We start from the raw sequence: 288358 nt of genomic DNA on the forward strand, positions 1-288358 counted from the left end.
CCCATTGTATAGTTTGTCTTTTTATTCTGTTCTTACTGTCTTTAGCTGTGCAGAAGCTTTTTAGTTTAATAAAGTCTCATTTGATTATCCTGTCTTTTATTTCACTTGCCTGTGGAGACAAATCGGCAAATATATTGCTGCGAGAGATGTCAGAGAGCTTACTGCCTATGTTTTCTTCTAAGATGCTTATGGTTTCACGGTTTACATTTAAGTCTTTTATTCATTTTGAGTTTACTTTTGTGAATGGTGTGAGTTGGTGGTCTAGTTTCATTTTTTTGCAGGTAGATGTCCAATTTTTCCATTTGTTGAAGAGGCTGTATTTACTCCAATTTATGCTCTTACCTCCTTTGTCAAATATCAGTTGTCCATAAAAATGTGAGTTTATTTCTGGGTTCTCAGTTCTGTTCCATTGATCTATATGCCTGTTCATATGCCAGTACCAGGCTGTTTTGAGTACAATGGCCTTATAATATAACTTGATATCCGGAAGTGTGATATCTCCCGCTTTATTCTTCCTTTTCAAGATTGCAGAGGCTATTCATGTTCTCTTTTGGTTCTATATAAATTTTTGGAATATGTGTTCTATATCTTTGAAGTAAGTCATTGGTATTTTAATTGGTATTGCATTGAATTTATGAATTGCTTTGGGTAATATTGATATGTTAATGATGTTTATTCTTCCTAACCATGAGTGTGGAATATGCCTCCACTTGTTTGTATCTTCCCTGATTTCTTTTACCAATTTTTTATAATTTTCCGAGTACAAGTCATTAATCTCCCTGGTTAAATTTATTCCTAGGTACTTTATTTTTTTGGTTGCAATGGTAAAGGGGATTGATTCTTTAATTTCTCTTTCTGACAGTTCATTGTTAGTGTATAAAAATGCCTCTGATTTCTGAGTATTGATTTTATATCCTGCCACCTTGCTGAATTCATTTATCAGGTCTAGTAGTTTTTTTTACTGTGACTTTAGGGTTTTCTATATACAATACCATATCATCTGCAAATAATGATAGTTTTACTTCTTCTTTTCCAATTTGGATGCCCTTTATTTCTTTTTCTTGTCTGATTGCTGTGGCTAGGACTTCCAGAACTATGTTGAATAATACTGGTAAAAGGGGGCACCCCTGCCTTGTTCCTGATCTTAAGGGAATTGTTTTTAATTTTTGCCCATTGAGTATTATATTGGCTGTGGGTTTGTCATAGATGGCCTTTATCATGTTGAGGTATGTTCCCTGTATTCCCGCTTTGCTGAGAGTTTTGATCATGAATGGGTGCTGGACTTTATCAAATGCTTTTTCTGCATCTATTGAAATTATCATGTGGTTTTTCTCCTTCCTTTTGTTTATGTGATGAATCACATTGATTGATTTGCAAATATTGTACCAGCCTTGCCTCCCAAGAATAAATCCCACTTGATCATGGTGTATGATTTTTTCCATATATTGATGGATCCGTTTTGCTAATATTTTGTTGATGATTTTAGCATCTAAATTCATCAGGGATATTGGCCTATAATTTTCTTTCTTTGTGGTGTCTTTGCCTGGTTTTGGAATCAGAATTATGCTCACCTCATAAAAGGAGCTTGGAAGTCTTCCTTCCTCTTGAATTTTTTGAAATAGCTTGAGAAGGATAAGAGTTGTTTCTTCTTTGAATATTTGGTAGAATTCAATTGTGAAGCCATTAGGCCCAGGACTTTTCTTTTTTGGGAGTTTTTTTTATAGCTGTTTCAATCTCATTTGTTGTAATTGGTCTGTTTAGGTTTTCTGGTTCTTCCAGATTAATTTTTGGAAGATTATATGTTTCAAGGAGTTTGTCCATTTCATCTAGGTTGTCTAGCTTTTGGCATACAGTTCTTCATAGTATTTTCTTACAATATTTTGTATTTCTGTTGTGTCAGTTGTTATTTCTCCACTCTCATTTCTAATTTTATTTATTTGATTCCTCTCTCTCTCCTTTTTTTTTTTTTTTGGTGAGTCTGCTTAAAGGTTCATCGATGTTGTTTACCTTTTCAAAGAACCAGCTCCTGGTTTCATTGATCCTCTGTATTGTTTCTTTAGTCTCTATGTCATTTATCTGCTCTAATCTTTATTATTTCCTTCCTTGTACTAGCTCTGGGCTTTACTTGCTGTTCTTTTTCTAGTTCTTTTAGATGTAAGGTCAACTTGTTTATTTGAGGTTTTTCTAGCTTCTTGAGGTATGCCTGTAATGCTATAAACTTCCCTCTCAGGACTGCTTTTGCTGTGTCCCATAAATTTTGAGTTGATGTATGCTCATTATCATTTGTTTCTAGGAATTTTTAAATTTCTTCTTTGATCTCATTGTTTACCCATTCATTATTTAATAACATGCTATTTAGTTTCCAAGTGTTTGAGTATTTTTCAGTTTTTCTGTTGTGGTTGATTTCTAGTTTAATGCCATTGTGATCAGAGAAAGTGCTCAATATGATTTCAATCTTCTTAAATTTCTTGAGACCACTTTTGTGCCCTAACATGTGGTCTATTCTAGAGAATGTACCATGAGTGCTTGAAAAGAATGTATACTCTGCTGTTTTAGGGTGAAAGGTTCTGAAGATATCTATTAAATCGAGTTGATCTAATATGTCCTTTAAGGCTGCTGTTTCTTTGTTAATTTTCTTTCTTGAGGATCTATCTAATGATGTTAATGGGGTATTGAAATCCCCTACTATTATAGTATTGCTCTTGATCTCGCCCTTTAAGTCCATCAAAGTCTGCTTTATATATTTAGGTGCTCCTATATTAGGTGCGTAGATATTTATAACGATTATATCTTCCTTTTGGATTGCTCCCTTTATCATTATGTAATGCCCTTCTTTATCTCTAACTATGGTCTTTGTTTTAAAGTCCATTTTGTCTGATATAAGTATTGCTACCCCAGCTTTTTTTTTCATTTCTATTTGTGTGAAATATTTTTTTCCATCCTTTTATCTTCCGTCTATGTGCTTCTTTTGATTTAAGGTGTGTCTCTTGTAGACACCATATGTATGGGTCCTGTTTTCTTATCCACGCAGCTACCCTATGTCTTTTGATTGGATCATTTAATCCATTTACATTTAAAGTTATTATTGATATGTAATTGTTTATTGTCATTTTGTTCTTTAAAACTATATTCCTCTTTTGCTATATTTTTTTTCTCCTTTGGTCTGTTTACAACAGGTCCCTTAGCATTTCTTGCAGCCTTGGTTTGGTTGTAGTGAATTCCTTGAGGGTTTTTTTTCTGTAAAGCTTTTTATTTCTCCTTCAATTTTAAACGATAGCCTTGCTGGATAAAGTAGTCTTGGTTGTAGGCTCTTGTTCTGCATTACTTTGAATATTTCTTGCCATTCCCTTCTGGCCTCAAGTGTTTCTGTTGAGAAGTCAGAAGTCATCCTTATGGGGGCTCCTTTGTAGGTGATAGTCTTTTTTTTCTCTAGCGGCTTTTAATATTTTCTCTTTATCACTTAGCTTTGGTATTTTAATTATGATGGGTCTTGGTGTTGATTTCTTTGGGTTTCTCCTTAATGGAGTTCTCTGTGCTTCCTGAACATGTGAGATGTTTTCCTGCCTTAATTTAGGGAAGTTTTCAGCTATGATATGCTTGAATAAAGTCTCTATCCCTTGTTCTTTCTCTTCTTCTTCAGGAACCCCTATGATGCAGATATTATTCCTCTTCATGTTGTCACAGAGCTCTCTAAGAGTTTACTTAGACTTTTTGAGTCTCTTTTCTTTTTTCTGCTCTGCTTCCATGCCTTTATTTATCGTGTCCTCTGACTCACTGATTTGATTCTCCACTTCATCTATCCTGCTTTTAATTCCTTCCATTGTGTTCATTTCAGATATTGTATTTGTCATTTCTGACTGATTCTTTTTCATTATTATTTCAATGTCCTTTTTTATACTTACTATCTCTTTATTTAGGTTTTTGTAATGACCATCTATTGTTCTAATATCTTTGAGCATCTCTAAAAATTGTTATTTTATACTCTGCATCTGGTAATTTGGTTATATCTGAGTCATTTAGGTCCTTTTCTTGGGATTTCTCTTGGTTCATTTGTGTTGCGTTTCTCTGCCTCCGCATTTTCTCTGTGTAAAGGAAGGTTTTGGCCCCTTGAGTCCACTGGGTATGGCCTTTGTTCCCTAGGTATGGTCTGTCTACATGTCTGCTACCCCCTGTTCTGTTGCTGCCTAGGGCTTTTCCATTTGGGCGTTGCCGGTGCCTGCCCACTGGGGCTGTTGCTGTGATTTCCACCTGTCCATCATGGGAGTGGCTGTGATCACGTGGTCAGGTGCACAAGCCTTGGTGGTGTTGGCCTTTGCCCCGCCCCTGTGGGTGGCGTTATGCTCAGTCCTGAGGGCACTGGCGAGCACCTTTGCTCAGTTGCGTGTCTCCACCTGTTTCCGGGCTTTCACCCCGCCCTTGCCAGAGGAGCCTGCTCGTGGAATGGCTGCTAGGCTTGGTTCTACTGGCTGGGCAGGACTGCATACCCATGCTCAGCTCAATAGCAGAACTCCGCCTGTTCTGGGCTTTTGGCTCCACCCTCGTGGGAGGAGCCGGCTCCCAAGTCAGGCCAGAAAGCTCGGTTCCATAGGTGGGGCAAGGCTGTGCTCCTGTGTCCTTGCTCAAGGGCTAGTCTCCACCCCTTTCAATGTTCCCGCCCTTCTCCCACAGGCTGGATTACAGGCTGCCAGCAGCTGGGCTTGACCACTTTTGCATGCCTACTCCTCCCCAGCTGGGCAAGACTGAGCTCATACGTGAGCCCAGTGGTGGCCAGCAGGCTTCCGCCCCTGCTGACAGAACTGCCCCTCTGCGTCCCGCAACCACCCGCCCTCCAGCGAGCCCTCAGCTGTGTGGGGTGCGGGCGCTGCAGCTCAGACCCTAACACTCACTACTGTAGCCCCAAAAGCTCCCTCCTTCTAAGCAACTCTGCTCTCAGTGCCATGGTGGAGCTTGTTTGGCTGCTCTCCTGCTTCCTTTTGCTGGTATTGATGTTTCCGGGGGAAATATTCACTTCAGCTTTGGGGAGTGACTCGACCCAGGGGTTAGGGTGGCTGTCTCCCAAAATGTTTCTCCCTGTGCCTCCTAGATTACACTCTCTTCCTGCTACTCTGATATTCTCCTTTCTCCCCATCCCCTGGAGCCCCGGGTGAGTGGTTGTGAGAGAAGTGTTCTGTGCGGTCCCTTTATGAAGAATCCTGGGTCTGAGAAATCAGATCCTTTCTCACAAACAGTATCCTGACTTGTTTCCAGCTAAATACTGTCCTTATGCCTCTTCTGGGCCCTGGGGCTGCAGACTGGGGCTTTGTTCCTGGGGTTCAGGACCCTCCCCTCTCTGCTAAACTCACTTCCCACCACGCTAGTCTCTCCCGGCTGCCGTTTGCTCTGGGGAGCTGGGCAGCCCTCTCCGTGTTTCTGCTTTTCCTACCAGACTCAGTGTGTCTTCTTCAGTGTTCCTTGGTTGAAGAGTCCTCTTAGTTTAGTCCAAAGTTGGTTTTTCCAGATGATAGTTCTTAAAATTAGTTTGTAATCCACTTTGCTTCTGGGAGGTGGATGTTGGTACGTCTGCCTACTCCAGCGCCATCTTGTCTTCCTCTCCCAACACCATTTATTAAAGAGACTGTCTTTACTTCACTGTATATTCTTGCCTTCTATTTCAAATATCATATTAGTAGACCATAAAGGTGTTAGTTTATTTGTTCTGTTTCACTGATCTATATGCCTGTTCTTATGCCAGTTCCAGGCTGTTTTGATTATAATGGCCTTGTAGTATAGCTTGATATCAGGAAGTATGATACCTTTTACTTTGTTCTTTCCTTTCAAGATTGCTTTTTTTTTTCAGAGATAGAGAGAGGGATAGATAGGGACAGACAGACAGGAACAGAGAGAGATGAGAAGCATCAATCATTAGTGTTTCGTTGCAACACCTTAGTTGTTCATTGATTGCTTTCTCATTTGTGCCTTGACCATGGGGCTACAGCAGACCGAGTAACCCCTTGCTTGAGCCAGCGACCTTGGGTCCAAGCTGGTGAGCTTTTGCTCAAACCAGATGAGCTCGTGCTCAAGCTGGTGATGTTGGGGTCTTGAACCTGGGTCCTCTGCATCTCAGTCTGCCACTCTATTCACCGAGCTACCGCCTGGTCAGGCTATTTGGGTTCTTTTTTAGTTTCATATAAATTTTTGGAATATTGTTCTAGATCTGTGAAGTATGCCATTGATATTAAATAGGAATTACATTGAATCTATAGATTGCTTTAGGTAGGATGGACATTTTAATGATGTTAATTCCTCCTATCCATGAACACAGTCTATGCTTCTACTTGTTTATATCTTCCTTAACTGCTTTTTTCAATGTCCTATAGTTTTCCAAGTACAATTCTTTTACCTCCTTGGTTAAATTTATTCCTAGGTACTTTATTTTTGTTGTTATTGTTGCAGTAGTGAAAGGGATCCAAGTCCCTGCTCTTAACTACCACATAGAACAGCTTCTCTTTGGCTGAGACCCAAGGACTACACCTGGGGGTATTTTTGCAGGGCCTCATGCCAGGCCAGAGAGCCTTAAACAGGTGGACTACATGAGATTTGCTGGAGCCTGAGAAGACACAAAGATCAGTCTTGCCATAGGGCATGGCGTGAATTGGAAGAGGAGAGACTGAGAACAGCGGCAACAGTCAAGAGACCGGCACACAATCCAGGTAAGAGGAGAAAAAGTCCCAAGTTTAGCATGGAACCTCATCCCTGAGCTAACCTCTGCTGACCTCCCGGCCACCACGCCAGCCACCCAGCATGGCAGGGGAACGCAGCCTGAGCTCCGGCTGCCCCTGTGAGCCCCTGGTGAGGAGTCACACGCACCAAGAAGGCACAAAGAAGACAGAGGGACCAGCCATGGCCCTGCCTGTGTGACTTTCTGACCCAGACATTTTAAAGTACTTTTGGCTTCCTGATTGTGTCATGATTTTCCTTCTGTGTTTTTTTTGTTTTGTTTTGCTTGTTTTTTTTACACAGACAGAGAGAGAGAGTCAGAGAGAGGGATAGATAGGGACAGACAGACAGGAACAGAGAGAGATGAGAAGCATCAATCATTAGTTTTTCATTGCGACACCTTAGTTGTTCATTGATTGCTTTCTCATATGTGCCTTGACCATGGGGCTACAGCAGACAGAGTAACCTCTTGCTCGAGCCAGAGACCTTGGGCTCAAGCTGGTGAGCTTTGCTCAAGCCAGATGAGCTTGTACTCAAGCTGGCGACCTCGGGGTCTCGAATCTGGGTCCTCCGCATCCCAGTCTGATGCTCTATCCACTGTGCCACTGCCTGGTCAAGCACTCTGTGTTTTGAATATTTAGTTTTCTCTACTAAGAATACTAAGAATACTGTTTCACTCATTCATTCATTCATTCATTTATTCATACATATTTCTCAGTACTCACCATGTGCCAGGTACTGTTCTAGGTGATGGGGACTCAAAGAGGAGCTTAGGGGACAAGATGAATATTGATGAAATAATTAGCTATGTTGTTATTCTGATACTTTCTTTGAAGGCAAATTCAGTGGACCATGAGATTATGGGTTGGGTGCTGGGACTTATCTGCTCTGGGATGCAGGTGGCTATGGTAAGGTCATCACAGGAACAGTGTGGCTTCCCTTAGGATGTGCATGACCTTTTGTGCTGAGATGTGAGGAGTAAGCAGGAATTAAGCAGGCAAAGAGTGTAGGGAAGGAGAACACCACCCTTGCTGCGGTCCTAGTCAGTGTAACAGCATGCCAATGAATGTTTGGGTTAGAGGAGATGGGTCTGGGGCTCAGAGGACACTCAACACAATAAAGGGACTGGGAAACTGGGGAGGGGACCACAAAATAGGGGCCTGGGGAGATGTGAGAGGCTCTGCGGGGAGGGGACTGAGAACCAGGGCAGGTGGGATGTTAGAGACTGAAGACCTTTGGGAATTTTCATAGCAGGCTGCTGAGGAGCTCTTGAAAACAGGAATGTTCAATATTTAATTCTAAATTGTGCTTCTGGGGCTTAAATTTCTCTCCTCCCCGGGCCTTCAGTATAATTGGTTCCTCACAAAAACTTGTGGTTTGGGAGAAAACCAGGGGAGAAAGCTGAGTTCCCGAGAAGGGTCACTAGGGGGTGAAGAGGAGAGCACAGCCACTTAATGTGACACCAATGAGGTCAAATGGTCAGTGGACACACATATTTGGAGGCAGCAGTGACAGGAGTTATTCATAGTATTGACTATACTTAAACCTCGAAGAACTAGAATTTTATTTGTATTTGATTTTGATGATTGATTAGTATAAGTGATAGTCAAAGGCAGCATTGAAGAGGATCGATTCAGTGCAGCCTTGACAGGGAGAGAGATAAAGGAGGGGCATTCTCATCTGTGTCTGGCAAGAGGATGGGGCTGTGGCTTTATTCTAGACACCTGAGACTCAGTGTGTAAACTCCAGTGGACGAGATTCCTCCCCACCAGCTGGCTCCCCAAGTCACAACCCTGTCAGCCTCAAAGCACAGCCTGCCACTCCATGGAGAATTATTTCAACATTCATCAAACACCTGTTACTTTCTGGGTACAAAGTCACTTGCCACTTGGTCCTGGATCCCTGCCCCTTGGAGGACACAGTCTCACTGGGAGACAGACCTCGCAATGCAGAGATCAGAGCTGCCACAGAAGCAAGCCCGGAGGGTTTGGGAGCAGAAGTGGGAGGGACCTTGACCCAGTCTGGGGCATCAGGTAGCTTCCGGGAGGAGCGACAGCCAAGCAGGGTCATGGTGTTTTTCAGGGCAGGCCACTCCCGGCAGGCTCAGAGCGAAGGCACAGGCCCAGCTGCAGGCTCCTCAGCTGTCCATGCAGGACCTCATCAGGGCTTACCATTCAGCACAGAGTAGCTTGTCTCCATTCCTCCTATTTTAACAATTCGTGTCTCGCCAACTGGACTCTCAACTCCTCAAGGCCTTGGAGACTTGCACACGTGTGGATGTGAGAGCCAGAAGACAGAGTGAGCGGTGCCAAGGCGAGTGCCTTATCTCAGGGCTCCTTGCCCCACACACCATTGGTCACCATGGTTACATTCCACCTGGTGCCTCTCTCCTCTGGGTCTGAGGGCTGCCCCGTGGAGCCAGCCGTGGAAGAAGGGCCTTCTGGGTAGCTGCCTGCTGGAGATAGCTGAGGACTGGGAACTGGAGATGCAGGGGAAGGAGCAGGGGGCAGAAGGGTGAGCCACGATGCACGCGGACGTCAGCAACTTGCTTGCTATTCCTCTCCTTGTATCCTCCACTTTTTAACCTCAAGACACACATTGAGTAACTGCTCCTGAGCAGACTCACCAGGAAAGTGAAACAGCACTGTGAGGTAGGCTGTAAGGCAATGCAATGGAAGAGAGCTGGCATCAGGAGACCGGTGTGAACCCTGCTGTGCGGCCCTGCGCAGGCTCCGTGCTCTGCCGGCTCCATTTCTGCACTGGGGTTCTCCCCAGGCGCTCTCACAGGCTCAGCCTCCGGTCTCCAGTTTGGACAGCAAAGTGGGAGGAACGCGGGTCTCCGTGGCCGGCCAGGCTGGGGCTGAGTCCATCTGTCTCAGCTGAAGCCGGATCTGCGCGGTCATGCAAAGTAGCCCCAGAGGAAGACGTTGATGGCCAGCAGCAGGACAGCATTGATGTTGCAGACCCGTCTCCAGAGCGGCTCCTCCTCAATGCTGGTCAGCTTCCGCTCCAGCGCAGCCTTCTCTGCTGGGCTCAGGGCTCGCTCCGAGGCCCCGGGGAGCCCACAGAACCAGCCCCAGAGCAGCTTCCCCCAGGATCTGCGAGGGGCTGAGGGACAAAAGTCAGAAGGGGGAGGGATGCAGGAGGGGAGACACAGGCAAGGTTGTAAAGGAGAGTAATGAGAGGGCAAGGGAGAGAGAGAGAGGGTGAGAAACCAAAGAAGGGAATGAGGTGTGCAGAGAGGAGGGGGTACAGAGCAATCAATGCAGCCCTTTCTACAGCCACCGATGGGCGCTGAGCTGGGGCTCTACACTGAGCTCTGTCCCTGGGCCCAGCATCCAGACAGCCATTGAAGAGAAGTACCGCAGCGGTGCGGGGGAGATGGTGTCTTAAGGGGTGAGGATAATGCTCTTCCTCTCAATTCAGATCACACGCCCCCCTGTGTGATGGCGCAGTGGGGGAGCATTAGCCCACTCAGGAAGGAGGCAGCAGTTGAGCCGGACAGACTGAGCTGGGCAGAGTGACGCGGAGCTGTGGGCAGGGTCCTGGGCTGGAAGCTGCGTTCTGGGCCAGCGCTGCCATCACCTGACTGAGGCCACATGCAAATCACTCACTCAACTTCTCTGAGCTGCAGGGTCTCTCCCTTCCAAACAGGTCAATGGAGTATGCCCTGTTCTGCAGGTTGTTTTATGCACTAAATGAGAGTGCAGATTTGACAGTACTTTAAAAGTTAGAATGGTGGAGCCGTGGGGAGAGGTTCCGGGGAAGGCAATGGTCTGAACGTGCATGAGACTGCAGTGCAGACACAGGCTCCCCAGCGTGGAGAAGGGGCTCGCTCTGAGGTTAAAAGGGAGCACAACTCATTAAAAACTACCTTTAAAATAGCTAATAAAAAATGTTTTCAAAGTTTTTTTTGATTAACAATATATTAAAATAAAATGCAAATAAAAATCGTTTCACTGAGGTTGAATACAACCCACTGGAAATGCTTTATCTTAATGGCTTTGGGACCTGGTACTTGGTGAGTTCCACATGACTACAGAGTCAGGGATGAGAAGACCCCGGTGCCATGGAGTCTGCCCCCTCACTGTGCAGAGCAGGAAATAGGCTCAGAGAGAAGAGAGAAGAAACAACTTGCTTAAGGTCACACAGGCTCCGAGCAGCATGAAGAGCAATGATATGAATTCAGCTCTTTGACTGCCCTAAGTGTTATCATTTTACAAGCCGGTCCCAGCATGCCCTTTTGAGTCACTTAGGTAGTTATTGATGAACAATGACTCAATAAACCCAAACCTATCTGCAACCTGGGATAAATATACTTCTTTCGGATCTACTTTGCTGTCCTTAAATTTGTTTTTTAACTTCCTGTGTTTAGGACTCAAAACTATCCTGCCATTTCGCTTTTTAACCGGATTTCAACACAGATGAGACTTCATCCACCTGCGGCCTTCTGAGAAGTGGGTGCTTCTTCCCCGTTTCCGATGTCCCCTTGGCAGGGAAGGGGCTCTGGCACATTACAGCACTTGCCCCTCCCTGCCCTTTCCCTCCTCCTAGTGGGTGGGAGGGGCTTCTCCCACTGAACTTGGCTGACTCAGCGCCTCCTTTGTCCATCTGGGGAGCAGGCCACCCAGAGGGAGCAGTCATTTCTCTGCTTCTCCAGAAACAGGCTCTGCCCTTGACATGGGGGCACCAGGTTGGGCTCTGAGTGGGGAGGGGATGAGCTGAGCCTCCCTCCTTCCTTTTGGGAGATACCTTCACGGCTTCTTCCCTCTCTGCTCTCTCTCTCAGGAGCCACCTCAACTGCAAAGAGCTGAGTGCTCAGAGGGCTGTTTCTATGCCATCAGTGTTATAGGGACCAAGTCCTCGTCCTTGCAATATTGGGATGAGAAGCAGTTTTGAGACCCCAGTGTCGGGTGTATGGACCACAAAGCTCAAAAAAGGGCTACAGAGTTACATTTTGCAAAGCAAAATGGGGGCAGCTGACTAGACCAGGGTAGTGACGTTGAGCTTTGTTGGTGCTTTCTGGGATTTATAGAAGATTATGGATGGATAATTTTATTTTGTTTTGTTGTTGTTATTTTTTTTATAGTGGACCACTGGCTTTTATCTGTGTACATTGGTCAAGAAACTTGGAGTCTTAGATATTGGTGGAGCTCATATTCTGGAATTTACGATGTCATTACCTTTAGGCCAGTGACTGTTTTTCTAGAGTCAGGGCCCTAAGCAAAGGTGAAGGTCCTCAAGGAAGGTGGGAGGCTTTGCAGGCCCCGGGGGAGCACAGGACTCCTAGCACCCGGCAAAGGCGAGGGAGCTGAGGGATGCAGCTGCCAGCCGCGTGGGTCCAACAACCAGTGCTTTAGTAACCTTATTTCTGCTTTAAACTGGCTGGAATTATTAAAAGTTGGGCACACCAGAGGCTGGGAACGAAACAGACACTTTTTGAGGCCCTGGTGGAGCTCTGTCCAGTCCAGGGGGAGAGGTCAGCCGCTGAAAGCACCCCACTCCCCCCAGGCACCGGCTTCATTGAGGACTTAACTTTCATTACAATTTTAACTCCCCAGGGCAAGATAAATTGATCGGGGGCTTTAAATTGCAAACTGATTTAACATTTTGACATTAATTTTTCCTTGGGGATTGTATACATTGGGAAATCTCTATGTTATTATATCAGACTTTCTCAACACTGTTATTTAATCACACTGCAGAAAGATTATAACCGCATTAGGTTTAAAACAGCTACATTATGTCTTATGTCAATTTTCCAACTGTAGATCCTATGTGGTCTTGGAGTACATTTAATCCATGTGCTATTGTAATACATTTAAGAACCTCCAGGGGGCAGTGTTGATATGGCCCCTCGGCAGCTCTGGGGGATACTCAGAGAAATGGTGGTTGCTCTGGAGGAACCTCATGAACACAGACAGTTCTGTATGGACACATGGCTGTTCTCTTCCTGTGAAGAATGGCCATGCTTTTGTGTGACTCCAGGCAGATCATTAAGCCCAGTAGGAAATAAATAATAAAAGGGGGGGGGGCTGTTTCTCTGCCATACCTGATGTTTTCTTCCATGTGGTTGGAACTCAATTAGTGTAACACCCTTTGATTCTCTACCCTTAGGTTCATTCAACCCAGGATTGGAGAAGGGACTTCCCTGCTGGTGGATGTGGGAAGGATAAAGAGGACATGCTTGGCCCCGTCCCTCCCTCCTCCTCCTTGGCAGTGCTCACAGGGGTAGGTGATAATGGGTCCCTCTGTCTAATGCTGGGGTTTGGAATTAGAAAGTACACCTCCCTATGGATATAAACTAAAACTTCCCACCTGTACTTTACCAGTAACGAGGGCAATATTTTGGCTTCCATTTGCCTTACTTGTCTTTTTCCTCAAATAGTTTCATAGCCATGCAGGAAGGGAGCAAGGATATATTCTGGACTCCTGCAGAGACCCCCATCCTCAGTGACCCCCATCTGGGGTCTCTGGGGACCTGTGACCTAGTGTCTGACCCCATCACTCCTCTGTGATAGGCACCCCGGCACACCCTCAGCCTACCTGCATGCTGCTCCGGGCCCTGGCCGGAGCTCTCTGCCCCTCCACCTCCTGCAGGGGGCTCCCCCAGTGGCAGCTCCGTTGTCCCTGCTGTGCCCCCGTGGGCTTCCTTCTCCAGCTCAGTGTGGGGGCAGTTCCGTGTCCACCACGTCAGGCGAGCGAGCTGGAGGGAAGGAAGACACTATCACTTACCTCTGGAGGGAAGTCATGCTGTCCAGGAAGAGGGGCCCATGCTGGGAGGCTGTCAGAGCCCGGGGTGGGGGGTGGGAGGGTGCTGAAACCCACACAGAGCTGGGAGGCAGGGTCCTGCTATGAGCCGGACCACCACTTCTTTTGAAAATCTGCACTCCGGGAGCGCAAGCCAGGTGCTGAGAAACACCCAAGTTGGGCACAGCCCCTGACCTCATGGAGCTCGAAGAGAGGAATAAAGCCCAACAGGGGGAAGGCACCCCATGACTAAGGGCTTCCAAGGTCAGACCGAGGAGGTGATTTCTCTTAAAGAAACAATGCAATGGACGGTCACTGCAGACTGTAGGCACAGGGAAGAGGCTCCGTCCTTGGATTGAGAAAGATCCTCAGCATGGACTGAAGGGGTCCAGCCTGGGGGCTGTTGAGCAAGTGAAGCAAGAAATGCGGTGGTGGGGGGGTCCCGGCAGGGAGCAGTCACAGGAACTGCTGAGGAGTGAGATCTGCAGGCTGCGTGACTGGCTGAGCTGGGCGAGGGAGTCGGGAGTGGAAACATGGTCTCAGGCTCAGGTCCCTGCCTTGGGCCATCAGGTAGGTAGTGGTGCCCCTCACAGAGAGAGAGTGGGCAGGAGAAGGGTGGAATTTGTGAGTGAGAGAGAAAGACAGACAGACAGACACACATACACACACACACACACACACACGGAAGTGGCTTGTGCATGTGCACATGTGATCATGAGCCTAAAGAGTCTGCAGGACCTCCCAGTGGAGATGTCCAGGTGAAGAGAAGCAAAACCTGAGCACCTGGACAGCTCGGGTGGCTTTTCTGCGCCTCCCTTTCTGGTGGCTCAAGAGAGAAGAACACGGCAGATTCCCAGGCTGGTATCAGTTGGACCCAACCATGACTGCCTGAGCTGCTTCTCAACAAGGCTCCCCTCCTGCCCCTGCATATTGAACTAGGTACACCCCCCCCCCCCGTCCTGCCTCCGACCTCCTGTGTCCAGTGCTGCAGGGTGGGGCCCTCTCCTGAGACAGTGTCCACGGGGCATGCCGCTGTGCCTGGTCTAGCAGAGCCTCCTGTGGGGTCAGGAGAGCCTGGGCTGCTTGCTCTGTGCTTGTAAGAACCTCTCCGTAACCTTTGCTTTATACCCACCGAGGATCACTAGCAGCATATGGGTGGTGTTCCTTTAAGTCATGAGGAAGCAGTTAGATTTGGGGTTTGAGTCATGGGAAGGGGGTTTTGGCTTAAGATAAAGAATTGAGTTTCATCTTTATGCAGAAGGTTGTTGAATTTATGGCCATGGATAAGATAGCTCAGGGACAGTGTGGGGTGTCTAGGAAACAATATGTAAGGGGCAGGAAGAAAAAAACCCCATGAAGGCAAAAGAGAGATCAGAAGAACGGAAAAAAAATCCTGGAGGGAGATATGTGATGGAAGTGAACAGGAGAGAAGTCTTTGGGATGCAGAAGGCGGTCAGCAGTATCTGATTCTCCTCAGAATTCACTTAAGATGGAGAAGGGGCCACTGCTTTTGGCAACAAGAGGCCGTAGGGGATCGTGGTGAGAGCAGTTGCTGTGGGAGGTGGAACAGCAGCCAGACTGCAGCGGCTGGGAGGTGGGCGAGAGGTGGGGCGTGGAGACCACTGTTTGCAAAGTTTGTTTTTGAGGGGCAGGGAGTGAGGAGGCATTAACTAGAGGAGAACAGGATCCAGCAGGGATATTTGATTGGGAAACACTTCAGCGTGGGTGAGAGAGCAGACAATGGAGAAAGCGGAAGTTTTGTGCAGTGGTGGGAGATTGTTTCCGAAGTGAGTCTCTCTTGGCTCATCTGTGAATGAACGGCTTGTTGGTAGGAATTAGTGACACAAAGGGTAAAGAGTATTGCAAACTAATGTGCCACACAGGTGAGGGGTGTCAATACCGATATCCACCCGATGTTTCAGGGACCAGCGTCAGGCATGGGCTCTGCTAGGGGCTATATTGTGTCCCCCTTCCCAACTGCATGTGTTTAAGACCTAACTCCCAGTACTTCAGAATGTGACTGTGTTTGGACAAGTGTATTTAAAGAGGTCATTACGGTTAAATGCAGTCTTTACGGTGGCCCTAATCCAATATGACTGGCGTCCTTGTAAGAAGAGGAGACTAGGACACAGACAGGCACAGGGGGAAGACCACTGAAGACAGAGAACAGGGAGGCCATCTGCAGGCCAAGGAGAGAGGCCTCAGAGGAAACAGCTCTAACACCATGATCTCAGACCTGTAGCCCCCAGAGTTGTGAGAAAATAAATTCCTACTGATTAAGTCCCTCAGCCAGTGGTACCTTGTTATGGCAGACAGAGCAAATGAATGCTATTTTGTTCTAAAAGAAAAAGCTTTCAAAAGACGGGGCCCCCATCCAAGGACTGCGAGCTCGTCCACAGGTGAGTTGAGGACCCCAGCGAAGCTCTCACTCTGCCAGACTCCGCTGCTTTTCTCACACACTGTTTCTTGGCCACTCACCCACCTGCTCATTCTTCTAGGTCCGCCTCAAAGTGACCCTGTCAGGGAACCCTTCCCGGCCCCCAGGGGTGACCGCCTCTCCTCTGTGCTCAGTCTGCCCTTTGAGGCTGGTCCTTCTGCACTTTCTCTTGGCGGAGCAACTGTTTGTGTGGGCATCCCTGTGGACAGTCACAGGCAGGGACCATTCATCTTTGTAACCCCAGCACAAAGCCTGGCACACAGTAGGTGCTCACTGAGTAATTTTCCAATTGAATGAATTAACTTTCCGCCGGGAATGAATAACCCAATAAGCTCCCCGCTCCCCAGGGCATCTGTAGGGCAGCAGGCGAGACCGTAACCCAGTGGAGTAAAGCCGGTGGTGGGGGGCATGGGGGACCGAGCACAAGCAGTCCACTTGCCTTTTCCTCGGGGAGGGGGGTTGTACAGAGGCTGACAGTGACGATGACGATGGCAGTGAGCCCGCAGAGGACGAGGGCAAAGTAGAGGTAGTGGAAGTCCCTGAGCACGGCCGGCCTCCGGTCCACCTCCCCACAGGCGGGGGCTGGGTACAGGAACTCCAGGACCATGCGCAGCAGCCCCACCACCAGGCCGCACATGAGGCCCCAGAAGGCTCCCTGTGGAGACAGGGCAGGCCAGCACCGGTGAGATCCAGGCGGGAGGCCCTAGGAAGCTAAAAGCCACTTTGCCTTTAAATCCCTACCTCTGGCTGGTGACAGTGTTTGCAGGTTCGTTGGAGAGAATTCTCCGTTTGTGCTGAGGCTTTGTCTGAACTTGAAGGTGGGCAGATTGGGGTGCTGGAGGGAACACGGGCTCTAGATTCAGAGAGACCGGGATTTGTGGCCCGGCTCCAAGCCAGAACCTCGCTGACTCAGTGTTCTTCTCATGTGCAATGATAGGAGAAATTAGTAAGTACTGAGTATAGATGCTTAACATTCAACTAAAATGGAATGTGATTTTGTAATAAGTAGGAAACACTAGGATCCCTGTTTCCAACTTTCTGTGATGATAAATCAGAAATTGGTATAAACATCTCCTTTCGGTTGCTTCCATTTTTTCCCCGTTTTTCCCTTTTTTTAAAAAAACAAAAGAAAAGCTCCATTACACCCCATATGTTTTTAATAGCACTGTTCAACCCTAACCTGTACCTGTTTTCTGTATGTAAGAGTCACATGACTTGTGCTTTTAAAATCGAGATGCTAATCCTGATTCCAAACACTCTGGAATAAGCAGAAACACCCAGAGTTCAACCGAGTCTGGCTGTGTGCCGTGATCCCCAGCGGGAGAGCAGACCTCTGCAAACAGAAGGCACCAGCGGCCACCTTGCTTCGCGGGCCGTTGGGAGAGGGGCCCCTCTGATCGCCTTTGCAGTGACCTGACTCTCTCGTGTGGCTCCTGTGCAGTCGTGTCCATGATGTCCCTCCCCTCCCGGTGGTAGAGCCAGCAGATGTGGGCCTCTTCTAGTGTTCTGATAAGTAACTGAGTTTACAGTCCTCCTATCCCGAGCTCCTTCCAGGCTTCAGTTAGGTTTCAGTGCAGTTTCATGAATGACACTTCATACACTTAATTCATCATATTATTTGTTATATATATAAATATATTTGCCTTATAGTGTTAGAGATAAAACAAACCCTCGATTTCTTCTGGTCTGTTTTGGACTTTCACACACTGTTCCTTGTGTCTATAATACTCTTCCTTCTCCCATTAATCTGTTGTGTCTTGGCTCAGATGTTGCTTCCTCCAGGAAGGCTTCCCTGACCTCCTCCCAGGTATCCCATAGGTTAGTTGTTCCTGTTCTTTACTCTCCTAGCAGCCAACATTCTTTCTTTTTATTGCTTATTGAATTCTCTTTTCTCCTGGGTAGGCCAGTGATGTCAGACCTGGATAAACCTTATCAATCATGGCATCCCAGCACCTTCATAATAAGATTGATAAATGTTTGTTGAGTGGATGAATGAATCTACATCTGATGCTATGAGTGGGGAGAGGGGCAGCCGGTTTGCCCGAGGTCACAGAGAGAGACCAGGTGATGGCCAGACCAGCCCTCCCGAACCTGTGGTGACCTGCTCTACTCACAGGCTCTGTGATCCTCTTGCAGAAGATGGCCAGCAGGAAGAGGGCGGTGACGGGCGGGGCCAGGTAGCTGGTGACGGACTGGATGTAGTCGAAGAGCTGGCCACTATTGGAGCTTTGGATGATGGGGATCCAGACGATGCTGACGATGACCAGGAACACGATAAACACCCTGCCAGGAGAGCACAGGGTGTGTGGGGAGCGCTCAGGGTGGCAGGGCGTGGGTGGGGTGGAGGGGATGCTTGGGAACCAGGAAGGTGGAGAGAGAGGAATGCATGGTGGCTGAGCCGGTGAATATTAGGAGACTGGAATCCCAAACACTAAGATTCTAGAAATTTTGACTCCTAAAACCCCAGAATATCAGAATTCTAGACTCTAAGGGACAAAGGATGTTTTAAGTAGATGCCTTCAAGGTCACATAGCCGACAGGCTCTTTATAAGCAGGGGTCGGGAAGCTTTTTGGCTGAAAGAGCCATGAACACCACATATTTTAAAATGTAATTCCGTGAGAGCCATACAACGACCTGTGTACCTTACGCATTATCCAATAAAAATTTGGTGTTGTCCCGAAGGACAGCTGTGATTGGGTCCAGCCACCCGCAACCATGAACATGAGCGGTAGGAAATGAATGGATTGTAATACATGAGAATGTTTTATATTTTTAACATTATTATTATTTTTATTAAAGATTTGTCTGCAAGCCAGATGCAGCCATCAAAAGAGCCACATCTGGCTCACGAGCCATAGGTTCCTGACCCCTGTTATGAAGGAATCTGTACCTTTAACCCCACCATCTACCTCAGTAAATGGCCTCTGGTCTTTGCTTGGGATCCCTTTCCTTCTCCGTTTCACCCAAACCCTGTGCAGGGCAGCCCCCAGACTTCAAGGACTTCTCCCTTCTCTAGGCTTCCCCAGCTCTAAGCCCCTCTCCTTCACATTGCCATTTAGCTCAGAGAAGAGGCTCCACCTTCATGTCACCGCCCCCCCCCCCCTCAACTGATACTAGCTCAGGCACAGGTCTCCAAAACACTCTCTATGTAAGATGTTGCAGGTGGGACCAGGTTGTTGAAAATTTTTTCTTAAATGTGCTGGGTGCAATAATGTACATGGCCAGAAGATGGCACTAAAACTCCACTGGTTAATGAAATAAGTGTCTAAAACTTGGCAGTTCAATGTGTAAGTATCAAATGTCTTTTAGAAATGTTTCTGCAAGAGCACTGGCTGGCTAGCTTGGTTAAGTTAGTGTCATCCCAATATGCTAAGGTTTTGGGTTCAATCCCTCATCAGGGCACTTACAAGAATTAACCAATAAATGCGTAAGTGGAGCAACAAATCAATGTCTCTCTAAAATCAATAAATAAATTTAAAAAATAGAAATGTCTGTGCTCATCTGTCCTCTCCTTTTCCTCCCATTTTCTCTCTCTCAGGCCTCACTAATGCACCCCAGTGGCCTCCCTCCCGCTCACCCTCGCCTCTTTGCACAGTCTATCCTGCCTTCAGAGCCTTCTGGTCCCTGTGCGCCCAGGAGCAGGTGGTGGGACTCTACTAGGCAGGCAGCCGTGGGCAGAAGGCATCGTGGTGGAAGGAACAGTGTATGCAAAGGTAGGGATATGGAAAAGAGCAAGTTATCTGAAAAGTACCATCTACCCAAAGGGGAAAATGGACGTATTAGTCCAGAAACCTGAGTTATAGAGCCTTAAATTATGAAGCAAAGATTTCAGAAAGGGCCTTTGAATTTTATGCAAGTCACAAATCCCCAGCCTAAGTCAGAAAAAAGAAATTTTAGCCACTAAATTATACCTGAAGTGCATAAAACTGGTACCTACAAGGTCAGGTTCAAATTCTTTAGCCTGGTGTTTAAGGCTCTGCATCTTTTGGAGACACACTTCCTGTAAACATCTTCACCGGTGCAGGTTCCTCACTGTATTTATTACCTGTGCTTCTGCCTTTCTCATTAAACTCTGCACACCCTCAGGGCAGGGCCACAGAAGTCCCGGTGGCCCCAGCACAAATGTATGATGCAAGGTGGACACTCAGGGTGAGATTGGTGGAGTAAGTTATAGCCTTTTTGTTATCCTGGGATAACAGCTGGTCTGAAAGACCCTGAGGGTGAGTGGCTTGCCAACGTTCTTCCCACTTGCGTGGCTTTAATGCTGTGTCAGCTCCTCTCATTTATCTCCGTTGATCAATTTCAAGAGAACGTTAAATAGACAGGAAAGAGATTTTATCCCCCTCCTTATTCTTGAGGGGGAGAAGTGGTCCAGAGCTGGGGAGGGACTTACCTGAGGTCATGTTGGAAGTTGCGGCCAGAACCAGGAGGTCTGACTGCCAGTCCTGGCCCAGGCCCAGCCACATCAGCCCAGGGCTACCCAGGCAGGGAGGAGGGGAGAGGGCTTCGCCTACAGGAAGGGACACAGGGGAGGGCTGGCCGCGCACCTGCCCACCACCATCAGCTCCTGCTCTGTTGCCTTCCGGCGGAAGCGCTGCCACACGTCAATGGCGAAGAGGGTGCTGCTGCTGTTGAAGATGGAGGTGAGCGAGCTCATGAGGGCGGCCATGATCACGGCGATCATCAGGCCCCGCAGACCTGGGGAGAGAGGACGTCTCCGTGGACCACTGTCCCCTGAGGCTCTGCCAGGAGCCGCGGAGGCTGCAGCGCCCAGCAGAGCAGGAGTCTGGGGTGGAAAGGGGGGAGGGGAGGTGCTAGATGAGGTTCCCAGCCCACGCAGATAAGGAACCCAGGACAAGACACTGGGTTCTGCCCTCGCTCTGCCTCTGCCTTGCTCTGCGGCCGCGGTGGGGACTGGGGGAGTCATCTGCCCTCCCTGAGCCCGTTTCCTCAGTTACACCATTAAGGGGTGTGAGGCTCGGTGATCTCGATGGTTCTCTGCAGCCCTGACGTCTCAGTCTGGGTTTCAGAACTTGCAGACGCTTGCTTAGTGGGTCCCTGGTTGGGAGGAGGCTGACTGTCAATGATTATATTGATAATGTTTACAAGGTTTTCCTTTTTTATTGACACTTGAGCCAGGCAACACCCTGGCCTGGGAAGAGGAAAGCCTCGGTTTGTTTCCTGGTTCTGCAAGTAACCAGTCGTGTGATCTTTGAACTCAGTCTTTTCTTTTGGGGCTGACTTTTCCTCCTGTAGCAAGAGAGGATGGGCCCTACTGATCCGTGGGGCCTCTGACTCTGATGACCAAATGACTGCTCACGCCTGGGGAGGGGACTTCCCACCCGGCCTGCCTGGGTCCTCTTCCCTCCCCCAGTCCCAATCTTTAACCTCCCTCTGCGTGTCACCCTGGAAGACTCATCGTGCCCCAGACCTAGGCCAGCATCTTCCTCTGGGGCCTTCTGTTTCTACTTTGGCTTAATAGCATCTTTATGGTCTCCATACCAGACTCCTCAGGGGTATCCTAGACCCTCCTCTGCGGCGTCTCTGTCACAGCTGGGCCTCCCCTCCCCATCACCACTATTCCTTTGATTCATTACTTATTCTACTGGGTGAGGTGAGGGATAAATCAACTCATTGGCTTCCCTTAAACCTGCCTTTCTTTCTATATCTTCAACCTCATAGTGTTGTATACCAAAACCTGGGGACCCCTGGGGATCCCTCTGTCTTTCTTGTCCTTTAAATGCAGTCAGTTATCAAGTCCTGACAATTCTACCTTATAAATATCTTCTAAACATCTTTTCTCCATCTCTGAAGACACTGACCTGGTCCACACCACCGTGCCCACTCCCCTGGACCACTGCACGCCCCTTGTTAATCATCTCCCTGCTGCCCTGAGGCTGACCCCTCCAGGCAGAGCGGTCCTTCTAAAACACAAATCCTATCGTGCATGTGGCCTAAAACCCTCAGAGCCTCCGCTGCCCTCAGAGTGAAGGCGTGGCCATCACCTCTTCTCCACGATGGTTGTCCTCAGTCCTCTTGCATATGATCCCACATGGGGCCGCCTGCAGTTCAGACTTTGTGCCTCTCCCAGCCCTGGGCCTTTGCACAGGCAGCCCCTCCTCCCTGGGTGACATTTCCCATGCCCCTCTAGCTTTGTCTGCCTAAGCTGTTTCTCGGGTCCTCGCCTCTGAGAAAGCATCCCCAACATTCCTCCAAAGGGGGTCAGGTGCGTCTTTAGGGCTCCCTTAGTCCCACTGTGTCCTCACACTGGTCACATCGTATAGGAGCCTCTGCCAGCCTGGGTGCCCTGGAGACTAATGGAACCTGAGAACAGGAGCCGGCCCTTTATCCCTGTGCCTCCAGGACCAGGGCACAGAGCAGTGCTTTATGGATGCCTGTGAGTGTGTGAGTGTGTGAGTGTGTGTGCGCGCGCACGCGCGCGCATGCGTGCAAGCACTGGGAGGGCTGTGGAGGTGGATGTTTTTATTCCCTCTTCCCATCCATGTCCATCTTTAATGCATTCCCACCTGGGTGGTGAGGATTGGAGGCGCTGGGAGGTAGGAGTGACGAGTGGCGTGGGGGACACAGGACTCACCAATGGGCATGAGAGCTATGACCAGCTTGGGGTAGGCGATGTTGGAACATCCCACTCGGGCCCCGCAGATTCTCTGGCAGATGTCAGGGTCCACGCAGCCCACCTCATCTGCAGAAACAGTGATGGCATTAGAGCCGGTCTCCCTGTGCCTTCTCGGTGGGCCCAGGGTTTGCTTTCTGGCCCCATGGGAAAGCGTTCATGGGTCGTTCTGGCTGGGCCACAGGGTCAAGGGGCAGGTGGCGGTCTGGGTGCTACAATTCAGCTCTCGCTGCTAAATTCCTCTACCATAGACTATCCTGCCGAGCTGATAGACCTGTTTAGGTTTTAGGCCTTATATCCTGATAAAAGACCAATATCCTTGGAAGGCACCAAGAATGCCTCGACTAGTTGTCCCCTTGTAAAGGGAAGCAGGATTTTAAAATAACAGCCAGATACACATTTTTCCACTGAAATAGTTGTATATTTGGCCCACAAAGTTGGCCAACATACTAAGTGTTCTTTTTTTTTTTTCCTTTGCATTTTTCTGAAGCTGGAAACGGGGATAGACAGTCAGACAGACTCATGCACGCACCCGACCGGGATCCACCCAGCACGCCCACCAGGGGGCAACGCTCTGCCCCTCCGGGGCGTCACCCTATTGTGACCAGAGCCACTCTAGCGCCTGGGGCAGAGGCCAAGGAGCCATCCCCAGCGCCCGGGCCATCTTTGCTCCAATGGAGCCTCGGCTGCAGGAGGGGAAGAGAGAGACCGAGAAGAAGGAGAGGGGGAGGGGTGGAGAAGCAAATGGGCGCTTCTCCTGTGTGCCCTGGCCGGGAATCGAACCCGGGTCCCCCGCACGCCAGGCCGACACTCTACCACTGAGCCACTGGCCAGGGCCCCATACTAAATGTTCTTAATGAAAACTATGCACCGCCCGCTGGCTCTGGCCCGACAGCGCCAGAGGGAGTCCAGCTCTCACCTGGGTACAGGGCCCGGCTGATCATGCCCGGCATGACGATGAAGAACATGGGCAGCATCTTCAGGTAGCCGCCCAGCACTGAGCCTCCCTTGGCATGGGACAGACTCTTGGCGGACAGAGACCTCTGCACAATGACCTGAAAAGTCACCCGTGGAGGTGAGGCATTTCGGCCGGGCCAGGCTCAGCTCAGCCACACGTGAGCTCTGACATGGTCGCTGCCTGTGCCCCTGCAGCGGCCCCAGAACAAGTCCCAGCCCTCTGTGCATCCAGATGCCCCGTTTGCCCGCGGGGAGCTAGGCCCGGTGGTGGTGGGCGGGGCCAAGCCTGGCTGGGGCATCACCTGGTCCGTGCACCAGCACCAGGTAGCCAGCACCGTGAGCCCGAAAATGAGGCCTGGCCAGGGGATGTCCCCGCTCAGGGGGTCCCGAAGCATGTGGAAGGCATCGGGCCGGGGGAGGTGACAGGTGGTGTTGGGGACTGTGACGTTAGGGACGGCCTGCCTGTACCGCTGCTCCAGGCCTGGGTACCAGCCCACCTCCTTAAAGCCTGTGGGAAGAGACAGCAGTGAGCAAAACAGCCCGGAGACCCCACGGGGCCTGTCACATGCCCCCAGCTCCCAGTCCGGGGTGGAGCCCCTGGGTTTGGAACTGCGATGGGACAGGGAAATGCGGGAAGGATGTGGTGCCCCTCTGGTTTGGTATGGAGAGAATCCTGCCCCTGGCCTGGGGGGACTGTGGTTCTGGGAAGTTCTGATCAAACCACGGAGGTAACAGCCAAAGCTAGATGAGAGAGGAGCTTAGGGGCAAGGTTGGGGTGCATTCAGTTCTCTTCCTTACCCAGAAACATGAGGACCAGGGCTCCCCCCACCATGATGATCGTCTGCAGAGCATCAGTGTAGATCACGGCTGTGAGGCCCCCTGGGAACCCAAGGAGAGGGCTCGTCAGTCAGCCAGCAAGGTTCCTCTCTGGGAGCCCGCCCTGTGCGTGGCCACCCTGGGGAGACCAGAGAACACACGGAGGCCCCTTAGCAGGTGGACTCTGGCCACCTGCCTTTCCCTGCACTGCGTGCTCCCCTCTGTCCCCCTGCAGGGTGCAGGCTGGTCACAGTCACGGGTGCTTAGGCCCGGCTCTTTCCACCCCAACAGCCTCTGCCTGGGGCTGCCCTGCCACAGCTTGTGTTCAGGATCCCAAGTCTATTCCCCTGGGAGCTGGAAGCTCCAACAGGAGTACCCCTCCCCCACCCCAACGCCCACTTAAATTCCCCATCCTCCCCGGTCAGCTTAGCCAACGGTACATCTGCCCTGAGCCCACGTCCCAGGATGCCCAGGCCCGAGTGGGTGCTCTGGAGGCGGTAGGGGAAGGTGGGTTTGTGGCTTTTGTCGGAAGCAGCCCAGTGGCTCTGGTCCAGATGACAGTGCCTGCTACAGCAGGTCTTCCTCAGTACTCTGTGTCTCCTGTCTCCCTCCTGCTGGCTGTTTCCTCCTGTTCCTCCCTTTCTCTGTCACACTGTGTCTCTCAGCCTTTTCCTGTTTCCTTTGATCCTACTTCTCTGTCCATCTCTGTCCCTGGCTCTCCCTGTTTCTCAGCCTCTCTGAGGGGCAGTTCTCTCCCTGCCCCTGGATGTCTCTGTCCTCCAGCCTGTCCCGCAGTCAGCAGCGTCCCTCCGCACCTGCCTGCCCCGTCCCTAGGAGTCTGATCCCCGTGCCTGCACCCCGAGGCGACCTCCGCCTGGCCCTACCTGCGATGGTGTAGACGGCCGTCACCACCAGCAAGATCACTGTGGACAGGTAGAGGTTCCAGCCCAAGGCCATCTGGATGAAGAGGGCTCCAGAGAAGATGTCAGTCTGCAGAGACCCGGGCCAGGAAGTCACCCGGTGTGGCCCACAGGGGGTGTCACCTGCCTCCTCAGCAACAGCAGCGGCTGTCAGCTCTCATCACGTGACAAGGACAAGCCTTAAGTGCCGTGCCCGGGAGGATGGATGTGACCTTGCCAATGCTGAGCAGCCGTGGATATTTTAAAGCAAAAAAGTACCCATTGGAACTCAGAGACTGAGAACAAAGACACCTGGTGGCACCGTGAGGACAGCCATTAGCCGAGAAGGGTGGTGGTGGGCGGTGCAGTGAGAGACGGAGGAAGTGAAGCAGGGAGCTGGTGTCAGGGAAGAGGCCTCTTGGGAGGAGACTGGGATCCCAGAGGGTCCCCACCTGCTCGCTGACAGGGCAGAGGCCTGCTCAGCTGCCCAATGGGCTCAGGGCTGACCTGAGGGGCAGGAGCCCTGGTGCAGGGAAACTGAGGTTCTGAATATCGCCCGTGTTTATATTTATTAGAGGAGGTAGGACTGCATCCTTTGCCTGAGCTGGCTTAGCTTGTTTATAAGCGCTGGTGGAATAAGATGGTGTGTAGTTTTATCCAATCCTGGACCTGAATGCGTCTGCTCCCTTCAGTGCGTGCTTGCCGACCCCATCCTATGGCTGTCATGAACCCATTACCATGTCATGAACATGGTGGCGTGGCAGGAGACCGAGACTAGTCATAGGACCCCAACTTTAGTTCCAGTCCCAGGGCTGGCCCTTGGGGAGAATCATGTGACGTAGGTTTGCTTTCTAGGGTTAGGTCAATAGAGAAGGAATAAGGACTTTTTTTTAACTGTAACATTCTAAGCAATTAATGCATGGCACTAAATGCAGAATCAATTGCTGGAAGGATGAATGAATGAACTCTCAATTATTATGAGGTCTTTGAATCGAGGGACTGTCATTCACTCAACATTTGCCATTCATCTCTGATTGCACACTGCGGAGGGAGAGCTTGCATTGAAAGTATGTGGATTTATTCTTTCTTTCTCTCACCCTCCCTTCCATCCATCTATCCAACAAGCCCTGTCCTATCCTCAGCATTTTCAGAGAAACAAGACAGCCACACTGGGGTGAGTTCTCACCGAAATCTTGGTGAAGATGTAGAGGATGAGAGACAGCACAGACATGTACACCTGAATCCTCTGGCCCCCGAATCGCTTCCTCAGGTACTGCGGCATTGTGACAACGCCGGCTGCAATGTACACGGGGACAAAGATCCAGCCGAGGGCCAGAAGCAGCCAGGTCGCCTGGGAGAGTGGGGAGAGGAAGGTTTCCATGTCAGGATGCAAATGGAGGGGTGGTCTGCTACCGAGGGCTGGTGCCACGCAGAGAGCCCTGAGCAGGGAGCCAGGGACCTGGGGCCTGATCTCAGTCCTGTGTGACCTCTGATGGGCCCACTGTCTCCTCAGGCTTTGGTTTCCTCATCTGTTAAATGGGTCCTCCATTCAGCATGCAGCCTCCCCAAGCCCAAATGCGGCTCCTCTCAGGGCTAGGGCCAGAGCTGGGCTGGGGTGGGTTCAGACCCCCAGTATCCCTGGGAAGCCTCCGGGGCAACTTCCTTACGTTCCATTCGAAGCCCCCTACAGCAAGGCCTCCAGCAGCTCCTGTCCCAGCCAGGCCGATGAACAAGCCGCTGCCCACATTGCTGGACATCAGAGATGCTCCGATCTGCAAGGCACAGGTGGGGTCAAATGTCAGGGGTCAATTTTAATCTGAATTAATCTGGAGTGAGGACCATAAGCTTCAGGAGCTGGGATGAGGCAGAGAGAGCAGGACCTGGACTTAGGAAATCTGAGATCAGAGGGAGGAGGGGCCGTGGGGAGAGCAAAGAGAACGAGGGATGGAACTGACTCATTTATCGAGTGCCAACTGTATGCCAGGCACTGTGCTGGGTCTTTTGTGTGTGCCGATACACTTCATCTCCCCAGAGGTTTGGAGGGATGAGTATTCACCTTTCCAATTTACAAAGAACGGAATTAATGTCAGGAAACATAAGGACACTCACTCCAGGCCACCCAGTGCGGGGAAGAAGGGAAGCCGTGGGGAGCGGGTCCACGCAGGGAGGAGAAAGCCCTGACCAGGCCATAGATCTAAGCCCCGCAGAGCCTAGGGGGTTAAGATGGAGGAGGGGAGAAATAAGCGCTGGCCCGATGGGAGAGCCTGGGTCCCAAAGGTCTCAGAATCGACTCCTTGGGGTTGTATGGGATTTCTCTCATTTAACTGCTCTTCAGTATTAAACTGATATGTCACCTTCTCAAGAAAACCTTTGCTAATCCCACTTGCACTGTCTGGAGGCCGGAGGCTTTCTGCGAGCGCTCACAGGCCCCTCTGCTCCCCTCTAGCTCAGCCGTGATCACGTTGTTCACGAGTCTATCTGCCCAGCTCAGCTCGGCTTCTGAGGGACGGCACTGTCCTGGGTCATCTCTGTGAGGCCGGCCTGCAGCCCGTTAGAAGGTGTCCGGTGGATGCTTGTCCAAGGTGTACGTTTGCTCAGGCAGCAGGTGCGCTGGGACTGAGAGAAGGAGCCCAGAGCCAGGAAGCCCACTTAGGGTGCTGTTCCCTTTGTCCAGGCAGGAGAAGATGAGACAAGAACTTGGATGTGGGAGAAGGGAAAGGAGGAATGTCCACTCACCGGCCACCAGCTCATGGACCTCCCCGCCAGGAAATAGCCACCGATGGTCCCCCGGCTTGCACGAATGGACGACTGGAAAGGAAGTGGCCAGCGGTGAGGTTTTCCCAAGGCTCCCCCACTGCTGCCCTCACCCAGGTTCCCCGCCCCTCAGCACAGGCATTGCGGGGGCGCAGAGGTTGAGAGCTGAGGCAGGTGTTTCACCATCTTTACTCTACGTGTCCTTGGGGGCGGTCACCGCCTCTCTCTGGGCCTCACTGCTTGTGTCCCAGAACTGGTGTGGAGAGTGAGGAGCTGAGGGGGATACAAAGCCTCCTGGGCACAGTGCTGCCCAGGCGTACGAGATCATGGTCAGTGTGCACGGCAGCCCCTGCCCTTCCCTCTGTCCGAGCGTCCAAGCCTGGTTTCAGGAAATGAGCTGCTAGCTCCTCTTCCGTGCAGGCCTCCTCACTAGGGGCTGCACTTCTGACGGTGGGACTTCGGGCCCCAGGCAGAGTGTTGCAATGACTCTGTTCTGGGGGGCTTCTCCTGCCTTGTCCTGAAGTCAGTCCACACCACTGAGGCTTATCCGGGATCCTGGGACAGTCCCTGTCCAGCACAAGTGGGTGCGCAGTTAGTGGCCTGTTTGGGGGACTGCTCTGGAGAAGGAGAGTGGGGAGTTGCAGAACCTTCTCTGGGGCGCAGGGTGGGAGCAGGGCAGTGGGGAGGGGAGGATAAATTGAAAGCCCTCAGTAAGATGCAGAAGCCAATAGGCGTCTGCCTGGGTGTGGAGATAGGAGAGGGAGGTGGGGAGATGTGAAGCTTCTCTTCCCCGGGGAAAAGCAATTCCTCAGCCACTGGGCAGCGATCAGTGTGTGTGTGGGGTGGGGCGAGGCTGGTGCTCCTTAAACCTTCTCTTGAACTTTCCAGTGTCACCTCTAGTCTTCGGGGAGCCAGAAGAGCAGAAAGAATTAATTTCATAGATGAGGACAGTGAGGCCCACAGACAGGGAGCGACTCATCCGAAGTCCCCCAGGAGCTGCTGCTCCTCACAGCTGGCCGCGTCCCCGGAGCTGGGGAATATCTGTTCATCCACTTCTTCCTCACACCAGCCCTGGGAGGCATGGCTGTTCTCCCCACTTTACAGATGAGGAAACCAAGGTCCGGAGGGTTCCTGCCCTTGCCACAGCCTGGTAAGTGACTGGTTGGGATTCTTGTCACTGTCTCCCTCGCAACAGAGTCTAAAGGTGATGGTGTTTCTCCTGAGTACTTCCGTGATAACAGCAGCCAGCCATTGTGTGCTGGGCCCTGTGCCAGACGCGTGCTTTCGTCATGTTGCTGAATGGACGTGACCACTCCACAGGGTCATCCTTATTCCCACTGTTCAGAGAAGCTTCGTATGTTCCCAGGGCCGCGCCTCCCTAAGTGTTGGGGCTGGGATCGGAACTCAGGGCTCGCTGACCTGGCCCCGCTCCCTGGCACGGAGGCTTCAGTGAATAATTGAGAACAGAAGGACCTTGGGATCCGCCTGGCTCCCTTCCGTGAACACAGGTGCCCCAGCTCCTTTAGAAAGCACTGTTCCTTGCCAAGACACTATGGAGCAGAGGGTGGGGTAGGCCAGGAGTCAGCATCCGCAGAGCTGGGGACCTCGGCAGTGTGAGGAGGGAAGGGAGGCATGGGAACTCGGGGTGGCCAGGGACGGGTGGGGCCGAGGGCAGCAGGTGCACAGAGACAGGGGTCCAGGAGGTGGGGCGCAGGCCTGGCCTGCCTCTGGCTCGCTGTGTGACCTCAGGCAAGTCACACCCCTCTCTGGGCTACAGTCTGCCCGTGTCGGAAAGCACGGATTGGTGAGGGTAATTCACGAAGGCCCTTTTACCCAGCCCTGTGCTTCCCTGGCCCTCCTTCCTTCTGCCCACCCTGCCCACTCTGGCTCCACAGCCAGCTAGAGATGAGAGTGAGCCTCTGCCTCCCCTGCCAGGCCCCAACCTCCGGGAGGAGACTCACCCAGACCCCCACGCCGACGACGAAGACGAAGTAAACAACCAGGACCCCGATGTCGTAGGCGTGCAGGCTGGCTCCCGGGCCCAGTGCCGAGCGCGGAGCTGTCGCAGTTCTGACCCCGTTTCCCGGCGCTCCAGGCCCCACCGCTGCCAGCACCATGCTCGTCTGCCGGAGTCGCTCACCTCCAGGCTGGACTTTGAGGCGCTCCTGGCTTCATTCCTTTCCTTTAATGATTAAACAGCCCCAAGTGCATCAGCTGCTGAGAAAGCTCTGGGCACCACTGGCCACTGGCATGCAAAGTCCTGTCCACTCTTTTCTCCTGACTGCCACCCTCACTCTCTGCAGGAGTCTCTCCCTTTCCCTGCCGCCACCACCAAACACACACACACACACACACACACACACACTCACACACACACACACTCACACACACACTCACACACTCACACACATACACACACACACTCACACACACTCACACACACACACACTCACACACTCACACACACACACACACACATGTGCGCGCGCGCACGTACACGCACAGGTACACGCACATCAACACCCCCAGGGAGGAGGCGGAGGGGGAAAGAGCAGAGACTTGGAACCCTGTATCTGGGAAGAACTTTAGAAGTCAAGGTGTCAAGCTCTTGCTAGTGTGAAGGGGAAACTGAGACCCAGGGACGCGAGGGTCACACAGGGAAGTAAAGGCAGAGCTGGGCCTTGATCCAGGTTTCCTAGTGGTCGCTAGTATCCAATGTCGCTCCTGCCCAGTGGGAGGAGGCCAGAGAGAAGTCACCCTGGCAAAGCATTCACCCCTCACACGCTGCTATCTCCAACCCACCCAGGCGTCCCCTTCCCTTTATCTTCAGTGCGGGAAACTGAAGCCCGGGAAGAGACATGTTTATTCCAGCCAGGGTGGGGCTAAAATTCCTTTCTCCTCGGTCCGTGCCCCTGCCCCGAGCTGTGACAATGGGCTCTCCAGAAAAGAAGCCAGCATGCCTGGGTCATGGGGAGGACAGTCTTCCCCATGACCCAGGCGGCCTGCTGTCCAGTCCCCGGCGCATCCCAGTCACCTGCAGGGCGTCGTGGGCAGGCTGCTAAGTGACTCTGAACTTGGTGTCTTAGGTCGGCATGGTCTAGGCCCTGCCTGCTTCTCAGTGACAGTGAGTGACTTCCTCCTACGACCCCCCAAAGGGTGGACCTACCCTGACCCTCAGTGTTCAACTGCCCATGTACCCTGTCCCTCAACCCCATCCTCACAGATGCCTGTGGCTGAGCTCCGACCCCTGCGCGGTTTACCACGCCCTAAACCAGCAGGTGTGGTCCCTCAGCAGCCATGCCTGTCTGTCAGCCAACCCGGCGACTCAGCACCCAGAGCCCAGGAAGTGCCAGGAGGGAGCACGAAAGGCTTTGACATCGATGGAAGAGATATTGCAAAGCCTATGCCCAAAGCCCCAGCCCTGGCTGTATCGGGGAGCCCTGAGCCCCACCCCCACCCCCAGCGCCTGTCTGTGGTTGCTTCACCCTGAGCCTTGGTGTTTACCCTGAGCCCCAGCTCACAACAAACCAGGAACAGCATGGCAGCAGGAAGGAGGCTGAGAGCGGCAGGGCCCTCCAGAGACAGCAGGAGAACGGCCATGGCGGCCAGACGGTGCACCCAACGTCATCAAACCAGGGAACTCAGAAAGAAGGACGCAAAAGACAAGCCAAATGGGGCGAACAGACCTACAAGATTAGGCTCCATTGAACCTCAACGAGGGGCGTTCTTGAACAGCAGCTGAGACTGAAACGCACTGACCCAGCATCACTGAGGTAACATTACAGTCTGAGCATCGGGGACTTTCTGTTTAGGGGCACGGGTTATGACATCCAGGCGGAAGAGTTTTACTCCAAATGGTCTAGCATTTTAGGCAGGTGTTGGCATTGAAGAACGAGGCCTCAGTTATCCTCTCGGAGAACTCCCAAGACGAAAGGGCCCTCATGTTGTCGTTCTTTCCTTGGGTGAGCGCCTGCGTGCACCTGCTCTGTGAGGCAGACACCATCACATGTGCAGTGGGGCCCAGCCCAGCAGGAAGCCAGGTAACCACACAGAACAGGCCCTTCAGCACATAGTAGGTCAACATCCATCCACCCCTCTCTTCCTAGTTGAGGCGCTCAGATAAAGAGGCAACAAAGTCCATTTGAGGAAGATGGCAGGGCTGAGAGGGCAGGGGGCTCACTGGGCAGCCTTCTCTGACCGCCTAGCCTGGAGAGTACCCACAGCCTCTGCCTGCTCCCCATCTATCTCTCTGAAGGCATCCGTTCATTTGGGGCGTGTTTCCCTTAGACCCGAACCTCTCAAGGGCAGGGACCTGAGCATATCATTCATTTTCATGTCTGTAAAGACCAAAGCAAAATCAGTACTTAAACTAGAGAATGTTTTTAATAGACCATGTTGGAGTGGGAAGGTGAGTGGTGGGCAGGGCAGGCACAACTCCTGGCAGAGGGAACAGTGTGAACTTGGCAGGGCGTGTCACAGGCATAATGTACTCAGGAAATGGCTTTTTTGGTGGGACTGGAGCTTGGAGTTTGGAGGGAGTGTGTGTGGGGGGATGAGAAGAGGGCACAGTGAGACTGGCATTAGGGAGAATCCCTCCTGGGGCCAGCATGGGGGTCGGATGGGTCTGCGGAAGTCGCACGGGCAGAGACAGGCACTAGTTAGAAGGGAAGGAGAGGGCTCTGGCTGTTCATACTGAACTACAAGCATGCAGACCTTTGCATCTTCCTCTCCCCTGGGGTCCCTGCCCTGACCCAGTGCCAGTAGCTGGAATAGGACCCTCATGTTGGGTTTCCCCAACCCTGGAAGGTGCCGCCCCTCCACTTCCTGGGCCTGCACCTGCTCACCCCCCTCCCGGAGCTGTAAGTGGAAGCACCTCTGGGTTTGTTCTAATCCCAGAGGGACTGATTTGTAACCAGGTGGAAAGCCTTTGGCTAAGGGGATGGAGCACTAATGGTAGACCTTGAACGTGAGGTATGAAATGCTGATGGGACAGGGTGGGCCTCAGCCCTGGAGCCCACGGGCCCTCACGGAGTTTTCCATGTGGAAGGAACCCCTCTCGTGCTGTGTCCGCATCCATCTGCGTCCTCCAGCCTCCTGGGCCGGGGCAGATCCTGGGCAGGTTCAGCTCTGGCTACTTGCAAGTTCTTCCTGAAAAACCACTCTACCAACCTCCTGCTGAGAAGTTCCTCTTCCAGAACAATGAAGGGTAAGGCCTACCAGCATGTGACTATCGTGTAGGTCACATCCCAAATACAATTGCAATTCTGATACTGACTATGAGTTGGCCTCATTATTCCCATTTTGTAGGAGGCTGAGGCTCATTGGTGACATCCCACAACTATGCCTCCTTTGGGTTTTGAATTCAGGCCTGAGTCGCTCTAAAAGCTGTGTCAGACCACCTGTCCCTTTCTTCTCAGTCCTGTGCCTACGGAGAGACAACATGGAAGGTGTATCCTTCCAGTGGTAGGTGAGAAATCAGCTCTGTTTTGCCCCTTCCAGTGGGCACAGAGCTGGCTGGGCTGGGGATAGGAGCCCTACTGGGGTCTGGGTTCAGGTAGCAGAGACCTTGTGCCACCCCAGCCCTCAGCCACCACTCCTCCAGCCACTGCTCTAGCTCTCAGACTGGGTGGCCTGATGACACTGTTATTTTTTGCCACCTGCCTGTGCTCCTCTCAACTGGAAGCAAGTTCAATGCGATGTGATTGATCTGGGTCACTCTGAGCACACTCGGTGCCGGGCCTGGCCAGGCTGTCCCACTGCACAACCCCAGGGGGCGCCATTCCCTGGCATTGGGGAAGGTGGTGGCTGTGCTTTTGCAGGGGTCCTGGAGGAGGAGCTCTGCTGGAGGAGAAAACCACATTGTCCCTGGAGGCCAGGAGAGGCACTCACTTCTTCACGGTGTCACCCCCTCCCCCAGCCACCCAAAGGCCAAGGCATCGGGAGTGCTCCCAGCCTCATCCACACAGTGGGGAAGGGTGGGGGCTCCCTGTGGACAGGCTGAAAGCTTAATTCCAAGAGGAAAGGATTATTATGTAGGAGAATAAGGCTGAGAAAGATGGTGACAGAGACCCAAGGATGGAGAAAGAGGCGGAAAGGAAAGGGAGAGAGTTGCACACTCTCGTTATTAAAAACGTATCCCTGCCAGACCCAGGTGTCCCCTACCTGTGCAGCCTGGCCAGGACGAGGCCTCCCAGGCCGTGTCTCAGCCTCGGCTCAGGCTGAGGGCAGGCGGCAGCTCCCCAGTCTGGTGTGGCTCAGGCCTGGCTTCTGACAGCTCAAGTCAGGGCAGTGCTGGAGCCCTAGCTCCTCCCCCAGGCGAGGTGTGGGGGGAAGGGGTGTGGGGGGACTGTGCTCCCACTCCAGCCCACTGGGCCTTGGGTTCTGAGGGACAGCACTTATCCTTTGACCTGTCCTTGTCCCTGGGGGAAAAGGAACTTGTTCTGGGCGTTCTCCTGGACCCTGAAGGGCTCAGATAGAGACCACAGCTCAGCGCTAGCTGCTGTGGCAGCCCTTGTGCCCACATACCTGGGCAAACAGGTTTCTCAAGACAGGAGGAGGGGCGGGGCGGACACTGGAAACTTAGCCATTGTCTGCAGCCTAGAAGAACGGCTTGGTGCTGGGCATAGCTCATGCACAGGTGTGACTGCCACATGCATGTTCACATGTGTGCACACCTATGATGACCAGCAACTTATCTAGGAAATGCTGCAGGTGGGTGATGATGAGGACACAGAACCCCGAGTCCAACCAGCCCAGACTCATTTAGTCCCCTCTGCTCACCAGGCACTGAGGGTGCCTGGCCGCTGCTGTCCTTTCTGCAGGCATCACTTTTACGAAGAACCAGAGCTGACTCCACGAGCGAACACCTGAGCCCCTGGCGGTGGCGGCAGCAGGTGCGGCCATGGAGCCAGGAGAGCTGTGCTGTCCCCGGCACTCTGGTGGTCCTTGAGCGCGGACCCATGTGTCTCCAGGTCGCTGGGGTCCCTGTTTCCTCATCTGTGAAAGGAGACGTCTGGAATCATTCCTAATGACCTTGGAGATCTACCGTGCTGTAAAGTAAACTGTACAGGGGGTCCCCCAGCCTTTCAGTTCTAAGGGTCATGGCGGAAGTGGGACCCAGCTGGAGCTGTGACTGACAAGCAGAAGAAGAGGGGCGCTCGTTAGTCACATGAGATTGACCTGCTTAGGTCCCCTCTCTTAGCCTCAGTTTTCTTGCATGTGACAAGGGAACAACAAAGGTCAGCTCGCAGGGTCATCTTGAGGTGAAAGGTGAGTGTGTGTACAGCACAGAGCATGTGGCCTGGCACAACAACGCTCTATCATAGGCACCATTGTGTTACTATTATCTACGTGGGGAGAAGGCATCTGTGGTTCTCTGCGGTTTTCACCCTAAAGCAGGCTAGCCACTCGGAGAGGTCCTTGGTCCTGACAAATTCCAGAGCCTGTAGACACCCCAAGTGGGGTTGGCAGTGGGGTGGGGGTGTTAGCTTCATGCCTGAGTCAGTTCCACCCCACCTGTCATGTCCTTTTCAGAAAGCAGAGCTGGTGGCTTCTCCAATGAGCATCTGACTCTTGTGGGAAGAAAATAAACAGGCCACAGGCTCTCTGCTGCCTTTCACAAGAAATTGGTTGAGGAGTTTCTGAGGAGCCTGGGATTAGCAATTGGAGTCAGGGCTCGGGACCCGGGCTCAGGGTCCTGTCCACCACCCCGTCTTGTCCCATGTCATCCTCTCTAGACTCTGGGTTATATGGCACTGCACGCTTGCCTGTGTTTCCATTATAACTCTTGTCCTTTGTGTTAGAATTGCTCATCTCCTTCCCCTGCTAGTGGTAGATCCTGGAAGGCTATTGGGTTCATCTCTGTTTCTAGCACATGCCACACGGCCTGGCACTGTGCATATCTCCCATACATTTTCATCAAATAACTAAATGATGTAGCTCACATTAGTTTCCTCCTCTCATCTGAAAACTCTTAGAGAACTACACAACTCGGATCCATTCCAAGTGTCATTAGCAGAACCACACATCTTACTTAGCTGAGATTAAGTTTGGCTATAATATACACCTACATTAAAAGTAGCTTAAACAAGAACATTTTTTTTCCGTGTAGAAGTTGGAAGATGAACAGACTAGCATGGGAGTTCCCAATATTTTAAGGAGCCTCAGCTACTTTTACCTCACTCTCTACCATCTTCTATCTCAGTGTTCAAAATGGCTGCTCAGACTCCAGCCATTGCCTCTGTATTCCAGTCTACATTTCCTAAAGACTGTGTACAACAAACACTTCCACCAATGTCCTGTTGCCCAGGCTTAGTCATGTGGTCACTTCTAGATTCAAGGAAGAATGGGAAATACCATCATAATTTTGGGTGGCCTGTACCCTGTCAAGAATCTGAATTTTATTTTTGTTGATTAACAGAAAAGAATGGATGCTGGAGGGTGGCAGCCATAACACACTGTGTAGTCCCAATGCCACTCTGTTTTCTTACTATCATCACCCATTAGTCCTGATTTTCAATTTTTACCCTAAGCTAATAAGCTATACATTTGGAATGATTGGCTTTTTAAAAATTGTTATTTATTTGTTTAGATTTTATTTTTTATTCATTTTAGAGAGAGGAGGGAGGGAGAGAGAGAGAGAGAGAGAGAGAGAGAAGGTGGGAGGAGCAGGAAGCATTAGCTCCCATATGTGCCTTGACCAGGCAAGCCCAGGGTTTCGAACTGGTGACCTCAGCATTTCCAGGTCGACGCTGTATCTGCTGTGCCACCCAAGTCAGGCAAATTGTTTTTTATTTATTGATTTTATTTTTGAGAGAGAGAGAGAAATTTTCTTCTACTTACTTATGCATTCATTGGTTGATTCTTGTATGTGCCCTCACCAGGATCAAACCTGCAATCTTGGTGTATCGGGGCAATGCTCTAACCACTGAGTACCTGGCTAGGGCTGGCTTTTTATTTTTAATTTCACACAATGTTTTTCACACATTTTTAATTTTATAACATATGTAATATACAAAGAACTAAAGATAGTGTTTCCTATGAACCACAAGGAGTGAGGACCTGGACAGACCAGTGCAGAAACTTCCCACACCCAAAGGAGACACGTGGAGTGAAGCCAAAGTGGTTCTGCCCAGTTAAACTCCTTCATTCTGAAATGTCATTTTCAGATTTTACCAGAACTCCATGCCAACTTACTAAACGGTGCTTAGGAACAAGGGGCATTACCCCCACCTCACTGTTGAAGGAACTGTGTCCCTGAGATGTCAGCAAGTTGCCTGAGGCCACACGCAGGGCTGAGATAGACCCTGAGGCCACCAGCCACAAGGTTAGCGCTCTTTCCTGTCACCACCCAGCCCCAGGGCTTCTTGGGAAGGGTGGGGGTCGGCTCCTTCCTCACAGTCTCCTCAAGGACACCTGCTGCGTGTGCATCAGGCACTGGGGACTCGGAGAGAAACCAGACCCAGTCTCTCTCATGGACCTCCCAGTCTGATTGGGGAGGTCCGGTCATTAGACTACGGTGTGGTGAGTGATGTGAGAGGTGTAAGCACAGGCAGGTGACGGGCACCTAACCTTCAAGGTACATGACTTACCACTGTAGGTTCCTTCTAAACTCCAGTGTTGTGTCTGGGACAGGAACTGGGGTTGGAAAGTGTGGGCTGAACTCACACTCAGACAAAGGACATTAATGTTTATCATTGGTGTGGTGTAGTAGAACGGCTACAATTCTGGGCTTTGACATCGGAAAGTGTTAGTTCTCTTTTCACAAAGGGCAAGTTATAATCTCATTTTTCACATGAGAAAACTGACAGTCACGGAGTCCAGTCATTTGTCCAAGGTCAGAAGGCCCAGCAGGTGGCAGTGCAAGACTTGAGCACAGATGTCCTGACATCCAGGCTGGACCTCGCACGCCCCATGCTTTGTTTGGGTGGCTCTCCAGACCACCCTGTGCTCTGACACCTGGGTACTGCTCACCTTTTACCAGGCCAGCCCTGGCCCACCACCTGGGTTTTATTCTGTAGCCAGAAGCTGTCAGAAAAATATCCCATAAACTGAAAAGAGGAAATCTCGCCGAGGGAAAGACTGGGACCCGTCAGATTGTGTTGCTTGCTCTATTAGGCTCCATTGCCTGAAGCCAAGACTCTGAAACTCTGGTTAGACTGAGACATCCACCTGTCCCTTCGCTTCCTGCAGGAATTATCCCAGCAAATTTACTAATTTCTTTTCTTTTTTTTTTCCGAAGCTGGAAACGGGGAGGCAGTCAGACAGACTCCCACATGCGCCCAACTGGGATCCACCTGGCATGCCCACCAGGGGGCGACGCTCTGCCCATCCAGAGCATCGCTCTGTTGCAACCAGAGCCACTCTAGCGCCCGAGGCAGAGGCCATGGAGCCATCCTCAGCGCCTGGGCCATCTTTGCTCCAATGGAGCCTTGGCTGCGGGAGGGGAAGAGAGAGACAGAGAGGAAGGAGAGGGGGATGGGTGGAGAAGCAGATGGGTGCTTCTCCTGTGTGCCCTGGCCGGGAATCAAACCTGGGACTTCTGTACGCCAGGCCGACGCTCTATCACTGAGCCAACCAGCCAGGGAAAATTTACTAATTTCTGTAGGGCCCCTGGCTCCCCTGTATTCTGACACAGCAAATATAATTTGCAAGAAGAAAAAAGTCTTTGTAACTTGCAGCAAATGGAGGTGTGCTATGTCTCACTGGCCACAGCAAGCCTATTTTAAGGCAAATTTTCTGACATAGGTTTTTCTTTTGTTTGTTTGTTTGTTTGTGTGTGTGTGTGTTAGTTTTTTGAAGTGAAAGCAGGGAGGCAGAGAGACAGACTCCCATATGCACCCAACCGGGATCCACCCGGCATGCCCACCAGGGGGCGATGCTCTACCCATCTGGGGTGTCGCTCTGCCGCAATCAGAGCCATCCTCAGTGCCCGGGCAAACTTTGCTCCAGTGGAGCCTTGGCTGCGGGAGGGGAAGAGAGAGACAGAGAGGAAGGAGAGGGGGAAGGGTGGAGAAGCAGATGGGCGCCTCTCCTGTGTGCCCTGGCCGGGAATCGAACCCGGGACTTCTGCACGTCAGGCAAACACTCTACCACTGAGCCAACCGGCCAGGGCCTTAGATGACTTTCTAGCCAGTCAATGACTCTAACCTGGCACTAATCCATAATAATCAATACACGATCAATCAATAACTGACCAATCAAACATCAAGTCATTTTTAATCAGCATCATTCAAAAAGCTCAGACTGTGTAACCAGCCCTGTGCTGGCCTGTGGCCGAGGAGAAGGAAGTGGAGGCTGGGCGGGTCCCTTCCTGGAAGGGAATGTAGCTGGAGAGCTGAGTTAGGAGCAGGGAAAGAATGATGGGTTTGAAGACGACAGAGCCACGATTGAGTGACAACACTTCAGCTTATTAGCTATGTGACCTTAGGCAAAGCACCTCAGCTCTTTTGCGCTCAATGTCTCAGGACCCTGGCTTGATAGTTGTGAATATTATAGAAGGGAATATCAGACCTTTTGCTCCCTCTTGGGTCCATGGGAAACGCTCTCTTGGTGGTAACCATTGAATGCAGGACTAATGCACACAACTATTTAAAGGGAGCTAAGAATTCAGAAAAGAGAGTGCTTCATTTATGAATTCTCTTATAAGGCCTTGAAGAGCAAGGAATTCAGACCCTCGTGTGTCCAAGGACATTGAAAGGTTGCACTTTGCAGAATGTGCAGTACAAGGGATGGCCGCAAGGTGGAGGACTAGGGCAAAGTTTAGCAGCTTCCATCCTCCAACTGTCCCTCTGGGCAGAGACCACAAGGTGACTGCCCTTTCAACATACAGTATCTCCAGATATATAGACTCACTGAGATTTTTTTTTAAAGAAAATGTCCAAAGTTAGACATTTCTGGCATGCAGGGGCCTGTACGACTGAAAAATCTCTATTTCTCTCCTTTCAAAGTTGAATTTTTAAATTCTCTGTGTAACTCTCCCTTTCTGAAAGTATGCAAATGTCTACAGGTTTCTCTGTCTCTCCAAAGCGTCTGGAAATTTTCTCTGGAACGCTGTGACTATCGCTCAAATATTCTGAGACTCCTTGAAATGCTGAAACTTTCTGTAAATCTCTGAAATTCTAAATCTCTATGGGGCTGGTTCTTTTTCTGAATATAGCTACTTTGTGAAACCACACATTCTTTCTGAATCTCAGAGACTCAGTCCACCTGTCTGCCACAGCCCATTATCATTTCACTAATGGCTGTTGGGCAAAGACAGGTGCTGTTTGTGACAAAAACTCCCTCCTCACTGGCTGGCTTCAGGATTTTCCCACCTCCCAGGACTGGATGATGCCTCACTTGCTTCAGAAGAAAGTGGAGATCAGATCCTTGCCCACAGGGAAGTTTCAGCTAGAATCAGAGCAAGAGAAGAGAGCCAGGTCTTCGGAGTCAGTCCATCCCAGGTTTGATCTGTTGAGATTGGGCACGTTCAGGGTGGTATGGCCGTAGACAGGTTTGATTTTTCTATTCCTCAACTTACTTTTTGTGTGACGTTGAGCAAATTGCTTCTCCCCCTCCACGTCTCTCTTTTCCAGCTTAGTGAAAATAATAGTGAGATTGGAGGTCAGAGGATGGAGAGATTTGTGTGTGTTTCATGAGCCCTTGGCATGGAGAGAAAGTAATTTAGAGAGCCTGTTGAATTTAAGAATTTGCTTTGTGCCCTGGCCGGTTGGCTCAGTGGTAGAGTGTCGGCCTGGCGTGTAGGAGTCCTGGGTTCGATTCCTGACCAGGGCACACAGGAGAAGCGCCCATCTGCTTCTCCACCCCTTTCCCTCTCCTTCCTCTCTGTCTCTCTCTTCCCCTCCTACAGCCAAGGCTCCATTGGAGCAAGGTTGGCCCGGGTGCTGAGGATGGCTCTATGGCCTCTGCCTCAGGCACTAGAATGGCCCTGGTTGCAACAGAGCAAGGCCCCAGATGGGCAGAGCATCACCCCCTGGTGGGCATGCCGGGTGGATCCCAGTCAGGTGCATGCGGGAGTCTGTCTGACTGCCTCCCTGTTTCCAACTTCAGAAAAAAAAAAAAAAAAAGAATTTGCTCCACAATATTGCCTCCTCTGAAGATTCTGTGGGACTGTGGACCTACAAGAAATAGTCTTACTTCCCCTCCCCCCAATGTTACTGAGGTATAGTTGACAAATAAAGTTGTAATATATTTAAAGGGTTCAATGTAACGATTTCATATACATGTACATTATGAAAAGATTCCTACAAGCATGAAATGAACACATATATCATCACACATAATTACTTTTCAATTTTGGTGAGAATATTTAATATCTACTTTCTTAGCAGATGATTTCAAGTATACAGACAGTATTATTAACTATATAGTCATTATGCTGTGCATTAGACACTCAGAACTTATTTACCTTACAAATGAAAGTTTGTACTCTTGTCAAACCTCTTTCCATTTTCTCCATCCTCCATCCCTTGAAAACAACCATTTTGCTATGTTTCTATGAGTTTGGTTTCTTTCTTCTTCTTCCCCTCCTCCTCCTCTTGCACCCCTACCTCTTCCTCCTCCTCCTCCTCCTCCTCCTCTTCCTCCTCCTCCTCCTCCTCCTTCTTTTGTTCCACATATTTGTGTTTCTCTGTCTGGCTTATTACACTTAGCCTAATATACTTCAGGTTTATCCATTTTGTTGCAAGTGGAAGTGACAGATTTATTTCTTTATTAAGGCTAAATTACAAAAACACACATATAAACACTTTAACCATTTATCCATGAGAACACACTTAGGCTGTTTAAATATCTTTACTATTGTGCATAATGCTGCAGTAAACACGGCAGTATAGATATCTCCTTGAGATACTGAGTTTTGTTTTCTTTGGATAGATACCAAAGCATGGTGGTTCTATTTTTAGGTTTTTGAGAATCTCTATATTGTTTTCCATAAAGGCTGTATCAAGATACATCCCCAGGAACAGGCAGAAGGGTTTCATTTTCTCCACATCCTCACCAACACTTGCTATCTCTTGTCTTTCAGTAAGACACATTCTAACAAGTGTACACTGACATCTGATTTGCTTTTCCCTGATGATCACTGATGTTGAGCACCTTTTAGGTTCCTGTTGGCCATTTGTAGACATACAAGTATCTACTTTGGAAAAGTGTCTACTCAGGTTTTCTGCCCACTTTTTAATTGGGTTATTTGGTTTTTGCTCTTGAGTTGTGAGAATTTCTTGTATATGTTGGATATTAACCCCTTATCCAATTATGGCTTGCAAATATTTCTCCCCTTTCAGTAGTTTGCCTTTTCATTGTGCTGTTTCATTTGCTATGCAGGAACTTTTGGTTTTGATGTAATTTCACTTGTTTATTTTTGCCTGTGGTTTTGGTATTAGATTTTAAAAAAATCATTGCCTAAAGAAATTTAAAAGAGCTTGTCTCCTATGTTTTATGGTTTTAGATCTCTAAGTCTTTAATTAATTTTGTGTTTGTTTTCAGATATGGTATAAGAAAAGGATTCATTTCACTCTTTTCCATGTGAATATCCAGTTTTCCCAATACCATTTATTTAAGAGACTATTTTTTCCTCCATTTTATATTCTTGGTACCTTTTTAAAAATTAATTGATCATGTATGTGTGTGTTTATTTCTGGATTCCCTGTTCTGCTCTATTGATGCATGTATCTGTTTTTATGCCAATACCATGCTGTTTTAATTACTACAACTTTGCAATATAGTTTGATATCAGTAAGTGGATTGACTTCAAATTTCTTCTTCTTTCTCAGGATTGCTTTAATTAGTTTGGTCCTTTTATAGTTCCATATAAATTTTAGAATTTTTTTTTCTATTTCTGTTAAAAAATGCCATTAGAATTTTTTTTTTGTACTTTTCTGAAGCTGGAAACGGGGAAACAGTCAGACAGACACCTGCACACGCCCGACCGGGATCCACCCAGCACGCCCGCCAGGGGGCGATGCTCTGCCCATCCAGGGCATCACTCTGTTGTGACCAGAGCCACTTTAACGCCTGGGGCAGAGGCCAAGGAGCCATCCCCAGCACCCGGGCTATTTTTGCTTCAATGGAGCCTCGGCTGCGGGAGGGGAAGAGAGAGACAGAGAGGAAGGAGAGGGGGAATGGGTGGAGAAGCATATGGGCGCTTCTCCTGTGTGCCCTCGCCGGGAATCGAACCCGGGACTTCTGCACGCCAGGCCGACGCTCTACCACTGAGCCAACCAGCCAGGGCCCCATTGGAATTTTTATAGAAATTGCATTGACTCTATAAATCACTTTGGGTATGATGATCATTTTAACAATATTAATTTGTCCAATCCATGAAGAAGGCATTGCTTTTCATTCGTGTCTTTTACAATTTTTAATCTATATTTTATAGTTTTCAGTGTACAGAGCTCTAATCTCCTTGGTTAAATTTCTTCCTAAGTATTTTATTTTTTTTGTTACTGTTGTAAATAAGATTGTTTTCTTAATTTTTTGAATCATTTGTTTTTAGTGTATAGAAATGCAACTTGCATTTGTATGTTGATTTTGTATTCTGAATCTTTACTGAAGTTTAAGGTGTTTATTTTGCAGAGACATATTCCCTCAATCCCTAATTTGTTGAGATATATTTTATCATGAAATGATGTTGAATTTTGTCAAGTGCTTTTCTACCTCTATTAAATTGCTCACAACATTTTTATCCTTGATTTTGTTAAAGTAGTGTATCACATCTATTGGTTTACATATTGGGCCATCTTTGCATCCCAAGGATAAATTCCACTTAATCATGATGTGTAATTTCTTTAATGTGCTGTTGGATTTGGTTTGCTAATGTTTCATTGAGGATTTTTGCACCTACTGTATGTTCATCGGGCATATCGGCCTGTCATTTTCTTTCTTTTTTGCAGTGCCCTTGTTTGGCTTCATCATTAGGGGAATGCAGGCATCACAAAAGAAATGGGACATTTTCCTTCCTCTTCAATTCTTTGAAAAGCTTGAGAAGTATCAGTATTAATTGTTAAATATTTGGTAAAATTCACCAGTGAAACTATCTGGTATTGGGCTTTTTATTATTGTAGAATTATTATTATTATTATTATTATTATTATTTTCTGAAGCTGGAAATGGGGAGAGACAGTCAGACAGACTCTCGCATGCACTCGACTGGGTTCCACCCGGCACGCCCACCAGGAGCTACTCTCTGCCCACCAGGGGGCAATGCTCTGCCCCTCCGGGGCGTCACTCTGTCGCAACCAGAGCCACACTAGCACCTGGGGCAGAGGCCAAGGAGACGTCCCCTGTGCCCGGGCCATCTTTGCTCCAATGGAGCCTCGGCTGCGGGAGGGGAAGAGAGAGACAGAGAGGAAGGAGAGGAGGAGGGGTGGAGAAGCATATGGGCGCTTCTCCTGTGTGCCCTGGCCAGGAATCGAACCTGGGACTTCTGCACGCCCGGCCGACGCTCTACCACTGAGCCAACCGGCCAGGGCCTGGGCTTTTTATTATTGGAAGTCTTTGATTACTGATTCAATTTTCTCATTTATTATTGATCTTTTCAGATTTTTTATTTATTCCTGTTTCAGGCTTGGTATGTGTATGTTTCTTGAAATTTATTCATTTCTTTAGGGTTATACAAATTGTTGGCATGTAATTGTTCATGGTAGTCTCTTATGATCCTTTGTATTTTTATGATATCAGTTGTAACAGCTTTCCTTTCATTTCTGCTTTTATTTATTTGAGTTCTCTCTTTTTTCTTGGTGAGTCTAGCTAAAGGTATGTCAATTTTGTTTTTCTTTTTAGAAAATCAACTCATTTCATTTTATCTTTTCCATTGCCTTTCCAGTTGTTTATTTACTTATGCTCTAAAAATTATTTACTTCCATATTATATCTTTGATATTAGTTTATTCTTTTTCTAGTTATTTGAAGTATAAAATTAGATTATTTGAGCTCATTCTTCTTAAGGTTTCTTATTGCTATGAATTGCTTACTTTGAATTGCAATATCAAGAGTTGGACAGAAGATGGCGCAACAGAGCAGGTTCAGCACCATCCTCGCAGTTCACATTTAATGAAGAGTAAAGCAGTTGGTGGCTCTTCCAGACACAGTAACTTATGTGTGAGCTACCTGTTTAGAATTGGGTTGGGATTGTTGGAAATGTGAGCTGTTGTTGGACAGTATGTCTCTGGATTTAGTATTACACCTGTGTGGTCCAATAGAATTTTCCACTATGATGGAAATATTCTATACCTGTGCTGTCCAAAATTATAGCCATGAACCACCTGAGGATATTGAGTACCTGAAATGTGGCTAGTGTAGTGAGGAACAAAAATTATAATTTAATTTTATTAATTTAAATACAGTGTGTCCGTAAAGTCATGGTGCACTTTTGACCGGTCACAGGAAAGCAACAAAAGATGATAGAAATGTGAAATCTGCACTAAATAAAAAGAAACCCCCCCTAGTTTCTGTAGGATGATGTGGCAGCATGTGCACATGCGCAGGTGATGACGTAACACCGTGTATACATGGGCGGAGCAGCCCATGGCCATGCCAGTCGAGATGTGGACGGTACAGAGGAAAGTTCAGTGTGTTCTGTGGCTCGCTAAATTCGAATCCGTGAGCAAAGTGCAATGTGAATATCGACGCATTTATAACGAAGCACCACCACATAGGAATAACATTACTCAGTGGGATAAGCAGTTGGAGGAAACCGGCAGTATGGTGGAGAAACCCGTTCTGGTAGGCCATCAGTCAGTGACGAGTCTGTAGAGGCTATACGGGATAGCTACCTAAGGAGCCCTAAAAAAATCTGTGCATGAACCCACATCGAACTGCACTGAATAGGTATGAAACTGGGAGAGTTTTCCTTTTATTTGGTGCAGATTTCACATTTTTATTGTCTTTTGTTGCTTTCCTGTGACCAGTCAAAAGTGCACCATGACTTTACGGACACACTGTATAAATAACTACACATGGCTAGCAGCCTCTAGACTGGACAGCACAGAATTCTACAGCACTTCAGTTTATTTGGTGATAACTGGGCACACTCTGTCTCAGCCTCTTTTTTGAAGTTGGGCTTTTAAAGATAGTCAGGTTGTCTCCCCAAAAGCTCACAGTAGAAGAGGGGTGCAGCAGGTGGAGGGAAGCAAAGATGGATCCAGAAACACTAAAATGCAAGTGACCTGATCACAGTGAGATAAGGCATACTGATGGTTGCTTTTATTTTGAGTGCGTAACCCGAAGCAAAGCATCTGATAATGTGACTTAATCCTCACGGTATCCCTATAAAAATTTTCAAATGAGAAAACCAAGACTCAGAGTGGCCAAATGGTTTTGTTTGTGGTGGAGAATTTAGATTCTAACATACATGGTGTGAACAAAAAAAAGGGGGGTGAGGGGGTTCTATGTAAAGTAGCCTCACAGGGTGATGATCATCAACTCCTCATGGGTGACTGTGGTGGGTAGTCATGCCCCAGGCATATAACTGCTTTAGTGAAAGGTTTTAAGTCAGCCTGTCCATTGTTCGTGTGCATCTAGGTTCACACACCTTTGAAATGCCAGAAGTAATACTCCACCAAGTGGGTACTGACCCTCAAGGGAGGACATGACCTCATTATCCACACTGAAATACAATCCACACCCTGCTTTCTCCAATCTTCCATCGCTTCCTTACTTTCAAATCCACAAAAGAAGCTGCAAGACTGTTATTCTCGGGAACATTTGAGATCTTGCTCCCCAGCATACATTCTCAGTTTGGCCCAAATAAACATTTATAAAAATTCTCTGTAGGTTTGGATGTTTCTTACATTGACAGAAGTCTCGTCTCTTACTCTAAATCTCTGCATCATACTGAGAGAGACTTAAAGGAGGGTACATTACATCTGGGGGGGGGTGTTTTTCAAAGTCTTCTAAAGATGGTTGGATTTGAGCTAACAGAAAGAATGAGTGTTTTATTAGAAAAGGGGAGAAGACAGTCCAAACAGAAGGACAGCATGAGCTATTCTAGGTAAGAAATTTTAGGGGCATGTTTAGCACATTAACATTGTAATTAACCACCATCTGGGGAACACATCCTGTCCTTTGCAATCGGTTGGGCTGGGTCCCAGAAGAGAGAATCGGCCCCTGACTAGAGGAAGTCTGGACTTGTGGGAGAATGGAGAGGGCCTTGTCCCTGGGAGAATATGGACGTGGTCTAAGAGAGTAGTGTGCCCCCACAACAGTGGTGGGAATCGGCCCGTTTGCACCAGTTCGGTAGAGCTGGTACCTAATTTTTTGTTGAGTTTGGCGAACCAGTTGTTAAAATAGCACTTGTAATCAGGGTTCTCTCTAAGGTGGGTGCCTCGGCAGCCACCCAATGTGGAAATCACAAATTTACATTCCTTACTATCTTTTAATGTTCATCTGCGCAACAGCGTAGTCTAAGCACTCATTGTAATGTTCATTCCATTCATAGGTGAAAAAAAATTGATGGAACTATGCTGTAATATTTATTTATTCATTTCATAAGACTCATTATACCTTTGATGAAATACTACATTTTAATTCCCTCATGTTTGTTACTTCAATAAACAAGCATATAATATAAAGAGAAAAAGTTCCAAACAGCTAGGAGGTGAGAAGCTGACATTTGTTTCAGCTTTGTGTTGCACCCAAAATTCCCCTGAGATATTTTGAGTGCACTGGTATTCCCCCGGATGGTGAAACCAATAGGAAACTAGGACACAATGAACCAATGGAAAAATAGATTTCAAGGGTTATCTTAGCACCCATCTCAGAAGCTGTGGAAGAATGCTCACAACTTTCCCATGACAAACAGCTTTGTTGTACGTATTATTTGATCATATTTAATCTGTATAGCCTATGCCATTTATTAATTCAGCCTAGAAATTTTCATTTAGTGTAAATAAAATGAAGAAAACATATGTTTTGACTGGTGTTTATCATTAATATAAGCACTCCTACAGTGAAAAGATGGCTAAGGATAAATCACACAGCTAATGATGCTTGGATAAAAGCAAAGAAAATAGCAAGTGAGGACACCACTCAAGAAGCAATAAGGAAATATCTTAAATAACAGTTTTATTGGTTTTTGTCAGGCATTATTTAATATTCTTTCATATATATATATCATATATATAATTTATTTATTTTTACAGAGAGAGAGAGTCAGAGAGAGAGATAGACAGGGACAGACAGACAGGAACGGAGAGATGAGAAGCATCAATCATCAGTTTTTCATTGTGCATTGCGACACCTTAGTTGTTCATTGATTGCTTTCTCATATGTGCCTTGACCGCGGGCCTTCAGCAAACCGAGTAACCCCTTGCTCAAGCCAGCGACCTTGGGTCCAAGCTGGTGAGCTTTTGCTCAAACCAGATGAGCCCGCACTCAAACTGGCGACCTTGGGGTGTTGAACCTGGGTCCTTCCGCATCCCAGTCCGACGCTGTATCCACTGCACCACCGCCTGGTCAGGCTCTTTCATTAATATTTTAAAACTCTTTCTTATAACATAATCTAGTTTTGTGTATCTCTTTTATTTTTATGTAAGTATTAAATGCATGAAATAGTAAACTACTTTTCAGTATATCAATTTTTTACACTTAAAATGGTGAGGAGGGCAGAGAACAGGTTGTTAAATTATCTGAATCCCATCACTGCCCCACAGGGTCTGGAGGGCTGTGGACTAAGGGAAGAGGGGCAGGAGGGACAAGAGGAAGGGCTGCTCCCTTCCGGGTGGATCGGTGAATGGAGAGCAAACATATACCATGTACACTTAAACCTCAAAGGAGACTCACAGCTTCTTAAGGATGAACTGTGAATACTGAAGGGGGGACATGGGAAAGCATGCTCAGGACAGGTGAGACTTGCTGCTTTGCCTATGTTTTCAAGATGAATTGACTGAAAGATCTCAAAGAATTTATTGAAGGAACAATCAAGTAGTTCTTTGGTACCAGTTATGTGCTGGAATCAGCAAACACATGGGGTTTCAAAAAAAGACATTTTTCAAAATCTCTGGGAAACACAATGTAAAAATGTGTTTGTGGACTTTAATACTTGATGCTATTATGACAACCGAGAGGCAGATCTCTAGCTGGGAAAGGCAGTAAGGCAGGACAAGTGGAACAGGAAAACTGACAGATAGTTAAAAAGCCAAACAGTTTATAGCCATCTAGTAAGTCACAAAATCCTATCTTCTGTTCCCAAAGACACTTAAGAGTAAATGGTTTACACCAGTGTTTTTCAATGGCTGGTCCTTGGAACAATCCATCAGAAATTTTGTGCTTGTCCGCAAAAGAGTTAATCACCCAGATGTTGTATGATGAGTATGACCCAATGATCTTAGTCAAATTTTCTTATGCTCAGGGTGATTTCTACCTTAGCAGTCCTCGAAATAATTGTCCTATTTTCACTGGTTTCCAAGTGTAAAAAATTGAAAACCACTGGTGACACTTCTCCTCCCCAGCCAAAGGGTAAACAGCTTATCAGTGGCCCCATGGCTCCCTCTTCTCCGACTCCCTGTATAGGCTTATTTCTTCCCTGTGAGGTTTCTAGAAAACCAAGGAAGTTCCACCTAGGCCAGGTATGGCCAACATACAGCCCACGGGCCGTATGCGGCCCGTGTAATGAGTTTATGTGGCCTGCGATTAAATTTTTAATATTCTTCGCTACTTTAAAATCTCAGCTACTCAGAAGCAGAAGCATCTTTGATTATGGAAATCGAGATATTTACGAAGATAGTGATATATGAAAAATAATTCCACATGTGACTAATCTAGGGTTAACTTCCAATAATTGGTTGAATGGATTCGTTATACTTTATTTTTTTTAAAAATCCATTATAAAGATTTACAACTTTTGTACTCATCTGTACTCAATAGGAACTGTTTGACATTTAGCGACGATTCTTTTAGGCGGAGTTTGCCAGTGCGCACCCAAGGTCAAACAATTTGTTACTTTTGTGGTCAAGTGTGCTGAGTCAAGTGGCATTGTAGCATAGACAATAGCTGCAGTTGATAACTAAAAACATATCCAGGCTGTTTGTAAATAATTGTTTTATTTGCAATATAACCCCTTCAAGCTCATTCTATTAATTAAATATTGTTTCAATTGATTGTGATACAGTTTAGATATTTATATGGTATGTAATTATATTTTTATTAAAATAATATTGTATATTAAAATTTTTTTCGGCCTGACCTGTGGTGGCTCAGCGGATAAAGTGTCAACCTGGAAACACTGAGGTTGCCGGTTCAAAACCCTGGTTTGCCTGGTCAAGGCACATATGGGAGTTGATGTTTCCTGCTCCTCCCCCTTCTCTCTCTCTCTCTCTCTCTCTTTCTCCCCCTCTCCTCTCTAAAATGAATAAATTAAAAAAAAGTGTAATCTTTAAAAAAAATTTTTTTCACTCACATTTATTCATAAACAAATTACATAATAAAATTTTGTTTACTAAAACAAATTGTTTTTCTGTTTAACATTTTTAAATTTTAATATTTTGTCCAGCCTGTGAAAAATGTTTTTCTTTCTAATCTGGCCCGGGGGCAAAAACTGTTGGCCACGCCTGACCTAGGCTCTCTCTGTTGTTCCCTCTGTTCTAGGCCCTTCCTTGTTTCACTGTCCCCAGCTTTAATAAACTTACTCTCAAAATCACCTGTCCTTGTGTTGGGAAACCTTTCCTGCATGAAGTCAGGAGAACACACACTACGGACCAGCCCTACGCAGACCTGAAGGGCCGGGTGCCCTTTCCAGTAGTGACTTAACCAATTAGCTCAGTTCTCACTCAAGTTCTTTTTTTTTTTTTTTTGAGAGAGAGAGACAGGGAAGGGAAGGGGAGAATAGAGATGAGAAGCATCAACTCCTAGCTGCTTCACTTAGCCATGTTCTTAACAAACATTCTCAATAAAGACATTGGCCGCCTGTGATGTGCCCCACAGCTCCCTCCTCCTTGCTCTCCACATGCCCCTCACTGTGGGCTCTCATTTCCAGGCACTGCACTGTGCTCCCATCCACTGTGCAGCCTTTGCCCGGCCTTTGCGTGTGCTGCTGACTTGTCCAGTGTCCTCTGATACCCACCCCCTGCTTTGTGGTCTCATTTATTTATGTTCTTCCCATGAGCTCCAGAGAACAGGGATTGATTTGATTTTGCTCATCATACTATCATCAGTGTCAACATAGAAAATATCCAGACCTGTAGAGTTCTTTTCTTTTTTTAATTAATTGGGAGACAGGGAGGCAGAGACAGACTCCTGCATATGCTCGGACAGTGATCAACCCAGTAAGCCCCCCTACCAGGGATGCTCTGCCCATCTGGGGCCACTGCTCTATTGCTCAGCAACTGAGCTATTCTAGCACCTGAGGGTGAGGTCACACACCAGGCCTACTCACTACCACTGATCCAACCGGCCTGGTTCCCATATTGCTTCTTGACTGGCATCCTCACTTGCAATTTTTTTTTACCTATTGAAGGAAAAACAACTTGTTTACTTCATGTTTGTTCCTTCAACAGGAATTTCTCAACCTCCTTCATCCAGTTTCATGAAGTTAATGCTATTCCCACCTTTCCCTTTCCCTTTCACGCAGCCATTTAAACTAGCCAATCGGTAAAGAATAAAACTGTATGGTCACCACCCCAGACAATGGGCTAAAATCCAGCCTAAGGCCCATGTTAGGAACAAAAACAGAACCCAACCCTCTGCCCACAGGCTTGCTGACTGGCTTTCACTAGTGCCAGCACGCCCTTCTGCAGAAGTTATTAAAGTTGTCTTGCCAAAGTATTTTGTCTCCATTAGTCTTGCTTAATGGCAACTCTAACACTACGGATAGAATGAACATTACTGTGGGCACTTAGAATAATGCTGTTGTGCAAATGAATATTAAAAAAGAGTAAGGAATGTAAGTTTGTGATTTCTACATTGGGTAGTTGCCCAGGCACCCACCTTAGAGAAAGCCCTGATTACAAGTGCCATTTTAACAACTGGTTCGCCAAACTCAACAACAAAAAAGATTAGTTACTGTAAAGCCAGTAGTGAGGGCCACTATCACAGCCGCCCGGCCCATGCAGGTTCGCATTGGATTCGGACAGTCGGTAAAGAAACAACGGAGCCAAAAACTGATGGGCCATAGTCTTTAATCCTAGCTTGTATCCGGCGGGCAAGTAAAACACACACTGGGCTCCAAAACCCACTCACATTCAGTGCTCACAAAACTACTGACTTATCCGAGTTTCCTAGAATCAAAGGTTTCTAGCTCAGCAGACTTATTCACCTCTGTTCCCCATCTCCTTCCTTTTCCCTGCACAAACTCTGCACAAACTGGCCTCTCACTCAACACTCCGCCATCTTGGCTGCTTCTCCTAGCCTCTTCCACGTGGCCTCTTTCTGCTCTCTGCTCTCTAATGCTAATCTCAGGAACCAAGAGAGCAAGTTCCCATTCTGCCCCCATTTTATAGTGTAGATTCAAAACCTTTAATCCAATATATAAAATAGGGAAGTCTCTAATACAAACTCACTTATCAGAGACATGATGGGATTGTACCACCCCACATCAAAAAGGGTGGGAAAGGCTTAATCCCAAAACCAAGCCCCAGGCTACAAGAATTCTGCCTGCCCATAGCCAGCCCCCAACACACATTAATATCACCTGGGCAATAGCCTCCACGTGGGCAGCATCATCTTTAACAAAGTGAGCAAAATATATTTTATCTGCCCAACAGTGGTGCAAATGAACTGAATCCCAACACTGCTTTTATTGCTCTTCCGTTTTCATTTCTGGGGAAGGTGGGGGTGAAATCTTGAATCATAACTGGCAGGGCTTAAGCCTTGGCAAAGGGCCAATGAGTGGGTGGGGGAGGGGTGAAGGTTTTGTGATGCAATGGGGGGGGGGGGGAGAAGGGATTTCCCCAGGCTGTTCTAAGGAGACATCTGCTTTGCTAATGGCTGTGCTCTTCCCAGTGCTCACCCTGGGTTCCAGGCATTGTATCTTAATGATCAGGTGATAAGTAGATAAACATACCCACCCATTAAACCCTAAAGGAGTTGGCACTCTTCACCAATAGGATGTTTATTTTTATACTTGTGACTCTTAAATCTCAGGTGACTTCCAGCCATGCTGTTTTCTCTGTAAATTTCTTTTCAAACCTGATGGGTTGAGTCAGACAAACCTAAATTGGAGTGTCTGTTCAGTGATTTATCAGCTGTGACTTCAAGCAAGTATCTTAATCTCTTTAATTCTGTTTTTGTCTCTATAAAGTGGGTAAAAATAGTGCCATTTCATTAGACTGCCGTGAGATTACAATGAAATAACATTTCTAAAGCACTGAATACCACTCTTGTCTCACTGGTTTAGCACAATAGAGGTTTATTCTGACTCAGACTGCAGTGGTGGGATGTCAATGGAAGATAACAAAAGTCTTAAATTACTAGCTCAGTTGTTTCACACATCTAGGAATTTTTTCTTGCTAAATAACCACGGATGCAGATATAAGTTGATGTACATGGATTGCCATTATATCCTATTTACAACAATGGAGCCCTAGAAATGACTTAAGTGATTAGCAATTTTGGAAGGAGGGAAGAAAAGATGGTGGTGGTTGTGAGGACTGTGTATTTCCCATCTGTTGAGGTTTACTTCCTTGTGAAATTTTAGTTTAATTACTAGAGTAGTAACCTTAGCCTCCCTCTAGCTCAAACTTACTCCTTCCTTGTCATGTTTCCACGGTATAAGTGTGGGATCAGGAACTCAAACCTTCTCCCACTTATCTGAGGAACAAGCAGCCTACAGAGAAAATGTCTTCTCAACTGCTTTCAGCACTGGGGTAAGTTTAGCAGTTAAGTCTCTGTCTCTATGGGAGCCAGCTCTCACTGCCTGTTAGAGTGCAGATAAATCAGCCTAGTACTAGAGTTCATCATTAGAGTGTCCACTTGTCCACACACATAAACTAGCTTTATCTTATACAATGGTTTACAGAGATGACATTTTAAGCTACAATCTGCCTTAATTTTTAAAATTATTTGTCTCGTAGTTTAGAACATGGCCAGTAAAATATTAAGTTATTCATGGGGCATGGGTTTAGGAACAAGAGTTTTCCAAGAGCAAAGTCAGTTGGTCCAAATGGACACTGAAATGAAGCAATCTGAAATTTGCTGCTGTAGAAGAGCCTAATGGAGTTGTGAGTAAAATTGTCCTAAAAGTTTGTTCATTTTCTATCCCTGATAGAGATCACCATAGATCTCTTCTTTTGGGAGTCCACAAAGAGCATGTACTCTGAATTGCCCTTGGGCGTGTCCCATGGGGAAAACTCTCGCTAGTGGTGAAAAAGGCTTCCAGTGATTATATGAATAGTGTTGTAAAGTAGTATTCCGCTGTTATAAAGTACCGCAGCCCAGATTCTGAAAGGCCCTGTACCTCATTTCATTGAGTTCATGTAAAGACACCCAGTCCAGATGAATTTTGAAGAGTTTTATTAGAGGAGAAGATTTATTAATATGCTGGCCGCATATGGCTGACATGGGGCACCTGCAAGCCCAAATCTTGCAGTCCCAAAAGTAGTTCAAGGGCTGTTTATATACCTTTGCTCACACATGGGTGGGGGAGAACATGGCATCATGATATAAGCTGGCAACATTTGTTTAGGGGATACACAGAAACATTAAGACTTTTAAGGTAACACAAACAAAGATGTTTATAAATCTTTCAGGGTTCATCTTCCCTCACTAGCCTAGAGGTATTTTACCTTCAAGATTCCAGGAAGAGCCTGACCAGGTGGTGGTGCAGTGGATAGAGCATTGGACTGGGATGCACAGGACCCAGGTTCAAGACCCCAAGGTCACCAGCTTGAGTGCAGGCTCATCTGGTTAGAGCAAAAAGTCCACCAGCTTGAACCCAAGGTCGCTGGCTCCAGCAAGGTGTTACTTGGTCTGCTGAAGGCCCGCGGTCAAGGCACATATGAGAAAGCAATCAATGAACAACTAAAGTGTCGCAATGTGCAACGAAAAACTAATGATTGATGCTTCTCATCTCTCTCCATTCCTGTCTGTCTGTACCTATCACTCTCTCTGACTCACTCTCTGTCTCTGTAAAAAAATAAACAAACAAACAAAAAAAAGGAAGGGGCTGACCAGGCGGTGGCGCAGTGGATAGAGTGTCGGACTGGGATGCGAAAGACCCAGGTTTGAGACCCTGAGGTCACCAGCTTGAGTGCGGGCTAATCTGGCTTGAGCAAAAAGCTCACCAGCTTGGATCCAAGGTCGCTAGCTGGAGCAAGGGGTTACTCGGTCTGCTGAAGGCCCATGGTCAAGGCACATATGAGAAAGCAATCAATGGACAACTAAGATGTCGCAATGAAAAACTGATGATTGATGCGTCTTATTCTCTCCATTCCTGTCTGTCTGTCCTTATCTATCCCTCTCTCTGACTCTCTCTCTGTCCCTGTAAAAGAAAAAAAAAAACATTCCAGGAAGGGGGAAGAACTACAATCAATGCAAGGTGGTATGTAAATTCTGCCTCCTATTGAAAGAGAAGAAGTTTCTAGGTTAACCTTTATTTTAGATTTAAAACTGAATGACCCATTATTCTTGCAAGCCAGAAACTTCTACATTCTTCTCCCTCCCCTCCTTAAGGAGGGATGGGACAGGAAAACCTGACCTTTCCTCCCAAAATATCAATATCAATTTTTAGCTTTTTGGTACCTTACAACACTGCGGGTTTACATAGAGGCACCAAGGCAGGATACAGAAGAATTTTTAAGAGGAGATTTATTGATTAAGCCAGCTGCATATGACATACACGGGGTATAGCTGACCCAAATCATGCAGTCCCAAATATAGCTCTGAGGCTGGTTATATACCCTTGACCACATACAGGTTGGGGGAAAAGGAGGGGGAGCATGACACAATCATTAACAAGCTTATAACATTTGTCTAGAGGATCTATAAAAACCATTAAAACTTTCAGGGTAACACAATACTGATGTCATTTTACATATCAAAGACATTCACAAATGTTTTAGTGTCTATCTCCCCTTCTTTGCCTAGAAGTATATGCTACTCTCAGGATTCCAGGAAGGGAGGGAGGGTTAAAATCAGTGTAGGGCATGCAAATATTGTCTCTTATTAAAAGGGAAAGGAAGTTCTTCAGAAAACCTTTATTCTATAGTTAAACTAAATGACCCAGTCATCCTTGCAAGCCAGAAAGCTTCTGCATTTTTCTCCCTCCATTCTCTACAGAAAAGATGGGGCAAGAAGCCTGGCTTTTCCTCCAAAAATATTAATTTTTGCAATTCTTTGGTACCTTACCACAATATGTCTACCCAGTTCTTGTATTTATTTATTTATGTATTCATTTATTTATTTAAGTGAGAAGAGGGGCAATAGTGAGACAGATACCTACATGTGCCCCAACTGGGATCCAGGATCCATCTGGCAACTGCCATCTGGAACCAATGGTCAAATCAACTGAGCTATTTTTTTACCACCTGAGACTGACATGCTGGGACCCACCAAGGGGGGCCTCAGTGTCTGGGGCCAACACTCAAACCAATCAAGCCATTGGCTGTGGGAGAGGAATAGGGAGAGAAGGGGGAAAGTGACGGGGAGAGAAGCAAATGGTCACTTCTCTTGTGTCCCCTGACCAGGAATCAAACTTGGGACATCCATATGCCTGCTGATGCTCTATCCACCAAGCAAACTGGCCAGTGACAATTCTTGGATTTAGTATTCAGAAGTTCACTTATCCATAGATATTAGGTGCATTTTCCAATATCGTGTTTTTTGTTTTTTTTTTTTACATTTAATGATGGTAATTTTTGATCTCCTGTGTCTCTTGGTCAAATACATTTGTAAATATGATATATATGTTTGCTTGCTTATAGTTTGCATTGGGTGTGGGGGAAAGGCTGTAAGCAGGCAGGATCTTTATAGCCTAAGGCTTAGTTTTTAGACTAAGCCTTTCCCATTCTTTTAATACTAATATCTTTTCAAAACTAAGCTTTTCCCTACACCCTTGACTGTTGCATGATAGGGGGTGGTGCACTCTCATGAGGAATCCCATTATGCCTCAGATAAGTGACTTTGTGTAAGAGACTTCCTTGTTTGTATATTGGATTAAAGGTTTTGATTTCTACACTATAAAATGGGGCAGAGGAGCCATGCTGGAGGAGAGCAGAGAAAGGTCACATGGAGGAGAGGAGAAGCAGCCAAAATAGTGGAGTACTGAAGGAGACACCAGTTTGTGCAGAGAAAAGGAGATGGGGAACAGAGGTGAATAAGACTGGTGAGGTAGAAACTTTTGATTCTAGGAAACTGGGATAAGTCAGTGGCTTTGGGAGCTCTCAATGGAAAGGGAAGTGTTTTCCCAGTGTGTGTATTTCTTGCCTGCTGGGTGCAAGCTAGGATTAAAGGTAATTGCCCACCAGTTCTTGGCTCCATTGTTTCATTACCATCTGTCTGAATCAAATGAGAACCTGCATGTGCATGGCTACGATAGCAGCCCCTAGCCATACAGTCTCTTACTACTTTGTTTTATTATCTTCATTAATTTAGACCTTATCAAGAAAAAGGAAACTAATTTTGGTCCCTTCTAAACTCCAACAAAATATAAAAAATTTTAAGTTATAGAACACAAATATATTGGAAATCTATAAATCCATTAAAAATATTTTTTGAAGAGTAACATAAAATGTTCACAATGTATGTTATCAAGCATAAAAAAGAGGAACATTTGGCATTCATCAAGGTGTAGTCTCAGTATTGATAGAACCAGCATTACCTGAAAACTTGGAAACACAAACTCTTGGACTCTATCTAAATCTATTGAATCAGAAACTCCGAATGGAGCCCAAGTAGTTTGTGTTTTAACAAGTTCTGTGATGACTATCATGCACACTAAAGTTTGAGAAGTACTTATATTTGGTACACACACAATACTGAGTAAAATTTTACCAAAATGATAACAGTAATTTTTTCTGAGAGGCAGGGCTACAGTTGTGTGAGTGTGTGTTCATTTCAGTATAATGCTTAAGTAATCCCATTGTCAGATGTTTTTGTGGCTTTCTTGGCTTATGTTCTGTGAATAAATCTCATAAAGTGAAGCATCAAGTATTGATATTATTCAGTGAATTGCCAGCATTTATCAAAGCGAGGCAAGATTACAGATACTTGAATTAATGAGAGTAGATATCACATTCTTGCCAACATTTCTTGATGCTAGATTATTTCATTTTAGCTATTTATTATCTCTATGCAATTTCCTAAGAAATAGTAACATTGAGCATTCTTGGATATTCATATATCGCCTATTTTGAAGTGTCTTTTTTTAAACTAGATTGTTTTAAAAATTACTACTGATTTGTGGTTGTTCTTTATATACTCTGGATGCAAACTGTTTGTCAGATGTACCCATATGTTACATGTATTTCCTCTAGTCTAAGGCTTGCCCATTTATTTATTTAAAAAAAAATTTTTAAAGCCAAATTTTATTTCTACTTAAAAATACTCAAGAGAATTAAAAAAGGGCCAAAGGGCCAAAGATGTCCAAGTTTAACATAAGAGCATACTGAGGTAGTATCTGTCAGTTTCTCTATTACCAAAGAAGCAGTTTGATTTTTGTTAATGAAACACCCCACTAATTCTTTCAGTTGGGTTGTTGTGATTTCATCTGATTCCCAGTATCTTTTATAAATGCTCATCAGCTCATGAACAATGGTAGGTGTAGTACCAGAAATCATCATGAAACATCTGCAGATTATACCTGAATATATTTCCTGCATTGTTCTTCAACCAGGTCTAGTGATTATCAATTGGAGTAGTCATTATGACGAGTGTCATCTGCAAAGACTGGTATTAAATGCAGCTCTTTCACAACAGAAACCAGCAAACAGCCTTCAAGATGAAACACCACTGCCCATTTATTTCTTAATGATTTTTTGATAAGAAATTTTAAATTTTAGTAAAATCCAATTGGTCAATTTTCTTTCCATAACTGAGTTTAGAGGCAGTGATATAGATTCCATGTAACTATACCATAAACAAGATGATAGTTTTTTTCTTTCTCTCACTAATCTAGGAAGTACATTCCACAATCACCAGTAACTTAAATTTCTCCTATCGTGTTGTCTTCCTGTCTCAATATGTGGTTTCCACCCTATGGTTCATAAATGTATACAAGCAAAAGGAATAAACAAAGCCAAGAGAAGGGAGCACATCTTCTCTTTGTGGATGCTTCCTTGGAGCAGAACCACCATTTACGCTTATATCCAATTGGCCAAGACTCATATAGAGTTGTTCAAATCCTTAAGGATACATAAGAAAAATATTGAAGACCACCAGGATGGAAACCCAAAGTATCTCTTCAAGGGAGCCAGCATGGTATTATTAAAGAAAAAATAATATTTAATGACACTTGTCAAAGATGGTGTGACAGAGTCTATTCAGTACCATAGTGCCAGGTATAGGGGCCACTGCAATGGGATTTTACAGTGGGCAAGGGAAATTGGGCTTAACTCCAAATGCAGCAAGGACAAGTGGGACTTTATAGCCAAGGAGCAGGATGGAAATCAGTGAAAGGGAAATTACTAAGAGGAAACATAAGGAGGAAGGGGGATTTTGGCTACACCACCTGACAAGATTCTTTGCTGAAGACAGGAAAGGGTGATCAGATATCATGTTGGGGATGGTGGAAAAAGTCACTGGTCCAACATTGAAGGTGGTCAGATATTACAGATAGGGCATTCCTGTTAAACTGACTTAGCAAGGTTCTTGCTAAAACTGGATTTTACAAGGAAGTATACCTATGGGTGAAAGAGAAAGTTCAAGACCCTGAATGAATTTTGATCAAGCAAGGAATCTTTGTCAGTACCAATTTCTATCAATAATTTGGGGGAATAAACACTTGTAACTTCACTATTAACTCTTTTTTTAAAGAGCTTTATTAGGTATATGTAATATACAAAGAACTGCACACATTGAATGTATACAATCTGATGAGTTTAAACAAATGCAAACACCTGTGATACTAACATGGCACTCAAGGTAAGAGGCATGGCCAACACTTCCCAGAGTTTCCTTCTGCCCTTTTATTTTGTTTTATGTGTACAGGGGGTCCTTGGGTTATGACAGTCTCTACATATTATGTTTTGAGTTTACAATGCTCACTCCCATAAAAACTTTAAAAAATTGAGATATGAGTGATTCGGCTTACATCGTTAGCGTCGTACTTACAGACTACGTGGGCAAACTAGTTTGATAGCATGTGGCAGAATATCACACAGTAACATGGTGTATGAGTGAGGGAGTTGGTGTCCCCGAACATGCTTACCTATGCCATTTTGGACTGTTAAAAGCACAAGTGTTCTGTTTGTGTTGCTTTGTCATTTATTCTGTTACTACAGTACAGTGTGCAGTACAGTATTATTATGTCCTTTTCCTTTTTTTGTGGCTTAGTTATGTTTTTATGTTCTGTATTATGATCTTACAACTGTGTTAGGATAGGTAAATGACTTAGGCTAGGGTGTGTTTCAACTTGCACCAAAATTCAGATTGCATCACTCTCATAGAAACCAAACTATGTTGTCACCTGAGAACATCTTGTATGTGTTTTTTTTGTCAAAAACACATAACATAAGGCCTACTTTTTAAACAAATTTTGAGATGCACAATTCCACATTGTTAACTATAGGCATTATGTTGTACAGCAAATCTCTAGAATTTATGTATTTAGTAAAACTTAAACACATTGAATAAAACACCTTATTTTTCCCTCCCCTTCCAAATCAGCCTCTAGCAACCACTATGTATTCTCTGCTCTATCAGTTAAACTATTTCAGACATCTCATATTAATGAAATCATTTATTATTTTTCCTTCCATGCCTAATTTCTTTTCTTTTTTTTTTTTTTTTATATTTTTCTGAATCTGGAAACAGGGAGAGACAGTCAGACAGACTCCTGCATGTGCCCGACCGGGATCCACCCGGCACACCCACCAGGCGGCGACGCTCTGCCCACCAGGGGGCGATGCTCTGCCCCTCTGGGGCGTCACTCTGTTGCAACCAGAGCCACTCCAGCGCCTGGGGCAGAGGCCAAGGAGCCATCCCCAGCGCCTGGGCCATCTTTGCTCCAAAGGAGCCTCGCTGCAGGAGGGGAAGAGAGAGACAGAGAGGAAGGAGAGGGGGAGGGGTGGAGAAGCAGATGGGCGCTTCTCCTGTGTGCCCTGGCCGGGAATCGAACCCAGGATCTCTGCACACCAGGCCGACGCTCTACCACTGAGCCAACCGGCCAGGGCTAATTTCATTTACTTAGCATACTGCCCTCCACATTTGTCCATATTGTTACAAATGGCAGCATTTTCATAAAGGTTGTGGAGAAATTTAAACCTTTGTACTCTGTTGGTGGGAATGTCAAATTTTGCAGTAACTATGAAAAGCAATATGGATATTCCTCAAAATATTAAAAATAGAACTATTTATGATTCACCAATCCCATTTCTGAGTCTATATATAAAAGAACTGAAGTCAGGACCTTGAAGAGATGTCTGCACTCCCTTGTTTATTGCAGCATTATTGACTAACCAAGCTATGCAAACAACCCATGTCTCTATCAACAGATAAATAAATAAAGATAATTTAGTATATATATAAAATAGATTATTAGTAAGTTTTTAATTGCATTATGTGGATATTGCTTTGTGCAATCATCTTGTATTGCCATATTTCTCTATTACCAGGAATTGTTTATCTTTATCTATTGCCCTAGGGAACCTAGTCCTAAGAAAATATTTCACTTTCATGCACACAGAGGTTTGGCTGTAAGGTAATTACTGTATCTATATCTTTATTCTAAAGAATAATGAAACAGACTCAAAGATTTTGTTTTGTTCCTGATGACATGTTGGAATTCTAAAAACAGATCCTCAGATTTAAAAATCTTTATTATTACTATTATTATTAATTTCAATGGGGTGACATTGATAAATCAGGGTACATATGTTCAGAGAAAACATCTCCAGGTTATTTTGATATTTGATTATGGAGATTTTAAGTTCTATACTCTTTCTCTTATTCTGTGTAGACCTTAGATTTACCCAAACATCTGTTTGTCTGTTTGTTAATGCTGTTCATTGTGAATGACATGTTCTATAGTTTTGTGCCAATAGTTTTTACAACTATGGATTTATAGACTGTTTAGTAGGATGTATATTTTTCTCAGGTGCTGAGTTGGTTCATTAAAATGAAGGGTGAATTCCTCTTCTCATCAGTAAATAATTTGAGGTCTCAATTTCAAAGAAAACTCCTACACAAAAGTGTGCTGAATAATGTGTATATATTATCCATGATTACTTACTCATTGTTGATGAACAGAAAATGAAAATGCATGTATATACCATGTAGAAAATATGTGTAATTTATGGAGAATCAGGGGAGAGATGTGTGTAATTTTTTTAAAAAGAGGAAGTCAGGGACTGTGAAAATAGCACAGATTTGAGTCACACAGATCTTGAATTTTAATCCTGAGCCTACTATTTATTGGCTTTGGGACCTTGGACACAATCTCTGGCAAACAAGAGGCACTGAGTGTTTGTTAGATATTTTTACTTTTTCAAAGATCTTGTGGGATATTTATAAATTTAGTGTACCATGGACTGTTGTAGTAATATAATGTTATAGTAATTAAATATATAGAAATGTAAAAAACAAAAATATAAAAGATATATAAAAATAATGAAAATAGTATTAAAATAATTATTAAAATTAAAGTTATGCCATTTGGATAGGAATTAATATAATGGGTGCAGATGTGATACACAGACTCAGACTTACAAGCAGGGTCCAGTTAGTATGTGTGTAAAGTTATACCTAGATAAAAAATGGATTGGTGTTATTTACATTAACTTTGTAAATTAATGTAAATAAGAACATCTTTAAAAGTGGTTTGATGTAAACATTTCAGTAGATTGACATAGAGGGGATTCCCTGCGAGGAACTCCCAAAAAGGTGGTTTGAGGTAATAATCCTGTAGATTGACACCTGTTATTAGGCGTTGGCCAGAAACGGTACTAAAGCTGAGGGGCCCCCTGCTGCAGTAGTCGCCCAGACTCCAACGTTGATGTGGACTGTCTCCATGCCGCTCTGAGCTCTGACCAAGGACAGCCAAGAAGAGCATGCTGACGGAGTCCCCTTAAGCTGTACCCAGGCACGCCAAAAAGATTTGTGAGTAATAAATTGCCTGTGTGATTATTGCAACTAACTCTGTGTCGGTCATGTCTTTCCTCTGGTGGCAGTTAGTGTTGGCACTTAACAGTAGCATCCTCATAGCCGCCTCAAGAGTAGTCTCAAAGAGGCTACCAGCCCTGCTGATAAGCAGGAGTGTCCCACTGCACGGGGAAGTCGAATCACAGACGCCTGATCGATATAGAGCTTGGGCTCTCCTGGGACATGGACCCTTGTATGGTTTGAGTGTACAACAACTTTTCAACTATACTGTAGTAATAATCACCTAAAATAATCTCTCTGACTAAAAGTTTTCAATCCCATCATCTAATTCAACATATACCCAGTGGCAAGTGAACTCTATCTAAAATTCATAATGATTATAGTTAACATATATTGAGTATTGACTCTATTTTCGAATTCTTTATTAATCCAGGAATAAAAAAACCTTACTAAATTCTCTGAAGAAGAAATGATGAGGAACAAATTGGCTGATCAAATGCCAAGAGAAGAGAAATTGTTAACAAAAATACAAATAGACAAATCATAAAAACTTGAAAAAATTTTGAAGGAAAAAAATAGCAAGCCTCTTCCTATGCAAATCTTGGTCTGAAGAGAAAATAAATCAAATAAAAAGTTAAAAATACTAAATACCAAAGACTATCAATAACATGGCAGAATTTATGGGATAAATAATAAATAATGAGGTTGGAAACAAGATGAATACATAAAAACTTTGGGAGGATTTTGTTTATCTCAACACAACCAAAAGTTGTTTTAGAACTCTCCATCATAAAAATTTTATTTATTCAACTAGAATTTTATTTTATTTTTATTTATTGATTTGAGAGAGAGAAACATCAATTTTTTCTTCCCCTTATTTACTCATTGATGCTTGTAGGTGCCCTTGATATTGGTTCTGATGCCAGTTCTAATGTGGTTCAAGTATGGTGTCATATAGAAAAGCATTTTCCTGGTCCCACACTTGGAGAAACTTAGACTTTTGCCATGAGATATAAAAAAAGAGGTTTTATACAGGTATTTAATGTCTTATTTCCTTCTGTCTCACCTAGAAAAATGTCTAGTCTTGTCTTTCCATTCTGACTTCCACCACACGTCTTAAAATGGAAACAGAAATACTTCCCCCATTGTCTGAATTTGAATTGGCTTTACCCTGGGGAGGGCTGGAAAAACTTGGTACAGTGGCTCCTGGAATGTGCAAATGAGCCTGTAAACATTTTAGCCTTCTAGCAAATTAAGCTTAATAGGGTGTTGCAGCTTCCTACTGAAGCAGGCTTTCCAAGTTTTATAGAACATAATGTCCAACTTTCGTTCCTCTCTTTTCCCCATTAATATCTAACTACCTGCTTACATTGATACCCTGACTGGGGATCAAGCCTACAACCTTGGTGTATAGGGTCAATGTTCTAACCAATTGAGCTACCTGGGCAGGGCTCAGCTAGAATTTTAATTTTACCATATAAAGCAAAGTAACTTTTTTTTCTTTTTTTTCAAAGTAACTTTTTTATTAGACTAACATTCAAATTGTCATATCATTCCACACACCAAATTAATTTAGACTAAACTGAAGTCTTTAGTCTTTTTTTTCTCTAATTTTTAAAATTTTGGTAAAAAAATGTAACACAATTTACTATCTTAAACATTATTTTTAAGTGTACAGTTTAATGATTAATTACAATCATATTGTTGTGACCTGTCACCATCTATCTCCAGAACTCTTTAGTCTTGCATCTTCCCCATTAAACAATAGATCCCATTCTTCTTTCCCACCAGTCTCTGGCTGTCACCACTCTGTTTTGTCTCCATGAATTTGACTGCGGTAGGTACCTCATATAAGTGAGGTCATACAATATTCTTTTTCTCACTGAGTTATATTATCTAGCATAATCCTTAGGATTCCTTTATGTCATAACATGTTTCAGAATTAAGCTGAAAAATATTATGTGGTATGTAAATACCACATTTTGCTTTATATGGTCCATCACTGGACAGTTGAGTTGCTTCTTAAGCGGTTCAACTTAAGACTTTTTTATTTTATGATGGTGCAAAAGTAAAATACATTCAGTAGAAACCATACTTCAAATTTTAAATTTTGACCTTTTTCTGGTCTGGTGATATGTAGTATGATACTTTCTCCTGATGCCAGGCATTATAAATAGGATTTGTGTTAGATGATTTTTCCCAACTGTAAGCTAATGTAGGTAGTATTCTGAGCTCCTTTAAGGTAGCCTAAATTATGATGTTTGGTAGGTTATGTGTATTAAATGTATTTTTGACTTAACAATATTTTCAACTTCAGATCGGCTTCTTGGGATATGACCCCTTCATAAATACAGGAGTAGTATCTCTATATTTTAGCTACTTTGATTAATGCAATTATGAACACAGGTATACAACATCCCTTTGAGACCTTGTTTCATTTTCTTTTTGGATACATTCCCAAAAATGAATTTTCTAGATCTTATGCTAATTCTGTATTTAAGTTTTGCAGGAACCATCATACTGTTTTCCATAGAGGTTGTACCATTTTATGTTCCCACCACAATGCACAAGAATTTCAATCTCTCCACATCATTGCCAACACTTATTTTCTTTTTGGTTTTTGATAGTAGGTATCCTAATCGGTTCTCACTGAGTTTTTTGATTTGCATTTCCCTAGTGATTAATGATGTTGAATATGTTTGCATATACTTACTGGCTATTTGTATATCTTCTCTGAGGAAATGTCTATTCCACTTCTTTGCTCATTTTTTAATAATTTGTTTTGTTGTTGTTGAGGTTTAGGATTCTTCTATATACTTTGGGTATTAATCCATATCAGCATATAGTTTTTTTTTCATATCATGTGTTGCATTTTCACTTTGTTAATATGTTCTTTTGATGCAGTTTAATTTTGATGTGGCCAAATATATCTGTTGTTGACTGTGCTTTTGGCATCATAACCAAGAAATCATTATCAAGTTTAATAGTCTAATATCCTGACATTTCCCCACCAAATTTTCTTCTAAGACTTTCATAATTTTAGCTCTTATATTTAGGTTTTTAATCCATTTTGTTAATTTTGGTACATGGTGTAAAGCAAGTGTCCAGCTTCACTTTTTTGCATGTAGATATAGTTTTTCCAGTACTAATAGTTCCAACGACTCTCCTTTGAATGTCTTAGCACTCTTAGCTAAGATCATTTGACCATATATTTGAGGGTTTGTTTAAGGCTCTCTATTCTATTTCATTGATCTATATATCTATCTTTATGCCAGTCTCACATTGTTTTGATTACTATAGATTTGTAGTAAGTTTTAAAATCATGAAGTGTGATTCTTCTAATTTTGTTCCTTTTTTTCTAATATTGCTTTTGGCTATTTGAGGTTACTTGAAATTCCATATAAATTTTAGGATGGGCTTTCCTATTTCTGCAAAAAATATCATTGGGATTTTTGTAAGAATTGCATTGAGTCTGTAGATTGCCTTGCAGAGTACTGACATCTTAACAATATAAAATCTTCCAATCCATGATCTCAGGATGTATTTTCATATAGTTATGTCTTGTTTAATTTTTTTCAGAAATGTTTTTATTTATATCATACAAGTTTTTCATTTCCTTATTAATTCCTGTGTATTTTACTCTTTTCAATGCTATTACACAAGGGAACAAAATTTTTGTTGCATCCACAAAAACACTTGTTCTTTTTGTTATGTAATTCTAGTGTGCTGATCTCAAATCTGACATTAGTGTTTCTCTGTAAGCTAAAGTTTATTTGCAATTCAAGGTTTTAGGTTTTCATCTTATTGTAATATTTTCAATGTTTAGTTTAACATAATGAAGTAGAATGTCTTCTTGGGCATCATCTTTGTGAAAATATAATAATTTATATAATGCAGTAAATACACTAATACACTAAAATATATGATTGCATAAGAATTTGTCTACAATTTAAAAATAGAACATATTGAAACTAATTTTTTAAATTAATTTTAATGAGGTGACATTGATAAATCAAGGTACATATGTTCAGAGAAAACAGCTCTAGGTTATTATGCCATTTGCTTATGCTGCATTCCCATCACCCAGAATCCAATTGTCTTTCGTCACATTCTAACTGGTTTTCTTTGTGCCCCTCCCCTCCCCCATCCCCCCCCCACTCCTTCCCCCTACCCCATAACCCCCACACTCTTGTCCATGTCTCTGAGTCCCATTTTTATGTCCCTCTTATGTATGGAATCATATAGTTCTTAGTTTTTTCTGATTTACTTATTTTGCTTAGTATAATGTTATCAAGGTTCATCCATGTTGTTGAAAATGATCCGATGTCATCATTTCTTATGGCTGAGTAGTATTCCATAGTACATATGTACCAAAGTTTTTTAATCCACTTGTCCTCTGATGGACACTAGGGCTGTTTCCAGATCTTTGCTATTGTGAACAATGCTGCCATAAACATGGGGGTGCATTTCTTCTTTTCATACAGTGCTCTGGTGTTCTTGGGTTATATTCCTAACAGTGGGATAGCTGGGTCAAAAGGCAATTTGATTTTTAATTATTATTTTTTTAAAATATTTTTCTGAAGCTGAAAATGGGAAGGCAGTCAGACAGTCTCCCGCATGCGCCCGACCGGGATCCACTCAGCACGCCCACTATGGAGCGATGCTCTGCCCATCCGGGGTATCAATCTGTTGTGACCAGAGCCACTCTAGCACCTGAGGCAGAGGCCATGGACCATCCCCAGCGCCCGGGCCATCTTTGCTCCAATGGAGCCTTGGCTGAAGGAGGGGAAGAGAGAGACAGAGAGGAAAGAGAGGGGGAAGGGGGGGGGAGAAGCAGATGGACGCTTCTCCTGTGTGCCCTGCCTGGGAATCGAACCCGGGACTTCCGCACGCCAGGCCGATGCTCTACCACTGAGCCAACCGGCCAGGGCCCGATTTTTAATTTTTTTAGGAATCTCCATACTGTTTTCCACAGTGGCTGCACCAGTCGGCATTCCCAGCAGCAGTGCAGGAGGGTTCCCTTTTCTCCACATCCTTGCCAGCACTTATTCTGTGTTGTTTTGTTGATGAGTGCCATTCTGCCTGGTGTGAGGTGATATCTCATTGTGGTTTTAATTTGCAATTCTCTACTGATTAGTGATGTTGAGCATTTTTTCATATGCCTATTGGCCATCTGTATATCCTCTTTGGAGAATTGTCTATTCATTTCTTTTGCCCATTTTTTGATTAGATTGTTTGTCTTCCTGGTATTAAGTTTTAAAAGTTCTTTATACATTTTGGTTATTAACTCTTTATCAGACACATTGTCAAATATGTTCTCGCATTGTGTAGTTTGTCTTTTTATTCTGTTCTTATTGTCTTTAGCTGTGCAGAAGCTTTTTAGTTTGATATAGTCCCATTTGTTTATTCTGTCTTTTATTTCACTTGCCTGTGGAGACAAATTGGCAAATATATTGCTGCAAGAAATATCAGAGAACTTACTGCCTATGTTTTCTTCTAAGATGATTATGGTTTTACGGCTTACATTTAAGTCTTTTATCCATTTTGAGTTTATTTTTGTGAATGATGTAAGTTGGTGGTCTAGTTTCATTTTTTTGCAGGTAGCTTTCCAATTTTCCCAACACCATTTGTTGAAGAGGCTGTCTTTACTCCAATGTATGCTCTTACCTCCTTTGTCAAATATCAGTTGTTCATAAAGGTGTGGGTTTATTTCTGGGTTCTCAGTTCTGTTCCATTGATCTAAATGCCTGTTCTTATGCCAGTACCAGGCTGTTTTGAGTACAATGGCCTTGTAGTATAACTTGATATCCGGAAGTGTGATACCTCCCTCTCTATTCTTCCTTTTCAAGATTGCTGAGGTTATTCGTGTTCTCTTTTGGTTCCATATAAATTTTTTGGAATATGTGTTCTATAACTTTGAAGTATGTCATTGGTATTTTAATTGGTATTGCATTGAATTTATAAATTGCTTTGAGTAATATAGATATTTTAATGATTTTTATTCTTCCTAACCATGAGCACAATATATGCTCCCACTTGTTTGTATCTTCCCTGATTTCTTTTACCAATGTTTTATAATTTTCCGAGTGCAAGTCTTTAATCTCTCTGGTTAAATTTATTCCTAGGTACTTTATTTTTTTGGTTGCAATGGTAAAGGGGATTGATTCCTTATCTCTTTTTGACAGTTCATTGTTAGTGTATAAAAATGCCTCTGATTTCTGAGTATTAATTTTATATCCTGCCACCTTGCTGAATTCATTTATCATCAGGTTTAGTAGTTTTTTTACTGCAACTTTAGGGTTTTCTATATACAATATCATATCATCTGCAAATAATGATAGTTTTACTTCTTCTTTTCCAATTTGGATGCCTTTTATTTCTTTTTCTTGTCTGATTGTTGTGGCTAGGACTTCCAGGACTATGTTGAATAAGAGTGGTGAAAGGGGGCACCCCTGCCTTGTTCCTGATCTTAAGGGGATTGCTTTTAATTTTTGCCCATTGAGTATGATGTTGGCTGTGGGTTTGTCATAGATGGCCTTTATCATGTTGAGGTATGTTTCCTGTATTCCCACTTTGCTGAGAGTTTTGATCATGAATGGGTGCTGGATTTTATCGAATGCTTTTTCTGCATCTATTGAAATTATCATGTGGTTTTTCTCCTTCCTTTTGTTTATGTGATGAATCACATTGATTGGTTTGCGAATATTGTACCAGCCTTGCCTCCCAAGAATAAATCCCACTTGGTCATGGTGTATGATTTTTTTCATATATTGCTGGATCCGGTTTGCTAATATTTTGTTGAGGATTTTAGCATCTAAATTCATCAGGGATATTGGCCTATAATTTTCTTTCTTTGTGTTGTCTTTGTCTGGTTTTGGAACCAGAATTATGCTTGCCTCATAAAAGGAGCTTGGAAGTCTTCCTTTTTTTTGAATTTTTTGAAATAGCTTGAGAAGGATAGGAGTTATTTCTTCTTTGAATATTTGGTAGAATTCACTTGTGCAGACATCAGGCCCAGGACTTTTCTTTTTTGGGAGCTTTTGATAACTGTTTCAATCTTATTTATTGTAATTGGTCTGTTTAGGTTTTCTGATTCTTCCAGATTAACTTTTGGAAGATTATATTATATTTCAAAGAATTTGTCCATTTCATATAGGTTCTCTAGTTTTTTGGCATACAGTTCTTCATTGTATTTTCTTAAAATATTTTGTATTTCTGTCGTGTCAGTTGTTATTTCTCCACTCTCATTTCTAATTTTATTTATTTGAGTCCTCTCTTTTTCTTGGTGAGTCTGGTTAAAGGTTCCTTGATTTTGTTTACCTTTTCAAAGAACCAGCTCCTGGTTTCATTGATCCTCTATATTGTTTCTTTAGCCTCTATGTCATTTATTTCTGCTCTGATCTTTATTATTTCTTTTCTTCTACTAGCGCTGGGCTTTACTTGCTGTTCTTTTTCTAATTCTTTTAGATGTAGCGTCAAGTTATATATTTGAGCTTTTTCTAGCTTCTTGAGGTATGTCTGTAATGCTTCCCTCTCAAGACTGCTTTTGCTGTGTTCCACAAATTTTGAGTTGATGTATGCTCATTATTGTTTGTTTCTAGGAATTTTTTAATTTCTTCTGTGATCTCATTGTTTACCCATTCGTTATTTAATAATCTGCTATTTCGTTTCCAAGTGTTTGAGTATTTTTCAGTTTTTCTGTTGTGGTTGATTTCTAGTTTTATGCCATTGTGATCAGAGAAAGTGTTTGATATGATTTCAATCTTTTTAAGTTTGTTGAGACCGCTTTTGTGCCCTAACATGTGGTCTATTCTAGAGAATGTACCATGACCACTTGAAAAGAATGTATATTCTGCTGCTTTAGGGTAAAAGGTTCTGAAGATATCTATTAAATCGAGTTGATCTAGTGTGTCCAATAAGCCTGCTGTTTCTTTGTTAATTTTCTTTCTTGAGGATCTATCTAGTGATGTTAGTGGGATATTGAAATTCTCTACTATTATAGTATTGCTGTTAATCTCTCCCTTTAAATCCATCAAAGTCTGCTTTATATATTTAAGTGCTCCTATATTAGGTGCATAGATATTTATAATGGTTATATCTTCCTGTTGGATTGCTCCCTTTATCACTGTGTAGTGACCTTCTTTATCTCTTACTATAGTCTTTGTTTTAAAGTCCATTTTGTCTGATATAAGTATTGCTACCCCAGCTTTTTTTTCATTTCCATTTGCACAAAGTATTTTTTTCCATCCTTTAACCTTCAGTTTATGTGCATCTTTTGTTCTAAGGTGTGTCTCTTGTAGACAGCATATGTATGGGTCCTGTTTTCTTATCCACGCAGCTACCCTATGTCTTTTGATCGGATCATTTAATCCATTTACATTTAAGGTTATTATTGATATGTAGTTGTTTATTGCCATTTTATTCTTTAAAATTGTATTCCTCTTTTGCTATATTCTTTTTCTCCTTTGATCTGTTTACAACAGGCCCCTTAACATTTCTTGCAGCCTTGGTTTGGTTGTAGTGAATTCCTTGAGGTTTTTTTTTGTCTGGAAAGCTTTTTATTTCTCTTTCAATTTTAAATGATAACCTTGCTGGATAAAGTAGTCTTGGTAGTAGGTTCTTGTTCTGCATTATTTTGAATATTTCTTGCCATTCCCTTCTGTCCTCAAGTGTTTCTGTTGAGAAGTTGGAAGTCATCCTTATGGGGCTCCTTTGTAGCTGATAGTTTTTCTTTCTCTAGGAGCTTTTAATATTTTCTCTTTATCACTTAGCTTTGGTATTTTAATTATGATGTGTCTTGGTGTTGATTTCTTTGCGTTTCCCTTTAATGGTGTTCTCTGTGCTTCCTGAATATGTGAGATGTTTTCCTGCCTTAATTGAGGGAAGTTTTCAGCTATGATATGCTTGAACAAAGTTTCTATCCCTTGTTCTTTCTCTTCTTCTTCAGGAACCCCTATGATGCGGATGTTTTTTCTCTTCATGTTGTCACAGAGCTCTCTTAGAGTTTCCTCAGACTTTTTGAGTCTCTTCTTTTTTCTGCTCTGCTTCCGTGCCTTTAATTACCGTGTCCTCTAACTTGCTGATTCAATTCTCAGCTTCATCCATCCTGCTTTTAATTTCTTCCATTGTGTTCTTGATTTCTGATACTGTATTTGTCATTTCTGACTGATTCTTTTTTATTATTTCAATGTCTGTTTTTATACCTGCTATCTCTTTATTTAGGTGTTCATAATGACCATCTATTGTTGTTCTAATATCTTTGAGAATCCTAATAATTGTTATTTTAAGCTCTACATCTGGTAATTTGGTTATATCTGATTCATGCAGGTCATTTTCTGGGTTAAAGGTTCCTTGGACTCATTTGTGTTGCATTTCTCTGCTTTCTCATCTTCCCTGTGTAAAAGACAGTCTTGGCCACTGGAGTTCACTGGGTGTGGCCTCTGTTCCCTAGGTATGGTCTGTCTGCAAGCCTGCCACCCCCTCTGCTGTTACTGTATAAGGCATTTAGGTATGGGCGTTGCCGGTGCCTTCTCACTGGGGCTGTTGCTGTGGTTTCTGCATTTTTTTCATGGAGAGTGGCTGGATCACGTGCTCAGGTATACAAGCCTTGGTGGCCTTGGCCTTCGCCCTGCCCCCGTGGTTGGCGTATGCTCGGCCCTGAGGACAGTGGTCAGCACCTTTGCTCAACTGTGGGTCTCTGCCTGATTATGGGCTTTCGCCCTGTCCTTGCAGGAGGAGCCGGCTCATGGGACTGCTACAAGCCTTAGCTCCACAGGCTGGGCAGGACTGTGTGCCCATGCTCAGTAGCAGGACTTCACCTGTTCTGGGCTTTTGGCTCCACCCCCACAGGAGGAGCTGGCTCCCAAGTCAGGCCACAAGCCTCTGTCCCCCAGCAGGGGAAGGCCCATTGCTCAAGGGCCTGTCTCCACTTCTTCCAGCATTATCGCCCTTCTCCCGCAGGCTAGATTACAGGTGGCCCCGCAGCTGGGCTTGACCACTTTTGTATGCCCCCTCCTCCCCAGCCAGGTAAGACTGAGCTCACACCTGGGCCCAGTGGTGGCCACCTGGCTTCCACCCTTGCTGACAGAACCGCACTTCCACATCCCACCACTGCCCGCACTCCGGTGAGCCCTCAGCCGTGTTGGTGGGGGTGCTGCAGCTAGCCCCTAACACTCACTACTGTCTTCCTGCTACTCCAGTCCTCTCCTCTCTCCCCATTCCCTGGAGCCCTGGGTGAGTGGTTGTGAGAGAGGTATTCTGCACGGTCCCTTTAAGAAGAATCCTGGATCTGAGTAATCAGTCTCTTTCCCACAAACAGTATCCTGACTTGTTTCCAGCTAAATACTGCCCATACGCCTCTTCTAGACTCTGGGGCTGCAGGCTGGGGCTTTGTTCCTGGGATTCAGAGCCCTCCCCTCTCTGCTAAACTCACTTTCCACCACACAAGTCTTTCCCGGCTGCCATTCACTCCGGGGAGCTGGGCAGCCCTCTCCGCGTTTCTGCTTTTCCTACCAGTCTCAGTGTGGCTTCTTCAGTGTTCCTTGGTTGTAGAATCCTCTTAGTTTAGTCCAGAGTTGGTTTTTCCAGATGATAGTTCTTAAAATTATTTTGTAATCCACTTTGGTTCTGGGAGGTGGGAGTTGGTACATCCGCCTACTCCAGCGTCATCTTGTCTTCTCCCTGAAACTAATTTTAATCATAAAATTTGCGCAAAACTTATTTAAATTCTATTCAGACAAAAATTTGTTTGTAGCTCTTGTGTTTTGTGTACTTGTTCAGGACAATCTCATTTGATGCTCCAGCGGTAGTCTGCTCATCACTAACAACTCCAAGATTTTTGGGAAACTTATCAAGGTGACTGTTCAGGAAGTGAATCTTTTTTTAAAAATAATTTTATTTTTTTAATAGGGCGACATCAATAAATCAGGATACATATATTCAAAGATAACATGTCCAGGTTATCTTGTCGTTCAATTATGTTGCATACCCATCACCCAAAGTCAGATTGTCCTCTGTCACCTTCTATCTAGTTTTCTTTGTGCCCCTCCCCCTCCCCCTTTCCCTCTCACTCTCCCCCCTTCCCCCCGTAACCACCATACTCTTATCAAAGTCTCTTAGTCTCACTTTTATGTCCCACCTATGTATGGAATAATGCAGTTCCTGGTTTTTTCTGATTTACTTATTTCACTTCGTATAATGTTATCAAGATCCCACCATTTTGCTGTAAATGATCCGATGTCATCATTTCTTATGGCTGAGTAGTATTCCATAGTGTATATGTGCCACATCTTCTTTATCCAGTCATCTATTGATGGGCTTTTTGGTTGTTTCCATGTCCTGGCCACTGTGAACAATGCTGCAATGTACATGGGGCTGCATGTGTCTTTACGTATCAATGTTTCTGAGTTTTTGGGGTATATACCCAGTAGAGGGATTGCTGGGTCATAAGGTAGTTCTATTTTCAGTTTTTTGAGGAACCACCATACTTTCTTTCAGGAAGTGAATATTAATGCTCATGTTACATCCAATGTCACGGAAAGCCAACAGCATCCTTTGAACCAGAAGTTCATAGTTTTCTGCTTTTTTGTTGCCAAGGAAGTTCTTTGTAAGTGCCACAAAAGACTGCCATGCTGCTTTCTCCTCCTTATTCATCTTCCTGGCAAATTCTTCGTCACGTATGAGGGTTTGAATTTGAGGTCCATTGAATACACCTGCTTTTATCTTCTCGAAAGACAAGGCAGGAAAAGTAGAAATAATATGTTGAAAGCATTCACTTTCTCTATTAAAAGCCTGAACACACTGCTCCATTAAGCCAAGTTTGATGTAAAGTGGGGAAAAAATGATCCTGTCTCGATTAACTACAGGTTCATTTACAGTATTTTGAATCCCTAGTTCCAGAGCTTCATGTTTCGGCCACTTCTTCTTTGTCTAGTGTTTCTCCTGATCTCGGCTGTCCCACAAACACAAAAAGCAAGGATACTTCGTGAAACCTCTCTGTTGTCCTATGAGAAAATTTACCATTTTAAGATCCACACAAATGATTCAGTTATGCTCCTCATACTTCAGAAAGTCGAGGACAATTTTTATGTCATTATAATCTTCTTGCAGATGAATTGAATAACCAATTGGAACCACTGCATAAACATTGCTGTTGTGTGGGAGAACACATTTCAGACTCTGTTTAGAGCTGTTAAGAAATAGCCGCCATTCTGTTGGACTGTAAGTGGTAACACCTAGCTGGCTGAGAAGACTACTGATATCATGACAGTAAACAAAGTATTTGTCTTTGGAAGAAAAGTCCACAAAAATTTGTTCACACTTCCTGAAATGGGATACTTTAGCTGACCGGTGAAGTACATTCTTTTCTTGAAGCTTGGCGGCTAATAACTCAGCTGCTTTTTTTGATAGGCCCAAATCTCTTACTACGTCATTCAATTCAGGTTGGATAAACTGCTGAGGGGTTAATGACTGCTGGGCATCAGAAGAAGACCCTTCAGGTTCTAAAACCATTTCCTCATGCATCTTATTAAAATACACTTGATCAGTGTGTTCACTTTCTTCATCCTTAGAGGAAATAAAAGCATTGAAAACTGCAATCGGCAGTGTCTCAGAGTGTGGGATAGTTCGTATTGCTGAAGGAATATTAGTATATGTGATCATATGATGTTTTTTCTTGCCAATGCCCTTTGTATGAATCAGACAGAAATAACAGTCACTGCTGTGGTCCTTAGGTTCACGCCAAACCATGGGAATACCAAAAGGCATTCCTTTGCATTTTCCTTTTGTCCAGTCACGAAGAATTTCCTCACAATTGTGACACACAATATGAGGAGCCCAATTCTCTTTTTGATCGCCAAGGGGAACTTGAAAATAGGCAATATATGCACGTGTCACAAATGATGAAATATTACACCTTTGATGTTGAAGTAACAGCCACATATATAACAGAAGGTATCAGGACTATTCTTACATTTATGCCTACTCAAAGAAGCCATGATTCAATCTTAAAACAAGAGGTTGTTTTTATCAGATAATAATTTTTTACATTTAAGAAAAACTACAATTATGTAAAAGTGATGTTTGTAAAACATTAATTGCCTTGTGGTTACGTTCAGTCTAAGAGTTGCAGCCCTTTAACTCCAATTTAAAAACCAATGCATGCCATTAACTGTAATAAAAAATTAAAATTGCATAAAAACTAGAGCATGCACCAAAAAACAGATTTCAGATTTGGAATCAGCGATGCAGAAATATATAGAAAAAGTTCTAAAACCTCATGGAACAGAAAATGAAAAAAAAAATTGTTCCCTAGTGTTATAAATGGAATGTTGTTTACATTTTCTTTTCTTTTTAAAAATTTTTCTTTTCATATTGTTTATAGTTAGTATATAGAAATGCAACTGATTTTTGGGTGCTGATTTTACATCCTACTACTTGACTAAGTTCATTATTAATTCAAACAGATTTTTGGTGAAATCTTTAGCGTTTTCTACATTTAACATCATGTAATTTGTGAACAAAGATAAATTTACTTCTTTTCAATGCAAATGCCTTTTATTTATTTTTATTGCTTAATTCCTCTGGTTAGGGCTTCCAGTATTAAGTTTAATAGAAGTGGCAAAAGTGGTCATCCTTCCCTTGTTCTTGATCATAGAGAAAAAACTTTATCTTTCACCACCAAATATATTGTTTACTGTGGGTTTATCAGATATGGTTTTTATTACATTGAGGTAATTTTCTTTATTCCTAGTTGTTGAATATTTTTATTATGCCAGGGTATCAAAGATACCAAAAATCATTGTCAAATGATTTTTCTCCGTCAATTGAGATGATTGTGTGGTTTTTCTCCCTTCATTTTGTTAATGTGGTGTATTACTTTGATCAGTTATTTTTATGTTGAAACATCCTTGCAACCCACAAATAACTCCCACTTGAACTTGATGTATAATCCTTTTAATATGCTCCTGAATTCTGTTTGCTAGTATGTTTTGGAGAATCTTTATTATATGCGGCTTAAATGTCTGTTTGTCACCGATAGCTTATTGGTTGCTTGCGTAACTGTACTAGCCAATGGGGTGAAGTTGCCACGGCTGAACGCAAATTGAGCGGGTCAGGGGGAAGGTGAACATTTGTTTGCATTGGCAATCATCTGTTTTACATAAAAACTACGTCTTAACGTAATTTCTTTTAAGAATGCCTCCTAGAAAATACAGCACTGAAGAGGCTCTCCTTAACAAAAAGAAACCACTGAGCAGAGAAAGACAAGGCTTGCTTCAGTCGCAGAGCAAATGCGTCTTTTTCAGCAAAATGAGACTGGTGAGCATAGAGTTACAAGGCTTGCCTCAGGTGCAAGACAAAAAAGCCTGTCTCAACAAAATGAGTCCCTTGAACAAAGGCAGGAGAGAAATGCAAAAAAACGACAGAGTAATGCTGACCGAAACGCAAAAAGGATTAAAACAGTTTCAAATGGAGAAACTTTAATTTTTGAGCATTCCTTGAGTTAGTGGTGGCTCTTAAGAAATGTACCGCCAGTGGTTTCCTTCATTGCACTCTACTTTAAACAATTAAGCAAGTAGAAGGGGGAAACCCCGTGGGACACTAAGCAAAGGGGTGTCCTCGCTGCCTGCCCTGGGTAATTCAGTTTGAATTAGCAGACACCTTTGCACAAATCATTTTAATTACAATTTATAATATCTAGAACAGCGGTCATTTCGTATGACCACCGGGCTTTCTAGTTTTTGTATAAATGTTTATAGGGGATATTAGACTGTAGTTTTCTTTCTTGTTTTGTCTTTGTTTGATGCTAGCATTAAGGCAATGTTGATCATTCTCTGTCCAGTTTTTCAGTTTCACTTTACATATGTACTATTGAATAATCAGAACAATTTCAAGGGTTTTTATTTGAAGATGTCTGAAATTCTTTTTATTCATAATTCTCTTCTTTATGAAACTCAGCCTTACATCTTCCTGCCACTTAGCTTCCCTGAAATTTATTATCTCTTCTTAATTAAGCCAGGCCTTTTTAAGTTTTGTTTGTGTTCTCTGTTTCTGTGCCCACAATAGAAAATTACCCCCAGAAAGCTAAGGCAATTGTAGGATTTGCCTTATTGATTTTTTTTTTGTGTGTCTCTTTTTAAAAATTCTAAAAAAGGTTATTTCATATATATATGAGCATTTGTTCATATTAGGTCCTATCTTTGTTACTTCATCATTGCTAAAATCACAAGTTCCATCCAATGTCTGGGTTTCTAATGCTAAAAAAGATCATTTAAGAAAAGTTGGTAGTTATTCCACTATCTCAGTAGGAATAATTTATGCTTATCATCAGAAAGAGGTAGAGCTAATGTTACAGAATGGAGGAAAGGCTGTGTTTGTTTATAGCAGTTGGTTTATTTCAGCTGGTCTGGATTGACTGAAAACTTATCTTCAGAGTTATTTTCTTGGTAAATGATGTAGAATCTATTAACTACAGATATATGATGTTATAAAACCCTGGATCTGTGAGTTGTTACAGACATGAAGTATCAGCCTATATTCATTGCTTATTAATGATGATTATATCTAAGATTAACATCAGATTTTGGTGGAGACTGGGAGTAGGAAATTTTAGGGTTCAAAGATGAAGTCTGGTCACATAGCTAGAATAGATTTATATGAATAGTTTGACATGAGACCCCTACCATGGGAACATCTCAGACTTCCTAGTACTGAAGTGCTTCACAAAACCCTGGTGGAGGTTTGAGATCTAGAGAACTGCATATCCTGTGTGATGTGACCCAGGGTTGGGTAGACCAAAAAACCTGCTCCTGAGAACACCAAATCTCTTTTAATGTATAGCCTTCTTCTGCTGTTACTGCACTATGTCCTTTATAATAAAGCTGTTTTGTATGAACTAAATTATATGAGTCATTTCAACAATCAAACATTTAAGGTTATTTGTGTATAATTTGCATAGCTTGGCATACAGATGATCTATGGGGCTTCATTTCTTACTTTATTTCTCAAGATAAAAAAATTAAGTGGATTGAAATATCATTTACATACAGTAAAACACACCCATTTAAAGTATAGTTTGAAGCATTTTTTTAAATGTATACCATGCAACCACTGCCATATTTTGTGGTATAGAACTTTCCCATGATTTTGAAAACTCCCTCTTGCCCCTTTGATATTCCCCTTGTCAAATATTAATAGCAAATGGAGAAATGTAACGCCCATGGCTTGAGAAGTTTATAGTGATAAAGAGCTTGCACACTTCAGGGATAAGGATCTCAGTCACTGCACCAGTTGAGCTACATGGGCTCACAGAGATGCTGCTGTGAGGGTAAAAGCTGAAGGTGAGAGAAATCAAGAATGGGTAGGAGAAGGGAGAAATGGCAAGTATTAGCTGTGCCCTTAAGATCAACTGTGATATCACGAGAAACATAGACAGCATCTGGACTCTTAGATTAACTTACTATACAATGTATAGGGATCAAGCAATGCACAGGGTACCAATGCACAGGTGAACCACCCAGATCTCCCTTCAAGACCGAGGCACCCCATTCCTCAAGTTGTTGGGAACATTGGTGGTTAAAATTTCTCAGCTGAGTGCCTTTATGGGAGATGTTCTCACCAAAGCAAGCTCCTTCACGAAAGGTCATGCATCTTCTCTAGGTACAAGGGCAGCCTGTACCAATAACTGTGCTTGTGGTGGTATAAAGGCCTACCCTCCCTTGCCACATGGTGGTAGAACCCTAAGAACCATCCTAGCTTCATGCAGAACTGACTGCTGTTGTTTTGTCACACTTCACAACCCTTCCTTCCTTCACTTGATCATTGGTGTCTATCCAAAGTGTATACCCAGTAAACTTCCTGAATACAATTCTATATCTTAGAGTTAGTTCCCCAGAAGCCTCATCTAAGACATCACTTCATTATGTGATTTCCAGAAAGGGAAATCTCCTAATTTCTAACAAAAAGTTACTATAATTGCTAATCAGTGGGTAAATTAAAGATGGCCTAAGTAAATTAATCAATACCTACAGTCATTGATCAGAAGGCTCAATATGTCAATTGTCTTTGATCAAAATCCCAGCAGGCCTTTTTAAAGCTGTAAATTGTTAGGTAATTCTAAAGTTTATATGGGTGAAAGAATAGAAACTTTTGAATCTCTCTTAAACTTTTTACTCTGGTCCAAGAATGGATTAGTTCTTCTAAATCCCAGGGAGGGAGGGGTAGCTGACAGAACTCATTAACTTTGAGTAGTCCTATCCTGAAATGTGGACAGAGTTTTGATTCATGGGGTGAATAACTCTCTTCTCTTATTACAAATATAGAGGACTGCCCTGCAAATAGCCTTCCACTATTCCCACAAGCAGTGACTTACCATGGAAAGAAATATTTACTGAACCTTCAAGTGTCGAATATGTACAGAGATAATGTAGGTGGCCCTGGAGGCTCATTTTCAACCCTCAGCTTTCACCAGCTCAGCAGAGAGCTGGGTCAGTAGGCCTGAGTCAGCATTACCAAACAATCTAAAGACTAATCATTTCTTTGACTCTGGAGTGATTTTTGTTTTAGAGTCACATAAATGTTTCTTACTTTTCCTCCCTTAGAAGCAGAGCATTCCGGCAGCAGAAGGTTCATCTCAATGAAATTCTGGCCTTAATACCAGCAGTCCAGCCATGGCTGGCCTAAGCACAGCTTTCTATAGAATAAGGGTAACTCAGAGGTTTGCCTATGGTTCTTTACTTACCAGCTTGTAAGTTCTGTCCTCCACAAGTCTCATTTTACACCTATTCGTTGTGGTACTAGTGGCCTATGTCCAGGCTTCTTTTTAGAACACTATGATTAAAAGACCCAAGTGGACAAGAGAATTTCCAGCACAGACTACTTAAACCTCATCCAGGTTCCTCAAACTTAAATTTTCCATTGTTTGGTTAATTTTAAAAAACTTTGGAATATTATTTTCCAGGTGCTTGTTCTGTGCATTTCTCTAAACGAGTTATAATATGATTTTCAGGAAGAAAATAGGCCTGGTGTGGGAAGTAGAAAAGAATGTTCAGTAGGGGTGGATGAGAAAGAGGAAACTCGAGCTTGTTTATAAAGGTAACTTAAAAGGGCATATAGCTGTCAATAAGAGCAAGAATTCCCCTTTGGTTCTTCCCAGCATTCTCCTGGTATCAAGGACAGATTTAAGGGGAAACACATTGTGGGGCAAACAGCTGTGTTAGGCTTGCTGGTTGATTTCCTGCTTCAAGCACTTATTGCAATTAGTGCATGAGCACGTGACAGCACTATTGTAAGGATACAAGTGCTTCCCCTCAGGGGCAGGAGATCAGATTGCACTCACACCACGGAGAGATGCAATTTGTTTCCTGATCCCCTGCCCTCCACTGCGAAAAGCAGGTTTTTCTTTGTTGTTGTTGTTTTTTTCTATCCCCTTCTTTTGGCTTGACTGTCTTGCGAGTCTCCAATAAATTGGTATGGCTCACCGTTTTCCAGCTCCACAGTTCCTTTACTCTCCGCCTGAATTCAATGCGAATCTGAATCTGCATGGCCACAGCCACCAGCCTTACACAATATTGAAAGATTCCTGAGCTCAAATATCATCTCAGGTTAAGGCATGTCATGCTGAGACCTGCCTCTTGAAAATACAACATGAAGTTCTCTTTGGTGATGCAAGATTTAGCTGTAAATGGATTTGAGATTTTATATGTGAAACAGACACCTTGCTATTTTTCCTAAGAAAGAACTTTGATTTCAGATTGTGGGGGGAAAAAAGTTCAGCTGGCAAGCAATAGGCAGAAGCTCTGGTAAATAGAACACCCACTTTGCAGGTATCTATTACCGACTACTGGTGGAGGAGCACTGCTGAATCATGTCCAGACAGTGAGGTGACTTTCGGAAGGACCTGGAAAGAACTGTCTTCTGGATCCTGGAGCTCAAGTAAGTGATCAGGTTGTGAAATGATGGTTAGGGACAAGGGCATATCTCGCCTCCTGAAGCATGGTGATAATGGTTCTTTCAGTTCTAATTCCATAATGCCTCGCCAATCTTTTCATGGCAGAATAGTGATATCTGGTATTTAGAAAGTTGACAGCAGTGAGGTGTTTCAAAAGAGAAGATCTGCTTTCATATTTTAGTGTCGGATTGCTACTTAAAAGCTGGTCCTATATACCCTGGGTCTCTTCCCCAGTCTCTTTTCTAGAGACTCAAGTGAAATTTACAGCAATGCCAATGTTTTAGATCCAATATAAATGGCACAGTTATGAAATATAACTACTCATAAAAGTTTATTACTAATATTTTGATTACATATTTTAAAGTATACTTTACAAAATAACAGATTTGTTGAGGTATAACTGACATACAACCAACTGTATAAGTTTAAGGTAAATAATTTCCTTTACATATGTATACAGATGTGAAACTATCACTAATCAATAAAATAAACTTAACCATCACTCCCAAAAGTGATGGCAAAGCCAAGCACTTTTGTAATTGTTCCCTCCTCTTCATTTTCCCATCCTCAAGCAACCACTGAAATACTTTTACAAAGATTATTTGCAGTTTCTGGAATTTTATATTCATATAATTACACAGTATGGACCATTTTTCTGACTTCTTTAACACAGCATAATCATTTTGAGGTTCACACATGAGTGTAAAATGTTTTATTCCTTTTTATTATTGTGTATCATTTAGATGTGCCAAAACTTGTTTGTCTACTCATCCTAAATAAAATTTTGAGTTATTTCCAGTTGTTGAATATTACAATAAAGCTATTGTTAACACTTGGATAAAAGTCTTAATATGGAGATGTGCTTTTATTTCATGTACAGCTTGCATTTAAAAGTGAGTATTAGTCTTTTATAGATACAAAGGTTAAGTTACTGATTCTGAATAGGTGTGGTAAAGAAGGGAGATGCCGGAATAACTATATCTCACTTAGAGATTACTACATCGCTTTGGAAATTGTAATCTGTTTTTCTCAGAGATATGCCAACCTACCTCCATGCACTGGGATGTGAACAGTCTAATGGGCCAGTGTTGCTGATAATCATTTGTTATATCTGTAAGATACATAAAATAATAAAATAAAAATCACCATTACTTTAATTTTTTCACATTGGCTTTATATAGGCCAAATAGACCTCTCTTTTTTATTTTATTTTATTTATTTTTAAAAATTATTTAATTTAATTAATTGTGTTTACATAGATTCTATGGTCACCCCGAATGCATCCCCCCTCCCCCCTATTCCCCTCAACATCTCACTTGCCCTCCTCCCTACAGCACCCTCCCCCCTTCCCATCAGGTTTATCCCATCCTATTGTTCCCTTTCCCTCTGTCCTCTTTTCCTCTGGTCCCTTTGATCCTTCCTCTGTCTCAATTCCATTCCTTAGTTCTCATTATTCCTTGTATTCCTCAAATGAGTGAGGTCATATGATATTTTTAATTCTCTGCCTGGCTTATTTCACTCAACATAATAGTTTCTAGGTCCCTCAATATTGTTGCAAAAGGTAATATTTCCTTATTTTTCATACCCCATAGTATTCCATTGTATATATGTACCAAAGCCTTTTAATCCACTCGTCCACTGACGGACACTTGGGCTGTTTCCAGATCTTCGCTATTCTGAACAATGCTGCCATAAACATGGGGGTGCATTTCATTTTTTCAGTCGGTGATATGGTGTTCTTGGGATATATTCCTAAAAGTGGGATGGCTGGGTCAAAAGGCAGTTCCATTTCTAATTTTTTGAGGACTCTCCATACTGTTTTCCACAGTGGCTGCACCAGTCTGCATTCCCACCAGCAGTGCAGGAGGGTTCCCCTTTCTCCACATCCTCGCCAGCACTTATTCTGTGTTGTTTTGTTAATGAGCGCCATTCTGACTAGTGTGAGGTGGTATCTCATTGTGGTTTTAATTTGCATTTCTCTAATGATTAGTGATGTTGAGCATTTTTTCATTTGTCTATAGGCCTTCTGTATGTCCTCTTTGGAGAAGTGTCTATTCATTTGTTGTGCCCATTTTTTGATTGGATCGTATGTCTTTCCGGTGTTGAGTTTTTCAAGTTCTTTATAAATTTTGGTTATTAATCTCTTATTAGATGTACTGTCGAATATGTTCTCCCATTGTGTGGTTTGTCTTTTTATTCTGTTCATATTGTCTTTAGCTGTGCAAAAGCTTTTTAGTTTGATATAGTTCTATTTGTTTATCCTGTCTTTTAATTTATTTCATTTGCCTGTGGAGATAAATCAGCAAAGATATTGCTGTGATAAATATTGATGAGCTTACTGTCTAAGTTTTCTTCTAGGATGCTTATGGTTTTACAATTTACATTTAAGTCCTTTATCCATTTTGAGTTTATTTTTGTGCATGGTGTAAGTTGGTGGTCTAGTTTCATTTTTTTTGCAGGTACCTGTCCAGTTATCCTAACACCATTTGTTAAAGAGATTGTCTTTATTCCACTGTATGTTCTTACCTCCTTTGTCAAATATTAATTCTCCATAAAGATATGGGTTTATTTCTGGGTTCTCTGTTCTGTTCCATTGATCTATATGTCTGTTATGCCAGTACCAAGCTGTTTTCAGTACAATGGCCTTGTAGTATAACTTGATATCAGGAAGTGTGATACCTCCCACTTTATTCTTCTTTTTCAAGATTGCTGAGGCCATTTGTGTTCTTTTTTGATTCCATATAAATTTTTGGAACATGTGTTCTATATCTTTGAAGTATGTCATTGGTATATTAATTGGTATTGCATTGAATTTATAAATTGCTTTGGGTAATATAGACATTTTAATGATGTTTATTCTTCCTAACCATGAGCACAGTATATGCTTCCACTTGTTTGTGTCTTCTTGATTTCTTTTATCAATGTTTTATAATTTTCTGAGTACAAGTCTTTAACCTCCTTGGTTAAATTTACTCCTAGGTACTTTATTTTGTTGCAATAGTAAAGGGGATTGCTTCCTTAAATTCTCTTTCTGACAGTTCATTGTTTGTGTATAAAAATGCCTCTTATTTCTGGGTATTAATTTTATATCCTGCCACCTTGCTGAATTCATTTATCAGGTCCAGTAGTTTTTTGACTGAGGCTTTAGGGTTTTCTATATACAGTATCATATCATCTGCAAATAATGATAGTTTTACTTCTTCTTTTCTAATTTGGATGCCTTTTCTTTCTTCTTCTTGTCTGATTGCTGTAGCTAGGACTTCCAGTACTATGTTGAATAAGAGTGGTGAAAGGGGACACCCCTGCCTTGTTCCTGATTTTAGGGGAATTACTTTTAAAATTTGTCCATTAATTATAATGTTGGCTGTGGGTTTGTCATAGATGGCCTTTATCATGTTGAGGTATGTTCCCTGTATTCCCACTTTGCTGAGAGTTTTGATTATGAATGGGTGCTGGATTTTATCAAATGCTTTTTCTGCATCTATTGAAATTACGATGTGGTTTTTCTCCTTCCTTTTGTTTACGTGGTGAATCACATTAATTGATTTATGAATGTTGTACCATCCTTGCCTCCCCAGCATAAATCCCACTTGATCATGATGTATGATTTTTTTCATGTATTGCTGGATCTGGTTTGCTAATGTATATTTTGTTGAGGATTTTAGCATCTAAATTCATCAGGGATATGGGGCTATAGTTTTCTTTCTTTGTGTTGTCTTTGCCTGGTTTTGGAATCAGAATTATGCTCGCCTCATAAAAGGAACTGGAAAGATCCTCTTGAATTTTTTGAAATAGCTTGAGAAGGATAGGAGTTAATTCTTCTTTGAATATTTGGTAGAATTCACCAGTGAAGCCATTGGGCCAAGGGCTTTTGTTTTTTGGGAGCTTTTTGATAACTGTTTCGATCTCTTTTGTTGTAATCGGTCTGTTTAGGTTTTCTGATTCTTCCAGATTGATTTATGGAAGAGTATATGTTTCAAGGAATTTGTCCATTTCAACTAGGTTGTTTAATTTTTTAGCATACAGTTCTTTATAGTATTTTCTTACTATATTTTGTATTTCTGTAGTGTCAGTTGTTATTTCTCCACTCTCATTTCTAATTTTATTTATTTGAATCTTTTCTCCTTTTTTCTTGGTGAGTCTGGTTAAAGGTTCATCAATCTTGTTTACCTTTTCAAAAAACCAGCTCTTGGTTTCATTGATGCTCCGTATTGTTTCTTTAGCATCTATGTCATTTATTTCCGCTCTTATCTTTATTATTTTCTTCCTTCTACTACCTCTGAGCATTACTTGCTGTTCTTTTTTTAGTTCTTTTAGATGCAGAGTTAGGTTGTTTATTTGAGCTTTTTCTAGCTTCTTAAGGAATGCTTGTAATGCTATGAACTTCCCTCTCAGGACTGCTTTTGCTGTGTCCCATAAATTTTGAGTTGTTGTTTGCTCATTATCATTTGTTTCTAGGATTTTTTAATTTCTTCTTTGATTTTATTGTTAACCCATTCACTATTTAATAACATGCTATTTAGTTTCCATGTGTTTGAGTATTTTTCATTTTTTCTGTTGTGGTTGATTTCTAGTTTAATGCCATTGTGATCAGAGAAAGTGCTTGATATGATGCCAATCTTCTTAAATTTGTTAAGACTGCTTTTGTGTCCTAACATGTGGTCTATTCTAGAGAATGTACCATGAGCATTGAAAAGAATGTATATTCAGCTGCCTTAGGGTGAAAGGTTCTAAAGATATCTATTAAATCGAGTTGATCTAGTGTGTCCTTTATATCTGCTGTTTCTTTGTTAATTTTCTTTCTTGAGGATCTATCTAGTGATGTTAGTGGGGTATTGAAATCTCCTACTATTATAGTATTGCTGTTGGTCTCGCCTTTTATATCCATCAAAGTCTGCTTTATATATTGATACTTAGGTGCTCCTATATTAGATGCGTAGATATTTATAATGATTATATCTTCCCATTAGATTGCTCCCTTTATCTTTATGACCTTCTATATCTCTTACTATAGCCTTTGTTTTAAAGTCCATTTTGTCTGATATAAGTATTGCTACCCCAGCTTTTTTTTTCATTTCCATTTGCATGAAATATTTTTTTCCATCCTTTTACCTTCAGTCTATGTGCATCTTTTGTTTTAAGGTGTATTTCTTGTAGACAGCATATGTACAGGTCCTGTTTTCTTATCCACGTAGCTACCCTATGTCTTTTGATTGGATCATTTAATCCATTTACATTTAAGGTTATTATTGATATGTAGTTGTTTATTGCCATTTTATTCTTTAAAGCTGTATTTCTCTTTTGCTATATTCTTTTCCCACTTTGATCTATTTACAACAGGCCCCTTAACATTTCCTGCTGCATTGGTTTGGTTTTAATGAATTCCTTCAGTTTTGTTTTGTTTTTGTCTGGGAAGCTTTTTATTTCTCCTTCAATTTTAAATGATAGCTTTGCTGGATAAAGTAGTCTTGGTTGTAGGCTCTTGTTCTGCATTACTTTGACTATTTCTTGCCATTCCCTTCTGGCCTCAAGTGTTTCTGTTGAGAAGTTGGATGTCATCCTTATGGGGGCTCCTTTGTAGGTAATAGCCTTCTTTTCTCTTGTAGCTTTTAATATTTTCTCTTTATCACTTAGCTTTGTTATTTTACTTATGTTGTGCCTTGGTGTAGGTCTCTTTGGGTTTCTCTTTAATGGAGTTTTCTGTGCTTCTTGAACTTGTGAGACCCTTCTTTGAATCAATTTAGGGAAGTATTCAGCTATGATTTGGTTGAATAAAGTTTCTATCCCTTGTTCTTTCTCTTCTTCTTCTGGAACCCCTGTGATGTGGATGTTATTTCTCTTCATGATGTCACAGAGCCCTCTCAGAGTTCCTCAGACTTTTTGAGTCTATTTTCTTTTTTCTGCTCTGCTTTCATGCCTTTGTCCATCTTGTCCTCCAACTCGCTGATTCAATCCTTAGCTTCATCCATCCTGCTCTTAATTCTTTCCATTGTGGTCTTCATTTCTAATATTGTATTTGTCTCCTCCGACTGATTCTTTTTTAATATTTCAATGACCTTTTTTATACTTCCTATCTCTTTATTTAGGTGTTTCTAATGACCATCCATTGTTGTTCTAAGATCCCTAAGCATTCTAATAATCATTATTCTAAACTCTGCATCTGGCAGTTTGGTTATTTCCATATCACTCAGTTCCTTTTCTGGAGATTTCTCTTGTGGTTTCATTTGGATTGCACTTCTTTGTCTTCTCATTATGTCTGTGTGTTTGGGTGTGTTGTTTGTAGGGCTGGTTGAGTCTAGGTTTGGTGTTGTCTGCCTCCAATTTTCAGTTGTGTTATTTCTAGGTCTTCTTGGGTTGTATTCAGCTGTTGTTTTTAATCCATTGTCAGGTTTGGCTTTTCTAGTAGAGCCACTTTGAAGTCTTGATTTGTTTGTTTTCTTCTCAGTTATCTCGGTGGTAGTCTTGTTTACTGATCTCAGCAGGGGGCTTATTTGAAACTATACCCAGGAATGTGGTGGGTATAACCTGAGACTCTGAAGGCCTGATCTGCCAGTTACTCTCTCTGGGGGCTGGGTGCTTTCTCTGCTTCAGTAGGAGGAGGTGTATCTCAGATCTCCATGGAGACCTGAGTTACTGCCCCTCCTCCCCACTTCTTGTTTTCAGCTGTGTCTTCTTGTATTGATTGTAGCTGGAGAGATATCTTGAGATGGGTGACCCAGAACCACTTGTCTTGTGTTATGTGGAAGGATCAACACCTCCCCCAGCTATGGCCGCCTCCAGCACTGGATAAGTCAGCTTCTCAGGTCCTCCCATGCATTCCTCTGCCAGTCACCATCTGTCTCTCTCTCCCCCCTTTCCTTTTGGAAGATAAGCCAACCCTTTCAACACACCTCATTACCAGGTCTCCAGGCAAGTGGCCATGAGTGATATTTACTACTCTTTTCCTTGGAATGAGAACCCTTCTGGGCTCTCAGCCTCGCACTCCCTTTGTTCCTATAAGGAGGGGACACTCACCGCTCCTCAGAGCTCCCTACGAGGCTCAGTGTGGCTTCTTCTTTGCTCCTTGGTTTTTGAGAGCTGTTCTTGTAGTCCAGAGTTGTTTTTTCACGCTGATTGTTCCTAATTTAATTTGTAATCCAGTTTGGTGGTGTGAGCTGGGAGTCTGTGCATCTGCCTACTCTGCTGCCATCTTCAGGTCTCTTATTTTTTTAAAATATTTTATTTATTCATTTTAGAGGGGAGAGAGAGAGAGGGAGAGAGAAAGAGAGGGAAAGAGAGAGAAGAAGCAGGAAGCATCAACTCCCATATGTGCTTTGACAAGGCAAGCCCAGGATTTCAAACCAGTGACCTCAGTGTTCCAGCTCAACACTTTATCCACTGTGCCACCACAGGTCAGGGCCTCTCTTTTAAAAAAAAAAAATAAGATTTTTTTAGTGTCTAGGACCATAGGAATTTCTTCCTTCAGATCTTGACTCATTTCTTTAGCACATGGCTCTAATTTTAATAAAGTTCTACATCTCTCTTCAATATATATTGTTTGACCACTTTTTTGGTTGTTGTTTTTATGTAATTTTAAAATTATTATTATTTTTCCTTATTGACCCTGTAGATCAACTCACATTTGTGACTATTAATTAGAGTAAGGTACCAGCATAAGCTGTTCAGTTAATATTTCAGCAGCTTTTCCTTTTTTATAAATAATATATAAAATTATTAATAAGATTTTTTAGTCCCATCACAATTTGGTGTCATCTTAATTGTTCAAGGCCATGAATTCAAAAAATATTTTCCTTACTTTAGTGCACATTTAGGTTTTCATGCTTGCCATTTTTTTTCTCTCCCCCAATTCATTCACTTAGAATATTTTTCTTGCTCCATTTGTTACACCTATTCTAGAAAATGTTCACTTAGTGTACTAGGTCACCAAGCAAAAGAGAGATGAAAAGTGAAGTATGATTTATGGGAGAAAGGGGCTGGGAAGACCTTTTCTGATCAGAACCCTTGAGGGGACATGGTCATTTTGTTGAGCACTGATAGAACTTATACTCTAAAAGAAGAGTTTCAACATTGTCCCTCTTTATGTTCTTGATCTAATTCCATGTATCTTGACAATTCTTCCCAATATCTCATAGTCTATATAACTTTCTTCTTGTCTTTTTTTTTTTTTTTTTTTTTTGCAGGCATGATGAAGCCTAAATACTCTTTTTTTTCTGTGTATTGTGTGGACATTCTTTTCCTACAAATGATGACATCAACCTCGGGTAAGAACACCTACTTTGTTGTTACTGAATCACAGCTATGGAAGGAGCCTAGGGCAGATTTTCAGTGTCCAGTTCAGCATATAAAGAGCTTTAAAGTCATCATTGAATCCTAACATCAAGTTAAAAAGCTTTAAAAAAAAAAGTGAAAATCAGCAACTCTTTTTAGGTCCATCAGGGGAGTGAGGTCATAGGATAAATTTTTGTCCCCTAAATGGGGGAGTTAGACAAGTAGAGAGTTAGAGATTCAAAACCTCCAGACCAGAAACCTTTGTTGGAACCAGTGCCAGGACAGGAAGATCAAGGCCATGTATTCAAAAAATATTTTCCTTGCTTCAGTGCACATTTAGCTTTAATAATCTGTAATTACTAAATTGCTGCAGGCTTACCATGGACAAGTCATGAGAACTCACTTTTGTAAATTTTACCTCCAGGATTTTTACAGGGACCTCATAGTGGATATTGGAGAAAAACCCCCTTATGTCTTAGGCAGAAGGAAGGGAAGAGTAACCATTTTGAAATATGGTCTTGGCCAGGGTCCCCAAACTTTTTACACAGAGGGCCAGTTCACTGGCCCAGACCATTCGAGGGCCGGGCTATAAAAAAAACTATGAACAAATCCCTATGCACACTGCACATATCTTATTTAAAAGTAAATAAACAAAATGGAAACAAATACAATATTTCAAATAAAGAACAAGTAAATTTAAATCAACAAATTGACCAGTATTTCAATGGGAACTATGCTCCTCTCACTGACCACCAATGAAGGAGGTGCCCCTTCCGGAAGTGCAGCGGGGGCTGGATAAATGGCCTCAGGGGGCTGCATGTGGTCCATGGGCCGTAGTTTGGGGACCCCTGGTCTTGGCTCTAGCCTATTTGCTCAGTGGAGGGAGTGTCAGCCCGGTATGCAGATCTCCTGGGTTTGATCCCTGTCAGGGCATACATGAGAAGGACCATCTGCTCTCTTCCCCTCCCTTTCTTCCTCCTCTTTCTCTTCTCCTCTCGCAGCCAGTGCCTTGAATGGTTCGAGTGTTGGCCCCAGACAGAGTAGCTGGATGGATCCCGGTTGGGGCACAGGTGGGAGTCTGTCTTATTTCCCCTCTTCTTACTTAAAAAAACAAAACAAAATAAATAAAAATAAAATAAATGAAATATGGTCTTGTTAACAAGGCCTACCTTCAATAGAGACTATTTTATCAGAGCCTAACCCAGTGGTTCTTAAAATTTTGAAGTCAGGGTGCATTTAAAATTCTACAAATAATTGTAGGCACACTATATACAAATTTCTGAGAAATATGTTATAATAATTAAGTCAAATATTAAAGAAAAAAATATAAATTCCAAGCGTGATTTTATGGTAATTAAACAAAATAAATATGACAAAATTAAATTTATTTTAATTTTATTTTAACTAAAAAACATTTATATGTTACATTTTTTGAGTTATACTTTTTAGAATTCATAAAAAAGAGGGGTTAAAAATTTAAAAAAGGCAAAAAATCATCTTTCTATATATATAGATACATTCTTAATAAGATTCAGTAAATTCAGCAGGTCCCAGCGCAGATGTGTTTTTTCATTCTTGTGTTTATAAGAAACATGAGCCTGATGTGTCCTAGTGATTTCTTCAATGTTTGGGCATATATTTGAAAGACAAACTCTCATTTCCTCATCAATACATTGAAGAATTTCTCTCTTTATACTCTTTTTTTAAAAAATTTTATTTATTTATTTTTTTACAGAGATAGAGTGAGTCAGAGAGAGGGATAGACAGGGACAGACAGACAGGAACGGAGAGAGATGAGAAGCATCAATCATTAGTTTTTCGTTGCACGTTGCAACACCTTAGTTGTTCATTGATTGCTTTCTCATATGTGCCTTGACCGTGGGCCTTCAGCAGACCAAGTAACCCCTTGTTGGGGCCAGAGACCTTGGGTTCAAGCTGGTGGGCTTTTGCTTAAACCAGATGAGCCCGCGCTCAAGCTGGCGACCTCGAGGTCTCGAACCTGGGTCCTCCGCATCCCAGTCCGACGCTCTATCCACTGCTCCACCGCCTGGTCAGGCTCTTTATACTCTTAATTATGTTGAGGGTAGAAAATCCTAATTCACATAAATAGGATGTTGAAAATTGTAGTAAAATGTTCAAAGCTTTTTTAGATATTGCCACATATTCTTTTATAGAAATCCAAAACTTCAAAAGACAATTCCTTATGTTTAATTATCAATCCATGATCATTGGATATAGCTGCCAGTTCTTCTTCTGTTAATGTTAAACCAAAATCACTTGAAGCTTCCATGAATAGGTTTCTACTCCATTTGTATTGTTCAGTGTTAAGTGATGGAAAATGTTATAAATTAAATTCTGCCCATCAGCCTTCAAGTCCTATTATATTTACACTTAACTTTTGCTCACTTCCAGAATTGGATTCTTTAATATCACGCTTCTTTTTGAGAAATCTATCCATTTTATTTTGGGTGTATTTATCTAAAAATAATATAATGATGTGTTAATAATAAATATAATAATGGTGTGTTAACAAAAAGAGTGCTATATCCATAATGAAATGGTATAATAGAGTAACTATATTTATTTTTATATCTGGGCACATGCTGCGAACCAGCACAGCCAGTAATTCCAGGTCTCGAGTGGAAATGGTGCAGAATTAAGAAAATATAGGGTCAGGAGAGCCCTGTAATTGCTGCTGGCAAGAACAAAGCATGCCCAAAAACTACATCTTGCTTTATTTATAGGGCAAAGCAAGGCTATTAGCAAATCTTAACTTTATACCAAACAAAGGATAGAAGAAACTTGCCTCCAGTTTTTCCAGAGAACATGGCAGGTAGTGTAAACAATCCAGCACCACAGCTGGGTCAAAAGGAAGTTCCATTTTTGTTTTTTTGAGGTAGCTCCATACTGCTTTCCACAGTGGCTGTATCAATCTGCATTCCCACCAACAGTGCATGAGGGTTCCCTTTTCTCTATACCCTCAGCAACAGTTGTTTGTTAATTTATTGATGATGGCTATTCTGACAGATGTGAGGTGATATCTCATTGTGGTTTTAATTATCTTTTCTCTAATGATTAGTGACTTTGAGCATCTTTTCATATGTCTATTGGACATCTGTATCTTCTCTTTAGAAAAGTGTTTTCTCAGGTCCTTTGACTATTTTTAAATTGGATTGTTTGGGGTTTTTATAAGTTCTTTATAAATTTTGGATATTAATTCCTTATCAGATATATTGGCAAATAAGTTCTTCCATTCAGTTGTTCCATTCAGGGTTGTCTTGTCATTTTGTTGATGGTTTCCTTTGCTGTGAAGAAAGTTTTTAGTCTGATGTATTCCCATTTATCTTTTCTCTTGTTTCCCTTGCCTGAGGAGATATAACTGAAAAAATATTGGTATGAGAAATGGCTGAGATTTTCCTGCCTGTGTTTTCTTTTAGGATTTTTATAGTTATATTTCTAATATTTAAGTCTTGAATTAATTTGCATTTATTCTTTTGTATGGTGTAAGAGGTGGTCTAGTTTCATTTTTTTTGCACATACCCAATTTTTCCAATATCATTTATTGAACAGACTGTCTTTACCCCATTGTATTTTCTTGCCTGCTTTGTCAAATATTAACTAACTTCACTAGCTGTAATCTGTCCACTCATAGTCTCTGATTCTGTTTTGGAAGATTGTTTCTAAGAATTTATCCATTTAATCAATATTGTCCGATATGTTTGCATATAGTTATTTGCAATTATTATTTTCTTTTTATTTTGTTATTTATTTATTTTTATTATTAATTTTAATGGGGTGACATTGATAAATCAGGGTACATATGTTCAGAGAAAACATCTCTAGGTTATTTTGACATTTGATTATGCTGCATTCCCATCACCCAAAGTCCAATTTTCTTCCGTCACCTTCTGTTTTTTTTTTGTGCCCCTCCCCTCCCCCAACCCTCTCCCTCTCTTTACCACCCCCCCCATAACCAAAACACTCTTGTCCATGTCTCTCATTTTTATGTCCCACCTATGTATGGAATTATATAGTTCTTAGTTTTTTCTGATTTACTTATTTCACTCAGTATAATGTTATCAAGGTCCATCCATGTTGTTGTAAATGATCCGATGTCATTATTTCTTATGGCTGAGTACTATTCCATACTATATATGTACCAAAGCTTATTAATCCACTCGTCCACTGACAGACATTGGGCTGTTTCCAGATCTTCGCTATTGTGAACAATGCTGCCATAAACATGGGGGTGCATTTCTCCTTTTCAAACAGTGCTATGGTGTTCTTGGGGTATATTCCTAAAAGTGGAATAGCTGGGTCAAAGGCAGTTCGATTTTTAATTTTTTGAGGAATCTCCATACTGTTTTCCACAGTGGCTGCACCAGTCTGCATTCCCACCAGCAGTGCAGGAGGGTTCCCTTTTTTCCACATCCTCACCAGCACTTATTCTGTGTTGTTTTATTGATGAGCGCCATTCTGACTGGTGTGGGGTGATATCTCATTGTGGTTTTAATTTGCATTTCTCTAATGATTAGTGATGTTGAGCATTTTTTCATATGCCTATTGGCCATCTGTATGTCCTCTTTGAAGAAGTGTCTATTCATTTCTTTTTCCCAATTTTTGACTGGATTATTTGTCTTCCTGGTGTTGAGTTTTTTAAGTTCTTTATAAATTTTGGTTATTAACCCCTTATCAGACGTATCATCAAATATGTTCCCCCATTGTGTAGTTTGTCTTTTTATTCTGTTCTTATTGTCTTTAGCTGTGCAAAGCTTTTTAGTTTGATATAGTCCCATTTGTTTATCCCGTCTTTTATTTCACTTGCCCGTGGAGATAAATTGGCAAACATATTGCTACAAGAGATGTCAGAGAGCTTACTGCCTATGTTTTCTTCTAAGAGGCTTATGGTTTTACGGCTTATATTTAAGTCTTTTATCCATTTTGAGTTTATTTTTGTGAATGGTGTAAGTTGGTGGTCTAGTTTCATTTTTTTGCAGGTAGCCGTCTAATTTTCCCAACACCATTTGTTGAAGAGGCTGTCTACTCCATTGTATGCTCTTACCTCCTTTGTCAAAAATCAGTTGTCCATAGGCCCTGGCCGGTTGGCTCAGTGGTAGAGCGTCGGCCTGGCATGCAGAGGACCTGGGTTCGATTCCTGGCCAGGGCACACAGGAGAAGCGCCCATTTGCTTCTCCACCCCTCCCCCTCTCCTTCCTCTCTGTCTCTCTCTTCCCCTCTCGCAGTTGAGGCTACATTGGAGCAAAGATGGCCCGGGCGCTGGGGATGGCTCCTTGACCTCTGCCCCAGGTGCTAGAGTGGCTCTGGTCGCAACAGAGCGACGCCCCAGAGGGGCAGAGCATTGCCCCCTGGTGGGCAGAGCATTGCCCCCTGGTGGGCGTGCCGGGTGGATCCCGGTCGGGCGCATGCGGGAGTCTGTCTGACTATCTCTCCCCGTTTCAAACTTCAGAAAAATACAAAAAGAAAAATCAGTTGTTCGTAAAGGTGTGGGTTTATTTCTGGGTTCTCTGTTCTGTTCCATTGATCTATTGTATATGCCTGTTCTTATGCCAGTACTAGGCTGTTTTGAGTACAATGGCCTTGTAGTATAACTTGATATCCAGAAGTGTGATACCTCCCACTTTATTCTTCCTTTTCAAGATTGCTGAGACTATTTGTGTTCTCTTTTGGTTCCATATAAATTTTTGGAATATGTGTTCTATACCTTTGAAGTATGTCATTGGTATTTTAATTGGTATTGCATTGAATTTATAAATTGCTTTGGGCAATATAGACATTTTAATGATGTTTATTCTTCCTAATCATGAGCACAGTATATGCTTCCACTTGTTTGTATCTTCCCTGATTTTTGTTATCAATGTTTTATAATTTTCTGAGTACAAGTCTTTAATCTCCCTGGTTAAATTTATTCCTAGGTACTTTATTTCTTTGGTTGCAATGGTAAAGGGAATTGTTTCCTTAATTTATTTTTCTGTCAGTTCATTGTTAGAGTATAAAAATGCCTCTTATTTCTGAGTATTAATTTTATATCCTGCCACCTTGCTGAATTCATTTATCAGGTCCAGTAGTTTTTTGACTGAGACTTTAGGGTTTTCTATATACAGTATCATATCATCTGCAAATAATGATAGTTTTACTACTTCTTTTCCAATTTGGATGCCTTTTATTTCTTTTTTTTTTTTTTTTTGTCTGATTGCTATGGCTAGGACTTCCAGAACAATGTTGAATAAGAGTGGTGAAAGGTGGCATCCCTGCCTTGTTCCTGATCTTAAGGGGATTGCTTTTAATTTTTGCCCATTGAGTATGATGTTGGCTGTGGGTTTGTCATAGATGGTCTTTATCATGTTGAGGTATCACCTGAGCCTGTTGCTCCAGGAATGTCCCTTGTATGGGTTATATCAGGGGTCCCCAAACTTTTTACACAGGGGGCCAGTTCACTGTCCCTCAGACCATTGGAGGGCCAGACTATAAAAAAAACTATGAACAAATCCCTATGCACACTGCACAGATCTTATTTTAAAGTAAAAAAAAAAAAAAACAACGGGAACAAATACGATATTTAAAATAAAGAACAAGTAAATTTAAATCAACCAATTGACCAGTATTTCAATGGGAACTATGCTCCTCTCACTGACCACCAATGAAAGAGGTGCCCCTTCCGGAAGTGCGGCAGGGGCCGGATAAGTGGCCTCAGGGGGCCGCATGTGGCCTGCGGGCCGTAGTTTGGGGACCCCTGGGTTATATAATCCCTTCTGTTGTAATTGAGTCTTGATTGCTATTGGCCCATTGTGAGTGAGAGCAACACTCTAGCTGGCTGACTGTGAGTGGTCGAGGCTCACAGGCCTTGCCTTGACCAATGTCTGTGAATTATTCTGCAGGTGTTACCCACAAGAAGCAGAATTTGCCTCACCTGGGTTTGGTGCTGACAAGCTCTCCCTTTGGATATGCTGCTTGAGAAACTAATTGAATCCTGCTGTGATGTTGTCTGAAGCTGGCCACTAGATACGTTTTTTCTGGGCCTCTTAGGAGGGAACCTGGTTCAGGCCAATGTAGATGCCGCCTGTGACTGGCCCTCAGCAACCTGTTTGAAGATACAAGCAAGCTATAGTCTGTGGGTGCCTCTGCTGGATTTAGGTACATGCAGAAGTACCAAGGTGCACATCAAGGCCTACTTTTACCAGCATGGGGCCAGGAGGCAGGTCAATCAAAAACCAAAGACACCTTGAGATCTGCCTTTATCTGTCTCCATCTGCTGGCTGCTTGTTAGGCTCAGTCACTGAAAGAGCCTCTGGTAGAGTTTTGAGGATGAGGCTAATGGATCTCCCTCATGGGGAAGGTGCCTGTCAGTTTTCAGGAGATATGGTGGTATGGTCCCAACCCAGAGCCACAGATCTTGGTTTGTTCCAGATTTTTCCTCTGACTTCAGCAGGGTAAAACCACAAGAATTGAGTTTGTGGGCCTTCAGAGCCTAGAGACTTGGTCTGCCAACATCCAGGACAGTGGTTCTACTGAATCTCCAATGAGAGAGATGCATCAATCAGATTCTAGTGAAAGTAGGGTACATAGCTCACACATCAAGGCCTGACCTCTGAGCCACTGTCACCCCCTGAGTCTGTCAGACCTCTACTCCCTGGCCAAGGCCACTGGCTCCTCAGTAGGGTATAATCTCTGCAGGGTGGGGCAAGAGAAATTCCTGAGGGTGAACAGTTGCTTTTTCCCAGGCTGATGCCACAGGAAGGGGAATGCTCCACCCAAGAAAGAGGAAAATTGCAGTATTGGTTAATGACTCAGCACAGGGGGCCTGGTGGCTGTCCTCAACTGTGCCTCTCCCCAGAGCCACAAACCGTAGACTTTCCTCATATGTCTCTAGTCCTCTCAGCACTCCCTCTACTGGATTCCAGGATAAGTGGCTGTGAATGAGATTTTGTGCATTTGCCCTTTAAGAGGGTGCCTGTGTCTCTGGACTCCTGTCTCTCTCTGGCAGACAGAAACCTTGCTGCTTGAGAAATGTAACTTCTAAAAAAGAATTTTAAATATTATAGAGATAAAAAACACTGTAGCAGAAATGAAGAACACTTTCATGGACTCACTAGTAGACTAGACACAAATGAAGAAAGCAACTCAAGAGTTTGAGGATATATCAGTGGAAACTTCCACAACTAAAAAACAAGTAGGAAAAAGGTTTTTTTTTAAAGAGAAAATCCCATAATTGTGAGACAGCTATGAAAGGTGTGATATACATGTAAAGTGAATAACAGAAGAGAAAGAGAAGGGAATAGAAGAAATATTTAAACAATAATGACAGACTTTCCCTAAATTAATGTTAGGCACTAAACCATAGGTCCAAAAAGGTAAAAAAAAACTCTAAGCAGGATAAATACTAAAAAACTACATTGAAGCATATCATATTATACCTGCAGAAGATGAAAATAAAAAGAAAAAAATTTTGAAAAAAGCAAGTAAGGGGGAACTGAGCTCATAGAGCTTACAAGAAATGTTAAAAGAAGTTCTTCACAGAGAAGGAAAATAATATGAGTCACAAAATCACATCTTCATAAAGAAAAGAAGAGCAATAGGGAAGAAATAAACAAAGGCAACATAAAATTTTTTTTCAAGAACTGAATAGTGTCCATTGATTTTCTTATTTATTTATTTTTATTGATTTGAGAGAAAGAGAGAGACAGGAAGGGAAAGAGAGAGAAAAAGATGAGAAGCATCAACTTGTAGTTGCTTCACTTTTAGTTTTTCATTGTTTGCTTCTGTTATGTGCCTTGACCAGGGACTCAAATTGAGCCAGAGACCATTTTCTCAAGCCAACAACCTTTGGTCTCCAGCCAGCAACCGTGGGATCATGTTGCTGATGATCAAGCCAGCAACCTTGCACTCAAGCTGGCAAGCCTGCTTTCAAACCAATGAGCCCATGCTCAAGCTGACGACCTCCAAGTTTTTTACTAGGAACCTCAGTGTTCTAGGTTGATGCTCTATCCACTGTGCCACCACCAGTCAGGCTATTATTTTTTATTCTTAATTGTTAAGATAATAGTTTGTTCTAAAGAATTATAGCAACAGTGTAATTAATTATTATAGTTTATGTATAACAGAAGTTAAAGACAGTGGTGATGCAAAGGATTTTAGATATTAGGAATTCTTGGTTATTATAAGATACTTTGGCACCCATAAAATAGTATAGTGTTGGTTTTCAAAATACCTATTGAAAACAACTCCCCATTTTCCCCTCCTTTCAGCCACAAAAAAACTCTCATTCTACTCTCTATTTTTATGAGTTTGACTATGTTAGGTACTTCATATAAGTGGAATTATGCAGTATTTGTCCTGTGATGCTTTATTTAATTTAATATATTGTCTTCCAAGTTAGCTTATGTTGTATGTAACATGTAATATACAACATGACTTTATTTTTAAAGGCTGGATAACATTTCTTGTTTTGTATATGAAACACTTTTCCTGTTGTAAAACTAAAACTCTTTATATTAAAAGTGGTTCCTCGTAAAAAACATATTGTTGGGTCTTGATTTTTGAATATTTCTGACAATTGGAGTACTTAGACCACTGATGTTTAAAGTAATTATTGATATAACATCTAACATATTTGTTACTGTTTTCTATTTGTTGCCCTTCTTCTTTGTTGTTATTCTTTTTTTTTGCCAAATGTGGTTTTATTTTTTATCAAGTATAAATTTTTATTTTGGTAAAATACATATAATATGACTTTATCTTATCTATTTTAAGTAAACTGTTCAGTAATATTAAATATACTTACAATATTGTGCAATCATCACCATCATTTTCTCTTGCACGAATTACATTTTTCATCCATTTACTTTTAATTTATTTGAATCTTTGAATTTATAGTGAGTCTTTTGTAGATAACATATGGTATGGTGTGTTTTTATTCATTCTGCCAACTCTGTCTATTAATTGGAGATTTTAATCCATTTACATTTAAACTAATGACTTACTTCTGTCATTTTGTCATTTATTTTTTCTATTCTGTTAGCTTTATTGTCCTTTATTACCTTTATTATATTTTTTTGTCTAGTTGATCTTTTTTTGTATAAAAACAGTTCAATTCCTCTCTCATTTCCTATTTTACATAATCTGTAGTTATTTTAATTGTGGTTATCTCAGGGATTGCATTTACATCCCCAAAGTGTAACACTAATTTAAATATATAACAGCTTAACTTTAATATAAAAAATTCTCTTTCATTAACTGCTCTTACCTATCCATTTCAGTTGTTGGTACAAAATTACATCTTGATATATTGTGTCCCCTAAGACATAAACTAATAATTCTTTTAATTGCCTTAGCCTCTTATATTATATAATATAAAAATGTAGACCTATAAGCCCAAGTTACAATAATGGTAGCTCTTAGACTAATAACTTTAAAAAAATTGTTTTATCCTGAGGTTGCTGGCTTGAGTGTGGGTTCACCCACTTGAGCGCAAGGTCACCAGCTTGAGTGTGGGGTCATAGACATGACTCCATGGTCACTGGCTTGAGCCCAAAGGTTGCTGTCTTGCGATCCAAGGTCACTGGCTTGAGCAAGGAGTCACTGGCTCAGCTGGAAAGCCTGGTCAAGGCACATATGAGAAAGCAGTCAATGAACAACTAAAGTGGTGAAACTTTGAGTGGCTGCTTCTCATCTCTCTCTTTCTGTCTGTCTGTTCCTGTCTGTCTGTCTGTCCCTCTTTCCCTCTCTCAATAAATAAATAAATAAGTCTTTTAGTCTGTTAAATCACATAGAAAACAAAAAGTGGAGTTAGGAATTATTGTTACAATAATTATAGCTTTAGAATTGCTCATGTATTTACCTTTATTAGGTACTTCATTTCCTCATTTAGCTTCAGGTTACTGTATCTCTCCTGTGCATCTTTTTCTCTGTAAGGCAGATCCAGTGGTCACAAGCTCCCTTAGATTTGTTTATCTGGGAATGTCTTAATTTATCCCTTTCTTCTGCAGATATTGCTGGTATATGATTCTTAAATTAGCAGAAGCTTTTTTGTTTGTTTGTTTGTTTGTTTGTTTCCTTTCAGTACTTTCATATTAGTCTACTGCCTCCTAGATTCTAAAATTCTCATGAGAAATATGCTTATAAGACCTTATATGTGGTAAATTGCTTCTCTCTTGCTGCTCCTAAGATTCTGATTTGCTTTTGAAAGTGTCTATTTGTAGTTCTCTTTCAGTTCATCTTCATTAAAGTTTGTTGAATTTCATTATCTTTATATACATGTCTTTCATCACATTTGGGAAGTTTTCAGCCAATATTATACTAAATATTCTCTCAGTCCCTTTTCTCCCTTTTCCTTTTGAGACTCCCAAAATAAATATATTGGTCTGCTCAGTGATGTCCCACAAATGTGTTTAAGTTCTATTCACTTTTTAGAATCTTTCTTCTTTCTATTTCTGGACTTAAAATTTATTTTTATTTTCCTGACTTCAAGTTAACTGATTCTTTTTCTTTCTGTTTAAATCAGCCTTTAAATTTCTTTAGTGAATTTTTTCATTTCAGTTGTGTTTTTAAGCTAGAGAATTCCTTTTGGGTTTTTTTTTTTTTTTAGGTATTTTTGTATATACATTTTTTTTTCTTTTCTTTCTCACTTTTCCAATAGTTTTCTTGAGCATATTTAAGACCATTGTTTTAAAGTCTTTTATTGTATATCTGTCATTGTGTATTTTTTTAATGTTTATTTTACTGACTTTAGAGAAAGGAAGGGAGAGAGCAAGAGAGAGGCAGGAATATCTTTTCCTGGATGTGCCCTGACTGGGGATCGAATTGGCAATCTCTGTGCTTCAGGACAATGCTCTAACTAACCAACCTATCTGGCTAGGGCTTGCCATTTGGTCTTTTTCAGGACAGTTTTTGTTTATTTATTTTGTTCTTGAAGTGTGACATATTTTTTTTCTGTTTCTTTGTATGTTTTGTGATTTTTAAAATTAAAACTGGACATTGGAGGTTAGTGTATTAACTCAAAATCTCATTCCCTTCCTTTTCTAGGATATGTTGGCTTTTTGTTATTGTTTTTGTTTTGTTTGGTTTTGTTGCTGTAGGCTGCCTGTGTGCCAAGGATTAGCTTGAGGTGTAAAATTTCAGGTCTCCTTAGGTCTTTTCTAAGCCTGTCCCTTTTCCTGAGCATGTGTAATTACTTTCTAATTTCCTCCATAGATGCACTTGTTTTTGAATGTTCCAATCTTTTTTTTTTTTTTTTCATCTTTCCGAAGCTGGAAACGGGGAGACAGTCAGACAGACTCCGCATGTGCCTGACCGGGATCCACCCGGCATGCCCACCAGGGGGCGATGCTCTGCCCCTCTGGGGCGTCACTCTGTTGCATCCAGAGCCATTCTACTGCCTGAGGCAGAGAGCCATCCTCAGCACCCGGGCCATCTTTGCTCCAATGGAGCCTTGGCTGTGGAAGGGGAAGAGAGAGACAGAGAGGAGGGAGAGGGGGAGGGGTGGAGAAGCAGATGGGTGCTTCTCCTGTGTGCCCTGGCCGGGAATCAAACCCGGGACTCCTGCATGTCAGGCCGACACTCTATCGCTGAGCCAACCGGCCAGGGCCGAATGTTCCAATCTTAAATGAGTGGTAACCAAAAAGAGGAGAGGGAAAAATGAAGGATGAATAAAAGTATGCTAACCTTTGAATTCTTTGGATGTCACTTCAGTTAGAGAAAAGAGACTTGAAAAATAGGATAAGATACAATGGCCGCATGCCTCTTTGTCTTCTGATCTCTATGATTGGAAACAATAATCAGCATTCACAACACAGATCCCCAGTAATTGAAGGACTAGGGGTCCTTTTGGTCTACTCTGGTTCCCATAAACTATGTGAAAGCTGCTCCTGGGAGAGTTGAACAGCTGCCTGCCTGCCAAGGGTCTGAGGGTGAGGGATGGATATGAGTATATGTTACTGTGACAGGAGCTAATGACCAAAATTAATGCAATTTACCATCCAAGCTTTCTTCTGGGAGTTTAAGGCCTTCAATAGACTTCAGAGTTCCAAAATAGTTACCTTAGGCAGATTCTGCCAGAGCAACTGATGACCAAGTAGGGAGTCAGATTTCTGGTACTTTGGGCTCTGCCATCTTCCTAGGACACAGGTGAGTATATTTTAAAGAGATTAATGTAGTAACATTGGTCTTTTCAAAAACAAAAATATTGATTGAAACAGAAGGGGACATATTCAGGACTGAAGATTTAGAATGGCTAGGTCAAGTGGGAAGAATACAGTGTGTCCTTCAATATATAGCAATGAAAATGTTGTTGGCTTCAAATGTATCTTCATTTTCTGTGTTTCTCTAAAGAAAAGTGGACAGTAACCATTCCTATGGGACACGTGGTGGCTACAGTAGGAGGACAGGCTGAGCTTAGCTGCCAGTTGTCTCCCTCACAAAGTGCAAAACACATGGAGGTGTCCTGGTTCAAGGGTGACTACTCCAAGCTTGTTCACCGATACAGCAATGGACGTGAAGTGAGTGTGGAAGCTGCTCCAGAATATGCAGGTCGCACAGACTTTGTGAAAGGGGCCATTGGGGAAGGCAGAGTGACTCTCAGACTTCGTAATATCAGCATTTCTGACAATGGACCGTACCAGTGTGCATTTAAGGATAGTGACTTCAGCGATGTGGCCAGCATGAACCTGACTGTAACAGGTAAGGTTTATGGTGGGACATTGCATATCAATGAACTTGGACCCCAGGAGCTGAAATATGTGGGAAATATATCATTTTCAAAATTTCTTGACTTTTTTATATTTTACAAAATATTTCAAGTGTTATACATAGTGAGATAACACCCTCAATAATGCAAAAATATACTATGTAGTAAACATGCAGAGTGACCAATGAGTATAATTTATAGCTTGGATATGGATTTGAGTATTATTCCTTCTTATATTTCAGAATATAAAATTTATGATACCCTTGTCCTTTCAACTTTCAACGCAGCCTCAATACAATAACTATTTTGATTTTTGCCTCAGCATTAGGCTTGGAGACACAGATCCATATTCAGGCTCCCCGCTCTGATGGGCTCGTGGTGGAGTGTAACTCAGGAGGCTGGTTCCCACAGCCACAGATGGAGTGGAGAGACAACAAGGGAGAAGTAGTTCCACATTCATCAAAATCCTATTCACAGGATGGAGCTGGATTATTCCACATGAAGATGACTCTTGTCCTCAGAAACAAAGAACAGGGCAATATGACTTGCTACATTTTCAACCCTCTGTCAGGGGAAGGGAAACACATAAATATCATCTTAGCTGGTGAGTGTTTGTCAGGGTTTGGGTGTCTATAAAGCAATATATAGAGAAAATAAATGAGGTAATTAATGTTAAAAAGCTTTATACATTATCTAGCACTATTGAAATGTGACTATAATTGTTACAGGTTTTGGTACTATAGATATTGTCAGGTACTAAGAGAACGGCTTTAGAGAAAAAACAAATTGGAAGGATACTAATAACCCATACCTGAAATACATATTACAGCTTTACAGGAATGGAGAGAGATGAGAAGCATCAATCATCAGTTTTTCGTTGTGACACCTTAGTTGTTCATTGATTGCTTTCTCACATATGCGTTTGACCGTGGGCCTTCAGCAAACCAAGTAATCCCTTTCTCAGGCCAGTGACCTTGGGTCCAAGCTGGTGAGTTTTGCTCAAACCAGATGAGCCCGCGCTCAAGCTGGTGACCTTGGGGTCTCGAACCTGGGTCCTTCACATCCCAGTCCAATGCTCTATCCACTGCACCACCACCTGGTCAGGCTACATATTACAGCTTTAAAGGAAAGTTCATTATCTCATTAGATCCTCACAACATTGTCAATGCAAGAATGTCCAAACCTGTAAAGAATTTATATAAGTTAATTTGAGCTAAACTGATGACATGCCTGGTAGCAAGATCTCAAGTGTTCAGAATGACAGTTTTGCAGTTCTTTTTATACATATGTAATTAAGGAGGGAACATAAGGAAGATTACATGGAGGGGGCAAAAGCAAGCTAGGCAAATCTCTATGATTAGATTACATGATAGTTAACAAGATTGTGTGATTGACTGAGGGTGGTTATACCTCCCAGGAGTCTGGAAAAGAAGGTTACTCTGGCATTTCAAAGGTCTTTTAACCTGGATACATAAGAACAATGTTTAAGGCTTGCTTAAGGTGAAAATAAAACTTTTGCTAAAGAAGCTATAGGCTTAAGATACTGCACAGTTAGGACCTTTTGATCAAATCACCCTGTAAGGTTACTTTTGGTTATAGGTTTATTACAGAGCCTCACTTTCATTCACAGTATTTATGTATAAGCTTAACAAGTTTCTAGCTCAGTGTTGTAAAGGATGTCATTACCTTCCTGACTACAGTTCTCTTATCTTAAAAATAAGTATAATCATATTTCATGGGTTTAGTGGTATTTTGTAATACAAATTTTATTAGTAGAAGCAAAAATTTTTGCTTACTTGTAATAATCATTTAGTACTAAAACATCTTTAAAACATTCTGAAAATTCAGGAAGAGAGATTATTATGACTATTTATAGGTAAAAGGATGTTGAGAGAACCAGTCAAAGCAACAATAAGTAAAATGTGGAACTAAAGTACAGGTTTTCTGACTGTTAGTTAATATATCACTCTTCAGAAACATGGTGGGTGGACATAAGATGTCAAACAGAAAAAGGCTATGTCCTATGTCCCATGTGTGACAGATACCTTTAGCTACCACCAATGCAGAGGAGTAAAGGTTAATTACAGGAGCAGAGTGGTGGGTCTTCAGATATCACTTTGGGTGTCCCTTTCTAGTCCTTTTTGAGGACTAGAAAATGGACTGGAAAAAGAAGAAGAAAAAGAATGTTACCTTAACTAGATAGGAGTTTATAACAATGATCTGTAAAGTAAGTATAGCAGAAAAGATAGTAAGAGTTGGTAAAATTCTATAAATATTTTATTTTATTTTATTTTTACCGGTGTCAGACTATTATCAACCGTCCAGCGTCCACAACCAGGACGCCAGGCTAGCAGACACAGCCTCTCTTCTCTCTGCCACCTGATGACACAGACGTGGCACTGCAACTATGTCTGCAATGCCTCCAGGGGCAACTCTATAAATATTTTAGATGAAATGCTGATGGGACTTGCTGATGGATTGAATATGTGATGAAAGAGAAAGAGAGGAAGAATAATTCTAAAGTTAGGAGTCTGAGTCATGAGAGATAAATTTTTTTTTTTTAATTTTTTTTATTTATTCATTTTAGAGAGGAGAGGGAGAGACAGAGGGAGAGAGAGAGGAGAGACAGAAGCTGGAAGCATCAACTCCCATATGTGCCTTGACCAGGCAAGCTCAGGGTTTCGAACTGGCGACCTCAGCATTTCCAGGCCGACGCTTTATCCACTGCGCCACCACAGGTCAGGCGAGAGATAAATTTTCATCTACAGAGAAGGAGAAGTTTGTAAGATGAGCCTATCTTAGAGATAAGATCGTGCCTATAAGGCATGCGAATGGAAATACTGACTGGGAATTAGATATGTGCTAAAATTCTTGGGGGAGACTGGGCTCCAGACATAATGTGAATGCCTTCAACCTAGGAAGAATATTTACAACCATGACACTGAATAAGATCACAGAAAGAATGGGAATAGGAAAATAACAAAACAGAATCCTAGAACTGAATTTTGGAGCATACTTGTTAGGTGTCCTTTAGAGTTGAATAAGAGAAACTTGCAAAGTATCTGAGAAGTAATAAGAAGAGAGATAGAAAAAACAAGCACAACAAAAAAGAACAATATTTGAAACTGTTTTTTTGATATCATAAAGTTTCTATTAGAACCTCTTTTTAATCTTTCTAATGGTTTTTAGTATTTCACTAAAGATAGTTATTTTGTATGCAAACTAATAAGAACTATATAGATAAATTCAAATATTAGTTTCAGATAGGATTCAAATTGCAGTAGGCTTTAAGATAATCATAATTGAAAAAAAGAGCCAAGTTGTTTCAATTAAATGAATAATATCTAAAATTGAATTATATAATTAATAAATGTCAAAGAAAAGGGATTTCATGGACTAGATCAGTGGTTGGCAAACCACAGCTCACGAGCCAGATATGGCTCAATCAGATTGAGGACGTTTTTAGCAAAAGCCAGCTTAGGAGTACTATTAAGTTAATAACAATGTACCTACCTATATAGTTTAAGTTCAAAAAATTTGGCTCTGAAAAGAAATTTCAATCATTGTACTGTTGATATTTGGCTCTGTTGACTAATGAGTTTGCTGACCACTGGACTAGATGAATAATATTGTCATCATTTTTTACATTTTATGTAATAAATAAAGCTCTCACACCTTTATGTAAGTCACAAATATCAAAAGTTTAAAAATTTTACATAAATATATGATCTGTAAAAACACTGCCTGGTAAACTTGGCTTTTCCTAAAAAGCTATCCAAAAAATGTTGTAGCTAATATTTAAAAGTACCAACTATATGGTATAGGCAAATATGCAATGAAAAGACAAATATGTAAGATAGTTTCTTAATGAAGGACTAGAACCTGAAGCAAACACTTTTGAAGGAAAATACTATATTAGAAAGACTTTTTCAAAAATGCAAACCATAAAAAAAAGGTCTATTTGTCTCCATTATCATTATACACTACGAGCTCTTTAGAGACAATTCGGAGGCTGTCTTACAGCCATTGAGTTTCTCAACTCCCAGCATGAGTTATGGTGTCCAGGGTTCTGCTTGATTGTTTCCTTTATAATCAGGGAGCATTTGTACTAGAATTATTGTAAGAGACAAGAGGAAGACTTCTTTCATTCCACCACAACCTCAGTTTAAATTCTATCCCACAAACAAGCTCGGTTCCAGGCTCTGTACTTGAACTAAAACAGTTTCACTAATCTTTAGCCCTGACACAAATATAATAACAATTAATAATAATAATGATAATGAAAATGCAGGACCAGAAGGGGACTCTTCCTTATTAGCAGTTAAATTCTTAATCCAATAGTGGTGGATGTTATGGGTTTATTTAACTTCAAATTGCTCTGCCCTTTCTTTCAGATGCCCTGTTTCAGACTGTCCACATTTGGATGATGTTTATCATTTCAGCTTTCTTCATGACTTTGATTTTCATTGGTGTGTGCATAGTCTGTAAATGTCCCAAAATAAAAGGTAATGCTTCAATAAGGGTGGAGTCATTTAGGGAATCTCTCTTAATGAGATGCTTAGGTTCATGCAGTGCTTAAGCAAAGCTGTATAACATTAATTAACACATGCCAAACCTTACATAGAATGATTTAGGGTTTGTTTCCCATTTTAGAAGTGTTAAACTTTATACCTTTCAGTTAAGGATCCTTAGAACAATGAGGGCAGTATAAATGTCTCTTGAGCTGATCAAACCCACAGTTACTTCTGTGCCCCCAAAGGAATGCATTTTCTTTTAGATAAGAGTCTATTCAATCACAATGAAGTGGATCCAACCTCTGCTACAATCTAAATAATTTAGTGATAAGTTAATTCTGAGTCTTGTTCTAGGATACACTTAATTTTATCAAAATCTTCCTGCCTGCACAGATTGCCATTAATTTTTAAGATACCACCTCCATTCAAGGACTTGAATAAAATGAACATGAAAAAGAAATGTCTTTCAATCAGCTTGTCATTTGTAATCAGACTGTTCCCTCAGGGTTTATGGTTAAACTAAATGACTATATCATCTTTCTTTATAAATATATTACTGAATTATACAGGGGCCTATCAGGTACAAGGACATCAGACATTGTAAAGAACAGCTCTTTTTCCAAAATATGACCAAGCAAAATAGCTCATATGTAATTGAGTAAACTGCTAGATTGGAGATGTGAATTTGGAGATTGAGTAGACAATTAATGGAGATGAGTCAAAGGAAAAGATAAATCCACTGGGCTCATTTTCCTACCAGATCTATCAAATCTGGTACCACACTTATTCAGTGCCTACTTTATGCTAGGGATTGTGATAACCATTTTACAGAATTTATCTATATTAATTCTAAAAGGTAATGCTATTAAGTCACCATTTTATTGATGAGATGTCATGGCTCACATAACTCTCAAATAACAAAGCCACGATTGGTATTTGGCTCCAATTTTCAAGCTCTAATCATTGTGCTTCCTTCCAGTATTTAGTTTCAGGTTTCTGTCTGCACACCTTAATGGTGTGGGAAGCTAGTAAATCATGAGTCAGCCTATTGCATAGTTATCCTGCAAAATTTTCTTCATTTTGAAAATCTAACCTACCTACACATGATATCTACCCATTTAAAACATGATTAGTATTTTCCCACTTCCCCATGAAAATGTTTTAATGAATTGAAATCTTGATTTTACTACAATTGAATTTCTTTAGAAAGTATATGATTGTTCTGGTTATTTTCCTCTGGAAGGTTATATAAATCAAAGAATAAATGGATACATATTTTAGGAATATATGGGAAAACATTTTAATCTTTTTTGTTTAGCTTGTAGAAATAAAGCCCCTTGACAGTGGGATTTGGGATTCAAGCTGAAAGGTAAAAAGTATGTTCAGAATCTGTGGATACAAGATAGTATTTTTCTTTCAGCCAACTCAGTATCACCACATCTAGATCTGCACAGTCCCACATTATCAGAATTCCCAGAAATCTAATGAAGATGCCTATGGCCTCTTTCCAGTCCCCTCACGCCCTCCCCCCCAAGACAGACTAATCTTGTGCTATGTTAGGTGGTAAAAACTAGGAAAGAAAACTCAGCCCTATAGATCTGTAAGTTCATCTTATAGAATCTGCTACCACCCACAAACCAAAGTCACATCCTGAGACTTTTCTAGGTTGAGTGGACATGAGTCAATGACAATGCTTTTTCTGATACTTGTACTTAAAGTCAGTGATACCCCTGATTCCTGCATTCCTCATTTATTAATTCTAACTCTCTCTGTTCTAGTGTTCCAATGGGACTTCATTCACTGTTTGAACAAAAGTTGGGCTCAATTGCTATATTGTGTATGCTTTGGTACAATACTCCGTATATATGTGATATACCGGAGCAGAGGTAAATGGGTCAGTAGTGGGGGCCTCTCCCTTTTCCTGGAAATCTGTCTACTGGGGGGATTGTTTATTTAAAGCTGTGTGACTCTTTCATCATCACCAGAAAGATCAGTGGTTTGGGTGACATCTCAAAGAACCAAATTCCAACACTAAGATTGTTACGGGTATCAAGGACTTAAGGTCCTATAAGTGCTGTCTATGTTCTCAACTACGCTTAAGGACATAGTGCCTTCTGCTACAGGAGGAAAAAGCATTTGGGCTCCAGAAAGTATAGTTGAGTCCAACCGCTCATTTACTTTAGTGGGGCCACTGATTGTATACATTCATGGCTCTAGGTCAATTTCTCTTATCTATTTAGGGCTTAAAGTCTATATTGAATATACTATGTCAGACATAAATGTTTTCCATCTGAAAATAATAATCACATATACCTCTTCAGCTTGTATGCAATTTCTTTTTTTTTTATTTTTTTTTATTGTATTTATTTTTAATGGGGTGACATCAGTAAATCAAGATACATATATTCAAAGATAATATGTCCAGGTTATCTTAAAGTTCAATTATGTTGCATACCCATCACCCAAAGTCAGATTGTCCTGTCACCCTCTATCTAGTTCTCTTTGTGCCCCTCCCCCTCCCCCTTCCCTCTCCCTCTCCCCCCTCCCCCCGTAACCACCACACTCTTGTCAATGTCTCTTGGTCTCACTTTTATGTCCCATCTACGTATGGAAAAATGCAGTTCCTGGTTTTTTCTGATTTACTTATTTCACTCTGTATAATGTTGTCAAGATCCCACCATTTTGCTATAAATGATCCGATGTCATCATTTCTTATGGCTGAGTAGTATTCCATAGTGTATATGTGCCACATCTTCTTTATCCAGTCATCTATTGATGGGCTTTTTGGTTGTTTCCATATCCTGGCCACTGTGAACAATGCTGCAATGAACATGGGGCTGCATGTGTCTTTACAAGTCAATGTTTCTGAGTTTTTGGGGTATATACCCAGTAGAGGGATTGCTGGGTCATAAGGTAGTTCTATTTTCAGTTTTTTGAGGAACCACTATACTTTCTTCCATAATGGTTGTACTACTTTACATTCCCACCAACAGTGGATGAGGGTTCCTTTCTCCACAACCTCTCCAACATTTGCTATTACCTGTCTTGTTAATAATAGCTAGTCTAACAGGTGTGAGGTGGTATCTCATTGCAGTTTTGATTTGCATTTCTCTAATAACTAAAGAAGATGAGCATCTTTTCATATATCTGTTGGCCATTTGTATTTCTTCCTGGGAGAAGTGTCTGTTCATATCCTCTTCCCATTTTTTTATTGGATTGTTTGTTTGTTTGTCGTTGAGTTTTATGAGTTCTTTGTATATTTTGGATATTAGGCCCTTATCTGAGCAGGTGTTTAAAAATATCATTTCCCAATTAGTTGGCTGTCTGTTTATCTTGTTATCAATTTCTCTTGCTGAACAAAAACTTCTTAGTCTGATGTAGTCCCATTCATTAATTTTTGCTTTCACTTCTCTTGCCTGTGGAGTCAAATTTATAAAATGCTCTTTAAAGCCCAGGTCCATGAGTTTAGTACCTATGTCTTCTTATATGTACTTTATTGTTTCAGGTCTTATGTTTAGATCTTTGATCCATTTTGAGTTAATTTTAGTACAGGGGGACAAACTGTAGTCCAGCTTCATTCTTTTGCATGTGGCTTTCCAGTTTTCCCAGCACCATTTGTTGAAGAGGCTTTCTTTTCTCCATTGAGTGTTGTTGGCCCCTTTATCAAAAATTATTTGACTATATATATGTGGTTTTATTTCTGGGCTTTCTATTCTGTTCCATTGGTCTGAGTGTCTATTTTTCTGCCAATACCATGTTGTTTTGATTGTCGTGGCCCTATAATATAGTTTGAAGTCAGGTATTGTAATGCCCCCAGCTTCATTCCTTTTTTTTTAGGATTGCTTTGGCTATTCGGGGCTTTTTATAGTTCCATATAAATCTGATTATTTTTTGCTCCATTTCTTTAAAAAAATGTCATTGGAATTTTGATGGGAATTGCATTAAATTTGTATATAGCTTTGGGTAATATGGCCATCTTGATTATATTTATTCTACCTAACCAAGAACAAGGTATATTCTTCCATCTCATAATGTCTTTTTCGATTTCCCTTAACAATGGTTTATAGTTTTCATTGTATAAGTCCTTTACATTCTTTGTTATGTTTATTCCTAGGTATTTTTTTTTGTTGTTGCAATCGTGAAGGGGATTATTCTTTTGAGTTCATTCTCAAATGTTTCATTGTTGGCATATAGAAAGGCTATTGACTTCTGTATGTTAATTTTGTATCCTGCGACCTTACTGTATTGGCTTATTTTTTCTAGAAGTCTTTTTGTGGATTCTTTGGGGTTTTCGATGTATAGGATCATATCATCTGCAAAAGTGATACCTTTACTTCTTCTTTTCCGATATGGATGCCTTTTATTTCTTTGTCTTGTCTGATTGCTGTGGAAAGAACCTCTAGTACCACATTAAATAAGAGTGGAGAGAGTGGACAACCCTGTCTTGTTCCTGATTTAAGGGGGAAAGCCTTCAGTTTTGTGCCATTTAGTATGATGTTAGCTGATGGTTTATCATATATGGCCTTTATCATGTTGAGATATTTTCCTTCTATACCCATTTTGTTGAGAGTCTTAAACATAAAATTGTGTTGTATTTTATCAAAAGCCTTTTCTGCATCTATTGATAATATCATGTGGTTCTTGTTCTTTGTTTTGTTGATATGGTGTATTACGTTAACCGTTTTACGTATGTTGAACCATCCTTGAGATTCTGGGATGAATCCCACTTGATCATGATGTATTATTTTTTTAATATGTTGTTGTATTCGATTTGCTAGTATTTTGTTTAGTATTTTAGCATCTGTATTCATTAGAGATATTGGTCTGTAGTTTTCTTTTTTTGTGCCATCCTTGCCTGGTTTTGGTATGAGGGTTATGTTGGCCTCATAAAATGTGTTTGGAAGTATTGCTTCTTCTTCAATTTTTTGGAAGACTTTGAGTAGAATAGGAACCAAGTCTTCTTTGAAGGTTTGATAAAATTCGCTGGTATAGCCGTCTGGGCCTGGACTTTTATTTTTGGGGAGGTTTTTAATGGTTTTTTCTATTTCTTCTCTACTAATAGATCTGTTTAGGCTTTCTGCTTCTTCTTGACTCAGTCTAGGAAGGTTGTATTGTTCTAGGAATTTATCCATTTCTTCTAGGTTGTTGAATTTAGTGGCATAAAGTTTTTCATAGTATTCTACAATAATTCTTTGTATATCTACGATGTCCGTAGTGATTTCTCCTCTTTCATTTTGGATTTTGTTTATATGAGTTCTTTCTCTTTTTTCCTTGGTAAGTCTTGCCAAGGGTTTGTCAATTTTGTTGATTTTTTCAAAGAACCAGCTCCTTGTTCTATTAATTTTTTCTATAGTTTTTCTGTTCTCTATTTCATTTATTTCTGCTCTGATTTTTATTATCTCCTTTCTTCGCCTGGTTTTGGGTTGTCTTTGTTCTTCATTTTCTAGTTCCTTAAGGTGTGAAGTGAAGTGGTTCACTTGGGCTCTCTCTTGTTTGTTCATATATGCCTGAAGTGATATGAACTTCCCTCTTTTCACTGCTTTTGCTGCATCCCATAGATTCTGATATGTCGTATTATCATTTTCATTTGTCTGTATATATCTTTTGAGCTCTGCACTTATTTCTTCTTTGACCCATTCATTCTTTAAAAGTATGTTGTTTAGTTTCCACATTTTTGTGGGATTTTTTCCCTCTTTTTTGCTGTTGAATTCTAGTTTCAAGGCTTTATGATCAGAAAATATGCTTGGTACAACTTCAATTTTTCTGAATTTGCTGATGTTGTTTTTGTGGCCCAGCATATGGTCAATTCTTGAGAATGATCCATGTACACTGGAGAAAAATGTATACTCAGTCACTTTGGGATGAAATGTCCTGTAGATGTCTATCATATCCAGGTGCTCTAGTGTTTTGTTTAAGGCCACTATGTCTTTGTTGATTTTCTGTTTGGATGACCGATCTAGAGCCGTCAGCGGTGTATTGAGGTCTCCAAGTATGATTGTATTTTTGTCAGTTTTTGTTTTAAGGTCAATAAGTAGCTGTCTTATATATTTTGGTGCTCCTTGGTTTGGTGCATATATATTAAGAATTGTTATGTCTTCTTGATTCAGTGTCTCCTTAGCCATTATGAAATGGCCATTTTTGTCTCTGAGTACTTTTCCTGTCTTGTAGTCAGCATTATCCGATATGAGTATTGCTACACCTGCTTTTTTTTGGATGTTATTTGCTTGGAGTATTGTTTTCCAGCCTTTCACTTTGAATTTGTTTTTATCCTTGTTACTTAGATGAGTTTCTTGTAGGCAGCATACAGTTGGATTTTCTTTTTTGATCCATTCGGCTACTCTGTGCCTTTTTATTGGTGAGTTTAATCCGTTTACATTTAGTGTAATTATTGACACTTGTGAGTTCCTCATTGCCATTTTATAGATTGCTTTCTGTTAGTTTTGTGCCTTGTTTGATTATTCTCTTTCGTTTTTCTATCTTTTGTTTTTATTTGGTTGTGTTCCATACATCTTTCCTCTGTTGCTATCTTTTTTAAATCATGTGCTTCTGTGGTGGTTTTTTCAATGGTGGTTACCATTAAGTAATGAAAAGGGTTCCTACCCTGTTCATTGTAGTGCACTATTTTGTGAGTACTTTTGCCCTCCATCGCCCTTTGCTACTGTTAATCTACATCCTCTCCCCCCCTTTCTTATTGTTGTCACAGTTTAAAGTTGGTCTTGTTATGTTCTTCTTGGAGCTTTTACTTGTGGCTTTGTTGTTGTTGTTTTTTATTCTTTGTATCTGATTGGAGAACCCCCTTTAGTATTTCCTGGAGTGGGGGTTTTCTGGTGATAAATTCTCTCATCTTTTCTGTATCTGTGAATGTTTTTATTTCTCCTTCATATTTAAAGGTTAGCTTTGATGGGTATAGTATTCGTGGCTGAAAGTTCCTCTCTTTCAAGACTTTAAATATTGGGCTTCACTCTCTTCTAGCTTGTAGAGTTTCTGTTGAGAAATCTGATGATAATCTAATGGGCCTTCCTTTATATGTTGTATTCTTCTTTTCCCTGGCTGCCTTGAGAATTTTTTCTTTGCAGTTGGTTTGTGCCAATTTTATTATGATGTGCCTTGAAGTAGGTTTGTTGGGGTTAAGAAAACTTGGAGTTCTGTTTGCTTCTAGAATTTGAGGTTTTAGTTCTTTCCAGAGGCTTGGGAAGTTCTCATCTATTATTTGTTTGAGTATGTTCTCCATTCCATTTTCTCTCTCTTCTCCCTCTGATATACCTATTATTCTTATGTTATTCTTTTTGATGGAGTCAGATAATTCCTGTAGGGCTATTTCATTTTTTTAAAATTTTTGAATCTCTTTCTTCTTCTCTTTGTTGAGCCTCAAGTTGCTTGTCTTCTATTTCGCTGATCCTCTCTTCTATCTGGCCTGTTCTATTAGCTAAGCTTGTTACCTCATTTTTCAGCTCATGAATTGAGTTTTTCATCTCTGTTTGATTTGTTTTTATAGTTTCAATTTCCTTGGAGATATACTCTTTGTGTTCATCGAGTTGTTTTCTGAGCTCCCTAAATTGCCTTTCTGTGTTTTCTTGTATATCTCTGAGTATTTTTAGAATTTCTATTTTAAATTCTCTGTCGTTTAACTCCAAGGTTTCCAATATCTTAAATTTTTTCTCCCTAGATTTTTCCTCATCTCTCTGTGTTACCTCTCTATCTTTTGTATCCATGATATTCGATTTTCTCTTCTTTAATGGCATCTGAGGGTGGTTTTCTTGATAGTATTAATGAGATTTTATAAGGAATAAAAGGATAAAAAAATAAAAATAAAAATAAAAAATTGCGCGTTTTTTTAAAAAATTAATCATTAATAAAGAAAAATAAAATAAGAAAAATTTGAGGAAAAAAAGGGAATAATTCCTTCCCCTCCTTTTTTCCTCTCCTCTCCTCTCCCCTCTTTTTTGAGAAAATCTTGTGATGAACTGTGAATTACATTGTACTAAATAGAACAAACAATACCTGTAGTGGAGGGCCTGAATTGGGGAGAAGTAATATAGGGGTAAAGGAAAAAGAAAAAAAAGAAAAAAAATAAAAGAAAAAAATATTTATATATAAAAAAGAGGGGAGCAGTATAGACCCACAAAAAGCAAATTAGGAAAAAATTTGGGTCAAGAATAAAATGTTTTGCTTTTAGGTGTTGGCTGACTCAGAGTTATGATGAGAGGAATAAGAGGGAAACAGGAAAAAGGGGTGGAAAATTAAAAAATTACTATTGTATTTAGTGGAACAAGAACTAGATAAAATGGAGAGCCAGGGATGGGAGCACTGCTAATGTGTTAAAAAGGTGAAGTAAAAACCCTCCAAAATGCCACAAACTTAAGTTTGAGTCCCAGATAAGATAATTTGTTCGTTATTGAAGTTTGAATGAGAGAAGACGTAAAGGAGAGAGGAAGAGACTAATATAGAGGGAGAAAAGAGAGAGAGAGAGAGAGAAAAGATGGAACCACTTAAAGAAGAAAAAAGAAAAAGGAGGAGAGAGAAAGAGAGAGTTAGGGGTTTTGGATTGCAACCCTCAAAGAGAGAAAGGAGGAGGAAAGAAAAGATAATGAGAGATGTAACACTTATGGGTAGTGTAGTTAGTAGAGAGGCGAGAGTAAGACTGAGAGAGAATTAAATGACCAAATTGGAGTAGAAAAAAAAATCAAGAATGAAGAAAAGAGACACAGACGAACAAATATAATAAAATAGGATAGGTTATAAAATCTGCAGATTATTCTTGATTTTGAGAGGTTGTCGTCTTGCTTTTTCTTTTCTGTCTTTCTGGTCGGTGACTTTGTACCCCGGGCTCTGCCCCTGTGGCACACTCTGGAAGAGGTTTGCAGTTGATAATTCTCTATGGCAATGTCATGTATTGGGCTTCAGTCTCGTTGGCAGTCGAGGTTCATTAGTGTTTATAGGCTCCAACAGTGAGAGGATCTCTCACTGTGAGAGTGTTCCTGGAGCCTCTCTCCTAGTCTTTCCTTCCACAATTAGAAGCCTGATAATCCAGCTATGGGGTTGCTGCTACCTCTGCCTGGATAGTAAGAGTCTCAAAGAGCTGGCAACTCCCCACTCTATTCCCACTCAGCACAGGGCTCTGAGTAAGGCTCAGTCAGTCAGACCTGCCAGCATAATCAGGCGTGGCTTCCTCTCACTCAAAGACCTCTGGCTCTGCCCCTCTGTGGGATAACTCGAGTGCCCACTCCTGAGGTGTTCGGAGGAATCTCTAGCCTACTCTCCGTGCGCACCCACCAGGATGTCAGACCAGACAGGTCACACTTCGAGTGAAATCCCTACCCACACGGAAAAGATCGAGCTTTGGAATTGGCTTTCGCTCTATCCTCTTGCGGCTTTCCCAAGGGGCTAGGGCTGCCTGAGATTCCGCTCCTGGCCCGCTCACAGACCTGCTTCTCTGTGGGAAAAACATGGGCGCCCACCTCTGAGGAGTTCGGAGGATTCCACTCTTCCTGCGTGTGCATTGACCAGATTATGAGGCTCAGGCGGGACGCCTCTCACTCCGAGAAAGCCCTCTGCCCACACGGAAAAGTTACTGGGTTGGAATTGGCTTTCGCTCTGTCCCCGTGTGGCTTTCCCAGGGTGCTGGGGCTTCCACTCCTGGCCCGCTCACAGGCCTCTGACTCTGCTCCTCTGAGCGAAAACACAGGTGCCCACCCCTGAGGAGTTTGGAGGAATCTCCTGCCCACTCTGCGTGCGTGCGCACTGACTAGATTATGAGGCTCAGGCGGGACGCCTCTTGCTCCACGAAAGCCCTCCTCCCACACAGAAAAGTTCCGCCGTTGGAGTTGGCTCCAGCTCCCTCCCTGTGCCCGGTCCCCTCAGGGCGCTGGGGCTCCTAGGAGATGCTGCTTTTTGCCCACACAGAGGCCTCTGACTTTGCTTCTCTGTGGGTTAGCATGGGCGGCGCCCACCCCTGAAGTGTTCATAGGAATCTCTTGCCCACTAACCATGCCAACCAGGAGATGCGGAAAATGGCTGCCCCACTTGTCTTTCTTTGTCTGGGTTTGGTGCGCGCGTGTTAGCTTGAATTGCCCAGGTTTTTCCACGGCTTGGATCTCCGTGCCACAGCCTGGTTTGGCTGTTTGTACCGCAGCCTAGAACTATTCACTCCCTATGCCCGCCTTAGTTTCTATATTCTCAGTTCTCAGTGAAAGCCATCCTGTTTGGATTAGAGAGGAAGGCGGAGAATTTCTTACTCCTTATTTCCCCCAGAGTTTGACCATATATTTAGCCAATCTTTCGCTCGATCCTACCTTTGGGTGTGTTGTGAAGCATCTGAAGACTCCAAGGATAGGTTTTTCTGTTTCTGGTTGAAGAACTTGTTGAGTTTATGGGGAGATTTTCGGTATCGCTTCCTACCGTGCCATCACTGTGATGTCATCCCCCTGTATGCAATTTCAAAAGGCTTATGAAACATTGAAATTCTTCCTTAGATTTATTCTCTTTGAAAAGCAGCTATTTCTTAGAGGTAAAGTTGATAGATAAATATAATATTAAAAATATGATTTTGACACTTGACAATTCTTAATTATTTAGAGGATTCTAAGGAAATATATGTACAGGATTACTACTATCAAACAAGGCATAAAAAGAAAAAGCTTTACTTGAGGCATTGCTTTCAAACCACAAAGAAGCATTTTAGAGAATTAAGGTGATCACCAGCAGGGCTCTCTCTGTTCCCTCAGTTTCCATCCTCTGCTCAATAGGCCTTAAACGGCAACATACATAGGCCTTTTTCTTTTCCAACTATTTCCACTGAAAATTTAAAACCCTGCCTTCAAACTTATCAAACCAGTGGACAAAAAGACCATATTTTTCAGCACTAGAGGAAAATTAATGTGTGTGTAAACAAATCAAACACACGAATAAAGTGTGGAGGAAAAACATTAACTACAAGTCAACTTTCCCTTGGATGTCTTAATTTCAACTGAGTCTCAGTTCTTACTCCTGAAGGTTCTTTAAGAACAAATATGAAAAGCCAAGAGACCAGGATACAGGCCAACTCAGCCATTGCAAGAGCTGTTTGAGGCAATAAAAATTACTTCTGATTACAAAGAGTTTTTCATGTTTAATGACCACATAGCTAAGGGGAGTAATTTTTTCCCTTTTTTGTGCAACAAGGGCAAGGCAAAGAGACAGACAGAAAGGGACAGTTAGGGACAGACAGGCAAGAAGGGGGAGAGATGAGAAGCATCAATTCATTGAGGCACCTTAGTTGTTCATTGATTGCTTTCTCATATGTGCCTTGACTGGGGGACTACAGCAGACCGAGTGACCCCCTTGCTCAAGTCAGAGACCTTGGGCCTAAGCCAGAAACCTTAGGCTTCAAGCCAGTGACCTTTGGGCTCAAGCCAGTGACCATGGAGTCATGTGCTCAATCCCACACTCAAGCTGGTGAGCCCGTACTCAAGCAGGTGACCTTGGGGATTCGAACCTGGGTCCTCTGCATTCCAGTCAAATGCTCTATCCACTGTGCCATTGCTTGATCAGGCAAATTATATGATTCCGTTTATGTGAAATGCTTAGAAAAATCAAATTAAAACCAAGGTGAGATACCAACAAACTTTAAGCTAAAATTGGAGAGACTAATGGAGCCAAATATTGAAAAGCATGAGGAATAAATGTTTTCTTAACCCATTGCTGATGATGTACAAAATGATACAGACACTTTAGAAGTTTTCTATAAAGTTAAATATATACCTAACACATTATCTAGGTCAACTTCTGGGTATTTATTTTAAAAATTACTGCCTGACCAGGCAGTATGCAGTGGATACAGCATTGGACTGGGATGCAGAGGACCCAGGTTTGAATCCCTGAGGTTGCCTGGCTTAAGCGCGGGCTCATCAGTTTGAGCGTGGAGTTGCCGGCTTGAGCGTGGGGTCGTAGACATGACCCCATGGTCACTGGCTGGAGCCCAAGGTTGCTGGCTTGAGCAAGGGGTCACTGGTTTGGCTGGAAGCCCCTAGTCTAGGTACATATGAAAAAGCAACCAATGGACAACTAAGATACCTCAGTGGAGAATTGATGCTTCTCATCTCTCTACCTTCCTATCTGTCTATTCCTATCTGTCCCTCTCTCTCGCTAAAAAAAGAAATAAAAACATTAATAATAAGATAATAATAAAAGACTATTAAAAGATTTATTCTTTATAGTTGCTATGAGGGTTAATTGAATTAGTCCATTTTAAGTAGTAAAACAATAACTCCTAAAGAATAAATTATTACAAGTAAAGTTATATTAAATGTTGGCTCCTGAACTGTCTCTCCCCACTAGTTCACAGTTCAACCAGTTTTCTAATTTTTACACCTTTCTCAGTCTCTGTTTCAGATCCTTTGTTTTCCTTATACAATGACTGGATATTCGATATTGCAATGATGGCAATTATTCTGATGACATTTTACAGTCTATTTATTTTGGTTTTGTACTGGACAGTAAGAGGTAAGTGAAAATGGTTAGTCATGACTCTAATCTATCATGTTTACAGCACATATTTATATTCCATTACCTGTAAAATCCCACTTTCTGCCTGGTTAATAGACTAAGATTCATCCTCTTTTCAGAGAGAAAACCAATTAAGTCCCAAACTATGTTTTGTTATGTTATACATCAATATACCAAGGTTAAATCGTAGCCTTGCAAGTGTGTGATGAAAATGTGACTCGACTTCTGCTCTGACCTGCAGACTTCTTCTGCTCTGTCCTTCAGCTAATAGCACACAAAATCATAGCTGTGCTTCTCAGATTTATCACTGTACTCCTGCAACATGTAGGTTAATTTTTATGTTGACATCAATATCTCTAGAATCCAAAAAGAGTACAGTGCAGGTCTTTCCAAGCTCATGTTGTCCACATAGATTGACTTAGCCAGCTCTTTGTTATTCTATTCACTGGAAATTATGAAGACTTGATTTGACTTTGATATCATAAACTCTGTTCACCCTGCCTCCTTGAGTGAATTTTACATTTTTTCACTTTTTTCAACCAGGAATACCAAGTAATAAGTAGTAAGCTAAATATTCTTTTTTACTTTTTTGGCCAAATTTTAATATGAATGAAGCAAACAAGTCCTAAGATATATAATTTCCCCCTAAAAACTTCTTATAAATGAATTTAAATTCACAAAGTCATGAGTACTTCTCATTAATTTCTTGATACACTTTTCTTAATATAGTATTAAATACACAGTGAGCATCTTATGTATATCACTAGATGTTAAGAAAACAAGAACAATATGTATGGGAATTCTAATGGGTGTGTTTTTAGCCCACGATTTTACCTATTCAAAATGATTTCACATAAGTAAGAGAAAAAAATAGTCAGGGACTTAAAGAAGTTCACCATTACCATACACTATATGAAAATTACTTAAGAAAATATATCAAATGGAAATGAGAATGTATTAAAAAAGATGAATAACTAATATATAAGAAATAAATAAAACAATGTAATCAATGAAATATTAATATAAAATAAATATAACCCTTGCCCACAGCTTAGTTAGAATGTTGTCCCAGTATACCTAGTACTAGTACCTAGGTTGCAAGTTTGATCCATAATCAGGGCACATAGAAGAATCAACAAATGAATGCATAAATAAGTGAAAAAATAAATTGATGTTTTTGTTTTTTTATAAATTGATGTTCTTTTCCTCTCTCTTCCTTCCTCTTTCTAAAAATCAATTAATAAATAAAAAATTAAGATAAAAAATTAAAAAATAAATACATACATACATAGTGTTTTAATAGTTATCAATATAATGCTTATTTAAATAAAGCTAATAATTTATTAATAACCTCATCACTGAACACTAATAGCTGCTAATATCGCAGAAAGTGAGACAACCAGAGTTTATTCTGGAAGTAATAACAAAATATTTATGACATGTTCATGGCAAAAAAAGAAAAATCTTGAGTCTGATTAAGCTCTATTTTAACCTTTAATCTGTAGGATATATATGGAAAAGAATAACATATGGAGAAAATTGGCAGAGATGCAATCAGAGAAATGTAGACATGGAAAACATGGCACAAGAAATGACCCAAGTTCTTCAATAAGTGTTATAAGAAAATAAAATGAGAGAAATGAAATATTAGCTCTGTAATTTGGTAAGTAAAAGGCATATCAACCAATTAAACTTGTACATATATTTGGATGTCTATTTAAACCAATACACTATTAAACAAAAATGACAAAACTTTAGCCAAACTCATCAAAAATTAAAGGCCAAATAAATAAAATCAAATATTAAAGATGAAAAAGAACAACCAACACCATGGAAAAATGAAGAATCATTAAAGATATAATGAACAATTATGTGCCACCAAGTGGACAACTTAGAAGAGAAGGATAAATTTCTGGATGCACACAACCTTACAATAATAAACTAGAAAAAATAGAAAATTGAAACAGACTGATATCTAGCAATTAAATTGAAGCAGGGATCAAAATATTCCCACCAAATGTCCAAGACTAGACAGCTTTCTTTCTAATCTAGTCCAAAAAAATGAAAAGGAGAGAAGGCTTCCAAACTCATTCTACAGAGCTACCAGTATTACCTTGATATCAAAATCACTTAAAGATGTTACAAAAACAGAACTTAAAGTCCAATACCCTTGATGAACATAGATGCAGAAATTCTCAACAAAATGGATTCAGCAATTAACAATCTGGATTCAGCAATACAGTAAAAGGATTATACACCATGACCCAGTGAGATATAACCTAGGAATGCAAGGATGCTTTAAAAGATCCATAAATCAATCACTGTGATATATCACATCAACAAAATAAAAACAAAAATCGTATGATCATCTCAATAGTTGCAGAAAAAGCATTTGACAAAATTCAGCATTCTTAATATAATAATATGTTAATATATATTATATTTAAGTTTTTATTTTGAATTTATTTTTGTATATGGTATAAGAATGTGCCATTTCATTTTTTTGCATGTATATGTCTAGTTTTCCTAACACCATTATTGAAGAGAATGTTTTTACCCCATTGTATATTTTTGCATACTTTGTTGTAAGTTAATTGATTATATACACGAATATTTAATTCAGGGCTTTCCATTCTGTTTCACTAATATGTCTCTCTGTTTTTATGTCAGTACCATATACTTTTGGTCTTTTGGTTATTGTGGGTTTGTAGTATATTTTAAAATCTAGGAGCATGATGCTGTTCCTTTTGTTTATTTCTAAAGAGATTTTTGGCTATTTAGTGTTTTGTGACTTCATATAAGTTTTAGGATTAGTTGCTCTAGTCCTCAGTAGAATGACATTCATATTTTAATAGAGACTGCATTAAATCTGTATGTTGATTTAAATAGTAAGGACATTTCAAAAATGTTAATCTTTCAAATTGATTGGCATGGTATGTTCTCTTATTTATTTGCACCTTCTTCAATGTGTTACAGTGTTCAGAATACAGGTCTTTCACCTCTTTGGTTAAATTTATTACTAGGTGTTTTATGTTTTTAGATGCAATTGTAAATGAAATTGTTTTCTTAATTTCTCCTTCTGATCATTCATTATTTGTGTATAAATATTCAGCTGATTTCTATATAATATATGTAAGACCATAGAACTCCTAGAGGAAAATATGTGCAGTAAACTCTTTGACATGGATCTTAGCAATATCTTTTTGCATATGTCTCCTCAGGCTCAGACAACAAAAGGAAAAATTAACAAATAAAACTACATCAAACTAAAATGCTTTTGCATCACAAAGAAAAGCATCAACAAAGTGAAAAGTAAAACAACCTACTGAACAGGAGAAGATATTCTCAAATATTGTATCCTGTAACACATTAATATATAAGGAACTCATACAGCTTAACGTGCACACACTGACACAGACACACAAACACAAATACTTAAAAGTGGGCAAAGGACATGAATAGACATTGCTCCAAAGAGGACATATGGATGGCCAACAGACATATGAAAAGATTCTCAATACCACTAATCATCAGGGAAATGCAAATCAAAACCACAATAATATATCACCTCACACTTGTCAGAATGGCTATTATAAAAAATCAACAAGTAGCAGTGCTAGTAAGAATGTAGAGGAAAGGAAACTCTCAAACACTGTTGGTGGGATTGTAAATTGGTATATTCACAATGTAAAACAGTATAAAGATTCCTCAAAAACCTAAAAATAGCCCTGGCCGATTGGCTCAGCGGTAGAGCGTCGGCCTGGCATGCGGGGGACCAGGGTTCAATTTCTGGCCAGGGCACATAGAAGAAGTGCCCATTTGCTTCTCCACCCCCCTCTCCTTCCTCTCTGTCTGTCTCTTCCCCTCCCGCAGCCAAGGCTCCATTGGAGCAAAGATGGCCCGGGCGCTGGGGATGGCTCCTTGGCCTCTGCCCCAGGCGCTGGAGTGGCTCTGGTCGCAGCAGAGCGAGGCCCCCCCCCCCCCGGAGGGGCAGAGCATCGCCCCCTGGTAGGCAGAGCATCGCCCCTGGTGGGCGTGCCGGGTGGATCCCGGTCGGGCGCATGCGGAAGTCTGTCTGACTGTCTCTCCCCGTTTCCAGCTTCAGAAAAATACAAAAAAAACCCCCAAAACTTAAAAATAGAACTGCCATATAACCCAGCAATACCACTTTTGGGTATTTATTTAAAAACAAAACAAAAAACACATTCAAAAAAGATATATGTCTTGCCTAATTGCTCTAGCACAAACTTCCAGAACTATGTTGAATGAGAGTGGAGAGTGGACAGCTTTGCCTCATTCCTGATTTTAGAGGAAAAGCCTTCATTTTTCACCATTTAGTATGATATTAGCTGATGGTTGGTCATATATAACCTTTATTATGTTGAGGCACTTTTCTTCTATTCCAATTTTATTGAGTGTTTTAAATATAAAGGGATGATGTATCTTATTGAATGCCTTTTCTGCATCTATTGAAAGGGTCATATGATTTTTGTTCTTTGTTTTTTTGATGTGGTGTATTATGTTGATCGATTTCTGTATGTTGAACCATCCTTGTGCCCCTGGAATGTATCCAACCTGCGCATGATGTATTTTTTTTTAATGTGTTGTACTCAATTTGCTAGTATTTTGTTTAGGATATTTGCATCTTCATTCATTAGAGATGCAGATCTGTACTTTTGTGTGTGTGTGTGTGTTGTCCTTGCTAGGTTTTGGTATGAAAGTTATGTTTCAGGGTACAAAATCAATATACAAAAGTCCACTGCTTCCCTATGTGCTGATGAAACATCAGAAAATTACCATATTACCTAAAACAATATACAAATTTAATGTAACCCCATCAAAATCCCAATGTCATTTTTTTTGTGTGTGACAGAGACAGAGACAGAGAGAGGGACAGGTAGGGACAGACAGACAGGAAGGGAGAGAGATGAGAAGCATCAATTCTTTGTTGCTGCTCCTTAATTGTTCACTGATTACTTTCTCATATGTGCCTTCCCTGGAGTGCTACAGCAGAGCGAGTGACCCCTTGCTCAAGCCAGAAACCTTGGGCTTCAAGCCAGTGACCTTTGGGCTCAAGCCAGTGACCATGGGGTCATGTCTATAATTCCATGCTCAAGCCAGTGACCCTGCACTCAAACTGGTGAGCCTGTACCTTGGGGTTTTGAACCTGGGTCTTCTGAGTCCCCGTTCAATGTTCTATCCACTGTGCCACTACCTGGTCAGGTCCAATATAATTTTTTAAAGAAATAAATAGAACAAAAATTTACTAAGTTTGTATAGAACCATAAAAAATCCTGCATAACCAAAGTAATCATGAGGAAAAAGAATGAAGCCAGAGGTATCACACTACCTGACTTCAAATTATACTACAAGGTCATGATAATCAAAATAGCATGGGTTTGGCAGAAAAACAGACATACAGACCAATGGAACAGAATTGATAGCCCAGAAATAAAACCACATATATGTGGATAAATCATCTTTAATAAAGTAGCCAAAAACAGATAATGAAGAAAAGAAAGCCTCTTCAATAAATGGTGCTGGAAAAATTGGAAAGCCACTTGTAAAAGAATGAAATTTGACTACACCTTGTTCCTCTGCACAAAAATTAATTCAAAATGGACCAAAGACCTAAATATAAGATCCAAACAATAAATTACATAGAAGAAAACATAGGTACTAAGCTCATGGACTTTGGCCAGAGAACAATTTATGAATTTGACTCCAAAAGCAAGGGAAGTCAAGGCAAAAATAAATAAATGAGACTATCAAAAACTAAAAATCTCTGCACAGTGAAAGAAACTGACATCAAAACAAATAAGCCAAGTAAATGGGAGATGATATTCGCCAACAACAACTCTGATAAGGGGTTAATATCCAAAATATATACTGATATAAAGAACTCACAAAGTTCAGCAGTAAACAAGCAAATAATCCAATTAAAAAATGGGGAGAGGACCTGAAGAGACACTTCTCCCAAGAGGACATACAAATGGCCAACAGATATACGAAAAGATGCTCATCTTCACTAGCTATTCGAGAAATGCAAATCAAAACTACAATGAGATACTACCTCACACCTGTTAGATTAGCTATTATCAACAAGACAGGTAATAACAAGTGTTGGAGAGGCTGCGGAGGAAAAGGAACCTTCATTCACTGCTGATAGGAATGCAAGTTAGTACAACCATTATGGAAGAAGGTATGGTGGTTCCTCAAAAAATTAAGAATATAATTACTATATGACCCAGCAATCTCTTTACTGGGTATCTACCTGCCAAACTCAAAAACACTGGTACATAAAGATACATGCACCCCCATGTTCATCACAGCGTTATTCACAGTGGCCAAGACATGGAAACAACCAAAGTGTCCCTTGATAGAGAATTGGATAAAGCAGATGTTATATATATATTATATATATATAATGTTATATATATATAATGGAATACTACTCAGCCATAAGAAATGATGACATAGTGACATTAAAGACAACGTGAATGGATCTTGAGAACATTATACTGAATAAAATAAGTAAATCAGAAAAAGCTAAGAACTGTATAAATTCACACATAGGGTATATAAAACTGAGACTCATGGACATAGATAAAAGTGAAGTGGTTACCAGGGGGAGGGATTTGTGGGGAAGGGGGAGATGAGTGGGGGTAGGGGAGAGGGTGTAAATAGGAACAAATACAAGGTGAAGGATAATGATTTGACTTTGGGTGATGGGAATATAACATAATCCATAGTTCAAATGCTATAGAAATGTTTACCTGAGGCCTATGTACTTTTATTGATCAATGTGACCATGTTAAAGTTAATTTTCTAAATAAAATAAAAAAAATTTAAAAAAGGTATATGCATCCCTATGTTCAATGCAACATTTTTTACAATAACCAAGAATGAAAGCAACCTAAGTGTCCATTGATGGATGAATGGATAAAGAACCTGTGATACACACACACACACACACACACACACATACACACACACAATAGAATATTATTCAGCAATAAAAAATGAAATCTTTCTATTTACAACAACATAGAAGGAACTAAAGAGTATTATGATGTTTCAGACATTGAAATTCAATTACCATAAGAGTTCACTTATATGTACAATCTAAAAAGACAGAACAAATAAATAAACAAAACAAGAGAGAAATAGACAGATAGACACAGAGTACAAGTGGATGGTTGCCACAGGGGAAAGAGATTGAAAGGATGGTTGCAAAAAAAAAAAACAAAAACCAACCAATATTAATATGAGATGGTAGCCAGTGTCTATTAAAACTATACAAGTGATTTTAAAAAGAAGGCAGAAAGAAATAATAAGTATTTATTAGCTTACCAGTGGACCAGGAGTTTGGCCATCTTTTAGCTGGGTGTTTATGTTTCTGGGTTTGTCATTGAATGAATGAATAAATGAATAAATAAATTAATTAATTAATGTGAATGAAATTTTGATGTTTTTATATAATTAGAAATATGAGTACTAATTCTATCTCTGATGATACTAATGGATTTTTAATTTTTAGGTGTAATAATATTACTGTAACTATGTTAGAGAAAATTCATTTTAAAGAGGTATTATGTATGTACTGAAATATTTATTATTGAAATGCTATCATGATCAGGAATTGCTTCTAAATAGTTTGGAATGAATGTGAATTGGATAATTGTATACCTTAAAACAAACTGTCAAAAAGTTGATTTACAATATATTAAAACTGGTGATGGGCCCATAAATCATACTAATATTTCTATTTTGTATATGTTTAAAATAATAATAGAGATTCTTTGAGAAAGGGATAAGGAAAGGAAAAGGACCAAATAGAGTATTTAGAAAAATAAAAATAGTCACAAAAATTAAATATAAAATCAGTTGATAAATTGAACAACCTATCAGACAAAGCTTGACAAAGAACTAGTAAATTTTGAAAGAATATAAGGCTCTGGCCGGTTGGCTCAGCAGTAGAGCGTCGGCCTGGCGCGGGGGACCGGGGTTCGTTTCCCGGCCAGGGCACATAGGAGAAGCGCCCATTTGCTTCTCCACCCCCCACCTCCTTCCTCTCTGTCTCTCTCTTCCCGTCCCGCAGCCAAGGCTCCATTGGAGCAAAGATGGCCCGGGCGCTGGGGATGGCTCCTTGGCCTCTGCCCCAGGCGCTAGAGTGGCTCTGGTCGCAGCAGAGCGACGCCTCGGAGTGGCAGAGCATCGCCCCCTGGTGGGCAGAGCGTCGCCCCTGGTGGGTGTGCCGGGTGGATCCCAGTTGGGCGCATGCGGGAGTCTGTCTGACTGTCTCTCCCTGTTTCAAGCTTCAGAAAAATAAAAAAAAAAAAAAAAAAAAAAAAAGAAGAAAAGAAAGAATATAAAATAGTAAAATAGAAAAAAATGAATAAATAAATACATATATACAAGAGGGTTTATGATATGTGCATTACAGAATGAGAAGTTCAACACACACCTAATTATATTTACAATTCTTTTTTTGTGACAGAGAGACAGAGAGAGGGACAGACAGGAAGGAAGAGAGTTGAGAAGTATCAGTTTTTCATTGTGGCACCTTAGTTGTTCATTGATTGCTTTCTCATATGTGACTTGACTGGAGGAGGGCTACAGCAGAGTGAGTGGTCCCTTGCTCAAGCTAGCGACCTTGGGCTCAAGCCAGTGACCTTGAGCTTCAAGCCAATGACCTTTGGGCTCAAGCCAGTGACCATGAGGTTGTATCTATGATCCCATGCTCAAGCCAGTGACCCTGTGCTGAAGCTGGTGAGCCCATGCTCAAACTGGTAACCTTGGGGTTTTGAACCTGTGTCCTCCATGTCCCAGTTTGACACTCTATCCGTTGTGCCACCACCTGGTCAGGCTATATTAACAAATATTAATAATGAAATGTAAAAGGGCAATATTTAAAAAGATAACAGTGATTCTTATTTTTACAATTGATGAAAAAGATAAAACCTAGTTTAAAACAAATAAAAACAAACAAAATCCATCAAATTCTGATAATGAAATTGGATAAAGCCACCTTATACATATGACAATGAAACTACAGGACAGTATACACATGTCAATGTTAAATACAACCAAATATAACTTAATAAATAACAACAAAAAAAAACTCAGAAATGATAGTCATGAATATGAAGGAAAACTTTCCTACTGCTTGTGAAAAAATGATTATGAACCTAGAATTGTATGTTCAAGTGGAAGTGAGCCTACCCGCTTCAGTATTGCTTAAGCTATCAAAAATAACAAAGTCATGGGGATGTAAAGTACAATATGTGAAATATAGTCAATAATGTAATAACGATGGTGTCAGACGGGTACTACATTTACTGAGGTGATCACTTTTTAAGGTATATAAATTCTAATCACTATGTTGTACACCTGAAACTAATATAATATTGTATATCAACTTTATTTGAAAAATAAATTTCTTAAAAAGCCACAGCAAGTTTCTGAAATATAGTTATTTTAATTAAAAAAAATCTGCAGAAAAAGCTAAAAGTCTTATACTGAAACTGTCAACTTAAAATCAGCACAAAGTCTAGAATTATATGCCATTATCATGGCTTTTCAACATTTGCCATATTCCCCCTTTAATCTATATACAGACAGCAAATATTTACTTATGGTGTTTCCACTATAAAGACTGCTGTCTTAGGGACAAATGAGGATGAACTATTTCAGCAGTTCCTCCTTCTTCAAAGACTTGTACGTCAACATAGAGCTCCATGTTTCATAGGACATACTCGAGCTCACTCCATGCTCCCTGGAGCTTTAGCACAAGGGAATGCCCTTTTTTTTCTCTTTCTTTTCTTTTCTTTTTTGTATTTCTCTGAAGTTGGAAATGAGGAAGCAGTCAGACAGACTCCCGCATGCACCCGACCGGGATCCACCCAGCATGCCTACCAGGGGGGAATGCTCTGCCCATCTGGGGTGTTGCTCTGTTGCAACCAGAGCCATTCTAGCACCTGAGGCAGAGGCCACGGGGCCATCCTTAGCGCCCAGGGTGGCTTTGCTCCAGTGGAGCCTTGTGGCTGCAGGAGGGGAAGAGAGAGACAGAGAGGAAGGAGAGGGGGAGGGGTGGAGATGCAGATGGGCGCTTCTTCTGTGTGCTCTGGCCAGGAATCAAACCCGGGAATCCTGCACACCAGGCCATTGCTCTACCACTGAGCCAATCGGCCAGGGCCTAGGAATGCCCTTGTTGATCAAGCTATCCAAAAGAAAATTATTTGGAGCACCATGACAGATTGAGCAATTCAGTCTCATACTATTCATCACCAGAATGCTGCAGCCCTGTGTAAACTGTTTCAACTTTCTCAAGAAGCAGCACGGCAGATTGGGAAATCCTGTCCAAGGGATCCTATACTACAATCTGCCCCTTCATTTGGAGTTAACCCTCAAGGACCCCTACCAGGACAACTTTGGCAAATGGATGTTACTCATATACCTTCATTTGACAGTCCTATGTCCACGTTACAGTGGATACATATTCCGGATTTATAGTAACCTCTGTCAGAACAGGAGAGGCTGCTGAGCATGTTATAGCTCATTGTCTGTATGCATTGTTCTATTATTGGATGTCCTAAACTGGTTAAACTAAAAATACTCCTGCATATGGAGCAAAAGCATTTACTGTATTTTGTCATTCTTACAATCTTTAAAGTCAAGGTATTATTAAAGTGTACCCAGCAAATATTTTAAGGTCAATTTTAAAAAAAATTTAAAAGGGGGTAGTCTTATCCTGGAACTCCTACCATCTCATACTTTTTACTTAAAAATTTTTTTAAAATTTTCTTTTGAATGCTGATGAACAGGAGACGCCAAATCTTTTTTGCCTGCAAACTACTACCTTCTTTATTAGATCCAGCTAATAACACTGTTTTGTCTTTTTCCAAATAGCTCCAGATATATGGAAAAGATTTATATAGGCGGATGGGGATTCTCAAACCCCTCAGCAAGATCTTCTGAGCATGGCTTTTAAGATACCTAGAGACAGAAAAAGCCCAACAGAGATCAGGGGAACTACCAGCTTTTAGGATATGCCCTTAAAGGCTCCAACCCCCAAAGGGGTCTCATAGGATGCCATCTGGGTCCTGCTTCAATAGTGGAAAGGAAGGTCATTGAGCTAAAGCCTGCCAGACTTACATGCCTCTGCTATGAGGAAACAGGGACACTGGAAGGTAGGCTTCCCCCCTCGCTCCTCTAAGGGAGGGTTCAGTCTCTTCCAGCCCTGCTTCAGCCACCTATGACCTAACCTTGCCCAGAATGCTGGGGTTTGCCACTGAAGGCTGAAGGTGCCCAGGGCCATCGGCCCCATCTATGACACTGTGGATGAGCCTAGGGTATTTCTTCCAAGAAGCAGGTAAACTGATCTCATTTACACAAGGGCCACTTAACTATGTCTTGCCTGAATAGTCAGGTTTTTTATTCTTCCCTCGAAGATCTCTGTTGTGGGTGTTGATAGTCCTATTTTCTGCTGCTTTGTTTAATATATAGTGTTTCCTTTATTCCTCCTACCTCAATGCCCCACTCATATTTCAGGCTGGGACCTACTCCTAATTTAGAGCTCTCTTTCCCCCTTTTGCCAACTTCTATTATGAATCTACTTTTGCCACCCAGCTTAGTGTATCCCAAGGTTCTCTTTACCAAGCCACAGTCACAGAGCTCCAGGGAAAAGCACCCTGGTCTCATCTCTCCAGGCAGAGGAGAACAGAAGCTCCATATCCACACATGCTGCAGATGGCTTTTGCAGTCTACCTGAATCATTACCAGCTACAAGCAGTGATCATTGGGACTTGGACATGAGCTGCAAAGTATAGAATTGTGACAACAATTCCAGTGCCATGCGGACTTTTCCTGGATGTGGACTTTTCCTGGACTCCAGCTGCTTGTGACAGCTCCTAACAGACTAAACTGTGGTTGGGTTGCATTTTTCAGGGATTTGGCATGGTGTTGGGGCCAACTTGGACTTGGTGAACATGTTAAGGACACTACTCTTTTATGGATTCTTGCTGTATTGGCCAAGAGTTTGCTTAAAGGCTTTAATCAGTGTAAAAAAAATAGAAGACTAGATAAAGAAGATGTGGCACATATACACCATGGTATACTATTCAGCCATAAGAAATTATGACATTGGATCACTTACAACAAAATGGTGGGATCTTGATAACATTATACAGAGTGAAATAAGTAAATCAGAAAAAAACAAGAACTGCAGAATTCCATACATTGGTGGGACATAAAAACGAGACTAAGAGACATGGACAAGAGTGTGGTGGTTATGGGGGGGTGAGGGAAGGTAGGAGAGGGAGAGGGGGAAGGGGAGGGGTACAAAGAAAACTAGATAGAAGGTGACAGAGGACAATCTCTCTTTGGGTGATGAGTATGCAACAGAATTGAATGACAAGATAACCTGGACATATTTTCCTTGAATATATGTGCCCTGATTTATTGATGCCACTCCAGTAAAATAAAAATTTATTTATAAAAAAAAAGCTAAAAGTCAGTAAAGAGTATAGTGTTTCGTTCAGGAAATTCTTAAATACTAATCTGTTTAATCAAATTTTTTGCTTTTCTGAGCAAAATAACTCACCTTTCAGGATAATAGAGTCTTCACTTTGACAAACCCCTTACTTACAAAAAACAGTTTACTCATCAAAATTCTTTCAGAAACCTCACCAGTCAGAAAAGAATGAATTTTGACCAATCCCAGTTACCTGAATTGAAAAAAGAAATTTAAACCACTAGTTTCCAGATTCTTTACAACCTACAAATACCTTGCTCTTTCCTCTCTGAGATCCTGCTAGAATTTTGTCTAGATGGTATTCTCAATTACATCAATATTTGTAATAAACAACTTCATTTGGTAAAGAAATTATTCTTGTGGTCTTTGTGGAAAGCTGGTTATTGACACAATTAAACTGACTGGCATCCTGTCCAAGAAATTAAATGTTTTCTTCTTTTGCTCTTCTGTCTGATACCACTTTCTCTGTTGTAGTCTTAGGTAATGGGTTGCGGAAGCATAGTTTTTCCTAGAATAACTGCTCTAGAGGCTCTAAATCTATTTGGATTGTTTTCTCATTTTTATAGGTATAGTAACAATGTGGGGTCCTTTAAACTCACTGAACTTCTCAAAATGGGACATATAAGGAAGTGAAGTAACTAATCTTCTGAAGTCAGTAAAGAGCTACACCACTTTTAAAGTAGCAATCCTAGGAACCCTGGTGCTACCTAGGTAATTAAACAATTCTGTTAAGACTGGAAAAAATGAAAAATTTAAAAAGATTAATTTGGCATTTGAATTACTCTTTTTTTTAAAAAAAGATTGTATTTATTCATTTTGGAGAAGAGAGAGAGAGAAAAGGGGAGGAGCAGGAAGCAACTCCCATATGTTCCTTGACTGGGAAAGCCCAGGGTTTCAAACCTGTGACTTCTGCATTCCAGGCCAATGCTGCATCCACTGCACCACCAGAGGTCAAGCCTGAATTACTTTTCAATTTTAACTTATAAGAACAAAGCAAAGGATGCAGAAGAAGCCTCGATTACATATCGAACAGCCTGATCTTTCAGGAAGCTACTGCAGGAACTGCTTTTTGTTTTGCCTGAATGTAAGCATAGACATAAAGGGTTCCAGACTAGAGCTGCTGAGAACAAAGGTGATGGTTTGGAGTTGTAAGCACTCACTACTGTAGCCCCTTATTCTGGCTCAGAATGATACCATCAGAAAAATTCACACCCCCCAGATTTTCCCTGGGGAGAGAAAGAGAAGGTTGAAATTTATGTCCAGTGTTCAGTCCTTCCAGTGATGGGGAGGACTAGTTTCCATCTCTCCTGTCTTGAAACACTCACAGACCTGACATACTCTAGGTATCCAGGGATCTAGAGATCAACAACATCTGAGAACAACACCATCAAAGAGTCGGCACCTGTGCTGCTGCTCCAGAGGAAGTGCAGGTATAGAAGACAAAACACCATGGGAGCAAGGGATTAGGAACTCCTGAAAGCAGAAATCAGGAGATCTCTCTAAGTGGAAATTTACACTCCCTAGTCCAGAGAAGGCACATCCATAGAAAAGGGTTGAGGTTGCTAGAATCTCTACTCAGGCTGATTGATAAATGTCTTCCTGTGTATGAAGCCAGTTCATAAAGACCAGGAGAGGTACATTTTTCTTTTTAATATAGAAATACCAGCAAAACATATCAATGAGTAAGTTGAGTATTCATAATACTTAAACAAAAACAAAGAAACCAAGGAAGACAAGATGGTGCTAGAGTAGGCAGATGTACCAATTCTCCCCCCCCCCCCAGAACCAAAGTGGATTACAAACTAATTTTAAGAACTATCATCTGGAAAAACCAACTTTGGACTAAACTAAGAGGACTCTTCAACCAAGGAACACTGAAGAAGCCACACTGAGACTGGTAGGAAAAGCAGAAATGCGGAGAGGGCTGCCCAGCTCCCCAGAGTGAAAAGCAGCCGGGAGAGACTCGCGTGGTGGAAAGTGAGTTTAGCAGAGAGGGGAGGGTCCTTAATCCCAGGAACAAAGCCCCAGCCTGCAGCCCCAGAGCCCAGAAGAGGAGTATGGACAGTATTTAGCTGGAAACATGTCAGGATACTGTTTGTGAGAAAGAGACTGATTTCTCAGACCCAGGATTCTTCTTAAAGGGACTGCACAGAAAACCTATCTCACAACCACTTATCCGGGACTCTGGGCAATGGGGAGAGAGGAGAGGACTGGAGTAGCAGGAAGATAGTAGTGAGTCTTAGGGTCTGAGCTGCAGCGCCCACACCCACACAGCTGAGGGCTCGCCAGAGGGTGGGCGGTGCCGGGATGTGAAAGTGCGGTTCTGTCAGCAAGGGCAGAAGCTGGGTGGCCACCACTGGGCCCAGTGTGAGCTCAGTCTTGCCCGGCTAGGGAGGAGGGGGCGTACAAAAGTGGTCAAGGCCAGCTGAGGGCCGCCTGTAATCCAGCCTGTGGGAGAAGGGCTGGAACTCTGAAAGGGGTGGAGATCAGCCCCTGAACAAGGGTGATGGAGCACAGCCTTTCCCTGCCTGGGGAACCGAGGCTTGTGGCCTGACTTGGGAGCTGGCTCCTCCCATGGGGGTGGAGCCAAAAGCCCAGAACAGGCAGAGTCCCACTACTGAGCATGAGCATGGCAATCCCACCCGGCCTGTGGAGGCAAGACTTGCAGCAGTCCCACAAGTGGGCTCCTCCTGCAAGGGCAAGGTGAAAGCACGGAAACAGGCAGAGACCCGCATTTGAGCAAAGGTGCTCGCCATTGTCCTCAGGGCTGAGCATAACACCACCCACAAGAGTGGGGCAAAGGCCAAGGCCACCAAGGTTTGTACACCCGAGCACGTGATCACAGCCACCCGATGAAAAAAAGGCAGAAACCACAGAAACAGCCCCAGTAGGAAGGCACTGGCAACACCCATACCCAAACACCCTAGACAGCAACAGCAGAGGGGGTGGCGGGCCTGCAGACAGACCACACCTAGGGAACAGAGGCCACACCAGTGGACTCCAGTGGCCAAGACCTTCTTTTACACAAAGAAGATGAGAAGGCAGAGAAATGCAACACAAATGACTCAAGAGAAATCCCCAGATAAGGAACTGCATGAATCAGATATAACCAAATTACCAGATGCAGAGTTTAAAATAACAATTATTAGGATGCTCAAAGATATTAGAACAACAATAGATGGTCATTACAAACACCTAAATAAAGAGATAGCAGATATAAAAATGGACATTGAAATAATAAAAATGAATCAGTCAGAAATGACAAATACAATATCAGAAATGAAGAACACAATGGAAGGAATTAAAAGCAAGATGGATGAAGCTGAGAATTGAATCAGCAAGTTAGAAGACATGATAAATAAAGGCACAGAAGCAGAGCAGAAAAAAGAAAAGAGATTCAAAAAGTCTGAGGAAACTCTAAGACAGCTCTGTGACAACATGGAGAGAAATAACATCCTCATCATAGGGGTTCCTGAAGAAGAAGAGGAAGAACAGGGGTTAGAGACTTTGTTCAAGCATATCATAGCTGAAAACTTCCCTCAGTTAAGGCAGGAAAACATCTCACATGTTCAGGAAGCACAGAGAACTCCATTAAAGAGAAACCCAAAGAAATCAACACCAAGACACATCATAATTAAAATAAAAAAGCTAAGTGATAAAGAGAAAATATTAAAAGTTGCTAGAGAAAAAAAGACTATCACCTACAAAGGAGCCCCCATAAGGATGACTTCCAACTTCTCAACAGAAACACTTGAGGCCAGAAAGGAATGGCAAGAAATATTCAAAGTAATGCAGAACAAGAGCCTACAACCAAGACTACTTTATCCAGCAAGGCTATCATTTAAAATTGAAGGAGAAATAAAAGTTTTACAGACAAAAAAACCTCAAGGAATTCACTACAACCAAACCAAGGCTGCAAGAAATACTAAGGGGCCTGTTGTAAACAGATCAAAGGAGAAAAAGAATGTAGCAAAAGAAGAATACAGTTTTAAAGAATAAAATGGCAATAAACAATTACATATCAATAATAACCTTAAATGTAAATGGATTAAATGATCCAATCAAAAGACATAGGGTAGCTGTGTGGATAAGAAAACAGGACCCATACATATGCTGTCTACAAGGGACACACCTTAAAAAAAAAGATGCACATAGACTGAAGATAAATGGATGGAAAAAATATATCACGCAAATAGAAATGAAAAAAAAGCTGGGGTAGCAATACTTATATCAGACAAAATGGACTTTAAAACAAAGACTATAGTAAGAGATAAAGAAGGTCACTACATAATGATAAAGGGAGCAATCCAACAGGAAGATATAACGATTATAAATATCTATGCACCTAATATAGGAGCACCTAAAATAGGAGCACCTAAATATATAAAGCAAACTTTGATGGATTTAAAGGGAGAGATCAACAGCAATACTATAATAGTAGGGGATTTCTATACCCCACTAACACTACTAGAAAGATCCTCAAAAAAGAAAATTAACAAAGAAACAGCAGACTTGAAGGACATACTAGATCAACTCGATTTAATAGATATCTTCAGAACCTTTCACCCTAAAGCAGCAGAATATACATTCTTTTTAAGTGGTCATGGTACATTCTCTAGAATAGAACACATGTTAGGACACAAAAGCAGTCTCAACAGATTTAAAAAGACTGACATCATATCGAGCACTTTCTCTGATCACAATGGCATAAAACTAGAAATAACCACAACAGAAAAACTGAAAAACACTCAAAACTTGGAAACTAAATAGTATATTATTAAATAACAAATGGGTAAACAATGAGATCAAAGAAGAAATTAAAAAATTCCTAGAAATGAACGACAATGAGCATACATCAACTCAAAATTTATGGGACACAACAAAAGCAGTCTTGAGAGGGAAGTTCATAGCATTACAGGCATACCTCAAGAAGCTAGAGAAATCTCAAATAAACAACTTGACCCTACATCTAAAAGAACTAGAAAAAGAACAGCAAGTAAAGCCTAGAGCTAGTAGAAGGAAAAAAATAATAAAGATCAGAGCAGAAATAAATGATATAGAGGCTAAAGAAACAATACAGAGGATCAGTGAAGCCAGGAGCTGGTTCTTTGAATAGGTAAACAAGATCAATGAACCTTTAATGAGACTCACCAAGAAAAAAAGAGAGAGGACTCAAATAAATAAAATTAGAAACGAGAGTGGAGAAATAACAACCAACACAACATAACGCCAAAAACTAGACAACCTAGATGAAATGGACAAATTCCTTGAAACATATCATCTTCCAAAAATTAATCTGGAAGAATCAGAAAACCTAAACAGACCAATTACACCAAATGAGATTGAAACAGCTATCAAAAAACTCCCCAAAAAGAAAAGTCTTGGGCCTAATGGCTTCACAAGTGAATTCTACCAAATATTCAAAGAATAACTAACTCCTATCCTTCTCAAGTTATTTCAAAAAATTCAAGAGGAAAGAAGACTTCCAATCTCCTTTTATGAGGTGAGCATAATTCTGATTCCAAAACCAGGCAAAGACAACACAAAGAAAGAAAATTATAGGCCAATATCTCTGATGAATTTAGATGAAAAAATCTTCAACAAAATATTAGCAAACAGGATCCAGCAATATATGAAAAAAATCATACACCATGACTAAGTGGGATTTATTCTGGGGAGGCAAGGCTGGTACAATATTCACAAATCTATCAATGTGATTCATCACATAAACAAAAGGAAGGAGAAAAACCACATGATAATTTCAATAGATGGAGAAAAAGCATTTGATAAAATCCAGCACCCATTCATGATCAAAACTCTCAGCAAAGTGGGAATATAGGGAACATACCTCAACATGATAAAGACCATCTATGACAAACCCACAGTCAACATCATACTCGATGGGCAAAAATTAAAAGCAATCCCCTTAAGATGAGGAACAAGTCAGGGGTGTCCCCTTTCACCACTCTTATTCAACATAGTTCTGGAAGTCCTAGCCACAGCAATCAGACAAGAAAAAGAAATAAAAGGCATCCAAATTGGAAAAGAAGAACTAAAACTATCATTATTTGCTGATGATATGATATTGTATATAGAAAACCCTAAAGTCTCAGTCAAAAAACTACTAGACCTGATAAATGAATTCAGCAAAGTGGCAGGATATAAAATTAATATCAGAAATCAGAGGCATTTTTATACACTAACAATGTACTGTCAGAAGGAGAAATTAAGGAATCAATCCCGTTTACCATTGCAACTAAAAAAATAAAGTACCTAGGAATAAATTTAACCAAGGAGATTAAAGACTTGTACTTGAAAAATTATAAAACATTGATAAAAGAAATCAGGGAAGATACAAACAAGTGGAAGCATGTACCCTGTTCATGGTTACGAAGAATAAACATCATTAAAATGTCTATATTTCCCAAAGTAATTTATAAATTTAATGCAATACCGATTAAAATAGCAATGACTTACTTCAAAGATATAGAACACATATTCCAAAAATTTATATGGAACCAAAAAAGAACACGAATAACCTCAGCAATCTTGAAAAGGAAGAATAGAGAGGGAGGTATCACACTTCCAGATATCAAGTTATACTATAAGGCCATTGTACTCAAAACAGCCTGGTACTGGCATGAAAATAGGCATATAGATTAATGGAACAGAACTGAGAACCCAGAAATAAACCCACAACTGATATTTGACAAAGGAGGTAAGAGCATACATTGGAGTAAAGACAGCCTCTTCAACAAATGGTGTTGGGAAAATTGAAAAGCTACCTGCAAAAAAATGAAACTAGACCACCAACTTACACCATTCACAAAAATAAACTCAAAATGGATAAAAGACTTAAATGTAAGCCATGAAACCATAAGCATCTTAGAAGAAAACATAGGCAGTGAGCTCTCTGACATTTCTCGCAGCAATATATTTGCTGATTTGTCTCCACAGGCAAGTGAAATAAAAGACAGGATAAATGAATGGGACTTTATCAAACTAAAAAGCTTCTGCACAGCTAAAGACAATAAGAACAGAATAAAAAGACAAACAACACAATGAGAGAATATATTTGACAATGCATCTGATAAGGGGTTAATAACCAAAATTTATAAAGAACTTGTAAAACTTAATACCAGGAAGACAAACAATCCAATCAAAAAATGGGCAAAAGAAATGAATAGACACTTCTCCAAAGAGGACACACAGATGGCCAATAGGTATATGAAAAAATGCTCAACATCACTAATCAGTAGAGAAATGCAAATTAAAACCACAATGAGATATCACCCCACACCAGTCAGAATGGCGCTCATCAATAAAACAACACAAAATAAGTGCTGGTGAGGATGTGGAAAAAAGGGAACCCTCCTGCACTGCTGGTGGGAATGCAGACTGGTGCAGCCACTGTGGAAAACAGTATGGAGATTCCTCAAAAAATTAAAAATCAAACTGCCTTTTGACCAAGATATCCCACTGTTAGGAATATACCCCAAGAACACCATAGCACTCTATGAAAAGGAGAAATGCACCCCCATGTTTATGGCAGCATTGTTCAGAATAGCGAAGATCTGGAAACAGCCCAAGTGTCCGTCAGAGGACGAGTGGATTAAAAAGCTTTGGTACATGTATACTATGGAATACTACTCAGCCATAAGAAATGATGACATCGGATCATTTACAACAACATGGATGAACCTTGGTAACATTAAACTGAGTGAAATAAGTAAATCAGAAAAAACTAAGAACTGTATGATTCCATACATAGGTGGGATATAAAAATGAGACTGAGAGACATGGACAAGAGTGTGAGGGTTATGGGGTGAGGGGGAGGAGAGGGAGGGGTTTGGGGGATAGGAGGGGCACAAAGAAAACCAGTTAGAAGGTGACAAAAAACAATTGGACTTCAGGTGATGGGAATGCAGCATAAGCAAATGGCAAAATAACCTAGAGCTGTTTTCTCTGAACATATGTACCCTGATTTATTAATGTCACCCCATTAAAATTATTCAAAGAAAACAAAAAACAAAAAAAATGAAAGAAACCACTCAGAATACCTCATCCAAGAAAATTATTCTTCAAAAAGGCAGAAGAAAAGCTTTCCTAGATGAACAAAAGCTGAAGGAGTTCATCAATGCTAGACATGCCTTACAAAAAATACTAAAGGATTTATTCAAGTTTAAATGAAAGGATGCTAAACAGCAACACAAAAACATACTAAAATATAAAGCTTGCTGGTAAAGATTAGTAAGGTAAATATATAGAGAAATACAAAATATTAAACTATAAATCTATAAAACAAGTTTTTAAATCATTGCCAATTCTGGTATAGAAATTAAAATACAAAAATATAAAAAACTATAAGTATAAAAAATTAATTAATATACAATATAAAAATATAGTTTTAAAATTAATAACAAAGTTAAGATATATAAAATTGTGGACTTGTATGTGATTGAAGTTAAGTTGCTATTAATTTAAAGTACATTGTTATAAGTATAAGATTTATATAAGCTGCTAAAAATACATATAGAAGATACACAAAAGAAAATGACAAAGGAAACAAAGCAGACCACTGCCAAATAAAAAAAAAGATATTAACAAGTCAGAAAGGAAGATAGCAAGAAAGAAAAAGAAAGACAAGAAAAGTTATGAGAGACAAAAACAGTTATCAAATGGCAATAGTAATTCCTTACCTATTAATAATTACTTTAAATATAAATGGGTTATATTTATATTTAAAGATATATAAATCTTTAAATTTATCCAAAGATAGAGGCACCCTGGCCAGTTGGCTCAGTGGTAGAGCATCAGCCCAGCATGTGGAGGTCCCAGGTTCAATTCCTGGTCAGGGCACACAAGAGAAGTGCCCATCTGCTTCTCCACCCTTCCCCCTCTCCTTTCTCTCTCTCTCCTCCTCCTGCAGCCAATGCTCTATTGGAAGTTGGCTCAGGTGCTGAGGATGGCTCCATGGCCTCTGCCTCAGGCGCTAGAATGGCTCCAGTTGCAAAAAGCTACACCCCAGATGGGCAGAGCATCGCCCCCTAATGTTCTTGTCAGGTGGATCCAAGTCGAGTGCATATGGGAGTCTGTCTCTCTGCTTCCCCACTTCTCACTCCCCCCCACCAAAAAATAAATAAATAAAAAGAAGACAGAGGTTGGCTGAATATGAAAACAATTAAACTAATAAAACAAGACTCAAATATATGCCTTCTCCAAGAGACTCATTTTGAATTTAGAGATAAACACAGATGAAAGTAAAAGATGAAAAAAGGTATTAAATACAAATGGAAACCAGAAAGAGTTGGGTGGGCAAACTTTTATCAGATCAAATAAATTTTAAATTAAAAGCTATCAGAAGAGACAAAAAAATATTGTATAATGAGAAAAGTGTCAGTTCACCAAGAAGACATATCAATTATAAATATATATAAACCCAAAAAATCTAAATAAATTTAGCAAACATTGACAGAACTGATGACAGAAATAGACAGGAACACAATAATAGTAGAGAATTTCAATATGCCACTTTCAATAAGAGATAAAACATCCAGACAAAAGATTGTTAAGGAAACATTAAACTTGAAGTGACTTTGTATCATATGAGCCTAACAGATATGTACAGACCATTTCACTCAACAGCAGCTGAGTACACATTCTTCTCAAGCACACACTTGCCAAGATCATGTTAGGTATCAAAACAAATCTTAATAAATTTAAGAGGATTGAAATAATACATAAAAATGTAATTGAAAATAATATTTTTCCTGACCACAAAAGAATGAAACTAGAAATAAGTTATTTAAGGAAAAATTAAAAACTCAAAATAGATCCTAGCCGGTTGGCTCAGTAGTAGAGCATCAGCCCAGTGTATGGACATCCCAGGTTCGATTCCCAATCAGGGCACACAGGAGAAGCAACCATCTGTTTCTCCACCCTTCCTCTTTTCCCTTCTCTCTATCTCTTTCTTCTCCGCCCACAGCCATGGCTTGATTGGAGCAAGTTGGCCCTAGGTGCTGAGGATGGTTCCATGGCCTTGCTTCAGGCACTGAAATAGTTCAGTTGCCAAGCAATGAAGCATTGCCCCAGATGGGCAGAGCATCACCTGGTAGGGGGCTTGCTGGGTGGATCCTGGTCAGGGCACATGCAGGAGTCTGTCACTCTGCCTTCCTGCTTCTCACTTAAAATAGAAAAAAACAACTCAAAAATATGTGGAAATTAAACAGCACGCTCCTGAACAACCAATGTGTCAAATCTAAAGGGAAATGTAAACTTTTCTTGAAACAAATGAAAGTGGAAACACAACATACCAAAACATATGGGATGCAGAAAAAGTAATATTAAGGAGGAAGTTTATATGGATAAATGTCTACATTAAGAAAGCTCTCCAATAAACAACTTAATACCTCATAAGACTAGAATAAAAAACAAACAGAACTCAATTTAGCTGAAGGAAGAAAAGGTTAGAGGAGAAATAAATAAAGCAGAGAGCAAAAAATAGAAAAATAACAAAACTAAGATTAGGTTTTTAGAAAAGCCAACAACATTGAAATAACTTTAGCTAGACTAAAAAATAAAGAGGAAAGACTCAAATAAAATTAGAAATAAAAGAGAAGACATTTTACCTGATCCAATAGAAATATAAAGTATCATAAGAGAGTACTATGAACTTATATACTCCAAAAAAATTGAATAACCTAGAAGAAAAGAATAATATTGCTGAAAATATATGATATATCTTGCCTGAATTATGCAAGATGGTAATAACTGAGGAAACTAGGGTGGGGTGAAAGGGACATTTGTCCATCTGTACTTTCCTACTTGTAGGTTCTTAATTAACGGTAGAACTAAGAAAAGAAAGGAAAACACCCATGAAATCAAAGAAATTATTCAATCAGAAGAATACAGAGAAAAACAATTAAACAATAATGAACCTAGTATCAGGAATTTATATGATAATATGGCTTAACATGCATCCAATTGGAATCCTGAAAGTAGAAGAGACAGAATGGGATTAAATTATTTTTAATTCAGAAAAATATTTAGTTATGGATTTTGGAATCTCATAAACCCCAAGCAGTATAAATATGAAAAAAAATCACATCTAGGAACATGATAATCAAAATGCTGAAATACAAAGGGACATCATATATAACATAACACACAGACACGGACAACAGGGTAGCAATAGCCAGAGGGAAGGGGGGAGGGGCAAAGAAGGGGTGGAAAGAGACTTTGCATGGGGCATGGGGGGCACAGTGTCGTGTGTAGAGGGTGTTATTTTCAGTGGGATACTTGAAACTATGTCAACACAATAAATTAAAAATTAAAATTAAAAAAAGAAAAAAAAATAGCCAAAGTGGGGGAACACACTTGAAATGGATAAACAACTCAATGATTACTGATTTGTCCTCAAAGAATGCCAGATGATGGAGGAGCAAAAATTTTAAAGTGCTAAAGAAAGAAAACCAGTCAATATATATATATATATTAGATGATCTTGGTTTTTAATAATTATCCAGCAAAACTTACTTTTTTCCTTTTTGGTATATAGCTATATTAAACTTATCACATGCATAGATTGTGGAATCACCACCACAACCATAATATGGAGACATTCCATCAATTCCCCAATGCTGTATGTGTCTCCTCACAGACACACCCCTAACTCCTAGCAACATTGTCATATTTTGTTTTTGAGAAAGTCACACAGTGGAACCATGAAGTGTGTTACCTTTTGAAAATAAATTCTTTCATTCAATACAAAGCATTTGAGATTCATCCATATTGTTTGTATTGATACTGCATTCCCTTTTAATTCTGAGTACTATTCCATTGTATCAATATAAATATGCCCCAATTTGTTTATTTATTATCTCATTAAAGGATATTGGATTGAAAGGATATTTGTTTCTACAAATTTGATTGATTGATTCCAGTTTTATTGAGTTATATTAACAATTTTTACTTGTTAGTATACCTCAATACTAACATGATGTTTTGATGTATATCTACACTGTGAAATAATTATCACAGTCAAGCTAATTGATGTAGCTATTACCTCACATAATTACATTTTGGTGTGTGTGGTAAAAATACTAAAGATCAACTCTCTTTTAAAATTTCAAGTGTACAACACAGTATTATTAATATACTTAGCATGCTGTACATGAGGCCTCCAGAGTGATTCATCCTGCACAGATGAACCTTCATGCTCTTAGACCAGCATCTCTCCATTTCCCCCACACTGCCAGCCCCTGCAATGCCCATTCTCCTCTTTACTTCTATGGGTTTGACTTTGCTATATTTCATTTATGAACAAGATGATAAAGTATTTGACTTTCTGTGTCTGGCTTAGTTCACGTAACACAACACCCTCTAGGTTTATCTAAGTTGTCACGAAGTGCAGGATTTTGCTTGTGGGATTATTTGTGTAAATTGCTACAACTTGGAAAAGTGTTTGACAATATCTATTAAAAGTGAACATACGTATACCATAAGAGCCAGTAATCCATGTCTATGTATCTAACAGCTGTTAGTGCTTTTGTCCAAAGACATGTACAAAAATATTCACAACAGCTTTATTTATGTACATAAATAAATATATATCACATGTGCCAGGTATCTTTTTTTTTTTTTTTTTTTTTTGTATTTTTCTGAAGCTAGAAACGGGGAGAGACAGTCAGACAGACTCCCGCATGCGCCCGACCGGGATCCACCCGGCACGCCCACCAGGGGCGACGCTCTGCCCACCAGGGGGCGATGCTCTGCCCCTCCCAGGCGTCGCTCTGCTGCGACCAGAGCCACTCCAGTGCCTGGGGCAGAGGCCAAGGAGCCATCCCCAGCGCCCGGGCCATCTTTGCTCCAATGGAGCCTCGGCTGCAGGAGGGGAAGAGAGAGACAGAGAGGAAGGAGTGGGGGTGGAGAAGCAAATGGGCGCCTCTCCTATGTGCCCTGGCCGGGAATCAAACACGGGTCCCCCGCACGCCAGGCCAATGCTCTACTGCTGAGCCAACTGGCCAGGGCATGTGCCAGGTATCCTAACAATTTTATTTCACAGGGAGGAGGAAATGGGTGTAGCCAGCATCTTAACACTTTTATACATAAAAGAACAGGAACTGGGTGTAACCTCTGCCTCTCCCACAAAGTAGATGACTGCCCTCTTTCCCACCTGATCAGTCTCCTGCCCTGCCTCCTGTCATTCTCATCAATACCCACCATGAAGGTCCAGCAGGTGGGTGCAAACTCCTTTTGCATCTGCATCTGCTAGGACCTATACTGTCATGCTGGCCCACACTCGGCCTTTATCTGCTCATCAGAATTTCAGCTCCCGTCTTCACACGTATCAGTGCTGATGGTGTCTTCTCTTCTTCCCACGCTCCACCCAGGTAAGTCAGTGCTTGTGTCTCTTCTATTCTTGGCAGTTTCAGGCTACCTTTTTCCCCTGCAAACCCAGCAGTGTTCAAGAAAAAATTATGATTTTGTTGATTATCCAGCTTTTCTTGGTTGTTAGGCTTAGGGCAACACTCTGACTTTATGGATCCCATGCAGAAGCCAGAAACCTTTAACATTGTATTTGAATGAGAGGAAATTGTGAATTTTGATGAGGTTTATTCATCATTCTTTTGTTTTTATGGTTGGTTATGTGACCACTCTAAGAAATAATTGAAGATCATATAAATCCTCCTACACTGTTGAACTCAGAGTTTTCCCATCAACCACACTGAAACTGACTGTAAACAAGAGTGAAAGCAGGTGTCCTCATTACCTAATGCAACAGACGGAGATAAGAACACATGAAGTCTCTTCTTTGCAAGATGAAGCTTGTTCTTCCACATGACAATGTAGTCCACATTCAGGACTGGAGAATAAAAGTAGTCACCGAACAGCAGAGTAAACAGGACTCGGAATGTCCCCAATACCATTCCCAATACCTCCAAGTGAGAAAACTTCATTACTCTGCCTCTCACATGCTTCCAGTCACAGGTCCTAGAAAATTGTAAGGGCGTGTCAGAAATGTTCATTAGCTATAGAGAAATAGTTTTCAATGTGGTTTGCACAATGCAATCATCTGGAGAAACTTTAGAAATTACCAATGGCATCTAAAAAAAACAGAACTTGCAGAAATAGAATAGAATGGTGGTTACCGGGGACTGAGGGTTTGGGAGCTGTGGAGATGCTGTGTAAGGGTACAAACTTGAAACGGGAGATAAACTAAGTTCTGGAGATCTAATGCACAGTGTAGCTATTACAGTCAACAAAACTGTGATACAAACTTCAAAGTTCTAAGAGACTATATCTTGATTATTCTCACCACAAAAAAGAAATGACAATTGTGAGATAGGATAAAGATATCAGCTAATACTATGGTGGTAGTGATATTGCAATATATAAATGTATCAAATCAACATATTATATGCCTTCAACTTATACAATATTATATTTTAATTATATCTCAAATTTTATAAAAGAAGGTCACTATAATGAAGAACGCAGTGATGAAATGAAAAAACGCTAAAAACTGAATAAAGTTTGTAAACTAGTTAACAGTTTTTAAAAAATGAATGTTTATCAATAAATTACTGTTCACCCATAAAAAGGAAAGTAAGTACTGGTACTGGCTACAGCATGGATGAAACTTGAAAGTGTTTTCTGCCAAGAAAAAGAAGCCAGTCACAGAAGCCACATATTATATGGCTTTATTTATATGAAATGTCTACAATGGGAAGATCAGTAAAAACATAGTAGGTCAGTGATTGCCAGGAATAGGAAGAGGTGAAAATTGAGAGGCACAGACTCTTTGGGGGTGATTAAAATATTCTGGAATAAAATAGAGGTTATGGTTATACAACTTTGTTAATATACTAAAAATCATTGACTTGTACACTTTTAAATAGTAAATTTTATGTTATATGAATTTATTCTTAATTAAAAATAGATACACAAAACCAAAAATAAATATGTAAGGAAGTAAGTCAGTATATAATGCCAATGGCATTCCCTACTCCAAAGCAGTTCTAAAATATTCCCTAGTTGATTCAAATGTCTGATCTGGATGGAGAACCTGATACAGAGGTTATCAGAAGTGCAAGGTGGGTCTTTCTGTGAGGCAGAGGAGTTCCTGTCCTTTACTGAACAGAGGATCAAGGATAAACCATGAGTTCTAGAGCCTAATAACTAAGGCCTTCTTGAATACATATTATCTCCTTGTATTTTAAAAGTATATTTAAAAGTCTGTCTCAAACAAAGCATACTTCCAACCAGCACATTTTACCCTCATGTATAAAAACTGCTTTCTCCCTTAAGCCATATCTCAAATAGTATTCTCCCCAGGTACATGCTGACCTCTGGGAGAAATACTAAAACTCATTTCCCTCAACTCCCTCATTCAGTCAACTCTACCTTTCAATTCTATGTCCAAATGGTTCTCAAGTCTTTCCAATTCTGCATCATCTGCTCTGCCTCTACTTTAAGTTCTCATTGCACTTGCCCCTGATTATTTTTTTACATATGCATGTATGTATATGTATGTTTTTGTTCAGCATATACCCATATGTGCTTTATAGTCCATGTTTGTGTATGTATAAACAGTCATATGTGTATGTACAGTCATATAGTATATATGCCTATATCATCACTTACACATGTACATATATACATCTATAGGCTATGTAAGCATGTGCATAAAATACATATGTACATTTATTTATATTTATGCAAGCATGCATGCATAAATATGTATAATTTATAAATATGTACATCTATTTACACACATGTATATGCTTATATATGTAGCTATGTACTTTAGTATTATGTATGAATATTATCTGTTATATGAGAATTAGATATGTATATGTATGTATGTGTATATATATATTTAAATATATATTACATACATTTCTTATAATTCAAACCACAGTTTTCCTTTTGTTTCTCTGTAGAACTCATCTACCTCATTCTCTGATCATTATCTTCCACTCCTGCCACAGTAAACTACCTGAAGTTTCCTGAGTTGAACATTTTCTCTCTCAAATGTCTTTCAAGCTGTCGCTCCGTTAGTCTGAAACCCTATTCATCTCCTTCTGTGCCTCTTCTTAAACAGTCTAACTGTTCATCTTATTTCAAGACTCGCTCTCAGCCATTATCACCTCACGGAAGCCTTCCTTGAATGCCTGATCTGATTTTAGTGCCTTTTATTTGTGCTTTCAGTTTCCTTCCTGTCCAAGTACAGTGCAGCATTCAAAATAAATTATTTATTATAGCCCTTGTGTTCAGCACAAGTTACATAAAATACATCAATCATATTGTGTTGCTTCCCTTCGGAGTGAGCAAGTCCTGCTAGTACTTGTGAGGTTAGTACAGTGAGGCCAGGTGCAGCCACTGAAGTCTAACAAAGACTCCACCACAGACTGGAGCAGCTAATGTCCTCGGAATTCCCCTTGGAAAGGAACAGACTGGCAGAACCAGATGCTCGGAGGTGGAGGGCAGGCAGCAGTGAAGAGTTTGTTAAGTAGTCTGCCTGATTCTGGTGCTGTCAGTACTTTGGGTGACTCATCTGGGACTCATTCTCCAGGGACGACGGAGAGCTGCCTGGGGTTCCCTGGTAAGTGTCAGTTTAGGATCAGTTTTCTTTTCATAGATACACATCACCTCTTTCTTCCCTTCCTCTTCCTTGTACCTTCTGGGAGACCTCCTGTCCCTACATGTTAAGGGACTTGATAGATATAATTACAGACCAGTGAGATGGTGTGAACAGAGGTGTCAGTTACCTCTAGGGAAAATCTTTTCTCAATGTTTCTTTGTGGACCATTTGAAACTCACTCTACAGTATTGTGTCACAGCAAACGCTGGGCCCCATCTGCGGAGCTGCTCTGATCAGGTGTGAAGGAAATGTTACTCTGATGCATGCTACTCCCCATCACCTGATCGTAGTCAGCAGTCACCACTGCACAGCGTTCTTTGCAACCCAAATTCCACTTCTCTAATGTAGCTAGCTGAGATGAACAAAAACAGGTAAGGACAAATACCTCATTGTGGAATATTTATGATGAGTTTTAGAATATTATATCTGCTGAATTATTGTCTGTCAAAACATAACATGAATGACTTTCATAAGGCCCTGGCCGGTTGGCTCAGTGGTAGAGCGTCGGCCTGGTGTGCAGAAGTCTAGGGTTCGATTCCCAGCCAGGGCACACAGGAGAAGTGCCCATCTGCTTCTCTACCCCTCCCCCTCTCCTTCCTCTCTGTTTCTCTCTTCCCCTCCCGCAGCCAAGGCTCCATTGGAGCAAAGTTGGCCTGGGTGCTGAGGATGGCTCTGTGGCCTCTGCCTCAGGTGCTAGAATGGCTCTGGTTGCAACAGAGCAATGCCCCCAGATGGGTGGAGCATCGCCCCCTGGTGGGCATGTGGGAGTCTGTCTGACTGCCTCCCCATTTCCAACTTCAGAAAAATACACACACCAAAAAAAATTTAGCCCATACTCAACAGACTAGGAAGGTAAATCAAAAACACTTTGTTTTGCTTAAAATAAAAACAAAATTGACAGAAAAGGGATGAATTAGACACTACTGTTTCTATAATAGAAAAATTGCTGTGCTAAATCTGTTTAAAAACATGCATCTCTTCTTTTTTTCTTTTTAAATTTTACCATTGGTTTGAGAGAAAGAGATTGAAGGGGGGAGAGAGAGAGAAGCATCAACTTGTTATTCCACTTAGTTGTCCCATCTAGTTGTGTAGTCATTGGAAGTTTCTGGTACATGTCCTAACCAAGATGGAACCCACGTCCTTGGTCGGTATGCAGGGAGGGTGCTCTATCTACTAAGCAACCCAGCCAGGGAGACATGCATCTATTCTTTTGTGATAAGATTCACTTGCCAGTCATGTTGAATGTGATTTGTACTAACTTTTACAGTCCTTTGTTAACATATTTGCTTTTTGTCAGAATATTTAAATGTTTTATATTTTTTACAATATACATAACAAAATTTACTATTTTAACCATTTTAAGTGACATTACAATCATATTGTTGAGCAGCCATCACCACCATCCATCCAGAACTTTTCCATTATCCCAACTGAAACTCTGTAACTAATAAACACTAAGTCTGCATTTTTCAAATGTGTTTTAAAAATATTATACAGGATTCTCATTTGAGTGATATTAAAATTTCTGCAATGTTTCAAAGGACATTTACTATTACAAATTCACTCCTGTTAATCTCTTTTTCAAATATCTATATTGGCTTTCATCCCAATTTTCTTACAAATTCCCCTTGGAAAGGTAGGGGAATGGGTGTGAATGGGCAGAAGGGGGCAGCCAATGCAGTCTACCACCTTTGCCTCTTACTTAGCAAGAGTCTCAGCCACAACCTAGTCCTGTCCTTCAGCTTGCTGAGAAGTTTGCATCCTTACTAAAGGGGAGCCCAATCCTATGAGCTATCATATCATGCTGGATATTATTTTGGCCAGATTTCCTGCCTGGGACTTAGACCATCACAATCAATATCATTCATGTGAAGTATCCGGGCAAATAGGTAAAAGTCCTGGATAATAAACATAAAACATTGCTGCTGTGCATCCAGGTGGTCACAAAGGTCTAACAAGGTAATGGTAGCTGCCGTCTTGCACTGTTTATTCTGTGTTTCTCTTCCCTCCAGTCAGTGCCTCAGCTACCTGGGTTTCTTAACCTGATGCGCCCTTCAAATCTTTGTTTTTATGGAGCTAAGCCTTTGGTTGTCTTACCTTTATTTGGTTGCTTCATTTTTGCATTGACTGGGACTATTGATTGGAGGTACCTCCCTGTTCCCTGGATCAGTTTCTCCAATCCTCCAGGGGCCCACCTTTTTGATCTTGGTTTAGAGATATGAGAAATCCCAAAGTGGCCAAGGGACAGCCTCAGCTTCTGATTAGTAAGATCCCTAACACCAAGAAAACCTAATACCTTCAAAAATATGAGGTGAAGAATATAAGAAGGGTGACAAAAATTCTTCAAATAGGTTGTATAAAGCCTTGTAGTGAGTGGATCTCATACCTCTTCCTTGCTCTCTGGTACTATACAGTCTGCATAGTTGGGCAGCCACTAGTTCAAAGCATATCCTACATGTCACAGGGAATCCTCTAGCAGGGGTCCCCAAACTACAGCCTGCAGGCCACTTGCGGCTCCCTGAGGCCATTTATCCGGCCCCCATCGCACTTCCGGAAGGGGCACCTCTTTCATTGGTGGTCAGTGAGAGGAGCACAAGATGCATCCGCATCCTGTGCTTCTAGTGTACTGTATGCGGCGGCCCTCCAACGGTCTGAGGGACAGTGAACTGGTCCCCTGTGTAAAAAGCTTGGGGACCCTTGCATGGCATCGGGTGTCAGCTCCTATATGGTGTCTTACATAATCTTTTATCAGATTCTGTTGTCAGCTATATCTGGATCACAGGCACTTGCTAAGACTAGTGAGTTTCATGGTCTTGATCCCATACTACACTTCCTTTGCTGTAAAATGCATCTGCAGATCAGAGGCAATGTTGTGTGGGATACCAAGGAGATGAATAAGGCACTTTGTACGTATATGAATGATTGTGCATAAAAAAATGCTGCTTGCAGGAAAGTCAGATCCAGTGATAGAGTAAGTGTCTATCATTGTGAAGACAAATTAACATCTCTTCTATGATAGATGCCACCAGCCCACCTGCCAGTCCCCTGAAAATAAAAAGCTGAACAATTCAGCAGGGTGATAGCCATTTGTGCTGACTGCAAGGACATCCATGTTGTTGATCTCATGCTTAGCCTTATTCATGCATGCCCAAACATCTTTGTCCCATGGTTTTGGGTACCAGGATGTCCTCCAGTGCCCTTAACTTGGCTTAAAGACTTTGTGAGGTGGAGCATAGTTGTTGCTCAAACTCTACAACACTTAAAACTAGATCTTGTATCAGTCCTCATAGGCAGCTCTTATGCCAAAGGAGAAGATGTGTGACTCTTTCAGAGCTGCAGTGGAGACCTTGAGGCTCCTCACAAGTGTTCTCAATGGATTATTCATAGATTTTAATTTCCCTGTTTCCATATGTCCATCTTCTTGGGCAGTCCATAGAAGCTGGAAACTCTACAATCTTTATAATTACAATTTTGCTATAGTGACAAAGCTACCGGTTTTTCTTCCCTATGCCCTGCTCTCAACTGCTCTTGATCCCAATATTGGCAATTTGAACCAGTTTGGTGCATGGCTTGCCCATTTGTCTCCTGTAACAATGTTAACTCTGTCCCCCTAAATACATGAACAACCCAACTTCAGACTCACATTTTGAGGGTCTGTTTATGGGAGCCTCTTTCAATAACAATTTCTGTGTCATCCAGCGTTCTAGCAAGAAAGATGACACTCAACTTTGAGGAGCATTAAATAAGATGATTTATAAATGTATGAACGAAGTATGGAGAAACCCTTGGGCAGAGTGCATACCTGGAACTGAAATAGAGGGGCTGTGACTACACACCTAGGCCTGAAGGAATGGGGCAGAAAATAGTAATTAAACCTGAGGGCAGAGAGGCCTACATGGTGAGGATTTTTTTTGTGTGTAGAAATTATGACTTTTCAACAGGCATACAGCTAACCACAGCGACCAAGAAAGAACGAGAACTGAGACAACAGCAGTCTCTCTCTCTTTTATTCCTGCAGTCTCTGGCTTACTTATCTTTACTAAATCTGACTGGATTCCAGAGGGAAGGGAATCCATTGTTGTAATTCTTATAGGTCAGTTTTCTGGGAAACTGAGCATGGAAACTGAATCAGAAGAGCAAACAGGAGATACGAAGAGAAGTTCATGTGCTAGACACACTGCAGAATTCCATAGCACATTTTGGGATGAGAAGATATAATTCCAATACTTAAAGACTTAAAGATCTAATGGTGAAGTCACATACATGTCCTAAAAACTGTAACAGAGTGTGATGTGTATAAAAATGTCAATATAGTAAAAAAACACATACTCAACAATTGCATAGAAACCTTAAATTTGACCCGTTCAAGGCTCAATTGCTTTTTTCTCCATATCCTGCCAAGATTAATGACATAATTTATCTACACACAATCACACATTCTGAAAACCCAGGAGACATGAATATATCTCTCTCTCATTTCTTATGTTCAAAGGCTCATTGAGTCCTACCAGTTGTACAATTATTGTGTCTCTTATATACTGATCTTTCATTGCTTATCCAACTTCATCCACTTGGGCTGAAATATTTGTTACAGCTTGCCATGTGATATTCCTTTCCTGACCCCTCCCTGTTCTCCAGAATCATATTTCAAATATGAAATCTGGATATACTATGCCAAAGATAACATCTTCCTTAATAGCCAGAGAGAACATTTCTATTTTTAATTATTATTTTAGTGAGAGGAGGGGCAGCAGAGAGACAGACTCCCGCATGTGCCCCAACTGGGATCCACCCAGCAAGCCTACTAGGGGAGATGCTCTGCTCATCTGAGAATATTCCTCCATTGCACCTGGAGCCATTTTTCAGCTCCTGAGGTGGAGGCCATGGAGCCATCCTCAGTGCCCAGGGCCAACTCACTTTGGCCAATTGAGCCATGGCTGTGGGAAGAAGAGAAAGAGAGAGAGAGAGAGACAGAGAGAGAGACAGAGAGAGAGAGAGAGAAGGAGGAGGAGTGGAGAAATAAATGGTCACCTCTCCTGTGTGCCATGACCAGGAATCAAACCTAAGATATCCACATGCTTGGCCAATGCTCTACCACTGAGCCAATTGCCAGGGCAGAGATAACATTATTTAAACATTTGTTATGTTGTACTTTGTAAACTGAATATTCAACTAATTTAACTCTATCGAATATGTACTTTTATTATCTGTGTTTTCCAGACAGTGAACTGAGGCACAGAGAGGTTATGTCAGTGACTTGAGGTCACAGAACTGGTAAGTAGCAGGGCCAGGATTTCTTTCTTTTTTTTTCTTTTTTTTTTTTTTTCATTTTTCTGAAGCTGAAAACAGGGAGAGACAGTCAGACAGACTCCCGCATGCGCCCGACCGGGATCCACCTGGCACGCCCACCAGGGGCGAAGCTCTGCCCACCAGGGGGTGGTGCTCTGCCCATCCTGGGCGTCGCCATGTTGCGACCAGAGCCACTCTAGCGCCTGAGGCAGAGGCCACAGAGCCATCCCCAGCGCCCGGGCCATCTTTGCTCCAATGGAGCCTCGGCTGCGGGAGGGGAGGAGAGAGACAGAGAGGAAAGCGCGGTGGAGGGGTGGAGAAGCAAATGGGCGCTTCTCCTGTGTGCCCTGGCCAGAATCGAACCCGGGTCCTCCGCACGCTATGCCGACGCTCTACCGCTGAGCCAACCGGCCAGGGCCCAGGATTTAAATCTGGTTTCAACGCTCTCACTTTTCATCACTATAAAAAACTAAACTTCCATAACACTAGAAATTAAGACTACAAGTATTTTATGGTTCTTATATACTTAGTGGTGCTTATACTTTAGTATTTACCAGGCACAAGTCTGATCACTTTAGATAGAGTAATTCCATTAATTTTAATAATAAATATAATAAGAAATTATTATTCTCCATATTCACAGGTGAAAAATGGAATCAGGGAGAGATTTAGTAACTAGCCTAAACTTACATAAGAAAATAGTAAAGCCAGGATTGAAACTGAGGCGCCATCTTTCCAGAACTATGACTGAACCACCAGGCATACTACCTCTCAGTCCTTTAGGAGCTCCTTGGCCTAGAGAACAGAGGCTCACTTCCCACCCTGGGCAAGTGAGCCCCTTCACAATCAGCTCTCTGCCTTACCCCTGAATCTTACTACACATATATTTTCTTCAATTTCCCTTGCTCAGTAATGGTTCCCTGTGCTAAATTTGATGTGCATCTACACAGCCTTTACACTTTACGAGAAATGTTTACCTCGAAATGTAGACACAACATCACTAGTGAAGCCTTCATGGAGTTTCTTGCTACCATGAGGCTGAAGAGTGAATGGCTCTCTCCAGGGTCCTAAGAGCTGCCCGCATACACAGCGTGGCATTTTCACACTATTGTAACCATTCACCTGTCTGTCCACTCATATTTGTGTGCTGAGTCAATAGCCAAACCTTTATAGAACTGACAAAAAGCCTGCTTCATATTTGACTGTGAAAGATAATTTCATTCTATCCTAGTACCTAATGGCCATATGAGTCAGCTCATCTCTCTCCTATTATGAGTTCTCCAGGAGCAGGAAATTCAGAGGGATTGTACCCACTAAGGGAAGACAGTCATATTTTCTTCTAAAATGGCCACTTGGTTCATCTGTCCAGAAAATAAGGCTAAATCTCTGTCTTAAACTTTTCTGTAACTATTTTTTTTGTTGTTTATTCATTTTAGACAGAAGAGAGAGAGAGAGAGAGAGAGAGAGAGAGAGAGAGAGAGAGAAGGGGCAGGAAGCATCAACTCCTATATGTGCCTTGACCAGGCAAGCCTAGGGTTTTGAGCTGGTGACCTCAGCATTTCAGGTCAACACTTTATCTACTTACTGTGCCACCACAGGCCAGGGTACTTTTCTGTAACTGAATATAACTAATCCTGGCGTATGCTTGGATCTCTGGGACCTGGGAAGATGGGACCAATTTCTTAGATCTGTGTCCACTTTCCCTAGGGAAGCAGCTCACCTGATGGAGTTTACAGACAGGAAGACAATCAATATCTAGCCTGGAGGAAGCAATCCTTCAGTGGGAATGAAACTTATGGCTGGACTTGGTCATATTAGTGGTCATTCTTAACCCTTTGAGTAGTACAAACGTTCATGTACATCCTTGTGCCTCCTGACCATCCAGAGTACGATTGTACATATGTAAGACAACATTTAAAATAAAGGTAAATGTATGTTATTCTTGTTTCCATAAATTGGTTATCAAACAAACATGATTTTAGGTTAATAAAACCGGAACTGGAACTAATTTTATTTTTTTTTAAAAAAACAAAAAACTCACTTCTGGGGGTTAGCAAGCATGAAGAAAAGTCACTACTCAAAAAGTTAAGAGTAGGGTTGCCACATATTAGCAAATGAAAATTATAGGATGTCAAATATGCATACCAGAAAATTATTCACTGTATGGACAAAAAAAGAGAGGTTCTATGGAAAGTAACCTCATAAGGTGATTTCATCATAAATTCTTAACCTGGCATGTCATAGTGGGTAGTCCTGCCACAGGCATATAACTTTTTAGTAAAAGGTTTATCATTACCCATAGGAGCTCTTTTCATTGTTTCTGGTCATCTAAGTTAACACACCTTTGAAATAAGCTGCAACCATCAAGACAACCCATAATCTTGTAAACTATCCTGTAATCTAATTCCCGCCTTGCTTTTGCCCACTTTCATGTATCTTCCTCACATCCCTTTCTTAATTTCAAATGCATAAAACAAGAGGCAAAACTGTTATTCTTTAGAGCATTTGAGATTTTGCTCCCTGGCATATGTTCTCAGTTTGGCTCAAATAACTCATAAAAATTATTTATAGATTTGGGTGTTCTTACATCAGTAACTGATTATTTGATATTCAAATTTATCTGAGACACTTATATTTTCTGGCAACACTACCTGAGAGCTCATTACTGCAGAAAAAAGATATGGAAATATGTGATTTCTGGAACTTCTTATTCCTGCTTTCACTGTTTCAGACCCCCCTCATTTGTTATCACAGGTGTGATGGAAACTACAAGACTATCTCTCCCCAGAGGCTTTGTTGTCATGCTCCTCCTTCAGATGATCTCACCAAGTTCAGGTATGACTTTCTCTCCTACCTGTATGAGCCATGGCGATATCAAGTATGCCTGAAAAAGCAAGAGCCAAACGAAAGGGTCATTTCACAGATATGGCAGGCATCAGAGCACTTTAGCTCTGCTGACCATTGTTTCTCAGGTTCAATACATAGTTATGTGATGAGGACGTGTACCATAGGATCCAGCTTATGGTTGGGAAAGATTAATTATTTCTAACCAGCAAGTCTCCTTTATCATGGAGCTGGATTTGTGTTATGTTCCAGGGAGAAGAAACAAATAAAGAAGACCTAATACTTGCCGTTGAGAACCCAGTATTCATAATTAGGAGACATAGTTTATCTGTTACTTATACAGTGATAAAATGGTTTAGGATATAGATCCATTTTGCAATTCATGTGAGTTATCAGCACAGTAGGTATCACATGAGAAAGGATGGAATAGGTTGGTGGGAACTTGACAGGTGATAAAATTTACATGTGTAAGGAGATCAATCAAAGCAGAAATAAATATAGATTATTTAGAGACAAACAAAAGCTTAAGACAACAACTAGCATAAAACATAAACTTTTCTAGTAAAATTTATTTGTTAGAGAGCAGACATCTAACTGATGCACAATTTTTTGGTGCCCTGTCTTGGGCTGATAAAAGTAATGCTGCCACAAACAGCTTACATATGGGTTTTCACAAACCATGTGAGTGCATTGGTAGAAAATATTGTTGTGAGTAGAACTGCTGGTCAAGGTTATGTGCTATTTTGTTATAATAATGCAAATGTTTTTTCTGAAGTAGTCACCAATGTACATTTCCACCACCAGCATATGTGAGTTTGTCTGGTGGTGTCACTATCTCAGATTTCACAGATATGGCAAGCATCAGAGCACTTTATCTTTTCCAAAGATACAGATGAGAAATACACTTCATAGTGATTATTATATTTTACCTTTTTATTAATGAGTGAAATTAAGTATTTTTCCAAAAAAATGTATTTCTTTTTCTTTGAACTGCCTGCATATGTGTCCTTTGTATTGTTGGTTTTTAAGAACTCTTCAATTTTAAAAATTAATTTTTGGTCTCTTATGCCTGTTCCACATATATCTGACGAGTTTAAAACTGAATTCATTGACTTGTTAATGACTTGTTAATAAATTCATGGTTAATAAATTCAATGACTAGCCTGACCTGTGGTGGTGCAGTGGATAAAGCATCGACCTGGAACGCTGAGGTCACTGGTTAAAAACCCTGGGCTTGCCTGGTCAAGGCACATATGGGAGTTGATGCTTCCTGCTCCTCCCCCTTTCTCTCTCTCTCTCTCTCTCTCTCTCTCTCTCTCTCTCACCTCTCTCAAATAAATAAATACATTAAAAAAATAAATTCAATGAGTTGTTAATGGATCCATATCCATATGTTTTGAATACACAGATTGTTATTTTTGTCTTGTATTATTATTCTACTTTGTAGATTTAAAATCTACCCCTAACCAAAATTTTTTTTCTTCATTGAATTTTTAAATTTTTCTAGACTTTATTTTTGAAAAGTTTTAGATTTATAGAAAAATTGTATAAAACACATAGTTCCCATGTAACTCCATTTTCTTTTTCTAACCCCCCTCCCCAATTTCCACGGTTTTTAACATTTTACTTGAGTATGGTACATTTATTACATTTAGTGGACAAATATTGATAGATTACTATTAACAAAGTATAGGTTTCTGAGTTTTAACAAGTTGTTAAATAAATAAACTCAAATGACCTCTGTATATTGGTCCCATGTTGCTTATGTCTTTGAAGCAGGTTGCAACCCATTAGCTCAAACGTCTGCCATCATCAAACTCAAATTTTTATATATCCAAGTGTTTTAAATATATTTCACATAAAAATATTTTAGCAAATTAATGACTGTCTTCATTGTGTACTTAATGAAACGGCACCCAACATTTGCTAGCCATAGGTAAGCTAAGCCCTCCAACTCTAAAGACCCCAAGCCACTGCTTCCCTTCAGCACTGTCAACTCCCCACTGTGCTAGGGAGTGACGTTACCCAGACACAGAAGACCCCTCTCCAACGCATTTTCCCCCTGAGAGTTCCCTTGCCCTCCTCCCTTCTGGGTGCTGTACTCTGTGCCTCTAGAGCAGTGGTCTTAATGTGTGCACCAGGGTGCACTGGTGTGCTCTAGAAGATTTCCAGGTGCGCCCTATGGTATTCCAGAGAAATATGTGCCTGTTGGCGACCAAAAAACCAACAGGGTTTTTGGAGTTTAGATTTTTGGGGGACAGAGGTATGGGAAATTAGCTGTAAGCTAACAGTCTGCCCAACCCCCCACCTCACTTGCCTGATTAGGTTGCAAAAGGCTGTTAAGCTGTGGTGCTGAATTGTTTACACTACCCCCCATGTTACCCGGAAAGACTAGAGGCAAGTTTCTTCTATCCTTTGTTTGGTGTAAAGTTAAGATGATATGTATGGTGGGGGTTTTCTGTACTCAACACAATTAAGAGTAAAAAGAGAGGAATTCTTCAATGTATTGACGAGGAAATGAGAGTTTGCCTTTCAAATATATGCCCAAACATTGAAGAAATCGCTAGGACACATCAGGCTCATGTTTCTCATAAACACAAGAATGAAAAAACTTAACACATCTGCACTGGGATCTGCTGAATTTACTAAATCTTACTAAGAATGTATCTATATATAAAGATAATATTTTTGTCATTTTTAAATTTTTAACCCCTATTTTTTATGAATTCTAAAGAGCATAACAAAAACTGTAACATAAAAATGTTTTTTAATGTATTTATTTCATTTAATTTACCATAAAAGCACACTTGGACTTTTTTTTTTAATATTTGACTTAATTATTATAACATATTTCTCAGAAATATGTAAATAGTGCACCTACTATTTACAATTATTTGTAGGATTTTAAATGCACCCCGACTTCAAAAAGTTTGAGAACCACTGCTCTAGAGGTTCTCATGCTGGGAGACTGCCAACTATGCACTCTGTCAAATCTTGCTCAAATAAAAGCTTTTTATATGCTACTGCCACCTTGTGGTCACATATATTTCCTCTATTCATCCTGAAATCTTCAAATTTACCATATAAATACACTAGAAAGCCCGGCGGTCATACGAAATGACCGCTGTTCTAGATATTATAAATTGTAATTAAAATGATTTGTGCAAAGGTGTCTGCTAATTCAAACTGAATTACCCAGGGCAGGCGGCGAGGACTCCCCTTTGCTTACTGCCCCACGGGGTTTTCCCCTTCTACTTGCTTAATTGCTTAAAGTAGAGTGCAATGAAGGAAACCACTGGTGGTACATTTCTTAAGAGCCACCACTAGCTCAATAAATAAAGGTGATTTAAATAATAAAATGTTAATTCACATGTCAAAGATCTCTTTGCACACAACATTTCTTGTGTAGATCTTTCCATCATTTTTAAGCTCACCTTGCAGAGGACCATCAATTATTTTTAATTTTATGTCCGTTCTTTCACGAACTCTTGAACAGGCAACATAAAGTTGACCGTGTCCAAATGCAGGCTCAGGTAAAAAAATGCCAACACGCTTAAGCGTTTGGCCCTGAGACTTATTGAAGGTCATAGCAAAGGCAAGTTTTACAGGAAATTGTCTACGTCTCAGTTGAAACAGCAACCCTGTTTAAGATGGAGCCAAATCAATTCTTGGAATGACATGTATTTCACCTTTAGAGGAGCCAGTCAAAAATTTAGCTATTATGACATTATTTTTCAATTGGAGAACCTCTAGTCTTATACCATTGCAAAGACCCCCTCTGGTGTTAAGATTTCTTTACAGCATAATAATTGCTCCAATCTTTAACTTCAATTTGTGAGGTGGCATGCCAGAAGGTGGGACTATTTGAATGCCATGGCAACTTCACCCCATTGGCTAGTACAGTTACACAAGCAACCAATAAGCTATCCGCGACAAACAGACACTTAAGCCGCATATAATAAAGATATTACATACTCACTATTACAGTATCACACAGAATTAATTTACTACTTTAAAGATGCTTTATGCTCCATCTACTCATCTCTTGCTCCCCCTGAAAGTCTGGCAAATATTTTATACATCTGTCTTTACTGTTTGCATATTTTTGCTTTTCCCAAAATGTCATATAGTTTGAAGCATATAGTGTCTTTTCAGACTGGCCTCTTTTACTTAGTAATATGCATTTAAGGTTCTTCCATGTCTTTTTTCCCCTTATTAAATTAAAAAAAAATTTATTTTTCAATTACAGTTGACATACAATATTATAGTAGATTCAGGTATACAACATAATGATTAGTCATTTTTGTAAGTTACAAAATGATTATCCCGTAAGTGTAGTACCCATCTAAAAGCATACATGATTACTACAATATTATTGACTACATTCTCTATGCTGTACTGTACAGTCCTGTAACTATATTTATAACTGGCAATTTGTATTTAATCTATCAGCTTTTTCACTCATTCCTCAACTCACCTCTCATCTGTGGACCTCTCATCAATTTTTCTGTATCTATGGGTTTGTGTGGGTTTTTTTCCTTTCTTTAGATTCCACTTATAAGTGAATTCACACCTACCTTTGTCTCTCCTTGTTTGCCATATTTTACTTCGCATAATATCCTCTGGGTTCATCCCTGTTGTCACACATGATAAGATTTCATTCATTTTTCATGGCTATGTATATATTATTCTATTCTATATATTGATATGTGCCACCTCTTGATCCCTTTTGTCTATTAATAAAAACTTAGCTTATTTCCATGTCTTGGCTATTATAAATAATGCTGAAATGAACATACAAATGCATATACATATTTTTCTATGCAAAGACTTCTTGGTTTGACATAATCACAGTTAAAAAATTTTTTTCCTTGCCCCAGGAGATTGAGAAAACATAACTAGGAGTGATATCAGACAGTTTACTGCCTATGCTTTCTTCTAGGAGTCTTATGGCTTCAGGTCTTACATTTAAGGTTTTAATGGATTTTGAATTTACTTTTGTATATGGTATAAGAAAGTAGTCTGACTTAATTTTTTTTTTTGCATGTGCTTTGTCCAGTTTTTCCAATACTATTTCTCGAAGAGACCATCTTTACCCCACTGTATATTCTTGCCCACTTTGTCATAGATAGATTGACCATCTAATTCTGGGTTCTTTATTCTATTTCAGTAATCTACCTGTCTGTTTTTATGCCAGTACCATGCTGTTTTGATTATTGTAGCTTTGTAGTACGTTTGATATCAGGTAGTGTGATACCTCTTATTTTGTTCTTCTTTCTTTTTTCTTTGTCTATTCAAGGTCTTTTGTGGATTCATATACATTTTTAAATTATTTGGTGTAGTTCTGTGGAAAATGCCATTGATATTAAATCAGTAGATTGCTTTGAGTAGTATGATCATTTTAACATTATTAATTCTTCCTATTCACGAACATAGCCTTCTACTTATTATATCTTATAAAATGTCTTTCTTCAATGTCTTATAGTTTTTTGTGTCCAGGTCTTTTACCCCTTAGTTAAATTTATTCATAGGTATTTTATTCTTTTTTTATAACATTGTAAATGGGATTGTTTTATTAATTTATTTTTCTGATAGTTTGTAATTGATACATAAAAATGCAACCAATTTCTGAATATTAATTGTGTATCCTGCTACTGAATTCTTGATTAGCTCTGGTAGCTTTTTGATGGAATCTTTAGGATTCTTTATAGATAGTATTATGATGTCACTTGCAAATAATGACAGTTTTACATCTTTCTTTCCAATTTGGATGTGCTTTTTTTTCTTATTTGTTTTGGCTAGGAATTCCAATATTATGTTGAAAAAAAGGGGTGGAAATGAGCATACTTGTCTTGTGCCTGTTCTTAAAAAAATATCTTTCAGCTTGGCATGATTGAGAATGACGTTAGCTGTGTGTTTGTCATAGATGGTCTTTATTATGTTGAGGTATGTTCTCTCTATGTCTAATTCACTGAAAATTTTTTATTATAAATGGGTGCTGAATTTTGTCAAATGCTTTTTCTGCATCTATGAATATAGAGGGGCTCCTCAGGTTACAACACAGTTCTGTTCCTACGGCAGTGACATAACCCAAATTTTGGTGTAAGTAGAAACACACTAGCCAAAGAAAGCAACACAAATGGAACACTTGTGCTTTTAACAGTCCAAAATGGCATAGGTAAGCATACTAGGGGATGTCAACTCCCTCACTCATATGTTGCGTTACTGCATATTCTTCTGCTGAGTGCAAACAAACTAGTTTGCCCACATAGTCCATAAGAACAATGCTAACAACATAAGCAGAAACACTCACTTCTCAATTTTTTAAAGTTTTTATGGAAGTGAGCATTGTAAATTAGAAACATCATATGTCGAGAGTCTCGTAATCTGAGAACCCCCTGTAATTGTGATTTTTATCTTTCATTTTGTTAATGTAACGTATCACATTAAATGACTTACGGATATTGAACCAAACTCTTATCACAAGAATAAATACCACTTGACCATTGTGTATGAGAGGAGGGGAGGTAGAGAGACAGACTCCCACATGCACCCCAAGTCACTGGCAAACTCCCTATGGGGCAATGCTGTGCCCATTTGGGGCCATTGCTCCATTGCTCAGCAACTGAGCCATTTTTAGCACCTGAGGCTAACTCACTCAAACTAATTAAGCCATGGCTATGGAAGGGGAAGAGAGAGAGAGAGAGAGAGAGAGAGAGAGAGAGAGAATGAAGGGAGAGTGGGAGGGATAGAGAAGCAGATGGTCACTTCTCCTGTGTTCCCTGACCAGGAATTACACCCAGGACATCCATACACTGTGCTGACACTCTACCACTAAGCCAACTGGCCAGAGCCTGTGTATGATTTTTAAATGTACTGCTGAATTTGGCTTACTAATATTTTGTTAAGGATATTTGCATCTAGGTTCATCAGAAATATTGGCCTATAGTTTTATTTTTATGTAGTGTCTTTGTCTGATTTTGGTATCAGGGTAATGCTGGCCTTGTAAGATGAGTTTGGGAGATTTCCCTTTTCTTCAAATCTTTGTAATAGTTTGAGAAAGGTAAGTATTAACCCTTTTCTGAATGGTAAAATTCACCTATGAAACCATCCAACCGAAGACTTTTGTTTGTTGGCAGTTTTTTGATTAGTGTTTCAGTTTCATTAATAGTTTTCACTCTGTTCAGATTTTTTTGTTGTTTCCTGATTCAGTCTTGGAAGATTACATATTTCTAAATATTAATCTATTTCTTCCAGGCTATTCAATTTGTTGGTATATAACTAATTATTCATAGTATTTTCTTATAATCTTTTGTATTTCTGTAGTGTCAGTTGTCACTTCTGTTTTATTTCTGATTTTATTTATTTGGGTCTTCTCTCTTCTTTTTTCTTATAAGTCTGGATAAACATTTATCAAGTTTGGTTATCTTTTCAAAGAACCAGTGCTTAGTTGCACTGATCTTTTCTATTGCTTTTTAGCCTCTATACTATTTTTTCAATCTAACTTTTATGTTTTATTTCCTTCTATTCACTTTGGGTTTTGTTTTTCTTTTTCTAATTCTTTTAAATATAGGATTAGATTTTTTATTTAAAATATTTCTTGTTTGTTGACATAGGCTTTGCATTTCATTCTTAGAACCACTTAGGCAGTGTCCCATAGAATTTGACAGCATTATGTTTTCATTTTTATTTGTTTTAAGGTAACTTCTGATTTCTTTTTTGATCTTACTGTTAACCCATTCGTTGTTTAGTAGCATGTAATTTTTCTAGTTTTCTCCTAGTAATTAATATCTAGTATCTTACCATTGTTATTAGAAAACATGCTTGATATGGTTTCAATATTCTTAAATTTACTGAGACTTTGTTGTTCCCTAACATATGATCTATCCTGGAAATTTTGGTGTAATGTTCTAAAAATAGCTATTAAGTACATCTGCTCTAATATGCCATTTTAAAGGCCAATCTTCTATGTCTTTTCATGGCAGGATAGCTCATGTTTTCTTATTGATGAATAATATTCCATTGTATGGATGCACCACTATTTATTCACTCACTTATTGGAGGACATTTTGGTTGCTTCCAATTTTTGGTAATTATGAATAAAGACGCTGTAACATTTGTGTGCAAGTTTTGTATGGATGTAATTTCAACTCATTTGGGTTATACCCAGATGCTTGATTGCTACATCATATGGTAAGCATATATACTGCTCACAAAAATTAGGGGATATTTTATTGCTTCATATTCATTTTGAAATACCCCCTATTTTTTGTGAGCAGTATATTTAGCTTTGTAAGAAGCTATTTAATCATCTTCCAAAGTGTTTGTACCAGTGTGTATTTGACCTGCAACAAACGAGAGTTCCTTTAGATCTACATCTTAATCACCATTTGTTATTACTAGTGTTTTGGATTTTAGCCACTTAATAGGTTGTGGTAGTTGACAGTTGAGAACTCTTCACTTCTACTATGCAGTGGCCAACTATTTCTCCATCCTTCCTCAATGAGTGGAGCAGGGGACAAAAATGAGAGTATCTGAAATGGTTCTTATTCCCCACACCTTTATCTACTCAGGGACTAAATATCAACTTAGAGATTTTCATTTCTAAACTGAATGTACATCTGTTGTAACCCAGTTGTGTCAAAAAATAAAACAAAGAATGCAACATCTTAATTTGGGGACACTTGTAGGAGCAGGTGCTAGTGGTCTAAGACATCTTATTGGTGATAGCCAAGAGATTATTGAGGCTATATGTTGAATACAGAATTCATATAATAAGAGAATTGGGAAGTAAATAAATTAGACTTGTAATTGGTGAGAATTTTCCATACACTGCTCACAAAAATTAGGGGATAGTTCAAAAGGAATATGAAGCTATAAAATATCTCTTAATTTTTGTGAGCAATGTAGTTGAAGAAAAATGAGAATTATCCAATTCAAAAAGCACTATGAAGTGAAACTTAATTTATACATAAATTCAGCAGTTAAAATGCAGTGAATCTTAAAAGCAATCTAATAGAAAGAATGTTATCAAGGAAAGAGCAACAATTAGATGGCAGTTTTTTTCTGTTTAACAACAGTAGTGGAAACTGTATTTTCATATTTCTTAAAAGAAACAATTTGATAAACTACCATTCAAGTGCAAAATTAAGCTATTTTCAAAAAAATAAAACAATTTATCTTCAATAAAGATTAAATTGATATAATCTCAGGGAACTAATTATAAATGATCAGTATAAAGGTGTTTTATTAAACTGGGTAATGTAAGTAAATTAAACAGTTTTTTTGTAAAAACAACAAATATTTACAAAAGTTTGCTCAAAATATAGAAAACCATTCTATGTCAATGGTCATTTAAATTAGTAAAGTGGAAAAATATTAAAGAACTATCTAAAAACAAGCTTTGAATTTAGTTATATTTTTGCTCATCTTCAAAATTTTACAGAATTAATTTCCATGTCTTGTGAAGAACTCAAAAGAATAAAGAAAAATAGAAAGGATTTTAAATGATATAACAATGACCATGAATCTAGATATCACAATCTGGAAAAAGAATGCTTAAAAATAGGTATATTTCACTTATGAGTGTAAATTTAAAACTATGAATAAAATATTATTAAATCACACTCAGTAACTTGTTTAAAATGATATTTACTAATTCTTATATTGTACTGATCTCCAAATTGTTCAACTTCATTTATAGAAAAATTGTGATGTAATACCTTATACCAATTATCCTAATAAGGAAGGTTCTATTTATATTAACGGTTTTTAAAATGGTTCAACCTCCATTATATTTTCTCCTCCATTTTTATTTTAACTCCAACTTTCTTCATTCATATACATTCTCTTTCTCTTCTTCCTCAGTTGTGTTTTGGCACTCCTTCAACCATTACTCATCTACATTGATATGCATTTGTCAATTTTTATGAAAAAAGAAACTGTTGAGATTTTGGAAGTATAGTGAACTTATATTTTATTGAGGGAGGGAGATTTAAAACTTTTAAGGGATTAATTTTTCTCATTCATGAAAATTGTATATTGTTTTTTATTTATTTAATATTCTTTAGGCTTAAAATATTGTCATGCATATTGTAAGTGCTTTAATATATTTTATCAATAATTGCTATTGCATTTTTTTTACAGGGACAGAGAGAGAGAGAGAGTCAGAGAGAGAGGGATAGATAGGGACAGACAGACAGGAATGGAGAGAGATGAGAAGCATCAATCATCAGTTTTTTGTTGCGACACCTTAGTTATTCACTTATGGCTTTCTCATATGTGCCTTGACCAGGGGCCTTCAGCAGACCAAGTAACTCCTTGCTGGAGCCAGCGACCTTGGGTCCAAGCTGGTGAGCTTTTTGCTCAAGCCAGATGAGCCTGCGCTCAAGCTGGCAAACTCAGGGTCTCGAACCTGGGTCCTTCCTCATCCCAGTCCGAAGCTCTATCCACTGTGCCACCGCCTGGTCAGGCGCTATTGCATTTTTAACTGTGTCTGATCTTTCATTTCTTTTCTTACTCTATTATTGGATAACTTGTGTCTGGATGTGAAGTATATTTGTCTGGCATGCAAATTTGAGACATGTTTATTTTCTTATTTAAATACTTTTGTATTTAAAATCTTCCCATATGAATCTATAATACTGCATATTTACAAATAAATTAAGTTGAAATGCATACATGAATAAACAAATATATTTTGTTTCTCAACACATAAAGATTTAACATACACCCAAATTTTATTTTCCCTTTCAATGAGTTGTATGGTATGTGGCTTTCTGCTGTAAGGGAAAAAAGCTAACAAATTCATTTAGAAGTTTGTTATAAACTCATATATAATGACTTAGCAATTTTTATCCATTTTTGAGTCTAAATATTAAAAAACACCCCACCAACAGTATAAGAGAAAATAGTCTAGATTGTGCAGAATTCTCCCCTACATAGTCTATCAGAGTGATATTTGAGAGATGCAGAGAAAAAATTTTTTTAATTAAAAAATACACCCATAGAGAATATTTTTGAATTCTAAAGAGATGAGAAGAGAAATCTTTCAAGTGTCAGGGTCAGTGTGGATTTCTTCAGTCTAAGCAAGAATGTTTGGCAGTTGGCCTGAGGCTGAGAGGAAGAACAAGAGTAATGATCACAAATGTTTTTTGGAGAAGACTATTTGCCTGAGCAGATCAGTGAGCCTACATTAAATGATTAAACACTTAGATTATAGAGTTCTTTGTTAAGACTAGTGGAACACTCTCTAACTGGTCTCCGTTTTCCTACTTTCTTCTAATTTTCATCTTAAGTTTATTTAAAGAGAATCAAAGAAAAGGGAAATATTGTCGATCTCTGACAAGATACTAAAATAGTTAGGCAGTCCTTTTTATAGGTGGTATTTGTAGAGAATGTTTAGAACCCATTGATACCTAGAAAGATAGGAACACATATTATCCTTATTAAGTCAAGTTAGAAAATAAATTTGAAATTATTAGGAACAGAAATATATAAGATATATATGCATATTAGTACAATATAAAAATATGGCAGAATGGCCTGCAACACCTCACTGAAAGATGTGAAATGAAGCGTCTGTATATGTTTGTGTAATTATATATATTTATTATAAATGCTGTGTGCATAATTATTTATATATACATACATATATCTATATACATATATGTGTGTGTGTATATATATACATATACATATCTATATTATATATAGATATATGGTGATTCAAATACAAGGTGCCACTTGGCTCATCCTCTCAGTATTCTGTTATCATCTCCCTTCCCAGGATGGTTTACAGTGACCGGCTTACAGGGACCAATCTTGGCTCCACTAGGTGGAGTAGTTGAGCTCAGCTGTCAGCTGTCCCCACCACAAACTGCAGAACACATGGAGATACGCTGGTTCAAGGATCGCTACACACAACCTGTTCACCTATACAATAATGGTAAAGACCTGTATGGAGAAACTATTTCCAGGTATGTGGAGCGGACAGAGTTCCTGAAAGAAGATATTGGAGAGGGTAAAGTGACCCTCAGAATCTTCAATGTCAGTGTTGATGATGATGGGCAGTACCATTGCTTCTTCAGAGATGGTGATTTCTATGAGGAAGCCGTCATAGAAGTCAAGGTCACAGGTAAGGATGAATGCCTTTGAGGTGTTTATGCATCCATGATTCTCAATTCATCTGAAGCTGAATATTAGGAAAATTCTCAATGTTTCTATTTTCATATTACATGGTTAGGTTAACAAGTTCTAATTCATGCATTCCCAGTCTTTGAACAGGGAAGAGTGCAGGACTAAGAATGCAAATTGTGGCCTGACCAGGCGGTGGCGCAATGCATAGGAGTGTTGGACTGGGATGCAGAGGACCCAGGTTCGAGACCCTGAGGTTGCCAGCTTGAGTGGGGGCTCATCTTGTTTGAGCAAAAGCTCACCAGCTTGGACCCAAGGTCGCGGCTTGAGCAAGGGGTTACTCGGTCTGCTGTAGCCCCACTGTCAAGGTACATATGAGAAAGCAATCAATGAACAACTAAGGTGTCGCAACAAAAAACTAATGATTAATGCTTCTCATCTCTCTCCATTTCTGTCTGTCTGTCCCTATCTATCCCTTTCTCTGACTCTCTCTCTGTCTCTATAAAAAAAAAAAAAGAATGCAAATTGTGTCTGTCTGCATACATTATCTTTATCAGCGAGAACTATTTTCCTATGTCCACATACATTGTTAGATCTGTAAACTATGAACAGAATCCTTTCAGGATTTATTACTATTTTAAAAATTATTTCTGACAACATGCTAGTAAAACCTGATTTTGTAAACTACCTAAATCTTTACAATAGTCAATAGTCTCCCTAATAATAATTTTTTTTAGCGTGTGCCCACACATGAGAGAGAGAGAGAGACAGAAGGGGAGGGAGAGAGTTGAGAAACATCAACTTATTTACTTTAGTTGTTCATTGATTGCTTCTCATACGTGTCTTGACCAGGGGGGTCCAGCCAAGCCAGTGACCCCTTGCTTAAGCCAGTGACCTTTGGGCTCAAGCCAGTGTCTTCGGGGTTTTGAACCTGGATCCTCAGTGTCCCAGACCAACACTCTATTCACTGCACCACCGCCTGGTCAGGCTAAATTGATATTTAAATTAAATAAACTTAAAAATCAATCCTCAGTCTCACTGGTCAAATCTCGGGTGCTTAATAGTCTCATGTAGCAAATAGCTATTGTGTCAGATAGAACAAATACCAAATATTCCAATCATTGCAGAAACTTTTATTGGAAGAGCTGCTCTGGCATAACACTTTAAATCTTTATTATTCTTTCTTTACCCACACATTTAGTCAAGTCTTATGTCCCAGGCAATGTCCTAAAATTTTTCAAAAACTAGTTTATGATATGAATCGAAATAAGTAAATCAGAAAAAAACAGGAACTGTATTATTCCATACGTAGGTGGGACATAATAGTGAAACTAAGAGACATTGATAAGAGTGTGGTGGTTATGGGGGGGAGGGGGGAATGGGAGAGGGATAGGGGGTGGGGAGGGGCACAAAGAAAACAAGATAGAAGGTGACAGAGGACAATCTGACTTTGGGTGGTGGGTATGCAACATAATTGAACGACAAGATAACCTGGACTTGTTATCTTTGAATATATGTATCCTGATTTATTGATGTCACCCCATTAAAAAATAAAATTATAAAATATAATAATAATAAAAAAAACTAGTTTATGTTCTCTAAACTTAAATGTACTGCTATATTTTTATAGAATCGTATTTTCTATTTCATGTACATACCTATTATATACAAAAATGTACATATAGAATTTAATTAAAGTTGCAAACACATTTTTATTATTTGTTACTTAGAACTTAGGGCAGTTCAGACATGAGTAATGATGAAGATATAAGAAAAACATTAGGCTATAAATTCAAGAGGACTGAGGTCTTGACAGTTCTTGTTCATTATTATATGTCATTATATCTAGTTATCTATATATGTTCATTATATATGATACATTATATATTATTATATACATCATTATATATGATATCTATATATGTTTATTATATCTAGTCTTTTAGATTTAGGAAATAACCAGTATACTTTTCTTAATTTATTTTTAATTGAATTTTGGGGATGACATTGGTTCATAAAACTATACAGGTTTCAAGTGTACAACTCAAACATCATCTGCATACTGTATCATGCACTCATCACCCAAATGAAAGTCTCTTTTTGTCCTCATTTATCCCCCCTTTGCTCACTTCCACCTGGCCCCCACAACCTTTCCTTCTGGCTATCACCACATGGTTATCTGTGTCTATGAGTTTTGTGTACATATAGATATGTGTGTGTGCTTAATTCCTTCACCTCTTTTTATCCAACCCCCTAAATCCTCTCCCCTCTGACAGCTGTCAGTGTGTTCTATGTATCTATGCTTCAGTTTCTGTGCTGTTTGTTAGTTTATTTTGTTCATTAGATTCCACATATAAGTGAAATCATACGGTATTTGTCATTCTCTGACTGACGTATTTGACTTAGCATAATAATTTCTAGGTTCATTCATGCTGTCACGAAAAGCAATAGTGTCCTTCTTATTTACAGCTGAGTAGTTCCATTGTGTAAATACACCACAATTTTTTTTTGTATTTTTCTGAAGCTGGAAACGGGGAGAGACAGTCAGACAGACTCCCGCATGCGCACGACCGGGATCCACCCGGCATGCCCACCACGGGCGAGGCTCTGCCCACCGGGGGGGGGGTGCTCTGCCCCTCTGGGGGGTCGCTGTGCCGCAACCAGAGCCACTCTAGCGCCTGGGGCAGAGGCCAAGGAGCCATCCCCAGCACCCGGGCCATCTTTGCTCCAATGGAGCCTTGGCTGCGGGAGGGGAAGAGAGAGACAGAGAGGAAGGAGGGGAGGGGGATGGAGAAGCAAATGGGCGCTTCTCCTATGTGCCCTGGCCGGGAATCGAACCCGGGTCCCCCGCACGCCAGGCCGACACTCTACCGCTGAGCCAACCAGCCAGGGCCACACCACAGCTTTTTTATTAACTCATCTATTGATGGGCACTTGGGCTATTTCCAGATTTTGGTTATTATAAATAATGCTGCAATGAACATAAGGGTGCATATATTCTATTGAGTTAATAAATGGAACAAATACACATTTTCTCCCCTAACTTGTTTGTATAGCTCCTTAGTCTGGTTTAGTCTGTAGTTTGTAGTGAAAATCAGGCCCACAGTGCTTGGTTATCAGCCTATTTAATGGAATAGTGATTCGAGTGGGGGAAGGGAACTTTTCTTTATATTCTGTTTCCCTTTTATTCACCTACAAATACTACATTTCTCCTTTATTTCCAACCAGCTACAAGCTTAGAAATACAGATTCTTGTGCATCCTCCTAATACCAAAGGTGTTTTGGTGGAGTGTAACTCAGAAGGTTGGTTCCCACAGCCTCAAATGGAATGGAGAGACAGCAGAGGAGAGACCATTCCACCTGTATCAACATCCCATTCACAGGGTACTAACAAATTGTTCAACATGAAGATGACCCTTCTCCTTAAACAAAGCTCCCATGGGAATATCACGTGCCACCTTCTAAATCCTCTAACTGGTCAAGAGGAAAGGACAAGCATTGTCTTAGCGGGTGAGATCTGTGTGTTTATTCTTCAAACGATGACCATTGTCATAAAATTTATAAACTAAAGAAAAAATTTAATATACTTTCTTCACTTGGTTTCTAGGATATTACATTCTCTTGGCATTATTCATCATCTTGCTCATTTTCTTTTTTATTCTCTTCTGTACTTTATCTTTTATCTCTATCTTTTTGATATAGGAGTTCCCCAAGGTTTAGTCTTTGAGTATTTTCTCTTGTGTCTTAATTCCATCATACGGGTTTAAATACCATCAATATGACAACACTTTCCCAAATGATAGCTCTGACCCACACTTATCTCTCAAACTCTAGAATCATTTCTAAACTTGACATCTCAATTTGGAAGTCTAATAAATATCCCAAATCACACACATCAAACACTAAACACCTAATCACTTCCTAACCTGTGAAATTTACTGCCTTCCCAATCACACTTCATATTCTCAGTTTCAAAGAACAAAATCCTTGCAGCCATCCTTGACTTTTATCTTTCTCTCATATTCTATGTCACATCTGTCTAAAGATAATCCTAGCTCTACCGTGAAAATAAATCCAGAGCCTCATTATTCCTCACCACTTAATTGCTGCCATCCAAGTCTGAGACACCATTACTCATGGTTTGGATATTGGCAATAGCATCTGAAAAGTTCTCCCTATTTCTACTCTTGTCTACTATGATATATTCTCTATACATAACTAGAAGAACCTATTTAAAACATGAGACATACAACATCACCTTTTGTTCAAAACCATGCAATGGTTTCATTTTATTCAGAGTAAAATGCCCCACAATGTCCTGCATTATCTGTGCTCCCATAACCTATCTGACCTCATCCCCTAATATTCTCCTTTATCCACTCTAGTCTAGTCTAGTCACACAGACTCTTTGCTGTTCCACAACCAAGCCAAACTTACTCCTACCATAGGAGTCTTTGCTCTAATTGCTCCCTCTTCCAAGAATGCTCTAATTCAACTAAATTCCATTGTCTCCTTCAAGTCTATACTTAGCTCTCACTTATTTCATAAAGACTACATTAAAAAGCCAATTTATTCAAGTCTATACTTAGCTCTCACTTATTTCATAAAGACTACATTAAAAAGCCAAATTAAAAAATGCAATCTGCCCACAATAACTGGGATTCCCTATCTCTTTACCCAACTTGAACTTTTCTACTTAACATTATCGTCTTTATCTGCTCTGTGTGACCATAGGATCATTTCCAGGTGACCTTGAGGTATCAAACCTAGGACCTCAGCATCCCAGGTCAATGCTCTATCCACTGCACCACCACCTAGTCAAGCTAAACTACCTACCTACCCTTTGCCCACAGAGTTCGTAGCAGAATATATATGTAGAAACCAAGAAAAAAATGGATAAAATCTTTGTTAACTTATTTACAACTTCAGTAAGTAATAAAAGACATATTTCCTGAGTTAACATGAAGACATAACAAGTAGATATGCACTTTTAAAGAACATATATTAAAAGAAATGTAATTAACACAAACTTTGGGGATCAAGTTAAAGTTCTGGAAAACAGAAACATCTGAGGGAGATCTTATTTTCTATTCACTGAACATTAGAAAACATAAATAACTTATGATAACGAAAAGATCATATTCAAAATTTAGTCTCACTTAGCACTCTGTCCCTCTCTAACTTGTGAGCTGACAAAGCTATTTTCCAGCTCACTGGGTTGCAGCTCATCTGGACAAAAAGTTGGCTCCAAAGTCATGGAGTTCTCAGTCCCCTGAATTTCACCAACTCAATCCCGGTTTCTGCCCACCAAACATAATTAAAATTGTGAGGAGCAGAATTTGTGATTAGCTCTCTAGCAACTTCTTCTGTTTACTTTCTTATACATAATTGTATGTTCTAGGTGAAATAGAGATTTTTCTCTGAGAAGAAAGACATAAGATTACCAAACAAAATGATAGGTGTCCATGCCCAGTATGTACAAGTCATTTTTAAGAGAATATGGAATTTATTAGGTATCAAATATACCTAATATATATATAAGGATACAGAAAGTTCCCTTTGTTTCTCTGGGTTTTCCCACCCCAAACCCTGGAAGAACATTTGTCTGTACACAATGGCTAGCAAAGAGTAAAAGAAGCAGCTTGTGGCCTGGCCAGGCAGTGGCACAGTGGACAGAGTGTTGGACTGGGATGCGGGGATGCGGAGGACACAGGTTCAAAACTCCGAGGTCACCGGCTTAAGCGCAGGCTCAACTGATTTAAGCAAGGTTGCAAGCTTGAGCCCAAGGCCACTGACTTGAGTAAGGGGTTACTTGCTCTGCTGTAGCCCCCTGGTCGAAGCATGTATGAGAAAGCAAAGAATTGATGCTTCTCATCTCTCTCCCTTCCTGTCTGTCTGTCCCTATCTGTCGCTCTCTCTGTTTCTCTCTGTCTCTGTCACACACAAAACAAAACAAAACAAAACAAAAAAACAAAACAGCTTGTGTATAGAATAGAAAAGGAGGAAAGTTGACATATACATATGTCTCTAAATGTATTCTGAAGCATAATGCCAGACCCAGTGAATATATTAGAGAATTCAGGACTGCATGTATATTGATTGCTTAAGCAAAAGGACTGAAGGACTGAGTTGGGTCTGAGGCTTGGTGGGAAAACACTAGCTCTGCCTCCTCCCCTTTAGTCAGAAAGAACATGAGATAGAGTGGATAAAAAAAAGTAGGGTTGGCAATAGGGAAGGTGTTTCTTCCCTCATCTTTACTCATAACTGGCTCAAACACACTCCAGACCCTTTTTCCCTTCTCATTTTTCAACCACCCAGTTATAACTGCCTTCCCAAACTGGTTTAGGTCTAATATCCCGGGGTCATGGGGTCTTGAATGCAAAGGTGCTTTGGGGGAATCATGGTTCCTGGTTTGGTGGCTCCAAACACTCCAAGATTCCTAAGTGGTAATAATTAGGGCTCTGCATTTCAGATCAATTGTTTCCATGGAACGTTATTTGGTTGCTGACCCTGAGCATAATTCTGGCTCTGCTGGTGATCTTCATCATGGTGCCCAGTGTTGATCTACATAACAGATTGCAAGGTAAGTACGTTTGAAGGGTAGGAGATATAAAAGGGGATGAGGGAGCTAAAGCTGCAATAAGTTTAGTTAATATTTATCACTATAGTTACAAAATTTTTTCTTATAATGAGAACTTTAAGTTCTACTCTCTTACCAACTTTCAAATATGCAATGCAGTATTATTAACTATAGTTGCCAGTGTGTATATTATATTCCCATGATGAATTTATTTTCTAACTGGAAGTTGATATTTTTTAAATCCCATCACCCATTTTGCTCATCCCCCCATGCTCTCCCTCTGCCCATCACCAATCTGTTCTCTCAATCTATAAGCTTGTTGTTTTAAAAATTTTTTTTAAGATTCCATATGTAAGTGAAATCATACAGTATTTGTCTTTATCTTTCTGAATTATTTCACTTAACATAATACTCTCAAGGTCCATCTATGTTGACACAAATATCAAGATTTTATTCTTTTTTATAGCTACATAACATTCCATGTGTGTGTGAGTGAGTGCATGCATGTTTTCTTTATCCATTCATTCATTAATGGACACTTAAGTTGTGTCTGTATCTTGGCTATTATGAATTATACTGCAATAAATATGAAGATGCATATATTTTTAAGTTAGTTTTTTATTTTTTTCAAATAAATTATAGTCATTAGCCACTTAATGACAGAGATACATTTTGTGAAATGCATCATTAGGAATTTCATCATTGTGCAAATATTATAGGGTGTACTTTCACAAACCTAGATGGTAGAGCCTACTATACACATAGGCTATCTGCTATAGCCTATTGCTCTAACAATAGGAAAAAATAAGTTTCCTTCCACCTTCCTGGGTTCTTGGCTGAAACATCACAATAATACAAAACAACAAGAACAAAAACAGATTAACATCAGAAAAACAAACCAAAGTTTAATAACATGTGTATCTCCTGTATACATGGAACAGATCCAGGAAACTAAGTAACTCACCAAAATGGCAAAAGCTGGCACCTACTATATTCAGTTGAAGGCTAAAGAAGATGTTGGGTTGGAGAAGCCAGTTATATGGTGCCGGGGTCCAGCCCCGGGGGGAATCCAGGGGTCCCACAGGAAGAGACGGCGTCGGCACGAATCGAGTGAGAGAGCCGAATTCTTTCCTTTCTCTTTATTCTCTAGTTAGCATTTACTGCCATGCATCTCCGCCAAATGCTATTCTAGCTTTCTTTTTATGCAACACTAAGTTACAATTACATGATATTCAGAATACATTGATTAATTATTGTTTTTGTATCACTATGCTTACATTTTTTAGGTAACTATAAATTAAGTGGTAAGTCATTCAAAGTACAGTTATACAATAACTTGAACAGAAATTACAATGTTGGTACAAACTTCTAAAAGGTCAGTACTGAATAACAACTCTACCTTACCTATGATGCTATTGTCTAGTCAAATTTTATTTATTACTATATTCCTACTCTAGTTAAGTTCTAACTCTATTTTTCTCAGAGTGTTCCACCACCTGCAGGTCAGGTATGCAAGAAGAAAGGAAAGTTTCTTTACTCTACTACATGAAAAGGTAGGGAGGTAATTACTTAAGTGAAGGCTGAAAGGTGCTCTGTGTATAGTTACTGTTTCCTACCTATTCATAAGTCACAATCTATTGTTTCTAACATGATTAATAAGAAGAAGTTCTCCTACCAACTTAACCCTTTATGAGGGATATCACAGCCAGCCTCTTATGTCTATGAGCCCAGTTCAAGGGGCTTACAGGCTTTTCTGTGGAACTCACACCCTCTGTCTCATTTCCAAAAATATTACTACGAATCTACAGGGAAAGTACGGTACTATTATCCCTGTGCCATAAATGATAGCACACACCCAGAAAAGGGGGGATATAAGGCCAGATTAATTCAAAAAGGTCAAAAAGGGGGAAGTATCATTGTGCCTTTCCTTTGCGGTGACTTTGTCAACCCGCAGCTGTTAGTCTTCACTGCGGTGACTTTATTAACTAGCAGCCATTGGTCTTCTTCTGCTGTGACTTTGTCAACCAGCAGTTGTGGATCTTCTCCTGCTGTGACCTAGTTAGCCAGCAATAGTCGATCGGCTCCCGACAATATGGAGTCACTAGAAAAGCACAGTACACAAGTGTAAGGCTGTTATGTTGCATGTGGAATTGTAATTCTTCTATGGAGTCACAGAAAAACATTTCGCAAGACCTGCATTTGGAGAAGATTAGACTTTTGCAGTAAGATTTTTTTAGGGTTGAAATAGGAGGCTGCCCACAGGTTTCCAGTGTCTCATTTCCATTTGTCCTACCCGGGGAAAACATCCACTCTTGTCATCATTGAGAACGGTATAAAGACCAAAGTTCAGGTATTCTGCATTATGGTTTAGTCCATATCAAAGTTTACTTTAGTCCAGGTGCTGCTCAAAGTCTGTATTTGGGAGAACATGTGGCTCCCAGTCTGCAGGTGGCTGCCAGGCCACTCAGCATTGGGAGCAAACAAAGTAAGCACTTGTCTACAAGCAGAAAGGCAGAGAAAAAGGCTGGATCATTGTTCAGCCTCTGTTTATATTTTTGGGCGGGGAAGAACTAGCTTTTCCTTAAGTCAGCTGTAAAACCAGTAGCAGCAGCCACTATCATAGCTGCCTGGTTCATGCAGGTTTGCATTTGATTCGGACAGGTGACACTGAAACAATGGAGCCAAGAACTAGTGGGCCATTATCTTTAATCCTAGCTTGCACCCAGCAGACAAGAAATAAACATAGTGGGAAAAACATTTCCCTTTCCATTCAGGGCTCTCAAAACCACTGACTCATCTGAGTTTCCTAGAATCAAAGTTTCTAGCTACCAGCCTTATTCACCTCTGTTTCCCATCACCTTCTCTCTACACACACTCTGCACAAACTGGCTTCTCCTTCAGCACTCCACCATTTTGGCTGCTTCTCCTCTCCCCCATGTGGCCTTTCTCTGCTCCCTTCTCTAATGCAAATCTCAAGAACCGAGACAGAGCAAGCTCCCGGTATGCCTCATTTTATAGTTTAGAAATCAAAACCTTTAATCCAATGTACAAACAAGGAAGTCTCTGATACAAAGTCACTTAGGTTGGGAAAGGTTTACTCTTAAAACTAAGCCTTAGGCAATAATGACCCTGTCTACTTACAGCCTGTTCCCCACACCCAATGAAACTATAAGCGAGCAAATAAATATATAATATTTACAAACTTATTTGACCAATATCAACCAATCTCTGTCTTTAAAATTTGGTAGGTTTGGGCCCTGGCCGGTTGGCTCAGCGGTAGAGCGTCGGCCTAGCGTGCGGAGGACCCGGGTTCGATTCCTGGCCAGGGCACACAGGAGAAGCGCCCATTTGCTTCTCCACCCCTCCACCGCACCTTCCTCTCTGTCTCTCTCTTCCCCTCCCGCAGCCAAGGCTCCATTGGAGCAAAGATGGCCCGGGCGCTGGGGATGGCTCTGTGGCCTCTGCCCCAGGTGCTAGAGTGGCTCTGGTCGCAACATGGCGACGCCCAGGATGGGCAGAACATCGCCCCCTGGTGGGCAGAGCGTCGCCCCTGGTGGGCGTGCCGGGTGGATCCCGGTCGGGCGCATGCGGGAGTCTGTCTGACTGTCTCTCCCTGTTTCCAGCTTCAGAAAAATGAAAAAGAAAAAAAAAAAAAAAATTGGCAGGTTTGCATTGGTTCCTGGCACTAACCAATCAGAATCTTCTTCTAGTCTAGACTGACAGGGCTCTATGGCTGCATTCTGGCTTTCACTGTGCCTGCCTCCAATAGGAAGCACAGAAGCACCTCCCAGCAGCACCTTCCCTCACACCCTGGGAAGCTGGAAAAAGCAGTTGTTCCTCCTTGAACAGGAGAGGGAGTATTAATCTCTTTAGTTAAGCCATGTGCCCCCACTCCCACCACGCCCATCCAAAATGATAAATGCTATAGCTTCCTGTTGGAGCAGATTTTCCATTTTTATTAAATATAATGTCCAACTCCCTTTCCCCATCAATGTCTAGTTACCTACCTACATTAACAGTCATGCATATTTAAATCAGTTCCTCTTGCACTGATAAAAGTTTCTAGAGACAGGCCTTGATTAAAGTTTCTAGAGATAAGGTCATTCTCTTCTTGGTCCAACTATAAAGACACCCGTACAAATGGAGATTTTTCTTATAATGTAAATTTATTAACTTTAACTTGGTTTTCAGAACTTCTCTCATGGCTGTAATTTCTTAAAATTAACAAACCTAAAATAATTCTTATGCCAAATACACATATTTTGGGGCCACAAATTCTGTACCTGAAAGCTCCTAGGCTACAAATTTGTACACTATGTTACACTCCTGAATACTGATGGTTACTGTAACACAATGGTAAATATTCATGTGATGCATTGTGCTATTATGATGGCTACAACATTACTAGGAGATGGAAATTTTCAGCTCCATTATAATCTTCATTACTAGGAGATGGAAATTTTCAGTTCCATTATAATCTTATGAGATCACCATCCTATATGTAGTCTATAGTTGATTAAATGTCCTTATATGGCACATGACAGTACCCAGAGTAAAATTGCTAGAATGGTAGGTCTAGTTTTAATATTTAAGGATCTTTCATACTGTTTACAATAGTGGCCACATCAATTTACATTCTCACTAACACTGGACATGCCTTCCCTTTTCTACACATTCTGGCCAACACTTGTTATTTCTTGTCTTTTCAACAATAGCCATTCTTTTTTTTTTTTTAATTTTTTTTTATTCATTTTGGAGAGGAGAGGGAGAAAGAGAGAGAGAGAGAGAGAAAGGGAGAGAGAGAGAGAGAGGAGAGACAGAGAGATAAGGGGGGAGGAGCTGGAAGCATTAACTCCCATATGTGCCTTGACCAGGCAAGCCCAGGGTTTCAAACCGGCGACCTCAGTGTTCCAGGTCGACGCTTTATCCACTGCGCCACCACAGGTCAGGCCAACAATAGCCATTCTAATAGGTATGAAGCAATATCTTCTAGTGGTTTTGATTTGAATTTCCCTGTTCATCAGTGATGTTGAGCATCTTTTTATGTTCTTGATGACCATCTGTATGTCTTATTCAGAAAAAAACATTTACTCATATCTTCTGTCCACTTTAAAAATTGAATTTATTTTTTGTACTGAGTTGTACAAATTCATTATATAGTTTGGATATTAGCCCCTCCTCAAATATATGATTGCAGCTGCTATAGCTTCTGAGGCTCTCTCAGACTTTGTAACCATATATGGCAGAATTCCTCAGCTTGCGTGTGTTTTCTGAATTTTTCAACACACCAGGCTGCTCCCAGTCTGTCTTTTTCCCTGAGGGTGGCAATGCAGTTCTCCCTTGCCCACACACCCTGGCCTGCTTTCTGCTCTTGCTCCCTATCTACCAGCACTTGCTGTCACTGTTGCTCTCCAGAGCAGAAACAGGGAGCCAGCCACAAAGTTCAGGGAGGGGTGGATTTGGCTTGTGGTGTACTGGGCTTGCCAGCAGGCCAATTTTGGGGAATCCTTGGGTCAGGTTTCCTTTAGCTCATAGGCAATCTTCTTGATGAAATCCAGAATGCAGTCAGCAAGAACCATATCCCATTAATGCCCTCCTTAAATCTTATGTGTAGTCTCCTAATCAGTTTCCTTTCCCCCACTGGTGGATACACTGGATATGCTGAGAGATGAATGAGTCTCTCTGGAACCTCCTGCATAGCTGGAGAAGACAGGTATTTACTCGCTGGCTCTCTCATCCCTAAGGGAGAAGCTACAGCCATCTCATTTAGTCTTAAACTGTGCATCCTTGGGGAAGGGTCAGGCTGGTCTTCTTACCCTTTCCAATGCATCCACACTTATATATTTTTTGCTCCAGTGGAGTGCTGGAACTTCTCCTCGAGAAACCTGGATTTCCACAAGGCTCTCCCTTAGGTAGGTAATGACTTAAGTCAATGTTTTACATGTGTTTCAGAACTACAGCAGAGTGGAGTGAGATCCAGCGTAGAGTCTTCTGCATGTTCCAGAGTCTGTACCAAAGACTGCCTGCCTACTACCAGATGCACAGGTGGGCAACACTCCTCCTAGGTTCCTTGGTATATGGTCCTATGTCTCATAACTCTCACAGAAGCACTTCTTTTGTGAGTGGGTGCTATATTTTGTTGTTTAAGGGAGGGGATAAGGACAGAAATGAGGGACTCCTTACGCCACAATAATGCTCATGGGTCCTAGTGTGCTATAATTTACCCACTAAGTGAAACTCTCTAGAACTCTGGCAGAAGAATGGGCACTGCTTGCAGTAGTGAGCACCCACACCATAGAAGATTTTCATGGAAAGACTAGATAGCCACAAGACAATATAATATGTGCTTAATAAGATTTTAAATAATATGTTGCTTAATGACCCTTTCATTCATGAAACTTTAGGTGGTCAGAGATCTTCAGAACTACCCTTCTCCTGGCCTGTTTCACAGCTGGGTAAAGTGATAAATGTGTCATGCTCTCTAATAAGGCACACTGATGGGTGTGCTAGATGGAGGAAAAGAAATGAGTTCCTTTTCTCCAGGTCTATTTAGCCTCAGCCAAAAGCCTGACACATCCTAGGACAGCTCTGCTTCTTGTCCTAGTCCCCAGAAACTTTAGCTCTAAGATTTTAGGAACTTTAGGTCCTTTCGATTCTTAAACCAATGCCTTGGTCCTATTCTGTTTTTACTTTTCCTTAGTCTTATTCTAAATGAATACAGAAGGATGACATTAAAATATAGCTCTCACTTTCTTGGTGCATTTTTCCCTAATCCAAAATACCTCTCCACCAATAATCAGTGATTATTTATCTCTTCTTTTTCAGATTGCTCCAGAAAATTGAGAGCTCCTATAATAGTGGGCATATTAATAATCTTGTCTTCAATTTGTGTAATCACCTCACTCATTCTCTATTTACATCACAAAAGCCGAGGTATGTGGGATCAAAAAGGTGGGAACTTCCAGAAAATATTTTCTTTTCAAAATACCTTGTCACTGGTAAAACATTTAGCCAAAGGAGAGTGATATGTGTTTGAATTACAGGGCCAATCAACACTAGGACCTCATGTCATAGGGTTTGGATTACAGTCTCCTGAATATTTTGTGATTAATGATACAAACTGTTGATGCTTCTGCCCCTTAGGAAACAAAAATATTTTCTTTAGTCTTAGTAGCCTCAGTCATCATTTCACCTAAGAAAAGATGCCAATTGTTGTTATAGTTTTAGCCTAGAGGAGGTACCGTGTTTCCCCGGAAATAAGACAGTGTCATATATTAATTTTAGCTCCTAAAGATGCGCTAGGTCTTATTTTCAGGGGAATGTCTTATTTTTCCATGAGCAAGAATTCACATTTATTGATGAACAAAACATCAACATTTATTAATATACTGGAGTCATGTCATCACAAACATCAGCATAACAAGCCAAACTCTGAATTCCATCAAGAATTTCTTTTGACTCTATTTCCATGTACAACAATCTACACTTCTTCCCCAAAAATAAGACAGTGTCTTTTATTAATTTTTTGCCCCTAAAGACATGCTAGGTCTTATTTTCAGGGGAGGCCTTATATTTCTAAGTTTAAAAAATTGCACTACGTCTTATTTTCAGGGGATGTCTTATTTTTGGGGAAACAGGGTAGTAATTCAGTAAACCTTAAACTTTTAGGAGACACAGATTTCTGTTAGAGACTGAATCAAAGGGAAGGACCCTCTTAAAATAATTCATGTCCACACAGAATTTGCTCAATTTCATAGTGTGCATGGACACCTGAAACTGAACTTTCTCTTTGGCTCTCATTGAGGGTGAAATTAAAAAGGAAATTGTGTAAGTTTTGGAGTCACTGACTCTAATACATCAAAAAAGGTTCTCAGCTTTATCTTCGACATCCCCATGGAAATGATGTTTATAAGGCAATGATCAGCCAGGTAAGGTAATTCTTCATTATAGGCTGGAGATATAACTCGAGCCAAAAACTCACGATGTGGAAGTCATAAAGTAGGGCTGGATTATTCAGAGGATTTTATTTAGTAATTTTCTCCTGTGAAATTAAGACATGAATTACCTTAAATCAAACCATACTGGAAATGTATTTTACATTTTATCTAAGAAAGTCCATACTTGAGTTTGGCATATTAACTATGTTAGCAGATTTAATGCCACATCCATCAGTATCAGAAGAAATAAGCAAGATTCTATAACATTATGTAATATATATTATATATTGTGTGCATTATCAATTTTATATAGATTAATATACAATTGACCCTTGAACAACATGTGTTGAAACTGCATGGATCTAATTATATGTAGAATGTTTTTCAATAAATATCTTGGAAATTTCTTTAGAGATTGTGACAATTTGAAAAAGCTCCCAGGTGAAACTTGTAGCCTAAAAATATTGAAAAAAAATAAGAGACAATTAGATTATGGACATGTAAAATATGTGTATATGTTTTTCTATGATTTTCTTAATAACATTTCTCTAGCTTATTTACTGTACAAATGCAGTATATAATACATATAACATACAAAATATGTGTAGTTTTCATGTGGTCAGTAAGGCTAATAATCACCAACAGGCTGTTAGTAGTTAAATTTTGAGGGAGTCTAAAGTGATAGGCAGATTTTCAACTGTGCAGGGGATTCCGTCCCTAACCCCCGAGTTTCAATCGTCAACCGTACGTATTCTTCAGTGAATTAGGTTTTATTGGTGATAAAATCTGGCACACAAAGAAGTTGAATAGCTTATTTACATAGCTAAGTGATGGTGGCGCTTGGACTCCAGCTCAGACATTTAGATTCTGCAGCCCTCTGTTTCAACACCTGTACTGTTCTGCTATGAAAAGGAAATAACAAGAGAGATTTAGTCAGCTATTCTGTGAAAAGTAATAATCACTGCAGGGCAATATAGCTGGGCACCTAGTGATTTGTGAAGCTCCCAGGAGATAACTCAAAGCCCCAAGGATAGGCTGCAAGTCAGTGTCACTGTCATTGTCAAAGCTGACCTGAAATCTTTAAGAATGAGTCACAAAATTAAAAGTCTGTTTTTGCTTGCTCTACCCTGAGAACCTATAACCAAGTTCTCACAGAGGACTCTACATACATTGCTGACAACTGCTGATCATTAGGTAGGGCCAGAGCCAGACCATCTACTAACCTCTTATTTAATTGCTACCGACCTGTCTTTTCTTTACTTAAAAATAAACTTCCCCTGAGAATATTGCTTCCTCTGTACATGTCTCACTTAGCAGCCTCCCTCCCTATACAGCCAACTTTCTGTTTGCCCTGCCTTTTCTGGATTAATTTTCTTTTTGGTGCTTATCAATGGAGAAATCACTTACTAATTCATTTAATAAATATGAAGTGCCAGAAACTTCCATAACCATTGTATACTTTAAATCTGTAACATCTTATACAATGTCTATAGCAGGGGTCCCCAAACTACGGCCCGCAGGCCACATGCGGCCCCCCGAGGCCATTTATCCGGCCCCCGCTGCACTTCTGGAAGGGGCACCTCTTCCATTGGTGGTCAGTGAGAGGAGCATAGTTCCCATTGAAATACTGGTCAGTTTGTTGATTTGAATTTACTTGTTCTTTATTTTAAATATTGTATTTGTTCCCGTCTTGTTTTTTTACTTTAAAATAAGATATGTGCAGTGTACATAGGGATTTGTTCATAGATTTTTTTATAGTCCGGCCATCCAACGGTCTGAGGGACAGTGAACTGGCCCCCTCTGTAAAAAGTTTGGGGACCCCTGGTCTATAGTCATCTCCACCTCCGTGATGCAGATACAGAAGAACAGATTAACTATTCTTTGATTAACTCATATCAGTTGATATGGCAAGTAATAAGATTATTCCTGGGATTTGAATCATGGGTCTCATATTCTGAATATTTTACAGTAAATCTGATTGCTTTCCTAGGACTGCCTTTTTACCTTCCTGTCTAATTCTATCCCTCTCTTCTGAAGTGAAGAGGGCAGTGTTCCCAGGTAGGTCTAGGAGTTTGTAGGACAGATTCTATAAGCCCTATCAGAGCTTGAGGCTTCTCCGAGAATGGAGGATTTTGGCTTTTCCAATTATATAGATCACTGGTGGACAATGGGACATACACAAGGAAAGGCCTTTCCTCATGGCCAGGATCAGTTCCTGAAGGGGGGGTTCCCTGAGTGGCAAGATAGGATCTCTTCCCTGCCCATATTCTGATCCACTCTGATTGTGGGGAGGGGATGAGGCAGTGGAAGTTATAGCCTCCTCCTGTAGCTGCTGTGTAGACTCAGGGGCTCTAGTTTTTTACCTAACAAAGGGTGGCAACTCAGTTTCCTCAGGAGACTCTGTGTGAACAGGAGGTCCTGGAGTACTCCTTATATTCCCTTCTTGCTTTAGACCCAAATCTAGCCTGACTAGGAAGATGTGGCACCCTGTCTGTATTAAGCAAACTTTTAGCCATAGTGGCGGATTTAATGTTAAATTTAGCCACTGATCAATGTATGGAAACTGATTGGGACAACCTGGATTCCCAGTTACTATATTCCAGACTGTATTTACTATCTGGGGGTTAAAAACCCCCACTTTCGGCCATTTAACCCTGAAAGCAGGCCATTCTGACTCACAGAGAGTGCAAAGCCTTCTGTTAGACCATTTAATTCCACACTCACAGTTGTCTTCATAAGTTTCTTGAAAGTGCTTTAAAAGACAACCTAAAGGGGTCTTCTGTGAACTGGCCCCTCCTCCCATATTTAATAGTCAAGGCCACCAATTACAGAATTAAAACTACTTCAGAAAATCCAGAAATTTGTGCACCAATAAAAACAAAAAGATAAAACAGATAATTAAGTAGCACTCAGAATAAAAGCTGTTTGACTATAGAGAGATTAATTATTACAAAACCAAGGGAAGAAGCCAACAGAAAAGAACAATTTCTTTCAGAGGAGAAACCTAATAGGTAGGGCCTCTTGAAGGCAGAGATTCTGAATCCAAGAGAAGATATGTAGTGGAGCAGGGGAGAGGGGTCCAAGCCATGAAATGTCACAAGAGATCTCTCGAAGAAACAAAGAAAATCTGCAGTATATACAAGTCACCATTTGAGATTGCTTTTTAGTCAGAAGTTTCCAATTTTAACACAAAAGACTGAAGCCAGGCTTTAAAACAGACACATTTTAGATATTAAACAAAATTTACACACACACACACACACACACACACACACACACACACACACACACAAGCACACTTTCATAGACTAAGGAAGGGCTCCCCTCGTGGCCTCTTAGGTGTAATGCAGGTCACATCCCTGCAAGGACTTTAAACTTAAACTCAGGAAAATAAAGACTGAGATCTTGACAAACACAGAGAAGTCTCTGGAAGTCCGAGGTAAGATTAATCAATCCAGGTTAGCTCAGTCTCCACTGATTCAGTGCGATGCGAGACTGACTAATCCTGGATGGACTCAATCTCCACTATGCCTTCCTAGAGCACAAAGTGCCAACTATATTTCTCTAGAGAACCTGACGTTTCTGAGGATATGAGGCAGAGCTGATGGACCTGGTCCACTCAGTTCTCACTAATGTCCCCCAGAGTACGAACAGATATCCCTTAGAGTCCAAGGCAGGACCTAGAAACTCTCCACTGATGTCTCGGTCTTGGAGAGTGTACTGCAAATATGCCGACCACGTCTGATCTATTTCGTCATACTCACTACAGAACAGAAAAGCAAGCATACAGACATACAGAGAAAAGCTAGCATTCAGTAAAGCAAAGAGTTACTTTACTTACCTCCTCGAGTTCTCTGCTGATTAGTTTAAATTGTCAAATTTGGAATGCGGGAGTGTCTACTGGGGAACTGTCCGGACCTACAGGAAGATTGGGGGCCCCAAGAACATTTCAGGTGGTGCGCCTCTCCTTGGGACTCAAGCAGGACCAGGCAGCCTCCCAGAGAGACCAGCTGATTCAGGGTGCTTCTGCCCAGTGACGCAACACCCCATAGGCCCCATGTTGGGCGCCAAATGCTATAAAGAACCCAATCCACAATTCCACAGGTTTTAGTAGAGGCACGTAGTCCAAATAAATTTTAAAAAGTTTTATTAAAGGAGGAAATTTATTAAATATGCTGGCCACATATAGCTTACACAGGGCAGCCCCAAAGTCCCAAAGAGTGTGTCACATTAGTATTCCAGGGGTTGGTTATATATCCTTAATTATACATGGGTGAGGAAAAAGCATGACATCACAAACTTTGCCCAGAGATACACACATTAACTACATGCTTTCAGGAGGAGAGAGGTAGTTTCCATGGGGACAAATGCCTATAAATGGCCTATTAATATAAGAAAAGGTTGAATTTAATTTTTTCTCTGCCTGCACCTGGATAGCTACTCACCCATTTCCCCACAGGTGTCAGAGAATCCAAGTCTCCTTCCCCTTTGCATTTACAACACAATGCCATCGGCCATCTTGGCTTTATGCTAATCACACACGTACAGAGATCATTTACAAAATCTCTCTGTATGCCTAGCCCAAGTTAATGAAATGTTCTTTAAGCTTCCTAAAATATTAATATTAATTCTTTACCCTTTGGTACCTTACAACAATTCTAGACTATTTTGTTTCATCATACCCGTCAAAAGTCTTAGAATTATTGAGAGCTTACAGCACCAGATAAAAAGGTAAAAACACAATGTGTCAATCTATCATTCAAATTCTGGCCAACCAAAGCAAGTGTCATGCTGCTTGAGGTAAGAATATGTATCTGCCTCTACACAGCCCCTTCCAGACTGAGCCCAAGCACCCTTCTCTGCAGGCTTATCTACATAACCCAGCCTACTTCTTCCCCACCCTCTTATAAGCTCAGAAGTATGGAGGAATAGGAACATAAAAAGTAAATCTATTATAAACCTGGGACCCTTGTAATTCTTGCATCTCTCTTCAGTTTCTGTTTCAGATCCTCATTTCGAATTGGATGTTATGTGGTTGGAAGATATGACTGTGATCCTGTGTGTTCTGATTGTCTTCATCACCATGCTCATTTCCTTTGTTTACTTTAGATTCAGAGGTAAATGGAGTGGGAAGGGTGGTAACTCAGAGGTATCATTTGTCTGACTGATCTCTGGATGTCCCCAGAGGTGACTTTTCCAGTCCTTGTGTCTTTATAGTTGGAGAAAGAAAAACAAAACAAAACAAAAACCTATACCCTATATAATGGTTTCCTGATTGGAGACTTTTGAAACGCCTGGTGTTCCTAAAAGAACCACTGTTACTGCCTCAGCTTCCAACAATGATTTCAAGTTTGCCTTCACGATGTGACAACTCTCTCAAACAAGCTTCAAAGGCCCAGCTTTTTTTTTTATCCAGAAGCATTCACTAAAGCTTTCTGTAACCTGAGTTTTGCAAGGCTGATCTATTTTCTTCTATTTTGATCTCTAAGTCAGAATTGAAAACTTAATATTATAGTTTCTCTTTCAAAAACTTTTAAATGTCCACAGAAGCTGGACCAGAATCATATCTGAACAAGTTCACAGGAAGGCACATGACTTTGAAACATCCTCTAACTAAAGCCCCAAAATGAAAGTCCTGACTTTATTGTGCTAATATGATCTTATAAAAATGGAAAGAAATGCGGATTTATTCACGTAGGACGAAAAAATTTAACACTTGATACTGTGCTCTACTAGTAACTACAATCCTAAAAAGTTACATCTTAAAAGCTATGTAAGGTTATTTAAATATATATTCTTGATTACCAGTAGATTCCCACCTCCCATACACAATGCAAATCTACAATATAGAGTGATGATGGTTAAAAAAAAAAAGGGTAAGTTACATGCAAGCCTCCAGGTTAGGCTGCAAACCACAGGGTCATACACTGCTGTGTAAGTACCTCATGCTAACCAATTGTGCCACCAGAGAGCTCCCCCTACAGGGCCTTCTGATTCCTGTCGAAGTTAAGTCTCTTTAAATTCTGGCATGAGAAATTATTTTTACTTAAACAAAAAACACCCACAACCTAGAACTACAAAGAATGGGCACTTTTGCCCAATCTTTGTATCCATTGACTCTGGCTTTCTCTATACTACCTGTGGAGAACAGCCAGATGTTGAGGTGATCAATTAGGACAAAAAGCCAAACTGAAAGTAACAAGCCTTCATCTACGTGTGTGGTAGAAGCCAAGAAGGGAAATAGTGCTGGCCCCTAACATTTCCTTTTGCCCCATGAAACAGTTCTGGGCCAGGGTCAAGTGACATGCAGTGCAGGTGGGAAAATTTTGTTTCGTAAAAAGGGAGTACTGGAAAAAAGGATTTTCAGCTTTATGGAGTGGGTTGTGGTCTATAGGGGTAAGGAGAAGAAAGAGAGATAGAGAAGGACTAGGAATAGGAAAGTACTGAGTTGAGTGGAGGAGAATAATTTATTCAAGACAGCCCTCATCGCCCCGTCCCCCACCAAAAAAGAAAAAGAAAAAGAAAAATAGGTCTTAGCAGAGGTGACTAGGAAGCATCTCAGCTGAGGTCCCAGTAAGAAGATCTCCAAAAGGACGTCCTGGGCTGGGAATGCAGATATGCATATGCGCATGGCCGCCTATGGGACACGGACAGGGTCCTTGACTGCAGCTCCCTGCGGAGACTGCAAGGCATTGGCTGTGCACCATGCCTGATGTGGAGAGGACAGCTTTTCCACATAGGGCCTGACAAAGTCTGAGGTCAATTTCCTGTGGTCAGACATATTGATTACACATAAGATTTTGGCCTGGAGTCAGACTCCTCATTACCTCAGCAAAGTTGAGAAAGTCTACCGGTTGAGATTAAACCAATGCAAGGGACACGCATGTGCTTCGTAGAAAAAGGATTTATGCTTCTCAATCTGAATTTCTGCCAACAAGAACAACCACCCATCTTGATTCCAGTGTCCAAGGTATGGATTAATGATAGAGGGAAGCAGTAAGGAGCCTGAAGCCTATTTCTTCTGCTCAAGTCATTTTACCTTTTGAGCCATTAGAATTAAAAGGAAATTCAGAGTCAAGAAGTTTTACTCTCTTTCATAGTGGAAGAGACCAGAGCTGCTAAGAAACAAGTCCTATTTTCAGGTTTGTGAAGCTGCAAGGCCATTTCTTAATGCTTCTCCTCGGTATCCCATTGAGACAAATGAAAAAATGCTTTAGTCATTCAAAGATTTTATCAAGTATCTTTATTTTGTTTTCCCCAGAATTCCATGGGGAAAAAAAGATCACGACAATACATTAATTAATTTGAACTATAGATAACACAATGCAGTGAACTGAAAAGACCCAATTTATTCAATTTATCATCATTTATACTCTACCAATGTGTCTTACATTACTAATATAGAATTTTATAGCAATAGTCTCATGATAGCATAACCAAATTGAAAATGGTTAAACTGGCCCTGGCCAGTTGGCTCAGCAGTAGAGCATCGTCCCGGGTTTGATTCCCTGTTAGGGCACACAGGAGAAGCAACCATCTGCTTCTCTATCCACCCCCCACCCCCTGCTTCTCTCTCTCTCTCTCTCTTTGCAGCCTCTAGCCCTGGGCACTGAGGATGACTCCATGGCCTCACCTCAGGCACTAAAATGGCTCGATTGCTGAGCAACAGAGCAGTGGCTCTAGATGGGCAGAGCATCACCCTGTAGGGAGTTTGCTAGGTGGATCCTGGTCAGGAGGCTTGCAGGAGTCTGTCTCTCTGCCTCCCTCTCTCTGCATCTCACTGAAAAGAAATGGTCAAACCTGACTATAAATTGAAATGAAAAACATATATACATAACACATGGATACAGAAAACAGAGTAGCAATAGTTATAAGGAAAGTGAGTGTGGAGGTTAGGGGAATGAGGACAAAAAGGGGGAAATGTGGGCAGAAAGGACTTTGTGTGGCAGGGGCAGGGCATGATGTGTATGTAGATGGTGTTGTATTGAGTTGAACACTTGAGACGTGTGTGGTTTGGCAAACCATGTCACCCAATAAATTAAAAAAATAAATAAAAATAATAAATAAATTAGCAGCTGAATTTTTAAATTAAAAAAATTAACCACCTCTCATAATTAAATCAATTGTATTTTACAAAGACAAAACAATTTCCCCAAATATATTTCTTACAATTTTCTCTTTCTTTCTTTCTTTCTTTCTTTCTTTCTTTCTTTCTTTCTTTCTTTCTTTCTTTCTTTCCTTTCTTTCTCTATTTCTCTTTCTCTTTTTTTCTCTCTCTCTCTCCCCCCCCCTCTCTCTTTCTTTCTTTCTTTCTTTCTTTCTTTCTTTCTTTCTTTCTTTCTTTCTTTTTTTCAGATAGAGAGAAAGAGAGGAAGGGAGAAAGATAAAAAGCATCACCTCATAGATGTGGCACTTTGGTTGTCCATTGATTGCTTCTTATACATGCCTTGACCTGGGTGCTCAAGCCAGGCCCGTGACACCTTGCTCAAGCCAGCAACCCTGTGCTCATGCTAGAGACCATGGGGTTTTGAACCTGGGATCTCAGCATCCCAGGTCAATCAATGCTCTATCTACTGTGCCACAATTGGTCAAGCTGCTTAATCTTTTTATTTTTTTTTAATTTATGATTTTAATTTATTGTGTTTACGTAGATTCAAGTGTCCCACTGAATATATCTCCCCCCAACCCCATGTTCCCCTTGGCCCCCCCTTTTTATCCTCTCCCCCCCACCCCCCCATGCCTTCTCCCCTTCCCTCCAGGATTGGCTGTCCTGTTCTCCATAATGCTACATTATATATATATAATTTCACTAATCTTTTTTCCTTCTCTGATCCCATCTTCTCTTCTACTTTCTTTCTGACTGCTTTCCCTCTGGTCCCTTTGATCCTGCCTCTGCCTCTGTTCCATTTACTTAATGTTTTCTTTCATTCTACCCAGTTTATGTTGGGGTTTTATGATGATTCCCATTACTTTTTTAGTAGCTACTTTCTTTGCCCACTTATTGACTGAGCTCAGCTTTTTCATATGTTGAAACTTGATTATTTCAATTCCATGTCTTTTATGTTTCACAGTTTCCAAGTTCCAGGAGGCTGAATAAGAATATTTAGAAAAATTTTAAAGAAAAAATTCACAGACCCACTGTAACTTCTGATGTGTCTTGTGACATACATATCAGTTTTATTGTGCAAAAGCCTTTTTTAAACAAATATTGATTTAGTATTATCTCAGTTTATGAGGGTGCAGAGAGAGACAGAGAGAGAGAGGTGGAATTCTCGATTTAAGTTTCACTAAGGTATCTCTTTATTTCAGCTGCAAAGAGAGAATATGCAAATTAAAGCAGACTCCTTTCTAGAATTCCTTTATTCCTTGCAGGCTCCACCCTAAAGAAATTTCCCTCTTATTGAGTTAAGCTACAGAATTTGAGGTCATGACATCAAATTATAGTTGTTTTTCATGGATTTTCCAGAGATGTCTCTGGCACCTCAAAGGAAAGCAATATGTTCTCAAACATGTTTTCATTTTACCTACTTGTCTTTAGTAAAACGTAATTTACAGTTCCTTGAGTATAATTTATTTCTTTGACAGGTTTCCTAGAAAGATAAGAGATTAAAGAGGTGCCAAACATCTTATCTAGAACTCTGGACAAAGGCATAAAGTGGAACAATATGCTAACAGCTCAGAAGAAAATAACCGTGGAGCTACAATTTTATATAATCAAGTAATTGCCAGGTGGGGGGACAATAAAATATATTTGTATATTCAATTTTGCATTTCATCTGTAGTTTTTGTAAAAACATTGTTAATACTGATAAAATGATAGAAATGAAATCAGAAGATAACAAATTAGGGGAATAACTGGAATAAAACCAATAATCTACATGATAAAATGGAACTCTCTGAAAGTAAAAATAAATCTACATCAATAATTAAATGTCATATCTAGCAGTAGTGAAAAGAAAGCTACTCTTTAGTCTGTGATATGTACAAGAGACCTAACTAAACATAATGACAGGATGCAAAGACCAAAACTGGGGGGAGGTGGACGAGGATATGGGGGGATAAGTGGTGATGAACAGAGGTTTGACCTGGGGGGGGGTGAACACACAATAGAATATATAGATGAGGTGTTGTAGAATTGTGCACCTGAAACCTGTATAATTTTGTTAACCAGTGTCACTCCAATATATTCAATAAAAATAAAAAAAGATTAAAACCGTGCAACTTCTATGAAAAATATGTGGAAAGATATTAATACTGGGGGAAAATATAATTAAATAGAAATTAGTAAATATTAAAAGATCACTGACAAAATTAAGATAAGAACCGCACTAAAACTTTCTAAATATTACTAGATAGTACATATACACTAATAATACACTCTTAAATCTAGGGAGGAAACATTTAAAGAAATGCAAGTAAAAGTATACAATTCTATAAACATTGAGTAAGATTTTAATGTGCCTCTGGGTTCGGGAATTGGCAAACCAAAAAATAGTAACTGTTTTATAGGTTCCTAATATACTGACCTGATTTAATATGTATGTAGCACTTTTTTCAGGATCTAGAGCTAAAGACGGTTTATTTGTAAAATAAAATATAATAACTTGATATGTAAAAAGATTCTTAAAAAATCATCATTTAGGCTAAATCAAATCTGAAATAATGAGACTTTACCACTGTCAACAAGCAAACATTTTAAAGCATCAAGTTTTGGTGATTATTTGTGGAAATGGGAAATCATACATTCCTGATTTGAAAATAAATTATTAAAAACAACTTAGAAATTGTTAATAATTGGTACAAAAATTTTAGTATAAATTTTTATTACACTTTTACTTAGACAAAGTATTTGTTGTGGTTCCGAATAAAATTATAAAGAGGAAAGAGCAAGACAGAGAGAACATTTATTTTTCAAGATGGAAATAAAACTTAGCAAATAATAATATAAATGTTCTTTTAATACTATGAATATATCTTAAGCATTTACCGCAGTCCAATCAGGCTGCTATAACCAAAGACCATAGACTGGGTGGCTTATAAACAATAGGAGTTTGTTTTCCCCCTGTTCTGGAGGCTAAGAAGTTCAAAATCAAGGTTCCAACAGATTGTCTGCTGAAGGTCCTCTTCCTGGTTCATAAACATATATCTTTTCACTATGTCCCCACATGATAAAATGGCTGAGGTAGCTCTCTGGGGCCTCTTCTACAAGGGCATGGTACCATTTATGAGGACTTCACTCATGACCCAATCACATTGGGGACTGGGTTTTAAAAGATGAACTTGGGGTTGAGTGACACCAACATCAGTTTATAGCAACAGATACTGTTGAGTAAGTACACAGTTACATCTTAGAAAAATGTACATCAACACATAATGTTGAAACACAAATACAGCTTAGAAAGAATAACTCAGGTTTAGTAGTAGTGATACATTTGAAATAATATAAAATTTAAAAATATGAAATATATACTTATAAATACACATACACAATACCCACAAAACACAAACTGCACACCAAATTCTAGATAGTTGTGTCTGGGTAAGTAAAAAGAAGAAGAAATGTTTATTAAATATTTGGCTTAATTGGAAAACAAATGAATACTTTAAACAAAGAGACATACAGCAAAATGTAACCTTTACATAATTTTGTTGATTGTTCATTTTATATTACAAATTGGAGAGCATTTATTCAAGAAGATATAATGGGAATCTGTAGATATTTTAGCCACACTATGCTCCCAGCTTCCACAGAGTAAATATCAGGGAGACCGGTTTTCTGAAAAACTAGAAAACTTGAAGGATAAATAGTGGTTTACAAAAATCCATGCAGCATCAGATGATGGAGCAATGGATGGAATGCTGAGGACCCAGGTTCAAAACCTTGAGGTCACTGGCTTGAGCAAGGGCTCACCAGCTTGAGTGCAGGATCACGAGCTTGAGCATGGAATCATAGACATGATCCCATAGCTGCTGGCTTGAGCCCAAAGGTTTATGGATTGAAGCCCAAGGTCACTGACTGGAGCAAGGAGTCACTGGTTTGGCGGGAGCCCCTTGGTCAAGGTACATATGAGAAAACAATCAATGAACAACTCAAGTGCTGCAACTACAAGTTGATGCTTCTCATCTCTCTTCCTTCCTTTCTGTCCCTGTCTACCCTCACAGTCTTGCTAAAAAAAGAGAGAAAATCCATGCAGATTGAGCTTTCCTTGTTTGTTTGTTTTGTTTTTTAAGTTTTAAAGAGACAGAGTGAGAGAGAAACATTGATTTGTTGTTCCACTTATTTATACATTCATTGGTTGATTCTCTTATGTGCCCTGACCAGGGATCCAACCCATAACTTTGTGTATCAGGACAATGCTCTAGTCAACTAAGCTACCCAGCCAGAGCCAATATAACCTTGTTTAGAACTTTATTCAAAAACCAGGACTTCTTGGTATTTGACCATATCTTTTTTAATCTAAAGTAAAATCGCTTCTCTTGGATTTGATATAATTATATTTATTTAAGCTACATTTTTAAAGGATATTGTCACTTAAAGGAAGTTTAATTAGAACTTACTTTCTTCCAGAGAGTTACTTTCATAGTTTTGTTCCTTTTGTATTATATGTTAAAATGTTAGTGATCTGTTTTATTGCTAATGTGAAGACAATATGTTTTATTCTCAGGTTACCTTAAACATTTTTACTTCAACTTGTTTTCAGTCTGTTTATAATGTGTTTGGTATGGTTTTAGTTATATTTATCTTGCTTGAGTTTTACATACCTCATTGAATACATGAATTTAAAAGTAAAATTCCAACCATTATTTCTTCAAGTAGTTTTTTAGTATCATGCTCTTTTCCATTTGTGTGTCTAGTTATGTGTATGTTATATCTTTTCATTGTGTCTCTCATCTCCCTATGCTTTTTTCTTTATATTCTATTCTTCAGTTTGTATATTTGCAATTATAAAGTCTCCCAGTTCATACATCCTTTGTTTTTCAGGCCTAACATGCTGCTAAACATTTTTAATAATTTTTTCATAAGTTATATTTTCTCCTTATAAAAGTCCTAAGTATTTTTCTATTTTAGTTTCCAAACTATGGTGATATTATGTAACTCTTCCTCCACATGCTTGAACAAATAAACCAGTTACAGTTATTTTAAACTTATCAGCTAATTTTACTACCTCAATCAACTGTGGGACTATTGGATCTATTTCTCTTGTCTATTTTTTCTCTTAATTTGTGTTCTGATGATTCTTCCCTTTCTCAGATATGAAAATTTTGGACACTGTGATAGCTTTGTAATAATTTTACTTGTCTACACTGAACTACACTTTCAGAATGGCCTCTCTTATATGGTTCAAGGTTGAGTGGGCCATGAGGAAAATCTGCAGATAGACCATCAATTGCTTTTTCCCATCAATCCATCTTCAACTTCCCTGACTCCTAAGTCAAATGTGTGCTTAACTCTGTGATGAAGTACCATGGATTCTGCAATATAGTCACCTCAACAAGGTCAGAAACACTAATCCTGAAATAGAAGGAATAAGAATAGACACGGATTTCACTCTATCTTCATGAAGTTGTAGCTCATCCATGTGGGTTCCAACCTGAATGTGTCTTTGCTAATGAGGTCCATTCTGCTCCCTTGCCCAGTACTATTAAGGGAATGCAGGCTGTTATTTCCAAGGTAACCACTGAGCTGAATAGAAGGGGTTAAGTTAAAATACTGCAAAGCTCACTGTTCTTACTTAAATTCAGCTGTTTTTCTTTTTTTCTTTTTTCTGATTAGGTGTTCTTATGGTTATTACAAGCTTTTGGTTAGTTTCCAGAGTTCTGAAAAAGAAAAGTTGATTTCTGACATATTTTTTTTTTTAGGTTTACTTATTGTTTTATAGAGGAACTATATAAAACAGTCAGTCAGCTTGGATTGCCATAACAAAACACCCTAGACTAGGTGGCTTTAATGACAGACATTTGTTTTCTCACAGTTCTGGAAGCCAAAAGTTCAAGATCAGGAAGAAAGCAAAGTCAATTTGTGGTGAGGCCTCTCTTCCAGGCTTTTTGGTAACAGCTCTCTTATTGTCTGCTCTCACAAACTCTTCTTGGTCAACACACACAGAGAAAAAGCAAGTTCTCTAGCCTCTTCTTATACTAAGATTAATCCTATTGAAAATATGCTGAATCAGCACTTCAAACTCCACAACTCATTTACCTCTGTCATTCAATGAACTATATTAGGGTGTTCCAAGTGCTGATTCAACCATACAGATCCCACAGAGAACCCTTCAAATGACCAGGAACTTAGGAGAGAAGCAAGACTGCTTATAAACAAGCCATTCTAACAAACACTCTATTTCTTAGCCTTACTGAGTGTCCCCCAGGTTTATTGTCTTTGTAAAGCCAAGAGCCAAGGCCAGGGCCATCATCACAGCAGCCTGACCCATGCAGGTTCGCATAGGATTCGGACAGTCGGCAAAGAAACAATGGAGCCAAAAGTTGATGGGCCTTCATCTTTAATCCTAGCTTGCACCCGGCGGGCAAGTAAAAACATACACTGGGCTCCAAAACCCAATCACATTCAGTGCTCACAAAGCCACTGACTTATCTGAGTTTCCTAGAATCAAAGGTTTCTAGCTCACTAGCCTTATTCTCCTCAGTTTCCCATCTCCTTCCTTCTCCAGCGTCAAACTGCACAAACTGGCATCTCACTCAGCACTCCGCCATCTTGGCTGCTTCTCCTGGCCTACTCCACGTGGCCTTTCTCTGCTCTCCTCTGCTCTCTTGCTAATCTCAGGAACCAAGAGCTGGCAACCTCCTGTTCTGCCCCTATTTTATAGTGTAGCTTCACAACCTCTAATCCAATATACAAAATAGGGAAGTCTCTAATACAAAGTCACTTCTCTGAGGCATGATTGGATTGTACCGCCCCACAGCAAAAAGGGTGGGAAAGGCTTTTATTTTGTAAGCCCAACACATTAACTATCTTAAAAGTTCAATTTAAATCCCACATTCTCCAGAACTCTTTCTTTAAAGTTTTAGGTCTACCTCAAATATTTCCTTCTCTGACATTTTGGGTTTAGGTACAACAGTTCACTCTCTTAAAGTCTCATGTAGACATTTAACATTGCATTGGATCATTGAGCACTGAGCTAGAAAAGTGCATCATGCCTAAATGTGTTGCTTTCCACTATACTTTATACTAGAGTATATGTGTAGTCATCACAGAAATACAAACTATGACCCCAGCAAGACAACACCCTCACCAATCAGAAAGGCTAAAATTAAAATACTCACACCTGTTATTATTATTATTAGTGTTGTAAGGTACCCAAAAGCTGCAAATTAATATTAATATTCTGGGAGAAAATGTCAGACTTTCCTGTCCCTTTCCTTGGAAAATGGAAAAAAAGGAATGTAAAATCTCCTGACTTACAAGGACAACTACTGTCATTTGGTTTTAAGTTCTCTGAAAGGATTAAGGTTAACTGGGAAACTTCTTCTCTTTCAATAGGAGGCAGAATTTACATACCACTTTTCATTGATTGTACTTCCTCCCTTTCCTGGAGTCTTGAGAGTAAAATACCCCTAGGCTAGTGAGGGAAGAGGAACCCTGAAAGATTTGCAAATGTCTTTAATTGTGTTACCTTGAGAGTCTTAATGTTTCTGTATATCCCCTAGACAAATGTTATAATCTTGTTAATAATTGTGCCATAATGTCATGGTTCCCCCACCCCCTGCATGTCATCAGGGGTATATAAGCAGCATCTCAACTATTTTTGGGACTACACGATTTGGGCCTGATGCCCTGTGTCACCCATATGTGGTCAGCATATTTAAAATTTCCTCCTTCAATAAAACTCTTTAAAATTTATCTGGACTGGGTGTCTCTATGTGAACTCAATGAAGTGAGGTACAGTGCCTTTTAGCATCTGGGGTATGGTATTTTATAACATTTGGGGGCTCGTCTGGGATCTGGTGTTTCACGTCACCGGATAGAGACATGCTGAATCAGATGGACTCTCTGTTGAACTGCCCGGCCCCACTTGAATCTTGAGGAGAGGTGCCCCCTGAGATGTTTTCAGGGATCCTGGTTTTCTTGTAGGTCTGGACAGTTCTCCAGTAGCCACCCCTGGTTCCCAAATTCAACAATTTGAACAATTTGGCAGAAAAATTAAGGAGGTAGGTAAAGCACCACTTTTTGCTTTACTGAATGAATTTTCTAGCTCTCCTCTGAATCCTTGCTTTTGCTTTTCTGTCTGGGAATGGTGCTGTTCAAATTTGTTTGGGACTAGGTTGTAGATAGGGTAGATTTAAGGCTTTGCTGGTTTGGGACTCTGGGGATATGGAACCCTGGTGGAGTAGGTAGGGTCTTCAAAACTACTTTACTGATTGTAACTGTAACCATGAGTGGAAAAATTCTGCTTGACCTTTTGTCTAAAATTAAAGAAAGCAGGAATTGACCGCTCCCTACCATAAACCACTGAGAAATTTGCTTAGAGCTAGTGTAACAGTAAAAATAGAAACTTCCATCTGTCCTTTGCTTGGCTAATTTTGGCTTGCAGAACAAGAACTGGCCCGCCTCGCCCCGATGTAATCATAGGTGCTTGCTCTTCCGCAAGTACCTGGGGCAATCACCCTGAGAGCCGTTGCAACTTCCCTATCTCATGACTCCTGAATTCCTGGGTGTCTCCTTCCCTACCTGAGATAATGTATAAAACTTGCTTGCTGAAGATTGTTCAGGGCTCTTGACCATCTCCTTGCCTTGGGCCCACTCGTGAGTGTAATAAACTTTTTCTTCTGTTTTATCCACACACTTGGGTCTAGAGTCTTTGTGGTGCACCCTCGGTCAACAGTAACTAGTCTATAGTCTTTCTGTTTTGGGGTGCTGTGAAATAGATCAGATGTGGTTGGCATGTTCACAGCATGCTCTCCAAGACCAAGACATTGGTGGGGAGTTTTAGTGGTCCTGCCTTGGGTTTTGCTAGGAGAGGGACTTCTGATTATACTCTGGAAGGATGACTGGTACAATTGGGTCCTGCTTGAGGCTCTTGGGGATATCTGTTTCTCTATGAGAGGTACTAGTGGAGACTTCATCTTGCCCAGGACTTCCAGAGGTTTCTAGATGAGGTTCTCGGTAAAATGCCATTTAGTGGGGACAATTCTTTCTGTCTCTGGGACGGCATAGTAGAGATTGAGTCTATCCCAGATTAGTCAGTCTCGCATTGCACTGAGTCAGTGGAGACTGAGCTAACCTGGACTGGTTAGTCTTGGCACAGACTTCCAGAGACTTCTCTCTTCTCTGTGTTTGTCAAGATCTCAGTTTTTGTTTTTAATGTGTCTGTATAGAAACCCTTGATTTAAAGGACACTCTGGTGCTGTGGCCAGCATGCACCTGAGAGGCCATAAGGGGAAGCTCTTTTCTCATCAGTGAGGTACAGTACTTTTCAGAATCTCAGGTGTGGTGCTTTCCACTGGGAGGAACCCCTCCCTCATCTATCGAATTCTGTCCTTGTTTGTCAGAAAAATATCCAGTAGAATTTTAATTGAAAAAGCAAGCTCATTATTTGTTTATGTAAAGTTTTTGTTTAATGTGTAACTGTGTCTGTTTCTAAGGCCTGAATTAAATTTTTGCATGCAAAATTAGAAATTTCTGGACAAAAGTAAAAGAAAATTTGTAAAACAAGCTAGAAAAATACAAAATCTCTTTTCTTGGATCCAAGACCTTTTTTTAGCTTCAGGGAACTCTACCTGGCTTCTCCCCTGAAGGAATTATTCTCTTCTGTTGGATCCTACTTCTTGTATTGTGTCCTCTATAGTCAAAACTCTTTATTCCATGTGCTAGTTAATTGTCTGTCTTATCTTTCTTGCTTTTCGTGTACTAATTCCTGCCTTCTCTCTGGGAAGTTTGAAGTGTTTCTCTAGCCTCTGGGTGTAGGGCTGGCAAGTAAGTGGTTTGGGTGAGAGAAAAGTAGGGCCAGGACATGCTGTGGGTGGAACAGTGGGGGAAGGGTGCTAGAGTAAATTGGCAGGGACAACAAAAGGTGAAGTGCTAGAGAAAGTATAGAATAGAAACTAGTTTCAGATATCCACCTACTGACCAAAAGAAGTTTTACCTATTTGGAAAATACAGGGTAGGAATAGCATTAAAGATTAGAACCTTCCTCCTGCCAGCCAATACAGGTTATAAAGTGCAAAAAGCCTGGGGAGAGTGGTCCTGCAGAGTGCTGAGGCATACTAGACACTCCTGGAGGCTCATAGGAAGACACCTTGAGAGCAATTGGCTCCCAGCCCTGCCTGATTACGCTGGCAGCTCTGGCTGGCAAAGCCTTACTCAGAGCCCTGCATTGAGTGGGGATGGAGGGAGGATTTGTCAGCTCTTAGGGCCTCTTACTCTCCAGACAGTGGCAAAGACAACTTCACAGCTGGGTCACCAGACTGCTGATTCAGGAATGAGAGACTTGGAAAGAGGTTCTGGGAAAAAGGACTCTCCCATTGTTGGAGCCTGCAAACACTAACAAGCCCTGACTACCAATGAGACTGAAGCCTAGTATATTTCATTGCCATAGCAACACATCAACTGCAAATCTCTACCTAAGCATGCCACAGAAGCAGAGCCTGGGTACAGTGCCACTGACCAAAAAGAGAGAGAAGAAGGAAAAAGGAAAAAGATAACTTCTCAAAAATCAAGAATAATCTACACTGTTTATAACTTTTTCCACCTTTATTTTCTTTCACTTTTTATCTTTACTTTTTTTCTTCCACCTTCATCCTTTTATCCTCTTTTCATCTTATTATTTTCTTTTCATCTTGAACTTCATTACCTATAGGTGTTACATTTTCCACTTTTTTTTTTCATTCTTTCTATGAGGGTTACATTCCAAAAACCTTAACTCTCTCCTTTTTTTTCCTTTCCTTTTCTCTTCTTTTTCTCCCTCTCTTTTAGTTTCTTCTTTTCTCTTTCACTTTTTCTTTCATTTGATCCTCAAACAAATTACTTTATTTTGAATTCAAATTTTTTCTTTGTGGCATTTTGTGTGCTTTTTACTTTGCTTTTTATCTCATTAGCATTCCCTCGAACCCCGGCTCTCCATTCTATGTCATTTTTGTTCCTCTTAATACAATAGAATTTTTTTCCTTTTTTTTCTTTTTTTTGTTTTTTTTTTCTCTTTCACTATAACTCTCATTCGACCATCATTTACAAGCAAATTATTTTTTCTTGATCCAAATTTTTTTTCTTGTAGCATTTTGTGGGTTCTTACCTTGTTCCCCCCCTTTTCACTTCTCCCCAACTCAGGCCCACTTTTATAAGTAGTTTTTGCTCCATTTAGCACAATATAATTCTCAGTTTTTTACGGTACTTTCTCAAAAAAATAATTTTTTTTATTATTTATCAATTCTTATTAGTGTTATTAACAAAACCACCCTCAGATGCTGTTGGGCAGATAAAATATATTATGCTCACTTTGTTAAAGATGGCGCTGCCCACATGGAAGCCTGTCGCCCAGGTGATATTAATGTGTTGGGGGTGGGCTATGGGCAGGCAGGATCCTTGTAGCCTGGGGCTTGGTTTTAAGACTAAGCATTTCCCACCCTCTTTGATGTGGGGTGGTGCAATCCTATCATGCCTCAGATAAGTGACTTTGTATTAGAGACTTACCTATTTTGTATATTGGATTAAAGGTTTTGATTTCTGCACTATAAAGTGGGGCAGACCAGGAACTTGCTCACTTGGTTCCTGAGATTAGCATTAGAGAAGAGAGAAGAAAAGGAGAGCAGAGAAAGGCCATGTGGAGGAGGCCAGTAGAAGCATCCAAGATGGCAGAGTGTTGAAGGAGAAGCCAGTTTGTGCAGAGTTTGTGCAGAGAGGAGATGGGGAACAGAGGTGAATAAGGCTGGTGAACTAGAAACCTTTGATCCTAGGAAACTCAGATAAGTCAGTAGCTTTGTGAGCACTGAATGTGAGTGGGTTTTGGAGCCCAGTGTGTGTTTTTACTTGCGCACTGGGTGCAAGCTAGGATAAAAGCTAATGACCCACCAGTTCTTGGCTCCATTGTTTCATTACCATCTGTCTGAATCTAATGCAAACCTGCACGGGCTGGGCAACTGTGTTGGTGACTGTGTATACTGACCACACATTCATGCCATTAAGAAAAAAGAAATAAAATATCATGGATACAAAAGACAGAGATGTATCACAGATAGATGAGAAAAAATCTATAGAAAAAATTTTAATAGATTGGAAATCTTGGGGTTAAATGACAGAGAATTTAAAAGAGAAATCCTAAAAATACTTAGAGATATACAAGAAAGCACAGAAAGGCAACTTAGGGAGCTCAAAAAACAACTCAATGAACAGAAAGAATATATTACCAAGGAAATTGAAACTATAGAAATGAATCAAACAGAGAATAAAAAACTCAATTCATGAACTGAAAAATGAGGTAACAAGCTTAGCTAATAGAACAGGCCAGAGAGAAGAGAGAATTAGTGACACAAAAGACAGGCAACTAGAGGAACAACAGAGTAAAGAGGAGAGAGACGAATTTAAAAAAATGAGAAAGCCCTGCAGGAATTGTCTGACTCCATCAAGAAGACTAACATAAGAAAAATAGGTATATCAGAAAAAGAAGAGAAAAAATGGAATGGAGAATATATTCAAACAAATAATAGACGAGAACTTCTCAAGCCTATGGAAAGAACTAAAGCCTCAAATTCAAGAAGCAAACAGAACACCAGGTTCTCTTAACCCTAACAAACCTACTCCAAGGCACATAATTAAATTGTCACAAACCAACTACAAAGAAAAAATTCTCAAGGCAGTCAGGGAAAAAAGAATACAACATATAAAGGAAGGCCTATTAGATTTTCATCAGATTTCTCAGCAGAAAATCTACAAGCAAGAAGAGAGTGGACCCCAATATTTAAAGTTCTGAAAGAGAGGAACTTCCAGCCAAGAATACTATACCCATCAAAGCTATCCTTCAAATATAAAGGAGAAATAAAAACTTTCACAGATACAGAAAAGATAAGGAAATTTATCACCAAAAAAATCCCACTTCAGAAAATACTAAAGGTTTTTTTTTGACCAGATACAAAGAACAAAACAAAACCACAAGAATGCTCCACCAAGAATACAATAAAATCAAATTTAAACTGTGACGACAAAAATGAAAAAGAGGAGAGGACGAAGATTTACAGTAGCAAAGGAGGATAGAGTGCAGAAACACTCATGAAATAGTGTATACTACAATGAACATGGTAGGTACCCTTTCCATTACTTAATGTTAACCACCCCTGAAAAAACCACCACAGAAGCACATGACTTGAAAAAATAAGTAATAGAGGAAAGAAGTATGAATTACAATCAAACAAAAAGAAATGATAGAAAAACAATACAGAAGAATCAAACAAGATACAAAACTAACAAAAAACAATATATAAAATGGCAATAGGAAACCCTCAAGTGTCAGTAATTACACTAAATGTAAATAGATTGAACTCACCAATAAAAAGACACAGAGTAGCAGAATGGATTAAAAAAGAAAATCCAACGGTATGCTGCCTACAAGAAACACATCTAAGCTACAAGGATAAAAACAAATTCAAAGTGAAAGGCTGGAAAACAATACTCCAAGCAAATAACATCTAAAAAAAAAGCAGATGTAGCAATACTCATATCTAACAATGTGGACTATAAGACAGAAAAGATAATCAAAGACAAATATGGTCATTTCATAATGATTAAGGGGACACTGAATCAAGAAGACATAACACTTCTTAATATATATGCACCAAACCAAGGAGCACCAAAATATATAAGACAACTACTGACTGACTGAAATACAAAAACTGACAAAAATACAATCATACTTGGAGACCTCAATAAGCCACTGATGGCTCTAGATCATTCATCCAAACAGAAAACCAATAAAGAAATATTGGCCTTAAAAAAAAAAAACACTACAACAATTGCATATGATAGACATTACAGGACATTTCATCCCAAAGTGACTGAGTATACATTTTTCTCTACTGTACATGGAACATTCTCAAGAATTGACTATATTTTGGGCCACAAAAATAACATCAGCAAATTCAGAAAAACTGAAATTATACCAAGCAGATTTTCTGATCATAAAGCCTTGAAACTAGAATTCAGCTGCAAAAAAATAGGGAAAAAAAACCCCATAAAAATGTGGACACTAGACAACATACTTTTAAAAAATGAATGGGTCAAAGAAGAAATAAGCACAAAGATCAAAAGATACATACAGACAAACAAAAATGACGATACAACATATCAGAATCTCTGGGATGCAGCAAAAGCAGAAATAAGAGAGAAGTTCATATCACTATAAGCCTATATAAACAAACAAGAGAGAGCCCAAGTAAACCATTTAACTTCACATCCTAAGGAACTAGAAAAAGAACAAAGAGAACCCAAAACCAGCAGAAGAAAGGAAATAATAAAAATCAGAGCAGAAATAAATGAAATAGAGAACAGAAAAACTATAGAAAAAATTAATAGAACAAGGAGCTGGTTCTTTGAGAAGATCACCAAAATTAACAAACCCTTGGCAAGACTCACCAAGAAAAAAAGAGAAAGGACTCATATAAACAAAATCCATAATGAAAGAGGAGAAATCACCACAGATATCATAGATATACAAAGAATTATTATAGAATACTATGAAAAACTATATGCCACCAAATTTAACAATTTGGAAGAAATGGATAAATTCCTAGAACAATACAATCTTCCTAGACTAAGTCATGAAGAAGCAGAAAGCCTAAACAGACCCATAAGCAGGGAAGAAATAGAAACAACTATTAAAAACTTCCTCTCCCAAAAAAGTTAGGGGCCAGATAGCTATACTAGTGAATTCTATCAAACCTTCAAAGACTTGGTTCCTATTCTACTCAAAGTCTTCCAAAAAATTGAAGAAGGAGCAATACTTCCAGACACATTTTATGAGGCCAACATAACCCTCATACCAAAACCTGGCAAGGACAACACAAAAAAAGAAAACTACAGACCAATATCTCTAATGAATACAGATGCTGAAACACTAAACAAAATACTAGCAAATCAAATACAACAACACATTAAAAAAATAATACACCATGATCAAGTGGGATTCATCTCAGAATCACAAGGATGGTTCAACATATGTAAAACGTTTAACATAATACACCATATCAACAAAACAAAGAACAAACACCACATGATGTTGTCAATACATGCAGAAAAGGCATTCAATAAAATACAAAACAATTTTATGTTTAAAACACTCAACAAAATGGGTATAGAAGGAAAATATCTCAACATAATAAAGGCCATTTAAGATAAACCATTAGCTAATATCATATTAAATAGCATAAAACTGAGGACTTTTCCACTTAAATCAGGAACAAGACAGGGATGTCCACTCTCTCCATTCCTATTTAACGTGGTACTGGAAGTTCTAGCCAGAGCAATCAGACAAGAAAAAGAAACAAAAAGCATTCATATTGAAAAAGAAGAATTAAAGGTTTCACTTTTGCAGAAGATATGATCCTATACATCGAAAACCCCAAAGCCTCCACAATAAACCAATACAGTAAGGTCACAGAATACAAAATTAATATACAAAAGTCCATTGACTTCCTATCTGCCAACAATAAAACATCAGAAAACAAACTCAAAAAAATAATCCCTTCATGACTGCAACAAAAAAATAATAATATACCTAGGAATAAACATAACAATGAATGTAAAGGACCTATATAATGTAAACTACAAAACATTGTTAAGGGAAATCGAAAAAGATACAATGAAATGGAAAAATATTCCTTTTTCTTGGATAGTAAGAATAAATATAGTGAAAATGATCATATTACCCAAAGCAATATACAAATTCAATGCAATTCCCATCAAAATTCCAATGGCATTTTTTTAAAGAAATGGAACAAAAAATCATCAGATTTATATGGAACTATAAAAACCCCGAATAGCCAAAGAAAAAAGAACGAAGCTGGGGGCATTACAATACCTGACTTCAAACTATATTATAGGGCCACGACAATCAAAACAGAATGGTATTGGCAGAAAAATAGATACTCAGACCAATGGAACAGACTAGAAAGCCCAGAAATGCTATGTCCAAACGCCCACCCATCAGCATCACCTCTCCACATATATATAGTCAAATAATTTTCAATAAAGGGGCTAAAAACACACAATGGAGAAAAGAAAGCCTCTTCAACAAATGGTGCTGGGATAACTGGAAAGCCACATGCAAAAGAATGAAACTCAACTACAGTTTGTCTCCTTGTATTAAAATTAATTCAAAATGGATCAAAGACCTAAATATAAGACCTGAAACAATAAAGTACATAGAAGAAAACATAGGTACTAAACTCATGAACCTTGATTTTAAAGAGCATTTTATGAATTTGACTCCAAATGCAAGGGAAGTGAAGGCAAAGATAAATGAATGGGACCACATCAGACAAAGAAATTTTTGCTCAGCAAAAGAAACTGACAACAAAACAGACAGCCTACTAAATGGGAAATGATATTTTCAAACAACAGCTCAGATAAGGGCCTAATATCCAAAATATACAAAGAACTCATAAAATTCAACAACAAACAAACAATCCAATAAAAAAATGGGAAGAGGACATGAACAAACACTTTTCCCAGGAAGAAATACAAATGGCCAACAGATATATGAAAAGATGCTCATCTTCATTAGTTATTAGACAAATGCAAATCAAAACTACAATGATATACCACCTCACGTCTGTTAGATTAGCTATGATCAACAAGACAGGTAATAACAAGTGTTGGAGAGGCTGTGGAGAAAAAGGAACCCTCATCCACTGTTGGTGGGAATGTAAAGTAGTACAATCATTATGGAAGAAAGTATGGTGGTACCTCCAAGAACTAAAAATAAAACTACCATATGACCCAGCAATCCCTCTACTGGGTATATACCCCCAAAACTCAAAAACATTGGTATGTAAAGACCCATAAAGCCCCATGTTCTTTGCAGCATTATTCACAGTGGCCAAGACATGGAAACAACCAAAAAATTCTTCAATAGATGATTGTATAAAGAAGATGTAGTACATAAATACTATGAAATACTACTCAGCCATAAGAAATGATGACATCGGATCATTTACAACAGGGTAGTCAACCTTTTTATACCTACTGCCCACTTTTGTGTCTCTGTTAGTAAAATTTTCTAACTGCCCACTGGTTCCACAGTAATGTGATTTATAAAGTAGAAAAGTTATAAAATTTATAAAGCAGAGTTACAGCAAGTTAACGCATATAATAGTAATTACTTACCAAGTACTTTATGTTGGATTTTTGCTATTTGGCAGAATAAATCTTTATAAAACAACTTACTATAGTTAAATCTATCTTTTTATTTATACTTTGGTTGCTCCACTACCGCTCACCATGAAAGCTGAACACCCAATAGTGGGCGGTAGGGACCAGGTTGACTACCACTGATTTACAACAACATGGATGAACCTTGATAACATTATATTGAGTGAAATAAGTAAATCAGAAAGAACTTAGAACTATATGATTTCATATACAGGTGGGACATAAAAATGAGACTCAGAGACATGGACAAGAGTGTAGTGGTCACCAGATGAGGGGGGAGGGAGGAGAAGGAGGGGGTGGGGGAGGGGAGGGGCACACAGAAAACCAAATAGAAGGTGATAGAATACAATTTGACTTTGGGTGATGGGTATGCAACATAATTAAATGTCAAAATAACCTAGAGATGTTTTCTCTGAACATATGTACCCTGATTTATTAATGTCACTGATAGATATGTAAATTCCAAACTGCCCTCTTGATGTTCTGCTTATCTGTCAGACCTCACCCTTACTGGACTATTGCCCCTGAGACAAAGGAATTCTAAAAAGCTGAGAAGCCACCCTAAGGAGAGGCTCCGGAACACCAGGACTTTTGATTAAACACCCACATGCTCAAAGCGCACCAAGGAGGAGCATTACGGACATACCAGGACTTCTGCCTCAGTATCCCCTCAGGCTCTCCCAAACACTATATAACTTGCTCCTAGTCTGTAACCAGCGCTCTTCTCCCCAGAGAAGTGCCTGGCAGGGTACCTTTCTTCTTTTCAATAAAGCCTGTTACTCTGGTCTTTCAGACTCCCATGGATTCCAATAGTCACCTCATCAGAATTTTTAAAAAAAGATTAGAATCTTGATTTAGAAAAATCTTAGAAAAGGAAAAAGAACAAGATTAGGTAAAAGGATTTTGAAATTAACAAACCACAGGTGTGGACCTTGCTAGTTATCAGTTCTTTGAAATGAATTGCAATTCCAGAATAAGTGATGGGATCATGAATAACAGGATTATAGGGAATGGGATTATCAGAGACAGATCCTCCAGCTGTCTCTTCCCTTCCCCTCCCTAGGACATAGCGGTTGCGTGGGCCCTCCATGGGTTGGTATTAATAGCTTATTGTCCTCCATTGATGTATAGAAAATTATAGGAGGGAAAATAAGTGTAAAGTGAACAAGACTAGCACTGAGAGAAGGGTTCCAACTCTCTCCTGCAGGACCAAAGCGGGTGTAGGGTCCCCTTTAAATTTCCCCTACCCTTCCTCAGTTTCATGGTTGTTATCTGATGTGGGAGGCATAGGATTCATGGGAGAGACCCATTGTTTTAACCATTATAATAAAAATTATAAAAAAAGAATTTTCAAGAAATTGCAAGGAAATTAGAAACCTTGTATAGGCTAAAGCAACTCACTGTTAGGAAGATAAATTTGTCAAATTTTATTTTATTTGCTGCTTTTATTTTAAGAAATAAAGCTAAACACCTGCTGGGGGAGGGAATAAAAATCGGCTTGGCTTTTGGAAATGCTATGTCCAAACGCCCACCCATCAGCATCACCTCTCCCATGGCAACCATGTCCCTAATTCGGTGGCAAAGGAGAAGGGAACGGAAGATCTGACAGAGTGCCACTTTGGGACTGAGCCCAGAGCCTCGCCGCTTGGCCGGGCTAGAATTCAAGGAAGCCCTTGAGTTGTGCAAAGAGGGACAGACACATTGAATGTCTCTTCCTTTTCCCCTCTCCTAAGAACTCTGTTCGGCAAACTGCCATTTGCAAACAGCTCGTGGGCCACATCAGGCCTTTTAGGTATAGCTCTCCAGCGGAGTGCCAAGTGTAGGTGCTGCCTCAATAAGAAAGGTGCCTACATATATAGTTTAAATTTAAAATTTGGCTCTTAAAAGAAAATTCAGTTATTTTACTGTTAGTAATTGGCTCTATTACCTAACAGGTTTTCCGACCACTAGGTCGGAACAATTGACTTATTGTTCCCCCACTATTGTGTGAAAAGAAGTATTTTCCATGTTAAAATGTATGTGTTGTTTCAAAGTCTTTTTGTTAATTCTTTATTTGCTGTTTTATAGCCTTGTGATATTGAAATCTTAGTTTAAATATTAGGAATTTTTAATAATGTCTTTTTATGCAATATTTAGTTTATTATCACTTTACAACAGTATTGTTCAATGTAAGGTAATATAAGAAAAGAAGTCATGTTGACCAGGCTGTGGCGCAGTTGATAGAGTGTTGGACTGGGATGCTGAGGACCCAGGTTCGAGACCCCAAAGTTGCCAGCTTGAGCGTGGGCTCATCTGGCTTGAACAAAAGAAGCTCACCAGCTTGGACCCAAGGTCGTTGGCTCGAGCAAGGGGTTACTCGGTCTGCTGAAGACCCATGGTCAAGACACATATGAGAAAGCAATCAATGAACAACTAGGGTGTCACACGAAAAACTGGTGATTGATGCTTCTCATCTCTCTCTGTTCCTGTCTGTCTGTCCCTATCTATCCCTCTCTCTGACTCTCTCTCTGTGTCTCTGAATTAAAAAAAAAAGAAAAGAAAAAAAGTCATAACCTAGAACTTTTGCTAATCTATTTCATCATGCTTTGTTAAAATTTCTTTTGAATGCTAATGTACTGAATTATTCAGCAGCAAAGAAACTCTGGAATTCTAAAGGAGGCACCAGAAACCTGTTTTTCTTAATTTAATCCAGCTAATAACATTGCTTTTGTCTTTTTCCAAGAGTTTATATAGACAGAAAAGGGCTCCCAGGTCCCTTAGTGAGATCTTCTGAGCATGGCTTTTAAGGTCTATAATGACCAAGATAAAAACAGAAAAAGCAAATAAGGCCCAAAAGAGATCAGAAAAATACCAGCTTTTGGCATATACTCTTAAAAGGCTCCAGCACCCCAAAGGGTTTCATAGGATTTCATCAGGGCCTTACATCAAGAGTGGAAAGATGCCTGACCTGTGATGGTGCAGTGGATAAAGCGTGGACCTGGAACGCTGAGGTCGCCAGTTTGAAACCCTGCACTTGTCTGGTTAAGGCACATGTGGGAGTTGATACTTCCTGCTCCTCCCTCCCTCTCTCACTCTCTTTGCTCTCTAAAATGAATAAATTAAAAATTAAAAAGAGTGGAAAGAAAGGTCATTGAGCTGAGGCCTGCCATGCTTTTTGGCCCTATCGGGGGACATGCCTTTGCTGTGGAAAAAGGGATACAAGAAGATAAGCTGCTCCCTTGCTCCATGGAGGGAGTGTTCAGCCTCTTCCAGCCCTTTTTAGCTTCCTGTGACCTGACCTTGCTCAGCATGCTGCCACTTGCCACTGAAGGCTAAAATGTGTCTAAGGCAGTTGGCCTCATCTCACGACACCATTTACAAGCCTAAGGTATTACTTCCAGGTAAACATGAGGGCCATTTACTATGCCTTGCCTGAACATTTAAGTTTTATTTATCCCTTGAAGATCTCTACTGCGGGTAATGACAGTCTGATTTTCTGTTGCTTTATTTAATGTATAGTGTCACTTTTATTTCTCTTGTTTCAATGTTGCATGCCTATTGTAGGCTGGGACCTGCTCCTAATTTCAATTAAAAGCAATGATCATTAGGACTTAGACTCTAGCTGCAAAATGTAAAAATATAACCACAACTCCAATGCCCCAATGCCTTGTGGACTTTTCCTGAATATGAGTCACTTCTGCTCTTTGGGACATTTCTCAGACTAAAGTAAAATTGAATTACATTTGCAAATGATATAAAGCAATAATACTGTCAACATGGACTTAGTGAAGTTACTTTAACATGTTAAGAATATTTGAGACTGTAAGAATTTTATTCTAAATCCTGTTACATTAGTTATGTAAGATCAGTGGATAATAGGGGATGGTCACGTGAGGAACTCAGACCCAGGAATTTTGGCTAGGGCCGCCCACAACCAAGTGTGCCAAAAGAAACTTCCCAGAGGTCCTTGGGAAAAGAGCGACTGTTCATCAGCCAGTGAGATTTCACCATGTCATATTAGCTTGCCCATCCTAGAGGACCCCTTTAAATATCCGTCACACAGTTTAATCCATGCAACTCTTCTGGCCTCTGCCCCCAGGACCAGAGGACCTTGTCGGACGGGATGTGCTGTACTAAATAAAGCCTTGCTATTCCACACTTTGTGGCTATGGCCCTTTCCTTCCTTCTCAGCAGGGAAAAATACCTTACAAGTTAGAACTTTGTTCTGTTTAATAATCTAATAGGCTTTAGTCACTTTATTGTATTAAGACACTTGTTATAATATTTGTTAACATTAGTTGTTTGAATTTTATTGTTAATTGCATATTTTTCCAGTCTGCCCCAAAATCGGGACATAGGAATTCAAATAGATAGATGCCACCCAAAGCCAGTGGGGTTTTGGGGCCCTTATTGCCAAAGGTTTATTCAAAACCAATTAGAAAAACAAGATTTTACCAACAGAAAAAGGCTTCCCCAGGTAAACATTTAGAAATAGACTTTAATAAAATAATTGACAATTGTTAGGAAATTGCTATATATGGTTCTTTCCAGGTTTAGCTTGCCCATTTTAGTATTGGACCTGCATTTGTATCCACTGTCTCAAAGCCAGTAGGAAAGGAACCCAATATTAATTAGAAACTAATTTGAAGTTACATTGTGCCCACAGGCACAAAAAGGTCCAGACAAGTAAAATGCATAAATTAAATAGTACAAAGAAATGTAACCACCCCTCTCCTAAGTACTTGCAGGATTTACGGGTTACTCAGCAAACTGTTCAAAAGACTGTCCAAGAGGTGCTTCCAACATTACCAGGAGATCAAGTACATCATCCAAGGACTGACTCTCATGTGAATGGGTCCATACATCGTGATCCTGACAACTCCCACTGCTGCTAAGGTAGAAAATTGGCATGCCTTACACCAACCACAAACCAGAAGCTTGTAGGTTTACATATGGCGAATGCATAAAGAAACTTACTAAGGACTCCTTTTTAATCTGACTTTGGGGAAAGGGAAAACTAGGGTAAAAAGAAAGCCAACTTAATTGTACTAAAGGTTAAAATTTTTTAAATTAAAAGTTCTGAGTAAAAGTAAATTTTTATAAAGGCCAATTAATTTTATATAAGTTGCAAAAGGTTTGTGCAGTTTATAGGAAATCAATCGGTAATATTTGTTTCTTCAGTGAACTGTATTGATATTAATGCTCTCTGTTAAATATTTGTTACATGTTATAAGTTAATATCCCTACACAACAGCTTCATGCATTTTAGTAAATTAAGTCAAAGATTTGACTTAGGACATAAAGCCAGTGGGGAATGTTGTAAGGCAGTGGTTCCCAACCTTTTTTGAGCCATGGGCCGGTTTAATGTCAGAAAAAATTTTCACGGACCAACCTTTAGGGTGGGACGGATAAATGCACAAAATAAAATTATGCGACCATTGTAAAAACTGTGGCATTTTAAAATATAATTGTCAAACTTATGAGACAAGCATCAAGAGTAAGTCTTAGACAGATGCAACAGAGGGAATCTGGTCATTTTTTAAAAATAAGATATCGTTCAGACTTAAATATAAATAAAATTGAAATAGTGTAAGTTATTTATTCTTTCTCTGCGGACTGGTACCAAATGGCCCACGGGGGTTGGGGACCACTGTTGTAAAGTACCAAAAAGTTGCAAATTCATATTAATATTCTGGGAGAAAAGATCAGGCTTTCCTTGGAAAATGGAGGAAAAGGAATGTAAAGTCTCCTGACTTACATGGATGACTAGGGTCATTTGGTTTTAAGTTCTCTGAAAGGATTAAGGTTAACTGGGAAACCTCTTCTCTTTCAATAGGAGGCAGAATTTACATACCACTTTGCATTCATTGTAGTTCCTCCCTTTCCTGTAATCTTGAGAGTAAAATACCTCTAGGGTAGTGAAGGAAGAGGAACCATGAAAGATTTGTAAATGTCTTTAATTGTGTTACCTTGAGATTCTTAATGTTTCTGTATATCCCCTAGACCAGGGGTTACCAAACTTTTTACCCAGGGGGCCAGTTCACTGTCCCTCAGACCCTTGGAGAGCCGGACTATAAAAAAAGAAACTATGAACAAATCCCTATGCACACTTTACATATCTTATTTTAAAGTAAAAAAACAAAACGGAAGTAGTACTGTACATGAGAGCCACCAGGCTTTGCGGCGCCACCACATACAGTACTCCAGGATCTGCATCCTGTGCTCCTCTCCCTGACCACCAATGAAAAAGGGGCCCCTTTTGGAAGAGCGGCAGGAGCCGAATAAATGGCCTCAGGGGTCTGCATGTGGCCTGCGGGCCCATAGTTTGGGGAGCCCTGCCCTAGACAAATGTTATAATCTTGTTAATAATTGTGCCATAATGTCATGGTTCCCCCCAGCGTGTCATCAAGGGTATATAAGCAGCCTCTCAACTATTTTTGGGACTACACGATTTGGGCCTGATGCCCTGTGTCAGTCATATGTGGCTGGCATATTTAAAATTTCCTCCTTCAATGAAACTCTTTAAAATTTATCTGTATTGGGTGTCTCTACGTGAACTCAATGAAGTGAACTACAGTGCCTTTCAGCATCTGGGGTATGGTACTTTATAACATTAGCAACTTCATTTTCTGTATAATTACAATATTATTATAGATATTCAACTATTATTTTCCAGATATTTATTTTTCCATCCTTTTACACTGAAACTGTTTTACAAATAGACTATATATATTGATAAATATATGAGAAAATTATAGAAATTGACTCATGTGGTTTTGGAGAACAAGAAATCCTACAATCTGTCATCTGTCTCTCCTCTCCTCCACTTAGCCTTTCTGTGCTCTCTGCTCTAATGACAATCTCAGGAACCAAGAGAGCAATGTCCTGGTCTGCCCCACTTTATAGCGCAGAAATAAAAAACCTTTAATCCAATATACAAAATAGGGAAGTCTCTAATACAAAGTCACTTATCTGAGGTATGATGGAATTGCACTGTCCCACATCAAATAGGGTGGGAAAGGCTTAGTCCTAAAACCAAGTCCCAGGCTACAAGTATCCTGCCTGCCCACAGCCCACCTCCATCACACATTAATATCACCTGGGTGATGGCTTCCACGTGGGCAGTGCCATCTTTAATAAAGTGAGCATAATATATTTTATCTGCCAAACAGGGGGGCATAACAGCATGACACAATCATTAACAAGATTATAACAATTGTCTAGGGGATTTACAAAGAATGTTAAAATTTTCAAGGTAATACAATCAAGGACATCGACAAATCCTTTTAGTATCTATCTCTCCTCCTTTGCCTAGAGGTACATGTTAATCACAGATTCCAGGAAGGGAGGGAGAGCTAAGGTCAGTGTGGGGTGGTATATAAACTTGGTCTCTTATTGAAAGCTAAAGGGAGTTCTTCAGATAACCTTAATCCTTTCAGAGAACTTTTATTATTATTATTATTATTATTATTATTATTATTATTATTTTACAGGGACAGAGAGAGAGTCAGAGAGAGGAATAGATAAGGACAGACAGACAGAATGAAGAGAAATGAGAAGCATCAATCATTAGTTTTTCATTGCAACACCTTAGTTGATCATTGATTGCTTTCCCATATGTGCCTTGACCGCGGGCCTTTAGCAGACCGAGTAACCCCTTGCTCGAGCCAGTGACCTTGGGTCCACGCTGGTGAGCTTTTTGCTCAAACCAGTTGAGCCCGCGCTCAAGCTGGCGGCCTTGGGGTCTCGCACCTGGGTCCTTCCGCATCCCAGTCCGATGCTCTATCCACTGTGCCACCGCCTGGTCAGGCCTTTCAGAGAACTTAAAACCAAATGACTCTAGTCATCCTTGCAAGTTAGGAGACTTCTACATTCCTTTTCCTCCATTTTCCAAAAAAAGAACAGGAAAGCCTGCTTTTTTTCCTCCTAGAATATCAATATTAATTTTTCAGCTTTTTTGAACTTTACAACAGTCCAAGGGCAGGAGGATATGGACATTACAACCCAAAAAAAGGAAAAAAAATTTGCTATTTCTGCACTTTTTTGTTCTCTTTGTGCCTTCAGTGGATTAGATGACCCCTGCCTACAGTGGTGAGAGCCATCTCTTTTCTTAGTCTACTGATTCAAATGTTAATCTCTTTCAGTAACACTCTCACAGACACACCCAGAAATAATGGTTTACCAGTTAGCTGGGTATCATTTAGCTCAGTCAAGGTGATGCATTAAGTTAATAATCACAGCATATGTCCTAAAAATCAAACATCTATTTTGTAATTTCATCCAATTTGAGTCTCAGTTTGAAAAACAGTGATTTTCTTCCATTTATATATCTGATTATAATAAATTGAGATTATTATAACAAATATTTAGATCTTATGGTGCATTTATTTGTCTCTTAGCTTATCACTTTTTTATATATAAATATTTTCTTTGCTTGAGATCTTAATTATGGTACAATTACATTTGGCCTATGTAATTTATCATGTAAATTTGCAAGGAAAATATGTATTTAGGCCCTGGCCTATTGGCTCAGTGGTAGAGCATCAGCATGGCATGTGAATGTCCCAGGTTCATTCCAGGAGAAGCACCCATCTGCTTCTCCAGCCCTTGCCCTTTTGCTTCTCTCTCTCTCTCTCTCTCTCTCTCCCCCCCCCCCCTGAAGCCATGGCTTGATTGGAGACAGTTGGCCCCAGTCATTGAGGATGGCTCCATGGCTTCCACTTCAGGCACTAAGAAGAGTTTGGTTGCTGAGCATTGGAACAATGACCCATATGGGCAGAGCATCATCCCTTAGTGGGCTTGCCAGATGGATCCTGATCAGGGCACATGTGGGAGTCTTGTCTCTCTGCCTCCCTTCCTCTTATTGAATAATAAAAAACATATTTAATAAAAATACTCAAAGACTACAAAGTATCTATTTGGCTCTACACAAAAGTACAGGTCCTTGGTCCAAAATGCCTTTTCCTCAGTTTCATTTTTTATTTTTTTATTTTTTTTAAAGGGGGACAAATAAAGAAGGAAAGAAGGAAGAAAAGAGGGAAGATTAAAAAAAAAGGAGGTTTTGTTACTTAATACCTTTGTGTTGGTGTGGAAGGAGGGGCAGGCCTCCTCTTCCTGAGAAGGAAGAAATAAAAAGAATACAAAGGAAAGGAGCCAGCTGGGGTAACCGAGTCAGCCAGTGATTAACTATATCCCATAGTTACAATACAAAACAAGAACAGCAGTTACAATACAAAACAAGAACAGCAAGATCAGCCTGACCTGCTGTGGCACAGTGGATAAAGTGTCGACCTGGAAAGCTGAGGTCACTGGTTCAAAACCCTGGGTTTACCTGGTCAAGGCACATATGGGAGTTGATGCTTCCTGCTCCTTCTACTTTGTGCCTCCCTTCTCTCTCTCTCTCTTTCTCCTCTCAAATGAATAAATAAAATCTTAAAAAAAAAAAGGACAGCAAGATCTGTATGTAACTATGGCCAGTGATCTGGAAACCCCTTCCCCTCCCCTCTCCTTGAGTCCTGATAAACTGTAAATGAGGAGTCTGGAACATTTTTGGCTGAGAGAGCCATGAATGCCACATATTTTAAAATGTAATTCCATGGAGACATACAACGACCCATGTACATTATGCATTATCCAATAAAAATTTGGTGTTATCCCCGAGGACAGATGTGATTGGCTCCAGCCACCGGCAACCATAAATATGAGCAGTAGGAAATGAATGGATTGTAATACATGAGAATATTTCATATTTTTAATACTATTTTTTTTATTAAAGATTTCTCTGAAAGCCAGATGCAGCCATCAAAAGAGCTCGTGAGCCATAGGTTCCCGACCCCTGCCTTAAACAAACAAATCACATGCACATTGTTTAGATACTATAAAGGTATATAACCTGTAAGAAAATCAACTCAGGGAGCCTGTGTTTTGGAGCTACAAGTCCCATGTGCTCTGCCAGCTTATTAAATTCTCCTTCCTTTACTGATTGAGTTATCTGAGTGTCTATCTTTTGTTGGGTCACTTCCTGCTAAAGATTTTGGTTCATTGGCTGGGAAGCAAGGTGGAGAGACACCTGCATTTGGCAGACTTCGGGTACTGGAGAACCCCCAAATGGTCATGTAGCCATGCCTGCTGAATGTGCACTTGGAATTTTCCTGTGTGGGCACCTCATAGGGCAGAAAGGGGAATTTCCATCTGCTAGTCCCAGCAAGATTCAGATAACAAAGGAACGAGAACAGAGGTGTGTCTAAAGCACAGTAAGGCATACCGGGAAAGGGTAGCTAGCTGAGGTCCTGCCCTACTGGGCAGAAGGAAGGCCTGATCACCCTCTGGAGAGTCACTAATCACCCTTCATAGTTTAGGAGCAGTGACTGTGCCCTCAACACTGGTTGTGTGGAGTGGTCCCCACAGAGATAGGAGTGGTAACTTGTAACCCTCCACTGGTGTGTGGGAGGTGTGTAAAAAAGAATGAGTGCAGAGTGGATGAGATGGACACTGGGAGAGGGTTCTGACTCTCTCCCATGTTATATCCTAGGAGACAGACCACAGCAAACCCAAAGTGAATTTTATAAGTTTTATTGCAAACCTGTGCAGGGACTGCAGGCAACCCACGCAAGGGAGCATTGCAGCCCCAAGCTTCTAAAATGGCTCCTTTTTATAGGGTGGCTATCTAGGCTGAGCAAGCAAGCAACATTTACAAGGGCGGGAGAGGTGCAATTAGATGACTTTGTTCTTAGCTAAGTCTCTAGGGTAGGGCTTCCTTGATGTTAGGTCTACATTTCTAACGGTTGTTTATCTTTTTTTTTCCTCTAGCCATGTACTGGATGTACTCAGTTTTCATGGCTGGTGGTCTGCACCGCTTGTCCTAAGATGTCACATTCCCCCGTTTTCTTCTTACTAGTTCAAATCATTGAACTTTGGTATTGCTCATTTGAACTGGTTATAATAATAAATGCTGTGGTGCAACCGCAACAAACTGGAACTGGACCCTAAACTGATGTAATCAATTTGGGTTTTATACACTGGCCAGTGATTAGCCTACTACACCTCTCACAATGGTCAGTGATGAGCTCAGGGGGAGAGGGGTATCCATAGGTGAAACCTACAAGGTTACAATATTTTCAGCACGTTTGTACAATATCTTTGCAAAAGTACACAAGCACACACTGTTCTAAGATAATAAACTACTTTCCTGCAATATCTGCAGGGCTGATATACAAGGATGTGTCCTGCCTTGGCTAGCAAGATTAGATTTGCTGAGGCTTATGAGAATTTTCTACTTTAGCTGTAGCTATAAGCTAATTGGGTCAGGGGTCCTCCCTAGTATGTGCTGGCACGCTAATAGTGTGCCCTTAGTCTTGAATTCTCTTTTGTACATACTGCATGAGGCAGTTGATAATATACGGACTAATGGTGACCCCCCTACTATAAGCAAAATGAGGGGTCCGGTAAGAGCAGTAAGTAATGTAGTGAGCTAAGGGGATGAAGAGAATAAATTCTTATACTAATTTCTTTCTGCCTTGTATTTTTCTTCTCTGTACTAACTTCTTATAACTTGCACAAACCTTCTGCAACTTACATAAACCTTCAATTTTCATGAACTTTCTTTACTATTCATATATAACCAGCTTTTACAATAACTTACTTTTTCCTTTCCCTTTTAAAATACCTCTACACCTTATACCTTTTATTATTAAAACTATACAGTTCCTTTCCAACTAATCAGGATTCTTAATTCCTAAAAACCTTAACCTTCAGCGAGGACTAAGTTAGTAATAAGTAATCCTCTTTTAAAGATTGCTTTTTGGAGGTGTCCTTTTCTTATGTAGCCTATTGGACACATGACCAATATTTATAGGTTACTCTATAGTGGTAGCTATAAGCACATATATAATTTTCATTTACCTTGTAGCTTCTCTCTCAGCCAAGGGACCTACACCCCCTTTCTGTATGACTCATAGCAGTACATGCATCAAACCTTAAGATGACTTTACCTTGGCTTTCCTTTACCTTAGTTTCCCTCCCTCCCAAAGTCTAATTAAAAGGAGGTTCTTAGTGAGTTTCTCTAGGCATTAGCCATGCATGGACCAGTTAACTTCTGGTTTGTGGCTGAAGCAGGGAATGCTGTTCTTCTCAGGTTCAGCTTACAAGGGTTGGCGGGGTCAGTCTTCGCTGTCCACAAAGGTGTCTCTGCTGGGACTGCAAGCTTCAGCCGGCTGCAGTGGACCCAGGTGGGTATGCCTTCTACCTTGGCAGTAGTGGGAGTGGTCAGGATCATGGTGTGTGGACCTGTCTACATGGGAGTCAGTTCTTGGGTGGTGTACTGCTAGAAGTGCCTCTTGGACAGTCTTTGAACAGTTTGCTGAGTAACCTATAAAACCTGCAAGTACTTAGGGAAAGGGTGTTACATTTCTACACTTTGCAGTTAAAGTCCTAGTGACCACTGCTTCTAGCTGGAATTAGCAGCAGGTCCCAGCCTATAATAGGCATGGGGCATTGAGATAAGAGAAATAAAGGAGATACTAAACATTAAATAAAGCAATAAAATCATACTGTCAATACCCACAATAGAGATCTTTGAGGGATAAATAAAACTTAAATATTCAAGCAAGGCATAGTAGATGGCCCTTGTGTTTACAAGAAATGAGATTAGCTTATCTGCTACTTGGAAGAAATACCTTAGGCTCGTGAACGATGTCCTTGGGCCTTCAGTGGCAATTCCCAGCACGCTGGGTAAGGTCAGGTCACAGGTAGCTGGAGCAGGGCTAGAAGAGACTGAACCCTCCCTCCATGGAGCAAGGGGGCAGCTTACCTTCTCATGTCCCTCTTTCCACAGCACAGGTGTGTCAACCGGTGGGGCCAGGAAGCCTGGCAGGCTTCAGTTCAATGACCTTTTTTTCCACTCTGGAGTAGAGCCTTGATGAAATGCTATGAAGCCCCTTAGGGCGCTGGAGCCAAAAATTGGTATTTCCTGACTTCTTTTGGGCCTTATTTGCCTTTTCTGTTACTTCTTTGGTCATTATAGACCTTAAAAGCCATGCTCAGAAGATCTCACTGAGGGGCTTGACTAAGAGAGCAAAATTGGGAATTTAGTGTTTAAAAAAGCCTATTAGACTGAGGAAAGAAAAGATTTGATCTGTGGTGGTAGCTGGTTGGAGACTGTGGAGGGTCTGAGTTTGATTTAGGGTGGTAAATCAGGTGGAGGTTCAGGATTATGTCTCTAGAGTTCTCTTTTCTACTTATTATGTTAAGAATTCTTCTATTAAGCCAATCAATAGTAATATTTGTTACTCTGGGTTTTGTGACCTAACATTGAACAATTAACAATTACTGAATTATTATATATCCCCTAATATTTAAACTAAAATTTTAACATCACAGGCTATGAAATAGCAAATTAAAAGGAATTAACAAAAGACTGTTGAAATAACATATACATTTCTAACATAGAAAATGTTTTTTTGTTTGTTTGTTTGTTTTACAACAACAGATCCTTGGTACAAAAAGGAAGTCTTTGTATTTGACAGACTATACAATTCCATATGCTTTACTATTAGTACAAATTTAGTACAATTTACAATAAGAGATTATAAACTACTATTCCTAATAAACTACTGATTTTCAGAGAAAAACAAGGAATGGTCAAAATGTAGCTACTATTTTGTGGCTTCCCAGCCGGCAAAGAGATGCTAACCCTCTTTTTGACCTATAGAGCTTTACAACATTAAGTCATTATAAGGGTCGGGGTAGTAAACTAAAAAAACACACAATTTTATAAACTTATTTTCTTAACAGTGGGGTATTCTAGTTTACTTAAGGTCCTCAATTTCCTCAGGGACATAGTAACCCTATAATTCCCTGAGGGCCCTTTTCTTATAATTCTTGACTATTATGGCTAAAGCAGTGGGTTTAAAAGGGGTCGTATTCCCTAAATCTTCTCCTCAGGTCTGGCTCCAGGTAGGAGGTGGGGATTCTCTGGAGCCAAAGCAGAGGAGGGCAGGGGGCTGTAGCAAGTGATGATAACCTCTAGCTTACAGCACTGTTATCTTTTGCCTGACCAAGCAGTGGCTCAGCCCTTGAGCTAAGAAAGAGGTTTCTTTGTTATATACACTTAAAGGGAATCAGTCACGGTGCCTGGGATTCCTGGTGCCCAAGGGGGAGGGGTGTTGGGAGCCGATCCACTAGTGCTGGCTAACAAGGTCACAGCAGAAGAAGATCCACAACTGCTGGTTGACAAAGTCACAGCAGAAGAAGACCAATGGCTGCTGGTTAATAAAGTCACCACAGTGAAGACTAACAGCTGCGGGTTGACAAAGTCACCGCAAAGGAAAGGCACAATGATACTTCCCCCTTTTGACCTTTTTGAATTAATCTGGCCTTATATCCCCCCTTTTCTGGGTGTGTGCTATCATTTATGGCACAGGGATAATAGTACCGTACTTTCCCTGTAGATTTGTAGTAATATCTTTGGAAATGAGACAGAGGGTGTGAGTTCCACAGAAAAGCCTGTAAGCTCCTTGAACTGGGCTCATAAACATAAGAGGCTGGCTATGATATCCCTCATAAAGGGTTAAGTTTGTAGGAGAATTTCTTCTTATTAATCATGTTAGAAAAAATAGATTGTGACTTATGAATAGGTAGGAAACAGTAACTATACACAGAGCACCTTTCAGCCTTCACTTAATTCATCACTTTTCCTCCCTAGCCTTCTCATGTGGTAGAGTAAAGAAACTTTCCATTCTTCTTGCATACCTGACCTGCAGGTGGTGGAACACTCTGGAAAAGTAAAGTTAGAACTTAATTAGTGTATGAATATAGTAAATAAATAAAATTTGACTAGACAATAGTATCCCAGACAAGGTAGAGTTATTAATCAGTACTGACCTTTTGGAAGTTTGTATCAATATTGTTATTGCTGTTCAAATTATTGTATAATTGTACTTTGAATGACTTACCACCTGATTTATAGTTTATAGAAATGAATTAACTGTTATCTAGAAAATGTAACCATAAAGAAACAAAAACAATGATTAATCAATGTATTCTGAATACCATGTGATTGTAACTTAGTGTGTGTGCATAAAAGGAAAGCTAGACCAGCAATTGAGAGAGATGCCTGCCAGTAAATGCTAACTGGAGAATAAAGAGAAAGAAAAGAATTCGGCTCTCTCACTCGATTCGTGCCGACACCGTATCTTCCTGTGGGACCCTTGGATTCCCCCCGGGGCTGGACCCCGGCAGAGGGGCAAGTGCCTGAAACTGTGAGGGGAGCCTGCCACTTCTCCTGCAGCCAGCTGCAGCCTGGCTGCCTTTTCTTTCTCTACCTCTGCTGCCGTACTGGGCTGCATACTGACCGTGCCACCTGCCTGCAGGTGGGCGCTGGTGATAGTACGCTAGACTCTCTATGTTTTCTATGGGTCTAGCAATCCTTGGTTTGGCCAGTCTGCTCTTAAGTTGGCCATTCTAGTTCACAAAGAGTCCACAACGTGGTGGAATCAACAGGAGTCCCATAGTCTAGTGCCCTGCGAGAGAAATCAGAAAAGTTATCAAGCAAGCACTGAAGAGGCATTAGGGCAGCAGATTGCCCCTGACCCATGGCCCTTGACTCTCGAAGGAATCCTGTGAGGAAGCAATGGGCGAAGCAGACAAACAAACCAAATATGCACACAAAACAAACAAAACTTCTAAACCAAAACCAAAGGGAGAAGGCAGCGTCCTGCATTCCCTGACCGACCGGGTGGGAAGAAATCAGGTGGCATCCCGCCTGCTCCACTACACTCTTTTCTAACTAGAGCTCTGTTTCCAAATATTTAAAGAGGAAGCTTCCTTACCAAACAGTCCCGAGACTCCAAATGTTTCAAATCAGCCAAATTCAGTTTTCAAACGGCAACTGCCGGAGGCTGGCCAGCTACCAACTTCTGCTGCATCCCACTCCGTGAGGAGGGGTCTTACATGGCCAATCTCGCTGGGGCCTCCATATGTTACATCCCAGGAGACAGACCATAGCAAACCCAAAGTGAATTTTATAAGTTTTATTGCAAACCTGTGCAGGGATTGCAGGCAACCCACGCAAGGGAGCATTGCAGCCCCGAGCTTCTAAAATGGCTCCTTTTTATAGGGTGGCTATCTAGGCTGAGCAAGCAAGCAACATTTACAAGGGTGGGAGAGGTGCAATTAGCTGACCTTGTTCTTAACGAAATCTCTAGGGTAGGGCTTCCTTGATGTTGGGTCTACATTTCTAATGGTTGTTTATCTTTTTTTTCCCTCTAACCATGTACTGGATGTACTCAGTTTTCATGGCTGGTGGTCTGCACTGCTTGTCCTAAGATGTCACATCCCACAGGGCAGAAGCGAGTGTTGGGCGCCAAAGCAAGTGTTAGGCCCCAAACCCTGATTCCATAGGGCTCCTCATATGGCAAAGAGGCAGAATTGTGTGCTCACAGCTTATATCAGCCTGCCATAAGCCAAGAAGGCCCGCCATTCCCACAAAGAGAGAGGCTGGTGACGGACTGAAGCAAGTAGCATCCTCTCCAAGTTTCCCCTCCCTGTCCCCTACTCCTTCTTGTGGCATGAATGTTGTCTGTCATGGGAGGTATGGGCGGTTCACAGGGGTAACCCACTTCTCTAGCCATGATGGTCAAGAATTTTAAGAAAGGGTTCTCAGGGGATTATGGGATTATTATGTCCCCAGGGAAATTGAGGACCTAATGTGAGTTAGAATGGCCCACTTCTGGAGTAGGTTAGCCATCAGAAGGAAGCTTGGATAAGTCTGGAGTCTGGGCTGAAGAACCCCCACCCCTGCGCTGGCAATAAACTAAACCAAGTGCCAGTACGGATAGAGTTAAAATGTAGGGCACTGCCTGTCAGTCAAAAACAATACCTGATTCCTAGAGAGGCTTGGAAGGGATCCACGTACATTTACAGAGACTCAAACAGTACAGAATCATTGTCCCATGCCAGTCACCTTGGAATATTCCTTTGCTCCCTGTCAGAAAACTGGAGACCAATAATTATTGGCCAGTACAGGATTTGAGGGTCGTAAATGAGGCAGCAGTGACTCTGCACCTGACAGTACCAAATCCTTATACCCTCCTAAGCCTCCTCCCTGCTCAAGTCTCATGGTTCACTTGCTTGGACTTAAAACATACCTTCTTTAGTATAAGACTGGCTCCTGAAAGATGGAAGCTGTTTGCTTTCCAATGGGAGGACCCAGCTACAGGGGCTAAGGTACAGTATACCTGGACTAGGCTCCCGCAAGGGTTCAAGAACTCCTCTACCATCTTTGGGGAAGCCCTTGCTTGAGACTTCCAAAGTTTTCCTGCACAGGACATCAGGTATGTCCTCCTTCAGTACGTGGATGACCTGTTGCTAGGTCATGAGATTCTCCAAGTATGTGCTCAAGGAACAGAGGAGCTTCTGCATCATCTAGAGAAGAATAGATACAAGGTCTCAAAGAAGAAGGCCCAGATCTGTCAAAGGCAAGCAAAATACTTGGAATTCATTATCCAACAGGGAGACAGGAGGCTAGGGGTAGAATGAAAACAGGTTATTCAGAACATCTCAATCCCCACCACAAGGATACAAGTTAGAGAGTTCCTGGGTGCTGTAGGATTCTGCCATTTGTGGATCCCCAACTTTACAGTACTAGCCAAACTGCTCTATGAAGTCACAAAAGGGGGAGAAAAGGAGCCCATGGACTTGGGGCCAGAACAGGACTGTGCCTTTTAGACTCTTAAAAAGGAATTACAAGTTGCCCCAGAGCTAAGTCTTCCTAACCTAGCAAAATCTTTTGTGCTGCATGTCTCAGAGGGGAGCAAAAACTGCAGTGGGTGTATTAACCCAGGATTTGGGGTCATAGCCTAGACCAGTAGCTTACCTTTCCAAGTAACTAGTTGGGGTTACAAAGGGCTGGCCACCAAGCCTGAGAACCCTAGCAGCCACTGCCATGCTGGTACAAGAAGCAGACAAACTAACTTTAGGACAAGACCTGAAAGTAATGGTGTCACATGCAGTAGTGACTCTGATAAATGCCAAAGACATCACTGGCTCACTAATGCTGGCATCACTAAGTACCAGAACTTATTATGTGAAAACCCAAGACTAGTAATAGAGGTGTGTGCCACTTTAAATCCAGCAACAGTGCTCCCAGTGAATGAGGGAAAGCCGCAACACAATTGCTAGGAAGTACTTGATGCAGAATATACTCCAGCCGGCTGGACTTGCTAGATCAACCCCTAAGAGAGCCTGACCGGAAGCTGTATGTGGAGGGAAGCAGCTCCATCATTTCAACAGGAGAAAGGCAGGCAGGGTATGCAGTAGTGACTCTAAAACAGACTACAGAGGTGTGGCCTCTACCCCAAGGCACTTCTGCTCAGTGGGCAGAACTGATTGCCTTGACTTGAGCCTTAGAGCTCAGTGAAATGAAAAGAGTGAATATCTTTACAGATTCCCATTTTGACTTTCTCACTCTCCAAGTACATGGGGAAATTTACAAAGAGAGAGGACTCTTAACTGCTGGCAACAAAGAACTTAAATATCCAGGAGAAAGTCTCCAGCTGCTGGAAGCAGTCTGGAAGCCAAAACAAGTAGCAGTGATCCACTGCTGAGGACACCAGAAGGGAGGAACAGTAGAAGCCCAGGGAAATGCCGGAGCAGATGCAGAGGCAAAGAGGGCTTCTACCCTACTCTGCCACAAAGGTACTATATAGTCCCTCACATCCCATGGGCCCTGGAACTTGCACCCAGATATTCCGAGGGAGAGAAAAGGTAGACAGACAAAGAAGGGGCCAAAGAATTAAAGGACAGCTGGATGCAACTACCAGATAATAGAGTTGTTGTTCCTTACCTGTTAGGGTCAGCAGTAGTCCAGGCTTTGCATGCTGCCACCCATCTGGTACAAGAAAAGATAGAAAAACGACTAGGGAGCTATTTCTATCTCTCTGTCTTGGCAACCCTAGCCAAGAAAGTCAGACTATGCTGCTCAACCTGCTGTCAGAATAATGCATAACAAGGACCTTCAGTGCACCTCAGTATTTCATCCTACAGGGCAGCCCCCTTTGAGGATATACAGGTGGATTTCACCAAGATGCCCAAAAGTCAAGGTTACCAGTACCTATTGGTGTTAGTGTATACCTACTCAGGATGGGAAGAAGCCTACCTCACAGAGACTGAAAAGACTAGAGAAGTAACAAGGGATTTGGGCAGAGAAGTAATTCCAAGGTTTAGCATGCCACTTTGGATAGGCTTCAACACGGCCCAGCCTTTGTGGCTAAGGTAGTACAAGGAACAGTTCAAGTATTAGACATCACCTGGAAGCTTCATGGAGCATACAGACCTCAGAGCTTGGTAAAGGTGGAACTCATGAATAGAACTCTGAAGTTAGGGCTTAGCAAATTATGTGAGGAAATGGGTCTTAATGGGTATAAGCTTTGCCTCTAATATTGTTTAAGGTTTGGTGCACTCCCTCCGAGAACCCCGGATATTCACCTTATGAGGTATTATACAATAGGTGTCCCCCAATATTATGTAGTTTGTCAGGGACTCCATGAGAATTAAGAGAAACAGAACTACATAGGCAATTAGAAGCTTTAGGCAAGGTAGCTGATGCCATAACCAAGTAGGTGCTAGATAGGGCTCTAATCATTTTATTTGCCCCTGCCCATTCTTTTTCCCCATGAGATCAGGTGTGGGCCAAGGATTAGAATCTAGCTCCTCTCCGACTCAGGTAGAAGGGACGCTACACCATGATCCTTACCACTCCCACTGCTGCCAAGATAGAAGACATACTTGCCTGGATTTACCATAGCTGTCTGAAGTCTGCGGCCCCAGTGGAGACACCTTTGTAGACAGCAGAGACTGACCCTGCCAACCCTTGTTAATTGATCCTAAAAAGGACAACATGCCCTGCTCCAGCCACAAACAGGGAACTGGCTGGTCCATGTACTACTGAAGCCTGAGGAACTTCACTGTGGGACTTCTTATAATTAGACTCTGGGGAGGGAGGTGAACTCGGGCAGAGGAGTATGAACTGTGTATCCATGTCACCAAGGAAGGCCAAAAGGTCTCCACCACCTTGATTTTCTATAGCTTCTATAAGTGTAAGGGAACTCAGAAAGGAACCTGTATCTATAATCAGACTCAATATTAAGTGTGTGGTGGGGAAACCAGACAGAGAGAAATCCATTGGCCTGATTCCCTGAGCTAACTAGAGCCTGGCAGGACCCAGGCAGGGGTAAAGACTGGATAGCACCACGTGAACTTTACTATATCTGTGGGAATAGGGCTTATACCCATCTTCCCAAGAATTGGGAAGGAAGTTGTGTAATAGGTATGATAAAGCCTTCCTTTTTCCTCTTGTCTCTGGAAACAGGAGAATTGCTTGGCTACCCAGGTTCACAGCCCTTACAATGGGTAAAAAGAGAACTCCAGATAGACTAGAAAAATGATGAGTGGTCCCCAGAGTGGATAATCCAATACTATAGACCTGCCACCTGGGCATAGAATAGATCTTGGGGGTACCATACCCCCATTTATATGTTAAACCAGATTATCCAATTGCAGGCAGTTTTAGAAATTATTACCAATGAGATTGGGAGGGTCCTAACCCTCCTTGCACATCAGCAAACTCAGATGAGTAATGCTATCTACCAAAACATATTGGCACTAGATTATCTGCTAGCAGCAGAAGGAGGAGTGTATAGGAAATTCAACCCCACTAATACTTGCCTGCAAATAGATGACCAGGGCCAGGCAGTTAAGGACCTTGTTAAGAAGATGACAAAACTGGCACACATGCTCATGCAAGTTTAGCATTGATAGAATCCTAAAACCCTTTTTGGGGGATGTTTCTCAGCCTTTAGTAGGTTTAAAACCCTAATAGGAGCAGTCTTACTACTCCTAGGAATTTACTTAATAGGTCCATGTATGTTGCCATTATTAATAAATGGCATAAGAAATATGATAGAGGTCATAGTACAGCAACAAACCACAGCCCATGTAAGCTTTACCCACAACTATCAGGCCTTCCCCTTGGGGTCAGATGAAGAATATGAGTCTCCAGTATAAAAGAAATTCTGAACTCTCAAAGGAGGGAATATGGAGGAGGGGCAGGCCCCCTCTTCCCTGAGAAGAAACAAAAAGAATACAAGGAAACTGAGCCAGCTGGGGTAACGAGTCAACCAGTGATAAATTAACTATATCCCATAGTTACAATACAAAACAAGAACAGCAAGATCTGTATGTAATGATGGCCAATGATCTGGAAACCTCTTTCCCCTTGTTTACCCCACTGAAACTTTCCCTCTCCTCTCCTTGAGTCCTGAGAAACCTTAAACAAAGAAATCACATGCACATTGCTTAGATACTATAAAGGTATATAACCTTTAAGAAAATCAACTTCAGGAAGCCTGTGTTTTGGAGCTACAAGGCCCATATGCTCTGCCAGCTTAATAAATTCTCCTTCCTTTACTGATTGAGTTATTTGAGTGTCTATCCTCTGTTGGGTTGCTTCCTGCAACACTAGGATCTGTTTTAACTCATGCTATGGCTAAACATTTATAATTCATTTGAATATTATTAAAGCAAAACAGAATGTATCAAACATTTTTAACTGAGTTTATTGGGGTGACATTAGTTAATAATATTGAAACCAGAAAATATATCAAAGTTTGTGCTGCTTGTCACTAATTCAGAGACAGACCTTGAATCTTAATGGACATTTTATTTAGATGGCCAGCAATCTGGGGAGACAGGGGCTGCATTCTGAAATCATCTCAACTTCCTATCCCCTGCCAACCATTTTATAAGGAGAAGAAAAAGGTAGGTACAGGTTTTGGGATTTCAAAGCCAAGTTAATCAGATCATAGTCAAAGTTAATTGTATCATAGTAAATTTTGTTGGAGTACAAAGGCTTTTCCTGCAGTCCACTGGGGTACAAAGGTGGGTTGCTCACAGAAAAAGGTATCACTCCCCTGGGGCACAAAGTTGGATCACTTGCAGATCTCGTTAAGTCCTTTAGTCCTGTTCAGATACCCCAGTTCCTGAAACAAAGATGTTACTTACATTAACCATTATGCCCACTGACCATAATCAAAGCCAACATTACTCCAACTAAAATTTAAACTCTTAAGTTTTTCCTATCAAAATTACATAGGTTTCAAGTGTAGCATTCCATAGCACATCATCTGTACATTGCACCACTTGTTTACCAACCAAAGTCAAGTCTTTTTTCCATCACCATCTATCCCCACTTTACTGTCTTTCACTTCCCTGACCTCCTCTTCCCTCCCATAATCACCACACTGTTATCTGTCTGTTTTTTTCTCTGCTTAATCCCTTCACCCTTTTCACCTAGTTCATAATCTCCTTCCCCTGAATTAGCTGTCAGTCTGTTCTCCGTATCTATGAGTATGTTTCTGTTTTGTTTGTTAGTTTCTGTTTGTAAAGCCAGGAGCATGGCCAGGGCCACCATTACAGCAGCTGCCCAGCCCATGCAGGTTCACATTGGATTCGGACAGTCGGTAAAGAAACAATGAAGCCAAGAACTGGTGGGCCATTATTTTTAATTCTAGCTTGCACCAGGCGGGCAAGTAAAAACACACACTGGGCTCCAAAACCCACTCACATTCAGTGCTCACAAAGCTACTGACTTATCCAAGTTTCCTAGAATCAAAGGTTTCTAGCTCACCAGTCTCATTCACCTCAGTTCCCCATCTCCTTCCTTATCCCAGATACAAACTGCACAAACTGGCATCTCACTCAGCACTCTGCCATCTTGGCTGCTTCTCCAGGCCACATGGCCTCTTTCTGCTCTCTGCTCTGCTCCCTCTGCTCTCTCATGCTAATCATCCCAGGAACCAAGAGAGCAAACTCTCGTTCTGCCCCCATTTTATATTGTAGCTTCACAACCTCTAATCCAATATACAAAATAGGGAAGTCTCTAATACAAAGTCACTTCTCTGAGGCATGATTGGATTGTACCACCCCACATCAAAAAGGGTGGGAAAGGCTTAGTCCCAAAACCAAGCCCCAGGCTACAAGGATTCTCAACACACATTAATATCATCTGGGCGATGGCCTCACATGGGCAGCACCATTTTTAACAAAGTGAGCATAATACATTTTATCTGCCCAACAATGTTATTCATTAGATTCCACATATAAGTGAAATCATATGGTATTTATCTTTCTTGGATTGCATTATTTCATGAAGTACTGATTCTACTGTCTGCCAGTGTCCTGTGTTTCAGATGAGTAGTAAGATGTCCATAATTGTGAAGAATTTGTTAAGGAAGCACAAGTGTTGTTATTGAAGATTGTTGGGTAAATAAGTTTGTAAAATGTGTTTTTTAAGTTGCTCACTTATATTTTGCATTGGCCTGGGCAGAGTCCTGTGTATTGTAGTTTGTGAAAGGCTGTGGTGCTTACCCTCAGGGCAGCAGATGGCAAGTTGTGGATTACCTTCCTGCTTGGCAGGGGTATTGTATTGTTAATCTTTGCTGGAGAAAGGATTGTTGGCCCCATCCCATTTTGTAGAGAGGAGAAGGAGTGCTGCTGTGGAACTGGAATTGAGGAGCTTTGTAAACTCCACTGAGGCTGGTGGGAGCCCTTGATCCCAGAAGGAACTGGAGAAGTTTTTCCAGGTTGTGGAACCAGACAATGCATTAGGGATTTGAGAGCTCTGAATGAGGAGGAAATGGTCTTCCTTGCCTGTTTGCTTGTCCTCCAGTATGAGACTTTAATAAATAAAATGGCCCACCATTTTTTTGGCTCTACTATTTCTTTACCATCTACCTAAATCCAATGAGAACCTTCATGGTAATGACAATGGCAGGCACTGACCATACAAAGATATATGGATTTGTTGGTCAAATAAGTTTGTAAATATAATGTATATGTTTGCTTGCTTATAGCTTGCACTGGGTGTGGAGGAGAGGAGAAGCAGCCAAGATGGCAGAGTGCTGAAGGAGAAGCCAGTTTGTGCAGAAAGAAGTAGATGGGAAACAGAGGTGAATAAGGCTGGTGAGGTAGAAACCTTTGATTCTAGGAAACTTGAATAAGTGAGTGGCTTTGGGAGCCCTGAATGGAAAAGAAAGTGTTTCCGCACTGTGCGTATCTCTTGCCTGCCAGGTGCAAGCTAGGATTAAAGCTAATAGCCCACCAGTTCTTGGCTCCATTGTTTCATTACCATCTGTCCGAATCAAATGCGAACCTGCGTGGGCCAGGCAGCTGTGATGGTGGCCGCGGCTATTGGCTTTACAGTTGGCATAGTCAACAGGATTTGGATCAGTTCTGTATGGAGCCACCACCACCTTTGAGCAGTGGAGTAGAGGACTGGCTGCTGTTATGGTTCCCCATGGCTGTCCTTTTTGGGGCTGTAGGCTGGCTGACTTTTACAGCCATGCATGAGGAAACCAAAAGCTCTGTGGAAATGGCTGCCCAGTACCTGCAAACCGAGCAGTGGAAGAAGCTGGAGCAAACATAGGATAAAAAGATGCCAACCCTGGAGCTGGAGCAAGCCCCAGAGGAGGCCAACCAGGTTCGTGAGATTTGCTTAGAAATGGAGCAGTCACTGGAGAAGGAATCACAGGTTTGTGAGTTGCAGACTGCCCTAGAAGTTGTGGAGAGCCAGCAGTGGCGGGAAGCCGGGGCTGAGGCTAGGGCCAGGGCTGCAAGGCCTGTGGAGCAGAAGGTGGTGGGGGCCCGGAGCTCAAGCCCAGCAGTGGGAGCTTGTGTTTTCAGTTCCTCTTTGGAGGATGAGGAGTATTGGGCTGAAGTTGTGATCTGCAGTCTTCAGAAGATGAGAGCCCAGCAGCAAGGAGTACCTACTATGCCCCTGTGATTTGGGGACATAGGGATGAATGCCATTATGCTCTCTGGTGCAGAGATGGAAATGCTGAATGATATTGCCATGTGCCCCTCCTTAGGACAGTGTAAGACTTGGCAGGACTGTGGGGATGAGGGGTGTGGCTGAGACCTCATGTGCATGGACTAATTTCTGGTCTACAACCGGAGTGAGCACTGGCTCCTTTGTTGGATGGACTTACGGGATTTTAGACAATGTGAAATGCCTTGATGGGGGCAGGGGGCGACTTTGCTGGAGACCTTCTCCCTGCCTGTAAAGCCAGGAGCCAGAGCCAGGGCTACTATTATAGCCGCCATCGTGGCCATTCACATGCAGGTTCGCATTGGATTCGGACAGTCGGTAAAGAAACAAAGGAGCCAAAAGCAGATGGGCTGTCATCTTTAATTCTAGCTTGCACCCGGCGGGCAAGTAAAAATACACACTGGGCTCCAAGACCCACTCACATTCAGTGCTCACAAAGCTACTGATTTATCAGAGTTTCCTAGAATCAAAGGTTTCTAGCTCACCAGCCTTATTCTCCTCAGTTCCCCATCTCCTTCCTTATCCCAGATACAAACTCTACACAAACTGGCATCTCACTCAGCACTCTGACATCTTGGCTGCTTTTCCTGGCCTCCTCCACGTGGCCTCCTTCTGCTGCTGGCTCTACTCTCTCTGCTATCTCATGCTAACCTCAGGAACCAAGAGTGACAAACTCCCGCTCCGTTCCCATTTTATAGTGTAGAAATCCAAACCCTTAATCCAATATACATAATAGGGAAGTCTCTAATACAAAGTCACTTCTCTGAGGCATGATTGGATTGTACCACCCCACATCAAAACGGGTGGGAAAGGCTTAATCCCAAAACCGAGCCCCAGGCTACAAACACATGAATATCACCTGGGCAAGGGCCTCCACATGGGCAGCTCCACTCCAACAAAGTGAGCATAATACATTCTATTTGCCCAACACTGCCCCAGGAAGCTTTTCAAATAGCTAGAAAGAAGGCTGAAAACATTTTCTGCTTTTGGCAAAGTGCTCAGAGACTGGTGAAATGTACCTTTATAATTGTTGAAATTATATAATTTGTCATGTTGTTGTAATTTGTATAATGTGCCTAATATCCTTGTGCAGGAATACTTATGCTTTAGATCAGCGGTTCTCAACCTGTGGGTCGTGACCCTGGTGGGGTCGCCTAAAGCCATTGGATAATACATAATGCATATCAGGTATTTACATTCCGAATCATAACTGTAGCAAAATTACAGTTATGAAGTAGCCACCAAAATTATTTTTTGGTTTGGAGTCACCACAACATGAGGAACTGTATTGCGGGGTGAGGCATTAGAAAGGTTGAGAACCACTGCTTTAGATTGTAAAGCGAGAAAGGTTGAGAATCACTGCTTTAGATTGTAAAGCGAGCAAAAGGGGTGGAATGTTGGTCAAATAAGTTTGTAAATATAATGTATATGCTTGTGTGGGGACAGGCTATAAGCAGGCAGGGTTGTTATAGCCTAAGGCTTAGTTTTAAAACTAAGCTTTTTCCCACACCCTTGACTATTGCATGATGTGGGGTGGTGCACTATCATGAGGAATCCCATTATGCCTCAGATAAGTGACTTTGTATCAGAGACTTCCTTGTTTGTATATTGGATTAAAGGTTTTGATTTCTACACTATAAAGTGGGGCAGACAAGGAGTTTACTCTCTCTCGGTTCCTGAGATTAGCATTAGAGGAGAGAGCAGAGAAAAAAGAGCAGAGAAAGGCCACGTGGAGGAGAGGAGAGGCAGCCAAGATGGCGGAATGCTGAAGGAGAAGTCAATTTGTGCAGAGTTTGTGCAGAGAGAAGGAGATGGGAACAGAGGTATAGAAGGCTGATAAGCTAGAAACCTTTGATTCTAGGAAACTCAGATAAGTCAGTAGCTTTGTGAGCACTGAATGAGTGGGTTTTGGAGCCCAGTGTGTGTTTTTATTGCCCTCTAGTTGCGAGCTAGGATTAAAGCTAATGGCCCACCAGTTCTTGGCTCCATTGTTTCATTACTGTCTGTCTGAATCTAATGAGAACCTGCATGGGCCAGGTGGCTGTGATGGTGACCGTGGCTACTGGTTTTATACCAAGGATCTGTTGTTGTTGAAAAAATATTTTCTTTTTTTTTTTTTTTTTTTAAATGTGGTGCAGTTTTTATCTTCTTTTTTTTTATTTATTTTTTATTCATTTTAAAGAGTGGGGAGAGAGAGAGAGAGAGAGAGAGAGAGAGAAGGGGGAGGAGCAGGAAGCATCAACTCCCATATGTGCCTTGACCAGGCAAGCCAGGGTTTTGAACCGGCAACCTCAGTGTTTCCAGGTTGACGCTTTATCCACTGCACCACCACAGGTCAGGCGAAAAAATATTTTCTATGTTAGAAATGTAAATGTTGTTTCAAGAGACTTTTGTTAATTCTCCTTTTTATTTGCTATTTCATAGCCCTGTGATATTGAAATCTTGGTTTAAATATTAGGGGATATGTAATGATTATTAATGTAATAATTATTAATAATATCTTTTTATACAGTGTATAAATGTTCTGCTTATTATCATTTTTGAAGCAGTTAAAGTGGTAAGGTCCAGTCTGCTCATGAACTGTGGATGGTAGAAGCAGTATTGTTTAATGTTAGGTCACCAAACCCAAAGTGACAAATATTACTATTGATTGGCTTAACAGTAGAATTCTCAACATGTGAACAAGGCCTGCCGGGGGTGAGGATGACGGAGACCCAAAGACCCGACTCCATAGACCAGGTTCAGTGACGCAGATCTGCTTTATTCAGGAAGCAAGCTAGTTTATATACATGGGTTCAGCCTATAGGGTGTTACAGTGTGCTTCACAGCCAATGGCTGAAAAGTTCAGGGAGCTGCCTGGTTGGTGCTGAGCCAGTTTCCTACAGCAGGCAAGCTCCCTCCTGGGTGTGCCTAGGAGGGTTTCAGGTGCTGAGTGTTCTCAGAGCATTGCATCAGCCACAGCTGGTAGGAATGCGCTCTGCAGGTTACCCACATTTCCCCTTCTCTTTTAATTAGGGCCAATTGGACTTGATGAATGACAGCTTGCTGTTGTTGTCTCTATGGGCAGGATAATGCCAGGGTGGGTAAAAGCAGCCCAGACATGGGGGTCCACCCATGTCTGGGAGTTAGCGGTTCACACATAAGCAAGAACAGAGTACCAGGGCCTGGGGGCCCGTCAGGGACCATTTCTTGGACCTACTCCGCTAAAGCCTCCATATCCCCCCAAGTGATGGGGTATGCACATTGGCTGCGAGGTCTTCTTCTGAAGACTCACCATCTCCTCGGTTAGGGGGTTCATCAGAGGGGTCATCTTGGGACACCAGGACTGGCCTTATGTTTTGTCCTGGGATCCAAATTGGCTGAGGGTTGTTTTCTGGAAAAACACAAGCATAACCTCTTCCTTGCATTAGAAGGGGGTGCAGTCCCTGCCACTGAGCTGTGGCTGGGTCCTTCCAGTGTTCTAATGGCAACAGGGTCGGTTGGCTATGAAGGCCTCCCCAATGTTTATAAGCGGGAGTTACTCCTTCAGAATCAAAAGTTAAATAATTGAGAGTGAATACAGCACTGAGGAGCACTTCTCCGGGTGAGGCCCGGGGCATATGCCCCCTTCCTTTTTTAATTTGAAGCTTAATGTCTCTGTGTTGTTGTTCTACAACGGCTTGTCCTTGGGGATTATAAGGAATGCCAACACAGTGTGTGATTTGCCATTGGGAACAAAAGGCTTTAAATTGGCTACTGGTATAACAGGGCCCATTATTAGTTTTAATTTCCCAAGGTACACCAAGGCAAAGCATGGCCTGTCGAAGGGCATGAATTGCATGTGTAGTTTTTTCTCCTGCTAGGGCCGTGGCCGAGATGGCTCCAGAGAAGGTGTCTACTGCTACGTGTACATAGCAAAGTTTGCCAAATTGGGGGGCATGAGTGATGTCTATTTGCCACACAGCATTAGGCTGTAAGCCTCGAGGGTTGACACCTTGTGGTTGTAGGGGGCCTAAGGGTAGTAAGGGCCTGCACTGTTTACATACATGAACAAGATGTTTGCAGGTTGCATGAGTGAGATGGGAAAAGAGAGATTTGAGAGAATGGGCAGACATATGAAACCGGGCATGAAGTTGTCTGGCTTGCTCAATAGGGGAAATTGTTAAAACTAGACGATCAACTTGTGTGTTGCCTGTCGTTAGGGGTCCAGGCAAGCCAGAATGGGAGTGAAGATGCTGAATATACCAAGGGTGTTGACTATCCTCTAACAGTTTTTTAAGCTGGCTGAGATCCCTATCTAGTAATGTCTGCTTGGGCTGGAAGGTGAAATGGGCAAGGCCTTTGACTGTTTGTATTGCATAAGCACTATCTGAAAAAATGTTAACTAGTTTGTGTAATTCTTTTAATTTAGAGGCTGTTAATGGCCGCTGCTCAACCCAAATTGGTTGACCAGTATCCCATGTAAGTTTGATAAGTTCTGGAGTTTTTAATTGAGCAGTGGCCTTTAGCATTGGGGGGTTCTAGTCCTAATGCTGCATGGGAAATATCTCCTTGCTGACACATGAGGGCATATAAGCTGACCCATAGGTCTACAGTGGAACACATGTTGGGGTAAAAAATAGCACTTGAGAGGCTGGGGTGGGGCATTGAGCCCCAGCAGGGAAGGTGGAAGTAGCGACTTTTGTTTCTTCGGGTGGCGGAGATGATGGTGTGGTTTCTAACGTATCTAGTTTTGTTTTTGCACATTCAGCTGCGAGTTCATCATACTCAGTGACCCAACCCTTTTCTTTTCTCCAAATATGGAGGTAGGGGCTCTTCTGAAAGAGGAGTAATCTGTAGGACCTTAGGGACTGGTGGAGGGTCCACAGCAGGAGCACTGGTCAAGCAGGTGTGTATTACCAATAAGGCAGGAGTGAGGCCGAGAGAGAAGGTTTGCCCCCCATGCACCTCATCCGAACTAATGCATTGGAGAGCTTGGGCCCAAGTATTTGGGTCCCAGAGGGGCACATCCTCAATCCAGGAATTGAGACCAGAGAGAATCTCCCAGTAAGTACAGAGATCCTCCTCAAAAACTTCAACTCACCTACTCTGCAATATGGCATGCAAGGCTCAAGCCTGCAGGGCTCGAGAGTGGGGGAGAAGGTTTCCCATTGCAGAGGGTCACTCACCCATCCCTTGGATGCTGGTTAGGTCGCTGTTTGAGGCGCCAGTTGTGGACAAGGCCTGCTGGGGGTGAGGACAATGGAGACACAAAGACCCAACTCCAGAAACCAGGTTCAGTGATGCAGATCCACTTTATTCAGGGAGCAAGTTAGCTTATACACATGGGTTCAGCCTATAGGGTGTTCAGACCAATGGCTGAAAAGATCAAGGAGCTGCCTGGTTGGCACTGAGCCACTTCCCTACAGCGGGCGAGCTCCCTCCTGGGTGTGCCTAGGAGGGTTTCAGGTGCTGGAGTGTTCTCACAGCATTGCATCAGCCACAGCTGCTAGGAATGTGCTCTGGACTCTACCCACATCAACATAATAAGTGGACAGGAGAAAATAGAAAGTAGATGCCTATTTGTGGTAGTAGGAAACATTTAAGTTTTGAGCCCAGATTAAAAAGGCTAAAGGATGTGAACAGAAATTTGTTTCTCTTGAGCTTTAGACATTATCTGTTAGGGTGTGTAAAGTTACAGCATAAATAAGGTATGTTTTCTTCAAATGTAAAATAGATTTATAATTAATTAGAGTATAAGATTTATTTTATGAAATATTGGTCATTTCAGTTGGTGCTTTTAACTAGATCTTTAGAATTTGAGGCATAACTGTAATAGGAAATAGTTTAAATTCTTTTTCCCCAAGTGACCTATAGAATTAGAAAGCTCAGAATCCCCTTTCTTGGGGAAGCCTGAAACCCTAACAGGACTGTTAGAATCTGTACTATACATTTGCTGCCCCACTTAGGACAACCGAGGCCACCTCAAGAAAATGTTTCTGGTTGCCTGGCCTAAGCAGGACCCTAACACCCAAGCAAGTGAGAAAATTTTGGACACTTTCCACCAGTTTCTGTTAGCTAGGATCAGGGAAGATACTAAGAAAAAGAACCATAAAGTTGTCTAAGGTGTCAGAAGTTATCCTCAGAAGATCCCCACAGCTTTCTTAAGAGTATGGGAAGCTTACAGAGTCTATGCACCTCTAGACCTAGAGGCACTAGAAGATACTAAGGCAGTCAACTTAGCCTTTACATAGCATTCATCTCTAGAAATTAGAAAGAAAATATATTATAAGTTTTTTTAAAAAGGTAGAAACAGCCTGACCAGGTGGTGGCGCAGTGGATAGAGCATTGGACTAGGATACAGAGGACCCAGGTTTGAGACCCCGAGGTCACCAGATTGAGCGTGGGCTCATCTGGTTTGAGCGAAAAGCCCACCATCTTGAACCCAAAGTTGCTGGCTCCAGCAAGGGGTTACTCGGTCTGCTGAAGGCCTGCGGTCAAGGTACATATCAGAAAGCAATCAATGAACAACTAAGGTGTTGCAATGTGCAATGAAAAACTAATGATTGATGCTTCTCATCTCTCTCCATTCCTGTCTGTCTGTCCCTGTCTATCCCTCTCTCTCTCTGAAAAAAAAAAAAAAGGTAGAAACATCAACTGCTAAAAAACCCCAAACAAAACACCCCCCCCCAAAAAAAAACTAAGCATTTCAGAAGGGACAATGCTTCTCCCTCACTCACATAATTCTGTTTGGCCCCTAAGATGGCTGGTTAGCCAAAGACAGGTAAGATTCCTGAAAGCAAGAACAACCTAAGACAGGCACAGCTGAAAAGGGGCCATCAGGAGAAGGCTTAAGAACTAACAAAGGTGAGGCTCAAACCCTCACCCCAACAATGCAGGAGCCTACTCCTCTGAAATAGTGGCCTTCATCCTCTGTCCAGGGCACCAAAAGAGGGGACTCCATAAAAACTCAAGAAAAACCAAGCAGCTGATGATACTACAACTAAGGTAGCCCTAAACCAGTGGGCTTTTTACAAAATTTTAGTAACTTTACTGGAACCCTTGCCAAAGGTGATTTTTTTTGCAACCAATTAGAAAAAGATTTTTGCCAGCAGGAAAGGGATGACTAAGAATAAGAAGAAATAATTAGAAAGCCAGACTTAGAATCTATTGCAGAAGGCATAATGTCTGAGTGTTTAGTCTGTGCCCAAATAAATACTAAGCAAAGTACAGAAATTATAAAGAGAAACAGGGAGAGAGGAATTTTCCCAGGTGAACATTTAGAAATAGAGTTTACTAAAGTAATTGACACCTTTCTAGGATAGTTAGAAGCTTTTCTTACTAGAAATGAGACACAGTAACAGCTGTTAAGAAATTGCTATATGAAATTATTCCCATATTTAGCTTGACCATTAATATTGGGTCTAATGATGGGCCTACATTTGTATCCAAGATCTCACAGCTAGTAGGAAAGGCACTCAATGTTAATTGGAAATTACATTGTGTCTACAGGCCCCAAAGTTCAGGGCAGGTAGAATGCATGAATTGGATCTTAAAGGAAACTTTAACTAAATTTGTTTTTGAAACCGATGAAAAGTGGCCCACCTTACTCCCCTTAGCTCTCCTTATGGCAAAGTGCATCCCTTACAGGAAAGAATTCATTCTTTTTTAAATAATTTTTTGGGACCCCCTCCCTTACTACCAAAACTCAGAAGAAATAAAAGCTGAGTTAAGTAACCACTCCTTCCTTACGTACTTACAAAGTCTACAGATTACTCAGCAGGCTGTCCAAAAGACTGTCCAAGAGGCACTTCCAGCACTGCCAGGAGACCTGGTACATCCCTTCCAGCCTGGGGACTCAGTCTGGGTAAAGAAGTACACCCCCCAAGGACTGACTCCCATGTGAACGGGTCCACACACCGTGATCCTGACCACTCCCACTGCTGCCAAAAAAGAAGGCATACCCGCCTGGGTCCACCACAGCTGGTTGAAGCCTGCAGTCCCAGCAGAGACACCATTGTGGACAGCAGAGACTGACCCTGCCAACCCTTGTAAGTTGACCCTGAGAAGGACAGCATGCCCTGCTCTAGCCACAAACCAGAAGCTGGCTGGTCTATGCACAGCTAATGCCTGAAGAAACTCACTGAGGACCTCCTTTTAATTAGACTTTGGGGAGGGGGGAAACTGAAGTAAAAGGAAATCCAGAACAAGTTGTCTTAAGGGTTGATGCATGTACTGCTATGAGTCATACAGAAGGAAGATATAAGTGTCTTTGCTAGAAGGGAAGCTACAAGGTAAATGAAAAATATATATGTGCTTATACTTAACCTATGAATACTAGCTACTTAGAGGGAAGACTAAAGGTTAAGATTTTTAAAATTAAGAGTTATGACTAGAAAGGACTTGTATGGTTTTAATAATAAAAGGTATAAGGTATAGAAATACTTTTGAAAGAAAAAGGAAGAAAGTAAGTTGTTATGAAAGCCAGTTATTTATGAATAGTTAAGAAAGGTTATAAAAATTAAGGGTTTATGTAAGTTGCAGAAGGTTAGTACAGGTTGTAAGATACTAATCAGTAGCATTTGTTTCTTCAGTAGACTGTATTACTCTTAATGAAAACATCAAATCTACCTGTTAAATATGAACAAAAGGCATCGCCCTTTCTGTTGTTGCATGTTATAGGCTGATATTCCTACTTACAGGATCTGCAGATCACTAATCCTAGCCTTAACTTTAGGCCCCTGCCTACTCAACAGCCTCATGCACCTCGTTAAAATGAGTCAAGGATTTGACTCAGGATATAAAACCAGTCAGGAATGTGATAAGGTGCCAAGGAATTGCAAAAATTGTTAACATTAGTATTTTAAAAGGAAGAGTCAGGCCCCCTTACCCCTCTCTGAAAAGTTAAAAAATACTCAGAGAAAGAGATTAAAGGGGCAAAAGTTAGTAACTAATCATACTTCTCTGGAAGGATAAGACTTATCTGAAAACTTCCTCTTCCCCATCCTTAAGATTGTTTAGGAGACAATGTTTACATATCTTAATAAAAATTCCTACACTGATTCTAACTCTTCCTCCTCTCCTGGAGTCCTGAGAGTGATGTATACTAGACAAAGGGATCACAAGACCACTCCCCTTGCTTGAAAAACCTTCATTCTGTAACATTTTACATGCTTTCTAATAATCATCCCTCTTGAAATCCTTTATATGTATAAAAACTTGTAAACTAAACAAGCAGGTGCTAGCTTATTTTATTAGGTTTCTTAATAAACTAGCCCAACACTTTTAGCAAAGGTATTTTTATTAAGCCTCTCTCCTTATCTTAAGCTAACCATTTCACTGTGGTGACAGGGATGGGGGGTAGACACTAGAAGATTTGAAAATGTCTTTGCTGGGTATGTAAAACAATTATCACTACTGTGTTATCTTGTAGTCTTGATGTGTAAGAATGCTTTTTCCATTTAATAGATCCTATAGATAGATGTTGCAAGCTTGTTAGTAATTGACTATTGTACCATGCTCCCTCCTTACCCACCCCAACCAGTACTTAATTTTGTATAAAAGAAGGGCTAGAAGAGTAAGAGGGCCTACATGATTTGGGATTGTGCCCTGTGTAGCTGGCAGGCTAATTAATAAATTCCTCAAAAATTCATTTGGAGTTGGTGTCTCTATGTAACTCATGGATTTAAGTACAGTACATTACAACAAGGCCAGTAATCAGTATCTGCAGAGCTGGGAACCTCGGCATAATGAGGAGGGAAGGACAGCATGGGAACTCGGGGTGGTCAGGGATGGGTGGGGCCAAGGGCAGCAGGTGCAGAGAGACAGGGATTCAGGAGGTGGGGCGCAGGCCTGGCCTGCCTCTGGCTCGCTGTGTGACCTCAGGCAAGTCACATCCCTCTCTGGGCTGCAGTTTGCTCGTGTAGGAAAGCAGAGATTGGTGAGGGTAATTCATGAAGGCCCTTTTACCCAGCCCTGTGCTTCCCTGACCCTCCTTCCTTCTGCCCACCCTGCCCACTCTGGCTCCACAGCCAGCTAGAGATGAGAGTGAGCCTCTGCCTCCCCTGCCAGGCCCCAACCTCCGGGAGGAGACTCACCCAGACCCCCACGCCGACGACGAAGACGAAGTAAACAACCAGGACCCCGATGTCATAGGCATGCAGGCTGGCTCCAGGCCCCACCGCTGCCAGCGCCATGCTCGTCTGCCGGAGTCGCTCACTTCCAGGCTGGACTTTGAGGCGCTCCTGGCTTCATTCCTTTCCTTTAATGATTAAACAGCCCCGAGTGCATCAGCTGCTGAGAAAGCTCTGGGCACCACTGGCCCAGAGGTTCACTGGCATGCAAAGTCCTGGCCATGCTTTTCTCCTAACTGCCACCCTCACTCTCTGCAGGAGCCTCTCCCTTTCCCTACCCCCACCACACACACACACACACACACACACACACACACACACACACGTACACGCACATCATAATTCCCAGGGGGAGGAGGCGGAGGGGGAAAGAGCAGACAGAGACTTGGAACTCTGTATCTGGGAAGAACTTTAGAAGTCAAGGTGTCAAGCTCTTGCTAGTGTGAAGGGGAAACTGAGACCCAGGGATGGCAGGGTCACACAAGGAAGTAAAGGCAGAGCTGGGCCTTGATCCAGGTTTCTTAGTGGTCGCTTCTATGCAATGTCGCTCCTGCCCAGTGGGAGGAGGCCAGAGAGAAGTCACCCTGGCGAAGCATTCACCCCTCACACACTGCTACCTCCAACCTACACAGGCGTCCCTTTCCCTTTATCTTCAGTGCAGGAAACTGAAGCCCGGGAAGAGACATGTTTATTCCAGCCCGAGTGGGGCTAGAATTCCCATTTCCTCAGTCTGTGCCCCTGCCCTGAGCTGTGACAGTGGGCGCTCCAGAAAAGAAGCCAGCATGCCTGGGTCATGACCCATGACCCATGACCCAGGTGGCCCGCTGTCCAGTCCCCGGCACATCCCAGTCACCTGCAGGGCAGGCTGCTAAGTGACTCTGAACTTGGTGTCTTAGGTCGGCATGGTCCAGAGGCCCTGCCTGCTTCTCAGTGTCAGTGAGTGACTTCCTCCTACGACCCCTCAAAGGGTGGACCTACCCTGGCCCTCAGTGTTCAACTGCCCATGTACCCAGTCCCTCAACCCCATCCTCACAGATGCCTGTGGCTGAGCTCCGACCCCTGCGCGGTTTACCACACCCTAAACCAGCAGGTGTGGTCCCTCAGCAGCCATGCCTGTCTGTCAGCCAACCCGGCGACTCAGCACCCAGAGCCCAGGAAGTGCCAGGAGGGAGCACGAAAGGCTTTGACATCGATGGAAGAGATATTGCAAAGCCTATGCCCAAAGCCCCAGCCCTGGCTGTATCGGGGAGCCCTGAGCCCCACCCCCACCCCCAGCGCCTGTCTGTGGTTGCTTCACCCTGAGCCTTGGTGTTTACCCTGAGCCCCAGCTCACAACAAACCAGGAACAGCTCAGCAGCAGGAAGGAGGCTGAGAGTGGCAGGGTCATGCAGGGACAGCAGGAGAACGGCCATGGTGGCCAGACGGTGCACCCAACATCATCAAACCAGGGAACTCAGAAAGAAGGACGCAAAAGACAAGCCAAATGGGGCGAACAGACCTACAAGATTAGGCTCCATTGGCCCTCAACGAGGGGCGTTCTTGAACAGCAGCTGAGACTGAAACGCACTGACCCAGCATCACTGAGGTAACATTACAGTCTGAGCATCAGGGACTTTCTGTTTAGGGGCACGGGTAATGACATCCAGGCGGAAGAGTTTTACTCCAAATGGTCTAACATTTTAGGCAGGTGTTGGCAGTGAAGAACGAGGCCTCAGTTATCCTCTCGGAGAACTCCCGAGATGAAAGGGCCCTCATGTTGTCGTTCTTTCCTTGGGTGAGCGCCTGCGTGCACCTGCTCTGTGAGGCAGACACCATCACATGTGCAGTGGGGCCCAGCCCAGCAGGAAGCCAGGTAACCACACAGAACAGGCCCTTCAGCACATAGTAGGTCAACATCCATCCACCCCTCTCCTTCTAGTTGAGGTGCTCAGACAAAGAGGCAACAAAGTCCATTTGAGGAGGATGGCAGGGCTGAGAGGGCAGGGGGCTCACTGGGCAGCCTTCTCTGACCGCCTAGCCTGGAGAGTACCCACAGCCTCTGCCTGCTCCCCATCTATCTCTCTGAAGGCACCCGTTCATTTGGGGCGTGTTTCCCTTAGACCCGAACCTCTCAAGGGCAGGGACCTGAGCATATCATTCATTTTCATGTCTGTAAAGACCAAAGCAAAATCAGTACTTAAACTGGAGAATGTTTTTAATAGACCGTGTTGGAGTGGGAAGGTGAGTGGTGGGCAGGGCAGGTACAAACTCCGGGCAGAGGGAACAGTGTGAACTTAGCAGGGGCATGTCACAGGCATAATGTACTCAGGAAATGGCTTTTTTGGTGGGACTGGAGCTTGGAGTTTGGAGGGAGTGTGTGGGGGGTGGGGAAATGAGAAGAGGGCACAGTGAGACTGGCATTATGGAGAATTCCTCCTGGGGCCAGCATGGGGTCGGATGGGTCTGAGGAAGTCGCATAGGCAGAGACAGGCACTAGATGGATGGAAGGAGAGGGCTCTGGCCATTCATGCTGAACTAGAAGCATGCAGACCTTTGCAGCTTCCTCTCCCCTGGGGTCCCTGCCCTGACCCAGTGCCAGTAGCTGGAATAGGACCCTCATGTTGGGTTTCTCCAACCCGGGAAGGTCCCGCCCCTCCACTTCCTGGGCCTGCATCTGGTCACCCCCCTCCCGGAGCTGTAAGTGAGAAGCAGCTCTGGGTTTGTTCTAATCCCAGAGGGACTGACTTGTAACCAGGTGGAAAGCCTTTGGCTGAGGCAGGGGTTGGGAACCTTTTTGGCTGAGAGAGCCATGAACGCCACATATTTTAAAATGTAATTCCATGAGAGCCATACAATATGTTTAACACTAAATACAAGTAAATATGTGTATTTTATGTAAGACCAACACTTTAAAAAAATTTTTTTTAGATTTTATTTATTCATTTTTATAGAGAGGAGAGAGAGAGAGAGAGAAAGAAAGAGAGTGGAGGGGGGAGGAGCAGGAAGCATCAACTCCCATATGTTCCTTGACCAGGCAAGCCCAGAGTTTTGAACTGGCGACCTCAGTGTTCCAGGTTGATGCTTTATCCACTGCGCCACCACAGGTCAGGCCAAGACCAACACTTTTTTTTTTAAATTTATTTATTTTTTTACAGTGACAGAGAGAGAGACAGGGACAGACAGGAACAGAGAGAGATGAGAAGCATCAATCATCAGTTTTTCATTGCAACACCTTAGTTGTTCATTGATTGCTCTCATGTGCCTTGACCGTGGGCCTTCAGCAGACCAAGTAACCCCTTCCTTGAGGTGAGCCTTGCTTAAACCAGATGAGCCCACACTCAAGCTGGCGATCTCGGGTCTCGAACCTGGGTCCTCTGCATCCTAGTCTGACACTCTATCCACTGCGCCACCACCTAGTCAGGCAAGACCAACACTTTTAAAGTATAATAAGTCTCTGAATTCTTTTTTTTTTTTTCTCCTAAAGCTGTAAACGGGGAGAGACAGTCAGACAGACTCCTGCATGTGCCCGACCGGGATCCACCCAGCACGCTCACCAGGGGTGACGCTCTGCCCCTCTGGGGCGTCGCTCTGCCACAGCCAGAGCCACTCTAGCGCCTGGGGCAGAGGCCAAGGAGCCATCCCCAGCGCCCGGGCCATCTTTTGCTCCAATGGAGCCTTGGCTGCGGGAGGGGAAGAGAGAGACAGAGAGGAAGGAGGGGGGGTGGAGAAGCAAATGGGTGCTTCTCCTATGTGCCCTGGCCGGGAATCGAACCTGGGTCCCCCGCACGCCAGGCCGATGCTCTACCACTGAGCCAACCGGCCAGGGCCATCTGAATTCTTTTTAATAACATTGTTATGCTGTTGCTAACCAATGATGAGTAAAATACTTCTTACCATTAATGAGACTTCTGGTGCTGCATGGTTTTGCTGATGGCTTTGTAGTCTGGTTGATAACGTGGTGAAGTTAAGCTTCATGCAGGCGTTGAGACTTCCATCCATTAAACATGATCGTAGGTTGGTCTTAATGTTCTTTAGATGTGAGAAAGACTGCTCACATGCATATGTAGAGCCAAACATTGTCATCACAGCAATACTCACACGCTGCAGTGTGTGGTATTTAATGAGAAGTGCGTTCTAAGTTTTGACAATCAGCTGGTCCACGGGTTGAAGTTTTTTCATTTCTCCCCACTTTGTGTTTGCTCATCAACTCTGCTTGCTGTCATGCAAGGCTTTCCAAATCTTCATTCAGTGACTTGAACTTATTCACCCATATGTCTGAGGCCTTCAGGTCAGCAGCTTGTAGCTCAAAATCTCTGATGGAGACACCAGGGATGTAACTCAGGTTGGCGCTGTCCACTGCACGCTCATGTGGATGGGTGATGAACTTAAAAAGACGAGTGCACTCACGAAATTCTCCAAAGCGCACTTTGAATGACTGCAGGAGATTAGATGTGAAGCCCACTAGCTGCTGGAGATCAAGATGTTGAGCAGGGTCACTTGCTGTGCATGCATCTTTAAACTCTCCCAGTTTTTCAAAGTGTAATAAATGACCTGTTTCAATGTCGGCGATGAAGAGTTCCAGCTTGTTTTCAAATGCAAACACTGCTTGTTGAAGGGATAAGACTGTATTTCTAACACCTTGCATTTTCACATTGAGCTGGTTCAGATGTTCAGTCATGTCCACGAGATAGTAGAACTTCAGGAGCCACTCAGTATTAGCTAACTCAGGATGCTCAACGTTTTTAATTTTAAGAAAAGTCCAGATTTCGCTCAGACAAGCCATGAAATGGCTGAGCACCTTCCCTCTTGACAACCAATGCACATTGCTGTGCAGACCAGGATAATTATTCCCAACTTCATCCAGCAGTGTTTTAAACTGGCGATCATTTAAAGCTTGGGCAACAATAAAGTTGACCACCTGAATGACCAGCGACATCACCTCACCAAGCTGCTCGCCACACATCTGAGCACAAAGCGCCTCCTGATGTAGGATGCAGTGAAAACTTAGGATGGGTCTCTTTTCATGTTCACAAAGAAGCGCTACGAATCATCTGTTTTTCCCCACCATGCACAGAACACCGTCAGTACACACCGAAATAAGTTTATCCATCGGTAGATTTTTTTTTTTTTTAGCGAACTCAGTGAAAGACTTGAATAAATCCTCCCTTCTTGTTGTCTCTTTCATAGGCAAAACAGCAAGACTTCCTCACATAGTGTGTCACGGACAGCATACCTTGCAATCATGCTGAACTGGGATAAATGGCTTACGTCTGTTGACTCATCCAAAGCGAGAGAAAAGAATGGTGCTGCATTTATGTCCTTTACTTGTGTTGCCTCAATTTGATTTGCCATTATGATGGTATGATCATGAACAGCTCTTGCCAACAGAGGCATGTCTTTTATTCATTTGATTATCTTGTCTTTATCCAAAAAGTCATCAAAAAGTTCATTGGCAACATCAAGCATGAATGTTTTGGCATGCTCCTCATCTGTGAATGGCTTTTCGTTTCTCACAATTGCTAAAGCACCAGCAAAGCTAGCCGAATTCCAGTCACCTTGTTGGGTCCAAACATAAAGTTGCTGCTGACTAGCTTGCACTCTGCACAGTAGCTCTTGACATGCTTTCTTCCTGCTGTTCCCGCCGGATATTTCAATGCAAATGTAGTATGGTGTGTGTTGAAGTGCTGCTTTATATTTGACCATTTCATCGATGTAATTTTTTTTTATATGCCTTGACCGCAGGCCTTCAGCAGACCAAGTAACCCCTTGCTTGAGCCAGTGATGTTGGGCTCAAGCTGGTGAGCTTTTTGCTCAAACCAGATGAGCCCTGGCTCAAGTTGGCGACCTCGGGGTCTCGAACCTGGGTCTTCCGCATCCCAGTCCGACACTCTATCCAATGTGCCACCACCTGGTCAGGCTCATCGATGCAATTTTATCATTGCATATTAGACACACTGCAGAACCTGCTCTCTTCACAAAGGCAAATTCCTCTGTCCATTCCTGCTGAAAAGTACGATACTCCTCATCTTTTTTCTTTTAGCCATCTTCTTCATCAAAAGGGTTTCTGAAAAAAAACATTAAAATTAAAAAAAAGGGTTTCTGCAATTAGCTAGCTGACTACTTGATTAAAAGGAGGGAAGTTTACTTCCTGACCTTACAACAACTTGTGTATATTTTGCATTATCCAATAAAAATTTGGTGTTGTCTCAGAGGACAGCTGTGATGGGCTCCAGTCACCCACAACCATGAACATGAGCAATAGGAAATGAATGAATTATAATACATGAGAATGTTTTATATTTTTAATGTTATTATTTTTTTTATTAAAGATTTGTCTGCGAGCCAGATGCAGCCATCAAAAGAGCCACATCTGGCTCGCGAGCCATAAGTTCCCGACCCCGGGGCTAAGGGGATGGAGCACTAATGGTGAGACCTTGAACACAAGGTATGAAATGCTAATGGGACAGGGCGGGCCTCAGCCCTGGAGCCCACGGGCCCTCACGGTGGATGGGAGTTTTCCATGTGGGAGGAACCCCTCTCGTGCTGTGTCCGCATCCATCTGCGTCCTCCAGACTCCTGGGCTGGGGCGGATCCTGGGCAGGTTCAGCTCTGGCTACTTGCAAGTTCTTCCTGAAAAACCACTCTACCAACCTCCTGCTGAGAAGTTCCTCTTCCAGAACAATGAAGGGTAAGGCCTACCAGCATGTGACTATCGGGTAGGTCACATCCCAAATACAATTGCAATTCTGATATTGACTATGAGTTGGCCTCATTATTCCCATTTTGTAGGAGGCTGAGGCTCATTGGTGACATCCCACAACTATGCCTCCTTCGGGTTTTGAATTCAGGCCTGAGTCGCTCTAAAAGCTGTGTCAGACCACCTGTCCCTTTCTTCTCAGTCCTGTGCCTACGGAGAGACAACATGGAAGGTGTATCCTTCCGGTGGTAGGTTAGAAATCAGCTCTGTTTTGCCCCTTCCAGTGGGCACAGAGCTGGCTGGGCTGGGGATAGGAGCCCTACTGGGGTCTGGGTTCAGGTAGCAGAGACCTTGTGAGCCCTCTATCCTGCCACCCCAGCCCTCAGACACCACTCCTCCCAGCCACTGCTCTAGCTCTCAGACTGCGTGGCCTGGTGACACGGTTTTTTTGCCACCTGCCTGTGCTCCTCTCAACTGGAAGCAAGTGCAATGCGATGTGATTGATCTGGGTCACTCTGAGCACACTCGGTGCCGGGCCTGGCCAGGCTGCCCCACTGCACAACCCCAGGGGGCGCCATTCCCTGGCATTGGGGAAGGTGGTGGCTGTGCTTTTGCAGGGGTCCTGGAGGAGGAGCTCAGCTGGAGGAGAAAACCACATTGTCCCTGGAGGCCAGGAGAGGCACTCACTTCTTCACAGTGTCACCCCCTCCCCCAGCCACCCAAGGGCCAAGGCATCGGGAGTGCTCCTAGCCTCATCCACACAGTGGGGAAGGGTGGGGGCTCCCTGTAGACAGGCTGGACACTTAATTCCAAGAGGAAAGGATTATTATGTAGGAGAATAAGATGACAATGATGCACACCTATGATGCACACCTATGATGACTAGGACCACCAGAGTGCAGGGGACAGCAGAGACATCTAAGAAAGATGGTGACAGAGACCCAAGGATGGAGAAAGAGGCGGAAAGGAAAGGGAGAGACTTGCACACTCTCGTTACTAAAAAGGTATCCCTGCCAGACCCAGGTGTCCCCTATCTGTGCAGCCTGGCCAGGATGAGGCCTCCTGGGCCCATGTCTCAGCCTTGGCTCAGGGCGGGCAGCAGCTCCCCAGTCTGGTGTGGCTCAGGCCTGACTTCTGACAGCTCAAGTCAGGGCAGTGCTGGAGCCCTAGCTCCTCCCCCAGGCGAGGTGTGGGGGGACTACGCTCCCACTCCAGCCCACTGGGCCTTGAGTTCTGACGGACAGCACTTATCCTTTGACCTGTCCTTGTCTTGGGGTAAAAAAAAACTTGTTCTGGGCATTCTCCGGGACCCTGGAGGGCTCAGATAGAGACCACAGCTCAGCGCTAGCTGCTGTGGCAGCCCTTGTGCCCACATACCTGGGCAAACAGGTTTCTCAAGACAGGTGGAGGGGTGAGGTGGACACTGGAAACTTAGCCATTGTCTACAGCCTAGAAGAACGGCTTGGTGTTGGCCACAGCTCACGCACAGGTGTGACTGCCACATGCATGTTCACACGTGTGCACACCTATGATGACTAGCAGCTTATCTAGGAAATGCTGCAGGCGGGTTATGAGAACACAAAACCCAAGTCCAACCAGCCCAGGCTCATTTAGTCCCCTCTGCTCACCAGGCACTGAGGGTGCCTGGCCGCTGCTGTCCTCTCTTCAGACATCATTTTTACGAAGAACCAGAGCTGATTCCACGAGCGAACAGCTGAGCCCCTGGCGGTGGCGGCAGCAGGTGCGGCCGAGGAGCCAGGAGAGCTCTGCTGTCCCCTGCACTCTGGTGGTCCTTGAGTGTGGACCCATGTGTCTCCGGTAGCCGAAGTCCCTGTTTCCTCATCTGTGAAAGGAGATGTCTGGAATCATTCCTAAGGTGAATGTGTGTAGAGCACAGAGAGTGTGACCCAGCACAACAACGCTCTATCATAGGCACCATTGTGTTACTATTATCTACATGGGGAGAAGGCATCTGCGATTCTCTGCGGTTTTCACCTTAAAGCAGGCTAGCCACTTGGAGAGGTCCTTGGTCCTGACAAATTCCAGAGCCTGTAGACACCCCAAGTGGGGTTGACGGTGGGGTAGGGATGTTAGCTTCATGCCTGAGTCCCAATGACCACTGCTTCTAGCTGGTAATGATTCAGGTAGACTGGAAAAGCCATCTGCAGCATGTGTGGAGATGGAGCTTCTGTTCTCCTCTGCCTGGAGAGATGAGACCAGGGTGCTTTTCCCTGGAGCTCTGCAACTGTGGTGTGGTAAAGAGAACCTTGGGATACACTAAGCTGGGTGACAAAGGTAGATTCATAATAGAAGTTGGCAAAAGGGGGAAAGAGAGCTCTAAATTAGGAGTAGGTCCCAGCCTGAAATATGAGTGGGGCATTGAGGTAGGAGGAATAAAGGAAACACTATATATTAAACAAAGCAGCAGGAAATAGGACTATCAACACCCACAACGGAGCTCCTCGAGGGAAGAATAAAAAACCTGACTATTCAAGCAAGACATAGTTAAGTGGCCTTTGTGCAAATGAGATTAGATTACCTGCTTCTTGGAAGAAATACCCTAGGCTCGTCCACAGTGTCATAGATGGGGCCGACAGCCCTGGGCACCTTTAGCCTTCCATGGCAAACCCCAGCACTCTGGGCAAGGTTAGGTCATATGTAGCTGGAGCAAGGCTGGAAGAGTCTGAACCCTCCCTTAGAGGAGTGAGGGGGAAGCCTACCTTCCAGTGTCCCTGTTTCCTCACAGCAGAGGCATGTAAGTCTGGCAGGCTTTAGCTCAATGACCTTCCTTTCCACTATTGAAGCAGGACCCAGATGGATTCCTATGAGAACCCTTTGGGGCATTGGAGCCTTTAAGGGTGTATCCTAAAAGCTGGTGGTTCCCCTGATCTCTATTGGGCTTTTTCTACCTCTTGATTTCTTAAAAGCCATGCTCAGAAGATCTCACTGAGGGTTTTGAGGATCCCCATCCACCTATATAAACTTTTCCATATATCTGGAAGTAGTTGGAAAAACACAAAACAGTGTTATTAGCTGGATCAAATAAAGAATGTAGTAGTTTGCAGGAGAAAAAGATTTGGCATCTCCTGTTCATCAGCATTCAAAAGAAATTTAAATTTTTTTTAAGTAAAAAGCATGATATGGTAGACCCATAGGAGTTCCAGGATATGACTCCCCCCTTTTAAATTTTTTTAAATTGACCTTAAAATATTTGCTGGGTACACTTTAATAATACCTTGACTTTAAAGATTGTAAGAAATACTTATAATTCAAAAGGTTTGACAAAATACAGTAAATGCTTTTGCCCCATATGCAGGAACATTGTTAGTTTAACCAGTTTAGGAAATTCAATAATAGAACAATGCATACAGACAATGAGCTATAACATGCTTAGCAGCCTCTCCTGTTCTGACAGAGGATACTATAAATCAAGAATATGTATCCACTGTAACGTGGACATAGGACTGTTTGCCAAATGAAGGTATATGAGTAACATCCATTTGCCAAAGTTGTCCTGGTAGGGGTCCTTGAGGACTGTTAACTCCAAATGAAGGGGCAGATTGTAGTATAGGACCCCTTGGACAGGATTTCCCAATCTGCCATGCTGCTTCCCAAGAAAGTTGAAACTGTTTACACAGGGCTGCAGCATTCTGGTGATGAATAGTATGAGACTGAATTGCTCGATCTGTCATGGTTGCTCCAAATAATTTTCTTTTGGGTAGCTTGATCAACAAGGGCATTCGTAGGCCCTGGTCAGTTTGCTCAGTGGTAGAGTGATGGCCTGGCGTGCAGGAGTCCCGGGTTCGATTCCTGGCCAGGGCACACAGGAGAAGCACCCATCTCCTCCTCCATCCCTCCCCCTCTCCCTCCTCTCTGTCTCTCTCTTCCCCTCCTGTAGCCAAGACTTCATTGGAGCAAAGTTGGCCGGGATGCTGAGGATGGCTTTGTGACCTCTGCCTCAGGTGCTAGAATGGCTCTGGTTGCAACAGAGCAACACCCTAGATGGGCAGAGCAGCCCCCCCCGGTAGGTGTGCCAGATGGATCCCGGTCGGGTGCATGCAGGAGTCTGTCTGACTGCTTCCCCGTTTCCAACTTCAGAAAAATACAAAAAAAGGGGGGGCATTTCCTTGTGCTAAAGCTCCAGGGAGCATAGAGTGAGCTCGAGTATGTCCTATAAAACATGGAGCTCTATGTTGACATACAAGTCTTTGAAGAAGGAGGAACTGCTGAAATAGTTCATCAGCATTTGTCCCTAAGACAGCAGTCTTTATAGTGGAAACACCATAAGTAAATATTTGTTGTCTGTATATAGATTAAAAGGGGAATATGGCAAATGCTGGAAAGCCATGATAATGGCATATAATTCTAGACTTTGAGCTGATTTTAAGTTGACAGTTTCAGTATAAAGTTGTCCATTGATTTGCAAGAGCAATTTGCCATTTAGTGGAAGTTTCTCAGAGCCATTGTTGTTGATCGTTTGAAAAAAGGAACAACAATAGTTTTGAGGCTCAAAATCTATAAGCTGTAAGGGTTGCCTATGCCCCTTGATAATCCAGGAGGCAACAAGATCAAAATATGGAAGTGTATTGCATGGGCTATTAGATGGTTCAATGTGCCCAAGCTGTAGCTGCTCTTGTACCAATTGAGCAGCTGCCCTAAGTTTCTCCATGGAAAGGGGCCATTGGTCTACCCATACAGGATTATCTGATTTCCAAGTAATTGGGTCTGCACAATGCATTATTGAGATAGCAGGAGCTCCCAAGGCCCCTATGCTAAATTTTGATATCCTAATCCACACCTTCTGGTATTGGGTGCCTCTTCTATGGGGGTGAGAATTCCTCGCTGTTTTTTCCCTAGTCCCTTGGTGGGCAAAAATCCCCGATCAAGCATCTGAGTACTGACTAAACCATTAGGACTGACAAACAATGCTCCAAAATTTTTCAAAACATCTCTACTCCACAAATTAACTGGCCATCCAGGGAGCACATAAGGCTTAAAAAAATCCAGAATGACCTTCTTAATCTTCCCAATGTAGAAAACTAGAACATTGTTGAGGGGGCTTACTCTGCCCTATACCTTGTAATTCTGTGGCTGCTGCATGAGTGGGCCAGGAAGGAGGCCAATGTAGCTTAGCAATAACAGATACATCAGCTCCAGTATCTAAAAGTCCTTTAAATTTATGTCCATGTATTGTTAGTTCCATTTCAGGGCGTTCCGGACCTATTTTTTTTTTAAATTCAATTGGCAAAATCAGAGAAGCCAAATCACCAATTTTCTTGGGGCCCCTTTTGCAGGATGTGACCTAAGAAGCAGAATTAACATCCTTATACTATTCTTCTAACTGCCTGAATTAGCCGTGAAACACATTCTTTTTTTTTTCTGATTAATTTTAATGTGGTGACATTGATAAAATTGTCTTCCATCACCTTCTAACTGGTTTTCTTTGTGCCTTCTCTCCTTCCCAACCCACTCCCTCTCCCTCCCCTGAAACCCCAACACTGTTGTCCATGTCTCTGAGTCTCATTTTTATGTCCTTTCTATGTATGGAATCATATAGTTCTTACTTTTTTTGATTTAGTTATTTTGCTCAGTATACTGTTGTCAAGCTCCATCCTTATTGTTGTAAAAGATTCGATGTCATCATTTCTTATAGCTGAGTAGTATTCCATAGTATATACATACCAAAGCTTTTTAATCTACTCGTCCTCTGATAGACACTTGGGCTGTTTCCAGATCTTTGCTATTGTGAACAATGCTGCCATAAACATGAGGGTGAATTTCTTCTTTTCAAAACAGTACTATGGGATTCTTAGGAATATACTAGGGGTATATTCCTAACAGTGGTATAGCTGGGTCAAAGGCAGATCGATTTTTAATTTCTTGAGAAATCTCCATACTGTTTTCCACAGTGGCTGCACCAGTCTGCATTCTCACCAGCAGTGCAGGAGGGTTCCCTTTTCTGCACGTCCTCGCCAGCACTTAATCTGTGTTGTTTTATTGATGAGCGCCATTCTGACTGGTGTGAGGAGATACCTCATTGTGGTTTTGATTTGCATTTCTCTAATAATTAGTGATGTTGAGCATTTTTTCATATGCCTATTGACCATCTGTATGTCCTCTTTGTAAAAGTGTCTATTCATTTCTTTTCCCATTTTTGGATTGGATTGTTTGTCTTCCTGGTATTGAGTTTTACAAGTTCTTTATAAATTTTGGTTATTAACCCTTTATCAGACGCATTGTCAAAATATATTGTCCCATTGTGTAGCTTTTCTTTTTATTCTGTTCCTATTGTCTTTAGCTGTGCAGAAGCTTTTTAGTTTGATAAAGTCCCATTTGTTTATCCTGTCTTTTATTTCACTTGCCTGTGGATATAAATTGGCAAATATATTGCTACGAAAGATGTCAGAGAGCTTACTGCCTATGTTTTCTTCTAAGATGCTTATGGTTTATGGCTTACATTTAAGTCTTTTATCCATTTTGAGTTTATTTTTGTGAATGGTGTAAGTTAGTGGTCTAGTTTCATTTTTTTGCTGGTAGCTTTCCAATTTTCCCAACACCATTTGTTGAAGAAGCTGTCTTTACTCCAATGTATGCTCTTACCTCCTTTGTCAAATATCAGTTGTCCATAAAGGTGTGGGTTTATTTCTGGGTTCTCAGTTCTGTTTCATTGATCTATATGCCTTTTCTTATGCCAGTACCAGGCTGTTTTGAGTACAATGGCCTTATAATATAACTGTGATACCTCCTGCTTTATTCTTCCTTTTCAAGGTTGCTGAGGCTATTCGTGTTCTCTTTTGGTTCCATATAAATTTTTGGAATATGTGTTCTATATCTTTGAAGTAAGTCATTGGTATTTTAATTGGTATTGCATTAAATTTATAAATTGCTTTGGGTAATATAGACATTTTAATGATGTTTATTCTTCCTAATCATGAGCACGATATATGCCTCCACTTTTTTGTATCTTCCCTGATTTTTTTTATCAATGGTTTATAATTTTCTGAGTACAAGACTTTAATCTCCCTGGTTAAATTTATGCTCAGGTACTTTATTTTTTGGGTTGCAATGGTAAAGGGGATTGATTCCTTAATTTCTCTTTCTTACAGTTCATTGTTAGTGAATAAAAATGCCTCTGATTTCTGAGTATTGATGTTATATCCTGCCACCTTGCTGAATTCATTTATCAGGTCTAGTAGTTTTTTGACTGCGACTTTAGTGTTTTCTATATACAATATCATATCATCTGCAAATAATGATAGTTTTACTTCTTCTTTTCCAATTTGGATGCCTTTTATTTCTTTTTCTTGTCTGATTGCTTTGGCTAGGACTTCCAGAACTATGTTGAATAAGAGTGGTGAAAGGGGGCACCCCTGCCTTGTTCCTGATCTTAAGGGGATTGCTTTTAATTTTTTTCCCATTGAGTATGATATTGGCTGTGGGTTTGTCATAGGTGGCCTTTATCACATTGAGGTATGTTCCCTGTATTCCCACTTTGCTGAGAGTTTTGATCATGAATGGGTACAAGATTTTATCAAATGCTTTTTCTGCATCTATTGAAATTATCATGTGGTTTTTCTCCTTTCTTTTGTTTATGTGATGAATCACATTGATTGATTTGTGAATATTGTACTAGCCTTGCCTCCGAAGAATAAATCCCACTTGATCATGGTGTATGATTTTTTTCATATATTGCTGGATCTGGTTTCCTAATATTTTGTTGAGGATTTTTGCATCTAAGTTCATCAGGAATATTGGCCTATAATTTTCTTTCTTTGTGTTGTCTTTGCCTGGTTTTGGAATCAGAATTATGCTCACCTCATAAAAGGAGCTTGGAAGTCTTCCTTCCTTTTGAATTTTTTGAAATAGCTTGAGAAGGATAGGAGTTAGTTGTTCTTTGAATATTTGGTTGAATTCATTTGTGAAGCCATCAGACCCAGGACTTTTCCTTTTTGGGAGTTTTTTGATAGCTGTTTCAATCTCATTTGGTGTAATTGGTCTGTTTAGGTTTTCTGATTCTTCCAGATTAATTTTTGGAAGATTATATGTTTCAAGGAATTTGTCCATTTCATCTAAGTTGTCCAGTTTTTTGGCGTACAGTTCTTCATAGTAATTTCTTACAATATTTTGTATTTCTGTTGTGTCAGTTGTTATTTCTCCACTCTCATTTCTAATTTTATTTATTTGAGTCCTCTCTCTTTTTTTCTTGGTGAATCTGGTTAAAGTTTCATCGATCTTGTTTACCTTTTCCAAGAACTAGCTCCTGGTTTCATTGATCCTCTGTATTGTTTCTTTAGCCTGTATGTCATTTATTTCTGCTCTGATCTTTATTATTTCCTTCCTTCTACTAGCTCTGGGCTTTACTTGCTGTTCTTTTTCTAGTTCTTTTAGATGTAGGGTCAAGTTGTTTATTTGAGCTTTTTCTAGCTTCTTGAGGTATGTTTGTAATGCTATAATCTTCCCTCTCTGGACTGCTTTTGCTGTATCCCATAAATTTTGAGTTGATGTATGCTCATTATCGTTTGTTTCTAGGAATTTTTAAATTTCTTCTTTGATCTCATTGTTTACCTGTTTGTTATTTAATAACATGCTATTTAGTTTCCAATTGTTTGAGTATTTTTCCATTTTTCTGTTGTGGTTGATTTCTAGTTTTATGCCATTGTGATCAGAGAAAGTGCTCAATATGATTTCAATCTTCTTAAATTTGTTGAGACCTCTTTTGTGTCCTAACATGTGGTCTATTCTAGAGAATGTACCATGAGCGCTTGAAAAGAATGTATATTCTGCTGTTTTAGGGTGAAAGGTTCTGAAGATATTTATTAAATCGAGTTGATCTAATATGTCCTTTAAGTCTGCTGTTTCTTTGTTAATTTTCTTTCTTGAGGATCTATCTAATGATGTTAATGAAGTATTGAAATCCCCTACTATTATAGTATTGTTGTTGATCTCGCCCTTTAAATTCATCAAAATCTGCTTTATATATTTAGGTGCTCTTATATTAGGTGCGTAGATATTTATAACGGTTATATTTTCCCTTTGGATTGCTCCTTTTATCATTATGTAGTGACCTTCTTTATCTCTAACTATAGTCTTTGTTTTAAAGTCCATTTTGTCTGATATAATTATTGCTACCCCAGCTTTTTTTTCATTTCCATTTGTGTGATATATTTTTCCATCCTTTTATCTTCAGTCTATGTGCATCTTTTGAATTAAGGTTTGTCTCTTGTAGACAGCATATGTATGGGTCCTGTTTTCTTATCCACACAGCTACTCTATGTCTTTTCATCAGATCATTTAATCCATTTACATTTAAGGTTATTATTGATATGTAATTGTTTATTGCCATTTTATTCTTTAAAACTGTATTCCTCTTTTGCTATATTCTTTTTCTCCTTTGATCTGTTTACAACAGGTTCCTTAGCATTTCTTGCAGCCTTAGTTTGGCTGTAGTGAATTTCTTGATTTTTTTTTTGTCTGGAAAGCTTTTTATTTCTTTTTCCATTTTAAATGATAGCCTTGCTGAATAAAGTAGTCTTGGTTGTAGGCTCTTGTTCTGCATTACTTTGAATATTTTTTGCCATTCTCTTCTGGCCTCAAGTGTTTCTGTTGAGAAGTCAGAGGTCATCCTTATGGGGGCTCCTTTGTAGGTGATAGTCTTTTTTTCTCTAGCAGCTTTTAATATTTTTTCTTTATCACTGAGCTTTGGTATTTTAATTATGATGTGTCTTGGTGTTGATTTCTTTGAGTTTCTCCTTAATGGAGTTCTCTGTGCTTCCTGAACATGTGCTTCCTGAAATGTTTTCCTACGTTAATTGAGGGAAGTTTTCACCTATGATATGCTTAACAAAGACTCTATCCCTTGTTCTTTCTCTTCTTCTTCAGGAACCCCTATGATGCGGATGTTATTTCTATTCATGTGTTCACAGAGCTCTCTTATAGTTTCCTCAGATTTTTTGAGTCTTTTCTGTTTCCTGCTCTGCTTTTGTGCCTTTATTTATTGTGTCCTTTAACTCGCTGATTTGATTCTCTGCTTCATCCATTCTGCTTTTAATTCCTTCCATTGTGTTCTTTATTTCAGATATTGTATTTATCATTTCTGACTGATTCTTTTTTATTATTTCAATGTCCTTTTTTATATTTGCTATCTATTTAGGTGTTTGTAATGACCATCTGTTGTTGTTCTAATATCTTTGACCATCCTAACAATCGTTATTTTAATCTCTGCATCTGGTAATTTTATTATATCTGATTTATTTAGGTCCTTTTCTGGGGATTTCTCTTGGTTTATTTGTGTTGCATTTCTCTGCCTTCATATTTTCTCTGTGTAAAGGAAGGTTTTGGCCCCTGGAGTCCACTGGGTATGGCCTCTGTTCCCTAGGTGAGGTCTGTCTGCAGGTCTGCCACCCCCTCTTCTGTTGCTGCCTAGGGCTTTTGGGTTTGGGTGTTGCCGGTGCCTGCCCACTGGGGCTATTGCTGTGGTTACCACCTCTCCTTCATGGGAATGGCTGTGATCATATGCTCAGGTGCACAAGCTTTGGTGGTCTTGGCCTTTGCACTGCCCTCGTGGGTGGTGTTATGCTCGGCCCTGAGGGCAGTGGCGATCACCTTTGCTCAGCTGCAGGTCTCTGCCTATTTCCAGGCTTTTGCCTTGCCCTTGCAGGAGGAGCCCACTAGTGGAATGGCTGCTAGCCTTGGCTCTACTGGCCGGCAGGACTGCGTGCCCATGCTCAGCTCAGTAGCGGAACTCTGCCTGTTCTGGGCTTTTGGCTCCACCCTTGCCGAAAGAACCATGCCTCTGCGTTCCACTGCCGCCCACCCTCCGGCGAGCCCTCAGTCGTGTGGGGTGCAGGTGCTGCAGCTCAGACCCTAACAATCACTACCGTAGACCCGAAAGCTCCCTCCTTCTAAGCAACTCTGCTCTGAGTGCCACGGGAAAGCTTGTTTGGCTGCTCTCCTGCTTCCCTTTGCTGGTATTGCTGTTTCTGGAGGAAATATTCACTTCAGATTTGGGGAGTGACTCGTCCCAGGGGTTAGGGTGGCTGTCTCCCAAAATGTTCCTCCCTGTGCCTCCTAGATTACACTCTCTTCCTGCTACTCTGGTACTCTCCTCTCTCCCTGACCCCCGGAGCCCTGGGTGAGTGGTTGTGAGAGAGGTGTTCTGCGTAGTCCCCTTAAGAAGAATCCTGGGTCTGAGAAATCAGACTCTTTCTCACAAACAGTATCCTGACTTGTTTCCAGCTAAATACTGTCTTTACGCCTCTTCTGGGCTCTGGGGCTGTAGGCGGGGGCTTTGTTCCTGGGGCTCAGGACCCTCCCCTCTCTGCTAAACTTACTTCCTGCCATGCGAGTCTCTCCTGGCTGCCGTTTGCTCCGGGGAGCTGGGAAGCCCTCTCCTTGTTTCCGCTTTTTTTACCAGTCTGTTTGTGGCTTCTTCAGTGTTCCTTGGTTGAAGAGTTCTCTTAGTTTAGTCCACAGTTGGTTTTTCCAGATGATAGTTCTTAAAATTATTTTGTAATCCACTTTGGTTCTGGAAGGTGGATGTTGGTACGTCTGCCTACTCCAGCACCATCTTGTCTTCTCTGTGGTGGTTTTTTCAAGGGTAGTTACCATTAAGTAATGAAAGGGTACCTATCCTGTTCATTGTAGTACACTATCTTATGAGTGCTTCTGCACTCCAACGTCCTTTGCTACTGTTAATCTACGTCCTCTCCCCCCTTTTTTTGTTTTTGTTGTCACAGTTTAAATTTGGTTTTATTGTGTTCTTGGTAGAGCTTTTACTTGTGGTTTTGTTTTGTTTTGTTCTTTGTATTTGGTTTGAAAAACCCCTTTAGTATTTCCTGGAGTAGGAGTTTTCTGATGATAAATTTTCTCATCTTTTCTGTATCTGTGAATATTTTTATTTCTCCTTCATATTTGAAGGATAGCTTTGATGGGCATAGTATTCTTGGCTGAAAGTTCCTCTCTTTCAGGACTTTAAATATTAGGGCCCACTCTCTTCTAGCTTGTAGAGTTTCTGCTGAGAAATTCAATTATATTCTAATAGGCCTTCCTTTATATGTTGTATTCTTCTTTTTACCTGCTGCCTTGAGAATATTTTGTCGTTGGTTTGTGCCAATTTCATTATGATGTGCCTTAGAGTAGGTGTGCTGGGGTTAAGAAAACTCGGTGTTCTGTTTGCTTCTTGAATTCGAGGCTTTAGTTCTTTCCGTAGGCTTGGGACGTTCTCGTCTATTATTTGTTTGAATATGTTCTTCATTCCATTTTCTCTCTCTTCTCCTTCTGATATACCTATTATTCTTATGTTAGTCTTTTTGATGGAGTCAGACAATTCCTGTAGGGCTTTCTCATTCTTGTTAATTTTTTAGTCTCTCTCCTCTTCTCTCTATTGTGCTTCAAGTTGCTTGTCTTCTATTTCACAGATCCTACCTTCTATCTGGCCTGCTCTATTAGCTAAGCTTGTTGCTTCATTTTTCAATTCATGAATTGAGTTTTCATCCCTGTTTGATTTGTTTTTATAGTTTTGATTTTCTTGGTATTATATTCTTTGTGTTCATTGAGTTGTTTTCTGAGCTCCCTAAATTGCCTTTCTGTGTTTTCTTGTATATCTCTGAGTATTTTTAGGATTTCTATTTTAAACTCTCTGTCATTTAGCTCCAAGTTTTTCAATATATTAAATTTTTTCTCCATAGATTTTCCTCATCTATCTGTGCTGCATCTCTGTCTTTTGTATCCATTATATTTGATTTCCTTTTCCTTAATGGCATCTATCTGAGGGTGGTTTTGTTGATAGCACTAATGAGAATTAATAAGAAATGAAAAGTAAAAAAATAAAAAATAGAAAAAAAGAAAATTTATTAATTTTTTCCTCTCTCCTCCTCCTTGAGAAAATATAATGATAAACTGTGAAGTATGTTGTGCTAAATGGAACAAAAACTACCTATAATGGAGGGCCTGAATTGGGGATAAGTGATATAGGGGCAAAAAAGGAGGTAGGGACCCATAAAATGCAAAAAATGAAAAAATTGGGGTCAAGAATAAAATGATTTGTTTGTAAGTGATGTTCGACTGAGAGATATAATGAGGGGGATAAGAGGGAAACAGGAAAAAGAAAAAAATAATTACTATTGTATTAAGTGGAGCAAAAACTAGATAGAATGGAGAGCTGGGGTTGGGGAGAATGCTAATGAGTTAAAAAGAGAAATAAAAAGCACCCAAAATGCCACAAAGAAAAAAATTGAGTCCCAAATAAAATAATTTGTTCATGATTGAGGATTGAATGAGAGGAAAAGTAAAGGAGAAAAGAAGAAATTAAGAGAGAGAGAGAGAAAAGAAAAAGGGGGAAAAGAAAAGAAGAAAAAAGATAAAAGAGAGAGAGAGAGAGAGAGAGTTAAGGGTTTTGTAGTGTAACCCTCACAGAGAGAAAGGAAGAAGAAAAGAATGAAAATTGGAAATGTAACATTTATGGGTAGTGTAGTTCAAGAAGAGGAAAGAATAAGATGGGCAGAGAATAAAAGGACCAAGGTGAAAGAAAAATAATAAAGACAAGAAGATGAAAGAAACAAAAAAAAGTGGAAAAAGTTATAAAGTCTGTAGATTTTTCTTGATTTTGAAAGGTTATCTTCTTCCTTTTTCTTTCCTCTCCCTCTTCCTGGTCAGTGACTCTGTACCCCAGGCTCTGCCCCTGTGACATGCTTAGACAGAAATTTGCAGTTGATAAGTCCGTATAGCGATGTCATATATTAGGCTTCAGTCTCGTTGGTAGTCGAGGCTTGTTAGCATTTGCAGGCTCCAACAATGAGAGTCTGTTTTCCCGGAGCCTCTCTCCTAGTCTCTCCTTAATGAATTAGCAGCCTGATGATCCAGCTATGAGGTTACTGCTGCCTCTGCCTGGAGAGGAAGAGGCTCAAAGAGCTGGCAAATCCCTACTCTATCCCCACTCAGTGCAGGGCTCTGGGTAAGGCTCTGTCACTTAGAGTTGCCAGCATAATCAGGTGGGGCTGGGAGCCAATTGCTCTAAATGTGCCTTTCTATGAGCCTTCAGGCATGTCCAGTATGCCTCAGCACTCTGTGGGACCACTGTCCCCAGGCTTTTTGCACTTTGTAACCTGTATTGGTTGGGAAGAAGATGCCCTATTTGCTGCTTGCAGAACAGGAGGTCTTAAAAGCTGCCAAGTCCCTCTTTTTAATGTATATCCCTGAGTATGAAAGCTCTGCCAATCAGAGCCACCAGCTTAATCAGGTAAGGGGGGCGTGTTGACTTCTGTTCAGTTCTCCAGGTATATCTAGTTAAATTTGCCTTGGCATTACATGGTATTGCTTTCTGCAGGCTTCTTCCTTGTTAAAAAGCCTACAGCCTAGCCTAGCTACTGCAGTGTTCTCTGAGGTTTGTTCTGTGGGAATGTGTTTTTCACTTTGTATCGACTGACAGGAAGTTGCCCCCACCCCTATGTGAATAGCAAGAGGCACTAGAAAATATTATGCCTCTTGTCTTAGATCGCTGAACTGAGAGAGATCTTGTCAGTTAGAACCACGTAAGTCAGTTGGGAGGTGAGCAGATTGTGGGTTAAACTAATTTCAGCAATTGGATCCGCAGATCTGCTCCAGAGACAGACTGCAAGCTGCGTGCATGCCCCTCCCCCTAATGCTTTTGTATTTTTTCTTCCCTGAGATGTTAGCCTGAATGGCTGGGTGAGGCACCCCGCCTGGCCGGGGAAGTTCGGGCATAGGGAAGGTCACTTTTGCATACTCCCCATGCGCGGATGTTCAGGGTGCAGGGACCACACCAAGATTCTGGTCACAGCCCACGCAAAGGCCTCTAACCCTGCTCCTCTGTCCAGGAACATGGGCTCCCACTTCTGGGTGCTAGGAGGAACCTTGTGCACACTATCCGTGCTCACTGACCAGGATATTGGGGCTAATGGCGGCTGCTGTTTGCCCGACTTTGCCAGGGTCCAGTGCCGGCGTTAGCTCGCATGGGCTAAGTTGCCGCAAGCAAATTCTTTCCTCGGCTTGGAAGTCTGCCACGGCCCAGCTCCCTCCAAGCCCTCAGCCCTCACTCTATCTCAGTTCCAAGTGAAAGCAGCCTTTGCTCAGGTTAGTGAGGAAGGCAGAGTGTTCCTTTCTCCATCTTATTTCCTACAGGGTTGATTGTATATTTAGTCAATTTTTGCTCGATCATACCTTCGTGTTCAGTGTGTGGGACTTCCAGGTGCTCCAAGGATAGATTTTTCTGTCACTGGTTAAAGAACTTGTTGAAATTTTGGGAAGAGTTATCTGTAGTGCTCCTTGTAGTGCAATTTCTGTGACATCACCCCAAATTGTTTTTTATCGATTGATTTTTTTTTGAGAGAGAGAATTATTCTTTCACTTACTTATGCATTCATTGGTTGATTCTTGTATGTGCCCTGACCAGCAATCCAACCTGCAACCTTAGTGTATCGGGACAATGCTCTAACCACTGAGAAACCTGGCTAGGGATGGCTTTTTATTTTTAATTTTACACAATGTTTTTTCACACATTTTTAATTTTCTAATTTATATGTAATATACAAAGAACTAAAGATAGCATTGTTTCCTATGAACCACAAGGAGTGAGGACTTGGACAGACCAGTGCAGAAACTTCCCACACCAAAAGGAGACACTTGGAGTGAAGCCAAAGTGGTCCTGCCCAGTTAAACTTCTTCATTCCAAAATGTCATTTTCAGATTTTACCAGAACTCCATGCCAACTTATTAAACGGTGCTTAGGAACAAGGGGCATTACCCCAACCTCACCGTTGAAGGAACTGTGTCCCTAAGATATCAGCAAGTTTCCTGAGGCCACACGCAGGGCTGAGATGGACCCTGAGGCCACCGGCCACAAGGTTATCGCTCTTTCTTGTCACCATCCTGCCCCAGGGCTTCTTGGGAAGGGTGGGGGTTGGCTCCTTCCTCACAGTCTCCTCAAGGACACCTGCTGTGTGTGCATCAGGCACTAGGGACTCAGAGAGAAACCAGACCCAGTCCCTCTCATAGACTTCCTGGTCTGATTGGGGAGGTCTAGTCAATAGACTACAGTGTGGTGAGTGATGTGAGAGGTGTAAGCACAGGCAGGTGATGGATACCTAACCTTCAAGGTGCATGACATACCACTGTAGGTGTTCTGTCTGGGACCAGAACTGGAGTTGGAAAGTGTGGGCTGAGCTCACACCTCAGACAAAGGACATTAATGTTTATCATTGGTGTGGTGTAGTAGAACGGCTACAATTCTGAGCTTTGAGATTGGAAAGTGTTAGTTCTCTTTTCACGGAGGGCAAGTTATACTCTCATTTTTCACGTAAGAAAACTGAGACTCATGGAATCCAGTCATTTGTCCAAGGTCAGAAGGCCCAGCAGGTGGCAGTGCAAGACTTGAGCACAGATGTCCTGACATCCAGGCTGGACCTTGCACGCCCCATGCTTTGTTTGGGTGGCTCTCCAGACCACCCTGTGCTCTGACACCTGGGTGGTGCTCACCTTCTGCCAGGCCAGCCCTGGCCCACCACCTGGGTTTTATTCTGTAGCTAGAAGCCGTCAGAAAAATATCCCATAAACTGAAAAGAGGAAATCTCGCTGAGGGAAATACTGTTAGATTGTGTTGCTTGCTCTATTAGGCTCCACTGCCTGAAGCCAAGACTCTGAAACTCTGGTTAGACTGATACATTCATCTGTCCCTTCCCTTCCTGCAGGAATTATCCCAGCAAATTTACTAATTTCTGTAGGGCCTCTGGCTCCCCTGTGTTCCAACACAGCAAATGTAATTTGCAAGAAGAAAAAAACCTTTGTAATTTGCAGCAAATGAGGGTGTGCTAGGTCTCACTGGCTGCAGCTATCCTACTTTAAGGCAAATCACCTGACATGTTCTTTTTTTTTTTCTGAAGGAGAAGCGGGGAGGCAGAAAGACAGACTCTCACATGTGCCTGACCGGGATCCACCTGGCATGTTTACTAGAGGGCAATATTCTGCCCATTTGGGGCATTGCTCCACTTCAACTAGAGTCATTCTAGCACCTGAGGCAGAGGCCATGGAGCCATCCTCAGCACCTGGGCCAACTTTGCTCCAATGGATCCTTGGCTGTAGGAGGAGAAGAGAGAGATAGAGAGAAAGGAGAGGGGGAAGAGTGAAGAAGCAGATGGACACTTTTCCTGTATGCCCTGGCCAGGAATTGAACCCAAGATTTCCACAAGCTGGACCGACACTCTACCACTGAGCCAACCAGGGCCTTGACATCTTAGATAACTTTCCAGCCAGTCAATGACTCTAACCTGGCAATAATTCATAATAATCAATACACAATCAATCAATAACTGACCAATCAAGCATCAAGTCATTTTTAATCAGCATCATTCAAAAAGCTCATACTGTGTATCTAGCCCTGGCCTGGCCCGTGGCCAAGAAGAAGGAAGTGAAGGTTGGGCGGGTCCCTTCCTGGAAAGGAATGTAGCTGGAGAACTGAGTTAGGAGCAGGGAAAGAAAGATGGGTTTGAAGACGATAAACCCACTATTGAGTGACAACACTTCAGCTTATTAGCTGTGTGACCTTAGGCAAGGCACCTCATCTCTTTTGAGCTCAATGTCTCAGGCCCCTGGCTTGATAGCTGTGAATATTACAGAAGTGAATACCAGACCTTTTGCTCCCTCCTGGGTCCATGGGAAATGCTCTCTTGGTGGTAACCGTCGAGTGCAGGACTGTTGGGCAAATAAAATATATTATGCTCACTTTGTTAAAGATGGCACTGCCCACGTGGAGGCCGTCACCCAGGTGATATTAATGTGTGTTGGGGGCAGGCTGTGGGCAGGCAGAATCCTTGTAGCCTGGGGCTTGGTTTTGGGATTAAGCCTTTCCCACCCTTTTTGATGTGGGGTGGTACAATCCCATCATGCCTCAGATAAGTGACTTTGTATTAGAGACTTCCCTATTTTGTATATTGGATTAAAGGTTTTGATTTCTGCACTATAAAATGGGGGCAGAACGGGAGCTTGTACTCTTGGTTCCTGAGATTAGCATGAGAGAGCAGAGAGAGCACAGCAGAGAGCAGAGAAAGACCACGTGGAGGAGGCCAGGAGAAGCAGCCAAGATGGCGGAGTGTTGAGTGAGAGGCCAGTTTGTGCAGAGTTTGTGCAGGGAGAAGGAAGGAGATGGGGAACAGAGGAGAATAAATCTGGTGAGCTAGAAACCTTTGATTCTAGGGAACTCGGATAAGTCAGTAGCTTTGTGAGCACTGAATGTGAGTGGGTTTTGGAGCCCAGTGTGTGTTTTTACTTGCCCGCCAGGTACAAGCTAGGATTAAAGATGATGGCCCACCAGTTTTTGGCTCCGTTGTTTCTTTACCGACTGTCCAAATCCAATGCAAACCTGGATGGGCCGGGTGGCTGTGATGGTGGCCCTGGCCGTGGCTACTGGCTTTACAAGGACTAATGCACACAACTATTTAAAGGGAGCTAAGAATTCAGAAAAGAGAGTGCTTCATTTATTAATTCTCTTATAAGGCCTTGGAGAGCAGGGAATTCAGACCCTCGTGTGTCCCAGGACATGGAAAGGTTGCACTTTGCAGAATGTGCAGTACAAGGAATGGCCGCAAGGGGGAGGACTAGGGCAAAATTTAGCAGCTTCCATCCTCCTACAGTCCCTCTGGGCAGAGACCTCGAGGCGACTGCCCTTTCATCACTCCCTCTCTTCCCTTTTCATGTTGTATTTGTTCTAAATTTCAACATACAGTATCTCCAGATATATAGACTCACTGAGATTTTTTTATTTTGAAGCAAAATGTCCAAAGTTAGACATTTCTGGCTTGCAGGGGCCTGTCTGACTGAAAAATCTCTAACTCTATTTCTCGCCTCTCAAAGTTGAATTTTTTAAGTTCTCTGTGTAACTCTCCCAGTATCTTTCTGAAAGTATACAAATGTCTACGGGTTCCGGTGTCTCTTCGAAGTGTTTGGAAACTTTCTCTGGAACACTGTGACTGCCTCTCAAATATTCTGAAACTCCTTGAAATGCTGAAACTTTCTGTAAATCTCTGAAATTCTGAATCTCTATGGGGCTGGTTCTTTTTCTGAATATAGCTACTTTGTGAAACCACACGTTCTTTCTGAATCTCAGAGACTCAGTCCACCTGTCTGCCACAGCCCATTATCATTTCACTAATGGCTGTTGGACAAAGACAGGTGCTGTTTGTGACAAAAACTCCCTCCTCACTGGCTGGCTTCAGGATTTTCCCACCTCCCAGGACTGGACGATGCCTCACTTGCTTCAGAAGAAAGTGGAGATCAGATCCTTGCCCACAGGGAAGTTTCAGTTAGAACTGAAGCAAGAGAAGACAGCCAGGTCTTCGGAGTCAGTCCATCCCAGGTTTGATCTGTTGAGATCTGGCACGTTCAGGGTGGTATGGCCGTAGACAGGTTTGACCTTTCTATTCCTCAACTTACTTTTTGTGTGATGCTGAGCAAATTGCTTCTCCTCCTCCATGTCTCTCTTTCCCAGTCTAGTGAAAATAATAGTGAGATTGGAGGTCAGAGAATGGAGAGATTTGTGTGTGTTTTATGAGCCCTTGGCATGGAGAGAAAGTAATTCAGAGAGCTTGTTGAATTTACGAATTTGCTTTGTGTGAGCCCACAATATTGCCTCCTCTGAAGATTCTGTGGGACTGTGGACCTACAAGAAATAGCCTTACTTCCATTCCCCCCAGTGTTACTGAGGCAGAGTTGACAAATAAAGTTGTAGTATATTTAAAGAGTTCAATGTAACGATTTCACATACATACTCATTGTGAAAAGATTCCTGCAAGCATGAATGAACACATCTATCACCTCACATAATTACTTTTCAATTTTGGTGAGAACATTTACTATCTACTTTCTTAGCAAATTTCAAGTATACAGGACAGTATAATTAACTATAGTCACCATGCTGTGCAATAGACACTCAGAACTTACTTACCTTACAAATGAAAGTTTGTACCTTTGACAAACCTCTTCCCAAAACCTCTTCCCATTTTCTCTATCCGCCATCCCCTGAAAAAAACCATTTTGCTACTATTTCTATGAGTTTGGTTTCTTTCTTCTTCTTCCCCTCCTCCTCCTCTTCCACCTCTATCTCTTCCTCCTCCTTCTCTTCACCTTCTCCTTATTCTTCTTTTGTTCCATGTATTTGTGTTTCTCTGTCTGGCTTATTACACTTAGCCTAATATACTTCAGGTTCATCCATTTCGCTGCAAGTGGAAGTGACATGGTTTATTTCTTTATTAAGGCTAAATTACAAACACACACATATTTATCCATGAGAACACACTTAGGTTGTTTAAATATCTTGATTATTGTGCATAATGCTGCAGTAAATATGGGAGTATAGATATCTCTTTGAGATGCTGAGTTTTGTTTTCTTTGGATAGATACCTAAAGTATGGTAGTTCTATTTTTAGGTTTTTTAGAATCTCTATATGGTGGTACCTTGATATATGAACAGACCAACATACAAATTTTTTTAAGCTACGAGCTGCGACTCGGTCCGTATTTTTGTTCGAGATCCACGCGAAATTCCGAGATACAAGTCGTGATTTGGGAAGCTGCCGCTAGTTGGCGTGTTGGCGCACAGGTCCACTATCAGCAGTTTGATATATGAATTGACTGACTTACGAGTTCGGTCACAGAACAAATTAAATTCGTATCTCAAGGTACCACTGTATTGTTTTTCATAGGGCTTTATCAAGATACATTCCCAGGAATAGGCACAAGGGTTTCCTTTTCTCCACATCCTCACCAACACTTGCTATCTCTTGTCTTTTGGTAAGACACATCCTAACAAGTGTACACTGACATCTCACTGTGGTTCTGATTTGCTTTTCCCTGATGATCACTGATGTTGAGCACCTTTTAGGTACCTGTTGGACATTTGTAGACACACAAGTGTCTACTTTGGAAAAGTGTCTACTCAGGTTTTCTGCCCACTTTTTAATTGGGTTACTTGGTTTTTGCTCTTGAGTTGTGAGAATTTCTTATATATGTTGGATATTAACCCCTTATCCAATTTTGGCTTGCAAATATTTCTTCCCTTTCAATACTTTGCCTTTTCATTGTGCTGTTTCATTTGCTATGCAGGAACTTATTGTTTTCATGTAATTTCACCTGTTTATTTTTGCCAGTTTTGGTGTTAGATTTTTAAAAAATCATTGCCTAAAGAAATTTCAAAGAGCTATGTTTTATGGTTTTAGATCTTTAAGTCTTTAATCAATTTTAGGTTTGTTTTCAGGTATGGTGTAAGAAAGGGATCCATTTCACTCTTACATGTGAATATCCAGTTTTTCAAATACCATTAATTTAAGAAACTATCTTTTCCACCATTTTATATTCTTGGTACCTTTTTAAAAATTAATTGATCATGTATGTGTGTGTTTATTTCTGGATTTTCTATTCTGCTCTATTGATTTATGTATCTGTTTTTATGCCAATACCATACTGTTTTAATTACTACAACTTCGCAATATAATTTGAAATCAGTAAGTGGAATGACTTCAAATTTCTTCTTTTTTCTCAAGATTGCTTTAATTAGTTTGGACCTTTTATGGTTCCATATAAATTTTAGAATTTTTTTTCTATTTCTGTGAAAAAGTGCCATTGGAATTTTTATAGCAATTGCATTGGCTCTATAAATCACTGAGTAGGATGGTTATTTTAACAATATTAATTTGTTTAACCCATGAAGAAGGCATTGCTTTCCATTTGTGTCTTTTACAATTTTCAATCAATATTTTATAGTTTCAGTGTAGAGAGCTCTGATCTCCTTGGTTAAATTTCTTCCTAAGTATTTTATTTTTTTGTTACTGTTGTAAATGAGATTGTTTTCTTATTTTTTTGAATCATTTGTTTTTAGTGTATAGAAATGCAAATGATTTTTGTATGTTGATTTTGTATTCTGAATCTTTACTGAAGTTTAAGGTGTTTATTTTGCAGAGACACATTCCCTCAATCCCTAATTTGTTGAGATATATTTTATTATGAAATGATGTTGAATTTTGTCAAGTGCTTTTCTACATGTATTAAAATGCTCACAACATTTATATCCTTTATTTTATTAAAGTGCTGTATCACATCTATTTATTTACATATTGGGCCATACTTGCATCCCAAGGATAAATTCCACTTAATCATGCTGTATATAATTTCTTTAATGTGCTGTTGGATTTGGTTTGCTAATGTTTCTTTTTTTTTATCTTTTTTATTTTTTATTTATTTATTCATTTTTTTTATTCTTTATTTATTTATTCATTTTAGAGAGGAGAGAGAGAGAGAGACAGAGAGAGACAGAGAGGAGAGAGAGATAGGGGGAGGAGCTGGAAGCATCAACTCCCATATGTGCCTTGACCAGGCAAGCCCAGGGTTTCGAACCGGCGACCTCAGCATTTCCAGGTCGACGCTTTATCCACTGCGCCACCACAGGTCAGGCGGTTTGCTAATGTTTCATTGAGGATTTTTGCACCTATGTTCATCGGGCGTATCGGCCTGTCATTTTCTTTCTTTTTTTTTTTTTTTTTTGCAGTGCCTTTGTTTGGCTTCATCATTAGAGGAATGCAGGCATCACAAAAGAAATTGGAGGTTTCTTTTCCTCTTCAATTTTTTGAAAAGCTTGAGAGGTATCAGTATTAATTGTTAAATATTTGGTAAAATTCACCAGTGAAACTATCTGGTATTGGGCTTTTTATTATTGGAAGTCTTTGATTACTGATTCAACTTTCTCATTTATTATTGATCCTTTCAGATTTTTTATTTATTCCTGTTTCAGGCTTGGTATGTGTATGTTTCTTGAAATTTATTCATTTCTTCAGGGTTATACAAATTGTTGGCATGTAATTATTCATAGTAGTCTCTTATGATCCTTTGTATTTCTATGATATCAGTTGTAACAGCTCTCCTTTCACTTCTGCTTTTATTTATTTGAGTTCTCTCTTTTTTCTTGGTGAGTCTAGCTAAAGGTATGTCAATTTTGTTTTTCTTTTCAGAAAATCAACTCTTCATTTCATCTTATCTTTTCTATTGCCTTTCCAGACATTTATTTACTTATGCCCTGAAAATTATTTACTTCCATCTTATATCTTTGATCTTAATTTGTTCTTTTTCTAGTTATTTGAAGTATAAAATTAGATTATTTGAGCTCACTCTTCTAAACGTATCTTATTGTTATGAATTGCTTACTTTGAACTGCAATATTAAGAGTTGGACAGAAGATGGCGCAACAGAGCAGGTTCAGCACCATTCTTTGCAGTTCACATTTAATGTGTGAGCTACCTGCAGAATGTTTAGAATTTGGTCGGGATTGTTGGAAATGTGAGCTGTTGTTGGACAGTATGTCTCTGAATTTAGCATTACACCTGTGTGGTCCAATAGAATTTTCTACTATAATGGAAATATTCTATACCTGTGCTGTCCAAAATTATAACCATGAACCACCTGTGGATATTGAGCACCTGAAATGTGGCTAATGTGTTGAGGAACAAAAATTATAATTTAATTTAATTAATTTAAATATAAATAACTACACATGGCTAGCAGCCTCTAGACTGAACAGCACAGAATTCTACACTTCAGTTTATTTGGTGATAACTGGGCACACTCTGTCTCGGCTTCTTTTTTGAGATTGGGCTTTTAAAGATAGTCAGGTTGTGTCCCAAAAAGCTCACAGTAGAAGAGGGGTGCAGCAGGTGGAGGGAAGCAAAGACGGATTCAGAAACACTGATATGCAAGTGGCCTGATCACAGTGAGATAAGGCATACTAATGGTTGCTTTTTTTTTTTTTGCATTTTTCTGAAGCTGGAAACAGGGAGAGACAGTCAGACAGACTCCCGCATGCGCCCGACCAGGATCCACCCGGCACGCCCACCAGGGGGCGACGCTCTGCCCACCAGGGGGCGATGCTCTGCCCATCCTGGGCGTCACCATGTTGCGACCAGAGCCACTCTAGCGCCTGGGGCAGAGGCCACAGAGCCATCCCCAGCGCCCAGGCCATCTTTGCTCCAATGGAGCCTTGGCTGCAGGAGGGGAAGAGAGAGACAGAGAGGAAGGTGCGGCGGAGGGGTGGAGAAGCAAACGGGCGCTTCTCCTATGTGCCCTGGCCAGGAATCGAACCTGGGTCCTCTGCATGCTAGGCCGACGCTCTACCACTGAGCCAACCGGCCAGGGCCGGTTGCTTTTATTTTGAGTGCGTAACCCAAGGCAAAGCACCTGATAATGTGACTTAATCCTCACAGTATCCCTATAAAATTTTTCAAATGAGAAAACCAAGACTCAGAGTGACCAAATGGTTTTGTTTGTGATGGAGAATTTAGATTCTAACATACATGGTGTGAACAAAAAAAGGGGGGGGTGAAGGGGGTTCTATGTAAAGTAGCCTCACAGGGTGATGATCATCAACTCCTCATGGGTGACTGTGGTGAGTAGTCATGCCCCAGGCATATAACTGCTTTAGTGAAAGGTTTGAAGTCAGCCTGTCCATTGTTCGTGTGCATCTAGGTTCACACACCTTTGAAATGCCAGAAGTAATACTCCACCAAGTGGGTACTGACTCTCAAGGGAGGACATGACCTCATTATCCACCCTGAAATGCAATCTACACTTTGCTTTCTCCAATCTTTCATTGCTTCCTTACTTTCAAATTCACAAAAGAAGCTGCAAGACTGTTGTTCTCGGGAACATTTGAGGTCTTGCTCCCCAGCATACGTTCTCAGTTTGGCCCAAATAAACACTTATAAAAATTCTCTGTAGATTTGGATGTTTCTTACATTGACAGAAGTCTCGTCTCTTACTCTAAATCTCTGCATTATGCTGAAGGGGGACTTAAAGGAGGGTACATTACATCTAGGGGGGGGTGTTTTTCAAAGTCTTCTAAAGAAGGTTGGATTTGAGCTAACAGAAAGAATGAGGATTTTATTAGAAAAGGGGAGAATACAGTCCAAACAGAAAGACAGCATGAGCTAGTCTAGGTAAGAAATTTAGGGGCACGTCCAGCACATTAACATTGTAATTAACCACAATCTGGGAAGCAACATCCTGTCCTTTGTAATAGGTTGGGCTGGGTCCCAGAAGAGAGAATCGGCCCCTGACTAGAGAAAGTCTGGACTTGTGGGAGAATGAAGAGGGCTTTGTCCCTGGGTGAATATGAACATGGTCTAAGAGAGAGAGTAGCATACCTCCACAACAGTGGTGGGAATCATCCTGTTCGCACTGGTTTGGCAGAACCAATACCTAATTTTATGTTGAGTTCAGGGAACTGGTTGTTAAAATGGCAATTGTAATCAGAGTTCTCTCTCAGGTGGGCACCTGGGCAGCTGCCCAATGTGGAAATGACAAATTTACATTCCTTACTCTTTTTTTTTTATAAATAAATTTTTATTCATTTTAATAGGGTGACATCAATAAATCAGGGTACATATATTTAAAGAAAACATGTCCAGGTTATCTTGTCATTCAATTCTGTTGCATACCCATCACCCAAAGTCAGATTGTCCTCCATCACCTTATATCTAGTTTTCTTTATGCCCCTCCCCTTCCCCTTCCCCCTCCCCCTCCTTCCCTCCCCTCACCCCCCGTAACCACCACTCTCTTGTCCATGTCTCTTAGTCTTGTTTTTATGTCCCGCCAATGTATGGAATCCTGCAGTTCTTGTTTTTTTCTGATTTACTTATTTCACTCCACATAATGTTATCAAGATCCCACCATTTTGTTGTAAGTGATCTGATGTCATCATTCGTTATGGCTGAATAGTATACCATGGTGTATATGTGCCACATTTCTTTATCCAGTCTTCTATTTTATTTTTTTTTTACAGTGATTAAAGCCTTTAAGCAAACTCTTGGCCAATACAGCAAGAATCCATAAAAGAGTAGTGTCCTTAACATGTTCACCAAGTCCAAGTTGGCCCCAACACCATACCAAATCCCTAGAAAATGCAACCCAACCCCAGTTCAGTCTGTTAGGAGCAGTCACTAGGAGCAGGAGTCCAGGACAAGTCCACATCCAGGAAAAGTCCGCCTGGCACTGGAATTGTTGCCACAATTCTATACTTTGCAGCTCATGTCCAAGTCCCAATGACCGCTGCTTCTAGCTGGTAATGATTCAGGTAGACTGGAAAAGCCATCTGCAGCATGTGTGGAGATGGAGCTTCTGTTCTCCTCTGCCTGGAGAGATGAGACCAGGGTGCTTTTCCCTGGAGCTCTGCAACTGTGGTGTGGTAAAGAGAACCTTGTAATACACTAAGCTGGGTGGCAAAGGTAAATTCATAATAGAAGTTGGCAAAAGGGGGGAAAGAGAGCTCTAAATTAGGAGTAGGTCCCAGCCTGAAATATGAGTGGGGCATTGAGGTAGGAGGAATAAAGGAAACACTCTATATTAAACAAAGCAGCAGAAAATAGGACTATCAACACCCACAACAGAGATCTTCGAGGGAAGAATAAAAAACTTGACTATTCAGGCAAGACATAGTTAAGTGGCCCTTGTGCTAATGAGATCAGTTTACCTGCTTCTTGGAAAAAATACCCTAGGCTCGTCCACAGTGTCGTAGATGGGGCCGTCGGCCCTGGGCCCCTTCAGCCTTCAGTGGCAAACCCCAGCATTCTGGGCAAGGTTAGGTCATAGGTGGCTGGAGCAGGGCTGGAAGAGACTGAACCCTCCCTTAGAAGAGTGAGGGGGAAGCCTACCTTCCAGTGTCCCTGTTTCCTCACAGCAGAGGCATGTAAGTCTGGCAGGCTTTAGCTCAATGACTTTCCATGTTCATCTGCACAACAGCGTATTCTAAGCACTCATAGTAATGTTCATTCCATAGGTGAAAAAAAATATTGATGGAACTATGCTTGTAATATTTATTTATTCATTTCATAAAACTCATTATACCTTTGATGAAATACTACATTTTAATTCCCTCATGTTTGTTACTTCAATAAACAAGCATATAATATAAAGAGAAAAAGTGCCAAATAGCTAGGGGGTGAGAAGCTGTCATTTGTTTCAGCTTTGCGTTGCACCCAAAATTCCCCTGAGATATTATAAGTGCACTGATGTTCCCCAAATGGTGAAACCAATAGGAAACTAGGACACAATGAACCAATTAAATATAGATTTCAAGGGTTATCTTAGCACCCATCTCAGAAGCTGTGGAAGAATGCTCACTATTTTCCCATGACAAACAGCTTTGTTGTACACATTATTTGATCGTATTTAATCTGCATAGCCTATACCATTTATTAATTCAGCCTAGAAATTTTCATTTAGTGTGAATAAAAATGAAGAAAATATATGTTCTGACTGGTGTTTATCAATAGTATAAGCACTCCTACAGTAAAAAGATGGCTAAGGATAAATCACACAGCTAATGATGCTTGGATAAAAGCAAAGAAAATCGCAAGTGAGGACGCCACTCAAGAAGCAATATGGAAATATCTTAAATAACAGTTTTATTGGTTTTTGTCAGGCATTATTTAATATCTTTCATTTATATATATATATTTTTCTTTTTTTACAGAGAGAGAGATAGGGACAGACAGACAGGAACGGAGAGATGAGAAGCATCAATTATTAGTTTTTCGTTGCACCTTGCAACACCTTAGCTGTTCATTGATTGCTTTCTCATATGTGCCTTGACTGCAGGCCTTCAGCAAACCTAGTAACCCCTTGCTCGAGCCAGCGGCCTTGGGTTCAAGCTGGTGAGCTTTTGCTCAAACCAGATGAGCCCGCGCTCAAACTGGCGACCTCGGGGTCTTGAATCTGGGTCCTCGGCATCCCAGTCTGACACTCTATCCACTGCACCACCGCCTGGTCAGGCTCTTTCATTAATATTTTAAAACTCTTTCTTATAACATAATCTAGTTTTGTGTATCTCTTTTATTGTTTTTATGTAAGTATCAAATGCACAAAATAGTAAACTACTTTTCAGTATATCTTTTTTTATACTTAAAACGGTCAGGAGGACAGAGAACAGGTTGTTAAATTATCTGAATCCCATCACTGCCCCACAGGGTCTGGAGGGCTGTGGACCCAGGGAAGAGGGGCCGGAGGGACAAGAGGAAGGGCTGCTCCCTTCCGGGTGGATCGGTGAATGGAGAGCAAACATATACCATGTACACTTAAACCTCAAAGGAGACTCACAGCTTCTTAAGGATGAACTGTGAATACTGAAGGGGGGACATGGGAAAGCATGCTCAGGACATGTGAGACTTGCTGCTTAGCCTATGTTTTCAAGATGAATTGACTGAATTCATCAAATCTCAAAGAATTTATTGAAGAAACAATCAAGTAGTTCTTTGGTACCAATTATGCGCTGGAATCAGCAAACACATAGGGTTTAAAAAAAGACATTTTTCAAAATTTCTGGGAAACACAATGTAAAATGTGTTTGTGGACTTTAATACTTGATGCTATTATGACAACCGAGAGGCAGATCTCTAGCTGGGAAAGGCAGTAAGGCAGGACAAGTGGAACAGAAAAACTTACAGATAGTTAAAAGGCCAAGCAGTTTATAGCCATCTAGTAAGTCACAAAATCCTTATCTTCTGTTCCAAAGGAAACTTAAGAGTAAATGGTTTACACCAGTGTTTTTCAATGGCTGGTCCTTGGAACAATCCGCCAGAAATTTTGTGTTTGTCCGCAAAAGAGTTAATCACCCAGATGTTGTATGATGAGTATAGACCCAATGATCTTAGTCAAATTTTCTTATGCTCAGGGTGATTTCTGCCTTAGCAGTCCTCGAAATAATTGTCCTATTTTCACTGATTTCCAAGTGTAAAAAAATTGAAAACCACTGGTGACACTTCTCCTCCCCCGCCAAAGGGTAAACAGTTTATCAGTGGCCCCACAGCCCCCTCTTCTCTGACTCCCTGTATAGGCTTATTTCTTCCCTATAAGATTTCTAGAGAACCAAGGAAGTTCCACCTAGGCCAGGCATGGCCAACATACAGCCCGCGGGCCGGATGCAGCCCGTGTAATGAGTTTATGCGGCCTGCGATTCAATTTTTAATATTCTTCGCTACTTTAAAATCTCAGCTACTCAGAAGCGAAAGCATGTTTGATTATGGAAATCGAGATATTTACGAAGATAGTGATACATGGAAAAGAATTCCACATATGACTAATCTAGGGTTAACTTCCAATAATTGGTTGAATGGATTCGTGATACTTCTTTATTTTTTTAAAAATTCCATTATAAAGATTTACAACTTTGTACTCGTCTGTACTCAATATGAACTGTTTGACATTTAGCGATGATGTGAAACCCACATTCTTTTATTCTTTTAGGCGGAGTTTGCCAGTGCGCACCCAAGGTCAAAAAACAATTCGTTATTTTTGTGGTCAAGTGTGCTGAGTCAAGTGGCATTGTAGCATAGACAATAGCTGCAGTTGATAACTAAAAACGTATCCAGGCTGTTTGTAAAACAAAATGATTTTTTATTTGTGTTATAACCCCTTCAAGCTCATTCTATTAATTAAATATTGTTTTGATTGATTGTGATACAGTTTAGATATTTATATGGTATGTAATTGTATTTTTACTAAAATATATTTTTATTAAAATAATATTGTATATTAAATTTTTTTTCACTCACATTTATTCATAAACAAATTACATAATAAAATTTTGTTTATTTAAACAAATTGTTTTTCTATTTAACATTTTTTAATTTTAATATTTTGTCTGGCCTGTTTAAAATGTTTTTCTTTCTAATCTGGCCCGGGGGCAAAAACTGTTGGCCACGCCTGACCTAGGCTCTCTTCTGTTGTACCCTCTGTTCTAGGCCCTTCCTTGTTTCACTGTCCCCAGCTTTAATAAACTTACTCTCAAAATCACCTGTTCTTGTGTTGGGAAACCTTTCCTGCATGAAGTCAGGAGAACACACACTACGGACCAGCCCTACGCAGACCTGAAGGGCCGGGTGCCCTTTCCAGTAGTGACTTAACCAATTAGCTCAGTTCTCACTCAAGTTCTTTTATTTTTTGAGAGAGAGAGAGAGACAGGAAGGGGGAGGGGAGAAGAGAGATGAGAAGCATCAACTCCTAGCTGCTTCACTTAGCCATGTTCTTTTTTTTTTTTTAATTAATTAATTTATTTATTTATTTTTAGAGAGGAGAGAGAGACAGAGAGAGAGAGAGAGAGGAGAGAGAGACAGAGAGAGAGAAGGGGGGGAAGAGCTGGAAGCATCAACTCCCATATGTGCCTTGACCAGGCAAGCTCAGGGTTTCGAACCTGTGACCTCAGCATTTCCAGGTCAACGCTTTATCCACTGCGCCACCACAGGTCAGGCACTTAGCCATGTTCTTAACAAACATTCTCAATAAAGACATTGGCCGCCTGTGATGTGCCTCACAGCTCCCTCTTCCTTGCTCTCCACATTCCCCTCACTGTGGTCTCTCATTTCCAGGCACTGCACTGTGCTCCCATCCATTGCACAGCCTTTGCCCGGCCTTCACATGTGCTGCTGACTTGTCCAGTGTCCTCTGATACCTACCCCCTGCTTTGTGGTCTCATTTGTTTATGTTCTTCCCATGAGCTCCAGAGAACAGGGATTGATTTGATTTTGCTCATCATACTATCATCAGTGTCAACATAGAAAATATCCAGACCTGTAGAGTTCTTTTCTTTTTTTAATTAATTGAGAGGCAGGGAGGCAGAGACAGACTCCTGCATATGCTCAGACAGTGATCAACCCAGAAAGCCCCCCTACCAGGGATGCTCTGCCCATCTGGGGCCGCTGCTCTGTTGCTCAGCAACTGAGCTATTCTAGCACCTGAGGGTGAGGTCACACACCAGGCCTACGCACTACCACTGATCCAACTGGCCTGGTTCCCATATTGCTTCTTGATTGGCGTCCTCACTTGCAATTTTTTTCACCTATTGAAAGAAAAACTTGTTTACCTCATGTTTTTTCCTTCAACAGGAATTTTCCCAACCTCCTTCATCCAGTTTCATGAAGTTAATGCTATTCCCACCTTTCCCTTTCCCCTTCATGCAGCCATTAAAACTAGCCAATCGGTAAAGAATAAAATTGTATGGTAACCACCCCAGGCAATGAACTAAGATCCAGCCTAAGGCCCATGTTAGGAACAAAAACAGAACCCAACCCTCTGCCCACAGGCTTGCTGACTGGCTTTTACTAGTGGCAGCACGCCTTTCTGCAGAAGTTATTAAAGTTGTCTTGCCAAGGTAATTTGTCTCCATTAGTCTTGCTTAATGGCAACTCTAACACTACGGATGGAATGAACATTACTGTGGGCACTTAGAATAATGCTGTTGTGCAAATGAATATTAAAAAAGAGTAAGGAATGTAAATTTGTGATTTCCACATTGGGTAGTTGCCCAGGCACCCACCTTAGAGAAAGCCCTGATTACAAGTGCCGTTTTAACAACTGGTTTGCCAAATTCAACAACAAAAAAGATTAGTTACCAATTTTACTGAACTGGTGCAAATGAGCTGAATCCCAACATTGCTTTTATTGCTCTTCCGTTTTCATTTCTGGGGAAGGTGGGGGTGAAATCTTGAATCATAATTGGCAGGGCTTAAGCCTTGGCAAAGGGCCAATGAGTGGGTGGGGGAGGGGTGAAGGTTTTTGTGATGCAAGGGGGGGGGGGGGGAGGAAGGGGTTTCCCCAGGCTGTTCTAAGGAGACATCTGTTTTGCTAATGGCTGTGCTCTTCCCACGGGGTCACCCTGGGTTCCAGACATTGTATCTTAATGATCAGGTGATAAGTAGATAAACATACCCACCCAGTAAATCCCTAAAGGAGTTGACACTCTTCACCAATAGGATGTTTATTTTTATACTTGTGACTCTTAAATCTCAGGTGACTTCCAGCCATGCTGTTTTCTCTGTAAATCTCTTTTCAAACCAATCATGACTTCAAACCTGATGGGTTGAGTAAGACAAACCTAAATTGGAGTGTCTGTTCAGCGATTTATCAGCTGTGACTTCAAGCAAGTATCTTAATCTCTTTAATTCTGTTTTTATCTCTATAAAGTGGGTAAAAATAGTGCCATTTCATTAGACTGCCGTGAGATTACAATGAAATAACATTTCTAAAGCACTGAATACCACTCTTGTCTCACTGGTTTAGCACAAAAGAGGTTTATTCTGACTCAGACTGCAGTGGTGGGATGTCAATCTCTGCACCTCTATGGAAGATAATAAAAGTCTTAAATTACTAGCTCAGTTGTTTCACACATCTAGGAATTTTTTCTTGCTAAATAACCACGGATGCAGATATAAGTTGATGTACATAGATTGCCATTATAACCTATTTACAACAATGGAGTCCCAGAAATGACTTAAGTGATTAGCAATTTTGGAAGGAGGGAAGAAAAGATGGTGGTGGTTGTGAGTACTGTGTATTTCCCATCTGTTGAGGTTTACTTCCTTGTGAAAGAAACTTTAGTTTAATTACTGGATTAGTAACATTAGCCTCCTTCTAGCTCTAACTTACTCCTTCCTTGTCATGTCTCCACGGTATAAGTGTGGGATCAGGAACTGAAACCTTCTCCCATTTATCTGAGGAACAAGCAGCCTACAGAGAAAATGTATTCTCAACTGCTTTCAGCAATGGGGTAAATTTAGCAGTTAAGTCTCTGTCTCTATGGGAGCCAGCTCTCACTGCCTGTTAGAGTGCAGATAAATCAGCCTAGTACTAGAGTTCATCATTAGAGTGTCCATTTGTTCACACACATCAACTAGCTTTATCTTATACAATGGTTTACAGAGATGACATTTTAAGCTACAATCTGCCTTAATTTTTAAAATTATTTGTCTCGTAGTTTAGAACATGGCCAATAAAATATTAAGTTATTCATGGGCCATGGGTTTAGGAACAAGAGTTTTCCAAGAGCAAAGTCAGTTGGTCCAAATGGACACTGAAGTGAAGCAATCTAAAGTTTGCTGCTGTAGAAGAGCCTAATGGAGTTGTGAGTAAAACTATCCTAAAAGTTTGTTCATTTTCTATCCCTGAAAGAGATCGCCATAGATCTCTTCTTTTTGGGAGTCCACAAAGAGCATATACTCTGAATTGCCCCTTGGACGTGTCCCATGGGGAAAACTCTCTCTAGTGGTGAAAAAGGCTTCCAGTGATTATATGAATAGTGTTGTAAAGTAGCGTTCTGCTGTTATAAAGTACCGCAGCCCAGATTCTGAAAGACCCTGTACCTCATTTCATCGAGTTCACGTAAAGACACCCAGTCCAGATGAATTTTGAAGAGTTTTATTAGAGGAGGATATTTATTAATATGCTGGCCACATATGGCTGACACGGGGCATCTGCAAGCCCAAACCATGCAGTCCCAATAATAGTTCAAGGGCTGTTTATATACCCTTGCTCACACACGGGTGGGGGAGAGCATGACATCATGATACGAGCTGGCAACATTTGTTTAGGGGATACACAGAAACATTAAGACTTATAAGGTAACACAATAAAAAATGTTTACAAATCTTTCAGGGTTCATCTTCCCTCACTAGCCTAGAGGTATTTTACCCTCAAGATTCCAGGAAGAGCCTGACCAGGTGGTGGCGCAGTGGATAGAGCATCGGACTGGGATGCAAAGGACCCAGATTTGAGACCCCAAGGAGGTCACCAGCTTGAGCGCAGGCTCATCTGGTTAGAGTAAAAAGCCCACCAGCTTGAACCCAAGGTCGCTGGCTCCAGCAAGGTGTTACTCGGTCTACTGAAGGCCCGTGGTCAAGGCACATATGAGAAAGCAATCAATGAACAAGTAAGGTGTTGCAATGTGCAACAAAAAACTAATGATTGATGCTTCTTGTTGGGCAGATAAAATGTATTATGCTCACTTTGTTAAAGATGGCTCCGCTGCCCACGTGAGGCCGTCGCCCAGGTGATATTAATGTGTGTTAAGAATCCTTGTAGCCTGGGGCTTGGTTTTGGGATTAAGCCTTTCCCACCCTTTTTGATGTGGGGTGGTACAATCCAATCATGCCTCAGAGAAGTGACTTTGTAGTAGAGACTTCTCTATTTTGTATATTGGATTAAAGGTTGTGAAGCTACACTATAAAATAGGGGTAGAACAGGAGCTTGCCCTCTTGGTTCCTGGGATGATTAGAGGAGAGAGTAGAGCCAGCAGCAGAAGGAGGCCACGTGGAGTAGGCCAGGAGAAGCAGCCAAGATGGCAGAGTGCTGAGTGAGATGCCAGTTTGTGTAGAGTTTGTATCTGGGATAAGGAAGGAGATGGGGAACTGAGGAGAATAAGGCTGGTGAGCTAGAAACCTTTGATTCTAGGAAACTCGGATAAGTCAGTGGCTTTGTGAGCACTGAGTGTGACTGGGTTTTGGAGCCCAGTGTGTATTTTTACTTGCCCGCCGGGTGCAAGCTAGGATTAAAGGCTATGGCCCACGAGTTTTTGGCTCCATGGTTTCTTTACCGACTGTCCAAATCCAATGTGAACCTGCATTGGCCGGGCTGCTGTGATGGTGGCCCTGGCCCTGCCTGCTGGCTTTACACTTCTCATCTCCCTCCATTCCTGTCTGTCTGTACCTGTCTATCACTCTCTCTGACTCACTCTCTGTCTCTGTAAAAAAATAAACAAACAAAAAAAAAGATTTCAGGAAGAGCCTGACCAGGCGGCGGTGTAGTGGATAGAGTGTCAGACTGGGATGCGAAAGACCCAGGTTTGAGACCCTGAGGTCACCAGCTTGAGTGCGGGCTAATCTGACTTGAGCAAAAAGCTCACCAGTTTGGATCCAAGGTCGCCCGCTGGAGCAAGGGGTTACTTGGTCTGCTGAAGGCCCACGGTCAAGGCACATATGAGAAAGCAATCAATGGACAACTAAGATATCGCAATTGAAAACTGATGATTGATGTGTCTTATTCTCTCCATTCCTGTCTGTCTGTCCTTATCTATTCCTCTCTCTGACTCGCTCTCTGTCCCTGTTGAGGAGCCACTGAGCCACTTCACCCGCAGGTGTTATAAAGTACCAAAAGCTACAGAATTAATATTAATATTTTGGGAGGCTTGAGAAACATTTTGTTGATTTGGGTTAAAGTGTGCAGAGGAATTGTGAGAATAGTCTCTGTACTGTGTGATTGGCATAGTCAGGATGGCCCTTGGCATTGTATTGTAAATGTAAAGGGGAGGGAAACATGGATCCCCAGACATTCCACCACGCTGGGGGAAAAGGGTCAATGGCTAGCCAGGGACAGGGAGAGAAAAGCCAAAATAAACCTTTTCTCATAGTAATGAGCTATTTGCGGGCATTTGTCCCCACCGAAACTACCTCTCCTATGTAAATGCGTGTGGTTAACATGTGTGACTCTGGACAGAGAGATAGCAGATGAACACTAGATAATATAGGAATGCCTTTTAATATGTAAAGAGACATCTTTCTACCATTGTGTTGGCTCCTAAATTTTGTTTTCCCCAAAAGGATGTATGGCTTGCAAATTGAACGTGGTCCTATCATGTTAAAGGACATATGACTATAACCAATAGTGGTAAGGGGACTATTGCAATTTTTGCTTCTGTACTTCCCACTTACAAAATTATAAAAACTAAGTAGAACAAAGGGCCAGTGAGCGCTCTCCCTCAGACAACTGTCCGGAGTTTGCCACAGCTTGGCCAAGCTAGACAAAAAACTTTGATGTGTAAATGATGGACCTTGTTTCTGTCTTCAATGTTTGGGTCCCTCCAAATTAGGCTTAACACTGTAAAAAAAAAAAAAAAAAAAAAAGATTCCAGGAAGGGGGAGGAACTACAATCAATGCAAGGTGGTATGTAAATTCTGCCTCCTATTGAAAGAGAAGAAGTTTCTAGGTTAATCTTTATTTTAGATTTAAAACTGAATGACCCATTATTCTTGCAAACCAGAAACTTCTACATTCTTCTCCCTCTCCTCCTTAAGGAGGGATGGGACAGGAAAGCTTGACCTTTCCTCCCAAAATATCAATATCAATTTTTAGCTTTTTGGTACCTTACAACACTACAGGTTTACATAGAGGCACCAAAGCAGGATACAGAAGAATTTTTAAGAGGAGATTTATTGATTAAGCCAGCTGCATGTGACATACACAGGGTATAGCTGACCCAAATCATGCAGTCCCAAATATAGCTCTGAGGCTGGTTATATACCCTTGACCACATACAGGTTGGGGGAAAAGGAGGGGGAGCATGACATAATCATTAACAAGCTTATAACATTTGTCTAGAGGATCTATAAAAACCATTAAAACTTTCAAGGTAATACAATAGTGATGTCATTTTACATATCAAAGACATTCACAAATCTTTTAGTGTCTATCTCCCCTCCTTTGCCTAGAGGTATATGTTACTCTCAGGATTCCAGGAAGGGAGGGAGGGTTAAAACCAGTGTAGGGTATG

The 288358-nt window shown here is 41.1% G+C and overlaps 3 protein-coding genes and 2 non-coding genes across 8 annotated transcripts; 2 read left to right on the plus strand and 3 right to left on the minus strand.

The window, feature by feature from the left end:
• Positions 1 to 8243: 8243 nt before the first annotated feature.
• On the minus strand, positions 8244 to 34305 carry LOC136331178 (sodium/glucose cotransporter 4). 2 transcript variants are annotated; one of them, XM_066269249.1, is made up of 15 exons: positions 34107 to 34305; positions 29906 to 30126; positions 27927 to 27998; positions 26858 to 26962; positions 26377 to 26541; positions 25176 to 25281; positions 24274 to 24354; positions 23778 to 23983; positions 23438 to 23573; positions 22480 to 22587; positions 20432 to 20582; positions 17998 to 18166; positions 16323 to 16538; positions 13243 to 13402; positions 8244 to 9804 (listed from the first exon to the last, which is right to left on the minus strand). In XM_066269249.1, the coding sequence occupies exons 2-15, from the start codon at positions 30059 to 30061 to the stop codon at positions 9596 to 9598; spliced, it is 2040 nt and encodes a 679-aa protein (XP_066125346.1). In that variant the 5' UTR covers positions 30062 to 30126; positions 34107 to 34305; the 3' UTR covers positions 8244 to 9595. The 2 variants fall into 2 exon arrangements, with proteins under 2 accessions (XP_066125346.1, XP_066125347.1); XM_066269250.1 differs by lacking the exon at positions 34107 to 34305 and adding an exon at positions 28128 to 28511 and having other exon boundaries at positions 29906 to 30044.
• On the plus strand, positions 31168 to 123685 carry LOC136330031 (selection and upkeep of intraepithelial T-cells protein 7-like). The gene is made up of 10 exons (XM_066266551.1): positions 31168 to 31371; positions 31808 to 31984; positions 33035 to 33150; positions 34090 to 34223; positions 103689 to 104036; positions 104366 to 104647; positions 108438 to 108548; positions 110336 to 110443; positions 120915 to 121037; positions 122546 to 123685. Exons 1-10 carry the CDS (start codon positions 31168 to 31170, stop codon positions 122650 to 122652), a joined length of 1710 nt encoding a protein of 569 aa, XP_066122648.1. The 3' UTR covers positions 122653 to 123685.
• TRNAV-GAC (transfer RNA valine (anticodon GAC)) lies at positions 38982 to 39057 on the minus strand. The gene has a single exon. It is a non-coding gene; the product is annotated as a tRNA-Val (tRNA).
• LOC136332423 (small nucleolar RNA SNORA17) lies at positions 106342 to 106476 on the minus strand. The gene has a single exon (XR_010730687.1). It is a non-coding gene; the product is annotated as a small nucleolar RNA SNORA17 (small nucleolar RNA).
• Positions 123686 to 146787: 23102 nt separating the features above from the next.
• Positions 146788 to 194936, plus strand: LOC136331179 (putative selection and upkeep of intraepithelial T-cells protein 1 homolog). Of its 3 annotated transcripts, XM_066269254.1 has the most exons (11): positions 146901 to 146966; positions 150117 to 150181; positions 155441 to 155494; positions 158264 to 158344; positions 170142 to 170489; positions 173717 to 173998; positions 176961 to 177071; positions 183021 to 183113; positions 183894 to 184001; positions 190000 to 190122; positions 194591 to 194936. In XM_066269254.1, exons 4-11 carry the CDS (start codon positions 158269 to 158271, stop codon positions 194605 to 194607), a joined length of 1158 nt encoding a protein of 385 aa, XP_066125351.1. In that variant the 5' UTR covers positions 146901 to 146966; positions 150117 to 150181; positions 155441 to 155494; positions 158264 to 158268; the 3' UTR covers positions 194608 to 194936. The 3 variants fall into 3 exon arrangements, with proteins under 3 accessions (XP_066125348.1, XP_066125351.1, XP_066125349.1); XM_066269252.1 differs by lacking the exon at positions 150117 to 150181 and having other exon boundaries at positions 146906 to 146966; XM_066269251.1 differs by lacking the exons at positions 150117 to 150181; positions 155441 to 155494 and having other exon boundaries at positions 146788 to 146966.
• Positions 194937 to 288358: the final 93422 nt, after the last annotated feature.

Source organism: Saccopteryx bilineata, chromosome 3, assembly GCF_036850765.1.
Source record: "Saccopteryx bilineata isolate mSacBil1 chromosome 3, mSacBil1_pri_phased_curated, whole genome shotgun sequence".
In the NCBI taxonomy this organism is placed as follows: Eukaryota; Metazoa; Chordata; class Mammalia; order Chiroptera; family Emballonuridae; genus Saccopteryx; species Saccopteryx bilineata.

What these genes read in the sequence shown, in the direction of transcription:
- LOC136331178 (XM_066269249.1), bottom strand. Translation starts at nt 30,061, where the DNA reads ATGGTGCTGGCAGCGGTGGGGCCTGGAGCGCCGGGAAACGGGGTCAGA. An exon ending in GGCCGTCTACACCATCGCAG is followed by an intron (nt 24,355 to 25,175) that starts GTAGGGCCAGGC and finishes TTGGGTTCCCAG; the next exon opens with GGGGCCTCACAGCCGTGATC. An exon ending in GCAAGAGGATCACAGAGCCT is followed by an intron (nt 16,539 to 17,997) that starts GTGAGTAGAGCA and finishes CTGTCTCCACAG; the next exon opens with GGAGCCTTCTGGGGCCTCAT.
- LOC136330031 (XM_066266551.1), top strand. Translation starts at nt 31,168, where the DNA reads ATGCCTGTGGCTGAGCTCCGACCCCTGCGCGGTTTACCACGCCCTAAA. An exon ending in CCAAAGCCCCAGCCCTGGCT is followed by an intron (nt 31,372 to 31,807) that starts GTATCGGGGAGC and finishes CAAATGGTCTAG; the next exon opens with CATTTTAGGCAGGTGTTGGC. An exon ending in CATGAACCTGACTGTAACAG is followed by an intron (nt 104,037 to 104,365) that starts GTAAGGTTTATG and finishes TTTTTGCCTCAG; the next exon opens with CATTAGGCTTGGAGACACAG.
- LOC136331179 (XM_066269251.1), top strand. Translation starts at nt 146,933, where the DNA reads ATGGTGTCTTCTCTTCTTCCCACGCTCCACCCAG. An exon ending in CATAGAAGTCAAGGTCACAG is followed by an intron (nt 170,490 to 173,716) that starts GTAAGGATGAAT and finishes ATTTCCAACCAG; the next exon opens with CTACAAGCTTAGAAATACAG. An exon ending in TCTACATAACAGATTGCAAG is followed by an intron (nt 177,072 to 183,020) that starts GTAAGTACGTTT and finishes CATGTGTTTCAG; the next exon opens with AACTACAGCAGAGTGGAGTG.